Below are 286,124 nucleotides of genomic sequence, written 5' to 3'. Positions count from 1 at the left end.
ACTGAAAAACAATTCTCACAGGAATAGAGAGGAAAAAGACATCGTTCTTGCCCTCAAGAAGCTAAGTAGTACTGCATGACCAAATGTCAGGCTTCAGGAAAAGGCAAAGACATTCAAGAGTATGTAAATTCATAAGCTTTAAATTCTGATTTACTCACAAACACTAAACCAGCAATCCTTACATAGCAGCCTTTTCACCTCTATCACATCCCTCATATTGGATATAGAGATAATACTAAAAGATTAACTCCAGGAAAATTATGTAAGCAGCTCCAGATTTAGTTATCAGGGGCAATGACAGATCTTAACTTGGGGACACATTTTTCAAGCTTCAACCAGATTCTGAGCCAGGTCTGTGTCCTGCATAGAGTTACATATCAAAATGAGCTTAAAGGCTGAGAAAATATGAGGATGGACAGAAAGGAGATCCATTGCCTGAAAAACAGGAGGGTTGGGCACATTAAATATTTCTGGTGTCATTCTCCAAATTTTGAAAATATATCCTTCCACAAAATCCAGAAATCTCGAAAGCAGTACTTCAGATCTTTAGGGGAGATAAGTCTGAAAAAGAAGGCTGGGATATGAAAGGTCTTGGAGCCTTCATGGGGAGTTGACTTTCTCCTGCAGGCACAGAATGACCATCAAAGGCTTTTAAACAGGACAGTGGTGAGATGTGTGTTTTAGAAAAATACCTGTGGCAACAGTGCTAAAGATGAAGTGGAATAGATGGTAACCATGGACGAGAAGAACAATGTATCCTGCTTTCCTCTTTGGGTCTTTGCAAGTTTACTTTTGAATGCCTTGCCCTGTGGTCAACATATTTTGTCTTGATGTTCCATTTGGAAAGATATTGAGGTATTGTGCAATAAGTATAGAAACAGGAATGAAGATAATTGGGTTCTGGAATTGGCTCTGGTAGGTATCACAATGGATGGAACACAATCCAGTTCACATGATCGAAAAGGTCAATGTCATCTATTGTAAACCTGTTCATATACACTTCTATTTTAGTAAAAGTATTTGGATATTAACAGATGAACTTTTACTTAGTACAACTTCATTCAATAGAAAGCTCCTGTTACTAAAACCAAAGCGTGAAAAGAGATCCAAGAATGTTACAAAATGACCTATTCTTACTCATGTTATCAGTGAGATAGAGTATAGCAAGAATCTGCGATGATGTATTATTATCACCTACCAACTAATGAATGCTTGCTACTTAGGAGGTACTGTCCTAGGCACTTTACATCCTAAATACTCATCTAACCCTCAAAGCAAACAAGTGGCATATGATTAGCTACACTTTATGTCACCATTGGAGATATCATCTCCTTACTCTAAACATCAGTAACTTAGTAATTAAAGGAAACATAATAAGCGTTTTTCGTGTGTTTCTATTGGAACTTGATATTCAGAATACCAAAAAAAGCACCAGATAATGAAGAAGTGGACACAGGCAGGAATCAGCAATGACGTTAAATTGAAGAAAAGGACAATCCCATAGATCCAAAGTGTTAGCCCACTAATTACTTGCTGGTTTTAAGGAAAAGACAACTCACAACAGAGGAATTGAGTGGTCACCACCTTAATCCAGTAATTAACCTTAGCACAATAATTGTATGACTGCCTAACAATGTGTGTTTCTGGATATGAAGCAATATGAAGGGCACAGCATCTCCTATGAACTATTCTCACCAAATATATTTCACCAGAAACTAATCGAGTCCCTACAACTTCCATATCTAAACAGAGGTTTAGATAACACTTTAAATGACATCACGAGGAAGCAATCAAACAAATCCAGAAGATGGAATATTCTACAGGACAATAGGTTGGATCTATTCAACAAATAAATATGAAACGGGGGAACAGGCAGGATGTAGATACTGTTTTGGATTAAAAGAAATTTAAGAGACACAACCAAATGAAAAGAAATTTAAAAGAAATATGTGGACCCTGGTTTTCAAAAAAATAAATGACATTATTTAAATAATTGGGGAAATTTAACTATGGACTAAGTTTTAAATTATATTAAGAAGTTATTGTTTGTTTTTTTTTTTAGTTATTGTTCATTTTCAGCTGTAACAATGTTATTGTGGTTAAATAGCAAATGTCCTCTGAAATGCATAGGAGTGAAATAATTCGATGTTTCTATTTTACCACAAAATATTTTTAAAAATTAAGAAAAGGGCTTTGTCTACAATAAAAAGGAAACGTTTGGAAAAAAATTAAGAAAATATGGCAAGAAGTTAAGTATTAAATCTGTGATGGACATATGAATGTTTATTACAGATAGTAGTATAATTTTCAAGTGTCTATCACTCATATATTTTGCAGAGCTAAACCATTTTAGAAAACTAAAGAATTCTTTAACTTGGTCTAAATTTATGGGGGGAATAAACCCTAAAATGTACATTTTTCAATATCATAGGCTTATTTTGTTCCCAGTTTCTCTTCCTTTTAGTGCAATGAAGCAAGGCCATCTCTAAGTTATTATAGTAACAGGTAGGTAAGTTAATGGTCACTGATAAATCTTAGTAAGGCTTTTTTGATGTGCTTACTAGTAACTCAGTAAATGAATGCCTTTAGTAAGTAGAAAACTGATCTTTTTGCAAGTCAGATGATTTCTAATTATTTGCTAAAGAAAATTGAAGGACTTAATTGAGTTGCCAGCTGATTAGTCATCAAACACAACTTTCAACAAAGATGACTATCAAAAAGAACTCAGCACCCAAAAATTGATTGGCATCGCTATAACAAAACTCCTTCCATTTTCATCTACATCTGTATGTAATCACATTTTTTCTCAATGCTTATTTCTGTAAAGATGAAAAATGAGAATAGGATTGATGCTACCAATAAGCAATGTAGACACAGATGATGAAATAATTGGGGAAGGAGCACCACCCATCTTATTAAGCGATTAATTTTTTTCCCATTAATTTTTAACTTTTAAATTATTCATCAAAATGTAAACTATTTATGCTTCTTTGGTCAATTGTGAATTGATAATTGTACTGATAACTCAACCAAGAAAATTTTTAACATTAAGAGCCAAATTGTCAGAAATTTTTGAAAAAATACTTATAGATAGATAGATACAGATGTTCCTCAACTTACATCCTGATAAACTCATTGTGAGTTGAAAATATCATAAGTCAAAAAGAGACCTAGATTTTTAGAATATCAATTCACTCCTTTCTAAATCTTTGGTTTGTTTCCTTTCCAACTGCATGGAGAAAAAACTATTGTTAAAAGAAGGCAAGAACCAGACACGTTTACCTTTCCTGATTCAGGGAGAACTTTCTTTATTTTTCCATGTTTAATCGGTAAGACCTGGTTTCTGATGCTTTGTTTCAAGTAACACTACTAAGAAGTTTTACCTATAACTCCTACCAGTAGAGTATTGACAGGTCACTCCTGACTATTTCATGTCAGGGCGAATATGAAGTCAACCTTTTAGCTCTTAATTTGAAAAAGAAATACGCAGAAGCATATGAAAGGAGAAGGGACAGGAAGAAGAGAAAGGCAAGGAGGAAGAGTAAAAGAAGGAATGAGAAAAGAGACTTAAAATGGACTTGTGCATTAGGGCCTGCCCTCCTTGCAACTCTTTGGAATCCTGAATATGCCATGTGAAAAAGCCCGGACAAGACATTTGGAAAATGGAGTCCACATGGAGCAGAGAGTAGACAAATTTCTAGATTTCTTTTAAATGATAACTCATTCATTCCCTGCAATAGTAAGCAATTAGCTTAGTAATCAAAGTAGAGGGAGCCAAGGTACAGTGAGACCCTAAGGCAGGAAAGAGGCTGCTCCCTTGGGCTGTGTCAGTGGAGCTGGAGCACAGTGAGCAGAGTGGTGAAGGGTGTAAGATGGAGTAGAAATGTAGATAATGAAATCATATACATCAATATCATATCAATTGAACATCGACATCAATGATATTAATATCACATATTGATGACATATCAATATCATATATATCAATATCAATATATCATGATGTCATAATGGGTTACTAATGAGCCATTAAAATTATATTATATATGGAAAAGTTCAGGTTACAAAGCAGTGTATTTAATATCGTCTCAATTATGTAAAAAATAAAGTACAGAGAAATAAATGACTGGAATAATAATAGAGCCAAATGTTAACCATGTCTATATTTGTAGATGGAGGTAAGAGTATTATAGTAGAAAATTATTTGAGGACAAGTTCTTCATTCCCCAAAGTCCTCAAATTTTCTACCTTCACTATTCTATGGTGACTGCATCCCTGGGTCAGTTTATAAATGTGGACAGTTGTGTGTAAAAATCAGAGTAGAAAATGGTGTCAGTCCAAACAGAGATTATATACTGTAGAAATTTAGCTCTGTACCAGACAACACAAAAATGATTCGAAAAAAATATGCTTGCCAAAAAAATGTAAGCCAGAGTCTAGAACTAAGAAAGCGAGGAAAGAGAAAACTCACTGTAGTGCCAAGTTAAAACTGTCAAATATAGGGAGTCCAGGGTATGGCACAGACAGATGGAGATGGGAAAAGATAGGACCCCATCCTCCAGGAGTATCCAACAGTCGCACCTGATCATTTCGGCTTCTGTCCATCACATCCCACAGAAATGAAACCCAATGAACGAGACTTTTTTTTTTTTTTTTTTTTTTAATGCAAGCATCTCAGCATTCTGATCCCATAAAGGGGAGCTGTTTCGCAGCCTTCTTTTTCCTCAGGATTCCGAGAACACCCTCCCAGATGCACTCATCTGTTTAGGCGCACCCCCCCCAAAGTTGCTCTCATTTGGACTTGGGATTTTATATGGGGGCTAATATCTTAATCTTCGCTAGTGGATATTCTCTGGATATTAAAGGTGGGAGAGGATGTGGATTTTTTAAATGTCTGGAAAAAAACCTCTCATTTTTGCATGTTACCATGTTTCCTTAAACAGCCTTAGAGCGGGGTGGGGGGAAGTATATTGTCTTTTATCAAGAAATTATTGAGAATCTTAAAGTAGAGGTTTTTGATGTTCAAAATCAACCCAGCTGATTTTATTTTCTCCCTCTTCACTTATCTCAACTTTCTTCAGTGAGCATGTAATTACTTTCAAGTACAGAAAAAATAATGTTATTAATTTTTGTATCTCCCTATCAATTTTTATTGCTTTACTTTTAAAACCAAAACAAACAAATAAACAAACAAAAAAAACCCTCAGGAGGCTGGAGTCCTTGTGTTTAAGTGCTAGAACTAATAATGAAGGTGGTTTTGCAGTGGCAGTTGCCCAGAGCACGAATTGGGTAAGAAAGCTCTCAAAAGCACAGCTTTCTAACTGTGTTTATAAGGCCTATTTCTTCTAGCTTTATAGGCCTTGGACAAATGCCTACAATTTTGTAAACTCCCACAAATAAGGGAGAGAATCTACAGTTCCAATAGAAAATGAAGGGACAAAGAAATATTTCTATTTATGGATATAAAAGACTATAGCTTTTTAAAATCTTAATGCTTGAAAAGGAGATAATTGCGGCAAATTGCCTTTCTCCAAAATGATCACAACATTATCTCCCATTCTTGAGCCCACCTACAATGTGACCTTGACATTCTCCTCATCATGAAATAGGGTCTGCCCTTCTGCTTTTCCTCCCTCTTTCTCTGGGCAGACTTGTGACTCACTTGGAACATTTGTAACATTCTATAGAGAATTCTGTGGAAGGGATGGGGCCTGACTTTCAAGGCTAGATGGGAAAAGGCACTGTGACTTTTGTTCTGCCCACTGGAATACTCTCCCTTGAAGCCTGCAGCTGTCCTGTAGGCAGTCCAGCTTCCCTGAGGCCCAGACCAGCCCATGCAGAGAGATCTCAGCTGAGACCTGGAGCCAACAGGAAGTGGGAGAGTTGCCCCAACAGCTACCACCTGCTCCAATCCCCTGCTTCAGTCACTGAGGGACCCCAAGCCAGACCCATCCAGCTGAGCCCTCCTGTATTTCTCACCCACAAAAACCATGTGTGTGCTAAAGGAAAAGAACTGAAGGATGCCAAGGGATGTGATTAGGCCTTGTCTGTCCACTTACTGGCCCTGTCCTTCTTGATGATTATATTTCAAAGGAATGAACAGGGGACATATACAACTCAAAGGGACAGAGAAAGGATTTACAATTCCCAAGTTTTCTAAAGCAAATGCTCTAAGAAAAGGGAGGACAGGTGCCTATCATCAGAGATTGGCTGCAAAAAACAATCAATTCTTTTGGCAGCCTTGAGTTTTTCCAGGCTGGAACTTAAGGGGGGCAGGGTGGTCCCAAGGACATTGCCCTAGGCTGCTGGAAGCCTCCCAGAGCTTGGTCAAGTTCTTAGTTGAAGAAGAGCGGTGGGGGTTGAGGGGGCACAAAGTTGTTTGTGCAGAGTTTTTGCAGCAATAGATCATCAGGAAAAAAAAAATTCTTACCTAAAAATGCAGTGCTGGGCCGGCCCAATGGCTCAGGCGGTTAGAGCTCCATGCTCCTAACTCCGAAGGCTGCTGGTTCAATTTCCACATGGGCCAGTGGGCTCTCAACCACAAGGTTGCCAGTTCAATTCCTCGAGTCCCGCAAGGGATGGTGGGCTGCGCCCCCTGCCACTAGCAACAGCAACTGGACCTGGAGCTGAGCTGCGCCCTCCACAACTAAGACTGAAAGGACAACTAAGACTGAAAGGACAACTAAGACTGAAAGGACAACAACTTGACTTGGAAAAAAGTCCTGGAAGTACATGCTGTTCCCCAATAAGTCCTGTTCCCCTTCCCCACTAAAATCTTTAAAAAAAAAAAAAAAAAGAAATGGAGTGCTGCTGTAACAAATACCTAAAATACATGGCATTGGCTTTCAGACTGGGTAGTTGGAGAAAGCTAGACGGACCTTGACGAGGCTGTTGATGAATGCTGAAGGATCCTGGATGAATCCATCAGTGAGGGCTTACATATATGGTAAAGAAAATGCTATTGAAAGCTGGAGGAACAGAGACTCTTGTTACGTACGTAGTAGCAAAAAGCTTAATACACTCTTGCCTGCAACAATGCGGAAAATAGAAAATGTACCTAATATACTGTATGATATTAAAGTAGATCTCCTAGCTAGAGCTAAGGAGATCTCCCTGCAGGATATTGAAAATGCCACTTACCTTCCATTGGCTATGCCTATAAGATACAGATACAGCTTAAAAGGGAATGGCTCAGTTTTTAAGAAAACTGAGAGCAATATAAAGGATCCAGGGCTTGCTACATTCCAAAATAAAATTATTTCTCATTCCCAGATTTTCCAGATAGCAGATCCTCAAAATGTGTGACTGCATATGCTCTGATTGCCTCTTCCTATAATAATATCTCTGTAATACTACTTTTATACAGAGAAGGGGAAAATAATTTGATCTTTCCTCTGGCATAATTGATCCAAACTTATTTTTTAAATTATTCATAGTTTCGATTAGGTATTAATGAGAACTAAAGCCCCCAAGTATAATTTTCTATGTTGGATATTTGAAATAACTTCCAGAGACTAGCTTCTGGCTCCTACATTTCAAACCTTGCTTCTCCTCGACTATCAATCTATTTCCAGTAGTGCTCCCCACAGTGTAAATTCATATTGTGTCATGACCTCTGTTGCTGCACCTGGAAGAAAGGATGCCAGATGAAGTGACACAGTGGGCAGGAGAATTCCTAAAATCCATTTCTATATCAGTGTGGTAAGCCTTAACCATGGAATTGACTACAAATCACATAAATATATCCCATGAAACCCAACGTGAATGTAGTCCCAGCTCACCTTCCCTTTTTCCAGTTTCCAAAAAATGCCCACAGCTACTCCGATGTCACCAACATGAGGAGAAGTTGGAGTGGAAAGACAATCGTACTTGGGTGATTTTTTACAAAAACATATGAGCCTGCTAGGACTCTTCACAGGAATATAACATATGGCAATATGAAATGAAGTTAAATTTTCAAAACGTCAAAAAATTGAACGTGGAGTTCAGTTGACACCTATATGCTCACCACACAGTTTGAAAGTAAGTTGCAGACCTTATTACAGGTCACACCTAAATACAAGCCCTCCCAAAAATGCAGTACCCAAGGCAAGAATTAGAGTGTTGCTGACGTTTTAATAGATGCAAAGTGCAGAGCTGAAGAAAAGGAGGGTACCCACACATGTAATGCAATGCCACATGATGCTAGCTGTTTCCTCAGAACGAGCCACTAAAACCCAGCAGCCATTCTTCACGGAGCCTGGGAGACCAAAAGGTTTGCAGGAAGAAACCGCAACAGTCCGCAGAGGAGTAAAAGGAGGGAGTAGGAATCTGCCTAGCTACTCTCGTTGTTTCCCTCTGGTCAATGTTTATACCACAAGTTGATAATATTGGGGAGGAGGAGATGGAAGAAATCAAGGCTTACTTCAAGAAGAAATACCCTATATGCACATTTCCCTGTTCCAAACCCTCTAGACAATACTAAGAGGGCTCTGAAAGATGTAAAAAAGAAGGCAAACCAGCTAGGAACCTAAAGACTTGAGAAACAAGGCAGTGAGTTCCCTGGGTTTTCTTTTTGTCTCCCACACATATCTAACCAAATGTTGGAGAGATGGCAACCTGGAACCACCAACAGGCATAAATCAAAAAGAAGCCCCAAGAAAAGCATTCTGTCTCTGGCCCAAGGACCAGGGAAGGGACAGCCCAGCAGATGCCTACCAGGGAACCTCTCCAGTTGCTCCAAACAGCCTGCTAATGTGAGGACAGTCAGGGGAGACAGGAAAAGCCCCGCTGACATCTCTCCTTCTTCCACACAAGGCAACCCAGGCTGGGCCTTTCCAGACTTCCTTTTCCCTGAAGGAAACCAAAATATGTCACCCCAACATACGCCTTGTTGACATAAAAATTATTTTGAGCTGGAGGCAATTCGGAAGCAGCAAAGGCAGGAAAAGCTTCCCCTTGTCTGCCAGAGGTAAGATTTAAATTCTCCTTTTACTGAAGACAGACTCTTATCAGCCCAGAGAAGGTACCAGAAGAATCTCCAAATAAGACTTACTCCATTAGTTCCCTCCCATATACTTACCTTTCCAGTTTGTGGCCCTTGGAAGCCTGACACTGATTCCTTTGTTCTGTCATTTCTCTACAAATGTATTGTTGTTGTTGAAGATGCTACATAAGCTGGAATTCTAAGCTGCCACTTGGAGTTATTTTGGTTTCAGTTTCTTTCACGTGATGTGGACTGCATGAGTTAAGAAAGAGACAAACTGTTTTTCTGTTGTTATTCTGTCTTGTTGTTAGAGTTTCAGTCAAAAGCCTAAGATGAGTAGAGGTAAAGTTCTGCCTCTCCTAAACCCCCATAAGTCAAGGTGACTCAAATAGGCTGTTCTCTGCCCCGAGTGAGGCACCAACAGAGATCAAGTGGGAAGCCCTCCAACATCTAAAAGCCCGGAGAGTGGAAGTGAGAAACACTCTCTGTCCCATGTCCCATGGGCCCTGGCATCCCCCACCTCCTTCCTAGAAGCAACTGGAAGCCCAGGGAAGTGCCTTTCACCCTGTGCATGGCACCAGCAGGGGTTGAGCAGGATCTCACCAGCATCAGGCAGCCCAGGGACTGCTCTTCCTTTGGGGGTCTACTGGGATCTCCCCATAGCAACACCAGACCCAGAGAAGGGTATTTGGCCTGAGCAAGAGGCACCAGTGAGGATAGCAGGTGCCCCAGAAGCCCCAGGTGAACTAAAGAGACCAGAATAGCTGTGAGAGCTCTGAAAACTAAATTGTCATTGGAACTACAGCCCACAAAAGTAAGCCAAGACCTACATCTTAATTTCCTGGTAAAATATAAGTTTAAATAGGATTCAGAGTCTCCTACAATATTCAAAATGCTTAGGCTACAATAGAAAATGACTCGTCATGTCAAGAACCAGGAAAATTACAAATTGGATGAGAAAAGACAATCAACTGCTAATACTGAGATGAACCAGATACTGGAGTTACCTGACAAAGATTTTAAACCAGCCATCATAAAAAATGCTCCCACAAGCAATTACAAATTTTCCTGGAACAATCAAAAAACAGAAAATATCATCAAAGAAATATGTTTTTTAAAAATAGTAATTATAAAACAGAAAAATATGATAACTAAAATAAAAACTTACTGGATGGGATCAGTAGTGTGGTGGAAATGACAGAGGATAAAATCAGAAACTTGAATACCAACCATTAGAATTTACTTAATCTGAACAACAGAGAAGAAAAAGACTGGGGAAATAAAAACAGTGTCTCATGGACTTGTAGGAAAATAACAACAACAAAAAAATCTAACTATTGTATCCCTAGTAGAAGAAAAAGTATGGAGGGCATAGTGAAGAAATGTTCAAAGAAATAGTGGCTGAAAACTTCCCAAATTTGGCAAAAGACATAAGCCTGTGAGGTAAGAAGCTGAGAAAATCCAAAAAGAAACAGAATAGAATAGAATAGATCAGATCCACACCAAAACAAATCAAATTAAGTTCTGAAAACTAAATAGAGTTACAGTGGCTAACACAGCATCACAGAGCCATGGAAATATGAAATTACATTGTGGCAATAATGAGAATCTAGGAACAGACTCATGTATATGATAATTGAGTATATAAATGAGTATATACATATACATGTATATATAAATACAAGCATATATTATTTATATATACATGTAAATGAGGATATACACGTGTATATGATAATTCAGTGTAAAAATGAATATATACATATAAATGTATATATAACTTATGTGGGCATGTGTATCTATATGTGTATATAAATAAATATATACATATACTCATGTCTCATGTATATGATAATTGACTGATAAGTAGTGATAGTTCAAATAAATGGAGAGAGAATAAATTACCCAATATACAGTTGGTGACAATGTCTTTTCATTGGAATAACAAAGTTTGATCGCTCTCACACTATAACACTACAATCAAAAATTAATTCTGGCCAGATTAAAATGTTAAATATAAACATACACAACAAAAGTATAAAAATGAAAAAAAATGCAGGCAAATGTTTGTTATAATCTTAGGATGAGGAGCTTTTAAACTTGAAACCAGTTCAAAAAACATTCAAAGAAATGTTTCATTTTCCATCTGACAGAAAACGAGTAGCCAGAAGAGAGCATTTCTTGAGATTTTTTAACTCTGACTCTTCTTAATACTTTTCCTCCGATAACTCAAAGAAAATAATATCACCTATATCACATAGATATTAGGTTGGTGCAAAAGTAATTGCGGTTTAAAAGGTTAAAAATAATTGCAAAAAACTGCAATTACTTTTGCACCAACCTATTAGGATCTTCGCAGTTAAATCTTCAAATGACATGTAGTGGCACTTTACCTTTGTTCTTATAGGGCATCAACTTCTGTAAACATCTGTTGAAAAAAATCTTTATTGAAAAAACTTTACTGAAATTATGTAGCTAGGAAACCAGCTTATTACCTTTTAATTATTGCTTTATGTATTACTGTACTACTATCTCTATGAGTGAGCTATCATTTTTTGGCTGCACATTACAGAACACTTAACTGACAGCGACTTAAATAAGGATTTTTTTCTACACGATAAACTTGGAGATAAGGAGTACTGACAGTAAAGTCCTGGCCAATCCTGAGATACAATTTGTGTATGCCTCATGGTTCAAAGAGAGTCGCCAGAGCCAGCTCCAGACATCAGTTCTGCTTTCAAGAGAGAAAAAGGGGAGAAGAGATGGTTTCAGCCATATCTGTCTGTCTTAGTCTGCTCAGGCTGCTGTAACAAAAATGCTATAGACTCACTGGCTTTAACAACAAACATGTATTTCCCACCCTTCTGGAGGCTGGGAAGTCCAAGACCATAGTGCTGGCAGATTCAGTGTCTGGGGAGGGCTCCCTTTCTAGTGTATAGATGGCTGTCTTCTCACTGTGTGCTCACATGCCAGAAGGAAGGAGAGAGCTCTCTGGGGCCTCTTTTATAAAGGCACTAATCTCATTCATGAGGGCTCCATCCTTGTGACTTAATCCCCTGACAAAGCCCACCCTCCCCCCATATCATCACATTGGGGATTAGGTCCCAACATATGATGAACTTGGGAAAGACACAAACATGCAATCTATAGCAGCCTTTTGCATCAGAAAAGGAAAGGGTTTCCTCATATTCACCAGCAGTCTTCTGTTGGTGTCACATCAGCCACAATTGTCTACAAGTAAGATTAAGGACATCAGCATTTGGCTTTCCTGGTCTCTGTGGTGACTGCCATGAACTGTGTCAGCCACAAAATTGCTGCTGAAGTCAACTCTAAAGTCTTGTGTTCTTGGGAAGCTAAGCTCTATTTCTGGAACATACATACAGGAGGAGGCAATCTAGTGTCATTTGCTTTTGCAGTCTTACTTTTAAACTCTACCAAGGCTTAAAGCTACTGTTTTCTTTAGAGATGTAGTTCATTTTGTATGTCACTAAAAGAAAGACAATACTTATAATTATAGACAAGTGTATTCTGTTGGACAAAGATTCTGGCTTAGTTCCACATATTTCTTTCACATCATAGCACTACTTTCCTTTGGAGCCTTGTGGCAAAATTCAAACATGTTGTTTTGTATTTAAATCTTTTCATATAAAAATCATAAAAACAGGAAAGTCAAAAGTACGAAGGGAGAAGGGTAAGGAAGTGTAGGATACTCTCCCCTAATTATTTCAGACAACAAAATTTAACATGAACAATTTCAAAGAACTATAGGGACAGAAAACTGATCAAAATGGTCCTACATTAACACCAATATTCATTTATTATATTGTTAATAACAATAAATACCACAATACATTTTTAGTAATAAAATAAAAATATCATAGTTGTAAGCTATCTTTTTTTTTCTCCCACCTTTCATTAACTAATTATACAAACAAGCCATGAGAGAGCTATACCAATGTAGAGGAAAAATTTTTTTTCTTTACCCTTATAGGTTCTTTGGCTGGTCTAATAATTAAATTGACATAACACAGATTGACAGGAGAAAAACTAGTTTGATTACATAAATTTGAGGGCCCCACAAAAACAATGAGACCCAAGGACAAGTCAGGCAGTTGAGGCATATATATATATACATATGGCATCTGAGCTAAGGAACGAAAGGGCTTGGGGCTTCAAAAAGGAGGAGGGTACTTCACAAGATGATAAGAAGAGCAGATGTTTACTAACTAGATGTCTGTTCTGCCATACAGATAGGGCATTTAGATAAAAAGTTGTCTCTCTTTCTGGGCCAGAGCCGCTATCTAAATTCTTTTACGTAATTAAGGGAGCGGTAAAAGTTTTTCTTGATTCTGCTGGGTCTTGGTTGCCTTCAGCTCAGAATAATTCACATGTCAAAGTGGCGTATGTTGGGGAGGCTCACCCTGAACCCCTCCAATGCCCAGGGCCTTTAAGAATCTGATATTAACAATAGATTACAATTGTAGATTCACGTAATGAAAGTGACATTTGAGAAATATATTGCCCTAATAATGTTAGCAGAAATTGAAATAAACAGAGATTGGAGGCAAATTTAGTGACAAGAAATAACATGCCATAATTCCAGAAGGAAATCAAGGGAACCTAGAGTAGAGAAGTATTTGTACACAAAGAAATAATGGCACTGGTGATGATCCTTGATAATTAGTCTCAATTATTTAAACTTCTCTCTCTTTTATTTCCTGTAGGGTCTTCTGTTCTAACTAGCCCAGTATGACTGTTGTTTATACTCCATCTATTGCCATCTTGGCATTGTCAACATGAGAACATCCAAACCTGTAGAGAATTGTTAGAAGAGTTTATTTCAGCCCAAGCTGATGAGTGTTGTCCGGAAGCAAGATCTCAAATGCTCCAGGGAATGACAATTTTGTAGCTTCCTTTATGCATTTGAACTTAAGGAGGAACAAAGAAAAATTACATGAAAGTGGGATAAAAGCAAGGTGGGGAATAGATTACAGGGTAGTTAACAGATTATGTGCCCTCTCAAGGGTGGTTACGCTTATTTCAATGGTGTGTTGACCTACAAGCACAGAAACAATGGACAGGGCTTGCTCAAGGCAAAGATAAACCTTTTACTAGAAGGCCTGGGGCATGCGTACCCACCGCCACCTGTCCTCCTAGGAATTTATGATCAGATCAGCCTGTGAGGTTACTTTCTGTAGAACCCCTTTTTCGTCCACAGCCTATTACACATCTTCTTCTGCCTCTTGTTTCTTTTATTTAATGATGTATCTAGGATCTTTCTGGATTAGTATGTGGACTTGTAGCTCACTTTTAAAAATAGCTGCACAGGTTTCCACTGAACATCTCAGGAGGAACTACTGGGCCTCCAGTTTCCTGTGTCACATGCAATGCTGCAATGGACAGTCTTGTAAATACAGCTTTGTATACATATACAAGAATATCAACAGTTAAACTTTCAGAACTGGAATTGCTGGGTCAGAGCAATTTTTTTTGAAGAACCCTCTATATATCAAGAAAATTAGTTCTCTGCCAAATGTTATGATTGTTCTTATTTTCCCCCAGTTTATCATTTAAGTTTATTAAGTAAACTTAAGTTATACAGAAAATTGAAATGCTTATGTAGTCCAATTTATAAATCTTTTCCTTTATAGTTTTTGGGAAGTGTATCTTATCTAGACATATACCAAGATTAATTTATGCTTTTTTTCTACTACTTTTAAGATTTCATTTTTACATTAAATTTTTGACTCATTTGGAGTTTATTTTGGCAAAAAGAATGAGAAAGGAAGCCAAGTTAATTTTTTTCCAGATGGCTTCCCACTGTCCCAACACCCTTCCTACAGATGAATTTTTTCCTACTATTTTGACATGAGGCCTTCATCTTATACTAAATTTTCATACACATTTCAATCTATCTCTATAGTTTATATTTTGTTTTATTGATGTTTGTTTATTCATGCCTTAAGACAAAACCTTTTAAGTTACAGTTCTTTATAAGACATTCTATACATTAATTTTTATTCCATCTGGAATCAATTCTGGTATGATGTCATGTGAGAATCTAAATGCCAAATGAAGTCACGTTGTAGACAGAAAGAAGAAAGAAATTAAAGAAAAAGAGGGTGGCAGGTGAAGGGGTTCAGGATGAGCCTCCCAAAATGTACCGCTCTGGTACATGAATTATTCTGAGCTGAAGGTAATCAGACCCAGCAGACTCAAGAAAAACTTTTACCTCTCCCTTAATGACACAAAAGAATTTAGATAGGGACCTGGCCCAAAAAAGAGAGATAACTTTTTATCAATGTCCTATCTGTATGGCAGGACAAACATCTCATTACTAAACATTGACTCTTCTTATCAGCCTGTGAATTACCTTCCTCCCTTTTGAAGTTCCAGGCTCCCATCCCATTCCTCAGTCAGATGGCATATATATAAGCCTCAACTGCCTGACTTGTCCTTGGGTCTCATTGTCTATGAGGGGCCCCATATGTAAGTAATTAAGCTAGTTTTTCTCCTGTTAACTTGTCTTATGTCAATTTGATTATTAGACCAGCCAAAGAACCTAGAAGGGTAGAAGAAAAAATTTTTCCTCCCCTATACCATCATGTTATAAATTTGAATGTTATAGCTAAGCTAAGGAGAAATAATACTCACAAGTACTTTCTAAACGTGGAAAGCACAACGCCGTGTTTTCCCGAAAATAAGAGCTAAAATAAGCATGATTTTTTAGGGTGACATCCCCTGAACATAAGCCCTCATGCATCTCTTGGAGCAAAAATTAATATAAGACCCGGCCTTATTTTCGGGGAAAACACAGTATAAACATTATCCCAAGTTACATTGTTCCTATAGAAACAATTCTTGAACAAGTCACTTAAATGTTACTAAATTTCACTATTTTAAAAATCTGTGAAATGTAGACCAAAAAAAATTTTTTTTCTGGGAATTAAATACATGGAATGGTTTAGGAGATTGCCCGGCATATAGTAATTGCCCAACAAAAGTTCAGTATTTAGAATTTTAAAACTTAAATATAATTATCAACTGTTATCTGTATAAATATTTAAATAACAAATTAAGAATCAGACTTAAGAAAATCACACAAGTACCAAATAATTACTTTCTTAATCTTAAACTGCTTAATTTAATGATATTCTAGGCTCAAGGAAAAAACTTACTTTGATTCCTATTCTTGATTCCCATAAGTAAGATCTATCTGTAGCTGGGAGATAAAAGTTCTTGAACTTCACATTCCAGTACTTTAACAGAAATCTTGTAAGTGACTGTGCTTCACTTCAGGTGGCCCCTTTCCAATCAGTGCTAGGCTCCTTTTCCTTCTCTTTGCATTTAAACACTTTTAGTGCCACATGGCCCTCTGGCTCCAAATTACACTCTTCAATAGCCATTTTAAGACTGTTCTGCCTTAGAGCCAAGCAAAAGGAGAGTATATTACAAAGGGAGAGATTACAGCCATACCAAGCCTAGGTCTACAATATATGATTGTCTTCTTTCAATCCTGAGAAGGTTGTCTTAGCAACCAGCTTTACTAACTTGCTCTATTTCTCTCTCTTAAAGGCTTTGAAGTGAGTCCCTCCTCCCTCTCAGCCTTTGAAGTTATTCTGAATAGAATACTAAAGATTATCTATTAACTGCCCTAGGAGATTTCTGACCACCCCAGAAAACGTGGGGCTTTTCCCAAGCCACAATCACAGCCATAGGCACATGGCTTCCTGTGATTACACCACAATCAGCTAGTGTGACTAACTAACCAACCACTGTTTCTTGAACGTTTCCTATATTCTGGGCATTTTGCTAGCTCTACAAATATAAGAATGAAATGTGGTCTCTGACTTTCACAGGTACACTCTAGTGCTGTCTAATGCTCTAAACCTGCCCTATCCGATATAGTAGCCATGGCCACACGAGGCAATTGAGCATTTGAAATGTGGCTGGTCCAAATTGCAGTGTACCGTTAAGTGTAAACTACACACCAGATTTTGAGGACTTAGTACACTAAAAAATGTAAACTATCTGATTAAAAATTTTTATGTTGATTACATGTTGAACTTCATAATGTTTTGGGTATACTGGGTAAAATACATCTTACAGTTATTAAAGTCAATTTTACCCATTTCTTTTCATTTTTTAAAAAAACAACTATTAGAAAATTTAAAATTACACATGGCTCACAATACGTTTCTATTGGATAGTGCTACTCTAAACATATGCATCAAAAGTATCCGAAAAACTTGTTTAAACATAAATGCCACCCCATATCTATTCAATCAGATTATCTGGGTAGTGGGATTGTTGACAAAAAAGGTTTTCTATAACAAATCTGACAAGGCCAGTGACCGAAAGTAACCTGACAGAGTGATCTGATCATAAATTCCTAACTGGGCAGGTCATGGTGGGGAGTCACACCCCAGGCATATAACTTCCTTAGTAAGAGGTTTATCTTTGCCTTAAGCAGCCCTGTCCATTGTTCTTGAGCATCTAGGTGAAGACACCTTTGAAGTGACTCTTCAGACCGCTCAGAAGTGTAAACCCCCCAAAACAAGCACATAATCTTGCATTATCCTGTAATCAAATCGCCCCACCCCCTAACTTTCTCCCACCTCCATGTATATTCCCTCCTTAACTTCAAATGCATAAAAGAAACTACAAAACTGTCATTCCCAGTGGCCGTTGAGATCTTTCTTCCTGACAATGTCATCAGTTTGGCTCAAATAAACTCTTATAACAGTTCCCTACAGATTTATATGGTTCTTATGTCGATAGGGTCCAGGAATGAGAATTTTCAACAAATGTTGCAGGTGATTCTTAGGCACGTGTAACTTTAAGAATCACTGATCTTTTGACAAATAAACCATGAGCCAAGAGTTATTCCTACTCCAAATAAAATAATATGACTTTCATTGTTTAGACATGATAAGGAAGGTAACTGACAGTTAAGGGAGTTTCCCTCCAGTGAGTCCAAAATGGTCTCTGGCACCATCCCAACAAAGAAGAGGAAACAAAACACTCAAGCTTTAGCTGGGCAACCCTCTGCACAATCACTCTTACATATATTTTCTGATGTTACTATGCAAGGGGTAGGTACTTTAACAAGAGAAGAAGCAAGTGTAAACGGTTTAATCACCTGGTTTTCCAACTTGATGAAGCAAACCAAAAATAAAACTTGAGGGCCGGCCCGGTGGCTTGGGCAGTTGGAGCTCCGTGCTCCTAATGCCGAAGGCTGCCGGTTCGATTCCCACATGGGCCAGTGGGCTCTCAACCACAAAGTTGCCAGTTGGACTCCTCAACTCCCACAAACGATGATGGGCTCTGCCCCTGCAACTAAGATTAAACACGGCACCTTGAGCTGAGCTGCCGCTGAGCTCCCAGATGGCTCAGTTTGTTGGAGCGTGGGCTCTCAACCACAAGGTTGCCGGTTCGACTCCCCCAAGGTTACTGGTTCAACTCCTACAAGGGATAGTGAGCTGTACCCCTGTAACTAATGGCAACTGGACCTGGAGCTGAGCTGCGCCCTCCACAACTAAGATTGAAAGGACAACAACTTGACTTGGGAAAAAGTCCTGGAAGTACACACTGTTCCCCAATAAAGTCCTGTTCTTCTTCCCCAATTAAAAAAAAAATAGAACTTGAAGATACAACTCTAACCTCATTTTGACCTTTCTGTGTCTACACACCTAATAAAAACAACCAACACTTCTTCCACAAGTACTGAGGTCCTACTGTGTGTTCCAGGAAGCATGTGAAGTGCTGGCTGTGGCTGAGGCTGCCTGCCGGTTGCCTCTCAGTATCCACTCTGATCTTCTATCTTAGTCATAGATTTTCAGCTGGCCACACAGCTAACCAGAGCATGGAAAAAAAAAATCTGTATTTTTGTTGTTGCTCTTTTCAACTAGATGTGACAATGTGACTGAGTTCTAGCCGCTGTAATATAAGCAGAAGTATTGAATGACAACTCCCAAGAGGGTCACTTAAAAGATTGCTAGCACTTCTGCTTTGCTCATTCTTCCCTTCTTCCTCCACTCTGCTGCCCAGAATGTGAATGGATCTATGGGGTTCCATCTTTGGCCATGAACTCTGAACTCTGTATCTTTGACTTTTAGATACAGAGGGCAGAAAGGTGGAAGTAGTTTGGTTTCCTAAGTATTTTGTGTAGTCACCATATCAGCCTTAGACTGCTGGACATTGATGGACATCGATGTAAGAAAAATATAAATTTATATGTTGAGTCAATGATATTGTGGGGTTTTTTTTGTTACCTGCAGCTAAAGTGAATCCTCATTGATAATGTTGGAGATGGGGAAATTTTCCCCCTTCCCCTCTTAGTTCTTCTAGCTGGTGAAATAATTCAAATGACAGATTAACAGGAGAAAATCAAGTTTTAATAAATGCATACAGGGAATTCACATAAGCAAAGACAGTTAAGGCAAATGAGGTATATATGTTACTCTTGACTAAAGTGGGGGAAAAAGGGTCTGGGACTTCAAGGAGAAGTAAGGCAACCCACAGGGAAATGAAAAGAGTTAATGTTTAACAAATTAATATTTGTTGGCCATCTTTAACAATGGAACACAGAGAGAACTTTGATAAAATGAGCCTTGCTAGGTTCTTTCCTGTCTGTTATACCCAGTTCATATTAAATTATAGTTATCTATCATGATAGCTCACCTCCTGAGGCAGATCCTCTATCATAATTTTTTTTTTTACACAGTTAAGGTTTAGGTCAAAATTTCTTCCTGAATGTTGTTTTTAAAAAATCACCAGCTTACAATAATCAATATCCCCCCAAAAAGCATATTTTGAGGTGGCAAATTCTTCTTATCCTCAATAAACATCTCATTTAAAGGTGTAACAACATAAATTCTCCAGACCAATGCCTGTATTTCATCTAATACTTGTGATCACATTTATCTTATATCTCTTCTGTGGAGATCTCCAATTCCTGTTCTATGTTATGTTTTCTGATTTTGCAGTTGTTGGGGAGGAAACCTTTTCCTCTGCTCTTCACGGTTCTTCTGCCTGGTTTAATCAAATTGGAATGAGACCAAAAAGCAGGAGAAAAACAAATTAAAGTTTAATAACGTGTATATTTCTTATATACATGGGGGAGACCCAGGAAAACTGAGTAACTTGCCAAAATGGCAGGAGCCATCACCTTAAATACCATCTTCAGCTAAAGACAAAAGAAAATGTTAGGAGATGGGCCGTCAGTTATGAGAAGCTACCAGAAAGAGCACAGTAAATTTTTATGCAGATTGAACTCCTGCCTAACAGTTTTACAAGTGTAGCCATCTTCCTCTTCCTGGTACATTGACAGAACCACCTTTACAAACGGAGATTTCCTTTACAAATGTAAATGTGTAAATGTCCTTTACAAAGGGTAACTTCTACTGGCTTTCAAGTCTGCTGTTTCTTAAAAATGTCCATGAAGGTTATGTGGAAGTTTCTGTGACTCATAAATGTAAGTGACCCCATTTTACTTGTCACTTTTGCTTTGTATTCAGCTTTACTTGATATAAATATAATGACCGCTCTATTCTTTATTTTAATTAATATTTTATTACAGTTGACATGTAATATTATATTCGTTTCAGGTATACAACATAGTGATTCAACATTGATATAGCTTACAAAATGATCATCGGCCATCTCACAAAGTTATTGTATTATTGACTATATTATGTATGCTGTACATTAAATCCTCATGATTTATTTTATAACTGGAAATTGGTACCTCTTAATCCCCTTCACTTTTTTTCACCTATCCCCCTACTTCCCTCCCCTATCCTTTATGTTACTTTGATATTTTTTTCTTGGTGTATAGTTGTCCTTAAATTCTGGATATACTTTGTTTGCTCTTCTGGATCTCTCTCCTCCCTTCTATACCTGCTCCAGGAGGCTGACCAATATTGACTGGCCAATAGAGACACTAACAGTAAATCAGTACATAGAATGGGAGGTCAGAGCATGGGTCCCCCTGACTCCCCCGCTTCAAAGTCATCAAGAACTCCATCAGAGTTCAAAATCTTGTCGGGAGCCCTCTCCACTCTTGGTCTCTGTTTCTAGGCCCTGCCTTTGTCCGTTTCGATATCAATGGCAACAAGACCCCGCAGTTATTATTCCCAGGCTGTTGTGGTTTCTCTATGCTTTGCCCTCACTTGTGCAAATAGTCCATTTCTAAATTTCCCTTCAATTATCCAATTTGAGTGTGACATCTGTTTCCTCCAGGGACTCTGACTGATAGAATTGGTGCCAGCAGTGACCTAAGATAACATACCTTCTCTTTCAGCTGAGGTTGCTCCTATATTTGAGGAACAGGAGAATAACGGCTTTGCTGGGGTGTGCGGCAAGGCTGGGACTAGGGTGAGGTGAGTGAAGCACCTTGGGGAAAACACTTAAGGAGCTGCTCAGTCCCTGGGTCTCAGTGAATGTACTCTAAGGGTCTCACGTCACCCTAGTCCCATCCCTGATGTGGAGAAGAGTGGGGGATAGCAGGCATGGAACCCAAGTAATTCACTGCATGTTACGGTATCAAAATGACTCAAATGATCACCAGTGGTAGCTTGGGATTATTGAATGAATTAAACAAGGCCATTAAATTGAGGTGGCTCTAATGCCATGGCAGCCGGCGTAAGCATACCAAACTCTAAGCCTGTAAATGCCTCAAGATTGCGATATCAAAATGCTAAAGACAACGAATCACAAACAGCCAACTAGCCTTTTAGCTTTAGCCAGTCAAGCAAATTTGTTTTCTTTGCTTCCTCATTTTTTTCTGTATATAAGTTTTTCACCTGGAGCCTACGGGCGGAGAGCTGGGAACAACCTCTGATTTGGCACTGACTGATTTCAATTGACTTTTTGCTTAAATAAACTCTAAAGAATTTTAAAACATCTCAGTTTATCTTTTAACAAGATGAATCCAGGTGAACGAAAAAGCATTGGGAGATCTAGTGGCTTGAATACTGTGGGGGAGAAACAAACTTTTCTCTACCCTCAACATCTTTTTGGCTGGTCTAATAATAGTCCAATAGACATGAGACAAATTGCAAGAGGAAATAACCAAACTGAATACATACTTACATGTGGGAATCCCACATGCATGAGATCGTCAGAGACCCTACGTGCACAAGAAGTTCAGAGATCGAAAGGGAATGTGGGTATATAAGACATCCTGAGCGAGGAATCAGGTAAGGTGCCTTGGGGGCTTCAAAGGGTCATTGCAGGATAAGAACAGCTGCTTAGTAACTAGAAGTTTGTCTGACCCTATAGATAGGTCAAAAGTTTCTGATACTCGTTATTATGGGCAAGGCCCCTAAATTCAAGTTCTTCCAGGTAGTTAAGGTTGGGGCAGAAGTTTCTCTTGAGCCTGCAGCTAAAGTTGCCTTTAGCTCAAAACAGTCTGCATACCACAGAGGTACATCTAAGGGTGGCTGTTCTGAACCCCCCACAGTCCTTAGTCATTGTGATGACAATAATGATGGTAAAGATTGTGAAGTCACCTGGCATGTTTTGATGCCTGAGAATAGAGAAATGAAAAGTCATGCATAGGCAACTAGGAACACATAGAGAACCAGAAAGCTTCCATGACAGCTTTAAAGAGTCTCTCACTACCTTCACAGGTCACTGCCAAGAACCATAGCCAGGCACTGACTGTAAGAGTTGCCAAGTTGCAGAGCCAGAACTTTCCACTGAAGCAAGGGGAAGGAGTGGGACCCTGAGACCTGAGATGGGGACATTCGGGTAGATATGGATGAGGCTGGAGAATTTTTAACATCAGAATTCTCCTAAGCCTCTCTTGTCAGGGGAGACAACCCTTCCCCGCTGTTGCAGGGAGCAAGCCCATTTCTGCATAAAAGCTTTTCAGTGGTACTTGCAATGAACCAACTACACAAAAATATTATGTTTATCAATTCCTCGTAATAAAGATAATATACATATTCTTACCACTTTCATTTTCTTGGCTAGTATGCTCTGAAATTTTTGTCTCAGTTCGTTGTAACTATATACCATTTTAAAATGTTGTGTAACATTTCTTTCACTGATATTTATTGGGCATTTACCATGTCTTTAGGATACAACAGTAAACAAGCTCTATGGTAATCCCTGCTTTCATCCATTTTACATCTTTCAAATATCATAACATACACTTTCCATTTTATAATTATTTAGACTAAGTTCAATGGATAAATGCATTAGTTATACACAGCCCCTAATTTCTTATAATTGTTTACCCATTCATGTGTTTTCTACATTTCTGTAGTTGGATTATGTAATTCAGTTGATTTGTGATGAAGAATATCAGAATATGCCACCCCGAAATGTACCTCTTTGGCATAACAATTATTCTGAGCTGATTATTTTGAGAAACTGCAGACACATGAGAAGCTCTGGAAAGAAAGTAGAAGTTACCCTTTGTAAGGGAAGCATACATTTTTAAAGGAAATCTCCATGTGTATCGCCCTCTCTGTACCAGAAAAGAAGTTTGACTCTAAATCACGAGAATCTTGTCAATAGAGAAGGAAATCTGCATAACAAATCTGATCCTTCTTTACTGTGTTTTTCCTCATAACCTCCCATAACTATCCTCATTACCCTCCCCCCAACACCTTCATTTTGTCTTTAGCTGAAGATAGTATTTAAGGTGATGGCTTGGGTTCATCTCAGAGAGTGACTCAGTTTTCCTGGGTATCAACCATAAGTACATGAAGTAGACTTGTTCATAAACTTCTATTTTTTTTTCTTTTAATCTCTTTATTAAGGGCATTCTCAGCTAAGAAGTTGGAAGGGCAGAGGAAAAATTATTTTAAATAATTTATTATATAAACTATTTAAATAAAGCATTTAAATATATTTCCCTACAGTGTGGTTGGGTTTTGGTTGTTTGTTTTTTTAGGAAAGATTCTGGGAGACCTTTCCAAGGGATTTGCACATAAGAGAATGTCTTCCTGTTGCTTTTATAAATAAGTTACTACTGAGCAGGAGAGAGAATCCTTTTTGAAATTTTTTGTCTTCAAAGGTTACTTGAGAAATCTCAGTCCAGATTGACAGATTTCCTTATTAGGTGACTTCTTCTACCTGGATCTACTTCTTTTGTATGTGGAATTTTTTTTCCTTTGAGTAAATTTAATTGAGAAGATAGAGAAAATGACAATAAAGAGATGAAGACAAAATTTCCCAAAGCTGGTGCAGGCCAGAATTTCTACTCTTCTATAATCTCCTTCTGGGAATAAACTAACATTTCTGATAAATGGTCTAAATAATTCTAATAAACTTTAATGGAATTAAAGACAGCTGAAAAACTTAAATATTCACCCTATCAAGAAAAAAAGCCTAAGAAAGAGTCTCACAAGAGTTTATTTGAGCCAAACTGATGAGAATTGCCAGGAAGCAAAATCTCAATGAATTGAGAAAATGCTCCAGAGAATGGCAGTTTTGCAGCTTATTTTAAACATTAGAGTCAAAGGAGGGTTACATGAAATTCATTGGTGGTAGAGTAGGGAGGTGGGAGAAAGCTGGAGGACTCATAAGAACTTTGATATCATAACTTATGGCCCCAAATTTGGAATTTTGAAGCTTGATCTCTGAAGTTGCTTGCAGAGTATGACTTCGCTCTTTTGGGCTCCAGAACTGTATGCAGAGCCAGCAGCCCCCCTCCCCCGCCCCCATGCTGATTGTACTGTTTGATAAATGGTACTCCTCCATCATTGTTAAATAACACTCCCTGTCCTATAATCGTAATCAAAGACATCATTTTTGTCCTACAGGCCTGGGCTGTAACTAGGACTTCATAAATGCTTACGCATGCATTACCCAGTGTTCTTACCTCACAACTCCACTTTCTTGATCACTGAGTCAGCCAATCATTGAAAATCCAGTTGCCCCCACCAATCAGAAAACCAATGATGTAAGTTTATTGTTTTGTTTCCCCTAGCAACCCATCTCTTTGATCCCTGTAACTCGTGCCTTTATAAACCTGTCCTGTCCTCCATCTTGAAACGTATTCTTGGTTCATACGGAGGACTAGGTTTCCTGGTTTGCAAATTGTTACCTGCATAAACTCTCTTTAAATTTCTTTTAAACAGGTATCTCCAGATTTTTGTTTTACAGGAACGGCGACAAGGATGGGATTGAAGGGGCTCAGTGATCACCTCCCTTAGTCAGTGGAACTCACTGCATTAGGCGCCCTGCGGAGCCCTTGGAGCTCAAGTTGCCTTCCGTTGGTGTGGGGAGGCACAGACCTTCAATCTCCCATGCTTTGGGTCGAGATTTGAGTTTTATTCTGACAGTTTTAGTCTTAAGGGAGGGACCCCCCCTCTATAAGGGATCACAAGAGTTAGATTTAACCCATAAGGTTTCAGGCAGAAATCTTTCTCAAGTTATGCAAGAAGGGACGCCTTCACATGGTAAATAATACTAGTTAGAAAATGACCTCTGTGGGCCAGTGCCATCCAGCGACCCTACAAGAGTTAAGTTCAGAAACTTGTGGCCCTGATAGTTGCAATTGTCTTAATCTCTGGACAAGAATTACACAGGACAACTTAAAACATTTTTGGCCGAATGGGGCTCCTTTGAAATTTCCCAATTAGCTTATTTGAGATATCAGCTCAAATGTTGGGGTTTTCAAATCCGCCAAAGAAAACGGGAGGATTTCTTTTATTGGTATTTTGAAGCCTCAGAATGAGACCAGACCAAGAGAAAACCATTGTCTCCCTCCAAGAAAATAATTCTAAACTTAATAAATGCCTCCAGAAATTAGAAGGTAAGACTTGCCCAAGCGACCCTCCTCCCTCACTTTGAAAATCCCTTGAACCTTCTTTCCTTCAAAGCTCTTAAGACCCTCCTTCAGCTCCCTCCACCTACCCTCCCTGTCAGTTTTCCCTGATGGATGAGTACTCATTCTAGTTTCTCTCTCTCTCTCTCTCTCTCTCTCTCTCTCTCTCTCTCTCTCTCTCTCTCCTCTCTTCTCTCTCTCTCTCTCTCTCTCTCTCTCTCTCTCTCTCTCTCTCTCTCTCTCTCTCTCTTCTCTTTCTCTCTCTCTCTCCTCTCTCTCTCTCTCTTTCTTTTGTCTCTGTCTGTTATGCTGTTTGTCAGAGAGAGAGAGAGAGAGAGAGAGAGAGAGAGAGAGAGATTTCATAAGGAGAGGAATCCAGCCCTCTCAGAGACAATAAAACAATAAAATGCATTCTTTATTTGAGAAACAGAAGTTTCTAGAAGACAAATTAATTTCTAAATGAATCTTAAAAGAAACTTCAGCCATCTGAGCAGGTGCTTTAAATTTTCATACTGTTCATCCTGCCTGAAACCTGACAAAATATTTTAAAGAATTTAATAACTCTATGTTCAGAAGTTTGACAAATTAGAAGTCTAATAGGATTTTCTAAGACTCAGTAACTTTCAAGGTCTTACAGGTAAAAATGCAAACACAGCCCTCAGCTGCCTGGACAAAACAAAAGAAAGAAAAAAAATGGGTGGGTGGGGTTGAAGAAAGCTTTTAAAAAAAAAAAAAGGCCGCTGAAAGGTTCCCTTGCCTAAGCATCTCCCCACCCCACCTGCAGCATTAAAAATTGTTTATCGAGGACAAATAAAAACCTTAAAGCCTTAGCCGCCTGAATGAATAGACTAACTTATTCCAACTGTTATAAATTTTTTTCCCAACAGTTATAAATGAATGGGTTTTTCCCTTTTGCCTTACATACCTGTCTCATGGCAAAACTTTTTAGATTGAAACTATCAGGTCTCTATTTATGTTTGTCTATATATGTGTATGTATATCTGCCTCCTGAGATAATTATTAAAACTGGTTTGTGTAGAGAGTTCTGTTTAATTGGCTTAAAGAAATTAAGTACTTATAGAGATTAAGAGATTTAACAGAAACTAACCCAAATGCTTTTCAGGATCATGTGATCTGGCGAAATATTTAATATTAAAACTAATTTAAGTTTAGTTTAATTAAAACAGACATGTTTTTAAATTTATTAACATCTAATCTAATATTTTATTTTTACCTAGGTTTACAAAAAAAGCTTATGTTATGTCTGTTACAGGATTTGTCAGCAGGAAAATAGTTATAATAACTGGATTTATCTAATGACTCAAAACTTTCGTAAGTAATCTAAACATAATTATTCGGAATTAATAAATTAAAATATAAAAATGATTGAATATCTAGATCTATTTTCAAATAAGATGAAATAATGAAACATTGTTAAGTGAATCTAAGTTTACCTACTTTTGGCTTAATACAGAAAATCTAAAGATGTTAGGTCTATTAATAAAAATGTCTTATGCTGTATTAAGAAAACACATTTTTCGTATTAATAGAATTACCATATAACCCAGCAATTCCTCTCCTGGGTATCTACCAAAAAAATCTGAAAACATTTATACATAAAGACAAGTGTGCTCTAATGATCATTGCAGCTTTATTTATGGTGGCCAAGACATGGATACAACCAAAATGTCCTTCGATAGATGAATGGATAAAGAAGTTGTGGTATATATACACAATGGAATACTATTCGGCGGTAAGAAAAGAAGAAATAGGACCATTTGTGACAAAATGGATGGATCTTGAGTCTATAATGCTAAGCAAAATAAGTCAAACAGAAAATGCAGAGAACCATATAATTTCACTGATATGTGGTATATGAACCAAAAACAACAAAAGAATAAGACAAACAAATGAGAAACAAAAACTCATAGACAAAGACAATAGTTTAGTGGTTACCAGAGGGTAAGGGGGATCAAATATATGGTGATGGAAGGAGAACTGACTCTGGGTGGTGAACACACAATGGGATTTATTGATGATGTAACACAGAATTGTACACCTGAAATCTATGTAACTTTACTAACAATTGTCACCACAATAAACTTTAATTTAAAAAAAAAATGGAAAATACATTTGTCAAAAAAATTTATAAAATATATTTACCTAAGAGCCTATGTTCCTAGAGGTTATGAAATAGATTCATAAATTTGCCAATCTAAATAATACTGATTGCTTACTTTGTCACAAAAATTAAGGATTCTTGGGTTAAGAATACTAATTAATATGAAAACAATTGATATATGTTTTCAGTAAAAAAAAAATGATATAAGATATAGAGATATGTTTTCATTTAGGGAAATAGAAACAATTTTGTCCTGGTAATTTCAGACTGGGAAAAGAGAAAGAGAATTTTACCTCTTATAATGAAGCTAAATTTAAATTACTATTATAAGGACTAAAAAAATAGGACTAAAAAAATTAGTTAAGCTTTAATATTAATGATGTGCTTATGCAAAGGTAAAACTTAATGTTATTTCTCTGCTAAAAAAATGGAACGTTTCCTGTACTATTAGTATGTTTTAATAAGCGATTACAAGGAAAAATTAAGATATGCTTTATTAAAGTGATTTCCTGTACTATTTATCATTGGGTCTTTAATTACTTAGGTAAACTAATTTTCTTAATATTCAAAGAACTAAACTTTGCTTACAACTATTTATCTTTCTGTATTTTGCCTACAAATTCTTTGATTGTTTGTCACTATGGATATGAATAACTTAAGTATTGTTCCACAATGACCTTTGATTTTATTTGACCAAATGTTTTAGAACTTTTGATGCTTGACAAGCTTCCCAAGATTCAAAATAGTCTTTTCCTTGACCTTTGTGATTTTGAAGAACTTCAGAGTTTTTCAGAAGAATCCCTGACATACTTCAAAGATTTGTTTTCTCTCTTTATAACATGGGAAATTAAATTAACTAGGATTATCTGGTATATTAAAGTTACACAGGAAATGTCAAATAAAAAGTACTGAACTTCTGATTATATTTATACTGATGTGTTTGTTAATATAAATGTTAAAAGACTGTTTTTCCCTGTCTCTGAAAGGTTTGACTCTTATCATGTCTTTGAAACGACTGAAGGGGGAAAAAAAAGTAGCCTTTTTAAAACACAAACTGCTATATAAGTTCCCTTGCCATCAGGCTACAGCCATACCCACATCTAAAGTCTTGCTAGAAAAGATAATACCAACCTGAAGACTCCCTCCAGAACTACACAGTGATTGAGGAACTTATTTCACAGGGACAGATTGCCCAAGCCATTTGCAAAATCTGGCCTATTTACCAATACTGCCATTGCGCATACCGTCCCCAATCTTCCAGTTTGGTGGATGCACAAACAGCATACCGGTAGTTAAAACTCAACTGGCCAAGATTTGCATGGCATGTAGTTTCTCATGGCCCGAAGCTCTCCCTTTGGTTCTTCTTAATCTTTGCTCCACTCCCCTTGGTAAACATATATTTTCTCCTTTTGAAATAATACCAGGAAGGCCTATGCATCTGACTGAAGGACTTTATCCACCAATTCTTCTAAAAGGACATCTTTTATATTATTGTCAAGAATTAATACCTTGCCCTAAAACTCTAACTTCGTTGAAGATTCCTTTCACAGTGGGCTCTCAGGAGACGAAGACCAGCTTCCCCATTTATAACCAGGAGATTTTGTCTATTGGAAAAGACAGCAACTCAAAACTCCTTCTAAATTCACTGGAAAGGACTTTATCAGGTACTTTTAATCAATCCTCGTGCTGCCAAATTACGAGGCATTGACTCTTGGATTCAGTTTTCTCATTTAAAGAAGGCTCAAACTCCAGATGAACACTGGACACTACGCCTAACGAAATCATCACCAGGATGAGAAGCAGGCATTTCTCCAGGACAAGAAGTAGACGACCTTAAGAATAAGGAAATTAATGCCTGAACTTTCACCAGAATGCCTAACTGTAAGAAGTTTCCTTTTACCCTCTTCTTTACTATTTTTATCCTCTTATATTTCGCTGACCCTCACTCAGGATCCCCTGGAAGAAGCCTGGGACGTCTGTTTTTTTTCCCCAGTAAAGGTTTACTCTGCCTTTCCCACTGTCTTTAATGTTTAAGCATTCACCTATTACAATGACAACTAATTCAAGCATCCTTTTTTTATCCCTTTTTATAACCATTTATGCTTAGAAATATAATGTCTTGATAAAGCTCTCCCAAAATACAGCTAAAGAAAGCAACCTCTGTGATTGTTGGAGATGTCACCAAATCCCTCAATCAATAGAGGACCAGGGCGGGCGGGCAGACGGCTCAGTTGGTTAGAGCAGGAGCTCTGAACAACAGGGTTGCCGGTTCCATTCCCACATGGGCCAATGAGCTGTGTCTTCCACAACTAGATTGAAGATGAGCTGCCGCTGAGTTGCCGGAGGTGTGGCCAGATGGCTCAGTTGGTTAGAGCACGAGCTCTCAACAATAAGGTTGCCCATTCAATTCCCCCATGGGATGGTAGGCTGCACCCCCTGCAACTAAAGTTTGAAAATGGCGACTGGACTTGGAGCTGAGCTGCGCCCTCCACAACTAGATTGAAGGACAAAGACTTGGAGCTGATGGGCCCTGGAGAAACACACTCTTCCCCAATATTCTTCATAAAATTTATTTTTTTAAAAAGTAGAGGACCAATATTTACCATTAGTAGTTCCTGTCACCAATTTTGCAAGCCTAGCCCTCCTCGGTCCTCTCATCATATACTTCAAAAATGTAGATGGGATGAGAAAGAAAAAAGAAATATGACCAACTTATGTAGAATTTACCCATCTATTGGATAGCAAGTAGATGGATTTTGGCCAGCATGCACACAATTCCTCCCCAGGTTAGACAAAATTCTACTATACCTGTGAGTCAGTTTATAAATGAGACTACTCTTGGAGGTGTGCATTGTACACCATCCGGGTTTATTTTTGTTTGTGGAACTGGACTAGACCCCCTAACGAAGGGATGGGCACACCAGTGACTGGACAGCCAGAAACTAGAAGGGCTTTGTCTACTAGGGCAATTTATTACTCCTAAATCTGTTCATAGAAACTACCATTTTATGAGGGACATCATTTTAGCAGTCCTATTCAATCAGACCACAAACAGATGGTTAGATTCCCAAAGAGAAATGCTGGCTGGCTACGATGACAGCATAGGACAAAGCTTGCTCAGTACACTCACCCCGAGTTCAGGGGTCTATATGAACAGAGATATGATCAGAAACTTATTTGCTACCATAAGTCAAATAGCTGAAGAAACGGCTAAAGCCATTTCTGCGCAACAGTAATCACGAGACTCCCTTGCTCAGGTAGTTTTAGACAATCGTATGGCGCTAAACTACCTGCTCACAAAACACGGTAGAGTTTGTCCTGTTGCCCATACTACTTGCTGAACATACGTATATAAACACCTCTGGAGAAGTAGAGACCCAATTGGGAAAAAAAAAAAAAATCACTCAAAGAGCTGGATGGCTACAGAAAGTAACAAAGAATGACCCATTACATGACTTATTTAGCTGGTTGCCTTCTGGAATAGGAAATTGGTTCAGATCCATATTACAAATTATTATCACGAAATTCATAGGTTTACTGATCTTGTTTATAACATTTAAGCTTGTGGCCTACTGCTTTTCTCATTGTTTGAAATCAACCGTAAAGACTAAAATCATGGTAGCACATAGAACAGAAATGATTAATCAGGCTACCGCATTTGTTTCACTTTTCTAATCCTGAATAAGTATATATTCCCTTATGTTTTAACTGTCGCTTTTGCTGAAAGCCATGTTCTGCTATTCTAACTTCTTACGTCCTAGTCACCCAGCCTTTACAGACTTTGACTACCAATGCTAAAGCCCCTGTGAAACTTTAGTCTCATTTCACTTCTGTGTGGGACAGGAGGGATCCAGAGTAGGAAGCCATACACCATTCTGGCAATGACGATGGACTCAAGAGGAGAGAATTGGATTCATCACTGGATTGATTGAAATATACTCTCAGTTCACAAAGAGGACTGTTTCCTGGTTTGCAAATCGTTACCTAAATACTCTCTTTAAATTTTTTTAACAAGGTCCAGGGGGAAAAGGTAAAGGAGAATAAAAGATTCAAATTTCTAGGTATAAAACAAATAAGTCATAGGGATGTAATGTACAGCATTGGGAATATAGTCAATAATATTGTGATAGCTTAGTACAGTGTAAGATGGTTGCTGGACTTACGGTGATCACTTCTTTAAGTGTATAAATATTGAATAACTATTGTGTACACCTGAAACTAATATAATATTGTATGTTACCTATATTTTAATAAAAATCTTGGAAAAAAATATGTCCAGATTTCTGTTTACACAGCAAATAAGGGAAATCTCTGAGATTGGATAAAAAGCAAAATGGAGAGACACATACTACTTCTAGTGGGTACAGACAGAATAGGGTGAGTAACATTTACAGCACATAGAGATGGGATGTGAGCAACAAGATAACAATGTGGTCTCGTGCTCTGGTGCTGGCGGTTGTGCCTTCGAGGGGTCTGGGAAAGAAAATTACTCTGACATTTCAAAGGTATGTTATCTTGGGTACATAAAGACAATAGACAACTTCAAAGGTAAAGATTGACCTTTGTCAAGGAAGCTATAGGCCTACAATGTGACTACCTACTGTGACCAGATTTTACACAGGAATTTTTACATTCAGACCATCCTCTGTGGTTCCTTTTGGTCTCTGAGTTTGTAAGGCCTGCCATGCAGGCCTCCCCTGAGCTTGTCAGGTTTAGTATGTAGCCCCGTTCTTGTCCACAATTCAATGTGTGGACTACCAATGAATATTCTGATGTTCTTTAGGCATTCTTTTTTTCTCTTACCTAATCTAAGGATGATTAAATGATTGTTTAACGATTCTCTTTTCTGATAGCATCTCGCTACCAAGGATAGATCTTTGGTGAATTTAGGTCAATTCCTTTGTGACAAATGTAAATAAAATTGTCATAGGTACTCATAACTAAATTACCAGAAAAAAGTAACAAAAGCAAAGATCAAAAGAAGGTCAAAAGTAAAAGCAAATAAAGATAAAACAAATTTTAACTTGTTGAAAATTTAAAAAAAATTTAAGATAATAATAAGATTGATAAATTCAAAATCTTGTAATTTGGAAGAAAAAGGAAAAACACAAAAACCTATTTCTCCAGAATTCTTTAGTTAAAATAGAACTCATTCTGAAAGGAATATATAGCAAAAGACGTCAATGTGCTCTTTTACCAAAAATTCCAGTGCTAGGACTGTATCCTAAAAAAAATAACCAGAGGTGTCAAAAAGATTGATGTACAAGAATATGTGTTTCAATACTATTTATAAAACGTAGTGAAAATTTGGAAACAACTAAAATGTTCCACAGGAGTGGAATTCGTTTATTAACCAATAAATATTTCTTTAGTACCTATTGTGTGTAGGACAATGCTAGGTATAGAGATGATCAAGTAAATACATTATGGTAAACGCATGTGTCTATTATACAGTCATTAAAACTGATTTACCAATTTATCGATATATATTAAAAAATGAATACATTTCTTCACCCAGCAATTCTACTTTAAGAAATGCACCTTAAAGGAACAATCAGAAACGAATACAAAGGTTTATATAAAAAGAGCTTTACTTGTAATAGTAAAACACTTATACTTTTACTTATTGTAGTTCAAATGTGTCTGTGATAAGGGATCATATGACACTTCCATATAAAAAACAGAAAATTGTTTAATGGCATATAATTCATTTTGTGTTAATTTTTTATACGGTGAAGAAGAAGCTCAAATCTGTTGTATGTGAAATTCCAGGTGTCCCAGCACCATTTGTTGAGAAATCTGTTTTTTTCAATTGGATTGTTTTGGTACCCTTGTCAAAAATTGACCATCACTATAAGAATTTGTTTCTGGACTCTCAGTGCTATTCCAATGATCTATTTGTCTATTCTTATGCCAGTACCATATTGTCTTGATTGCAGGACTAAATATAAGAGCTAAAACTATAAAATTGTTAAAAGAAAATATAGGGATACATTTTTGTGACCTTGGATTAGGCAAAGACTTCTTAGATGTGACAGCAAAATTACCAGCAACAACAACAAAAATAATCTCATCAAAACTAAAATCATTTGTGCTGCAATGTACACATCAAGAAAGAGAAAAGTAACTCGTAAAATAGAAGAAAATATCTGTAAATCATGTATCAGAGAAGGGCCTTGTATTCAGACTATATAAAGAACTTTTCTGACTCAGTAATAAAAAGACAAAGAATTCAATTTAAAAAAAATCGGCAAAGGATCTGAAAGACATTTTTCCAAAGAACATATGCTAATGGGCAAAGAGTACATAAAAAGATACTCAGTATCATTACCTACCAGAGACGTACAAATCAAAACCACACACAACCACTAGGATGGCTATGATCGAAAAGGCAGATAATAGCAAGTTTTGGCAAGGATGTGGAGAAATTGGATCCCTCACACATTGTTGGTAGGAATGTAAAATGACCCAATTCCTTTGGAAAACATTCTGGCAGTAGTTCCTCAAATTGTTAAACATAGAGTTACCACATGACCTATCTATTTCACTCTTAGGTATCTAACAAGATAAATGAACACATATGTCCACACAAAAACTTATGCACAAATATTCATAGCAGCATTATTCTTAGTAGCCAAAAAACGGAAACCACCCAAATGTGTATCAATTAATGAACAGATAAATAACATATCATATATCCATTCAGTGGAATATTATTTGTCAGTAAGAAGAAATGAAGTACTAATATATGCTATCATGTGGATGAATCTTGAAAACATCATGCTAAAAGAAGCCAGTCACAAAAACCCAGGTAATGTATAATTCCAATTATACAAATTGTCCAGAATACATAAATCTATAAAGATAGTATATTAGGAATTGCCTAGGTCTGGTGGGATTGAGGACTAATGGAGAATGACTACTAAAAGTGAAACCAAGGGTCTCTATGACTTTGATTAAATTTAGTTTAAAATCCTAGCTCTAGAAATCATATCCCTCTCTCTCGATACCCCTTAAAGACCTAGCCTTTCACCCAAAATCAGTAACCCCCCCAGGCAGCAGAAGACAGTAGCCGGGACCTGACAAATGGTCACAAGGTCTGGACCTCTGGCAGGCTGCAGATAACATCTTGACCTAAGTTATGTTTCAGCTACTGAGCCCTAAGGTTGGAATGACCCCCTGGCTACTTTCCCATGAAACCAGACAGAGGGACGCCAGAACAGACCTCAGAGCTGTCCTCAAGACCTGAAGAAATGATTTATTTCCCTTACCTCATCTCCATCCAATCAGCTCCCAGCACAACCTTGCACCCCCTAACACACACTGTCTTGTGCTTTTGCTGTATAGAACCTGTAACCTACATGCCATCAAGAAGTTGGATCTCTAGTCTCCATATCGGCCAATTCAATATTAAACTATTTTTTATTTCTATATTGTAAACGTCTGCTCATGCATTTCTTTGGGACACGCACGTAGACAGATGAACTCAGAAACAAAACACAAACAAAAAGCACTGGGGTCCCAGTAACAAAAGGCACCAGGTTTTTGGGGGGATTGATAAAGGCGTTCTATACTTAGATTGTGGTGATGGTTACACAACTCTGTAAATACACTAAAAATCACTGAATTATATATTTTAAAGGGGTCAGTTGTATAGTATGTGAATTATATCTAAATGAAGCTATTTAAATTGTAATCAAGAACTTTCTCACAAAGAGTGAGTCAATTGCTACTCTCCTCTTAGCAATCATCCAAAACAGGAAGTTGATAAATTAGTAATTTTTATGCAATTTTTTGACACGAAAAAGCACAGACTGGACTGAGCTTTAGTAACCTTCTCTATTCCATGCTCCAATACCTAATTAAACTTGACATTCAGAAGGATTTTTTTTTGCCAGTCCAGTTACATGTTCTTAAATATACAAAAAAAAGTTCGAAAATAACGTGGAAAAATGTGCACAGTGATGGCATCGTGTCTGGATGATGAAGTTGTTTTTTCCTAAACTTCCCTTACTTTCCCTTTTGATCAGCATGTATTATTTTATAATCAGTAAAAACTGTTATAATATTATTTCAAAATTTCGTAATAGAAGATAGCAGAATTTGCCATTGCTTAATGAGGAAAAGTTTTCTGTATCTGTGAAGCCTACAGGGCAATCTTCCTTCTAAATATTCCTATCAACGTATGAAACCTGTTCATCAGGGGAGGTTGTATTGACCAGAGGGAGTCACCTCAAAATAAGCCACTTTGGCACGAAGATTATTTTGAGCTGAAGGAAACAGAGAATCAACAGAAACAAGAAGAGTTCTCTGCCCTCCCCTTATTTGCCTAAAACCAGAGCATAAATATCCCTTTGAGGAAGGTGGCCCTCCATCATCACCACGGAGGGAGGTACAACTCTTATCATTGAAGACAGAGAGTCGATACCAAGAAGTGTTTGTATAAATAGACCTTACTAAAATAGCCCTTATCTTCAATTAGTTCCTCCATATATTTCCTCCTCATTTCCCCATAATTTATCATTCTTTGAAGCCCAACCCCCCTTTCTTTTGTTAAAAGGGTATATAAGCCCCTGAGTCTAACCACTTCTTTGAGTTTCAGCTTCTTTTCTGCAGACTCCATGCACATAAATATTAATAAAAATTGTTACCTTTTCTCCTGTTAATCTGTCTTTTGATCATTTAATTTGCATCACCCCAGTGATGAACATGAGAGGGTAGAGGAAAAGTTTTTCTTCCCCAACAGGTCCTCATGTTTTTTCAATTTTTTAATATTTAGCTACATTTGCATAAAAATGTTTAAGAACTAAAACTTTATCAGTGTTGCTTTTTATGACGTGTACTTGTCCACTACTGTGTAAAATTCATTTGTTTTTTATGTGTGCATTTTCCCCCTCAACTACATTCCCAGCTTGAGGGAACAACTATGTCATAATATAATATGGATAATCTAATTCCCCTAAAACAGTCCTATATACAATGTAGGTAATCAATAAGAAGTTTTTCAACCTTTCTATTATAAAACTTTTTTAGTAACAAAAAAGCATGCATTGTAGGTTGCTTTATGTAAATGTCTTCAACAACTTTTTTATACTTAAATGTTAATCCAGATATTTATAGCTCATTTTATTCTATGCCATATGAACATCATGTTTATAAATTGCCCTTTGTTTTTTTTTATAGGCATTTAAAATTGCCTTTAAAATTTTGATATTTTATAAAAGTCATATTCTTTTAAAAAATGACATACTGAAATTGCAAATGTGTTTTCATTTATAATAAGTCTTTCTCGTATCTTATCTTTTCATATCTCATTTACCCAAGCTTGGATTCAAGTAGATTCTTCTGATTTCTTTCTTTAGCAGAATTTTACAGTTACTAAAGTTAAAAGCAGGCTTTCTTTTTTAAATTACACATGGATCTTATGGAATGCATTTAATAGTAATCAAATGTCTTTAAGCAAACATTCCTCATAATTAAAGTATGCTGTTCTAAATCTTAACTGTCCTTGGTAAAACCCACCACATATGAAAAAGATTACCTTTCATTCTGTCTTCATACTCTGACAATTTGGTGAGATGACGGGTACATGTGAGGTAACCCTACACTCTCTATCACTCGGCTGCATAGAAAGGCTAACTCTTACAGGTTTCATGTAAACCAGATACAATGGAATGTTTTTGATCACCCCCTTTCTCACTTTCCTCTTTACTTTTCTTGTTTTGCTCCACCTCACCAGTCTATCTCCATCTATTTCTTCTTTCAGACTATCAACACTTCAAGAGTCAACCATACAACTTCCCTGTATAAAAGTGTTTAAGGGATTATCATTGCCAGGATCAAGCCTAATGTGAAAACGGAAAGAAGGCATGTGGTGAAGAAGAGGATATTGACTAGTGGCTGGTTTGTCAAGAAGATATTTGCCTTGCTGAAGTCCTGCCAGGTCTTCATTTGAATTAATTTTGTCAATTTGCCCAGAGCCTGTACCCACTAAAGGAACAGGAGATTCATATGTAAATAACAATACCAATGGATTTAACTGCACTGAGACATTTAACTGGCAAGAGGACTGGCTATTCTGACCAGCTCGTTGTCAAAGTCTTAGAAAGAAATGTGTGAGAAACTATATTATAATTGAAATTATGGTACTGAGACTCAGGGCTAGAAGTGGTGTGTTTTAGGTACCTGTTGGCGTTAGGTTTGGTATTTCAGCAACAGATTTATACTGTATGCTAAATTCTTAACTACAGCAGTCCGGAATACTGCTTAATCAATCCCTAAATAGCCGTTCTTCAGACACACCCCTTCTTTCTTTACATATGCCAATAATATTGAGAAGATGAAAGCCAGATACTTCCTTTGCTTGCTTCCGGACCAGAAAACATTTATCTCTAAGGCACCTCTGGCACATATTTCATATCATACACCTGATTTTGTTTCATAATTTTACTCTCTGAATCTCAGACTGATTTGGTTTTGTTCAGGCCTACAGTGATATGATAGCAAAAAAGGTTGCATGTAACCAGGACCAACTAATATGGGGGGCCCAGTGCAGGATATGAATGTAGAGACCTTTGTTCAAGAATTATTAAGAATTTCAAGACAGTGACAGCAGGACATCAAACCAAGTACAGGGCCCTTCTGAGTTCAAGTGTCTGAGCAGTTGCTCAGGTCACACATGAATGAAGTCAGTCTACATATAACAATCTTCTAGTGCAAGAGTCAGCGACTACTACTCACAGTCCAAATCCAGCCGTTCCCTGTTTCTGTAAGTAAAATTCTACTAGAATGTAGCCATGCCTACTGGTATTATCTATGGCTGCTTTGGCTCTGCAACAGCAGAGTTCTATACTTGCTACAGAGATCGTATGGCCCACAAAGACTGAAATACTATCTGGCTCTTCAGGAAAGGTTTGCTGACTCCTGCTTTGATCTGTCAGTCCTTGCTTCGTACTTCCTATTTCAAATGGACACTCAGCAACGTGCAGCTGGATCCATTGTCCTCCTAAGGAACCATGTAGGGCCCAGGTAGGGCCCTATAAATCAGAAGAATTTGGAGACTGTTCGTCCACTCAGAGTCCACAGATTGAACCGCCAAGAGTTTCTATGACACTGTAGGACAGCTACACCGATGAATTCTCCATGGGGAAGCCTGCAAAGCTATCTGATCTCTTCTACCCAGATTTATTAGGTACCTGGGATTTCTAACCACCACCATGAGACCACATATCATGCCAAATGCCAGTCTGAGAACTGGCTCTTGCCTGGGGTCTTGTGTGTCCATTTCACGAGGAATTGGGCTCAAGAACTGTTCTTTGACTGGCTTGAAATGAAAACTTTGAAATCCTCTGGCTCTATCTCTGGCAATTCCATCTCCCATGGCAATTCTCCTGGATCAGGTGCCCATATAACCTCGATACCTGGGCTCCGGCTTCTATCAAGAACTTCAGAGAATCTCAGATTTTACTCTGCATGTTACTCATCTAGTTAGCCTGCCACAGTTTCACGGATGCTGGTAGAAGACATGGATGCTGTGTAAGAAATGAAGGATAGTTTATCACTCACAAAAAGAGCAGTAGCCAGAGTAATGATAATTTTGCACCATTCACCTAAGCCCCAGTTCCCACAGGGCGACACAAGGGCCACTTTACACCTGCACATGCCGTGGGTTCCTTTACAGGAAAGGCACCTCGAGCTTAAAGAACAATAATTTTTTCATTTTAGTTTTCCCCCTTCCCAATCGACCCCCAACACTTTTTTAAATAATGCACTATAGTACTACAGTAGTCCCCCCTTATCCATGGGAGATACATTCTAAGACCCCCAGTGGATGCCTAAAAACCATGGGCAGTACCAAACCCTATATATGCTATGTTTTTCCTATACGTATATACCGATGATAAAGTTTAATGCCTATTCCAGCTTAAGCAAACACTTATCATGCGTTGTGGCCTTAACTCTTGCAGCTTGAGATGTGGCAGTAAAACTAGCACAAATTTCTTTTTCCTTTCCAATTCCATGGAGAGAAGATTCATTCTTACTGTAGATCTGAGCATAGATATAGTTTTTTTCGCCTCTCCTTCTTAAGTCAAGAACTTTCACCTTTTGGGGACGATATATAGCATGAATATGTTAAACATGGGATGATTCACGTCCCCAGTGGGATGAAGCAGGACAGCATGAGATTTCATCAGGCTACTCAGAATGGTGTGTAATTTAAAACTTATCAAGTATTTATTTCAGGAATTTTCCGTTTAATATTTTCGGACCAAAGTAGATGGCGGGTAGCTAAAACCATGGAAAACGAAACCGCGGATAAGGAAGAACTACTGCATAAGCACACTGGTCGTTTGCTCTAGAAGGAAACGTTATTTTTACTACACCCAACAGTAAGCAAATTTGTCCCTTGCTCTGACGGAAGACACTCGCTCTATCTGCCAAGGCAGTTTGCTATACAAACATCCTTGAAAACACAGTTCAGAACAAAGGGCAATCAGTGCCCTGGTTGCAAGTTGTGCAGAAATGCAAGAAACTCCTGGAGAATTTTCTCTCAACAGCCCCTATTTGGACTTGATCTTTTACAGTGACTCTTCCCTTCCAATCCCATAGCTTTTTCCTGTGAGCAAGTTGGAAGTTTGCTCATGGCTTCTCCCAGGTTTTGCTCCTTCTCTTCTAGTTCGCAGCTTAATAGCTGGAACTTCAGAGAAATATACCTTACCCACCTTATTGGCCAACACTACCACAGAGCTGAATGCTTTCTCCTGTTTTGTGATGTTTCAAGTACAATTTTATCAATTGTTGTCAGTAAATAGCTGAACAACTTAGGTACCACAATATGTTTAAAGCACTTAACCACTTCCCCCATCCACGGTGTTCTTCCAAATTTCCTGAAGGTGTGTGTGTGTGTGTGTGTGTGTGTGTGTGTGAGTGTGTGTGTGTGTGTGTGTGTGTGTGTGTGTGTGTGATGACACAAAAAATTATGTTGTGTAAATGAGAGGCCAAATAAGAGTGAACAAAGGGAACAGGAAGAGGAATCAGGAACTGACTCCAAACAAAAGACACCATCCGGAGGAAACAGGATAAGCCTGTCCAGACACTGGAAATTATAATGAGGAAGGAAAAGCAATTACTAAAACAGATGGACGGAAACAGAGCAACTAACAGAGGTGGAGCCATGTTTATTTGCGAAACTGTATTCAGAGGTTTGGGGGGCTGAATAGAATTTGTGCTCATTCTCCGTATCTATAACAATATATGTAGATACTTAACAGGCATGCATGAACTCCTGTAAATAATCAAGATGTTTCCTACACCTGTAATTCCCTGTCATGTCTGACTTCCTGGCTTTTTATATGTATGTATGTTTTTATTTTAATGGATACTAACTTGATTTATTCATTTCCCACTTGCCAGAATATTTGAATTCCTAGAGAATTGTGCAAGTTTATGGAGATGATTGGAAAGTATATTAAAACCAGGTCCGTCCTAGAAAATATGGGACAGATGGTGGTGGGGCATTAAAAAAGAGAACTGTTAAGCCTACAATGAAATATCTTATTGTCTGCTGTATTTTTTCAAAAGCTTGAGGAGTGAGGCATATGTTATTGTTTTATCTTTTATTATATAACTAAATTCCTTCAAACACATACAATTAAAAAATAATCCACTCTTGAGTAAATTACATGTACACGAATAAAAATGCAATCTCTTTTAGATGAGTTTTGTGTTTCCCAGCTGTCCATGAGATTATTATGTATATTAAATTTTATACTCTCTACTCAGCATTCCATCAGAGCTACAAAGGAAAAGATGTAGCCATTTTTTAATTTCTTATGGAAGTAAAGCCCTCACTCATTATTCATCAGCTATAAAAACTTCATAACTGTTCAATATTTTGAGGCATTTGGGTGCATAAACTGACTCTAGATTATTCATCAGTTGCTTTAATAAAGATAGAGCACCTCTTTCATACTCTAAATTAAACATCAAATGCAATATTTATTGACTTATTTATTTATTTAAATGGGAGTTTATTGGGGTGCAATATTTTTAAAACAAATAGAATCATTGAAATTTAGAGTTGGAAAGTACTTAATTTTCACAAGGTACATTAGAAAACTGAGACTCAGTGATTGCCTAAAAATCATATTCCCAAAAGATATGTCTAGCTAGAAGTGCATTAAAATCACTTTTTCAGACACTTAAGAGTCCAAGATCTTGCTAAAGCATGCAAACTTTTCTATTTGTGATTCTTATAGGAAGTTGATTCTAAATTTATTCAGTTAGGTCGTGCCTGGACAGATTTATGTACATTCCTTGCCACCTGACCAGTGGACATTTTCAATCCATTTTTTACTCAATATTTGTACATATTGCAAAATGATCACCACAATAAGTCTAGTTAACATTGTCCAGAGATACTTACAAAATTTTTTTTCTTGTAGTGAGAAAAATACTACTGTCTCAGCATTTTTCAAATGTGCAATACAATATAATTAACTATAGTCACTGTGTTGTACATTATATCCCCAGGAGTTGTTTATTTTATGACTAGAAGTTCATACCTTTTGATGACTTTCATCCATTTTGCCTACTATCCACTTCCCATCCCACCCCTGGCAAACACCAATCTTTTCTCTGTGTCTATGACCTCAAGTTGAAGGGTTTTTTTTGTTTGGGGGGATTTTTTTAGATTTCACATAAAAGTTAGATCATACAGATCATACTGTATTTGTCTTTCTCTGCCTGACTTATTTTACTTAGGATAATGCCCTCAAGTTCTACCTACATTGTCACAAATGGCAAAATTTCCTTCTTTTTATGGCTGAATAATATTCCGTGTGTGTGTGTATACCACATGTAGTTATTGTAGGATTTTATTTTGTATTACTATTCCAGCTGAATATTTCAAATCCTTCAATCATTCTTATAGTAAAAGACAGGCTTTTTCTTTTTCTTTTTTAAGCCAAAATATGGAAGCTACTGCTCCAAACTAAACATAAGTTAAAACTCAAATTTTGCTCTGTTATGCGGCCAATGAGCTCCTGATGGATTTTCAAGTATTCATAGAGTTTGGTGAAAAAAACTCCACAGTGAATGGATTTCATGACTTATGATTATAATGCGTCTACTTAGGATGTGTTCTGGAATGGTCATGAGCCTGAAATACTTAGAAATTTCCATCTGGATACACTTAATCATATTTTCCTTTTTTCATTATTCTTGTTCAATTAAGTGCCCTGGATACCTTAGTTTATCTTGGGATCCCAAACTCTTCTGTGGCATCTTTTGCAAGTAAAATTTCTCCTTAAGTAGAAGGAACTCTTATGGCGGAAAGTCTGCTCCTCAGAGTTGGTGGCCACCAGGCTTTGTTGCGACTTTTATTGTGTAGGCCTTTCCCTACGGATTCTTCTTTATATGCCTTCAAATAGTACCATGTGCTCACATTGCCATTATAAGGTGCAATTATATCTGTCTTCCATTAGCTTTTTTTTCTTTTTCTTTTGAGGAAACTTCACACTGGTTCCATAGTGTCTACACCAATTTCTACCAATAGTGCACAAGGGCTCCTTGTTCACCACCTCCTCCACAATACTTATTGTTTTTTGTTTTTTTTTTTTTTTGATAATAGCCATCCCAACATTTGTGAGGTGAGAGCTCATCGTGCTTTTGATTTGCATTTCCTTGATGATTAGTGATGTTGAGCACCTTTTCATATACCTGCTGGACATTTGTATGTCTTCTTTGGAAATATATCTATTCAGGTCCTTTTCCCATTTTTAATTTTTTTTGTTGTTTGTTTTGTTTTTTGCTATTGAATTGTAGGAGTTCCCTATATATTTTGGATGTTAATCCTTTATCAAATATATGGTTTGCAAATATTTTCTCCTGTTCTGGAGATTGCCTTTTCATTGTGTTGATTTGTTTCCTTTGCTGTGCAGGATCTTTTTACTAGATTGGTGCAAAAGTAATTGCAGTTTAAAAGGCTAAAAATATTGCAAAAACCTCAATTACTTTTGCACCAGCCTAAGAGTTTGATGTAATCCTACTTATCTATTTTTGCTTTTGTTGCCTGTGCTTTTTGTGTCATATCCAGAAATTATTGCAAAAGCCAATGGCAAGAGGGTTTTTCTCTGTTTTCTTCTGGGAGTTTTATGGTTTCAGATCTTATGTTTAAGTCCTTAATCCATTTTGAGTTGATTATTGTGGATGGTGTAAAATAAAGGTCTGATTGTTTTTCATTAGAATTTTATCAATGTTTCTTAGATTACAAACTCTTGTTATAATGGCCTGAAGTAAGCTATAGAATTTTATAACTATATTTTATACTTGTATTATTTATAAACTACCTTTCCTCCATTTACTACCCATAGACTTTTTTTTTTTAGACTTTTTTATACTAGAAAATTTTGTGTCAATTGACACATTTTCCTCCTTTCTCTTTCCAAATATTTCTTTATTACCATTGTCTTCCAAATTCTAAGATTAGGTATTATTTTTTCTTTTTACATTATGCAATTTTCTTTCAGTCAAATCTAAATTCATAGTCTTTGATAAAATTTTGAATTAATCTTGGGCAATTGCCCAGAAAACTGTGGAAAAATACATATAATAGAAGATTTACCAGTTTATCTATTTTTAAGTATACAATTCAGTGACAGTAAGTACATTAACAATATTATGTATTGTCACAGATTAACTTTTTACAAAATAATAATTACATAATTTGTTGAACTCCTGCCATGTGTATTTACTTCATTCATTTTTTCAAAAGTTCTGTGATGTTACAATTGGTCATCTGCCCAATTTCACGTGACTGGGAAATAGCAGAACTGGGTTCCAACCCATATCTTTCTGACTGACTCAAAATCTTGTGTTCTTTTTCAAAAAGTTTGTATGTGTATAAGTTTAAAACTTGTATTAAAACAATGCACGCACATAGTTGAAAAATCCAATAGAAAACAAAACGGTAAAAATAATGGAGGAAAAATAATTTGTAGAAAGTCTTAAAGTGATGAACATCTTAAGTGAGATACCAAAAGCAAAGGACGAAAAGACGACATAGTGACAAACTTGACTATATTAAACTTTTAAAATTTATTTAAGATACCATAAAGAAAGTTAATGAAGTGGACAGACTTACAGAAAATATTTACTCATTTTATAAGGGCAAAATAATTACTGCTCCTGGTAATGGGTGCCCCGAGTGGATTTTAGCCTTTAGTCTTATCTGCAATGTTCACATTTTTTACAAGAAAATATAACGCTGGAGTGATTTTTAGAAATCAAATAATACAGAAAAGTTTTAATGAAAAATGATGGAACCCTTCTCTACCCTTCTCTACCTTTTTAGTTCCCCAGAAGGAACCACTTTTTAACTCTTATCTCATTGTGTTAGCGGTTATCTTCTTCGATTTAAATAACATGCTTAAGGACATGCAATAATAGCTACCTCATAGGATTATTGAGAGGAATAAATAAATTATTGCATGTCAAGAACTTAGAACTATACTTGGCACATTAACGCTTAATATAGGTTGGCTATTGGTATTTTCAATATACCATGGTGTTTTTCATTTATCAACTTTCGATGTTACTTATAGACATCAGTAGTGATGAATGAGGATTTAGAGCTCTTATATGACTCCCCTCCCTTGCTCATCCTCTCAATTGCTTAATCTTTTCAACCATTGATTAACTATGTTTGAAGTTTTTCCAAGTTGTTCTAATTCTCTCATTGCCTCAGCTTCAAACTCACCAGTATCTAACAAACTCTTGTCAGAATTACTGTGCTAAAATTGGAAGAGAATCTGCGTGCCTTGATTGTGGAGAAGTGGTTTTTAATTTCTTGCTGATGCTCTCCCTTTCTTGGCCATCTTTTTTGGCCTCATCTTTTGTAAATCGAACTAGGTTTTTACTGTGCTTCTATTCTAATATGTTTCCCTCCAGCATCTAGAGATCTAGTTTCAGCATGCTGACCTAAATGATACGGCCAAACAATAAATATTTGTTGCTGGATTGAAAGCCCTTTTATTGTTATTTTTACAGAAAAGGCATGTTTCAGTCTTCGCAAGTTAAAAAGAACTCACTGAGAAAGCCTGTTCAAAATCCACGTGTCATCTTATTCTCCTTCGTGTTGCTTAATGAATTTGGTGTTGCCAAATAAAATGGCATGTTAGCTTCCCTTTGGGTTATGACTTTACTTACGACTTTAGTTATAGCTACCATCATCCCGACCCACAAAGTTACCCTGCTTCGACATTAATTCTCTGGAACAAACGTGGACAAAAGCCCTTTTCTAGTTTCCCTGAGATAGAGTTGAAACAGACTGAAAATTTAAAAGTGACTTACAGGACAGAAATAAGCATAGAGTGCAATGACTATCAGTGGTCTGGCTGACAAAGTAGAGATGTCATACTTTGCAAGCCAGAATTTCATATTCCTTTTACATCCGGCCTGAGAGATTTATTTTCACTTAAATCAATTAAGTAGCCTTAAAATAGTCTCTCTTACATGACGTGATCTTACCCATAGTAAAGTTCTAGTGGTGTGATATAATATAATACTCATATATCAGAATTATCCACAAAAAGAGGAAGATCATACTTGTGCATGCCTGAAGTCAAATGAATTGAATCAAGGTAAGAAAGATAATGTCTAATACACAACAGAATAGACACCTTGGTTTCTGCAGGATTGAAATCACTGACATCTACCTCCACCTTGCAAGGAAGTGGGAGGAGTAGTAGAGAAGCAGTTGGTGCAGAAGATCGAGCACTCAACTAAGCATTACCTTACCTGTAGTCTACTTATTATCATTCTTCCAGAGATGGCTAGTGCTTCATCCAGCCAAAGAGACTGAAGTGGTTCTGGAAACGTTGGTGGCGGTCAAGGAGGTAGTTTCAGTGGGAATGACAACTTTAGTCGTGAAGGAAACTTCAGTCGTCAAGGTGGCTTTGGTGGCAGTCGTGGTGGTCGAGGGCATGGTGGCAGTGGGGATGGTTATAATGGATTTGGTAATGATGGAAGGAATTTTGGAGGGGGCAGAAGCTACAATGCTTTTGGCAGTTACAACAATCAACCTTCAAATTGTGGACCCATGAAAGGAGGAAACTTTGAAGGCAGAAGCTCTGGGCCCTATGGTAGTGGAGGCTAATACTTTGCCAAACCACGAAACCAAGGTGGCTATGGTGGTTCCAGCAGCAGCAGTAGCTATGGCAATGGCAGAAGGGTTTAATTACTGCCAGGAAACAAAGCTTAGCAGGAGAAGAGAGCCAGAGAAATGACAGGGAAGCTACAGGTTACAACAGATTTGTGAACTCAGCCAAGCACTGTGGTGGCGGGGCCTAGCTGCTACAAAGAAGACATGTTTTAGACAATACTCATGCATACGGGCAAAAAACTCGAGGACTGTATTTGTGACTAATTGTATAACAGGTTATTTTGTTTCTGTTCTGTGGCATTCCAACAAAGGTTTTTAATGTAGTTTTTTTTTTTTTTTGCACCCATGCTGTTTATTGCTAAATGTAATAATCTGATCATAATGCTGAATGTGTCTTTTAAAAAAATCATAAATCCTTCTTTTGAATTTATCTAGCCCCCCTCACACAACTTCCCATATCAGCAAGAGAATAACAAGATGAAATGCCACCAAGAAAGAGTACACAAACAAACCTATTCCACCACTAGTTCCCAAAATATTTGCCTTCCCTTAACAGGCTACTTCTTGCAGCTCAAAGTCCCTTTCCTTTGTCTTGACATTTCTCTTTAAATTTATCCTTTTGACAGAATGGTATAAATGCCTCCAAGACTTGCTGTTTGGGGGAGGGGGTTCTCTAATCTTTCTGAAGTCCCCTCATGCCACATAAAACTTTTTAACATTATATAAAATTTGTATGTCTTTTCTCCTGTTAATCTGTCAGTTGTAAATTTATTTCGCAAACCAGGCAGAGAACCTATGAGAGTAAAGGAAAAGTTTTCTCCCTTACAGAAACTTGAGTTTGAACTTCTAAGATACCCTCTCTCTCTCTGTCATTTTGTTATTGATGTTGAAGAGCCCAGGTTATTTGTTTTGCATAGAATTTCCCATGTTCTGGATTTTGCCAATTGCATCTCCAGTCCCCCATACACCCCAGCCCTCCCTCCACATGCACTTCAATTCTTAGACTACTATGAAAGTAGTCTTTCATAGTTTCTTTGCTTTCTGATTAACACAAGCTATTTCAGGATCATTTTACAGGTTTTCTGTCCCAAATCTGAGATTAGTCATTTCTCCAAGGAATTCTGGTCTAAAGAGTCCTCTAATCTCATTAAAGTTTATCAGAAAATTGTTTAAAACATTTTCTCAGAAATACTTGATACTTCCCAGAAGGTAGTTTAATTTTCACATCACAACAAAGTTCTACTCGAAACCACTTTTTCGCAAATTTGAGACAATTTTGTTTCTCTTAAATAGTAAAATGTTTGATAAATTATTTAAAGAGCTATACATAAATGTAAACTTATTACAATTATGCATAATTCCAATGTTTTAAAGAAGACGTATAGAGTGGAAGAGCAAGAAGAGAGAAGCAGGACAGACGGGATTAACAAAATCTGGAGATTAGTTACTGAATCCATTACTTTGACCAGTACTAATACTTTGGATTTTCCCCCATCTTTTATTTTCTTATTTATTTATTTATTTATTTATTTATTTATTTATTTATTTACTTACTTACTTACTTACTTATCTATCAATCTATCTATTTACATTTAATAGATTTTAGTTTTAATAGACTGCCACTCAATCTGTTTATCTATTTATATTTATTTTAATAAACTTTAGTTTCTAGAGCAGTTTTAGGTTCACAGTAAAACTGAACAGAAGGTACAGAGATTTTCTATGTACCCCCTACTTCTACATGTGCACAGACTCCCCCATTATCATCATCCCCACCAGAGTGGTCCCTTAGTTACAATCGATGAATTTACATCGACACATTATCACCTAAAGTCCATAGTTTACATTAGGGTTTGCTCTTGGTTGCTTTGACTTTTCATTTATTAAAATCTGTTGCCTGATTTAAGAAAGAAACAAACAAACAAAACTTGTTATTGTCTAAAATCTTGGAAAAGCAGAAAAACATAGAAGAAAATAAAAATCACCTGCACTGTCACTCAGGAAAACCTCACTGAAACATTTTGGTATATAGACTTCCAGGTCCTCCCTCCCTTGCTCCTTCCTTCCTTTCATCCTTCCTTCCGTCCTCCTGTCTTTTGTGACTTAGTTTTCACCTATTTATATGGAACATTTCCCTATGTATTTTTTCTGACAAGAGAATTTTTATTGGCTACATAGCATTTCATCATATAGTTATAACTATTTAAGCAAGCTCAATTCTGGTTTACGGATTGTTTCCACTTTTTGGTTATTATAACTATTGCTGTGATTTTTAAAAACTGTACATATGCAATTATTTAAATTCAAGCATTCTTTTCTTCATTAAATAAAGTCCAAAGAGTAGAATTTTTGTGTCAAATATATAAATGTAATTAAAGTTTTTGCTACATATTTCAAATTGAACCAACTTAGCCTCCCAGTCAGTTAATACCAGTACACTAATACTTTTATATTATGCTTCTACAAAAAGAAATAGGAGACAGTAACTACTAGTTTCTACAGGAGCTAAATGGATATTGTTTTCCATTTCTAAGGAAAAGATGCTTACCAAGGTAAGGGACAAACTGAATACATACGTTGTACAATTCAGGGAGAGAAAAAGTACTATACCAGAAGCTTTAAAAAGTTCTGAAATCAACTACTCCAATAGAAAGCAAGACTTCAAATTGAATATCTTATTACCAAATCTCATCTGGAGTGATTCAATTAAAATATTTATGATCAACGAATAATGAATTGAGTGTAACAAATTGTTATTTCTCTTAATGATTGATACTGACATGAAAGAAAACGTATTCTTGGGATGGAAGTGTGATTGAACCTCATGATTTCAACATGAATTTTTTTTTTTTCCTATACAACAAATTGTAGGAAATCATAGTTTTGAAAAAAAATTTTCTTTTTCCAATTTTGAACCAGGAATAGTGTTGGGGAGGGAATCTGAAATAATGGCAAAACTTTTAGAAAGATTTCCAAAGATGTAAGATCACTCAAAGTGTAGCAATATTCAATACATAGCTGTTGAGCACCTAGTGTTCAAGGTCGTGTGCTGGCAAGTGGGTGTAGCAAGATGATTAAACTCAGCTTCTGACCCTCACAATCTAATGAAGAAACAATTAATCATAATACAAAATGAGTGACACTGGAGTTCTGAAAAGGAGACTAAATTCTTCTTGGGAGGCAGGTATGAGAGGGGGCGGGGCTACTCAAGAAAAACCTCATAACTTTGTAGGACATCCAGTTATTAAAGTCTGTACACTTTACTATGATTATAACATTAAAAATAGGGCAGAAACATTGTTCCCAAGAGGTTACATTTTAGACAAGAGAGGGGTTAGTAATACTTATAAAGCTATGAACCAATATTATCTTTTAAAAATTCAAATGAATGATAGAGAAACATTTTAAAGATTGGTAATAATTTTTCCTCATCATTCTAAAGGCTTTCCCCCCCATTGTTTTATAGCTTCCTGTATGGCTATGGAGAAGTTTGACATTGTTCTGACTTTTAGTCCTTTATCTAGTACCTGTTTGTTTGTTTTCTCTTTAGATGCTTTTACGATGTCTCATTATTTTCTAAGAGGTTCTAGTTTCCCCTTCTCTCCTATTGCTTGATCCCAAGAGTGGACATGCACACTTCCTTCTTTTCCCAATGTTGATAGCTAAGACTTGGCTGGAATATTTAACTAGACTTTACTAAATGCTTGACGCTTTCAGAATGACATTTCAACACATCAGGCTAAATTTTTTGTATTTACCATTCTTAACCCATAGTGATTATTCCGTTTACTACTTTTCACCACAATAGCCCTAATAATGCCACTTTCCTGACAACTCCTTTTTTTAATATGTTTTTTTCACTCAAAAACATACCATACAAATATTCTATACAAAGCAATATTTTGACAGGACAATTTTAGACAAAGACCCACTCACCAACTCACTTGACACATAGCTTCTAGTTAAAAATATCATGTGGAACAAATCTGAATTGTGTGCTCTGTTTGACCTTTGTATTGTGTGTGTTTTCATGTGCATTAAGCAAGAGGGATTCTTTTGTCTGTTTTGAAGCTGTTTTCTGCTTAGCTTTCATTTTGTCCAAAAGGGTTTTGTGTGTGTATTATAACTATTTTAAGAGCATCCTGAGTGCAAAGTAGTATAAGTCTCCAAAATCTATGAAACAAACATTTCTCTAAATGAGAGCCTCAAGGAAACATAATATTCAAATACACAATTCTGCCCAGCATTAAGACAAATTTTATAGAATTATGAAGAGTACTTTAGCTCTTAGACTAATCTCCATTCCAAAAAGCTCTTTCCTTTGCATTTGCACAACTAGAACAAAATGAGAATGGTTTTCCTGGAACTCAGACATAATTGGCCTCTGTGTAAATCAACTCTCTCCTAGAATTCTAGAAGGCCAATGATTGTTTATATATTTTAAGTGACAATTGTTTTCAGTTTTCAGTGTCTACTTCTGTTGGAGCCCAGTCTTAATATAGCTCACTGTCTTACACACCAAAACCAGTTTTTTATCACTCCTTAATGTTATCCCAAGGCTCTGAGCTGGGTTCTGGGCACCAGACAACAAAAAGAAGTGAACACAAATGCTGTCCCTGTCAAGCCCACACTTCTGTTGGGGAGAGAAATACAATTACATATACAATTAACTATAATAAAAATAAGACTGAGAAAAATAGAGGTACAAACCAAAGACAGAATTAATCGTCATAGATCTGGTCAAGATGGAAGAATAGACAAATGCTGTGTTTACCTCCTCTCACCACTATATCAAAATTAAAATTAAACTACAGAAAAACAATCATTGAGAATCACCTGAAGTCTAGCTGAACTGAAGCCCTACCACTACAGATATACAGAAGAAGCCACCGTGAGACTAGTAGGAGGGGTGGAGATATGGAATGAGCTGGTCCCCCACCCACGTGTGACCATTAAAAATTGGGAGGGCTATCTTGGCTGCAGAGGTCCATCACACCAAACTCCCCAGCCCAGGGTTCCAGTGACAGGGAGAGAAGGCCCCATAACTTCTGGCTGTGAAAACCAGCAGAGATTGTTGCTGAGTGAAACAGAAAGAGACTGCACTCCCAAGTGCTCCTCTTAAAGAGCCCATGCAAAGACTTACTCGCTATTGGACTCACTCACTTTGGCGCTGGGGCTGCGGCTTCAAGGGCACCAGGGACAGGCAGGGAAGAACTGAGTTGTCTGGCTGCAGGGCAAGGGCTGGAGGGGCAGCTTTTTTCCAGACAGAGGAGCTGGCTGAAGCCATTTTTTCTTTGTTGAGCCCTCCCCCTCCCTGCGTGCGGACGTAGACAGACGTCATGTCCGAGTGTCCATCAAACTGGCTAACACTGTTCAGTGGCCCTGATTCACTGAGACCCCACCCCCACCCAACTTCCGGTGGGGCGGTGTCTCACCAAAGCTGCTTCTGGTGGCTTTTCCGTGTGAACGGCTTGTCTTGGCTCGTAACAAGAGACAAAGAAGGACGCAGTAATCCCTCTTCTGGGTATTTATTCAAAGAAACTCAAAACACTACTTCGAGGGGACATGTTCACTGCAGCATTGTTTACAATGGCCAAGATATGGAGGCAGCCTGAGTGTCCACTGATGGATGAATGGATAAAGAGTAGGTGGTACATATATACAGTGGATTATTGCTTGGCCAGGGAGGGCAATAGGTTCTTGCCATCTGCAGCAGCATGGGTGGACCTGGAGGGTATTGTGCTGAGTTAAGTATGTCAGGCAGAGAAAGACAGATGCACTGTGATTTCAATTATATGTGAAATTTAAAGAACAAAATAAAAAAATAATAAAACAGAAACAAACTCATAGATACAGAGAACATTTTGATGGTTGCCAGATGGGAGCAGGGATGGGGGTGGGTGAAAAAAGGGAAGGGATTAAGAAGTACAAATTGGTTGTTATGAAGTAGTCATGGGGATGTAGGTTACAGCATAAGAAATATAGTCAATAATATTGTAATTACTATGTATGGTGTCAGATGGGTACTAGATTTTTTGGGGTGATAGGTGGAAGGGGATTGGGGACAGGGTGGAAAAGGTGAAGGCATTAAGAAGTACAAATTGGTAGTTACAAAACAGTCATTTGGATGTAAAGTAAAGCATAGGGAATATAGTCAATAATGTGCTAATGACTATTTAGTGTGTCAGGTGGGTACTAGACTAGTCAGGGAGAATACTTCTTAAATTATATAAATGAATGTCTAACCATTATGCTGTATACCTGAAATTAATATAAAATAATACTGAATGTCAACTGTAATTGAAAATTTTAAAAGGGAAGGAAAAAGGTGAAGGGGAATAAGAGGTTTAAGTTTCCAGGCATAAAACAATTATGTCATGGGGATGCAATGTACAGCATAGGTAATATAGTCAATAATATTGTGATAGCGTGCATGGTATGGTGTCAGATGGTTGCTGGACTTATCATGGCAATCAATGCTTCATATATATATATATATATACATATATATATATTTGAATAAGTGAATAATCATTTCTTTAGGTATCTATATTGTGTACACCTGAAACTAATACAACATTGTGTGTTAGCTATATTTTAATAGAAATCTTTAAAAAAAGAATTAATCGTCACAACACAGACTAAGGACGCAGGGCCATAAATTAACTTTCTACTAGTTATTAGCATCTACATGCCATCTGTTGTGACTGCTTTCTAGTATGCATATATATACTTTTAAACACTTTGAATTTTGCATCAGGTCCATACATTGCCCGCTCAAAAATATATAATTTAATTTTTAAAAATAATAAAATTTGTTATGGAACTTGATAAACTGATTATAAAATGTGGAAGGATAGTGATCTGATACCTTTTTAAAGCTGCTGCCTGATTGATTAAAGTTTACATTTTAAATCTTGACTGGAGTGTATATGACTGTATAAAAAAGATATATTTGTATTCTTATTCAAATTGCTTCTGATAAGTAAAACTCTTTAAATACATTGGAGTGGATAATAAAGATACTTCATTTTCTAGTGGAATAGTAAACATACAATAATAGTCTAAATAATTTGAAGAGAAATAAAAGGGAGAGTAGACTTATCCTCTAAGATAACAATACATATTATAAAGACACATAAATTAAAATCATATTCAGGAATAGACAAATCAATGAAATAGTACCTGAAGCCAACCCATGCATATATGGAAATGTGATATAAGCTATAGATGGCATTTCAAATTAGGAGGAGATGCATTAGCCATTTGTTGAATAAGGTTGGTACCATTGGTCATCTATATAGAAACCAGAATGAATTTGGTTTTCCTTCTCCTCCTCCCTCAAAATAAGAAAATGTCCATGTCACAGAGTTGTTACTATATTATGTGGTTGTTAAAAAAAAGTGAAGTACATTTATGTCTAAAAATATGAAAAGATCTTCAGACTGTAAAATAAAAAGCAAGATACAGAAAAAAATCTCTATAGCACAATCCTATTTATGTGTGTATGAGGGACAATCTGAAGCCCCAAATACACATGTGTATATGAATACATATGTACAGAAGGATCTGGAAGTACATACAGTATATACTTCTGTGGTTTCAATGAGGAGGAGAGTTAGAGCTGAGTAGAGTAGATTAAGGAGCCAATGTCCTTTATTCCAAACATCCATAATTACATACTTTAAAAATAAATAATACTATAAAATAGTCACATGGAAAGGGTTGTAAAAATTATAAATAACCAAATAAGTATGTAATTAGTTAATAAATTAATCTATTCAGCTAGCTTTTATGAAAAGTCTTCTACCTGCCACCATAAGGCTGGTGCAGTGATTCTCAAGATGTGGTCTGAGAACTCCTAAAGGTCTCTGATGCCCTTTCTGGGGATCCATGAGGTCAAACTATTTTAAAAATAATACTAATATGTTATTTGCCTTTTTTGGCTCTCATTCTCACATGAATTTACAGTGGATTTTCCAGAGGAAGAAGAGAGTCATGAGGTTAATGAGATAGAAGAGATAGAGTGGTAACAAGATTTTTCACTGTGTAGTTTTCTTATTTTATATTTATTTTTAAATCATATGAAGGTGTTAACCTATTAAAATGCATACCTTAAACTATAATATGGGTAAGTACTTGTATAATCTCTGGATGGAAGGCGTTTCTGAATATGCCACAAAATCAAAAGCCATAAGGAAAAAGTGATAAATTTGATTATATAAAAAATTACCAATTTTGTCAAGCAGGAAAGAAACAAATCCACAAAAATGAAAGACAAATGACATATAGGAAAAAATTCTTGCAATGTATGGTGTGTGATAAACAATGGTCCCTTTCAAATCAGTAAGAAAATGATAGAAAAATAGGTCAAATCCATGATCAGGTAATCACAAATGAAAACGATGCAAATGTCCCTAAATATATGAAGATTTGTTCCGTCTCAGCATTAATCAAAGAAATGAAAATAAAGTCAATAATGAGTTACCTTTTTTAGACATTCAAATTGGCAAAGATTAACTCGAATAATGGTAAAGATGTAGGGAAATTGACATTCACATACAAAATCGGTGGGAGTGTAATATAATTTATTTTTGAAGGGCAGTGTGGCAATAAATACGAAGAAATTAATTGTGCAACCCTTGTTCTAAGAAGTTATTTCTCAGGAATAAACTATGTCATCATTTTCACTGTCCTTAGGAATTTAATCTAAGATCACAAAGATAAATGAAATGCTGCATACAAACATGTATCAGATTACTAATTTCTGCCCCATCCAACCTCTCCTTATCCTTTCCTAATAGATTCTCCACTCCTGCTGAGTTTTAGAAGGATACATGACTACTTCACTGAAGAGGACATTTCCCAGATTACCTTGAAGCTAAGTGTGGCCCTGAAACCACATAATTTCGGTGAAAGTGAGTGCTCACATTTATGTTACTTGATGAAAATTGGCAGTTCCTCTCTTTCCCCAAGTAAAGACATGGTGTTTGTGGGCCAGATCTGGCCATGTAGACAGGGACAACACTTTAAGGAATGTCAGAATAATAAGCTAAAAGGAGTCTATTGCCTTGAATGATTGAGAAGTAGAGTTGTGCACTGAACTCATTTCTAGGGAAGAGAAATAAACATGATATTATTTGAGCCACGGAAATTGTCAGACCACCTTAGCCCATAACTTGACTAACACAAGTTTAAATATCTGTCAATATAGTTTTTTTCCCAAGAAGTTTTGTTATAATGGAATCATAGGCAACCACTAAAAGTGATTTTATAAATCTATAAATGTCTACATGTAATGTTGGGTTTATTAGTGTGCATGAGTTGTTGTAATAAAATTTCACAGAGTGGAGGGCTTAAACAACAGAAATTTATTTCTCACAGTTCAAGAGGCTGGGAAGTCCGAGATCAAGGTTCCGGCCAATTCAGTTTCTGGTGAGAGCTCTATTCCTGGCTTGCAGATGTCCACCTTGGCAGGTCTTCTCATGGCCTTTCCCTTACTGTATATGCTTGGGGGCTGGAGGGTGGTGTGTGTGGGGGAAGACATACTGATAATGTTCTCCAGTCTCTCTTCCTAATCTTATAAGGACACCAATGCTATCAGATGAGGGCTCCACCCTTATGACCTCATTTAACTTTAATTCCGAAAGACCCTATCTCCAAATATAGTCACATCTGGGGTTAGGGCTTCAACGTGTGTATTTTCAGGGGCATACAATGCAGTCCATAACATTCAGTTAAAAAAACCCAAAAAACTAAAAGCGTGTATATTGTGATTCCAATTAAATCAAATTATACCTGTGTTGGTGTGTATGTACAGAGTATGTTTACACAGATAGATTCTGAAAGGATGTTCCCCAATAGTAATGAACTCTGTAGATGGGATTTAGGGAGTCAACGACAGGCATCCTTGGGCTACATTAAGAATAAATTATAGCACAGAAAATCAGGTGTAACTAAATATAGTGGTTGACATATATCACCACATAAAAGCAAGCAAAAGCTCTATAACAAATGAAGATCTGTTTCATATAAATAAAGTTAAATGTAAAAAAATAATAATAACCCCAATGAATGACACTTTAGAAAAGTACAAATGTGGAAATGAATTCTACTATCAAATGAAATATTTCTTGAAAAGTAGAAACTGCTCTGCTATTTCCGTGCTTTATGTTGGTTTATACCTTTTTTAGAAGTTATTTCTCAGGAAAAAACCATGTCATCATTTTCACAGTCCTTTAAGTCTTCTACTTTGGTTCACTCATTCATGTCTCCCTTACTTACCCCTTTCTCACAGTGTCATGGATCTATGGAGTCTCTTTCCAGCTCCCCGTTACTATACTTTTCTTTCCTTCATTTGTTCCCTTATTATCTTTCTTGTTTTCACTCTCTTTTATGTTTCTCGGGCCTCTTATTCACTTACTCTTGATCTATTGAGTTTTTCGTTGCTCCCCCCGCCCCGCCTTTTCCCCCTCTGCAATCCCTAACCTCATAAGGAAACCCAATAAATATGCCTCCACATAACAAGCAGAATACTAAAATGTGGGGCTTTTCTCTGCTTCTAGATATTCTCAGAACAGTCTGCACAGGTATAGCTTCCAGTCCTTAAGTGGACTCACTCCAACTGTCCATAAAGGTAGTATGTTGAACAGACTCATGAATCAATATTTAGTTTACAGGACACTTCATTACTTCTGTCCTTCAAACAAGGGAAAAATATACCTCTGCTCCTGTCATTCCCCAACCCTTACATGACTTCTTTTCCTCTGAATGTAATGTTCTGAAAACATTATTTACTCAGAAGAAAAAAACGATTGCAGAGTGGAGGTGGTGAGAGAAAAGGAAAATCACCAGCAAACATCTGTCCTGGACCTTCCTCTTTTGCAGATGGCTCACAAGAGCCAAACATTTGAGGGGGAAAAAGCTATAACTGAGGCAGATGGTTGGAATGGAACATAGGGTGATAGGACTACAGCAGGAGGAAGAAAGCTCTAGATTTTTGGCTTCCGTAAAATTTGGGAACTATTAAGGGAATACAGAGTAGAAGAGATGGTTATTAGCCGAAAGGAATTACAATCTAGTAGGAGAAATGACAGGCCCTTTGTGTTGGGTGTCCCCAAGACCGCCCTCAGTTTTTGTGATTTGCTAGAAGGACTCACAAAATTTAGAAAGTTTTCCCACTCCTACTTACAGTTTAGTACAACAAAAGGATACAGATCAGTATCAGCAAAGAAAAAAGGTGCAGAGGCCAAGTTGAGGAGAAACCAGGAGCAAAGCTTCTAGTTGTCCATTTCCAATAGAGTCTTACAAACAGCATTTAATTCTCCCAGCAACAATATGTAACAGCCCAGAAACAGTGTTCCCAACCAAGGAAAGTCATCCAAGCCTTGGCATTCAGGACTTAAATTGATGGTCGGTCACATAGGTATACAGCACCCATGGGATCGACCTTAGCTACTCAGTCTTCAGTTCCCCAGAGATAAAAATGACACTGCATGGCAAGAGACTCAGGTATACAAAAAACTGGTGTTAGCCATAAGACATGCCTTCATTAGCATAAACCACCTGGTCAAATGATGGAGTGTGGCCCAAAGCCTCAAACGTCCCAAAACTCTCTTATCAGGTAGGATAAATGTTCAGAGACTATCAGTTAGTCAAGGGCCAGTTCTTTCTTTGGAATGTGCAGGGTTTGAGTAATCCAAGCTCACTGAGTTAATCCTTTAGTGTACCCCAAAATAGTATGTAGGCTATTAACATTAATTAAAAAAAAAATTGAAAAAAACGAAACAAAAAAACCCTGAAGTTTTTATCTTCCTGATAGCAGAAAGCTTCATCTAGTCATATTCTTAATTACTTTAGGTTTTGTTTCCATTTTTGTTTTTTTGTTTTGGTCATCATTTCAGGTTTTAAATCAATCAATACAGCATTCATTCTCCCTTCTCTCTAGACCCAATTTGCAGATCCAAGGGTTAAATAGTATCATGGCATAGGCGGGAAAGTGTACAGAGCATATAAAATATACTATCAACGAGGTTGTTGTTGGATTGAGGTTTGCAAAACAAGTTGCTTCCTAGTAGGAATATGGCCGCACATGTGTGAGCCTGATAAGAATGAAGTGAAAAACATGTTTTTGTGTGAAACTGAGTATCACAAAATCGAGTGATAAAAGCGTTCACCAAAACAACTTCTCGTTATTACTGAAGAGGTAAACAACTCCTGGCAAACAACTTCTGGTTATCACCTAAGAAGTAAATAAGTCCAAGGGAAAGGATAAAGGCAGAACTCCAGAGCAATGCCAGGAGAAGCCCAACTGGGCGCTCCGGCTAAGACCCTCTGCGAGGTGCAAGCTGCGATACCGGAACTCTCCGAAGTTCTTTCTTTGCAAACAAGACCAACTTGACTCAGACCTGTCGTGGGCCCAGTCGTCTCTCCCAGACCAGGGACCTTCTCCATCTCGATTGACTCTGTGACTTGGTTCGTTATTAAATTCTATTCTGTCTTGTATAAACTATGGTGCTTGCCAGAGCATTGGCCTCTGGAGGGACATTGGCTCCCAAATAAAGCTGTGTTACTCACTCTGTCTGAACCTGTGTGTCAAGACTTTGTTCCCCACTTACGTCATGAGTACCATGCAGGGACATAGGGCCCTGCTGAGGGGTTCATGTCCCCTTGACTTTTAGGAAGAGACTGAAATATGGCAATTGCCCTTTCAGGTGCTCGCGACAGAAAGACACTGGATTCTTGGGCATCCTTGGTTCATGGTGGCATACACAGAATGTGCCTTACCTGCATTGGTTCTTGACTGCTGGCATCTCTGTGGAAGCTATTGAGATAATGAGACAGTCTTTGGTCCCTGCACACTGCATCCTTCTTTTCCTAACAATGAAGCCTCAAATCATCCAGGCCTTTCTGCTACTACTAAAGCTACAGGGATCTTTTCCTTGTTCCTGTAAAGCCATAGGAAACTGGGTGAAGGAGTTATCTCAAACCCTTCTTGCTAGACGTGCATCACAGCCTCTGAGAGGTCTACTCAAAAATGGTTTCGTTAAACTCCCCTGGAAGTTCTAAAATTTCTATCCATTACTACCTTTTGAGTGGTGGGCATGAGGAATTCTCACTAGACTCGAATGCTCTTGTTCTCCTTCTCTTCCAGTATGGTCAACTCTTATCTCTGCTCTCAGAGGTGGTTGTAGAGGTGATGGTGATGAAGTTTAGAAAAAGGCAAACCATCCAAAAGGCTGAAGCTTAGAATGGGTATGGAAAACAGTGATGATCCAGACAGGAAGATCAGATAGGGATGAAATGTAGAGAGACTTGGATGCAGTGGGGAGCCATAGAAATTATGGAACAAGAGAGGGGAATATATTGAGAGCTGTAATTAAGGAAGAATAATCTATTGGTAGATCTCTGCGAAAGTTTTACAACACACTTGGGAGAATGACAATATCTAGATAAGAAAATCACACAAGTAAAATAATCTAAAATAATAAATTCGTTTTCTAGACTTAAAAAAAAAACAGAAGCCATATGTATTTGAACAAAGTAAAACATACAATTGTTTTAATTACCTGAGACTAGGAAGTCTAAGAATATGGAAGATAATTTTCTCTAAAACTGATTATCCATGATGACTAAGAAACTAAACTAGTGGGCTGTATCAAATTACATGGAAATCTCTCAAAACAAGCCTCCCCAGTTCACCTCTTATTCTTTCCTTATCCACTACTGTCATCTGCGGGAATAAAGAGCACTTGTCTTTAGTCTGTGTGAATCCTGTATACTACCTCTGTAATGAATTATTAACATATTAAAATCATTAATTTGTAATACAGAATTTGCTTTCATAGTATATGAAGATTTTCAAAGTGCAGCTAGAAAAAGATAGGGTGGAGAATGAATACTGGAGAAGAAGTGATGAACTTTGTCTGGGATGGTTTAGAGGGAGAATAGGTAAGTCTGAATTTTGGGGGAAGGGCATTCTAAAACAAAGGGAAAAGCACATGCAAACCAGGAGGCATTAAAATTAAAGCATGAGAATACTGGGAACTTCAGATTGAGAGATGTATAGGGATGAAATCATGGAGGGATAGGTAAGAAACTTCGGATAGGTCTCTGTTTCTTTAAGGGTAGTCTTGGAGCACCCAGATCACAATTATGAGATGCTACTAAAATTGAATATGGGATGGGCCCAAAGAACCAGCTCTTAAGCAAACTTGCTTGGTGAATTTCATGCAAACTAAAGTCTAAGAAACTAGTACCATACAAAATGAATAGCCCTTGAATATCATTAAGGAGAACTTTGCTCTGAAGGCTTTTGGAAAATGGATTTTATGACCTGTCTGGTAAAGAGTCTGGTAGGAGAGGAATAATTTGGGAAGGTACTGAGGTCTTGTGGGAGGGCTAGGAAGCCTAGAGTTTGCCCCCGCCTCCCACCATGCCATTTTTTCTTTCAAGATCTTTTCAACTTTAAGTTTTTCTGATCCCATACCACTCCCTCAAAGGTCCAGCATCACTTCATTTGTACTTAAAGAATGGCACTTCCATACAATTTTTTTACAGTCTTGTGTATACAAAAGCTTTGTTTCTCCTAACCCGTTTCTATACTTCAAGCTCCTTAAAAGTTTGGCCATTTTTTGAAAATATGTGTAACTTCTAATGTAACTGTGTGTGTGGGGGGGGTTGGAGAATGAAAACAAAAATATTGAAGTTATGAATTATTTGGACATAAATATTGAGTTTTATTTTTATTTTTGGAATGATGCCATATTTGTGCAATAAAGACATTTGCAAACAATTTTTATATATTAAGTCCTTGGAAAATGAACCCTTTTATTCACTTAAAAAGCAAATCATTGACTTTAAAAATCAATTTTCATTGGCGAAATCCTTACAAAATTTCTGACTTGCAATAGAACCTTCCCCCTTATTCTTCATGCTCCATCATTCATCATAGAGATGAGTACCTTCAGGTGGCAAAATCCATGCTGCCTCTACGGTATCGTTTTTTCACATTTTCACAATTCTTTCCTTGTTTGCTCTTCACTATCTCTACTTCACCATCCTTTGACCCTCCCACCATATTTATGCCTTCTACAGGACCCCGGTCTCCAGTAGTAAAACGAGAGTTTTCGAAGCAGTTACTTAATTAACGCGCATACACGGTAGAGCCCCGCCCCGTAGGAGGAGCCAACACAGGAGGACCGAATTAGATGGTCGGTCGTTAACAAATGAACCCTCAATATTTTCAGAGGAGCTACACGCACACAAAGGCCCAATCAGAGGCCGCGGTTCCAGGATTTTGAGGGGCGGGGCTTCACAAGAGCCCTCCCACCTCCCAGCCTCCCGCCGGGACCGTCGGAGCCTCGCGGGCATCGGCTGGCCCCGCCCCCTGGCCTGGCGCGGCGGCTATTGGGCGGCGAGCTCCCTGCCGTCGTCTCAGTTGCTGGGAGAGAGGGCGAGGGCGGGGGCGGATCCGGAGGTGGGTCGGGGGCTCAAGAGAAAAGCGGGGAGGCGAGGGCGGGCTGGGCGGATTCGAAGATCGCCGCGGCGGTTGGCGAAGCGGACGGAGCACGTCCTCCGCGGTGCGAGGAACGGTCCCTGCTGACTGATCCCCTTCTTCCGGCCGCGCCACCCGGGAGGCGGATCCCCGGGGCCTGAGGAGGCTTCCTCGGCCCGGCCCTCTCGCCCTCCCTCTCCCACGGGTCACCCGAGCGGCCTGTGACGACGAGGAGAAGGAGGAGGAGAAGGAGGAGGAGGTCGTCGGGGGCGGCAGCGGGCGGAGACCGCGCTCCCCCTTCGGCGGCGGCGGGGGCAGGACAATGGAGGTGGCTGTGGAGAAGGCAGCGACGGCGGCCGTGGCGGCTTCGGCGGCGGCCGCCGGGGGGCCCTCGGCGACGCCGAGCGGGGAGAACGAGGCCGAGAGTCGGCAGGGCCCGGACTCGGAGCGCGGAGGCGAGGCGGCCCGGCTCAACCTGTTGGACACTTGCGCCGTGTGCCACCAGAATATCCAGAGCCGGGCGCCCAAGCTGCTGCCCTGCTTGCACTCCTTCTGCCAGCGCTGCCTGCCCGCTCCCCAGCGCTACCTCATGCTGCCCGCGCCCATGTTGGGCTCGGCCGAGACCCCACCGCCAGTCCCTGGCCCCGGCTCGCCGGCCAGCGGCTCCTCGCGGTTCGCTACCCAAGGTGAGAGGCGGGCGCGGGGGAGCCCAGGGAGGGCGTCGGGGAGACGGGCGCCCTTGTGCTGCGCGACTCGCTGTCATGTCGCCGCCGCCAGGGGTGCGCGACGGGGGAGGGGCGAGAAGGAGGGTCTGTGTTGGCGGCGGTGACATGGAGGGCCCGCGCTCGCTCTGCGGCGTGCCGCGCGCCCCGCGAGCAACTTCCACGGGCGCCGTGGACTTGTCCGCGCTGCTGCTCCTGCCCCTCGGCATTCCCCTCCAGGGTTGGGTGGCCCACGCGACCCGCACTTTTGAAAACCTCTGTCGGAGTTTGCTGTAGTCTGTATCTCGGGTTCTTTGCCAGCTGCATCTAGTTAACGGCTACCCTCTGCCTCCCCCAAAGCTTTGTCCAGGTGCATACGATCCTAATCATCTCGTCTACACGCACGTTTTTCTGAGCTGGAGTGGGGAGGCAGGGATGAAGATGAAGTGATGGTGACTTTCTTTGATGACTGATTACAGATCAGTTGCCGTCTATTTTCTGTCTTGTATGTTTCGTGTTCTTTACCTTCCTAAGAACCCAGTTCTCTTCCCCTCTGCTGTGGACAAAGGAACTAAGAGGCGGTGTTTTGTTGTCTTTCTCTTTCGAAGATTTTATTTTTGAAACGGTAAAAGGTAAAGAGAAATAGAACAACGTGATTTGGGATGCAGGATTTTTCTTGTATTTTGTAGACAGCAGCTGGAAATGTTGAAGTTACTGTTCTCTTTGTGGTGTTTGTTTCTGTATAACAAGACTTTTGACAGGTAGTTCCCATTGGTAACGTTAACAGGTTTGAAACATTTAAAGTTAGTCAAAGTAAGCACAGTAATTCTTTTTCTTGTAGAATACTTGAGGTTTTTAAATTTTAGTATTGCAAATATTTGAGCTCCTTCTCTTAAAAATACAAAGTAACTGGAAAAGGTGGGATTATTCATTTCTAATATTTGCTTCCTTTTTAGAGGGACTAGTAGATTTGAGATAAAATGCTAATTAAATAATTGAGCTAAGTCAAAGGGTATGTGAAATTAATTAATGCTTTAAATAAATGGTCGTGTTAGACTCCTCATTTAATTATATGCTAGAAACAGTATCTAGTGGAGGGAGACAATTTTCCATGGGTCTTTCTCTGTTTCTGCAGGTCCTGCCAGTGGTTACTGCCCTTTGTTTGTATTTTTAAGGGATGTTTGTGTAAGGAACAGTCTTAGAAGAGTGTCTTCCATCAGAGCAAAGAGCAGGCATGCATATGGTCCAGTGGAATACAAATAAATGTCTCCTTCTGGAGTAAAAGGCAGGCATGCTTACTGCTCATCATAAAAGATTGGGGTTCCCTAAGCTTAGGTTTCCTCTCATGTAACAACCCATTGCCTGTGCAGGTGTCAACTGCCTCTCTTCACCTTGCCTGGTAAGAGCTGGGACTCTGGGAACCAGTGCAAAAATGTTGGTGCTTTGGCTTACGCTATTATTGTAAGTAATAAAATGCCCTTTGTCTGTGACTCCTGAGTCTCGTGTTTTCTACTAGCATCCGTGGTAAGCTACTTTGTTAGCTTGTGGTAGGGAGGATAAAATCTCAGATCCTTCATACTATTAGTTTGGTGCAAAAGTAATTGGTTTAAAAGGTTAAAAAAATAATTGCAAAAACCGTAATTACTTTTGCACCACCCTAATAGTTTGCTCAGATGTGGCCCACCTGTTGGAAAGTTAGTACAAGTGAAACATCTTAGTTCTTAATTTTTAGACACATTTTAAGGTTTCTTATATTGCTATTTTAAATGGTTAAACAGGCAACTAGCCAATTAGGATCTGAATTTTGCATAATTCTAGAATTAAGATATATTGTGTGCCTGGCCATGACATGCAGACCTGAAGGAATGAGAATTTGGATAATAAAATCTCTGATCCTCAATTCTGAGACAAGTTTGTAATTCCAGATTTCTCAAAATGTTCTATATAATCCCAGTCCCCAACTCTTTTTTATCTTTGTATTTGTATTGTAAGCAAGAGTTCAAGGAAAGCATTTAAATTGGAAGATAAATGTTTTTGTGTACTAAGAAAAAGCATTAACAAATGATACTTGCACATACACCTCAAAAAAGTTAGGGTCATTTGCAATAAATTGAAAATATTTTCCTGAGTCTTATTGACTGGGATATTTTCTCCCCTCTCTCCCTGCAAACTTATTTTAATACCAGCCGAAACAAAAGTTTAGACAATACATTTTAGAACTAAATAGATAGGGTTCATTTGATCATCTGTTCCTCATTCTCCTAATGAGCTTGTGGGTACAGGCATCATGGATCAAACTACAATACCTACAGGGGCTAAGCTGGTAATTGAGATGGAGAACTAGGAGCCTGGGGTTAAAATAATGGGGAGTGGGGGCCGGGGGCAAACTAGGCTCTCACGGATTCTCATGTGAGTGCAGGGCCAGTGTTGAAGGATCTTTTTTTTTTTTTTAACTTTTATTATGAGAAGTCTGAAGTCTGGATTTTTGTGTAAAATTTCTCTAGAAATTTAGATCTTGGCAGGTAATTAAAAAACCCACACAGGGCCCATTCTATAGACCAACAAAACAAAACAAACAGAAGAAACCAGTTTGGTTTAGGCCACATACCATGCTGCAGTTACAGTCTTCCCTTTTAGATTTAGATAGGGGTTTTCAAATTTTAGCTCTTCTAGAATCACCTGGTATACTTGTTAAAAATTGATTTCTAGGCGCCTCTCCCCAGAGAGCCCGATTTGGCAAAGATACAGAATTCTAGAGTATAACAGTAAACCCCAGTGTTTCTTTAGTTCAAGCAGTATTACATTCAAAAATACAGGTGATCGTAAAAGGATTCTTTAGAAAATTAAGACGGAAATTCAAAGCGTAGCGTAGTAGTTCTCAACACTATCAGACCTAGTGTCCCTTTCTAGTATGTACTTTTTGGTGTTCCCTGTATTATCCTAAATGAAATTTATAGAAAAGAAATTCTTAACACATTTAAATATCAAAATCAACACAATGCTTTAACTTTTAAGAAAGAAAGCTAATTTGTAACAAAAAAGTATTATAATTTATAAATGCTCAGACGCAATTACACTAGCCACCATGCCCCCATTGAGAACGTTGGTCTTGTTGACTGGCCAAATAATTCTCCAGATAATCCTCCAAAAGAAAACGGTTTATTTGGAAAAAAGAAAAAGGAACAGAACCGAGGAGTGCATGCACACTTGCCAGCAGGGCTTGCCCACTGGCCACCCACGTGGGAAGAAGAGATGAGCCCAACATGGCGCCCCTCTTTATTCGCATTCCCCGCTCCTTCCCCGGAGGTTACCATAGAGTTCAACAGGAAGTCAAGACGAGACAGTTAACAAAGGGCCCATCTCCGTCCTTAGTCCTCCCAACTCTATGGTTAAGCGACTTAAGATGTCAGTTCACTTTCAACAGTGTAAACTGCCCTTTTCTAAGGCTACCATTTGGAAGGAATGAGGGTGAGGGACCACAAGCTAAAGTTGGATGACTACCTCAGCCCTTGTCATTTTCTTAGCATGCAGTTACATCCAGGAAAGAGGGGAGAGCTTAGAAAACAGATTTTCTTTAGGTACATTATAGATACATATAGCTACATTATAGATGATAACATAGATTTTCTTTAGGTACGTATAGATCAGGAGACAACCTGATCTTGGAGAAATGTTAGAACATTGTGCAATATTCTGTGGTGGTGATGTACCGTTCAGCCAAAGAGTAGCAAATTACTAAGAGCTATTTTTAAAAAACGCTTTCTAAAGCATACTTTTGAAAGGGGTCACATTATTTTTCAAGACAGTATAAGAGAATCCATCAGTTTTCTTAGGCTACTACTTGGCAGTCTATAAGATAAGTAACTGTCAGTTCTGAGAGCTGATTTCTTTTGGTTCTTGGCAAAAAATATAAATCATTTTATGAGTACAAGATACAATGACAAAGGATTAATAGTATTTAAGGTTGATTCATATTATCTATATCAGTTTTATACACAACAGTTTTATATACACTATTCACCTGTTCATGGAAATACTGTTGTTTTCAGTTTGGGGCTGCCACGAATAAAATTGTTCTAAATATTTGTAGGTAAGTGTTCGTGTGGATATGTTTTTGTTTTCTTCAGTAAATACTTAGAACTGAAATTTCTTTTTGTGTCATAAATGTGTTTACATAGGTTGTACTACACTTTGCGTTCCCTCCAGCCATGTATGAGAGTTCAAGTTGGTTCATATCCTCGCCAATTTGGGTGGCGGTAATCTTTAACTTTTGCCATTCTAGTATGCATGAAGGAGTATCTAATGGTTTTAATTTTTATTTCCCTGATGAATAATCATGAACATTTTTTTCCTGTGGTCGCTGGCCATTTTTATATCTATTTTGGTAAAATTTTTTTTAAGTCTTGCAGATTTTAAAAATTAGGTACTTTGTCTTATTGAAAAATAAAAATTCTTTATATTCTGCATCTTGGTCCTGTTAGGTACATGTATTGCTAGTATTTTCTCCCACTCCGGTAGCTTGGTTGTTCATTTTCTTAATGGCGTCTTTTGAAAATACAGAGTTTTAAATTTTGTCTGATTTATCAATTTTTTTTCTTTTATGATTAGTGATTTTTGTGTTCTATCCAACAATTCTGTGCCTACTCCAAGTTTACTAAGATTTTCTCCCATTTTTTTCTTTCAGTATTTTTATAGTTTTAGCTTTATACTTAGATCTATAATCCATTTTGAGTAATTTTTGTGTTAGGTAAGGTTTGAGGTTCATATTTTTTTTTTTAGCTTTTTATTTAATGTTAAGTGTGTTTTTCCAGGACCCATCAGCTCCAAGTCAAGTAGTTGTTTCAACCTAATTGTGGAGGGCACAGTTCACAGTGGCCCACGTGGGGATCAAACTGGCAACTCTGGTGTTACTAGCATCGCCCTCTAACCAACTGAGCTAACTGGCTGCCTCCAAGGTTCATATTTTTAACCATAGTTAAAGCACCATTTATTGAATAGAGCGTGTTCTCATTATATTACTTTGGCATTTTTGTAACAAGTCAAACATACATGTATGGTTCTATTTCTGTACTCTGTTCTGTTGATCTATCTGTTGAGTACTATCTGTACAGTTTTTTATTGCTGGGCTTTTTCAGCAAAATTTGAAATTGCAAAATTTTGTTCTTTGTCAAAATTTTTTCGGCTCTTTGAAGTCATTTACATTTCTTTATAAATTTTATAATCAGCTTGTCAATTTCTACACAAAAGCCTGGTATGATTTTGATTTGAATTGCTTTGAATCTAGATACAAATTTGAGGATGATCTTAACAATATTGACTTTGCCTATCCATGAACATGTTTTATCTCCCATTTATTTTTTATTTATTTATTTATTTTTAAAGATTTTATTGGGGAAGGGGAACAGGACTTTATTGGGGAACAGTGTGTACTTCCAGGACTTTTTTTTCCCCAAGTCAAGTTGTTGTCCTTTCAATCTTAATTGTGGAGGGTGCTGTTCAGCTTCAAGTTGTTGTCGTTCCAGTCTTAGTTGTGGAGGGCACAGCTCCAGGTCCAGTTGCCAGTTGCAGGGGACGCAGCCCATCATTGCTTGTGGGAGTTGAGGGGGTCGAACCGGCAACCTTGTGGTTGAGAGCCCACTGGCCCATGTGGGAATCGAACCAGTAGCCTTTGGCGTTTGGAGCACGGAGCTCCAACCGCCTGAGCCACCGGGCCAGCCTACAATTGACCTTTATATGTTGATTGTATCCCATTATCTTGCTAACTTCAGTTATTAAATCTAGTAGTTTTTTATAGATTTCTTAGGATCTTCTACATAGACTATCATATTGTCTGTAGGTAGTTATACTTCTTTCTTGCCTTTCTTTATAATTGTCATTTTCTTCCGTTATTGTACTAGCTGGAATCTCCAGTACAGTATTGGATAGTTTAATTTCAATATTAAATGAGCGATGATGTTATTTCTGAATGGTGAAAAACATTCAGTTTTTTCACCATTATTATGTTAGCTCTGTTGGTTTTCTTAATAGATGTTCATTATCATAATTAAGAAGTTTCCTTCTATTTCTAGTGTGTTGAGGGTTTTTATCATGAATAGATAATGAATTTGGCTAAATTCATTTTCTATACAGTATGTATTAAAATGATCATGTGGTTTTTCTCTTTTTTTGTTAATGTGGTGAATTACATTGATTTCCAGATGTTAAACCAATCTTGCATTCTTGAGCTATATATTGACCCCACTTGGTCATGATGTAGTATCCTTTTATTATACTTCTGGATTTGATTTGCAAATATTTTAAGAAGTTTTTTGTTCATGAGGAATATTGGTGATATAATTTTCCTGTATCTTTCTCTGCTTTTGGTATCAAGGTAATACTGGCCTTAAAATGTGGTGTAAGGTGTTCCTCCATCTCTATTTATGAAAGAACTTTCATAAAATTAGTATTAATTCTTCTTTAAGTATTTGTCAGAATTCACTGATGACTCCATCTGGGCTTGGAGTTTTCTTTATGGAAGGTTTTGATTAGGAATTCAGTGTATTTAATAGATGTAGGGCTATTCAGGTTTTCTATTTCATGGTAAATTGTTTGAAGAAAATTGTCTGTTTCATCTAATTGGTGCATTTATTGGCATAAAGTTGTTCACAATATTCCCTTATCCTTTTAATGTTTTCAGGAGCTGAATGATGTCCTCTCTGTTGTTTCTATTTGTAATTTGTGTTTACTCTGTTTTTCCTTGTTTGCTATTACTGAGAGCTTATCCTCTAACTTTTGGCTTTGTTTTGCCTTTATTGGTTTGTTTTAAAGGTGTAGTTTTTCTTTCCAAGCCACTTTAAACAAATTTTGTGTTGTTTTTATTAACATAGATTTTGTGTTGTGTTTCCATTAAAAATATTTTAAAATTTCTTTTGCGATTTTTATTTTCCCTATGACCGTTGTTTTGTTTAGAAGTGTTAATTTGTAGGTATATGGGAGATATTCTAGATAGCTTGTTCCATTATAGTAAAAATACTAAGATTAAAATTTTTGAAGTTTATTGAGACATTTTATGTTCTAGCATATCATATCACTTCTTGCTGAATGTTCCATGTGCATTTGAAAAGAATTTAAGTTCTACATTTGTTGCATGTAGTATTCTGTAAATGTCAATTAGGTCAAGTTAGTCGATAGTGTTGTAAAACTCTGTGTTCTTTTTTTGTTTGTTTCTATTATGGAGAAAGGAATGTTAAAATCTTCAACCATGATTATTGATTTATGTCTCTATTTCTTTAATCTGGTTAGTTTTTGCTGCCGGTATTTGGAAGCTTTGTCTTACTGATGAATTGTCTGCCGCTTTTAACACTATGAAATGTCCTTTATCTCATATTTTTCATGAAGCCTACATTGTCTTATATTAATATAGCTGCACCAGATTTCTTTGTGCTTGAATGGTATATTTTTTCATCCTTTTTACTTTTAGCTTTTATATATAAAGTGTGTCTTTTGTAGATAGTGGGTAGTTGTATCTAGATTTGTAATCCAAGTTGTAAATTTTTGCTTTTGATTGTTTATTCCATTTACATTTTAAGTAATTATTTGTTGTTACGCAGCAGCCTACCCGTCTGTCCCCTTGTACCTGCCCCTAAAGGAAGGCGAGTCTGTGAGACTGATCCTTTCAGAGACTTTGCTTCACCTTTTTGCTTACACCTTATGTCTCCCTGTTTGGCCCCAAAGGATGGCTGGTTAGTCAGTGACAGGTAAGATTCCTCAAGGGAGGAACAACCTAAGACAGGCACAGTCGCATAGGGGTCATCTGGAGAACTCACGGGGTTGATAGAGGTGGGCATAGACCCCCATCCTCCCCCGGCTAAGGAGAGCTTCTGCCTCTGTGGCTATATTTCTTCCCACAACCTGCTTTGGGAAGAGATACAGTGATGTGATAACATCCGTTCTCCATCTATTCACATCAGTAAGTTTCAGCATAAAGTTTTTGCCCTTGGGGAGGTAATACAATAGTAATACAATAATTACTAAGTAATACAATATTACTAAGTAATAATTACTTAGTAATACAATAATTACTAAGACATCCTGGGACATTCGGTTCCGGCTGCCTGCAGGCAAGGGTGATTGGTTTGAATTAGTTTCCTAGTATAATGTATGGAATTCACAGATCTTGAGATTAACAAGCTTTACTTCCTCATTTGTTAACCAATAAAAGCTATGCGTTGGCCTGATTCGAGGCTCAGACCTTGAGGCTTGAGTCCCTTGGCCCCGCTTGCACTCTATTCTTGGCTACTGTCTTTCTTAACCCTATGCCACCCTTCTTGCTTCCCACAGCTCTTGTCGTGCAGGATGTGACAATTATTGGTATGGTCCGATTTAAGACTAGCATGTTTTTGTTTTCTCTTTGTTCTTGCTGGGCCTCTGGTATCTTTGCTCTTCTCTCAATCCCTTAGCAGCTACTCTCCGGTAAGCTTTTTGAAGTCTCATTCTATGCAGTGTGGTAACCTTCAGCCAAGGACTTGAAGAAATCCTACTGGTGCCTTTCCTCTGTAGAGCTCCCCTCTCCAGTGCTTATCTCGTTTCATTGCCCCAAATTCTCTGGCTACTTAGCTATGTTCTGCTTAAGGTGTAGCTTTCTGTGTCACGGCAAGGAACTAGTTCCTAGGCCAAGAATCAAGACATTTTAGGGGCTCACCTTCTGAGTTTCCCTTTTATCAGGGATCAAGGGAAATTGTGTTGCCTATTGTCCAATTGCCTCATATATTCTTCCCAGTTACATTTAGTTGTTTATGGAAGGCAAGTCTGTCTCGGTACTAGTTACCCTGTCCTGGTGGAAAGTTGACATCAGAAGACATTTTAAAATTGTATTACATCTGTATACTCAAATATGGGTAATTTGCAAACTTTGTTTCTTGGATCTGTAGATTTCTGTCTCTTATTTTTCTTAGAGACCTCACCAAGTTAGACTGGTTGCATGAGTCTCTCATTTCTTCCTGTAACCTTGATCCCTTTCTCAAAATTACTCCTGTATTTTCAAGTATTTGCTAGACCAGTACTCTCCAAAATGAGATGTACCACATTCTGAGGTAAAATATAATCCACTGAAGTGAAGGAAAACGTTAGTGCTTCTCTGCATAAATTAAGCTTTAAAATACTTGATATGTAGATTGCCATGGTCACGTGAATAAGCATGTCAAATGGCTGCATTTCACATGAAGTATCCTGAGAGCGGAGGCAAGTACCTTTGTGTGAGTTAGGATAAGCCCACTCTTGGCACATGTAGCACCAAGGGATGCATGTCTTAGGAAGTAGCATGCATGTTAATTGCCATTTGCCCTCTTAAGTTAGGCAGTCCCTTGTGCTGTACAACCTTTCAGACTGTTGCCCTGGAAGTAATGGGATTTCTGTACAGCAGACCCCCCTGTGTTTTTTGTGCTGTCACAAATTGTAATAATTTTCATATACTTGGTTTGTAGAATTATGAATTGTAACATCTGTTTTTATCCAAAATGACTGTCAAAAGAGTGAAGATCATGGGAGGCCATTACCAGGACCCTGGCATAAAACCATCTAATCTCAGTTCCTGGGGAAGTCCCATATGGAGGCCACTCACAAAAGCCCCTCAGTTTGAGTAGTCTTGGAAAGTCCCTGAGTTGTACGGTGTAGGGCACATGTGCCACAGCTGTAAAAAGTGGTCCCAATCCCAATTAACTGAATGTACTTCCATTTAAGTGTATAATCAAGGTCAGGTGCTGATGACTTGGCTTTTCCCCAGTTTAGAAAAATACAGAAGGCTGAGCCCAGAGAAACCAGGGCTGCTCATATTTGATGGCTTCTTTAGTGTCATGTAGAGGGATAGGTATGTAGTTGTCGTTCCTGGCGCCTGGCTGTGCAACCAGTGATGGATTAGTTGGCAAGGAGATCCATGTTCCATAGAAAGTTGTAACTGTTGCTGCCCCATTTTGTGTTTCATTTTACTGGATGTATGGCATTGATAGAATTATGCTTTTCCACCAGCCTTAATTACTTGAATCTTTGCAGTCTCATTTTCAGCTACAATAAAGATGATACTACATAATTTACAAGCATAACAGCATTTGAGTGGCAGAACTAATACTTTGTAGGCTCTTTGTCAGTCTTGTGAGGTTAACAGTAATGATTAACTAAATCTAACAAGACCTGGGCCTGAAAGTTTCAAAATTAACAAGAAGACTCATTGAAATTGATTGACATCCTCTATGTTAATGATGAACCATGTTTAAGTGTATATTACTCTTGGACCATTAGCTTATAGTAGTATGAAGCTATCATGATTAGCAAGCCATTTAAAAGTGTATTTCATTTTGATTTCATTCTTTAACAATGTCATGTTTATGTGATTTATTATGTACAAGATACACTAGTATTGTACTTATATGTACATGTGTACAATAAGTAGGGTACATGTTCAAATATTTGTTTCAAACGACACGTGAACATACAACCATCAACTGAATTGCCTCAATGTTTTTGTGTGTTCATCTAATCTTTCAAAACGTTTTTCAAATCCTCATCTTTGAAGTTGTGAAATTATTCCTCAAAGAACTTTGTTCTGATTTCTTTCTAATACAACTGACCCTTGAACAACATGGGTTTGAACTGAGCAGGTCCCCTAATACATGGATTTAAAAAAATAAATACCTGTATTGTTTTCAGTCTGTGGTTGGGAATCCACGGATGCAGAGGGCCAACTCTGTGCTTTGATCTGTGCCATTTTGTATAGGTAACGAGCATCTACAGATTTTTGGTATCCACTGGGGGTCCTAATCTCCCACAGATATTTGGTAGAGTCAAGTTATATTCGGATTTCCAACTGCACCGGTGTGTGTGTGTGTGTGTGTGTTGGTGCCTCTAACCCCTATATTGTTCAGGCGTCAACTGTATAAATGGTCCATAGGTACTTATGTCATTGTATAATAAATATAAAACAAAAATGTCTTACATAGTAATTAGGACTCATAAACACCAGAAGATCTTTATTTTACTTTGTTTATGGATGAGTAGTCTCCCTGGGATCTCTTGATTATATATTCAACATTAAGCATAATCAGGAAGAGAGCCTATATGTAGCCCATGAGATTTCTAGTGTCTGTCTGTCTCTTTGTACTGGGGCATATTGAATTATTTTTCTGTCATTAGTCTTCTAGACTTGTTTGTCATGTGCTTTGCTTTTACTAATCTCAGCTTTCCCACCCATCTTTTGGTATAAAGGTCTACTTCTCTGACCCTTCTGTTTTGGTCTCCTTGTTGTCTTCCCTCTGTTCTCTTACTTTCCATTCGGAAGAGCAGAGTGAGGAGATCACCTAGGACTAACCTTCAGGAATTCTGATAGGTAATGACTATTAGAGAAGCATGAACCGACAAGGGAGGCTGAGAAGAGGTAGGAGAAAACTAGGAAAAAGTAATATCATGGAAGCCAAGGAGAGAAAGTATTAACAAAGACAGCAGTGTTTCTTGTCATGCTCCTGCAAGGTCAGGTAAGAGGCCCAAAACATTTTTAGGGTTAGAAATGTAGCAGTCATGCAAAAACATGTTTTAGTAGAGAGGCAGAAGGGAAAACCATATTGGGGTGGGTTGAACGTGGATGGTAGGTAAAGAGATTTAGATGGAAAGTGCAGACAACTCTGTAGAGAAGTTTACTTCTGAAGGGGAGGAGAGAGAGAAGGCAATATCTGGGGAGAAAAAAGTACCATGTTGAGGATTTCTTTATTTTCCTTTTTGTAAATAAGAAAGGCTTAAGCATGTATAAATGAAAGTGGAAAGGATCTACTCAAGTGAGCTATTGAATATAACGAAAGGAGATCTGTGAGCGTGGGAAGCTTCTGAGAAGGCAGGAAAGAATTGATCCAAGGCACAGGTGGAGAAATTGGTGATTTTGGATAGGAGAGACATTTTATTATGAACAGGCAAGAAGGCAAGAATCGGTGTAAATATAGGTTTGTCTGTGTGTTCACAAAGTGGATGGCGTTTCCCAATGAAATGGAGTACCATACCAGATCATGTCGAAGCCCATTTCCTGCTAGAGATTACAAATTTATAGTGATACTTGTCTGCCTTCTTACAATGCTTCTCAGCACCTCTCTGAAAAAGAGTATTTTAGGGCAGTGCTGCTCAAAGTGTGGTCCACAGATTGTTAATATGGGGTCTGAAATGAGACAAAGAGTTTGCCACAGGAAAGTTTGAGTGAGCTGGGACAGGCCGGCGCCTGAGGTTCTTGCGAATAATTCTGTGAAAGAACAGAGCCCTACACTGAGAAAACTGCTGCAAATAAACACAAGTTGACCAGGGTAGGAATTTAGGGGTACAGAAGAGAAAAGGCTCAGATAATGTGGGGGGGGCACTGGAGGAGGCAGAGCTCAGACAGTCTTAGAGAAGTGTATACGCTAAGGTACTAGAGGTTTGAGTACTTTGTGGGGAAAAGACGAAAGGAAACCCTAAAAGTCTGAATCCAGGAAAGCAATCTTAGCCTGTTATAACTCCTACGTAGGAAATTGCTATTACAAGGGCAGGAAAACCCATTCTACAGTAACGTGAATTATAGAAAGACCAAGTTGTCGGCTATCTTCATTAGATCTGTTATTCAGAGGATTGTTGTCCCCTTTTTTTCTTATAACATCTTTGGTGTGAAACCATAGTACTTTCTATAAGTCTGTTATCAGACTTTGTTGGAGAAGGCGCAGCCCTGGCTCACGCTTTGGTGTTCTAACATCCCCAGCGGGAAAATTCTTCCTTGCCCACTCTGTCTCATCCGTAGAGGAATACAGAGCATATCTTTCTATCAGATTTGCCATTATATCTATATTCTTTAGAGTTCTCTCCACCTGCTAGCCAGCCCTCGTTAACCCGATCCTTTGATGTGGTTAATAATTAACCTATGTTAAACTTACTTTTTTTCAAACTTAATGTGTGGTTTCTCTCTCCTTATTGGATCCAGACTGATGCATCAGTTTTGGCAAAAGTGATGTGTCCTTGTCAGTGCTTTACATTAGGAAACATCTCATTCTGTTCCATTATTGTTAGTGTTGGCTTTGGTCGCTTATTTACGGCAGCGGTGAACTGCCAGAATTCTCCACTCTACAGATATCTCCACCTCCCACTCCAGTAATTAATAGGTAACTTCCTGGGAGATGCCCTGGGGTTTGTATGAATATTCTGTTCCCCAAAACCTTATATTGGCATCCACTGATGATTGTTGCCTTCATCTGTTATTACTGTGATGTTGCAAAATGATGACTTTTCTGTTTTTTAATTGGTAGTCTACTGTATGGGTGACATTTTCCTTTTTCATTATGGGCTGATGAAATTTGTAAAATTTAATATATTATCCATTCCTTTCATTATTGTGATAATCAAATTGTTCCCATTTGGGCAGTAGGAGCCCCTTCAAGATGACATCTTGTCCTTGGGCAGGCCCCTATTTTTGAGCACTTCTTACTTATCATCTGGCAAAACAGTGTCTAGATTCATCTTGTACTTGTTCTGCGCTATCCTGGGTCATTTCTCCCAGGAACCCCAATTCCTTAGTTTAATGAAGTCCAATTTATCTTTTACGAATTTTTCTTTTGTGCTGTATCTAAGAAATACTTACCTAACATAGACATTTTCTCCTTGAAGTTTCATAGTTTTACGTTTTACATTTAGGTCTATGATCCATTTTGGATTAATTTTATATGTCATTACGAAGTATGGATTCGAGTTCATTTTCCATATATGAAATATATGGAATATTTAATTTTTCCACCACTGCTGTTGAAAAGGCTGTCCTTTCTCTACTGCACTGCCTTGGTCAAATATCAGTTATCCATATCTGTCTGGCTTATTTGTGGGCTCTTTGTTCTGTTCCGTTTATTTGTCTTTATGTCAATACCATGCTGTTGAATCAGTGTGTCAATGCCAAAAGCTCTTCTGCCAGGAAGACAACAGGGAGGATGTTGTGCAGGGAATTCTGATGTCTGACTGTAGAACTGAATGTGATGGTGGGTTGTGGGGTAGGGTAACAAAGCAGCCTGTACTTGCTCTACGCTCTGCCAATGTAGATATAGTACAGCCATTCAGGAACTTGTGGAATGAGAGTTCACACGAATCTTGCATGAGGAAGCTACTAGAGAATAAATTTCAGACAACCAAGAAATGGTTTAATAGGATCATCGATTGCCTTATAAAAATTCATCAGGGAATCAAAGGATATTATTACTTTAAAGGGATGCAGGGGGAATACGGTGTAAGGATGGTATGAAGGGAAGAAAGTTAATTTTTTTTTTTTAAGTAGTGAAAAAGCAGTTTATTAGAAGAAAAAGTACACTTCAAAGAAATAGAAGTGGGCCCGAGCAGAAAACAGTGGCTCAAGGGCCATTATTAGAAGAGAAAGTACACTCCGAAGAGTTTGGAGCGAGCCCTGTGCAAAGGCAAGTCTCAAGAGACTCAAAGGCCAGGAGTTAATTTCTGTATTGCTTATACTAGGGAACAGACAGTATCTAATAAAGAGAAGGCAAAGGTTACATAAAGGTATTAGTATAAAGATAACCATTAGGACAAAAATCCAAACCTTTCTAGGTAGATGTTAAAAGAAATTGGGGGGGGGAGCGGGGGGAAGGGAACAAAGGAAACAAACAATGAAATAATTTATAGATTATAACAGAATTGAGATCATATCAGTCATATCGGTAACTGGGTTAACTGGCCTATTAAGAGAAAAAAAATTTTTTTCAGCTTAACATAACAAAATCCAACTCTGTGCTCAATGCAAACGATATAAATATAAAACTGAAAGACTCAGGAAGGTTAAGAATAGAGGTTAGGCAAAGAAAATGCCAGACAAATCAAATAAAACGAAAACAGAGGTCACTATTTTCATGTTGCACAAAGTAGGATTCAGGCTAGAAATCATTAAAGAGGCAGGACACATTATAGGCCTACAAGCTTTAAGTCTCAATGAAGATGTATTATTGGTACAGGGATATTAATGATAACTTTGGTTTTTTTTTTATAACTTTTGTTTTTAAAATAAGTTTCAGGAGAGTCAATAAGACTTGGAAATAAATTAGTAATAGAAGACTTAAATGCTCTCTGTTAAAGATAGATCAAGTGGGCAAACATTTTATAAGGCTATTGAAGACCTAAATAATACAGCAACATGTGGATCCCATGGTTGTCTATTGCATATGAGAGAATACATCTTCTTTGCAAATGAACCCGGAACACTGAAGAGAAATGATTATTGACATATAAAGAAAACTCCCCGAAATTTCCCCCTAAAATACACAGCGTTTTGGCTTTTTTTTTTTTTTGAGTAAAAATCGAAAGTTTAAAAAATTCAAAAAGGCCCTTCCATCTGGAAACTTAACAAACGTGCTCCCAAACAACTCATGACTTAAAGTGAAAACACAAACATAATTGCTAGATTTCTTGACAAATCAGAACCAAGAGGTTACAGTAGGGGTCAGTTAACCTTTTTTATAGAAGGATAGATAGTAAATATTTTTGGCCCATATAGTCTCTGATTTCAACTTTTACACTCTTCTGTAGTAGCATAAAAGCAACCAGACAATATATAAATGAATATGGCTGTGTTCCAATAAAACTTTATTTACAAAAACAGGTGGCATGTTGGATAATGGTTCATGAACTATAGTTTGCCAACATCTGTGTTTAGCCAAAGCAATCATGAGAGAATTCTTAGCATCCCATCAGTGAAAATATTCAAGAAAGTAGAAAAGCAACAAAATAAACCAAAAGAATGCAAAAGGAAAGATTTATAATGATAAAGGTAATAATGAGTTTTAGATAACAGAAAAATAGAACAAATACATCAAAATTTTGGTTCTTTGAAGTTTTTTTGTCTGTCAAACAGCTCATTAGCTAACTGAATTTTTAAAAAGTAGAAACCTTAAATACAATGAGAAAGTAACCATTAAGCAGAAAATTTAAATATTTCTTATAAGATAACCTTGTGAAAATAGATTTGAAAAATGATAATGTAAAGAGTCATTTTATAAGAAATCAGTTTGTCACAACTGACCCCAGAAGAGAGGCAATTTAAGAAGACCAATTTTCATAGAAGAAATGGCGAATATTACAAAATGGCTCTCCACAAAAGTTCCAAGCCCAGTTGGATTTATAGTGGAGGTCCAATGAAACAGATAATCTCAGTGCTACTTCAGTTGTTTCAACATATAGAAAAAGAAGGTAAATTTCTAACTTCTTTATGAAGCGTTTATAACATCAGTACTAAAGCCTAGAAAATATTTCACAGCTACACAGAACTACAGATCAGTGTCGTTAATGAATATTAATATAAAACTGAAAACAACAATATCAGTAACAAGAAATAAGTAGGAGAGAGAGAAAACATTTATATTTAAAAAAGAAACGATAAAAAGTTAAAAATGGCTACCAATGGAGGCAGGAGAGACTAGAGAAAGGATTAGGGCGGTAAACTAGACCCAGGTGATGTAACTTCTATTCCAGTATTGATTTTGGAACGTTATAAATATGTTATATAACAAATAAAAACTAAAGTAGTAGCCCCTACCTTCCCCCCACAAAAACCACCCTGAAATAATGAACATTATATATAATCAACTAGGTGGTTTTACTAACATAGTAAAGGAGTTTTTCAGCCAATTTAAAATCACAATATTAATCACAATATTAATATTAACCTAGTATACTATATCCGGAACACAAAAAGGAATCTTATATTTCATGAAGTGGCCTAGTTTTAGGTTTATATTGATATGGTTACTTTGAAACTAGATTTCATGTGGCATAGAGCAAATAGATAATTTATGTTAATGTCATTAGACGAAGGCATTCCCAGGATAATGATGAGGGAAAGTCCAGGGTGTGGGAGCTTGCAGCAGGCAGAGAAAGCCTGGAGCTGGAGGAACGACTTCAGGTTTCAGAGACTGCATCTGAGTAAACGTAAAATTCATAGATTACTTGATAGTTTTGAACTTATTAAAAGGGACTTACAATTCCGTTGGAAAGTTTGGGGCCAATTGAGTGATGAATACCTGAAGAGTAAGCAAAGAAAAACATGCAGGAACTGTTAATTACTAAGAACAAAATCAATAGAGAAAGGAAATATAATTGTAATAGGCTCTGTGGCTCAGTTGTGAATATTATTAAATGTTCATAATGGTTTGATTTAATGGGAAACTAATAGAAATAAATGTTAGGAGGATGAAGAGGGAAAGAGGGTTAGACTGGACTTATCCATCATCTTCTATTGTACAGTTGAACAGGGAACTAACTCTGTTTTTTAAATAATGTATTAGTAAAATTAAAATTGTTAGAAGTATGTTGATTAATAGGTCAGGGCAAATTAAATTATTCTGGAAGTAGATAACAATCTCTCAAAATCATACCCACAGCAGTATTTAGTTAGTAAAGCTTGGCTTATTATAAAGTAATATTTAAATCCCAAGGGTTTTTTTTACTGAAAAGTAGAATACTTGGTCGGTAAGGTATATGAATCTTCTTTACCAATCCTCGTATACCAACCAGATGTGGATGCTCACCACCGTTTGGAGTCATCACTGTTTTTAGTTTTGGGAAATCTGGTGGATGTTTTTCTTTGGATCTGATGTGCTTTCCCCCAAGTACCAGTTAGGTTGAGCACTTTTCATATGCATATTTACCATTTGGATTTCAGCTATTGTGAAGTGCATGCTCCAGTCTTCTTTTCCATCTTTCTGTTGGGTTGTTTATTAATTTAGTAAGAGTTTTTTTATATTCTAGATATCTTCTCTCATTTCTATTTCTCTCAACATTTTTTTTTGAATAGGGCATTTGAACCAAACAATTTTATGAATCTTACTTTGTGGTTAGTGCTTTAGTTTTACTAAGAATCTTTCCATACTTATTTTCCTATAAAAGCTTTATAGTTTTGCCCTTTACATTTAGATTTTTGTTTCAACTGCAGTTGATTTATATAGCAATAGGTGTGGAGTCTACTTTCATTTTTTGCCAGCTGTCCCAGCACCATTACTGAAAATACCGTTCTTTTCCCAATGCACTGCCATCGATAGCAGTTACTAGATATTTATATATGCATGAGTCTATTTCTCAGCACTTAGTCTCCGATTCTGATCTGTCAGTCTATCTGCCACTCCCTGAATCAATGCCATGCTCTCTTAATCACTGTGTCTTTACAATAGGTTTTGATAGTTGGTAAAGTGGGTCCTAATGTAGTCCCCACCCCCACCACTTGGAGTTATTCTTCAGAAACCCTTGACTATTTTTAGCTGTTTGAGTTACTAAATAAATTTTAGAATCCACTTTCAAGTTCCACAAAAAAACCTGAGAGGATATTGATTTTGATAAATTGTTAGATCAATTTGGGGAGAATTTATGTTTGTAATGTTAAGTTTTCTAATCCCTAGATGTGCTATTACATTTCTTATTATGTTTTCTTTAGTGACTCATCGAACACTTATAATTATTTCCATAGGGATTTTGAGCATATTCTTTTGGGAATTTTCCTAGGTGATAGTTTTTGGTGCTGTTATAAATGTCCTATTTTAATTTTATTTTTACCTTTCTATTCCTGGTAAATAATTTTTACCTTTTTGTTCATGGTGGAAACAAATATGTTTAAATATTTCTTTCTTTTCAATAACTTTGTTGACTGATACTAACTCTAATAATGTCACTGTAGCTTAGTTTGGCTCTTCTACATATATAGTATCATCTACATGTAATCATATAATATCTGTGAATCACAACACTTTTTATTTCATCATTCTAATCCTTAAACCTTTTCCTTTCCTTGATTTACTGTTCTGCATAAAATCTCCAGTACATTGTTGAATGAAAGTACCATTGGACATCTTTGTCTTGTTCCTGAGCTCAGAGAAAACTTGAAAGATTATACCATTAAATATGAACTTTGCTGTCGGGTTTTTATAGATATCTTTTATAAGAATGTTGTTTTGATATCTTAAACATATAATAAACATTTAATATACTGTATTGCTTTAATAGCTTACTATTCACCCCATTGGTGAGGGTGAGATTCCCACCCTTGGGTTAAGAATGGCTCAACACAACACCCAACACTGGACAGATGAGATTGACAGCAATTTATTAGTCACATATGGTCAGGCCTGGCGAGGAGGACACCACATGCCATGCAAGGCCACGTGGGGGTTGCATTTGGGGCAGAATAAAGAACCAGGTACTGTGAGAGGCAGGCTTTGTATGTACTGGGACGGAAGTGAGGTGCTCCCTGGTTCCCACAGGGATGTGATTGGCTTGTTTGAATAATACTGTAAGCGGGCAGGAAATTGAAACCCTCTGTTCAAGGATAAGCAGAAACTGTGCCTGGTCCTGTTGATAAAGGAAGGGGTATTTTGTTAGGGGACCTTATCTGTGGGAGGACAGAGTGGAGGGGAACTTGTGGGGAGGCTCTTGAGGCCCTCCCAATTTTATCAGAATTGAGGCAGCATATATTGAGCCGTAATTTTATGCCTTAAACCAGCCCATTTATCCATAATAGCCACAAAAGGTTTTTTTTCTTTAAAATCATGAGTAGATTTTTTAAAAACAATCAAACACCTTTTCTGTATCTAGTGAGGGGATAATGTTTTAATCTGTTATGTGGTGAATTCAAAGAATTGATTTCCTAATAATAACAACAAAATGATCGTGCATTCCTAAGGAGACATCTATGTAGTGATGGTATATTATCCTTTTTACATGTTGCAGAATTTGGTTTGCTAATATTTTATGGTTTTTGCTTCTATGTTTATGAGTTATATGGCCTGTGATTTTCCTTTTTGTACTATGAGTTTTCCTGCAGTTATGTGGGCTTCATAAAATGAAGAGCAGAGTGCTACCTTTTTCAATTCTCTGAAAGAATTTTTGTCAGACTGGAATTAAAGTATTTCTTTCTTGATACATGATAGCAATCAGGGCTCGGGTTTTTCTTGGCAGGAAGATTTTTGACTCCTGATTCAATTTTAGAGGCTTATCAATAAGACTCTTCAGGTTTTCTGTTTCACTTCGGACACTATGGTAGTTTCACTTTTTTCTAGTAATTTGTATATTTCACATACATTTTTAATTTTATCGATACAAGTAGTTCATTACAACCGCGCACTAATTCTTCATATCTGTATCATCTAAAGTTACGATACCCTCTTTCATTCCAGGTGCTGGTTTTATGGTGTGTGCTCTGCCATCTTGCGTTCGTGCACGTGTTCCCTCCTTCCCCACCTGCCTTTCCTCCTCTCTCTCCCCCCCCACCTCCCTCCCACTAGAGGTTTTCAATTTTATTAGTTTCTTTGAAGAACTATAAGGCTTCTGTTCAATTTTATTGATTTTATTTTTCTACTTTCTTTGGGTTTATTTTACTATGCATTATCAACTTTTAGAATAGTTTTTTTTTGTGGTAAAATATACATAACAAAATTGATCATTTCCACCATTTTTGAGTGTACAATTCTGCGGCATTAAGTACATTTACAAGGTGGGTAACTAACCATCACCACTATTTTCAGAACTTTTTCATCATCCTAAACTGAAACGCTTTACTCATTTCAGCAATAACTTACCTTCCCCTTCCCTGGCCCCTGGTAATTCTCTGTCCTTATGAATTTCCCTATTCTAGATACCTCATGTAAGTGTAATTATATTTGTTCTTTTTTGTCTAGCTTATTTTATTTAGTGTAATATTTTCAAGGTTTATCCATGCTGTAGCATATAAAAAGAATTTCATTTTTATGGCTTATTAATATTCCATTTTATGGATACAGCCCCTTTTGTTTATCCATTCATGTGTTGATGGACACTTGGGTTATTTCCACCTTTTGGCTTGCGCGAGTAATGCTACTATGAATATTGGTGTACAAGTATCTGTTTTAGTCCTTGTTTTCAATTCTGTTGGGTTTATACTTAGCAGTATAATTTTCAGATCATATAGTTTTCTATGTTTAACTTTTTGAGGAGCTACCAAACTGTTTTCCACACAGGCTACACCATTTTACATCTCACCAGCAATGTACAGGAATCTAATTTCTCCACATCGTCAGCAACACTTGTTTTCCTTTTTTCAAAATTGATAATAGCCCTCCTTGTGAATGTGAAGTTGAGATAAGAACGTCATAGGCAATCAGGGATAGGACCACAGTGGAGGACGTCAAGGCCAAAGAGAACAGTTGCAAAGTAGCTGACAGGAAAATGTAGAGAAGGGAACTGGGTGGGAGGGCCTACCACACCAAACTGTGGAGTCAACCAAGACACCAGCCCAGGTACAGGGGGGCCAGTCAGCTTCTGGTAAACAACTTCAAGATTGTAGACTCAAGGACATATAGTCCCCGACACAGCTTAGCCTGTGGGGCATTCCATTTTCGGATCCCCCCTCTCTGGAGAGCTTTTCTCTTGCGCTTTACAATAAAACTGTGTGCTCCTTAAATTTGCCTCTCCGATCTGCGGTCCATTCCTTGGCGACTGCGAGATCACAATCCCGGAAACACCCCAGACACAGGATCCTATAGCAAAGTGGTATTTTATTGTGGTTTTGACAAATGATGAGGGTCATTTCATGTGCTTATTGGCTGTTTGTATATCTTCTTTGGAGAAATGTCTATTAGCCCATTTTTGAATTTCTGTTGTTGAGTTGTAGGGGTTCTGTATATATTCTAGATATTAAATCCTTATCAGTACATGATTTGCAAATATTTTCATTCTTGCTGTGGGTTGTCTTTTCACCCACTTGATGTATAATAGTTTTAAATTTAGATGAAGTCAAAGTGACATCACCAAAATGGCAGAGTAGGACTCTAGGGTCATTGAAACAATCAATAAACTGGAAAAAATGACCAGAATCAACTATTTCAGAATCTGGACCTTGATCAGACACTTGAAAGAACTAGTGGAGTGCTTGATAAAAGGAGAGACTGCTGCTCTTTGGTAAAAGGGCTCCAGAAATTTGGGGTTGCATGTTTTGGTTAGTCTGTGAGATCCCTTAGGGCTGGATCCTGTTTGCCGAGACTTAAGGAGACTACCTCCTTCCTCTTTTGGAGCCAGACATTTAAGAAAATCTTTGTTAGGCTACTGGCTGGTCACCAGGTAGCATGGAACATAAACTTAAGTGACCACACTCAACAAGGAATACATACCAATTTTGCAGAATAGCTTGGAAAAGTCACAAATGGACTGCTCCAGCTATCAACAAGCAAAAATTAGTAATCCCCGAGGAGTGGGGAAAATTTGAGTTCTAGAGTTACCATAATAACCAGATCGCTTTGAGTTTATCTTGCTTGGAGTTTGGTGAGATTCCTGGATACGTAGAGTCGTGTTTTTCATCAAATTTAGGAAGCCATTATTCAAATATTTGCCCCTTTAGCTCTGCCTCTTCTGGGATTCCCATGGTGTGGGATACCATCAAACATACATATACAAGTCCCTCAAGTTCTGTTCATTTTTCTTCATTCTTTTTTTATTCTACTCAGACTGGATAATTTCAATTGCCTTATCTTCAGGTTTGCTGATTCTTTTTACGTCCTGTTCAAATCTGCCATTTCTGTCAAATTCTGTTTTCCTATGAATGAGCTATGTTTCCTGGTTTCTCTGTATGCTTTGTAATTTTTTGTTGAGAACTGGACATTTTGAGTATTGTGGTAACTCTGGAAATCAAATTCTTCTCCTCCTCAGGGATTGATTTTGTTTCCTGTTGAGGTCTTCAGTTTTCTCTTTGTATAGTGACTTTTCCAAACTATTTTTGCAAATCCTTTCTTGCGTGTGTTACTGATATATTATCTTGGCACTCAGCCTGTAACATCTCAGAGGTTTCTTTAAATGTGTAGGGTTTTTTTGGTCTGTTTTGTTTGTTTGTTTGTTTTAAGTGTATATACCTATTTAAATGTTCTGATAGATGCCACCAGAGAATCTCCTGTAGCCTGAGGGAGCTGAATAAAGTCAAACATCCCAGCTGGCCCTCAGGGTACCCCCATACTAACCAAATCACACATCCCCAAAATTTTAGAGTACAAAGTCCTTATTGCCCACCTGGTACCAGCAAGCCACTTTAGGAAAGCCAGCAGCTGTCCGCACATTGCAGCAGGATTAAGGAATTGGGGCATGGTAGCTAGTTCATGCAAGCAGCTTTCTTACCAAAGTTCAGCAGCCTCTCCTGTTACTAAGCATTTCTCTGGTTGCTGTAAATGTCGGAGTGAGTGCTAGGGTTCTGAAATAGTTTTTTTCCAGCTTAATGGTTGTATTGCTGGAGGGCCCAATCCCTGAAGCTGTCATGTTTTATGACATCATTTGCTGCCATTTTTGCTGCTATTCTAGTTCCTCATAAAATTTCAGGATAAATGGGTAATTCTTTCTTTTTAGTTAATTTTTAGAGATGCAGTTAGGGTCATTGTCTCTGCCATTGGTGGCAAGGGATTTGTTTGTTGAGTATCCTATGAACTCATAGATTTAAAAAAGAATATTGAATGCATTTTAATCAGTCATTATTCCTTTTGCCTTTCAAATTTTCTAAATTTGCTGCAACCCTCTTTCTCTTTAACTGTTCCTTGCCTTCTAGGCGTAACCATCTATCCCAGTCTCACTATGTATGCACCATAAGTCTGCCACAGATTGGGAATCAACAGTTTTTTCCCTTTAATGGGGAAAGGGTGTTTAGAAACCAAATAACCAGGATGCTCCTGCGATGTGATCACTTCTAAGCCTTTTGAGACTGGACAGAATTAGGAAATACGTTTTTAGAAATTCATTTGTGTGTATTGATATTTCTAAGTCAGTTTTACACTTCAAGATTTTTATTTAACTTTTTTGATTTCACATTGTATTTCTTATTCTACTGATAACGTTTGCTCTAATAACACAATTAATGTTTATTTAAACCAGCCATTAACTAAATTGTTTCCTTTATCTGCAGAAAATTTATTACTTTCATAACACTACCAATATTATTCTTAATAAATTCTACCTAATGTAGCTTAAAATTGCTTTGCAGTTTTTACTTAAAAAAAACACGTAAAAACTGACAGTATACTTAATACAGATGCAAATAGCATTTTCCTGATGGAAAAGATGTTAAACCTTAATAAGGAGTATACAAATGAAAATTATACCAAGATAAGTATTTTTCACCTATCAGGCAAAAATCCAAAAGTTTGTTAACGTAATCAATTTATGAGACTTTGAGGAACTAAGTATTGCCATACATTTCTAATGAGGGTACATTTGGCAATTTCTAACAGAATTGCAGATTCCTTTACCCTTTAACCCACAGACCCCCTTCTAGGAATCTATTTTAAGGGTACACCTGCTATGAGTATAAAGTGATGTGTAGATAAAATTATTCATTATGTCATTTGTAATAGCAAAAAATTGGAAATAGAATTTATTGATAAGGAGTGGTTGCCAGGATATACTGTTAAATGAACAAAAGCAAGCTACGTTACTGTGTGCATAATTTACTATTTTTTGTACATGAAAATGTAAATATATTTGCAAAAAGAACTTCTGGAGAGAGAAAAAGAAAAACATTACTGGAAGGATAAGCCAACAACATGGTTTAATAAAAACGGTTATCTATAGGGAAGTGGTGTAGAAGGAAATGAAATGGGTAGAAGGACAGCGATAGAAGTGAAATCCGATATACTTTTGAATGCAGTTTTTGAGTTTTGAACCATGTAAATGTTTCACATATTCAAAAATTATTTTGAATTTTTAGTTTATAACTAAATAATAATATTTAATAACATAATTAAATATATTAATAACATAATATAATTAATGTTAATATAATAATTAATATTAATTATAAACTTATAACTAAATAATATTTAGTTTATAACAAATAAAAGCATAAATTCTAAAACTGTAAATGAACTAGTGAACCTAAAAAATATCAACTTGGCAACATAACAGTATATTGTTGGATTTCATTATCCAGTGTGACAGTTTATCTTTCAACTTGTGCATTTTAATTGATCTTTAAGGATATTTCAGTTGGATTTAGAGCTCTGGCAAGACAATCACTGTCTTTTATCTCTTGAAAGACGCCTTTCTACTGTCTTCTGATTTCCATTGTGGCTGATGAGAAGTAGGCTGTCAGTCTTAGTTTTGTCTTTTTTGATGATAATCCATCTTTTTCCTTTGCTTTTAAGATTTTTCTTTGGTTTTTACAGGTTTGGTGTAGGTATAATATATTTATATTTAATATATAAGATATATATAAATCTTATATAGGATTTAATATAAAGATGTAATATAATATATTTAATGTAGTTTCTTTTTAATCTACTTGGGATTCATTCATTTTGGAAAACTTGTAGGATTTATCACTTCATTTCTATAAAATTCTTACCCATTATATTTTATCCCAGTACATCCTTTTGAGACAATGATTAAATACTTGTTACATGTTCTATATATATGTATTTCTGGACTCTTCTGCTCCATTGTTTGTATTTCTGTTCTTACGTGTACCACCACCCTGTTTTGATTACTTTGATCTACAGTAAGTCTTGAAAGTAGATCACTTAAGTCTTCCAAATTTGTTAGTTTTCACGTTGCTATTCTTGGTCCTTTGCATTTTCATATCAATTTTAGGGTCCATTTGTCAGTTTCTACAAAATGCCTGCTGGGATTTTAATTGAGATTGCACTGAATCTTTAGCTCAGTTTGGGGAGAAGGAACATCTTAACCATATTTAGTGTTCCAATCCAAGAACAATGTCCCATCTATTTGAGTGATCTTTGATTTTTGTTTTGTTGTTTTCACTATACAGGTCTTACACATACTGTGTTAAAAGAATCCCTAAGTATTTCATGGTGGCTTTTTGTGTGGATGCCTTACAGTTTTTTTACAGATGATTATGTTGCCTGTAAATATATGTGTAAACAATTTACTTCTTCCTTTCCAACCTATTTGCCTTTTATTTCTTTATCTTGCCTTTTTGTACTAACTAAAACAGCTTGGAATAGATGTTGTGGGAGTGGACATCCTTGGCTTCTTCCCAATCACACCAGATAGCATTTAGTATTTCATCATTAAATATGTTATGTGTAAGATTTTCATCAATTTAGGAAGTTTCCTTCTGTCCCTAGGTTGCTGAAAGTTTTTATTCTTGCATGGATGTTGAGGTTTTCAAAGATGATGATAATGGCTTTTCTCCTTTTTTTGTTAATATTGTGAATGACTTTAATTGATTTGAATGCTCAACCAATCTTGCATTTTTGTAATAAACCCTATATAATCCTTTTTATGTATTTCTGCATTTGATTTTTTGGTATGTTGTTTATCGTTTTTGTTCATCTTTGTTCATGAGAGATATTGGTCTATGTTTTTCTTTCCTTGTAATGATTGCATCTGATTTCAGTATCAGGATAATAACTGGCCTTATCCAATGACATAGGAAGTGTTTCCTTCTTCTCTGGTTTCCTTCCGAAAGAGTTGTTTAGAGTTGGTATTATTTAAATATTTGATGGGATTTACCAGTGGAGCCCTCTAGGTCTAGACTTTTCTTTGTGGGCAGGTTTTTTAAATATAAATTCAATGTCTTTAATTGGTACAGAGCATTGTAGTTTTCTATCTCTTCTTAAGAAGATTTTGATAATTTTGTCTTTCAAAGAATCAACACTTTTAATCTAGATGATTATAATTTCCCCAATACTAATTGTTAAGGTCCGTGGACACTGTAGAAATGGCCTGTCTTATTTCTGATTTGTTGTTGTTGTTTTTCCCCTTGAACAGTCTAGCTAGAGGTTTATTACTTTTTACAATTCCCCTGAGCTCTGAACTGACTTTGGTTTTGTTGATTTTTCCCTTTATTCCTACATTCTTTTTTTTCCTCATTGCTTTCTGCTTATTTTCTTCTACTTTGAGATTAATTTGCTCTTCTTTTTGTAGCTTCTTGAGGTGGAAACTTAGATCATTGATTTTTAGACCTTTATTCATTGATACTTGGCTTATTTGGAAGTTGTTCAATTTCCAAATATTTGGGGATTTTCCAGTTCTGTCTGTCACTGATTTCTGAGTTTATCTCATTATGGTCATGAAACATATGACTATATTTTGTGTGTTTTTAGTTCTTGTAATTTATTCATACTTGTTTTATTGCCCAGCATATGTTATATCTTGATGAATATTCCATTCACACTTAAAGAACAGGCATTCTGCTATTTGTTCATTTTTTTTTTTAATATCCGGACTGATTTTCTGTCTGCTGCTGTATTGATTATTGAAAGGAGAGTTGAAATCTCCGACTATCATGTAGATTTGTCTGTTTCTCTTTTCAGTTATATCATTTTAAAAAAAATCACTTCCATTATATAATAAACACATAAGACACAAAGAAAGCCCCAAAAAGCTTTTAGTCCCAGAGTTGGTAGTTTAGATGGAATCGAAGAAAATGAGCCTTTCCAGTCTCCCAGGGAAAGAAGGGGTGAGAGGACATGGAATATGGCTGGTGAACCCAGGGCTGGGGCCACGTATGGTCTAGTTCTCTCCAAGGCAAAGCGCTGATTTCCCTTGTCACAGTCCTGGCCTTGCTCCATGGTCATCCTCCAGTTCTCAGAACTCGTCCAGTTCCCAGAATGGCCTCATCCTTCAGTTTCCTAACATTTTCACTCAGGGGAGAAAGGTCACTTACCCTGACCTGATGTCAGAGTCTCGGGAGTTGTCATCCTGCAGGATGGTGAGGGGAGATCACCCTGGTACCTTGCCGTTTAATTGCCATCTGTTGCGCTAAGAACCTGGAGATTGGGGCGTCTCAGGGTCTCTCAAGGGCTTGTCTGAGCCCTGGCTGGTCATAAGGGTTTCTGAGGGCTGTCCTGTTTCCTCCTCGGAAAACAACTGCCTGGAGGGCAGCTCTGTCTGACTTCAAGGTGGCATCTGGTCCTCAAGGGAAAACTGGGTGCCCAGAGGCATGTCCAGTTCAGAAGAGGAAGGTGCTTCTAGGGGCAGAACACACTCTGAGGGAATGTTTGATTTGGGGGCTTCGGTTTCAAATACTTCCCTCAGCTCTTTCTCCAGTGGGCTTGGGGCCTCTCCACTGCTGGTCTTCATAGGTGTCCATGCAGTGCCAAGGGCAGGAGAGCCAGGCTCTGAGTCCTGGCCTGAGGAAGACTCCACTGCTCCCTGCTGGTAGGGTGGCTGGGGAGAGCTCTGCCCCTGGATGGCAGCGTGCGGGAGGCCGACTCTAGGTCTGCCACTCGTGCAGATGCTTGTTGTGCGGTGGAGGCCGCCTGCAGTGACTGAAGCTCCACCAGGAGGGATAGGGTGGGGCAGGGCCCGGCCGTGCCGGGCAAGGAGGGGGTGCCACGCCCCAACTCTACCTTGGGGTACACAGCAGCTGGAGCCTTCCAGTTGTATCAGGTTTTACATTATGAGTTCCGAAGCGCTGTTAATTTAGTGCATGTGCATTTAGGATTACTATGTCTTCATGAGGAATTGGCCCTTTTCAGGTACACCATTCCCCCTTTATATCTGGTAAAAGTCCTTGTCCTGTAGTCTACTCTGATAGTCCTTCAGGTTTCATATGCTTGTTGTTTGAATGTGTATCTACTTCCATCCTTTTGTTTTTTAACCTATGTGTGTATTTGAATTGGGTTTCTTGCAGCTAGCTTTTAATTGGGTTTTTGTTATATACACATATAAGTATGTTTAAGTAGCAAACCATCAATGGTATTGACAGGACCATGGACAGAGCACTCTTTTGTGTTAGGTAGATCCTTTCCTTTTTCCCCCGTGGATGTTGAAATATAGTTGCCTGACTGGTAGCGATCCATCTCATGGTCCAATCATTTAACTCACTGGGTCTGTGATCCACAGTGTGTCATAAGAGGTTTTAAATCCACATACATTTCTTTTGTGGAGGTGGGCAGTCGAGTTACAAACCATTCCTGGTACTTAATATCAAAGCATAAGCCCTGCATTATGCTTAGGTTTAGAAAGTAAAATGTCACAAAAAGGAGATAGCAAATCATATTCACATTTCAAAACCGCAAATCTGTAAACATTTAATTTGTAGAAAAAAAATAAAACCAGATCTTAGTAAGTTCATTTTAAGTCTAGTTGCTTTTTAAGTGTATGATTGGTGATCTATCATTAATTTTCTATATCAGTCATGTTTTATGAGCTTACTGTCTAAATGTGTTTCATGATTTCATTTAGCAAAGGTGGACACTTATATTTAGGTGGGTAATGAATAGGTAACTTTAACAGTTCTTTTCCTTTAAAATGCAGAAAAATATAATACTAAAGTGTTAGTTGTTTCAACTTGATTAATAAATAGGTGATTTCCTCGTCTACCTGGTTCACAGAACATATTCTTCATCCTTACCTTTTGGTATCAGCAAAGAGAAGAAATTTATAGCATATGTACTCGTCCATTTGCTTTACTGTTTCTTCTTAACTAGAGTTGACTCCCTGCTTGCCTTTCAGATTTCATATTTTCCCTTTTCAAAAATGAGAGAGTTGAATTATGTTTCAGGCATTCAGGTATTTAGTGTATAATATGCAGTGCCTGTTTTTTCTTGTATTAATAAGGTACATTTTCAGCTTGGGAATGAAGTTTGGATAGAGACACAAATTTGAGATTCACTAACATTTAGTCCCATTGTTCCTTGTTAGGTAGAGATACATCTATGACTCCGAATTCATTTGTAGCCTTAATAAATCATACTTTAAGGTAATAAGGTAGGTTAGGTCTTGCCGGTTCTTTCAGGAGTCATCTGTTACCTGATTTTAATTGAGGGCACAGGGTTTAAAGCACAGGTTTACCAACTAGCCTGGCATCTTTAGGCTCTTTTTATACATTTATTCATAGAATCCTTATAACCATCTTGCATCAAATTTGTTCTAATAAGCATGAAATATTTAGCACAGTAACTGGAATACAGTAAGTTCTGAATATTGTTACCAAGCTCACGTTCGCTGCTTGCCGCTCATGAGCCAATGATGGAGAGACAAGGGCTGGTGGAAAGAAAAGTAGGTTATTCAAAATGACAGCTTTCCGGGAAGATGGCGGAGTATTGTCTCAAAGACTACCTTCCCTGTTCCTAGAACCACCAGAAGGTTTTATAGGTACATAAGAAAAGACAGAACAAAGGAAAGGGGAAGTTAGGTGATTCCTTGATGTTGATGTCTGGAAAAAAGCCTCCTGGAGTGTGGTTCATTCTGAATTTCAGTTATCCCCACACGATCGTAGGGGTGGTTCGTTCGTCATCTTGCAGCCTGGTTGCTGGTGCCCAGATATGTAAGGGCTGAAACAGTTTCTTTCGAGTCAGTGTTCTGGTGATTAACCAGATTACCGAGGTGTGCATGTAACTTCACAAAAACAGAGTAATTGACTCAGGCAGGAGGGGAAGGAAACAAGGAAAAGAGAGAGGAAAAGGAAAAAATAAACTAGATTGTCAGCTCTTGAAAAATACACTGTCACCCTTACAACATGACAGCCATTATCATCATGATTATCATGTACAGTTGTTTTACAGAAGATGAAATAGAGGATCAGAAAGACTAGAGGTTATAGAGCAATTAATAAAGAGGAATAATTGAGGTCTATATGGCTTTAAAGACCGTGCCGTATCTTTTTAAATCCATGTACACAAGATGTGTCATTATGTAGGATTCAAAAAATAGATTTGCCACTTAGTAGTTCTATGTTCCTGGGCAGACCATGGTGCTCAGTTTCCTGATCTGTGAAATGGGGGATAATACTTAGTGCATCAGAGCTGGGTTGCTGTGAGAGTTACTTGTCCTCAGGCTCCCCTCTAACCCTAGAACAGAGCTCTGACAAAAGCCAGCAGGTCTTTGGGACTGAGCTTTCATTTACACCTAGTCATCTCCATGTGCTCTGAGGCCTTGGAAGTGGTTTGGTGCAGGAAAGAGAGACGGGTTGAAGTTAGTATTCGGAGGGGAGCTGCCGCTTCTTTCCTCCTTCCTTTGTGGAGCCACTGTCCAGAATTTGGTGTTAATTAGTCCCTTGCTCTTTTAAAATAGTTTATCAGCTCTGTAGGCTTTCCTATATAATATTTTATTTGAATTTGACTATTTTTGAACTTTAATAGACTAGAATGTATTCTCCTGGGACTTACTGACTTCACTCAATGTTATACTTTGGGGGACTCGGTCATGTATCTGTAGTTTAAGTGCATTGATTTCCTTGCTGTGTAGTAGTATTTGAATATACCAGCCACATTATTGTGTTGCTACTGTTGATGGGCACTTAGGTTGTCTCCAGTTGTGGGCTTTTATGCACAGTGCTGCTGTGAACATTCTGGAATATGTCCCCTGATGCGGAGGTGTAAGTTTCCCCATGGTGGAATTGTGGATCACGGGATGTGCATTCCTAAGGGAGTTCATTCATTCTTTCACCAAATACTTATTGGCACTGTGATGTGCCAGGTACATTTTTAGGGGCTTTGGAATATTGATGAAGTAAACAAAAATCTCTGCCCTCGCGGAGTTTATATTTTACTTGGGATATGCAGACAATAAATAGTAAACATAAATAAATGAAATAGGAGGATGAAAAGTTCCAGGAGGAAAAGAATTAAAGAAGGATAAAGGTTGTGCAGGGAGGTGGGTGGGAATGCAGGAGTTACGAAAGGTAGCATTTGAAAACAGATTTAAAGAGAGTTATGCACTACTAAAAATTTCAACCTCATTAAATAAATACCAAAAAGAGGCAACGATGGCCATCAAGCACACAATGAATGATTAAAGTGAAAATCTTCCCATTCTCAGGGAATTATTCTTGTTTAGTGAATTGGGTTTTAATCACTCCAGTTTCTGGAACTAGATGCTGATCTTTACTAATTTGTACAGAGGAACTATAAATGTGCTCAGACGTGTCTAATAGAAATGACATTTCCCCACTAACTTTGTGGGTAAAAAGGTATTGTTGAGTTAGCATTTATTTGGGTTTAAATTCATTTAGGTAAAATTCACTACCATACACAAATGAGATTCTTAACTCACGGACTAATATCCTGTCTGTCAAAATGTTGTTATCTATTAAGCCATGATTTTCTAAGACATTTTCGTAAAGTGTAGTAGTACAGAGCCCGCTCTCAGAGTTAGCCCTGGGTTCAAATTACAGCTTCACTATTGGTGGCCTTGGTCAAGTTAACCAGATTTTCTCATTTCCGTTTCTTCAACTATATAAGGATAAAGCAGCACATATAACGAGAGCGCTACATAAATGTTAGTTTATTTGTGTGTTTTTTTTAACTTTTTATTTTAAAATTATAGATTCATGGGATCTATAAGATGCAGAGAGGCCCTGTATACCCAGTTTTTCTCAATGATTACAGTACAGTAGTTTAAAACCAGAAAATTAACCTTAGTACAATAGCGTGTATAGTTCTGTGCCACTCGGTCACGTGTACGTTCAAATAACTATCAGCACAATCAAGATACAGAGCTATTCCATCACTGCCAAAGCTCTGCCTCATGTTACCCCCGGCAGTCATACCTACCATATTCTCTCCCCTCCCCCATCGTTCCTAATTTCAGACAAAGCACTAGTCTGTTTTCCAGCTCCATAATCTTGTCATTTTGAGAATGCTATATAAATGGAATTATTCATAAGTGACTTTTTGAAATGGGCTTTTTCTCATTCAGAATGATACCCGTACGATCCATCCAATTTTTGCATATATTAATATTTGGTTCCCTTCTATTGCTGACTAGTAGTCCATGATATTGCATGTACCATGTTTTATTGAACCATTAAGTTATTTAAGGAGATTTGGGTTTTAAGTTTTAGTTTCTTAGATTTTTAGATTTCTTTTAGATTTTGTTTCTTATGAATAATGCTCACTTAAGATGTTTACGTTCAGATTATTGTGTGTACCTAAGTTTTTTCTCTGGGATGCCCAGGAGTGAGATTACTCATTCATATGATAAATATTATGTTTAGTTTTTTAAAGAAACTGCCGATCTATTTTCTAGAGTGGCTCTACCATTTTACACTCCTGCTGGAAATATATGAGAGATCACTTTCTCCACATTTTTGCCAGCATTTGGTACTGTCCACTGCTTTTTTGTTTTAGCTGTTTTAATAGCTATGTGTTGATATCCTGCCATGATTTTAATTTGCATTTACTCGATGGCTAGTGATGTGGAACATCTTATGTGCTTATTTGCCATGAATATATCATCATCAGTGAAATGGCTCTTCATGTCTTTTGCCCATTTTCTAATTGGGTTTTTGTTTTTTATTGAGTTTTTAGAGTTCTTTATATACCATGTTTCCCCAAAAATAAGACCTAGCCAGACAATCAGCTCTAATGCGCCCTTTGGAGCAAAAATTAATATAAGACTCAGCCTTATTTTACTATAATACCGGGTATAATATAATATAACATCGGGTCTTACATTATACATCTTTTCCACAGGTCATTTGCAAAGCACAGCTTTTTAATTTTAATGAAATAAAATTTATATTTTTCTAATACAGATTGTGTTTTTGATATGTCTAAGGACTCTTTAACAAGTCCTAGGTCCTTAAGATTTTCTTCTGTTTTCTTCTAAGGGTTTTATAATTTTATGTTTTATATTTAAGTCTAATCCACTTTGAGTTAATTTTTATGTAAAATGTGAAATTTAGGTTTTTTGCCTATGACTATATCATCATGAGTTTCTCCAGCACAATTTGTTGAAAATGACTTTCCTTCTACTGAACTGTTTTCACATCTTTGTCAGAAATCAGTTAGGCTTACTTGTGTGGATGTATTTCTGGGTGCTCCGTTCTGTTCCTTTTCTCTATGTGTCTTTTGTCTATCCTGCCAATACCAGTCTGTCTCAATTACTATATCTATATAAGTCCTAAAATTGGAGAGTGATTCTTGAAATTGAAATAGAAAAACTGTTTTTCTTTTTCAAAATTGCTTTACTCTTCTATCTAGTTCCTTTCCTTTTCCATAAATCTTGGAATAATCTTGTCTATATCTACATAAAATCCTGTTTACGATTTTGATAGGAATACATTAGCCTGTTAATCTATTTGGGGAGAATTGACATCTTTACTACAATGAATCTTCCAGTCCATGAACGCAGTCTATCTCTCATCAGCACTTTGTACTTGTCAGCATAAATATGTTTTTGCACCTCTTAAAAATCAGGTTGGCCCAACTTGTGTGGGTTTATTTCGGGCCTGTTCTGTTTCATTCATCTACTCATACTATGTATCTACCTCTTGGTCAACAACACACATTCCTGATTACGATAGCTATATAATAAGACTTAAAATTGGATAGAGCAATTTTGTGATCCTTCTTTTCAATATTGATTTAGCTGTTGTGCATTTGCCTTTCTATATAAATCTTAAAATAACGTCTAAATTTACCAAAAAAATGTTGCTGGGATTATATTAGGAATCGTGTTAAACCTGTAGATCACACTAAGGAGACTTGACATCTTGACTGCTTCGGTTATCCCTATCCACAAACGCTCTGTCTCTCCATTTGTTTAGGTCTTCTTTGATTTCTTTCACCAGCATTTTGTAGTTTTCAGCATATAAGTCCTGTACATGTTTTGTTAGGTTTACACTTAAGTATTTCATTTTGTTTAGAGCCAATTCCCATATACCTGTAGGGCTTTTCAATTTATATCATATTAGGTAAATCATGGTAGTTTGTGCTTTTTGAGGAATTGGTTCATTTCACTTAACATTTATCTGAGTCGTGTTCTTAGTATTGCCCTTTATCCTTTTTGTGTTTCCATGGTCAATAGTGATGCTCCCTTTTTCATTCCTTGTGTTTGGTAAGTTGTGTCTTCTCCTTTGTCTCTTTCAGTCTTGATGGAATGGAGGCTTGTTCATTTTATTGATCTTTTCAAATAACCAGCTTTCTGTTTCATGCACTTTTCAGTTTTTATTTCCATGATTTCTGCTTACATTTATTATTTGCTGCCTCCCTTGATACCTGGAGGGAGAGAGCCTCCTCCTTACTGATGGATGGCATGGAAGTTCAGGCTCCCACCAGGCCTCTCTTGATACCTCCCCTGGCTGGTAGGGGCATGGATGCCTATTTACTGCTCTCCCTGTGTTCTTCATCGACACATCTAAGGATTGGAGACAGAGGCAGGGAGGTTACTGTAGGCAGTGATAATAAACGTCTTTACTGTCTAATAGGCTTCTTCCGATGCCAACACGGCATAGAGGTAGAGGGGTATCTCGTTACTGCGCTGGAGGCGCAAGTTCAGGCTCCTGTCACGTAACCGCAGAGGATCTGCCCCGCCCCCAAGTGCCGCAGAGCCGAACGCGAACGCTTAACGTCGAGGTTTACAGCGAAGAAATTGGAACCGTTTATTTGCAGGGCGCCAAGCGGGGAGAGAATGTGAAGCTCTCCATCGCTTAGCACCCAAATTCCCAGATGGCTTTTAATCAAAGTTTTTTGATGGCAAAGATTGAGGGTTAGGGGGTCGCGCGCGAAACTGGTTAGTTCTTGTGCTAACTTCCGCAGTTTTCACGTCTGGTTAACATAGTTCCTGACGTCATCTTTTCTGGAGCCTTCCTAACTGTAGTCAGGTGATCTAACTGGGATTTTGCAAAACATCTCATGATTGCGCATCAGTGATGTAATCTTTAAAGCAAAAGGCAGAAACTAAACGACTTGTGGCCTTTGTTACTGTTTAAGCTGTCATTGCTGTATGCTTAACTAGCTACATTTTTCTGTTATCTGAAAGTGTACCTTTAAGCATTTTTCCTAGAACTTGCTTTACAAGCAGGCCTCCGGGACATGACTAGCATACTTAATCTTTGACCATAACCTATGTGACAGCCAAAGCAATCGAAACATTTAATTAAAGCCTTTACCTACGACCTATCTACCCTATTTCCCCCAAAATAAGACCTAGCTGGAAAATCAGCTCTAATGCGTCTTTTGGAGCAAAAATTAATATAAGACCCGGTCTTATTTTACTATAAGACCAGGTATAATATAATATAATACCGGGTCTTACATTAACTTTTGCTCCAAAAGACGCATTAGAGCTGATTGTCCGACTAGGTCTTATTTACGGGGAAACAAGGTAGTACCTAAACATGTTTAGTGTTAACCTCCCCACGTGAGCTCCAGTGACACTGCAGGGGGCCTGGTGGGGATCAAAGCCCCTGCTCCCCCCACCAGGCTTCTTTGACACACCCAGGAGGGGCTAGTTCAGCACCTGGTCTGTGCTTGGCCAAGGTGGAATTCTAGGCTTCCCACTGGGCCTTTGCTGGTGGGAGAGGGAACATCGTTTTTTCTGCGGTGTTTGCCTAAAAGTGTTCTATCTTGCTAGGCTGCCCTTTTCCTACTTCTTTGGATAGAGAAGAAGGCTTTTTGTTTGTTTTACACCTGTTAGTGTTTCTGGGATGGTGGCTTCATGAACATCCACTTTGGAATATATAAAATCTCTAGCCAGTCTGCTGCCCTCTCTCCAACTTTTACAGTCTTCTTGTGATTGATTTATATAGAATGTCTATAGAGTTTCTAGCTGTATTTATTTGGAGGAATAGGGAATGTGTTTACGCAGTCTTTTTCTTCTGTGAAATGCATTGTCACATCCTGACAGATTTTAATTACTAATCCTTAGTCAGCATCATGTGTTGGATAGATCTTTCAGTTTGAGGCTTAGCTTCTCACTTTTCTTCATAGTAATCTTTTGACTAGCTGTAGTTTTTAACTACAGTGAAGTTGAATTCATTAATCTTTCCCTTGTGCTCTTTTTTGTTTTCTTGCTTAAGAAGTTCATACCTGCTGTAAGGTTACACAGATATTCTCCTGTATTTCTTTGTGAAAGTTGTAAAGTTCTTAATCTATCCAAAAGAATTATTTTTTGAATTGAATAAAGTAGGGATCTTTATTCCCCTCCCGCTATAGAGAACTATAGTACCATGAAAAATTCATCTGTTTTCCTACTGATTTCTAGTACATTTGTCATATATAAAATGTACATACGAGTATATGTGAGCCTGTTTTTGGTATGTGTCTTCTGTTGCACTTTTGTTTATCCTTACATAAATGTCATACCATCTTAATTACTGTAGTCTTACAGTAAGTCTTGTTATTTGGTAGGCATGTCCTCCAGCTTGTCAAAATTCTATTGAAATTAAAACTACATTGAATCTATAGATTTGTTGGGGGAAACTTGCCATCTTCACTGTCATGAACATGGTTTTTTCATTACTGAGGTTTTGGTTTTTGCTTTTTTTAGTATTTATTTATTAATTTTTTCTTTTTTTTTTACCCCTTCTTCCGCCTCCCCCCCCCCCCACACACACACACACACTCCAGTTCAAACCATTGTTTCTCAGTCTAGTTGAGCTCCCTGGCTTGCTCCCCCCGGGCGGTTGGTCTCTGTCAGCCAATCCTCAACAGCAGCTCGGCCCTGGGGCAGCTCAAGGCAGCGCAGCTCCAGGGAGAGCTGTTGTTCACAATCTTAACTGTAGAGGGCGCTGCATACCGGCCCATGGGGGAATCGAACTTGTGACCTCAGCATTAGGAGTATGGCGCTCCAACCACCTGAGCCAGTGGGGCTGGCCCGGTAATTTTTTTTAAGGTTTCTAAAGATAGCTTGACAATTTTTTCCACATGGCCTTATACATTTTAAAAAATGTATTCTTAAAATATTAATGTATTTTTGTTTCTATTAAATGGATTTTTTTAAATTAAAAATACTTGTTTATAGCTTGTATATACAAATAAAATTGACCTTTAGATTAGATTGTATTCGTTTTTATGCATTGCATTTTACAATAATATATCTGAGAACCTTATTGCAATCTCTTTGGAAAAAATTACAGCCAGAAGTTTATATTAGATTTTTAAAAATGTAATTAAAAATTTAGCTTTTTAACTCATAATTATTTATTGTTTTACTAAGTACTGTGAAAGATGATTCTTCTTTTTTCCCCTAAAGAACATTATTTGCACTTGTTAAAGGGAAGCAAATAGTGTTTCTTAATCTCCCATGGAGATTTTAAACAAATCAAGTATGTCTGTTTTCCACTTTGAGAAATCCTGATTCTATAGGCCCAGAGAGACCCAGAACTCGCTGTTCTTTTAAGAAGCTCCCGTGTGGTTCTGGACATCCCTATTTGAAAACCTCTGGTAGAGAAGTTTCAAAACAATAAAAAGAGTAGCCCACGGGGATATTTATTTGGAGGGGCAACTCGTTTAAAATTATGAGGATTTATTCATTTAATGTACTAGGTGTAGCGTATGTATACACATACGCACATATATAATCCATATATGTACATAAACTGAATTGCTTTGTGTTAACTAACAGCAGGTATGAATTTGAAGAGAGTGAACACTGTAAAAACCTAGTCACAGTTTAGATGAGAGATTTTGGTTTAGTGCTCAGTCTATTTGTATTAAAACTTAAAAGGCGAGCTTATGGATGGAGAGAACTGATTGGTGTTTGCTTGAGGAGGGGGTTGGGATGAATGAAATAGATGAAGAGTGTTGAAAGGTACAAATTTCCAGTTATAAAATGAATAGGTCATGGAAATGTAACATACAGCATAGTGACTATGGTTAATAATAACTGTGTTGCATATTTGAAAGTAGCTAGGAGAGTGGATCTTGGAAGTTCTCACCATAAGAAAAAGATTTTTGTCACTGTGTATGGTGATGGATATTAACTGAACTTATTGTGATTATTTTGCAATATGTAGAGATATCAAGTCAGATTGTACACCTTAAAGTAACATAATGTTATGTCAATTATACCTCAATTTTAAAAAGAACTTATTATAGAATGCAATTTTTGTCTTTTCCAGTTGGAGTCATTCGATGTCCAGTTTGCAGCCAGGAATGTGCAGAGAGACACATCATAGATAATTTTTTTGTGAAAGATACTACTGAGGTTCCCAGCAGTACAGTAGAAAAGTCTAATCAGGTAAGTGTATTAAGTCTTGCATCTTTTGCCTCCTCTTAATGAGGCAGCCTAAAATGTGGGAGGACTCGAAAATAAAAGGTATCAAACATTAGGGTATTTTATCTATGGAATTATGTAATATTTTAAAGGTATGTAGGTATATAAAGAACGAATAATTCATCTTCAGGAATAAAATAGTGCCATATAGAAGCCCTGATTGTACTCCCACCTTCCCTATCCTCTTACAGAAAACCATTATTCTATATTAGACATTATTTTATTTCTTTGTAATTTTACTCTGTTGTGACAATTAGATTTTTTTATTTCAAGCCCTCCTTTTTTCACTTTTTCCTTTTTTAATGATAAACTCTGTAATGGTACGTATGAAAACGTCCATGTCTTTGATCAGTACGGTTTCTGTACTTTAAAAAAGTCCTCTTTTCTACATGGTATTTATTTGAAAGCCCACTTGATAGTATTGTTCAAAGTGTTGCATTTGGAGATCTAGTGGAGCTTTTCTTGGGTCCCTATTTCATAACCCACATGTAGAAGGTTTCTGTTGGCTCCTTAAAAAGTCCCTAGTGGATAAACTCGAGACTCCAATGGAGGTGAGCTATGATTAATTCTACAGTATGTGCTAAGTAGTGTATAAGTCTGCTTTTGGATCATGATTCATTGATTTCTCTAGGCAGTTCCTTTAATTTGGAATAGAAGATCTGTGAAGGAACTGAATCTGATTATGGAAAAACGATTATTAGTCGAAAATGTAAAACTCTAAAAAGTAAGGGTAATATTTAGGACTTTTCAGTTATCACACAGCTCAGTGTCTGTGCTTTTCATTTTCAGCTTTTTTTCTTTCTTGGAACTATAGGAATATAGGGTTCACTTTAAACGAACATAGCCACTGCTAACTAAAATACGTCTTTGTTTCAAAAGTATCCACAGCTCTTCCTAATGTGAACTTTCACCAAAAGCCAAAACAGGGTTTGGTGCAGGGAATAAACTTTCTAATTGTTGTGAAACCAGCACTAAGGAATGGAAACAACATTATTTATGTGAGTTAACTGCAGTGTCAAATACTTAACTCCTCTGAAAGTTCCATTCTCAATACTAGTGATTTTGTTTCTGTCGTCTAGAGTGCCATGTCACTTTGCTTCATATGTGATAATATTTATATTGGACATATTTTCTTAGTCATGTTACACACCAACTGTACTTCATCAGGTGAACCCTAGTAGTACATGGCAATGCTCAATCCAGAAAATTCAGAAGCAAAGCAGCGTAAGTAACAGGGTGGAGTAACGCTATGACATAAAATTATGATAAGAGATGAGAATTAAAGGTATTCAAATCTAAAGGACAAATTTAGGACGCTGCTTTATGCGTCTTTATAGTCAGTTTTCAGTAAGTGTATGTTCATTTAGGCGAGAGGTAGTGAGAGCTGAACGAGCATGATGAGAATGAGGAAAGGACAGGGGGTGTAAGTTACAGTCCACACAGAACTTGATCTACCGGACTGAGTGTGGAAGATGAGAGAGGCCTCACTGGCAGGGGGGTGGCGCCGCCATTTCAGCAGTCCCTTTCAGCAGAAAAGTCTTTTCAGTTACAGTTGTTATGCATATTAGTTTTCGGTGTGCAACATAGTGATTAGACATTTATATAATTGGGCGATCACCCCAATAAGTCCAGCACCCATCTGACACCATAACATATTCAAATACTATTGACTGTATTTCTTTTGCTGTACTTTACATCCCCATGATGATTTTTAAAAATGGCAATTTGTAATTCTTAATCCCTTCACCTTTTTCACCCATCTCTCTCCCATCTCCCATCTGGCAACCATAAATTTGTTCTCTATATCTACGAGTTTGTTTCTATCATTGTGGTTTCAATTTACACTTCCCTGCTGATTAGTGATGTTGAGCATCTTTTCACATGTCTGTCGGCCGTCTGTATGTCCTCTTTGGAGAAATGTCTGTTGAGGTCCTCTGCCCATTTTTAAAATCAGATCGTTTGGGGGGTTTTGTTGTTGTTGTTGTTCTTGTATTAGTTCCTTATGTATTTTGGATACTAACCCCTTACCAGATGTATCATTGGTGACTGTCTTTTTTAAAAAAATTTTTTGGGGTGACCATGGTTAATAAAATTACATACGTTTCAAGTGTACAATTCTACAATTCATCATCTACCGGGGGTGCCAAAAATATGTATACACATGACTTGTTATTCATCTTTTGTTATCAGTATATATTATTATAATTTTAATGTCGTTTTTCCCTTTCTTAAAATGTGTATACATTTTTTGGCACCCTCTGTATATAACACATTGTGTGATCACTACCAAGAATCAGTTCTCCTACCATCACCATATATTTGACCCCCTTTACCCTCTTCTACCCGCCTCCCTCCCCCATTGCCCTCTGGTAACCACTAAACTTGGTGTCCGTGTCTGTGAGTGACTATCTTCCATTCAGTAGGTTGTCTTTTTGTTTCGTTGGTGATTTCCTTCTCTGTACAGAAATGTTTTAGTTTGATATAGTCCCAGTTGTTTATTTTTTCCTTTTGTTTCTCTTGTCTGAACAGACCTACACCACAAAATATTATTAAGAGCAATGTCAAAGAGTTTACTGCCTGTATTTTCTTCTAGAAGTTTCATGGTTTGGGGTCTTTAATCCATTTTGAGTTCATTCTTGTATATGGTATAAGAAAATGGTCCAGTTTTATTCTTTTGCATGTATTGGTCCAGTTTTCCCAACATCATTTATCGAACAGACTGTCTTATCCCATTGCATAGTCTTGCCTCCTTCATCATAGATTAATTGACCATATAGGTGTGCATTTATTTCTGGGCTGTCTATTCCTTTCCATTGATCTGTGTGTCTGTTTTTAGACCAGCACCATGCTGTTTTGATTACTGTAGCCTTGTAATGTAGTTTGAAATTAGGTAGCATGGTACTTCTTTATTCTTTCTCAAGATTGCTTTGGGAACAAAGGCAAAAGTTTGGAATTATTAGAAGGTAGAGGAAAAGGCTTATAGAATGTCAGTTCAAACACCTGAAGAGAAGGTGCTGCTTGTCTTGTGCTGATCTCTGAGCCTTTGGCCTTGGGATCCCAGATCTGGAAGGAGCAGGAGTAGGCCTGTGGTGTTGGTATTTCTAAAGCTGGTTTTACAAGTATTGGGAAAACTGCAATCTAGAGCTAACTGTTGCTGTGGGAAGGAACTGCTGCGGCAGGGGTGAAGCAGCATTGGTTGATATGATGGTCACAGAAATCGCTAGCAAATAAGAAGCCAACTAAGATGATCAAGTTAGTCCCTTTTTACTCCAGCATTGTATACTCTCTGCAGCACCACCTGTAGAAGAAATCTAATGTGAAACCAGCTCGTAAAGCATAAAGACGACTTGCAGAATAAGGATGTAGAATAGAGCTGGTGCTAAAAGTAGAAATTATAGAGTTATTTCTGTCAAAACAGGAAGCAAGAAAGACTACAGGACTATGTGTATACACCGGAGATATTCAATCAAATCATCATGTTTTAAAGTTACTTGAAACAAATAATTCTCTGTATGGTTAAGCCACCCACTTGATAGGTAGGTTCATTTGTTTCATTATGCTTTTGAAGTTTAGGGATTTAAGGTTTTAAATTTAAATTTGTATTATATAAATACATATAAACCATTTGTATAGTTGTAAAGAAGAATTTATGACACAGTGTATTCAGAGAACTCAGACCTCTGTCCTCATCTCATCTACCCATCTACCTTATTTCTTCTCTACCTTATGGGTAACCATTTAATTTCTTTAATGGTTTAGCCTTTCATTTTTAATATTATTTAATATATAATTTTAAGTAATTTAAAAAATATATGCAGTAGCATGATATACTTTTCCACTTTGCTTTTTAAATTTTACTTTATATAGTACTGGAGATCCCTCCCTAGCAGTATATAGAGAGATCCCTCATCCCTTTTGGAAGCATAGTGTGGAGATTCTATTTTAGGGGACATCTGTATAGAGGCGACAGTTGGAGGTAAGGGAGTGGATGAGACCAATCACCAGGCCTAAGAAAAATCCACAGAATCAAAGGGAAAAGAATAGTGGTGAGATCCAGAGGGTCATTCAGGGAAGTAAGAGGATCTGGAGCAGTCAGGGAATCCAAATGATTTCTAGGAGGCAGGAGATGATGTTAGAGAGGTTGAAGATAAGAGCTGGGCAGAGGCAGGTTTTGGTTTATGGAAATGTTATCCAGGTATTTGGAATTTGGCTAATGTAAACCACTGACTGAGGGAAATTTTTTTCACCAACCACAAATGATATAGAGCTGCTTATATGTTGCGTAACATGAGCATCCGTCCTCAGAGAACACTATCTACACAGTTATACAAGCTAGAAACAGAGCAGCTATCTTCCCCTCCGTATCCAGTGCATTCTCTACACCAGTCAGTTTCACTTCCTCAGTCTTCCTCATTCATGTCTACTTCTACCCAGTCTCCCCAAACCACTGAAAAAGCCGCCTCCTTGACTCTATGCAGAAACACTTGCCCCTTTTCTAATCTGTTCTCTATGTTGTAGTAACAGTGATTTTAAAAATACAAATCACTTATTAAAATCTTTTAGGAGACTTCTTTAGACAGAGACCAAAGCGTCCTGTGCTCTGAATGCTCTGGCTCCTGCCTGCCTCGCACCAGCCTCTTGCCAGTCTTTGCCCTTGGTCTCCACTGCAGTCGTACTGGCTTTCTGTCGGTTCTTTGATCCTGTCCTGCTCTTCTTGTCGGACGCTTTTGTACACGCTGTTCTCTCTGCCTAAAAGGCTTTTCATCAGTAATTGGTGACTCAAGTTTCATATCTTAGTGCTAATATGATCTCCTTAGAGAAAGCCTTGCCTGGGTAATCTCTCACTTTCCCCAACCCTCTGACCCCACTAACATGGGATCAGTTTCCTCCAGCAAATGTTCTTAACAGCTTCTCATACTTTTCCTTTATGCACTTCTCAGTTTGTAGTTTTGTATTAGTGTGATTATTCCAACAATGTCTGTCTGCCTCACATGTAATCTTCACAACTACTCAGTGAAATACATGTTGTTGCCCTCATTTTAAAGATAAGCGTTTTAAGTAACCTGCCCAAGACTACTTAGCTAGTAAGTGGGGGAACTTGAATTTGAACCCATGCTCCATCTATGGGACGAGGTATCAAAGGGGTGGGACTGTTCGCTTTTCCTGTTTGTTGTGTCCTCAACATTTACATCACGCCTGTAATTTTGGCTCCGTTGAACTAAGGACAATGTCCTTATATTTCCATTTCATATGTTTATGATTTAAAACATAATGTCAGTTTCAATTTACAAACAGTGCTAAGAAGATAACTGACAAAGTCCAGTAGGGTTGGCGTATCATTTATGTATGACTATGATATGACCACCTTTCAGTTTTGATCAAAAACTGATGTAATGTGTTTGTTTTTTTATTAGGTGTGTACAAGCTGTGAAGACAATGCAGAAGCTAATGGGTTTTGTGTAGAGTGTGTTGAATGGCTCTGCAAGACGTGCATCCGAGCTCATCAAAGGGTGAAGTTCACAAAAGACCACACTGTGAGACAGAAAGAGGAAGTATCTCCAGGTGATGAATTAGTTCTTTTACTCTCTTTTTTCCTCCATCCCTCCCACCATCTTTTCTTCCTTCGTACACTGACATGTTTTGGTGCTCTTGTAAGTATTAAGTATACTCTTGGTTTTTTTAAAATAAGGAGGTCTACATTGTAGTTGAAATTTGAGTTAATAAATATTTGTAAGTATGAATAGATGTATTAATAGAATCTTTCTGCCTTATAGTCATACTCCCAACCTGCTTTTCCTATAAATGCTTTAATTTGGTGTGAATGTACAGCAAATGAAAACATAAAAGTTGCTTTTTAAACTTATTTTCTCTCATATCTCTTCTTATAGTTCTAAGATGACAAGGGATGGGCTTAAAAAAAGTTTTGCAACTCTTTTCCTCCGATATTCTTGTAGTAAACCTGTTTTGTGATATTTAATACATAGATAACCAGATAAGCTTTGCTTTTTATGTAGTTATGGTTTCAGGGTTCTTATTTTGTTGCTGATAATGTAAAGTTCACTAATACTTTTTCTGTTATAGTAAAGTGTATGTAACTTAAGATTTGCCATTTTTAACCATTTTTAAGTGTACAATTCAGTGACATTACTTGCATTCACAGTGTTATGCAGCCATTACCACTGTCTATTTACAAAACGTTTCTATCACCCCAAAAGGAAACTGTGTACCTATTAAGTAATAACTGCCCCTTCCCCTCTAACGCCAGCTCCTGCTAATCTGTAATCTACTTTTCTGTCTGTGAATTTGCTTATTCTAGATACTTCATTCAAGTGGAATCATATAGTAGTTGTCCTTTGATATCTGGCTTATTTCATTTATCACAATATTGTCAGGGTTCATCCATGTTGTAGCATTTATCAAAATTTCATTCATTTTTATGCCTCCTTAATATATTTTTGTTTAAAAATTGTTTTACTGCTTTTTATTCATTGAGTCAACCAGTGTTTGTATGCCTGTTCTACTTTGCAGGAACTTTGCTAGGTACTAGAGATGAAAAGGTACCTAGTGACAGACACTTCCTACCCTTAGAAGTTAATTAGTATTGTGAAGACTATGAACAAATTAGCAAATATAGTTTAGCCTCATAAGTTCTATGGGAGCATATGAAAGGCATACCAAACTCAGATTTGGGGATTTAGTTTGGAGGACAGATGATGATGAGACTTAGTACTAGAAGAATGTGAGTCAGGATCTAAATTCTTCGATAAATAAAGGAAGTCTATAAATGGGTGATATGATCTCCTAATTATCTAAATCAAAAGCTCTGTAAATAATGATTCCTATACAGCAAGTACAAACTAGGATGTCCCAAGCCAACTAAGGCTATATGGTCACCCTATCAACCACGATGCCCAGTTGACATGAACATTAAGGAGAAGGGTGCAGGGAGTTATGAGCATATTCCGATTACTAATATTGAACCATCCTTGCATTGCTGGAATCCTTGCAAGACATTTGGTCCTGTCCAAAAACATCCACTGGAAAATTTGATCCACACCAACGATTCTTTTTTTTCTTTCTTTCTTTTTTAAAAAAAACTTTTTGTTTTTTTTAAGTGTGTTTTTCCAGGACCTGACTCCAAATCAAGTAGTTGTTTCCATCTAGTTGTGGATGGCGCAGCTCACAGTGGCCCATGTGGGGATCAAACCAACAATCTTGTTGTTAAGAGCACTGCGCTGTAACCAACTGACATAACCAGCCGCCCCCCACACCAGAGATTCTTGAAATTTGGTCCTGTCAGAAATGTCCATGAGCATGTTTGGTCTATGCCAAATGATACTTGGTCCTGTCAAAAACATCCACGCTTAGAAAACGTTCCTGGGGTCACATAACCTATAATGTTTATTTATACTTGCAGTTTGCAATATTAATACATAAAAAACATTATCATGTTTTATTGGTCCAATAGTTGTGTCATGGCTGTATTGCCAATAATAACCCTTCTTGTTTCGGTTGCCTAGCTGGTAATGGCAGATATCAGGGACCAAATATCATGGACATTTTGGCATGGACCAAATGTTTCCATGGATGTTTTGCACAGAACCAAATACCAAGGACCTTGCAGCATGGATCAAGTGTCTCAGTGGACATTCTGGACAGGACCAAATAAATGTCTGCTAATTGCTGGAATTAATTCCACTTGGTCTTGATGTGTTGTGCTTTTAGTTTTCTTTTAAACATTGCTAATTTTCTGTATCTGGTTATTTCTCTTTTTACATTCTGAATTTTATATACTTTTACGTTTTTGTTTTTTTAATCTGACTAGGTAGTAGGTTGTCTTTCTGTGTTTATCCACAGACACAGCTCTTAAATTTATCTGTCTGTTATATATTTTTTTTAAGTTCACTAATATTATCTTTAATTCCTCTCAGCTTAAGTTAGTTTTAAAGTTTTGTTATTAATTTCTTTGTGATAAGTACTTGAAATACATGTTCACTTTTAGAATTACAAGTGCTTTTAAAAGTTGATTTATTATTTGCCACTTCGATTTCTGCTATTTTGTAGATATTCTGCATTTATGGTTACCAAGTAGTTGGGGATTTATGAATTTTTGTGTTTGTTATTTTCTATTTTGGTAGATTATAAGGAATGATATGGAAAGAGGGCCATGATGTATAGTAGATGCAAAACGGAAGTTGCTGGTCAATGTGATTATTATGAACCCAAGAATTCATCAAAAGAAAAATAGAAATTTCCCAGTGCTTGGGTTTTGTTTGTTTCTGGTTTCAACTTTATAGTTTTATTATAATATGTTTAGCAAATGTGAGTCCATTCATTCTACTTCCTGGCACACATTTAAATATTTTGTAAATATGGATAATATATGAAAATTCAGATAAATAAAAAATTTACATTAGAAACAAAAACCATAAAAGCTTACTATATGAGGAAAAAAGTAAACATTTTTATAACTAGAAATGGGAAAGCCTTTTTAGAAGCATTTCTCAAAAACTGAAGCAATAAAAAAATAAAAACAGATAAATTTTTCTATTAAAAATTCTAATGATGGGCTTGGAAAAATACCATAAACTAGATCTTTGGCAGGTAAGTTATTAAATATGTTTACAAATTGATAAAGACAACTGGACAGAAAAGTAATAGAGGTTATGAACAGACAATTCTTAAAAGAAATGCAAATGGTTGATGAATATGTTAAATTGTTTGATCTCAATTACTAAAGAAATGCATCCAAAGGTAGTGAAATCTCCACCCCCCTTCTGGCTTATCAAAATGGCGAAAATTAAAAATATTGAGAAAACCCCATTAGTAAGGTAATAACCACTGTACATTGGTAGGAGTACAAATTGGTACCATTTTTTGGAGGATCATTTACTTACTTATGGGTATATAAATTACCCTCTGACCCAACAATTCTAGGAATTTGTCGTACAGAAACATTCAATAATTCATACATTTCATGTTTATTTCAGCATTATCATATTGAAAAGTGAGAAACATTCAAATGTCCACTGGCAGGTGGTATATCGATTTGATGGAATATTATAGAGTTAAGAAATAAGTGGATATATTTACTAACACAGAAAGGTATCTAAGATAGAGTTAAGTGGGCAAAAAAAGGGGGCAAAAAAAGGTTAAGTTAAAAAAAAAAACTTACAAGACAGTATGTATATTACTACCTTTTTAAAGTTTTATAAAAAAAAAAGTATACCCACTGGTATATGTAGTTAAACACAGAAAAACAGAGGAACAAACAGCAGATTATTAATAATGATTATCTCAGTACGTGGGATTATTTCTGAAATGTTTACCTTTAATTATTAGTGAGATAACTGGTGTTTACTGTTTAATCAGTCGATGTATTTATTTGTATTCTATTTAACATTTATTTAACATTATAACATAAGCATTGCCCAGTTTCTTCCCTATTCTGGATGACTATTCAAAAGTTATACAGATGACTACAATATAGTAGTGAAAATTTTATGATTATTGCTATGTTAATGGCTATCCTCTGTTAGGATATTTGCAAAAGTGGGGAAATCGTTTTTTTTTTACCACACCTTTTACACATTTTTATTAGATTTTCTGAATTGTATTAAAAAATTTCCTCCCATATTTGGACTAGAAAACATCTAATTGGTTCACACTCACTTATCTGGGCTTTTTTCTTGAGACTTTTTAATTCCATAAAGCATCTTTTTAACTGCACGTTTTCTTTCTCTTGAATTAATTTGAATTTATATATTGAAAAGTGAAAAGCTCATTTATATTTTCCTTCTGAAATCCTGAAAATACTTAATATTTTGATATCTGTAAAACCTAGTGAAGTGATGTTGGTGAAACTCTAACACTTTTATATCCCAATGGATTTGAATTTAAATAAATAACCTAATAATTATTTACTATTCAATTATGTTAATTTTCTTCTTTGTGCCTCCCATTGTTTCTACAGAGGCAGTTGGTGTGACCAGTCAACGACCAGTGTTTTGTCCTATTCATAAGAAGGAGCAGCTAAAGCTTTACTGTGAAACATGTGACAAATTGACATGTCGGGACTGCCAGTTATTAGAACATAAAGAGCATAGGTACCACTGTCTTTCATTATATGCATAGATTTGTAATACAGCTTTATGAAGACTGGAGGACTGCTGGCACCCAGCCAAATGGCAGTCTGCAGATAATGTTTTGTTTGGCCAGCAGTGTGTTGGCCTAGTTAGGAATTTTTCAACTTTGGCATTATTGACATTTGAGCCAGACAGTTATTTGTTGTGGAGGTCTGCCGGAGCATCGTATGGTGCTAACTGCACCTTTGACCTCTGTTCACTAGGTTCCAATCGTATCCTCCCAGTTGTCACAACCAAAAATGTCTTCAGATATGGCCAAATGCCTTAGGGAGCAAAATCACCCTGAATTGAGAACCTCACACTCCTACACACTGTTTTGAAATATGTGGAATTAGTTGCCAGTGTTGTAAAAGGAGATTTTACATTTAAAAACAAAACAAAATGCAAAACTAGAGTTTTGGTACTTTGAGAAGAATGGAAGCTTATTGTAGCCCTGAACCCCATGTACTTTCATGTCACCATTTGACTGGAATTGACTTCAGTGCTCTTTAGAACGAGACATGCCTTTTCCGAGGCATCATAGTTCCCACCTAAAGCCTACTTTTAATTCTGACCTTCATAGGCATTTGAGTTCACGACCACTGATTTAAACAGTAAGATTCTGATTAATTGATACATGTATACCGTGTTTCCCCAAAAATAAGACCTAGCCAGACCATCAGTTCTAATGCATCTTTTGGATCAAAAATTAACATAAGACCGGGTCTTATATTATGTTAGATAAGATCCGGTCTTATAGTAAAATAAGACTGGGTCTTATATTAATTTTTGCTCCAAAAGATGTATTAGAGCTGATGGTCCGGCTAGGTCTTATTTTCGGGGAAACACGGTAATTGCTTAAAATGGTCTAGGCTCCTAATGATGGCAGATTAGTTAATTTGGACCAACCATACCAGTGAGGATAACTAGAAAACTGGGACAAAATACAAAAATCATTGATAAGAAATTTTAGAGCTTAGTAGTAAAGAAAGACTGCACCAGGCTTGGATTGAGAGGGTACAGAGAATAGTCCGGGATTTTTTTCCCCTTTGAGGCATTTGCCTAGAGGTTGAGTACTTTTAATAGGCTCACAGGGCTGGGAAGACAGGGATTGGAGTTCAGTGGTCACAGGGTTTCTGGCCTTGTGTTGGGACCCTGAAAGGCTACACTGTTACTGTGAAGATGAACCAGCTAGATGGTAATTCCTCACAGGGACTAAAGCTCAGCATCAAATCTTCTCAGTTCATAGTTGGATTAAATTGAAATCGTACTGCTGGTGCCCCAAGGTACCTGGTAGAATCAGGTAAATCCTCCCTAAAGGAAGAAAGCATCATTCTAGTTTTCAGATGTATTAAAGAATTTTACAAAATAGTCCAACACATAGTTAGAAATAACCAAGTATACTGGGAGATAATTCAGTGTGAACAAAATCTAGCGGATACAACAAACAATATAAAAAGACCCTCAGGGCTCCATCTTATATTGAAGATGATAAGAGACAAAATGGAAAATTTAGGTGGAGAAACTGAAAACTATAAAAAAGAATGAAGGGAAGGTCTAGAACTGAACATTACAGTACCTGAAATTAACTCAAGAGGGTTTAACAGCAGATTTGACATAGCAGGAAAGATGAATTAATGAACAAGAAGAAAATTTCCAGATTGAAGCTTGATAAACAAAAGGAGGAAAAGTAGAAGAAGGTTACCAAAGATGGTAACGGTGTAATTGGGGTCCAACGAGGAGAGAAGAGAGAATGGGAAGGAAGCAACATACAGGACAGACTATAATGGCTTATAACTTCATAATACTTACGAAAGACATCTAGCCCATATTTACATAAGAAGCCCCATAAATCCCCAGTCAGATAATTTAAAAAGAAGGTAATATTTTTAAAGTGCAAAGAGAAAATAACTGCAAAACTAACATTCTATACCCAGTGAACATGTTTTTTTCAAATATAAAGGTCAATGAAAGACATTTTTAGACAAAATAAACTGGGAGAATGTATCTTGAGTGAATCCTCACTCGAAAGTACACTTTAGGCAGAAGAAAAATGGTAAATGATGCATGATGGAATAAGAGCAATTAAAATGAATAAATGGAAATGTTGACTTACAAAGTGTTAAACGTGTTGGTGTGTGTCGTGTGTGTTGTGTATCACACAGCAGACATATTAGGATGTGAACTCCGTGGTCTAAGACTTAACATAATTTAGGAAGATGGTAAAAAAGTGCAAATTAATATTAGATGTACGTCAAGATCTGCGTTTTGTAACATCTAGAATAGACACTAAAAGAATAGTAAAAGTGTATGATTATCAAGATAAAGGGGGAGAATGGAATAATTAATAATCAGTCTAAACCCAAGCCAAAAACACCCAGGCATAACATCAGGAGTTTGCTTCTCCCCACTCCCCGTTCCCCATTTATGCTACAGGCAAATATTTGTGACTTCCACAGCACAATTTTATTCTTTAAAAGTGATTTCAAAATGTTTGTTTATAGCATCAGACTTTCATAATTATGAAATTGTAAAGTAGTTAATAAATCTGCTTAATTACCTGTGATTACTTTTTGGCAGGTCTGCCAAGTGAGCTCTGTAAGCCTCTAAAACTATGATGATGAAAGTGTGTCATTCCCAAATTTTCAAAATAATTTAAAGAGTGTCCATGAGTAATAGACTCCCTCTTTCTTATGGGATAATTTTGAGGGAAGGGAAAACCTGCCTTCTTGGGATATATTTGGTATTTTTAAGTGATTATTATTTATATCCTTTATACTCTTATTATCTTAAGTAGTTTTCTGTTATTTCTTTGGGGCTTTCCCTCATTTTAGACAGATAAAATCATGTGAAAAAATTGACTTACTTGTTTCTTCAGATATCAATTTATAGAAGAAGCTTTTCAGAATCAGAAAGTGATCATAGATACATTAATCACCAAACTGATGGAAAAAACGAAATACATAAAATTCACAGGAAATCAGATCCAAAACAGGTAAATTTATAAAATTTATCTTTGTATAATGTGTTAATTATGTTTACTTTTAGAACAGACATTTTACTTAACTCATGGTGAAGTAAGTCTAAAAAAGCTGTCAGATGGCTCTAATAATACATAGTTGATGAGACTTTTCCAGAAACTTTGGGTTTCTGGAAACTTTGGGTTGTAAAGCATCTTTTCAGCCATGAAATTTCAAAACTATAGTGGTAATAATAAACTTCATTTAGTAGTCACTCATTTATCTGGACGGTATTGATAATTTATATCTGGTTATCTGGTGTTTTTCAATTTTAAAGAAATAACAGGATTTTAAAAATAAAATCAACTCTTTTTGCCAGTATTGTAAAATATTTTAACAATTATATACATAATGGTCATTTTGAGGATTGTTGAACTTTGAGATGCCTCCTCTGGGCTGTGAAGTGGAGATATTAGGACACCAGGAGACAAATCATTAAACTGTTTCATACACCTTTTATTCCTTGTTGCATACAATGCCTCCGCAGTTTCTACATGTTACCTGTTACACTTTTAGTCCTCCAAAGGAGGAAATCGTCAACTATCCAAAGGCTTATGTCTCACAATTCAGTGATTGGGAAGCAAACCACTGACCTCTGTGGGGAACTGGGAGTTTGGCCCCCTTTTTATCCCATTTTGACACACACTGACATTTTACAACACCTGTGAAATCCCATGTCCCTTTTCTTTTGGTGTTCTGCACATAAAAGTAACATGTCATTGCCTAAATAGATCAAGAAATGCTTATAAGAAAGCCTGCATAAGAGAGGCATTTGCAAAAAAAAAAAAAAAAAAAAAAAAAAATTTAAATAAAAGTTAAAATATGTGAATACCCACAAAAACAACAAAAAAAAAAGGCATTTGCAGCGGATTTTTGAGTGTTGTTCACAGGGAGAATTGTGTCAGCCTTTTGTAGCTCGTCTTCAGTAATTTGTTCTTACCATTTTGAAACATAACTCGGGTGGGGCATTTGGGAATTTTTTCCAAAGAATTCTCTGCTTTACCTGAGTTTTTAAAAGCGATTCTTAAATATAATTTAACCTTTTCTTGATGACCCATTATTACTGATATATCTATTCATTATATAATACATTGTGGTAATAACAGTTTTATTGTTTTATTGTGTCTTTCAGTTTTTATTCTTATCAGCTCTCATTTTACTTTTCTCTTTCACATAACAACTACAGTTAACCAAATGCTATTTGGTTACTTACCATATTCTAATCACAATACTGTTATTTTACCAAGTAGAGTAATTGGTGAGTTTAAAATTTTTTGTATTTGAATAAATTGAAAACTTGTAATGAATATTTATGGAATGATAAGGAGAGATAATTATAGGCATTTCTACCACCTAGTGGCAAATGATAGCAATTGGAAAATTACTAATTTTATGTGAAAGATCCACCCTTGATGAAATTGATCCTTTTGACTTTTTTACTCTTTCACTATGTACGTAGTATGAGCTATGGGCCAAAGTTCACTTTTTTTTTTTTTTTTTAAACATATGTCCGTTTGTTCCAACACCATTTGTTGTAAAGACTGTCCTGTTGCTATTGAAGTGCCTTGGCACCTTTGTGGAAAATCAGTTCACCATGTATGTGTGAGGTTATGTCTGGACTCTGTTCCATTGTTTTTCTTTTTTGCCAATACCCCACTTTCTTCACGATTGTAACTTTTTATAGTAAGACTTAAAAAATCAGATCTGTGAATTCTCCAAATTTGTTTTTTTACCTTTTTGTTAGTGATTTGTGCTGTTTTTACAAAGTAGCACATTGTGTGGAAGGATTTGGAGTTTTGAATTGTGATAAAACTTAAAGAACCTTTGGATTAATTGCTCATGTCTTTATAGTCTACGTGATTATAGATGGATTAAATTTACTGGACTGACTGACTTTGAAATTAATTTGTTTTTATGCATGTGCAAACATGGCACTGTTTATCCATTTTTCATCCTGTTCTACCATCATGAGGATTTAAACTAGTTTTTTTAAAGTTGTTTGTGTTCCAGACTTAACTGGTTTACTTGCTCCTATAACCAGTATTGATGTCAAATAATTATCTTGAAAAATTTCCAAGAGAGAATAAAATCTCTGTCCTTTTGGTCTTAAGTTTTGGAGGGTAACTATGGGAAAAGCACACAGAAGAAAAGAAGCTTTTATTGATCTCAGTGTTCGATGGGTGCCCCATTAATTATTTTCTGCTTCTATAAGGTATTCTGGTGTGAGGCTATGTATTTTCTCTCTGTCCATCTCTATCTCCATGAAAACAGCTTTCTTATTTTCTATTATCAAAGGAAAAAGCATATTTGGTGGTTGATGAAACATAAAGTAATTATTTGGCTGCTCATTTAAAGACAAATGTGTTATTAAAAGTAGCAAACTACTCTTGTTGTCTTTTTGCTTCTATTCAGGTATAATGAACACTGTCGCAATTCAGATGACTAAATAAGTGACATGTTTACCCTTTCTACTTCTTGGTTGCAGTGAATATAATAGAACTTGTTTAGATTCATGGTTTTCATCTCATTTATAAATCTTTTTTTTTTCCGGTCCATCCTTTTAGGCTGAGTATTGATTTTCCTGGGTATCATCATAATCTTCCCAACCCATATTTTCTTAAAATGTGTTCATTCTCTGGCAACTTTATGCATTTTGATTTTAAGGTCTTTCAGATGAATTATATTTCTGCCATCTTCAAGAAAGTTAATTTAAACTGAAGGACCCTTAGAAATAGCTGAGCTTTTAAGAGCTAAAAAACAGTTGCCTAATTTAGACCTTAAGAAAAGTCAATTTTAAATATGGTAAAACAAATCTGCCTTATATTGTTCCCCCTTTCATTTAATTTTCAGAATAATTGAAGTAAATCAAAATCAAAAGCAGGTGGAACAGGATATTAAAGTTGCTATATTTACATTGATGGTAGAAATAAATAAAAAAGGGAAAGCTCTTCTGCATCAGCTTGAGGTAAGTCACTGTTAATGGGACAGTATGTTGTAGTGATTTAATCAAGTATTTCACATGTATTTGTGAATATGAAATCACAGCCTTTTTCATATAATTGTTTTATGATTTAATAATATTCTCCATTCCCATATTTTCCGTTGCCAGGCTCTACATTGTCAAGCTGACAATTTATAGCTTTGTAAAACACTAGGAATGTCTTTCTGTAAAATTTTCATCTTTATTGTTCTATAGCCTCCAAAATGAGAATGAATCTACATTAAGAAAGTTTTACTGGGGGCAAATGTGAATGGGTGCTCTCTAGGAAAGAACAGTCTTATTTAAGATCATATATGATGTTGATGCCCATGTATGCTATATGGGATTTCCAAAATGGGCTATTTATGGAAAGGATGGGAAAGACATTGGTTCCGGTATATCCAATACTAATTGTTTTTTGAAACCAGTTTATATCATGATGTTTTATAGATTTCTTTCTTCAGTTGATTTCCAAATACAATAATTGAGTGAAAGCATTTTTGAACTTTTGACACACCCTACAAATATAAGGCAAATGTAGTTAACTGAATTAGAAACTTTTGTGTGACGTGTTCAAGAACAAAAACTCAACTGAGTAAATGTGAAGATCTAATTGGCTTTATTAAGCGATTCATGAATTCAGCAGCATCCCCTCTAGTAAGTAGGGATACTCCCAGGAGGCATGTCTTAATTTTTACTGTTTACTTCATAGTGCAAAACATCATGCCTTGTTTGAAGGAGGAGCTCTGTAAATGTTGAGGGAGGAGATGAATCATTTTAGGGAGTCATTGAAGTGACAACTTGGCCTCACCAAAGGGGTGCAACTGAGCAAAAATTTTAGAAAGGCACGCTAAGTTAGCTATATTTAGTTCTCAAATACATGTTTAACCTTATATTAGGTAAAAGGAGGTACCTCCTGCCCTCAACATTTTATAGTCTTAATTGCAAAGGTCAGTTAAGGAGAAATGCTCAGGGCACGTTGGATAGTTGTTTCCCACTTCAGGTAAGAAAAACATTACTCTCTTCATCAGCTTTTTTTTGTACTCATGAAGGTCAAGATCCAAAGTCAGTGTTTGATTTCAAATAATAGGTTACAACTTCTACATGGTATATTAACATAATATTAATTGCATGATATTTTAGTATTCATGTAGTATATCAGAGCAGAAAGAATTCATAGTAAAGAAGCAATTTAGAATAAGAAGAGAATAATATAAATAATTGTGATATTCGAAGATTTAAAAAAGAAATACTAGAAACAATTTAGTTCAGTGTCTTTATTATATAGTTGATAAAATTATAGGGTCTTTGTCAGAAAGTTCTGTTCCTCTTGGGAAAGCAGGGTAATTTCTGTGGATTATCAACCATACTAAAGACTAAATAATTCTCTGGTCTTTTAGAAACAAATACTTATTTAGTGAAGAAGTATTCTGGCCAGAAGGAATCAGACCACATTTACAGTAACTATTTTTTCAAGGTTCTGGGATTTTTATTCTTTTAATTTTATTGGGGTGACATTGGTTAATAAAATGATACAGGTTTCAAGTGTGGTTTTTTTTAAAAAATAGAAGCATTTAAAGAATTTTAAAAGTTTTCAAAGCTCTGCTTAAAATCAAATGTCACTTAGAATTGCTTTCTCAGATATTAGTAGTGCATGCATTTCTGTGGTGGTTTCCAAACTTCACTGTAAATCAGAATCACTTGCAGATTTTTTTTTAAAAAAAAATGAAGATGAACAAAAGATGACCAAACCCCCAAATCTCTAGGAATGAACCTGAGGTTTGGTTCATTCAGGAATAATACTGTTATTTTCAATCAATTTTATTGACATAATTTTTATAGCACGTTTTAAACATGTCCGGTGATGTTTTGTAATTACCAATTTGTATTTCTTAATCCCTTTACCTTTTTTACCCAGCCCCCTTAGGTTCATTATTTTATTGAGAATATAAATAAGTCCATAATTGAAGTGTAGCAATTTTACTTTTAAACTTTTTTTTGAACCAGTTGAAAGCCCTATTTTTCCCCACTTCCAAGTAAAGGAGATTTGGATAGAGACCTTTAAAACAACCCAAGTTCTGTGCTCTTCACTTTTGATTAATCTGTGTCCTTGCTTGTGTACTTCCCTTACAAAAAGGGAAATCCCTTATAGAGAAATTCTGTGTTCTGTTTTTATGTGGCTTTTCCGAGAGTGCGTTGCCACCATTAGTCACTGTATAAATGGACTCCCATGGTAATTCTCAATAGACAAAAATAATATATCGTTACCATGTATAAAACTTTTAAGTGTTGTGTACCACTTGTTATGACTGAGTAGTACAAACTGGTTGCAATCAGGACTAGAATGCCTAAAAGGTGAAATCATGTGATTGAATAAGTCATGTGATCTGGTAACTAAATAGCTGGATGGTAATGTCTGTTTTGTGCGTATTGAATTTAATTTACTGTATTGTCGTTAACCTATAGTTTTTACTCCTTTTTGGATATTAGAAGATGCATGAACAGAAACCTTTACTCCCAGAATGTGTAAAACCAGACCAGAGTGGTGGTGGGGTCAGCTGAGGCAGTGGTGGGGGCTGTGCCTGTGGCATTCCGGGCAGTTGTTTGCTTCAGTGAGAGTGATCCTGAAAAAAAAAACCCACCAAAACCTAAGTATTTTCAGTTTCTGTTACTTGGATTCTTAGAGGTGGTGGTTATTCTAATTTGATAATCTGAAAATGACCGTTAAAATACATGTTATAGGCAGAACTGATTTGGAAATTATTTCTTCTTCGTAGAGCCTTGCAAAGGACCATCGCATGAAACTTATGCAACAACAGCAGGAAGTGGCTGGACTTTCCAAACAACTGGAACATGTCATGCATTTTTCCAAATGGGCCGTTTCCAGTGGCAGCAGTACAGCCTTACTTTATAGCAAGCGACTGGTAAGATAGACTACGAGTGGCATTGAATATACCATCAAAGCGCAGAAAGTGGGGTTATCGGAATGCTTGAAATTCAGAAATGATCATTAGTCGATTTGTGCTTAAATTCCTTTTTCCTATTTCTAATTTTAATTAATCAAAATATTTTGGTTTTAAAAAGTATTTTTAGCTGACAGAGAAGCACAGGTCCTTCATACGTTTTTCTGACGGGCGTGTGCGCTACCATCGGGGGTTAGACACTTGAGGGCATCTATTTGGGCTTGGGGCAACATTGCGTAGTATAAAGCTAGGGCTCCCCTGGGTTTTGGTTGGGTCACGAGGGGCACCTCAAGGGCCAAGCGTAGATGTGGGCCTGGCCAGTTAAGTGACAAGGTCTTGAAGGTCAAGCCAAGGGCCCACCAGGGCCAGTGCCAGACCTTGTCTCTCCCCAGTGGCCCGACTCACCAACTCGCTCATCTACCACGTGGCCTGGGCCATCCAAAGGATAATTGATCTATGGAAGGCAACATAGTTGTCACCTTCCCCCCACGTTGTTCCTTCTTTCTCCTGTTTCTCTTTGGCCTTGTGGTCATTTTCCCAGGCTTTGTCCCCCACCCCTATTTGGAGAGTCAGTTGCAGCCCCAGGTTGATAAATCTATTGATTGTGATAGTAAAAAAAAATTTTTTTAATTGTCATGATTTAGGTGTAACTTCAATTTTAATCTACTGTTGTCATTCCTATTTTGTTCTTTTTCAAGTTTTTGTTGTCTTAGTGGCAATTGAACTTAATACTAACAATAATGATAATGGTAAATATTTCCCGGTCATCTATAGTGCCAGGAATTAGTGCCAGGCACTAATTCTCAGTATTTTCCTTGTAATATTTCATTTAAACTTTTACATTATTTTTATGAGATAGGTGATGAAACCAGGGCACACTGTGAGGGAACATGCCTAAACCCACACAGTAAGGGATAGCCAGAATTCCATCATGGACACCTGAGCACAGAGGCTATGCTCCTTTTGTCAGCGCTACGTTATTTCTTCTGTCAGCAGTATATGGTGCTGCGTATTTCAGTTCATTGGCTACAGATGTGATGAACTATTTTACAGTAGTCGAGAACCTTGCTACTGAAAATATGGTCACCAATCACCTGAGGGTGGATCCAGATTCTGTATTTCTGACAATCTTCCGCTGACGCTGGCGCTGCTTGTCTGTGGACCATGCCTTCAGTAGCAAGGATCTGGAAGACATGTACTCACTGGAAGTCAAACCACATAAACGTTCTGAAAAATTCCTGCTTTACTTTTGTTTTATTAAAGATTCCATAGAGATTTATACTTTGAAATCAAATTACGACATCCAAATCAGTTTTCACCTACTCTTTTTTTTTTTGGAATTAAGTGACAGAAATTTCCAGTGACCATTTTGAAATAAGGAAGTGCACTACTGGATAAACTTTTATAAACTAGGTCCATATACTAGAAAACTGATTTGCAGCTATTTCAGAAGATATTCCTAATCGTGAATTGTATTCAACCCTTGGGATTTTCTTCCCCCCATAATAATCAATGATGTAGTCTCTCAATCTTTAGTCTTTTTCTCTATTTTTTTAACTTAACCGCTTCATTAGACTAATGACAAAGAACTATATAGTATGTACTTTCTCTGCTTCTTGTATTTTCCTAAAAGTAAAACAAAAGGGATAAAAGGAGGGAGTGAGAAAATTATTTTTTCAACTAGACTCATAATAAATATCTGTATGTGTGTAAGAAAGCATTATTCATACAATCAAATATTCAGTCAATCTCATCAGGTTAAAATTTTGTTGTAATTTGTCTCTAATTTTATTGTATGATTTTGTTTGTGATTATAATATGGACAAAACAAAAATAAAAGATGCGATTACTTAATCTGCATGGTGATCTTTTGAAATAGGAAAGAGGGAGATTGTCCTTTATATTATTTCTAGGAAAAAATAGGCACAGAGAATCATAAGGAACCAATATTAGCAGATTCCTGATTGACTAAATCGCGTTTTCTAATTTTCCAAAGCCTATGGAACCCAAATGGGCCTTCATGCATAACTAGAAGAGAATAGAGGTAATAAAATAATTAATATAGTTCATAAAATAATTTGTCTGCAATGCATGCAGAGCTGAGGCTTATGATTAATTTTATCCATGTAGAAGGATTGCCAATCTCAGAAAATTTGCAAATTGCTTTATTATACAACTCTGTTCTTCAGAGTTCTTTTGCTTTGTAAATATAGCCGTATTTACTCAGATTATCCTTTAAATGATAACTTTCATATGCTTAAAAAAGTAAGTGCCTAGCAGGCCAGAAATTTCAAGCTTGGCTTGCAATTCTTGTTAGTTCAGCTTTCTACTGTAGGAACTACAGTCAGTAAAAGACCAAACCCATTGTAATAGCAGAATTCTTTTAGAAGTCCAGTTTTAAATATATTTTGAAACATTTTCACAGTGTTTCCTTAGGATTCTTCTATCATCTGCTAAACATTTAATTTATCGTTATATTATTTAGAAAGAAGGTAAGAAATATTGACAGAAGAGTGACCAGGAGAGGAAAACACAGTCATGCTTTTTACTAGCAGTCGATACGTCTATAATACTAGTGATTAGGAAACTATTAAGGTATAAGAAGTAAAAGGGAACTCTACAATCCTTTTTCTCCATTTTTCCCATCCCCCTCATCTAATCAATCTTCCAAGACCTTCCTTGATGTTTATTGAATGTCTCATTGCCAATTCCTTCTAATCGTTGGGGCTCAGAATATATCATGCTCTCTTGCCTGGGTACTGGTACCCTTTCTTTTTTTTCCCCCTTATTAATACAGTATTTATTCCTTCTGTCAAACCCTATCTGGGGAGGTATAGGAAAAGGAACACACAGGGCAGACAAGACATGGGAGAAAGAACTATGGCAGGTGGAGACGGCTCCTTCACTTGGCGAAGAGGATGAGAAAGGCCACCATCAGGCACAAGGGCCCCATGGCCTCTGAGAGGGCAAAGCCCAGAATGGCGTAGGAGAAGAGCTGTTGCTTCAGAGAAGGGCTCCTGGCATACCAATGATGGGGCTCCCAAACACAGTCCCAATTCCAGCCCCAGAACAAGCCACCCCTACTGTGGCAACCCCAGCCCCAATGAACTTGGCTGCTGTGTCGATGTCCCTTGAAATGGTGATGGTTTGGAGGCTGCAGCCAGGAATAAATGATCTCAGGGTATGTGGGGTTGCCCCGCTGCTGAGGCTCTCATCTGTCAGTGTCTCTGGTCGTTTCAGCACCACTGCAGAAAGCGATCAGCTCAGCAGCTGAGAGGTGCTCCTGACCAAGGAGGGTGTGGAAACAAACTTGGCGCACACATACATTTTCAGGGGATATGGGGCTGTGGCAGGACAGCTGCTCTCAGGGCAGAGAAGACGGAGCGCTGCCCTTTCTTAGAGTGCCTGTTTTTCCTCCTGAGCAATGCTCATATTTTTTAGAGACTACCACGTTCACTGCAGGCTCACCTTTCCTCTTGGCAGCCTTCAGTGACCGAGACTGGGCTAGATCTACCCCCTTCTCTTGTTTACAAAGTCCTTGTGCATAGGTCCATAAAAATCTTACTTTTATCTGCGATTATTACAGTTGCTTATTTTGCTATGAATCTCACTAGATTTTACTTCTTAAAGCTAGGAATTTTGTGCTATCTAGTGCTTGATGTATTGGAGCTCAGTGAAAGTTTGATGGTGAAAAAATAAGGTACCAGATATCATCAGAAGCTATAAGTATGGACAAAACTGTTAATTTTTACAGGATTGGAAACTTAGAAACACTAGATTTCTTTTTTTTCTTATGTTTATCTTCAATAGAAAGGAGATAGTATACAATATTGCAATCTCAAGAGCTGTTTTCATATTTTAAAAAATTTTTGTCTTTTGCTGTTTGAACAACAGCTAAGTTTAAGTGTGAAACCTGAGTTCATTTAAGTTTAGATACATCTAAAGGGATTAACAAGCATTTTTAATACCATTATTTACCTTCTACACTAGTCAGGCTTTATAATTTCTTAGAATTATCTGAAACATGCATCAGGAGTTTTGACAAGTATAATGGTTTACATTTTAGATGGGTAATAAAAACAATTGGACAACAAGAGAGCTCTTTACATTGAATGGCAATAAAATACAGCAGAAAAAATTATTAAGATAAGGAACAGAGTTTGGCCAAGTTTGGTATTACTTTTAGACCTTACCACAACTTAATTAGCACATAGATAGATAGTAGCTATCTGAGTTGTAAATAAATTCTGTATCTTCTAGTTTTTCACCAGCAAAAGAGGTGGAAACCGTGAGATAATAGTGTGATGGAAGTCATGTGAAGAAAATGTTTCCACGAGGCCAGGTCTGTGTGTGAAAAGCTGCGGAAAGCCTGAATCCACTGGTTTCAGAAAAGAAAGGGAGGAGAGGAATGGGGAACAATAAATAATGAATGAGTCTTTTGAAGAGTTTTGTTGTAAAGAAGAGCAGGAAAGGGGGGCAATTAATGGCCCTTTCCCCCTTCCAGGAGAAAAGGAGCCAAGAGTTTCGTTTTTAGCTAGGAAAAATTAAAGCATGTTTATAGGTTGATATGAGATGAGTGATCCAGGAAAATGGAAAGCTTGGTGATACAGGAGAGGGAAGAAAATTAATGAGTAAGGTCTTTGAGTAGGCAAGAGGGGTTGGGTGTTATTGCACAAGTGGAAGCATTGGCTTTAGTTAGAAGTATGGCCATTTATAATCCATTGTAATAGGAGGGAACACTAATATTTATAGGTGACGGAAGTTTTTGGGAGCTCCCTGATTGTTTTAGTAGTGAAATAGTAAGCAAGACCATTAACTGAGATTGAGAACAGGGAAGGAGATGCTGTGGATTTGGAAAGAGGAAAGATTTGAAATAGCGTTTAGGCAAGTGGGGAAGTGAAGGACCAGAGAAATGTCATATGACAGCCAGTCGACCTTAAGGACGGACCTGAAGTAAGCAGTCATGTATTTTGAAGTGCGATCAGTCCTTTTATCAGTCCAATTAATTCAGGCAAAAGTTGGATTTAACCAGGGTTGTTTGTTTTGTTTTGTCTGGGGAACAGGTTGAGGAGAGGGAAGGGATTATGTGTAATTGGGTATGTGAACGAGAAAGGTGTTGGGGGTGTATGCAAGGAAATGCTTATGATTGACCCTGGGGTTTAAGCTGGATAAAGAGGAATTGGGTGATAGAGGATAAGGGTAACGGCAGGGTGAGCTCTAAGGACGGGCTTCTAGGACCTTTAGGGTTTGTGGGAGTATTGGTTTCTGGGCACTAGAGGAAGTAAGCTGGAAAGAAGGATCATCTAGTTGGATATTAAAATCAAGAATTATGACTGGAGTAATGTTGGAGACGGTGATAGTGAAATAGGAGCTAAACTCTTCAAGGACTGAGGAGGAATGACAAGTATTGACTGACAACTGCACATGGAGGGCGGTGGGAGGTGTGACGACATAAAACTCAAAGCACAGCAGCGCGGGGAACCATCCACCGACAGGCCTAGTTCTGGCCTGGACTTACCTTTCCTGAGCGGGTCTTTTCTATAACTCATTAGCCACCTGATCTAAACTCTGAATCCTTTAAAAGAGTAAGTAAAATACATAAAAGCAAAATTTATTTTACAAATATTTAGTTGGTGCTTCTGTGAAGTATGAATTTAAAAACCTAACTTTAACCTATCACTTGAAGATATTTTATTTTTCCATTTTGTATTCAACAGTATCGCCAACTGAGTTATACTTCAAAACTTTTAACATGTTTTGGAAAGAAAACTGCGTTATATGTCCACTCTTTATAATTTTATATATGCTTGTGTATTTTGTGTGGGCATACTTTCCAGAGACGATTTTTTGTGTATTTACTGGGAACTTAATAAATTATTTGCCTGATAAAGATGTTGAGTTGTCTCTCCTTTCTTCTAGATTACATACCGGTTACGGCACCTCCTTCGAGCAAGGTGTGATGCTTCCCCAGTGACCAACAATACCATCCAGTTTCACTGTGATCCTAGTTTCTGGGCTCAAAATATTATCAATTTAGGTAGGTCATTTATGTATATTTTCTACAAGTGCCATTTGTTTCTGGAACTCTTAATTATATGTTACTGAAAATGTATTTCCTTGTACCCACAAAATGTTTTCATTACCGTGTTTTAAAGACATGGAATTTTTGCTAGCATTTCACTAATGTGTGTATATGTGTGACACATGCATAAATATAAACACATGTAAATATATGGATGATATGGAACATCCTCTATATTGATTCACAATGTATCTAGACTTTGGGATTAAAGAGTCCCTTTTTCCATAGAATCTTGCTTGTACTGTTTATCAAAATAGGTTGATAGAACTCGACTCGTGACTGCCATTAATGTAGGATTTTTTTAATATTTAGAATGTTTTCTGTTAAAATAATATTTCTCATATTATTATTGGCTTTCTTACTCTTTAGACCCAGTCATCAGGCACCTAATGGTTCATTTGCTTTATCTTGCTGGGGAAGACTTCTCATTTTTTTCTTTTGCCTTTTATGTAATAGTTGTGTGTGTGTGTGTGTGTGTGTGTGTGTGTGTATGTATAATTTTTTTTAAAAATTTCCTAATTGAAGTGTTACCTGCATATAGAAAAGTGCCCAAATTTTAAGTATTAGAGCCCACTGAATTATCACAAAAGGAGACTGTCGTTTTGGTAACATTAGGAGCTCAAGTATCCTTGCAGATAGTTCAGCAGGAATTATTACTTTAGCTTTCTTGTTACATTATTTGCTAGAAGAAACAGTCAGTCTTTCTCTTTTTACCTGCTTTACTAATTTCTCATAGAAAAATTATAGAAACAGAAATTTAAGATAAGTTTACATCAGTAAAAACAATAAAAAACAGCATCTCCTGTTTGTGAAAAGTTTGTGAAACTCAGATAAAATAAAGTTAAACAATACGCTTTACTATAGGACTACTCAGAGCTGTCATGTATAGTTCTGTAAATTGTCATTTACAATGAGGTTTACATTTTAAATTTTCCAAGAAGGAGACAAGTTTCTGAAACTCTGAGCAACGTCTTCTCTATGCAAGGGAAAAATCTTGATCTAGATGGATATTCGGTTAATGTTTTGGTGACTTGGGTACATTGTTCAGTCTCTCTGAATCTGAGATCCCTTATCTATAGAAAGGACTTTAACAGGAATACACAGAGACCTACTGTCACAGTGCCGAACACACAGTAAGTATTTAATGCATGGTAACCATATTTTCTACTTAATAAATACAGACCATTTAAATGAGTCTGTACTGTTGAAGAAATTAAGCTTTGCATTATGCTTGGATCAGCCCTATTAGAGAGAGGCACCTTTAAACTCAAAGTGCAGTTGTAAGCCAAAGTATTCTGACAGAGACCTGATATACTAAGTATTGTAAAGGTGTAAGGAATTTGAGACGTTATAGATTATTGATACTAAAGAATCAGAAATACTTTGTGGGATTTTTTTGGAACCAGTGTCAGATTTGCTTGTTTTGATAACAATAGCAGTTCTCAAAATACAGTCTGAGGCCCTTTCAGGTAACCACAGAGACCTCCGTTTTCCATGTGTGGCTGGATTTTCTTCATATATTTCAACCTAAACAATATTTCAGATTACAGATAATACAGATATCTGTATTATCAAATACAGATATCTGTATTATCAAATCGTCCCTGGAATGTATGCCCACAAATCTGTAATCAATATTACAGATTACAGATAATACAGAAATAGGAGAGTTCAGCCATTAAAGCCAGAAAATGTAAAATAATGCCTCTCTTCACTAAATTTTTTTTTGATAATAGTTATTTTTCACAAAAGGGTGATAATGGGCTTATTTTTAAGTGAATTAATGAATAAAAATGTTGAAATTCTCATTTAGTTTCTAATATGGTAAATTTTGATAGATAGAATCTCCATTAACAAAAGCTCTTTGGGGCCTTCTATATTTAAGAGTATAAAGGGTTCCTGAGACCAAAAAGTTCTTGGCAGTTTTGAAGTTCAGCAAAAATAGCCTTGCAAAATGTGATATTTCACTATGGGAAAAACTGGAACTTAACCTTTTCTCTTTAATTAGGTTCTTTAGTAATTGAAGATAAAGAGAGCCAACCACAAATGCCTAAGCAGAATCCTGTCGTGGAACAGAATTCACCGCCACAAGGTGGTTTATCTTCAAACCAGTTATCCAAGTTTCCAACACAGATCAGCCTAGCTCAGTTACGACTCCAGCATATGCAGCAACAGGTAATGGCTCAGAGGCAACAGGTGCAACGGAGGCCAGCACCTGTGGGTTTACCAAACCCTAGAATGCAGGGGCCCATCCAGCAGCCTTCCATCTCTCATCAGGTAAATTTGGAAGCAGGCCTGTCCTAACTTAGATAATTATAGTACAATTGTATTCAGCAGCTCTTAAAATAACCAAGACATCCATCATCTATGATTTAAATATATTACATTTATAAAAAGTTATCATATTGAGGATCCCTGATTTAACTCCTAGATTTCAGCCCTTCTCGAGAAAGAATTAATGGTTTATTTAGTTGGTACGTCAATTTTCATCTACTCTTCATTGTCTTCAAATTATAATAGAGGATAAATGATGGCATTCCTAAGTAGTCCATACCTGTGATCGATGGGTGAAGTTGTGTACCTGTAAATCCTAATTCCTTTATTAGTTCTTCATAATGAATAACACTTCAGGTATCCCTTCTGTGGGGATGCAGTGTTTAGCAAACCACATTGCACCTTAGAAATTAGGGCAAATTGAAATAGAAAAGGTCAGGGGTGTGGTTCATTAGAAATCGCCCTTTTTCAAACTTTATTTCTGAGCAAATATTCTTATTTTCACTAGATATGAGATACTCTGTTTACTTTTAATCCAGTTTTTGAAGATAAAAGGTTTGCATACTTTGTTAAATAGTTTAACTATCTGCTCAGGTTAGATGTGGGCATAGTTAGACTTAATAAAGGCTTAGTAAGGAGTATAAAGTCTAATTCATACAAATTCTCTGTTATTTCAGTTACATTTATTAATTTATACTGTTTGTGTTTCTGAGAAAGATTTGAAGTGACTTACAGTAAATGACAAATTAAATGGAATGGGGTTTAATACCAGTCAAATAAAGTATAGAAATAGGCTAAGAATTTTTATTATACACGAGAACAAGACTTAGCTCAACTTTTTGACAACCTAAGCAAAAAAGAAATAGAAATAGTATCTCTATTATTTGATAAAAAGGAAACATGCCGATTACTTAGGGGAGAAACTTTTTACTAGCATAAGAGGAATATATAACGTGGGTCTTTATGAAAAAGCAATTAAATGGCATAATATTTTTGTAGCAATTTTATAGAACATAGAAATGGCCTTCATGGGACTCTTACTACAACCCTAAATAAAAGTTGTGGGCCTGTGTAGAGGATTTTGTTAAGCAGCTTCTTTGAAGGCCTGAGGTGTATTTGAGGTGATGTATTTGAGGTTTATGGCTTTCCTGTAATTTGATTAGAAGGCACGTCAAGTCCCGGGGAATATTAGTTTGTCCAATTGATTATTCCTCTCCAACATTGTTTTAACCCAGGTTTTTACAGGAAGTAAATAACAAGCAATTTAAAAGGTCTTTGGTGAGTGTCCATGGGAAAAGAATTGTATGCTTTAGATGCCAGGAGCGCAACTGGCAAAGCTGAAATTTTGTTCAGAAAATTGAGGAATAATTTTGTCACTACCTCTGCAGACTGCAGTGACGTATTGCAGGTAGACTGCAAAGAGTACCAAGATTTTTCTGAAGATAAATGTGAAGAGGAGAAGAAATAGAAAATAATTACTGTTGAGCGCCTAGTGCTAAGCATTTGCATGATAAATATGTTTAAGTGTCTGAGAGATGGTAAAGTGACTTTTATTTAATAGTTTATTAACTTGAAAAAGCATAAATCTATCATTTGTGTTAATTGCCTTTTCACTAAGAAGTGAGGAACTGAGGCAGTTAATAGATACTATGTGACTTGGTTACATTCTCATAAATAATTTATATAACCAGTGACAAAACAGAAAATTACCCCTGAACCTTTAGTTTGTATATCTTAGAAATTTTTCCCCTCTCTGATTATTACTGCAACATAATCTATATAATGTACAATCTCTATTATACAGCCTAATTTTCCCACTTAGAAATGAAGTAGTTTTTGTATCTTTTGGTCATTACCTCTTTTTCTGTTGACTCTCAATGACTCCTACACTTTCTTTCACCCTCTTACCTCTCATTTTTAGCTGCTCTCTGCCAAACACCCACTCATACATTATTCACTCATCAATTTGCAGTCTTCTATAAATTTTTACACTGCCCTTTCCCTAGTTTTCTACCAGTTTACTTGCATATATATGAGGGAAAATGACTTGATAAGCCGATGTGTGTGCAGCACTAGCTTTGGGTATACTCAAATCGTACTCTGTATCTGTCCAGAGGATCCAGGTAAATTGAAAGGACTGCTTCTAAAAATCACTTACATAATAGCTCCCTATTTCTTCTTCTTCTGAAGATTAATTAACCATGTACTGTGTGTTGTTAGAGTTATGTGATACAGAGGTAGAATACATAGTTATACGAGTGGTACAAACTTGATAGACATTGCACATCTGTTTAGCAGTATACAGTATATTCTATCATACTCCAATGGATAGATGTAAGTTTGTTAGCACTGTCACATATGTTATTTGATACATAATTCACAGTAGTGATTCTCGCTCCGGAGCCAGACTTAACTGCTGTGGAGGTACTCTCGTTTATATGTATACATTAATTTTCTTCAACAGTGGGTGGATGTTAGAAGGACATTTGTTATCCTTTATGGTTATACACAGTTGGGAACTACTGACCTAGAATAAAATCAGAACCTATAATAATGAAGGTACTTAGAGTGAAGATGAGGTTGATGATGATTATGGGTCAGTTTGCTTAAGATCTCAATTGTTTCTCTAGTCTCTGTATCTTGGAAATTAATAGATTCCATTTAATTGAAATAATGCTGATTGTACTATTTTGGATGTTCACAACCAATTCCTAATCTTATTCTTTCAAGTTGCTTTCCCTGTCAAAGGGTTCTTAGAAATTAACTGAATCAGCAGTTTAGGGGAGGCATAAAAAACTCATCTCACATCTTACCAGACTGTGAGCTTCTTGACGGCAGGGTTGACATCTGATTTCTCCCAGAGTACGTAACTCTGGCATCAAGTGTCACTTCTTGACTGAATCAAGAATTTGGGTGGAGGTGTGAAAGTAGGGTAGCAAAAGCTTGTACAACTACCTTTATTCTCCCTTAAGCATCATTTTGGATACTTCTGCACTTTTAAAAAAATTATCTCTTAGATAAATTTAGACGTGTTCCACTATAATTCCCCAACTATTTTCTGTTTCTGTTTCTATGATATAAAACCCTTCAAATCACAAAACTTTAATAGAAGAATCAAAAACAAGTGTTATAACATCAGGTTTTTTGCTTCTGTAAAGTTTGGACATTTTTTCTGTTTTTCTCTAATGTTTTTTTTAATCTTCACCCACAGGATTTCCCTTGGTCTTGAAACAAACAGTATTTAAATCTATTTTTCATTGGGTCTATAATTGCTGGCTACTCTGGAAAGTTACTCAGTGTGAACCCAGTGCTGAATAATTTGTAAGAAAGAGAGGGGAGAAAGAAGCAATGTTACCCAGGAAAGGAAAGGAAATTCCAAAAAATGGGAGAAGGAAGAGAAAAGAGGGCAGAGCTCTGCACTTTATAGCTCTCTTCCTTTCACGGTGTGAAAGTTTAAGGTGTTGCTACTTCAACTTTATAATAACTTCCACATTGATTTGTCCCATTGTGAATGTGGGAATTAATAGTTCTTTCTCTGAGAAGTTCTAATCATACACAGTTAAGATACCCTGAAAATAAGTATTTGCAGTAAGTTGCCAACCATAGAATTGGATAGTCAAGATGAGAATGGCATATAAGGTTACCTTTTTCTGGAACACTGGTCTCAATTTACAGGGCTAGTATTTATGAGTAAAGTAGGCTTGCCATCCCAGCCCTTGCTCTATCCTGTAATCAACCAATGTTGTCCTTGAAGGGTTTCCTTTCAGAATCTATTTTCTTTTAGGGAAACCCATCCTCTGAGCTGTAATTAGTCAGTACCTTAACCCCCAGCTAAATACCAGGACACATTTGGTGATGATATGGCAGACTAGATTTTGATAAAAGCCTTAGTGCTGTCTTTTACTAGCTGTGTGACTTTTTTCAAGTTATCTAAGCTTTCAGATGTTTAGTGTGCTGATTTGTAAAACAAGGGGAGGGTAATAGAGATAACATATATAAAATGCTGATCACAGTGCCTGGCATATGGTTTGACCTCAATAAGATCTAAAACTCATATTTAAATGTTACTAGTATCAACTGCTTTCATTATTTTTATTGATTTATTTATTGATTGATTAAATTTATTGGGGTGATAATGGTTAGTAAAATTACATGGATTTTAAGTGTACAATTCTATAATACATCATCTATATATCACATTGTGTGCTCACCACCCAGAGTCAGTTTTCCTTTCACTATTAATGATTTGTTTAAGAATGTAGACCTTGGAGCCAGCTCCATCCATTACTATCTCTGTTAATCTTTGACAAGTTACTTAAATTCTCTATACCTTAGTTTCCTTTTCTGTAAAATAGAGAGAATCCCTACTTCACAGGATTGTTGTGAAGATTGAATGAGTTAACACATGTAAAGCCCTTAAAAGCAGTTCCTGGCATGTAATAATTACTGCTCAGTAAATGTTAGCAATTATTTTAGGTTCAAAGAGGGCAATTTTTTGCAAAAGATAATCATCAAGGACTTAGAAGTTTACCAAAGACAAGTTTTCCCTACTTCCCAAGATGGCTAGCTAGGTTTAATGCTAGTATAACCTACTTACAGTTGGAAACCCGTCTGCCATGGCTTTTTCCTAAGAAAACTCCTTTTCTTTAAATGGCTTATACACATTCTAGAAGGCTGCCTCCTTCACCGATTACCTTGTTGTAGTATTAATAAGTGACTCAGCTGGTAGAGTTGTTGTCTTTTTGTAAAAGTTACAGAGTTCTCTATAATTTATCTTTTGGAAGATGATTGTTACTGAATTGGTTTAATTTATTTTTTCCAGCAACCCCCTCCACGTTTGATAAATTTTCAAAATCACAGCCCCAAACCCAATGGACCAGTTCTTCCTCCTCATCCTCAACAGTTGAGATACCCACCAGCCCAGAATATGCCACGACAAGCAATGAAGGCCAACCCCCTGCAGATGGCTTTCTTGGCTCAACAAGCCATAAAACAGGTATATATATTTATTTCTCCTTATTCTACTTCTCTCTACTCTCAAATCACATTGAATTTATAGATAAAGCAACAGTTACATATGAAGAGCAAGAACAAGCTTTTTAAAAAATAAATGTGAATTACCAAGTTTATTAGAGACAGACCTATAGAAACAAAGCTAAGAGGAAAGGTCTTGATGCTTTGCAATTAACAAGAGAAATCAAGCCACTTTATATGCATGAAGGCTCAGAATAATCAGTGAGTCAAAGATATTAATTTTTTGCAATACTGTATGTAGCTTTTAGGTGAATACATTAAGTTTCCTAAGGCAGAAGTATTCTAACAAATAGAGGGTACATTCTGCAAAAGAGAACAATAAATGCATCCTTAAGTGTTTCAAGGAGAATTTTGGAAACAAACTTATTATGACAGTTTTAATATGGAGTACATTAACATCTGATAAAGTTTAATATTTAAGGTTACGTATTAAATCAGATAAGATATAATATATTCTCTATATGGTTGGCAACTTATTGCAAATACTTATTTTTAGGCTATCTTAACTATATGATTAGAACTTTTCAGAGAAGGAGCTATTAATTCCCACATTCACAATGGGACAAACCAATGTGAAACTTACTGTAAAGTTGAAGTAGCAACACCTTAAACTTTGACACCGTGAAGGTAGATAGCTACCGTGTTTTCCTGAAAATAAGACCTAACTGGACCATCAGCTCTAATGTGTCTTTTGGTGCAAAAATTAATGTAAGACCCAGTCTTATTTTGCTATAAGACCGGATCTTATCTAACATAAGACTCCGTTTTATATTAATTTTTGCTCCAAAAGACGCATTAGAGCTGATGGTCCGGGTAGGTCTTATTTTCGGGGAAATACAGTATAAAGTGTAGTGCTCTGCCCTTTTTTTTCCTCCCTTCTCCCATTTTAGTTCAGGGAGGGACAGAAGAAAATGTATGTTTTCAGCCCTCCATCTTTACCTTGCGGTGGCTGTACATACATGTGTTTGTATTTCTTTTACAGCTTGTATAAGCTTTCCAAGATTGGTAATGTGGTTTTCTGGTATATATTCTGTTATCTTCTGGTAAAAATCAGTGCTTTTTATTTTTGGACAGGAGTCATGAAAATTATGTACGCCTGGGCCCTCCCCTTTCCATTCAAATTACATTTGAATTCAAATAGTAGAATGTATCTTCTACTTTGTTTTGTGTCTGGAACAGGGATTGGGTGGACATTTGTGTTATAGACCTGCTGACAGACAAGCTTTCTTCCTCTTATAGTGGCAGATCAGCAGTGGGCAGGCTCCTCCATCAACTGCCAATAGCACGTCCTCTACTCCTTCCAGCCCCACCATTACTAGTGCAGCAGGGTACGATGGGAAGGCCTTTGGTTCACCGATGATTGATTTGAGCTCACCAGTGGGAGGCTCTTACAATCTTCCTTCTCTTCCAGATGTAAGTATACACAAAATTTATAAGAATCTATTTCAAAAACTTTACATGAAGTTGGATCTGGTAAAAGCATGGGTTTGTTGATTATAGGTTGTTTTGTGTTTTTGTTTCAGAAGTTATTTATGTCTTTTAGAAATAGAACAGTGGGAAAAATAAAAATATTATAAACACTTGACCATACTACAGAATGTCTTTCAGGGCACTGGAGGTAAAGGTACTTATAAATGAATGATTATGGAATCTAAGCTGGGAAAACAGGGAAGGAAGGAAGGGCATGGGAAGAGGAGGTACTAGAAAGGTGAATTGCTGGAATGTGATAGAATAAGATCAGAGAGGGAGGCTAGAATTAAACACATCAGAAGAGACGGAGACAAGTTTAATAATAGAAATGAGAACATTTTCAGTTATATTGTATCAGTGCAAAATTACCTCTGATTTATATTGAAATAAATTCATTGTACCCAGTCTATGCCCTAGGATGGTAAGATTAATTCTTGTATAGAATCCTGGTTGAGAAAGGCTGCAACTTTGTCAGAATTGAACTGGATTTTGATCACAAAGACATTCTTAGGAAATAAATGATGTATATAAGCTGAACAATGTTTGTATCTGAAGCATTAAAGTCTTATTCCATAGAAATTTGTCAGTATTTTAGTCTGGCAATCAATTAGGAAATAAGTGTTATCTGTATCCCTATTAGAGTAAAGCAAGAATCTGTGAGGGCTCCGTTTTTTTCCCTACCAAACAGTAATGTACTTAGATGACGTAGTGTTCTGGAAATGTATTATGCGTGCGGACTTGTTTCATCTGTCTAGTACATACCAGAGCATCAGTCCTCACAGTGGGGGCCAAGGACACGGGGGTCCCCACGACCCTTTCAGGGGCTCCACAAGGTCCTCCCTGTGTAAGATCAGATTTTCTTCATAGTCTTGAACCAAAATCACACATCAAAACAGATTGAGTGCAAAAGCAGATATAAGAATCCAGTTGGCTGTTGTTAAGCAAGACGCTAAAGAGATTTGCAAAAATGAAATTGTGTTACTCTCACCAAGGTTTGTTTGTTTAATTGTCTACCTTTTGTTACTTTTAAATAAATTATTTACCAAAGTTTTAGCTTTGATTTTTAAGGGTGTGAATGACACAATACTCCTTTTTCTTGGCTTAGGACTTAAGTAGTGTGTCCTCAGTTTATTTACTAAGATGGAACATTAAGAAGAGTGAAAGCTTTTTTCAAGATTGTTTATGGGGAAAATATGCAGTAGAACGTCTCAATATGATAGTTACGTGTTTTATTATCTGGTAATAATTAAACTATTAAAGTTTTGTTATAACTTTAAAAGCTTGCATATAACTTTTAACTTGCAAAATCAGGATGCCATGACATCTTTTTTTTTTTTTTCCAATATAAGATTGACTGTTCAAGTACTATTATGCTGGACAATATTGCGAGGAAAGATACTAATATAGATCATGGTCAACCAAGACCACCCTCGAATAGAACCGTCCAGTCACCAAATTCATCAGTGCCGTCTCCAGGCCTTGCAGGTAAAGTAGGCTGCTTTTGATGTTGTGTAATTCCAGGTTTACTCCACTTGTAATAAAAAAAAATAAAAAAAGCCTCATGCTTTTTTTGTTGAATGATTAAAAAGGGTCTGAGTTTTTGGCACTATTTAAAATTATACTGTACTTTCAAAGTGGGAAGTAGAGGTTAAACCACTATCTTTTCAATTTCAACATAACTTACAGGCATGGTATACTCCCAGGAAATTACCATTATATTTTCTCTTTTTGATAAAAGTTAAGTTGCCTGTGATGTGGTCTCTTAAATAGATGTAATTTGCCTAGGGTCCAAATTTGTCAGTGACACTCACTTTTGATGGTTTGTTTGGTGTTTAATTGTGTTTAATGATTTTTAACATAAACCTACTCATTTCCTCCACGAGAGAAGTACTCTAATAATATTCCCGGAGACTGGCAAAATAGGTGCTCTAGACCAAAATAAGGAAAGAGGAGAATTTCTGAAGTCATTCACCAGTCACATAAACATAAGCAGTTGCACAATTTAAAAGGAGATGCTTATTTAAAATATAGACAAACTTAAAATATGAAAAAACTGGAAGGAAATTGTTGACAAAATATGGCAGAGACTGTTTAATTATATAACAAGTTCATTCAAGTAAATAAGGAAAGTACTGAGTATTGCCAAAGGATGCGAGTTGATAATTCCCTAGCGAGGAAATGCATATAGCCAGTGAAATGTGTGTGGGGAAGACAGCATTCAGACAGAGTCGTAGTCGTTTGAAAGAATCAAAACAAGATGTATCTTCTAACTGTTTAATTAGCAAAGATTTAAACAGTGAGAATACTGATTGATGAGAATGTGATGAGCGAAGTACTCTGATACGTAGCTGGTGGGTGTATAACTTGACAAAACATTTCTGGAAGCTATTTGGCAATATTACTGAAGTTAACCATTCTCCAGTACCGACTTTGCCAGGCAGTGGACAAAGTACCTTACATGTATTGCCTAGGAGAATATTTGTTTCATTGTCTTGCATTAATTGGTCTCTAGCAGCTTGCTTTCTTGGACTGCTTTTATATCAGCCCCTACCATTTTTATTGTTTTCTGTAGCTTTCACTGGTACTAGTGTCCTCACTGAGATCCTACCCTGGTTACTCTTACATGGGACATTCGGCAATGTTTGATTGTCATGCCCCTGGGTGGTAAGTGTGGCGAGATGTTACTGACATCTAATAACTGGTAGAGGCCAGGGATGCTGCCAAACATCCTTCAATGCTTAGAACGGCCCCCACAACAAAGAATTACCTGGCCCCAAACGTCATTAGTACTGAGGTTGAACAGCCCTGCTGGTCTTAGGGGGCTTGGACTGTGCTGGGAGTTCAGCAGTTCTACTTACTGTTTTATATACTTTCGTTATGTGGTCCCAGTTTCAATGTAGTACTAGGTGAGCACATTCAATAGGAATTAAATAGATAATTGTTCATTCATTTTATGAATGTGTATGATTTCCTCCTCTTTAGGGCCTGTTACTATGACTAGTGTACACCCACCAATACGTTCACCCAGTGCCTCCAGCGTTGGGAGCCGAGGAAGGTAAACTGACTATCGATAGAAAATTTCTAATTGTATTTCTCTTGCCCCAGTGCTCAACATGCTTTGGTACTCAATACATTTTAAAAACTTTCTTTACTTTTGACTTTTAAATTAAAATGTTAATAGTTACTATATATTATTATATGTTAACTTAATTGATGGGTTAAGTAAATTATTACAATTTTATCCTTAAAGATACAAAGTAATTTGTGTATGTTGAAAATAGGAAAATATGTTTGACTTCAGCATGATAGCAAAGAAAAAAGTAAAAATGAAGTAGGCATAATACACTGCAGGAACATACACAATTACAAACTTAGTATAACTTTTCCCTAATTTCAGTGTTCTCTGACTTTTCTAAAGACCAAAGACTGATTCTGCTTTAAAAGAAATGACAGTTGTTGAAACTCTATTTTAACTTACTGTTTTGCTCTTCCCACTCATTAGGCTTGCAAATTTCTCCCAATTCTTACCTCTTCTATATCATTAAAAAGTATTTTCTGAAGGGAAAAATTTGAGTTTCATCCCATTAGAACATAAGGGCTATCGGTAAAAGGCTTTTGTCCCACTACATTTTTAAATAGCAGAACATCAATAAATTATGTCCCTAGTTAACTGTCTTCACACTTTGTGACAATAAATAGTTAATGTGAGCCTAGAGATCTCTTTGTCACTGACTAGGGAAGGAAATGGGAAAGCCTAAAAAAAGATGTTAGTTCTAAAATACTAAATCTGGTGGCCCAATTTTAGAATATTGAAGTCAGTTTTCTTTTAATTTAGGTCTTATTTAAATTTATTTAAATATCTTTCCAGATGTGTAATGTAACAGGTTAATATATAGAACATTTTTTATTCATAATGGAACTTTTGCATACAGGAGTTGCATTTAAGTTATCATTTATTGTTGGTGTAACATAGTTACCATTGCTGTGAAGCTAGGTATTATTCAGAAAGCTATTGTGATAACTTCATTTTGTGATACTTAAGGTCGCATTCTTAGTTTTTCCTTCCTCTGTCTTTCTTACACTTACAGCTCTGGCTCTTCCAGCAAACCAGCAGGAGCTGATTCTACACACAAAGTCCCAGTGGTTATGTTGGAGCCAATCCGAATAAAACAAGAAAACAGTGGACCCCCTGAAAATTATGATTTTCCTGTTGTTATAGTGAAACAAGAATCAGATGAAGAATCTAGGCCTCAAAATGTAATTATATCAATGATTGCAATACTGTTCCTATTCAGAGGATTGGGTGAGAGAAACTTTTAAATATCTCATAGGAGGTTAAAAAAAATTATATTTTAAAGCAGGGAAATAATCAACTTAAAGGTTGAAAATTTTGAAGAAATCTCTCAGTAAATTAAAACAAAAAGATGTGTGGAAAACAAAGAGTTTGAAAAATCAGTGGCTCAAATGAGGAGGTTGGGCATTTGAAAGAGAGAATGGAATAAAACACATGGAAGGTAATTGCCAAAGAAATAATACAAGGAGTCTCTGTAACTGATAGGGCCTAACAAGCACCAGAACATTAAGTGAAAAAAATTATTAATCATGCATGAAGATTAAATAAACGGTTTTACACATGTACTTGTATGCAAGGTTGCAGGAAAAATTGATTTGCATGTACATTCTTAGGAAGATATTTGAGAATATCATTCATCAAAACTGGAGGAAAACATAAGATTCCCAGAAATGGGACCTAACACAGAAGAGAGGTAAAGAAGAGTGTAGTCCCCTGTCCAGCAGCTCCTCCAGTACACCCTGCAGCAGGAGACTGCATAGGGATGTGTGTAAGGGGAGAAAAATGTTCCACCAGCATTGAGAAGCATTTTATAGTAGTGTTGGAGGTTGTGAGAATGACTTAAAGATAGGTACCTAGAAAAATAAGCAAATGAAATGACTAAAAAAGTAAATAAATAAAATATATGTACATACATAATTACTGACACACAGTAGAAACAGATAAAATAAGAAATTTAGTCATAGTGCATTCTGTGGTTATTCAGTGAACAATATTTAATTTATATAGTTTAAGTGATGTAAACAAACACCTGAATACAAATGTAAAAACTAGATATAATGAGAATAATAACCTGAATATTCATTTAAACAAAAATTGATTTTTTTCTTTTAACCAATACAGCAATGTTATACTGGTATGTACCAATTGAAAAAAACTAAATCAGTGCTCAATAACACTATGTTAAGAAAATGGCATGAATATGTGTGTGTATGTGTGTGGAAGTGCAAGGAAGGGGTGGAGATTCAGGAAGAAAAAAATCTAATCTTTCATAGTAGGAAATATGTATATATTTAAAACCAAAAATATGTTTAAAATCGAAAATTGGAGAAATTGTGGCACAGCATATTTATAAAGAAAGAAATAAGTAGAATAGAGACATAACAGGAAAAAAAAGCCAAATAATTTGAAAATAATTACCTCCAAGGAATGAGCTGATATACCCATGCTTTTAATGAAGTCTGTGATTATTACTTTGAAATTATAAAAAATGTTTAAAGGAGATAAAAGATTTTGTTAGCGATTTGAAGTTTTCACTATCCTAGGCTCCGACATAAAATTTAGATTCATCTTAAAGTTACTAATGGCTCTTGTAAGGGTGAAATTACTCCTAAGAATTAAAGCAGTATACCTTCTTATGAATGATGAAAATCTACACTCAGCATGTATTATGTCTAGGTAGAATTTGAATTAACAGCTCCAATAAAATGTAGTTACAGTTCATATGGTTGTCTTCTACACTACCCACCTATTTTCCTATTTCCGTAGCCATCAGCAAATTCAAAGATTTCTCCTCTGTTACTCATACCCCCTTACTGCTGAGATGCCATTTTGATGAGGAGAGGTCCACGTCTTCTTTACCATTAGGGACTCGAATACAGTTAGCAGTCAATATCCTGTTCTCATGTATGTTCACAGACTCCTTTGAAGTAACCAGGCGCCCATAAAAGAGCAGGCTTCGGTTCAAAATTGCCCGTAGTGCTAATAAAATTATAGAATGCCAGTTTTAAGAAATACATATCCTCTTACCTCTTTCCATTTCAGACCAACTATCCAAGAAGCATACTCACCTCCCTGCTCTTAAATAGCAGTCAGAGCTCTGCTTCTGAAGAGTCTGTGCTAAGATCAGATGCCCCTGACAGTACAGGAGATCAGCCTGGACTTCACCAGGAAAATTCCTCTAATGGAAAGTCCGAGTGGCTGGATGCCTCCCAGAAGTCACCCCTTCATGTTGGAGAGACAAGAAAAGAGGATGACCCCAATGAGGACTGGTGTGCAGTTTGTCAGAATGGAGGGGAACTCCTGTGCTGTGAGAAATGTCCCAAAGTATTCCATCTTTCTTGTCATGTGCCCACATTGGCCAATTTTCCAAGGTATGATAGTAGTTTCTTCCCTTTCCCACATTCTTTCACTATAAATAATGACAGCAATGAGCTTTTGACGACCATTGTAACATAAAACCTTTGTAAAAACTTAAAAGTCCACTTTGGCACAAATACATATTTCAAAACCTTCAATGTAGGATGATGCATGCCCTGCCTCCCCACTCCTTCTGCTTCTCTCCAAAACCTTGTCTGTTATGAAAAGAAAAAACAACTAGCCCTTTAAATTATTATAAGAGAAGAACAATGAAGAACAATGGTCCTTTTGCACAACTGCCACAATTTATTGCATCTTATTTGCCAGGCTTTGAGCTGTAGCATTTAAAAGTATCTCAAGTAAATTCTCCAACAGTCCTGAAGAAATGATGATAAAGAAACATTGAGTTAATAATCTTAGTTCCAAAACAGCCTATACGGTTTAAAATTTAATTTTAAACTTAAAATTGCAAGAATAGTTCCAAGAGCGTTTCTTTTTCTTGAATCATTTGGTGGGAAATGTCAGTTGTGCCTCACATCAGCCATAGATTAATATATGTGGTTGTGTGTTTATTTTGTGTATGTATTTTATAGCACTTAGGCCTTAGCATGGTATTTCTACACGGTCTCCCAGTATGGTGCCATGTCCATAATAGACCTACAGTAAATCTTCAGTGATTAAAATTCATGCCACATAAACAATTCTGTATCACAGATGGCGTGGAGGAGGTGGGAAAGGGGTATGGTGAAGAGAGAAATAATGCATTGAGAACTCAAATACTTTATCCCCCAACAGTGGAGAGTGGATTTGCACTTTCTGCCGAGACTTATCTAAACCAGAAGTTGAATACGACTGTGATGCTTCCAGTAACAACTCAGAAAAAAGGAAAACTGAAGGCCTTGTTAAATTAACACCAATAGATAAAAGGGTAAGTTTTTGAGCATTTCCAACCTAGACTGATCAACAGGTTTTTTTCATGGTGCTTTTTTTTTGGTTAGGTGCATTATTGTAATGCAGATGTTCCTTTCATCAAAGAAGTGTATGTTCAGTCAAATTTTATGCCGACTTCTTTTTTCTTTAGCATTTTTTCCCATAAAACTAGAGGAATCTTAAAATATTTTATTAGTTAAAAAAAAATCACAGTACTGTATATACATTTTCTAGAAGTTGAAAATATTGTACTTGAATGTGTATCCTTTATGTGGTCTGGTCTCTTAAATTTCGTATACCTTTAGTAAATTTCTGTTTTGTTTTATTTCTACTACAGATAGGTTTTCTTCCTCAGAATTTGTTGAGAATTGGCACCAGACAGATGGGTTTTTCTATTTTCCAGGAAATAATTCCATTCTTTCACCCAGTGGTATGAGGTTATACCTCAAAGCCAACTAAAATATTTAGCTAATTAACATTTAAACTTACTAAATCAACACTTCTATATTACTAAAGAAGGTTTTTTGCTCAGTTATTAAGTAAAACAATCAGTATGAAATTTGTCATGCAGAGGGGGCCTCAGACACACACTCTCACGACTACCATGTTCACTGGGGTTCCACCTGTAAGCAGAGAAGTGGTCGAGTGCATGGTAAGACGATCTGCATCAGAGAGTGGGCTCCACCTTTGGCTCTCTTAACATATGTTCTTCTTTTATTGACTGTTAGTAACTCAATACAAAACTTGGACAGATGAGTGGAAATTTATTTTTAAAGAGTTTCAATTGGGTTTCTGGTGATAATGCTTTTGTTCCTACAAGTACAAGGACTGCTCTCATATAACATAAATCCCAAACTGTCAAACAGTGTGGTTCAGTATTCATCTGGTTTTATTCTGGTACTTCGAGAAACGTCACATTGTCATTAAAAATAAGCTGTTTTCTTTCACTATTATTATTACTATTTTTTTTTTCTTAGAAATGTGAACGCCTACTTTTATTTCTTTACTGCCATGAAATGAGCCTGGCTTTTCAAGACCCAGTTCCTCTAACTGTAAGTATTAATATCATTTTGTGCATTTTTACACAGTGGGATGATTTTTCTGAAACTTGATTTATGAGAATCAAGTTTCTGTACTATTTTTTAATAGTTTATCTAATCCAATCGTAAAGCTTATTTGTACATATTGAATGCTTTGATCTTAAATAAACTTCTGTGTTTCCTATATTCTTCTCATCTCATAGATTTTATCTGTTATCCTCTGGGATGTTTTCTGTCAGTTGTCTATCTCAAGGAGGTTTAGGCATGTACCCTAAACTGTTGCGGACAGTCTTTCCAATTGAGATGGAGACCCTCAAAATTCTCTGTACATATTTTGACTTATAGGTCCAGACTTCAAGGAATAAGTAAACTTTAATAATAGAGGAAGGTAGAGGTGTGTGTGTGTGTGTGTGTGTGTGTGTGTGTTAACCATTGACTTCAAAAAGGTTCATACTTAAAGTCTAGTATGACTTTGAGGCATAATTTTAGTGCTGAAAGTAATACTCAAAATATGTTCTTTTATTCTCTGATGTCCAAAATTCCTTAAAAAATTTACTCGATTTATTCTAGTTTGATAAATGTAAACAAATTTAATGCAAGGTTTAAAAAAGAAAACTAACTTTGTAAATATATTTGGGTGAGAAACAATGAACTTCTCTCAAGAACAGGTTTTGAGAAGGTGAGATAGTAAAAGTAAATATTTTCAGGGGAAGTTATCTTTATACCCAAAAGAGGCAAGACAAAAATGTCAAAGAAAAAAGGCTTGCAATAACAGTAAAAACTTTATCCACTTAAAAATTTAACCTAGAACTCAGTGCTTTTTATGATGTTGGCTTACAGTTATATTTGGCATTAATAATAACAGCAGTAGCAAAATAGCCCCCTTTTTTCTTAATATATATCATCTCATTTAGACTTTACAAAATCCTGTGAGGTTGGTAGGATTACCCCTATTTTTGATATATGAAAAAACCAAGGTTCAATGAGGTGTTAAGTAATTTACCCAGGAACATGCTACTGAGTAGCAGAGCTAGAGGTTCAAACCCAGATCCAAAGCCCATTTGCTGTAACACATGCAGCAAAAACATGTCAGATCCAACTAGGAGTAATACTTTTTCTAGTAATATCTTTTTGTTTAATAATGAAGAGGAAGAATAGATGTTTAAGAGAGAAGATGTGGTAAGTTTTTTCATTAAAAATGATTGGTAGACCTTTCCCCGATTAGAGCCAATGTTGTGGCTGTAGCAGCCTTTGCAGTTCTTAAAAGCAGCAAGAGAAAAGCAATTACTTACAATGGAGCTCCCATAAGACTGTCAGCTGGTTTCTGTACAGAAGCTGCAGGTCAGAAGGGATTGGCACAAAATACTCAAACAAGTAAGACAAACACACTCATTCATACAGAGAACATTTTGAGTGTTGCCAGATGGGAGGGGGTTAGAGGAGGAGGTGTAAAGGGAGAGGGGATTAAGAAGTATAATTTGGTCACAAAATAGTCATGGGGATGTAAAGTATAACATAAGGAATATAGTCAGTAATATTATAACTGTGTATCACATGGGTACTAGATATATTGGTGTAATCACCTTGTATGTTATATAAATGATCACTGTGCTGTACACCTGTAACTAATATAATGCTGTATGTCAACTGTAATTGAAAAAAAAATTTTTAGTATAAAAACATTGGTGAAAAATTTTGAAAACAGTGACACAAAACATTTTCCAATGTATGGAAATGGGGGATTTATTTAGGACCAGGTAGAATTTCGTTATTTGTATTATAGTACCTCATTTATTTTGAAAGGTGCCTGATTATTATAAAATAATTAAAAATCCAATGGACTTGTCTACTATCAAGAAAAGACTACAAGAAGATTATTCCATGTATTCAAATCCTGAAGATTTTGTAGCTGATTTTAGATTGATCTTTCAAAACTGTGCTGAATTCAATGAGGTAAGTTGGGAAAGGAGGCCACTAGCAATATTGAAAGTGATATTAAACCAAACACCTTTTCAGCAAATAAGGAGATTAAGATATCTACATATTTACGCTCGCATAAATTTCAAAAAGTTTGAGTCTGTCAAGGAATGGCTTTATCCACATTTATGTTCAAAGGTTTATTACATCGTGAGTGGAAATGCAAATGATAGGTGACAACATGAAAACAATTTAGGAAACATTTTTATCTAACCTAGAAGCATTCTTTGTCATTCCCACTTTTAACTCCTTTTTGATACTGACCTTGGAATATTAAGGATGTGGTCTAAATAGCTCTAATGTTAAAAAAATTTTCTCAAAAATTTTGTCATCTCACAATTTATCTTAAACTCTGTTAGATTTAACAGCGTTTTGTTCATGTTGTGTTCTATATATTGGTTACTCATCTCAGAGTTTCACATTTTATTTAAAAGTACCTGTTACATAATTCTATGATTATGGCATCTTTTTATCTCTTTGGTAATCCAGTCCTACTACCACCACCACCTTATAGTATAATCCAGATGAATCAAAGCCTTTTATTTACCCTTTTTCTGACCAATACTATTATTTACTTTATGTCAGTGATATTGCATAAACATTTTCCCAAAACAATCTGCTGGTATTCATAATCTAAAGTTAAAAGGCAGCAAAAATGTGAGAAATTCACCACTTTTCTTGACTGTCTCAAATGTTGGTGTTTGTTTTTTAATTAATATTTTTATTTTTATCCAACAGCCTGATTCAGAAGTAGCCAGTGCTGGTATAAAACTTGAAAGCTATTTTGAAGAACTTCTAAAGAACCTTTATCCAGAGAAAAGGTTTCCTAAACTAGAATTCAGGAATGAATCAGAAGATAAATTTAGTGATGACTCAGACGATGACTTTGTACAGCCCCGGAAGAAACGCCTCAAAAGCGTAGAGGAACGTCAGTTGCTGAAATAAGCAGCACCGTTGGTGTGTGCTGGTTTTTAGATTTTTTGTTTTCAAAAAACATTTTGTGAGTAATTTAACATCATTATTACGAAGAAGAGTTTGTGACCACTCTGATCTATAAGTTTTTGATGTTTACTAGACTTTGATTTTCTTAATAACCCATTTCTTTTAACCTTTGAAAGAAAGAAAGAAAGAAAAAGAGGGAAAGGAAGGAATGGAGAGAGGAAGAAAGGAGAAAGGAAAATAGAAGCGTCAACAACAAAATAAAAAGACATTGTTCCCACTTCCTGGATATCAAAACTGTAATCTGGAGTGATAACTACTATAGAAAGGAAATAGACTTAGTATGAACTCGAAGTTGAAAACTAAATGTGGTTTGGATGTGTGCATTAATCCATTTTTAGAAAATACCACTACCCATTAATTATGGCCCAGCCATGAGTTAGGTGTACTGTCCATAAGAGCAGTACTCCGTGAACTTGGATGGTAATAAGAGTTCTAGGATGCCCACTCGTGCAACGAAAAAGTAGGTTAGATCCTGTTAAGAAGACACCTAATAGTGTAATGTGTAAGATGACAACTGTATTAAAGAAAAAGCAGGAAAACAAATGTTTGATTTTTATTTTTGTTTCTTTCTTGTCTGTAGAGGTGTTCGGTAAAGCAGATTTTCAAGGCCATTTTTTCATACGTTTCTTAATCTAACTTCTTCCACTGAGGAAGTAAGTGAACATGTTTGGTTTTGCTGTATATCTATATGTGGTTTTGTTGTTTGTTTCAACTGTGCAGGTGATCCTTTTATAACAAGACTCATTGTTTGCAGTATGGCTTTTAGTGGAACTATCCAAAATATGAAATACAGCATTGTGTGCCGTATTTGATGTGAGGATTCTTGCAATATACCCAATTGGGCATTAAATGTAAGTTCCCCTGAAAGGGACTAGTTTTTGTGGTTTTCATCTGTCTTTATATTTTGGAATGAAAATGTATTGTGAAATTTGGCAGCAAGCAGTTGGAGGGAATTACAGGGAGAATTGTTTTTTTTTCTGAAGCATCTGTTTCCTATTTTTAAGAGTCAGAACGTCAAATTGAATCTTTCATCTGACTTATTTCTGAATTTCATGTCATTCTTAAAGAGATACAAAGACCTGTCTTGTGAGGACAAACATATTTTTAATAGGCCAGACCTAGCTAGTTTAACTGTTGTTCGTTTGTTTATTCCTTATTGTTCATCGTCAAACCAGGAAACTAGATTAGGATTGCTGTGCCATTTGCTAATCTAACATTTCACAAAATATTTCCACGTGAATTTTTTTAGTTTGCCAGTGTAAACCTTTGTTTATAAAACATTAATTAGCTGAGGAAATTTTTCTCTTTAGGCTGATAGAATAAAAATATAGCTGACTTGAAAGAATGTTATTCTTTGGATGGTGTAATCTCCCATGAACTAAACCTTGAGGATTTTTATCTATATGGCATTGCTTCTTAAAGTGGAGAATTTTAAAATATTCTGTGGTGAATTCATTGGGTTTTCAGATATTGCCAAAGATAAAATGTGAGAAAACAACTTATTAGCAATAGCTTCTTACTTTCTATATGAATTGAGGTTTTGTCCATAATACATCAATTATGTATTAATAGTTTTAATTACTTTTCCAAATCTGTGTTCAGGGTGTTTGTTGTTGTGTTATTTTGAATATGCATTTGACATTCTCCAAAGACTGAACAAATTTTGATAACAGTGCATACATATACTATTTAATTTTCTTTTTTGCTCCAGCATTTATAGCACAGCAGCTGTGGGACTTTTACTAATAAGTTTATTGTTGGTATCTTAGAATACTGTTCTTCTGACAGTTTGTTCTTCCACAACTTGTCTCCTGAGTTAAAACAGGTCAACATGGATAAATTTTGAGGAGGATCACAAAGGGAAGTAGCACTAAAGAGAGACAAATATAATTTTCTAAATGCATCTAAGCCAGATTTCTACTGATGTACCCCAAAATTTTGTTATATTCAGTGCCATATTAATCTTTTAAAACGGTTCTGTTTCACTTTTACCATTTTTTGCTAAATGAAAGGCAGTTGAGAACCATTTTTCCTGTAATCATACATAATATAAATTATATTAAAAGTGTTTTTCTCTCCGATACCCTTCAACAGCCTTCAGTACTGTCTGCGATTAAAGTCCTGTGACCTTACCAACAAGTTCCTATGTGCTCAGGTGGGTCCCAGCTAAGGAGTCCTTAAATTCTAACCAGTAAGTAGTCCTTAAATTCTAACCGACATGAGCTCTAAGATGAGCCTAACTATATCCCATGCTCACTTAGAGAGCAGCCTCTCAAAAGTTCAGTGCCATTAAAGCAACCTTGACCTGTACTTAAAACACTCCAGTGTTTATCTCTGATCAAGAGCCCCGTGTCACAGCTGCAAAACCCCAAATGCTGAAATTGATCACACGATCATACCGTTAGCCAGGGCTTAAGAACGAGCAGACCACGTAGGAGCTAGGATTTACTCAGTCCAGCTCATCCAAAGCTTTCTCAGGTGCCGAGCATCTGATCTTTCTGGCAATAAGGAAACCCAAATACATAGTCAATGACTTATGTAGCTATTGCAGAAGAATAAATGGACTAAGATATGCCATATTCAATTCAAAATACATTTGAACATGAGCAGCTGGCAATGCAATCCTTTTGTCCTTTGAATTATCTTTTCTGAATGGAGGGGTAGGAAGTTGGAAGGTGCTAAAAGGAAAATGTCCTCTTCCCTTCAGAATTTTACTTTCTTTTCCAAGCTAAAGAATATTTTACTACCACACAGTAGTATAGATATAACATAGGGGTGCTTTCAGAAAGGTTCACTCCACAGTCAAAAAGGTGAGTATACAGCCCATTGATCTATTTATGAATTTGCGTTTCAAAGTCCTATGATGTTGCTGTGCTTCAACTTTTAAATGTGGGTTCCATGGAGAGACTAGTTTAGACAATGAAAGGGGGAACTCCTCCTTTTGCTGAGGCCTGATCCACAAACAATGTGAATCCCCAAATCAAGTTGCTTCATGTGAACAAAAAGTTTTTAGGTTTAAATAGAAGATGTACTCATTTTCTGTTACTTGTATTTGTTATGAAAGAGAGAAATCAAGTGATCTGATTAGCCATTAAAATCTTGGACGTAATCATGAGTTCAACCATCTAATTTCTTATTGAAATAGAGCCCCTCCTTTTAAATAACCATGTACATATTTCTGAAAGTATTTTATAACTTCATGTAAATTAATAGTTCTCTTTTTACAAACACATATTGCTCCTTCATTTCGGTGTGAATTTACTAAGTCATAATTCACATGCTGGTGGCTCATGTTCCTGAGTAAAAATAATGCTAGCCAATCAGATCACAGATTGCTTTCTCCGTGAAGGTTTTGCTTATTGTGAAGGACATCTGAGACAGTAGTCTTTATTTGTTTGTTTAATTTTAGGGGGCCAACTGGTGCTTTGATTTTAATAAAAATTAGCTTCAATGGATTTTTATTGTGAATATTTTACCGTAAGGAATTTTTAATGGACAAATCACTGTATGTCATTCAATAGAATTTTAACGAGTTTGAGTCTTCCCCTTCATTACTATCTTTGTGTGATCCTCTATAAAATTCATACATATAGGGATAAGCTACTAGTTCATAAATAATAGGAAAAAAACATTTTAAGAGTTCTAACACACATATTTTACCAGCCTTAAAAGAAGCAAATAATTTGACATACAGGAAGGAAGGGAGTGATAAATATCTTCAATTGCTGATTCTGGTCCCCCCCCCCGCCAAACAAAAAAAAACCCAAACCCCTTAAAATAGGAGAACCCAAGATGCCATAAAAAAATAGTCTGCTTGTCTGAAACCTGTTGGGGGTGGCTGAAACCTGTTGGGGGTGGAGGGCATTATACAAAGAGTGGGGACTTTTACAAGTCACTTTGAAAGTTTACTTATGTTAATTTCACCTTGCAGAATTACAACTATTTTAAAAACTCACTATTGGATATTTAATAGATCTTACTTTGATGGGGATGGGAGTAGCCTTCTATTTGATTCTTAAATGAGTTTTTAAACAGAACATAAGTTCTAATTTGAGTTCTAAAAACAATCCTTCTCTAGAAGTTACAAGTTAAATATTTAGCAAAATTCTGTCTTTCCCACATTTTCAAATGAGGTATTGCCAGAAAGACTAGTTTGAAGTTTATGAAAGAATGTCCAAACTTGTAGAAAGCTTTATAAGGATTTATTTGAGTCAAGATTTGAAGACATGACCCAAAAGATCTCTTCAGATTGAGAAAATGCTCTGGAGAATGACAGTTTTACAGCTTATTTTATACATTTAGAGTCAAAGAAGAAAACATAAGGTGCATTAAATCCATTGGTAGTAGATTAAGGATGCAAAATGGGGAAATCCCTAAGATTGGATAAAAAGGAAAATGGAAATCTACATGCTTCCTACACATGGACGGGTACAGGATTGTTAATAACATCTACAGCACAACACATGGAGATGGTATGCAGGGAACAACAAGAGTTTCATCGTGATCTGGTGCCAGCCATTGGGCCTTCGAGGGGTCTGGAAAAGATTACCCTGACGTGTCAAAGGTACGTGATCCTAGATACATGAGAACAGCGGACAGGGCTCACTTAGGGTCAAGATTGACCTTTGCTGAGGAGGCTGTGGGCCTGGAACGTGACTTAACCTGCCCAGTTAGGAATTTATGATCAGACTGTTCTTTGTCCTTTCAGTCATTGGACTTTCCAGGCCTGCCAAGTCGCCCCTAAGCCTGTTGGGTCTACTGTATCACCCCTGTCATTCACAACGTCCTATGCCACATATCAGGATACTTATGAATGTGAATTCTTTGCCCACGTTCTCTAATGCCTTTAACCAAAGTGAGCCAGAGAATTCAGTGAGGAATCTTTCCAGGGCAAATGATTGATGCCCAGTTTTGATTGGGCGTCAACCAGAGTTAAGCACTTTTGGCACTTGGAATGAGAATGTACTGACCTGAGAAGTGACATTTCCCCAAAAGGAAAGCGGAGGAATGGCAAAGAGGCAGGAACCACAAGCTCAGTGGGCCACTGGGTACCACACTTTGACATTGACGCTGTCCTCTAACCTGATTGTATTAGGGCTTTACTAATGAAGGTATAGGTTAAGAAAGCTGAACAAACAAAAAGTCTGAAATGAAGGTTTTGGAGTTCATATTACAGAAGGAGTTTTTGTTTTGTTTTTTGCCATTATAGACTATGCTTTAAAGAGAGAAATCAAATTCCCTTCTGCAGGTAAAATGACTAGATTCAGACAAATTCAACCTCTATCCTATTACATAAAACAAAGTATGCTTGTATGGAGATTCTAGTTATATTTTTACTGTTTTCCGTACCTCAACCAGTGTTGTCTTAGTCTTTCCATAGGCTGTGAAACCAATCCAGCAAAGTTCTTACAGGTAAGTGACTTGAAATTTGTTGACTTTGATTTCTACTAATACTTAGTAAGGTGAACTGTACACTCGCATTTATCTAGGATTTCTCAAATTTAGCATTCAATTAACATTACGTTAATAGAGTTCTGTGTGGACTAATTTACGTCTTCTAGGAAGCCAGGGTGCCAGACACTGCTCAACATCATCATAAAGTTGCTTAAGCCTGGACATCCCCACAGCCATTGAGAGCTCCTGAAATTTGGGAAGGTGCTTGATGATCAGGTTTGTCATTGGTGGACTGTGGTTTCCAATCATTTCTAGACTCTGGTTTTAATTATACATTGCTGCTAATGTCAATATTGGGGTTTTCTTTGTTTTTTGCTTTTCAATTACAGTTGACACACGAGATGATACTAGTTTGGGGTGTACAACTGTGATTAGACATTGGTCTACCTTAAGTGATCCCCTAATAAGCCTAGCACCCATGACGCCACAGTTGTTAACGATATTATTGACTGTATTCCCTGTGCTGTACTTTATATCCCCGTCACTGTTTCTATAAATGGCAAGTTGTATTTCTTAATCCCTTCACCTTTTTTGCCCAACCCCCTTCCTATCTGGCAGCCCTCAGTTTGTTCTGTTTCTTCTATGACTTGTTTTGTTTGTTCATTTAGTTTGTTTTTTTGATTCCACATATACGTGAGATCATATGGTATTTATCTTTCTCAGTCTGACATTTCGCTGAGCACAATACCCTCTAGGTCCATTCATGTTGTTGCAAATGGGAAGATTTCATTGTTTTTATGGCCGAGTAATACTCCATTGTATATATGTACCACATCTTTATCCAGTTGTCTATCAATGGACACTTAGGTTGCTTCCATATCTTGGCTATTGTAAATAATGCTGCAATGAACATAGGGATGCTTATATCTTTTCATATCAGTGTTTTGGATTTCTTTGGAGAAATACCCAGAAAGGGAATTGCTGGGTCATTAGGTGGTTCTATTTTTAAATTTTTGAGGAATCTCCATACTGTTTTCCATAGTGGCTACACCAATTTGCAATCCCACAGTGCAGAAGGCCCTTTTCCCCACATCCTCGCCAGCACTTGTTGTTTGTTGATTTATTGATGACAGCCATACTGACAGGTGTGAGGTGGTATCTCACTGTGGTTTCAGTTTGCATTTGTGTGATGATTAGTGACATTGAGCATCTTTTCATATGTCTGTCGGCCATCTATATGTCTTCTTTGGAGAAATGTCTGTTCAGGTCCTCTCTATTTTTTCATTTGGATTGTTTTTTTGGTGTTAAGTTGTATAAGTTCTATATATGTGTTGGATATCAATTCCTTATCTTGTCTCATTCAGTAGTCATCTTTTAGTTTTGTTGATGCAAAAATTTTTTAATTTGATGTAGTCCCATATTTTTATTTTTCCTTTTGTTTCCCTTGCCCGAGGAGATATATATCCAAAAAGCATTACTAATAGAGTGATGTCAGAAAGTTTATGGCCTATGTTTTCTTCTAGGAGTTTTATGTTTTCAGGTCTTATATTTAAGTATTGAATCCATTTTGAGTTTATTTCTTGTATATAGTGTAAGAGAGTGGTCCAGTTTTCCTAGCACTGTTTATTGAAGAGAGTGTCTTTATCCCATTGTATATTACTGTCTCCTTTCTGGTAATAAACAATATAGGAGTGGGTTTATTTCTGTCCTCTCAATTCTGTTCCATTGATCTGTGTGTCTCTTTTCATGCCTGTACTATCCTTTTTATTTACCATGAAGAAGTTGAATGTTTCATTATTAAACTGTTTATTTTCCTGTAAGGCTGTTGTTTCACTGTATCAAAATAACACCATCAAACACAGCATATTGCAAAATTAAGATGTATTCGTCATCTGACACTGTACAAGTAACAAAAACTTTTCTCCACTACCAGTTATTTCCAGTGGAAAGATCATTAAATATTTTGACCCAGAGACAGATGCAAACAAGTCAGAACATTACATAAGATTTAAGATAACAATGCTATCCTTAAATTACATAATTTTCGTAACTAGTTTTTACCACAGGATTGTGGTAAAATTTCCGGAATTCGGAATATTGTAACTGTAGCCTAGCCTAAAAACTAGAGAATGTTGTAGAAAAGATGCATATTGTGTTTATCTGAAATCATTAGAAAGTTAAGGGGTATTTTCTTCCAGTAGCCTTGTTGCAAGTAGGTTTTTTCCATTGGTATTGCTAAAAGATGCTATTTTAAATCTTCTAACCACCACTAATTTAAGACAACTATGTTAGATTAAGTTGTTTCATACAACTTTGTTTGGGGCGGGGGGGGGGGCATTTTCAGTCCTTAATAGATTTTATGTATTTCTCATATGTTGCTTCACTCATTAGTTCATCTTCATAACAAGATTTGTTGACAAGTCTTGGATTTTCTGCAAGAGCTTCGTTAATTTTAGTTCTCCCGATAGAGAATAGAGTTCACTAGCAGCTCTCACTTTCCAAAGCACCAAAGCATCTTGTTTGTTGAGTTTTGTCCCAATTTCAGGCAGACTACAGTGAACAACATCTCCCAAAGCTTCCTGTGCAGAAGTGCTGATCCCCACTGTTGGTGTGTGGTGCCCATGTGCTTCACATACACCAACGTGTATTTATAGCAGTCTATTTTAAGTTAATGGTCTCAACTTGGGACACATTCCAAAATCACTACAATTTTTACTCATCCCCTCCACTTTTATGTTCTTGTCATTATTTTTTATTTCTTTTGTGTGTTTTATGTATCCCTTAATTTATTGCCTTTGTCAGTGAGAATTTTTTTTCTTTCTTGCAATCTTTTCTACTTTAAGTCCCTTTAACATTTCTTATACTGGTTTAGTGGTGATGAACTCTTTTAGCTTTTTCTTGTCTGGGAAACTCTTAATCTGCTTTCGGTTTTAAATGATAGCCTTGCTGGGTAGAATGATCTTGATTGTAGGTCTTTGCTTTTTATCACTTTGAATATTTTGTGCTACTCTCTTCTGGCCTGCGAAGTTTCTGTTGAAAAATCAGCTGATAGTCCTCAGGTGATTCTCAGTGGTTGTTCTATAATTTAGTTGTAGTTTTGATGTGGAAGGAAGCAAGTACAGCATTACCAACTCTTCCACCTTGAAGGCTTGGGATTTTCAGTTATGATTCGTGTAGGGTTGTCTAACCCTCCAGGTGTAGGCAAGACATCTGCATCAGAGACTTAATACCCATAGTTAAAGGTCTCGTGAGTGCATTATAGTGGAATTGACAAGGATATGTGGTTATTTCTGAGACAATTCCAGTTGTCTGAAAATGTTACATGACTGATACTATACCAGGCTATACCAGATTTTTAGGAATTTTATACAACTTCTGGAACCCTTAATAAGATACACCCCTACAAATATAGGAAGGTTAAATATCAGTTATTTGACTATGCTTCCTATATAATTTAAATCAAATAAGCCTAATGGGTTTAACATTTCTCTTTTTACATTTGACTCTCGGACAACATGGGTTTGAACTGCACAGGTCCACTAATGGATTTTTTTCAATAAATACTCTGTGTTTTTCTCTTCCTTATGATTTTATAAACATTTCCTTTAGCTTACTTTATAAGAATACAATATACCGGGGATGCCAAAAATGTATATATATACACATGACTTGTTATCAGTATATATTGTTACAATTTTAATAGTTTTTTCCTTTCTTAAAATGTGTATACATATTTTGGCACCCTCTACATAACACAAAATATGTGTTAATCTACTGTTACTGGTAAAGCTTCCAGTCAACAGTAGACTATTAGCAGTTAAGTTTTTGAGGAGTCAAAAGTTATATATGGATTTTTCGACTGCATGGGGGTATCGGTACCCCTAACCCTCCTGCGTTGTTCAGGGGTCAACTGCATAAGGAGAGACAACATAACATTTTAGGATTTGTCCAGAGGATCCCTGGAACACTTCAAATTAGTTCAAGGTCAAAAAGACTTACTTTAGAATCATTTGGGGGAATTTTTTCAAAATATCTGTTTAACCAAAGTGACTTTGAAGCAAATACAGAAAGTTATGTAGTTGTTTGAATGATGTTTCGTCTCTTGACCAGGCACTATAGTGATCAAGGGGAGCTGACTTTGGTATGAAGTCTCACTCTTCACCAGCTTCTGCTCATTTTCCCAGGCACCCATCTACAGGCTCCAGAGTGAGTTTAGAGGGTATAGCTCTGGTTTCTACCAGAATTTGGCAAGGTTTTCCATTTAGTTTCTCCTTGGCTGTTTAAGGGCGTCACTAGAAATGGCCCTCCTTTGAGATAGGGGGTGTTGAAGTTGTTGTGGAAGGATGTGACAGAACCTTCAAGACATTCTCCAGAGTCCCAGTTGATTCCAAATGAGACACCGGTTTCTAGCTTTGGAGCTGTACAGCTGTAACTTCCTGGACTTGTAGACGGTCTTGTGGTCTCTTCAGAGTGGACAGACAGCTCAGATCGAGCATTAGTAGGCTTATGAGTATGCAGGTAAAGGACGACAGAGGGGAGCAGGAGTCACGTCAGTCTTATGGTCTTGTTTGTGGTACTCCCGGTGTCGTTAATTTTTCAGTAGCGTTTTCAATGAAGCTATTTTGGAATTTTGACGCATTTGGTGGGCTTCTGCATACCAGTTACAATAGGTATTCCATTCTGGTGGTTGATTTGGGACTCTTTACTTTCAAGTGCACTTCTTAAATGAACGATCTTGTCTAATTGGAACATTCCTCATAATGGCCATTTTAATTTTAGGTTGTTTTAGTAAGATTTTGCCATTTTTGTAGATATCTACAGTTCCCAGATGCACAGTTCTGAGACATAAAATAAGCAGGTATGCCAGAAAGTGAAACACTCTGTTCTTTGAAACTTGAGGATCCCATTTCTTTAGCTACGCCTTGCATCTCTTGGAGCCAAATAAATACCTAAGGGAATATGCTGCTGGGTTGGGAGTTATGTGGTGTTCTACAGTGTACCTTGTTCCATGGAATTTTTCCTGAGGTTGGCAGGTGACCTAGTATCAGTCTGACTTATACTAGTACGGAAGTCTCAGATTTAGGTAGTGAGCGCTTTACCGTCCTGTAAGTACTTGACCTGTGCCCACTTAAGATTGTTTTAACCAACAGCTTATAAACTCTAGGTTGATTTCCCCAAGTCTCCCAGCAATTTAGTTTATGTAGTGGACTTACCTCGATGAGTTCCCTAACAGCTACCACTTGTTGCAGACTCCCAATTAACTGTCCTGGAACCTTTCTGGGAACAATGTATATTTTTAAGTAAAGTGGATTGGAGAGCTACATGCAAGGGAGCAGAGCTCAAATCCGAGAGTGACTTACCCACGGCCCTCGGTTTTGACGAGAGGAACAGTGAACTCAAAGGGTTCAGAGGGCGATGCCTCGCCTGTGTGTCTCGTCCCGCCCCGCAGGCCGTTAGCAGTCCGCTTCGGATCCCATCCTTGTTGCCAAAAACTGTTAAAAATGATTAATTAAACACTGAAGCGGGCAGTCTGTGTTCCCAAATGTCCAGAAGAATGCAACAGGGGGGCAGAAGGCAGGAAACATTTACAGGATAAAGAATAAGGAAGTGAGTAGAGACCCCAGAGTCGGCTTGGAGTTTGGCTGATTGTATTGTGTTTCTGGTCAAGCAGAGCATTTACAGGGACACAAAAGCTAAGTTTGGGTGTGCTGATGTGGCACCCCAGGAAGGAGGGACTCCATCTTGGGCCTAGAAATTTATTTCAACAAAACTATGCCCTGTTGACCAAGTGCAACCTCTGGCCTGCTTTCATACAGCCTCATGACTAAGAATGTTTTTTTGTTCTTGGTTGATTGTTTTTACTTTTTTGAAGGCTTGTGGAGGAAAAAAGTGACAGACCATATGTAGTTTGAAAAGCCTCGAGTGTTTAGTTTGCTAGTACAGGGACACATCATTGTGATTACGAGAGAAGTAGGTGAGCCAAGCCTTGGGGTCGGCATTTTCAGAAGTCTCCACAATAAGTCTGAACAGAAATAAAAATCTAAAAGCCTGAGGTGTTTGCACAGCGTACCTCACCTAGCAGAGTGCGATGTGCCACGGGCCTGAGCTGCATGCCGCGGTTGCCCAACAAAGGGCAGATGTAGGAAAGCGTGCTGCACTCTCCATTTATTTTTATCACACCATGAGAATCAAAGATTCCCCTGTAAATTAATGAAATTGGAGTAGAAACAGAATATCTAGGAAAAATTAGTTTATCCCCAGCTTCTTGGTGATTCTCTGTTAGTATGAATGTTTTTGATAGAGACTCATACTAACTTAAGCATACTGGTTTATGAATAAGCAATTTTCATTAATAAACTGTGGAGGCCACAACTTAAATAAATGTGCTAATTTATATTTGATGACTGACTGTTTTGAAAGCCTTAATGCAATCACCCCAAGTTCTTGCCTTAGCGATAAATTTCAGTCTAACTTTTGCTGTAGACCTTATGGGAGAATACCAAGTATACGTGTGTTTTGTCTGAGAATTATTTATTCATTTAAAGATTAACAGACTTGATGTCAGGGAAGAAAAGCCACCCGCCCCCTACTCATCTGCCACAGACATACCTTTCTTAAGGTAAGATTTCCAATCTTAAAGTATATTTTATAAAAGTTTCCTCTATAATATTGGCTCTTAGGGAAGAGATCAGTCTGCAGTTAACCCACCTTATCCTTGTGTGCCTTACTTTTTAAAAATAATCAGTTTCTTAATTAACAAGTAGCATACAGAAACAAAACCAGGTTTTTAAAAATGTACCACAGGTCCTTGTGAAGATAAAATGCATTTTCTTCTCCAGTAGACAGACATAGGTTTGCAGGTTTTCATTTAACTTGCTGGAAAAAGAAGTGATTTAATAGATTAATACATTTAATTAAAAAATCTCCCAATTCATATTCAGCTGTCTGTCACTAGAAACTAGTAAGGGAAGGCTCTTTAATATACTTGTAAGGAATTGACCTTTGTGCACCTGACAAAGCAATGGGAGCTGTAGGATTCATTTATTCTAGTGCAATACAGACATCATTCAGAATAAAATCCCATAACTAGCTTCTTTCAAGAGTTTGGGTCTTAGTTTACCAGGCTCATCCCTAAAGAATCCTCCCAAAAATTAGTAAAATAAGAGAATTCAGTAAAGTACCAGGACACCAAATCATTAGTTTGTTACAAAAGTGCGGTTTTTGCAATTATATTTTAGCCTGTTGAACCGCAATTACTTTTGCTCCAACCCAATAATATACAGAAATCTATCACATTCCTCTACACTAATAATGAAAATACTCCCCTTCACAATTGCATCAAAAAGAGTAAGATACCTAGGAATAAACTTAACCAGGGAGGTGAAAGACCTGTACCCTGAAGAAAACACACATAAATGGAAGGACATACTGTGCCCGTGGATAGTAATGACCGGACTAACAGACTTGTTGCAATTCGTATCAAAATACCAACGTCATTCTCCCAGAACTAGAATAACGCTACAATTTATAACTATCTGACATTAGTCTGAGAAATAAAATGAAAGTATTTCTTAGAGTCATTCTAAAAGAGAATTACCACTATTAAACTATTTACCAGGTCGGTTCGTCGAGTCAGGTTATTGGGATGCTGTTGTTGGAAAGAAGTTAAAATTCTTTGGCATATTTTAAACATTTCTAGAAGCGTCAGTCACGAGATAGTTTCATATGTTAAGTGCTCACAACACTGAGTTACCCACCTTTTAAGATTTGCCCAAAGACATACAGCCATCGAGTGGCCGAGCCATCAAGGACTATGTGCCCAGACAGTTGTATTTATTGACATACGTGTTAAAGTGGTAAAGCAACTGGATTTAAAAGGCTTATAAATAGATGTGTAAAATGATTTCATCACACTGCTAAAACCAGGACCCAATCAACAAGAGGGAATGGCTCTTTTTAAGTGGATTGTCACTTAAACTGGAAATCCATAGAGCACATTAGATGGTGAGCCTGGTTTCCTTTTATATGTATTGTGACTACTTACTAAGCATGGAAGATTGGCATAAGATTCAGTATCACTTAATTCAGTGTGATTTCAATGCCAGTTCCACTGCATACTAGCATGTTCCTTTACAGGAAGTACTTACCTTTGCCTTGTTTCCTCACTTGTGTGAAGGATGGGCTAATCCCTTTATATAGATGAAAAGGAATCCTATGAATCACCTAATTCAGTCTCTGGCTTTAGATATTTAATGAATGGGTCACCTTTCCCAGTATGGAATCTAAACAAAGCCTAAATTCATAATTACATGACAGGTTATCTAATCTGTGATTAAAATGCATATTAAAGATAAGCGAGGGTTTTTTTAAAAAAATGAACTAGCACATTTTAGACCTAGGAAAAACATCGAGACTGGTGTGTTTTTTCCTTTACTTACCAGGGGCTTCCTTCTATCTACTCACAGACAACAAAACACATCTGTGCCACACAAATACTAACGGGTTTATGGTTTACTAGGACAGGGGGCAAATCCCTTTCTGCTGGAGAAGCATCATGATTCTGCCCAGCCTCATTTGGGGCAGCAGGTCCAGACTGACCAAACTATACACCTAACCCCCAATGCTCTCCCCTCCCCCTGCACGCTTGCATACCAGCAACAAGCTTTGTGTTTGAGGCAGCAAAACACCAGTGCTACCACAGATAGCTTGGTAAGGGCTGGCAGAGGCCATGGCTTCTCCAGCTTTGCCCCTGGAAGCATCCTTTTTCATGTACTTTGCAAAACAGCCAGCAGTCAGTGTCTACTGCTGGTTACTGCTGGGTGGCAACTAGTGACGCAGGGAGCTTTCGCCTCCACTCTTAGCACAGGTGGCCGATGTGCTGGGGAAAGGGAGTGGGACCAGCGTGTAAAGATGGAACTTCAGGGCCACACAAACAGCTGGTTTTGCTCCCCTGGTCACCTTTCTGTCTGCAGCAGTGCTCATGTCCAGACAGAAAAGTGGGAAGGGTAGAATGCTGCGGCCTCTACAGCTATCATTCACCCTAGCCCCTGATCAAGCTATAACTTTTACAGGAAGCAGAGGTTTAAAGTGAATGATTGGCTGCTTTGTGCTGTTCAAAGTTACATGCAGGAAAAGGGATACCCAGCTTTTTTTTGGAACACACTAAACAGATGTTAGCACACGGTTGAATATCAGGTCTACTTAAAAGGATTTCCATACTCCAAGTTCGTTTCCTTTGTTCAGAAGGTGGTGATGAAGAACTGCTTGAGATCCTGCATCACTTACCTGTAGAGCCCGTCCTTTGGTCTCAATGGGGAGAGTAAATGCAGAAATGGCACATACGACACAGACAGATGAGAAGAGACACAGGGCTCCCAGCAGTGACGCGCTCATAAGAACCTGCAAGTGACAAAGAAGGACTTAATTTACTGTGCCCCCATCACTTCTAAATTGATCCTTACGTCAAAGGGGAACTAAGGATCCACTTCAGCACATACGTAAGTGAAGATCCTTTGCAGCCATTCTGTAAGTTGTGCAGCCCTAATATCCAAGAGCTATCAATCGGGCCGAGCTGTTGGCGGCAGGCTGTGGGATTCCTCCAGGAGCTGGGGCTGGGATTATGCGCTGGCCAGCTGACACTTCTCTCTGCACCAAACCTGCCCTTGGGCTTGTCCAGAGCAAACCCGGAGGTGGGGAAGATGGGAGATCTGCCTGTTTCCCCACCCCCTCTCACACCACTTTAGCTTGCGTAACTTCTAACCCTCTCGTTTCATGCAACACCCCGTCTGCCCATCATCCATTTTACCTCTTAAGTTCTGACAAGACGAACCAGGAGGAAGTTTTTTTTTGGAAGAGACATAATCGTAGGGTCTCTGGAAAGATAGCGTTCTTGTCTGTTCATTGTCTTATGTGTGACAATCAAATCAAAACTTTGTTTCTTGACCATTTTTCCACAGTCAGAATGGATTTCTGCCACTCTTCCACATCCTTTGGCCTGGATCTTCAAGCCCTAATAATGGCGGTTCAGGCACTCCATTTCACACATCACTTTCCCCGGGACTATGCCCAAAGTTAGCAAAAAGCCAAGCACTTCGTGATTGTCAACTAATCTCACAAAAATGGTTAACCAAGGAACAGCGAGGCTCTCTAGAGTCACAGAATATTGCAATTTGGAGCGGCCTAGGAACCATCTGATCTAGTCCAACCTCCTCCCTTTACAGATGAGCCTGGAGTCAGAGCTGCGTGACTCCTTGTTCCAAAGGTATGTACAGACCCCTGATACACAGCATAGTGCTTTTCCCGCCACTTAGGCTGCCCTGAAATACACATGTTGAGAGCCTATCCTTTTTGTATAAAGTCTGCCGCCTTCCAGAACCGTAAATAATGCCACTTGTCATGCAACAGAACCCATGATGTTAGTTAGCCTCATTATTTTATAGTTGACGTAGCAAGTAATAGGTGCTATTTTCTATTTCCCAAAATAAAATAGTTTTTCCCAAACAGGAGTTTGTATAAGAGTGTGTGTGTGTGTAGAAGGCTGTGAAACCAGGCTTAGAATAGGGGTATAAATACCCAAGAGAGACCAGGCAGCCTGAATCCTGACCAAATCATGCTATAGTTAAGCAACTAAATTGTTGAGTTTTGTTGATTTTTAAAACGGATTCCTTTACCTCAGGCCTTAAGCATAAGTTAAATGAAACATTGAAAGCCTTTGAACTTTCAATGTTTTAGAAATACGGATGAACAACGAAGTAATGAGGGCCATTGTGGGTGACACAGAACACTAACTCTTTAAATGAAAATAATTGGCAAATTGACTATATAAAATTTTTAAATTCTGTATGCCAAAAAAAAAGGGATAGTGTTAGGTTGGTGTAAAAGTAGTTCCGGTTTTTGCAATTCTTAACCTTTTAAACCTCAGTTACTTTTGCACCAACCTAAAATAATGAAAAAGCAAACCAGAAACAATAAAAAAATATTTGTAGAATAATAAATGGTAAATGGCCTGTGGAAAAATTGCAAATCACATAAATACGCAATTTACCAAAAAAATACAAATGGATAATAAGCAAGGGAAAGATGCACAGTCTTACTGTAAATGAACAAACTGCAAATTAAGACAATATAATTTGTCCACCATGTCAAAAAAGATATAAAATAAAAAGTTACTGTCCCATTTGGTGATGGAAAGAAATGGATGTTTGGTTAAGAATGTGTTAACATGTTACACTGGGGAGTGTATGCATTTTCTAAAAATAGAAACAATTTGACAAGATCTATCATCATTTAAAATATGCACACCATTGCTCTAAAAATTATCTAATAGACTTTGTCTACAAAATTGTGATCTTCCCTGAGACATAACTCCACAGTCAGTCATCGCACGTGTCTGCCCTGCTTGAGGTCTTCCCTCATCACCCTGTACAGCCCGCCATCCCGTCACTATCTCCTGTCCTGTTCACTAGGACACTGCCCCGTGCCCCTCCTCTACTAGCATGTAACTTCAAAAGAATCTGGGACGTCAGAGCGCATGACTGTTGAATGACTAACACAGTTGCACATGTACACAGGTGTAGTGTGCACGGTCTGTGTCCCATTGTAAACTGGACAGAAATAACGGAAATAAGATAATGACCAATTATGGCACATCTATGCAATGGAAACATGCACCTATTTAAAAGAATGAGGATCCACAGAGGCTGACATAAGATTTATGAGAAAAGGTAATTGCAATACGTGAATGTGTGAATGGATGGGCTTGTGCATGGGTGTGTTTACACACGAACACATATACTCACAGCTGTAAATGCACAGTGTCAAGAGGAGTCTGGCTCCATCTAATGACTGCTGATGGCTGTTAAGCCTCACCTGTCCCTCTTCCCCTGCTCCCAACTGCTGGACAAAGTGATAAGAAAGCCTGTGTGCTCCTTCCTTTGGTGCCAGCAAGAGACTGAAGTGACACAAGCCCCTGCCTTAACGTGGGAACCCTCACCCCAACCACAACAAAAACTGCAGCCAGTCTTTTGTCCTTGCTCTCTTAGGCCATTTCAGATCTGTGAGAGGCCTGTCCTGCTCTCCCACAGACCTAAACAATGTAATTAAGAAAACTTCATACCTTCTTGGTATGGGTATGCGTCACCAATCGTGACATCCAACTCAAAACTTGGGGGAGTTCATCTGTCTCTGCAGGTGACCGTAACATATAGGTACATAGATAGATGTAGGTAAGCAGATATTCATGGAAGTAAATATATCTACATACATATGTACATCTATGTATAATAAATACACATATATACACACATCTCTACACGTATACAAATGTTACTGGTACATAGACACACCTAGAGAGAAATACGCATTGAAAAGCATTTGGAAGAATGCCCCAAACTATTAAGAGATAACAGTGGCTATCTCTGATGTCAAATTACAGGGAATTTTTCGTTTCTTGGTTACACATTTCTATATTTGAATATTTACAACAAGCCTATTTATATTCAGAAAAGAATCAAAAATGATTCTTTTAAAACTTGTTAATAAAAATAAAATTACACTTCTGACTCAAGAAGTAAAAAAGAAGAAAGCTAATAAGCCTAAGAAACCAGTGTAAAATAATTTATAAAAACGAAAGCCTAAATGAATAATTGAAAACAGAAACAAGCGGACTTGATAAATTTATCCAAGAGCTATGTAAGGTACTTTATTTTAGAAAAGTAAAGCTAGTTATGAATTAAAGTGAAAATTAGAGAAATACATGGAATTAAGAATGTGGAAGAGGAAATAATTACTAATAGAGGAAATGAAAAAGAACCATAGAGAATACTACCCACAATTCTTTGCTAATAAATTTGAATTAGTTAATCAATAAAAATGTTTCCTAACCTTTACTCAAAGATATAAAACAGAAACAAATAACTAGAAAATGGTGACTAAAGTACATCATCAAAAGTGCCAGGATTCACTTTCATAGATCTGTTCTTTCAAATCTAAGGCACGCAGTCCAGGGTAAGAAGAAAAGCTTATTTCTTTTTAAAGAAACTAGATGACAGTGATTTCAGAACCTAACAAAGATAAAACACACAAACATAAACCAACCCCTATCTCATGTATGAGTATTGATTCAAGATTTATAAAGACTGGCACGAAAAACGTTGGTTCACCGAAAGAGGAAAACACTGGCTGAGTGGCGGCCTCACCATGTCGCAGGGCATCGTGGTCTTAAAGGTTCTCCTTGCCCTCTCCCGCTCCCTCTCCCCTTCACCCTACCAGGCATTTCCCAATAAACCTCTTGCCTGTGTCATTCCATGTTGGCATCTGCTTTTCTGAGGACCCAAACTGATCCATATTATAGTAAAACAGTTGGATACAAAATGAATATGAAACATCTGTTCCCTATATGCAAAAAATAGACTGAGAAACACCATTCCCAAAATGTTCTGAGTACCTACTGTATGTCAGACACTGGAGAAGGAGCTAGGAATAAAAAATTAGCAAAATATGCACAAATCCCTGTCCTCATGGGCCCTAAAGTCTATCGGAAGAGACAGATTTTAAATAGCCTGACAAATAGGCAATTACAGTCTGATAAGCAATACGGAGGAAAATCTCAATGTGCTGTAAGAGCTCACAGTGCGGGGAGTGGAGGGACCAAACTTAGTTTTGGGCAACGGGGAGGGCTTTCCTAAGCAGGGAACGAATCATTGCTCAGTGTAGGTGGAGATGACACAGGAAGGGGGAGAGGGTTTCCAGTCCCAGCAAGTGAGAAAACACCCGGAGAAAATAACTCGTGTTTTTAATAAACTACAGGAACCAGATTGTTTAGCTAAGTAAACGACAGGTAAGAGTATGAGATGGGGGCCCCGGAAATCACGCTGAGGATTTGGGCCTTTATGAGGAAGGGAAAAGACACAATGGTAAAGGGTTATGAGCCCAAGAATAATAAAAGATTTGCATGGGTGTTGTGAGGAAAAGGAGTTGAATGAGAATCAGAGGAGACCGGTGCAAGGTGACAGTAGTTTGCAACCGAGTGGTCCTGTAGTGGTGGAAAATGAGGTATGACTGAGCATCTGTGAGGATTGAATATGACGACGAAATAAGGGAAGAGAGAGACAACTCCAGGTTGGGTGGTGATGCCATTCGCTGATGGAAACGGGAAGAGGAGTGGGGAGAAATGGCATGAATTTAATTTTGGACATGCTGACTTTACAATGATTTTGAGACATTCCAGTGGAAATGTGGAGGAGGCAACTAGATGTATGAATCTGGAGCTCAGAAGAAAGGCCTAGTCTAGAGAAATAAATTTGTGAGTCCTAAGCATATAGCTGGTAATTAAAATCATAAAAGTAGGTGAAACCACATAACTGGAGTATAAAATACGAAAAGATGAGGGTCTAATATTGAGCAATAAGAAACCTCAACAATAGAGGACGATATAACACAGATTGAGGAGGAACAGCCAAAGATGTAGGAAGAAAACTACAAAAGTGCAAGGTGATGGGTGCCCTGGGTGTGGCCATCGGTCCTTAGGGAGAGGTCACACGAGTTGGGGGATTAAAACAACACTTGGATTCAGAAATGTGGAAGTCACCAGACATGTCATCGAGAATCATTTTGGTAGAGAAGGGATGGCTGCAGCCAGGTTGGGGGTGGGGTGGTGAAGGAGCGAGTGAGGGGAAAGGAAATGACAGTGCAGAGAAGGAACCATTTTAAGGAATTTGACTGGAAAGGAGGTAAGAGCTAGTTAATGGGGTTGAATTTACATTTTGTAAGCTATGAAATCTTAAGTACATTAAAATGCTAACTGGAAGGTTTCAACATGGAGAAATAAAAAGAAATCACAGGACAGATGCAATTATAAACCTGAAAAAACTCAAGAGACTCATGAAAAAACCATCTGGATTGAGTTCAGTAAGCTGGCTGCTTGAAAATCAATAGACAAAAACTCAATAGTCTTTCTAAAGACAAATAACTAGTTAGAATGTTAGACTAGAAGTTATAATGAAAGAAAGTATTCGCAATAACAATGAAAAGCCATAAAGTGCCTAAGAATAAACTTAAGACATGCAGGGTCTATTTGAAGAAAACAATACAATCCCAGCAAGGGACCTAAAAGGAACACTGAACAAATGGAAAGACAAACCTTGCTATTTAGGAAGACAAAACTAAAAAAAGCCAATTTTCCCTACATTACCCAATACATTTAACAAATTAACAATTAAAATCTTAATAGGATTTGCGTAGACGAGGGAGGCAGAATGTAACTAAATGACTCTAAAACACATCTGGGAAAGAGCAATGAGGTAGGGCTGTAACAGCCAGTGTTGAAATTGTGCTGTATATTTCATTCAACTAATGAAAAGAATATGGCAGTGATGAAACCAGACAGATCAACGGACTTCAAATAGTGAGGCTAGATATGGACCAAATAATTGTGGGCATATAAGCAGACATGTGGCATCCATGAGTAGAATCTAGGTTATTCAATAAATTGTGCAGGGACAACTGGCCTTCCATTTAGGAAGTCATAAAGCTATTTCCTGCATGAAACCTCACACTCCAGTACCTCGATGGCATGTCAGGGATTTCTGGGTCAGAATCCGGGACACATTCACTTCATGAAAACTGAGTAAATTGTACACTTAGGATTTGACACTTATGTATGTGATACTTCAATAAGAACTTTATACTCTCTTCCCAAAAGAGAAGGCCACAAGAGGACTGGAAGAAAAGATAGATGTGTATTTTAATCCTAACCATAGAATCCAGGAATTGTAAAGAAAAATCATGATAAATATAAGTGTCTATGAACTTAAAGTGTCTACACAGGGAAAGGAGAACATAAGAATGAAAGACAAATTGAAAATGGGGTGGTGGTGGATATTTACAACATGTCAGAAAAATAGTTAAAATCCTTTCTGAGCGTATAGGTGAAGCACTGTCACAGATCAATGTTTGACGGACTGAACTGAAAAACAGGCAAGGACCTGCATGGCCAAACTCAACAAGATAAGAAACCCCATGACAAGAGTATTCAATTTGATTCCTAATCAAAGCAACACTAATTATCACAACAAGAGCGATTATTTATAGACAGTGACTTTGACCAACATGAAAAAGACTAACAACACCAGGTGGCAGTTGTGTGAGACAGCAGGGCTTGGATGCATTGGCACAGGCTTCCCACAGGGAATTCTAGCACAATACATCAAAACGGAAAATGAGCAGAGCCCTTCACCCACCAGTCCAATTACTAGGAATGTATCCTAAGGAGATAACTGCAGAGCTCGATAAAAATGGAAGCACATGGATACTGATCACTGTTGTTTATAATAGAAAAATATCTGAAATAGTCTAGACATTCAACAAGACGGGACTGATAAAGTAATCGAAAACTAACTTTTGGAGTATACTTGTATGTACAATGACATTTTTCAGCATGAAAGGGCCTTGTTTTTTATATTTATTGACATGAAAAAAAATGTCGGCAACATATTTTTGTGTGCAAAAGGCAAACTATAAAATATATGAAGGTTCTGGATCAAGATGGCGATACAGGTGAATGCTGGGCTCACCTACTCCCACAGACACTGAATCTACAGCTACATACATAATAACTTCCTCTGAAAGAAACCCCCAAACTAGCAGAACGACTCCTATACATCCGGCAAAAGAAACAACCCACACCACACTGTAGGAGAGCCTGACACACAATCTTGTCATAAACTCCACTCCTGGTGCCCACAATTAGGAGAGAACTCACACCTCCGAGCTTCTTCCTGAGGAGCTAAGGGTTTGAACCCCACAACTGGCACCCCAACTTTCAAGGCCTGCACCTGAGCGACAAGCCCCAAAACTAGCTTTGAAAGCCAACAGGGCTTGTGTCTATAGACGCAGGAGGCCAGCAAACTGAGAAACAGTTCTTAAGGGACTTCTGTGGACTCCTGGCTCCCTACCCCATCCCACCCGCCAGGGCCCAGCACACATGCAGCCCATTGAAACACCCAGTATTTCTGTACACGAGGCTTATTGGCTTATCTTGGAGCATCACCCAGAGGGGCACGCATTTACTTTAACACCCATCTAGGAGCCCATCTAGTACTCCCCAAAGAGAGAGGCCGGTGGGTGCCATCTTTGCACTCTCCTCTGACTCACTCCAGGTCACAATTGTCTTCTGGAAAGGGGCTTGTGCATATACGTCAGGTGCCCTAGTTTTTGTGGCCGCCATGCAAGGGACATGCCTTGATCACCTGGTTTGGTGGCCAGCAGGCCTTACGTTCACGGGTCCCCTTGGACTGTAACAAACAAAAAACAATTCTTACCTTGCTGCCTGCCCCCCACCCCCGCCAGGGCACAGCAAAGAAAGCAGACTGAAATGCACCCTCAGTCTTTCTGTGGAAGAGGCCTATTAGCTTATCTTCATAGCTGTGGCCAGGGGACAGGCTTCTAATTAAACGCACATATAGGAGCTGACTACAATCCTCTCCAGAGACCAGGGAGGCTGGCAGATGCCGCCTTTGCGTTCCCCCTCTGCACCACACCAAAAGCAGTAAATATAACTGCAACAATTTGTTAATGGATACACAAGGTAAAAAGCTGTCACGAGATAAATTGTGACATCAAAAAATATAAAACATGGGGAGTAAAAATGTAGGGGTTTATAATGAGTTTGAACTTAAGTTGTTACCAACTTAGAAATAGACTGATATATCTGTAAGATGTTTTATGTGAGCCTCATGGTAACCACAAAGTAAAAACCTGTATTAGAGACACAAAAGATAAAGAGAAGTGAATCTAAGCATTCCACTACAGAAAATCATCAAATCACAAAGGGAGAGCAAGAGGAGAAGGAAACAAAAAAAGCCAGAAAGCAATGAACAAAATGGCAGTAAGTACCTACATATATCAATAATTACTTTAAATGTAAAAGAACTAAATTTCTTCAGTCAAAAGACAGAATGGCTGAATGGACACATGCAAAAGAATGAAACTGGACCACTATCTTAAACCATGCACAAATATCAACTCAAATGGATTAAAGATTTCAACATAAGACCCAAAACCATAAAACTCCCAAAAGAAAACATAGGCTGTGCTTCTGCACAGCAAAGAAAACCATCAACAAAATGAAAAGGCAGCCCACAGAATGGGAGAACCTATTTGGAAACCATATCTGATAAGGAGCTAATATCCAAAATATATAAAGAACTCATGCAACTTAATAAACAATCCAATTTAAAAATGGGCAGAAGATCTGAATAGACATTTTTCCAAAAAAGTCATTCAGATGATCAACAGACACATGAAAATGTGCTCAACATCACTAATCATCAGGGAAACACAAATCAAAACCACAGTGAGATGGCACCGCACATCTGTCAGGATGGCTGTTATCAAAGAGACGAGACAAGTGTTGGCAAGGATATGGAAAAAAGGGAACCCTTGTTCACTGTTGGTGGGAATGTAAATTGGTGCAGCCACTATGGAAAACAGTATGAAGATTCCTCACACAATCAAAAATAGAGCTATCATGTGAACCAAGCAGTTCCACTTCTGGGTATTTATCCGAAAGAACCAAAAACTAACTCGAAGAGATACCTGCACTCCCATGTTCACAGCAGCATTATTTACAGTAGCCAAGACATGGAAGCAACGTAAGTGTCCATCGATGGAAATCATCGATGGATGATTTCCCTATTGCACTAGTTATTACTGATCAAAATCTGCCCTTACCACTTTAACTTGTGTCCAGAATTGTTTATCTTTGACAATGCAGTTTCTCAACAAGTTTACTGCTTATTAGAAATCACTTATGAACATATGAAATGGGTAGGTTTTTCATTCCCGTGAACTTGTGAAGCTCTGTGTATAGTCTTATGCATCAATGCATTGGGTTTCCAGGTTTCCAGAGAGGATCACGTATTTTGATAGGACAACAAAATCATTGCTCAGCTGTGACAATTCAATTAGGGTTTTCATCCTTCATATAGGGTAGATTTTTCTTTTCTGTGCAGAAATTTAAAAATGTTATGTAGTCTTTTCCTGTATCTTTCTACGATGAGAGAAAGGGTTTTCCAGAATTCTGCAATCTCCCATTTCATGTGAGTCGCAGTACATGACCGTGTGAAATTAGTAATTAGTCTTATTATGAGCTTAGGCCACCCTTGTTCCTACCCCACCTCAACAATTCACTACATAGCGACTACAGTGCTTTTATAAAAAGTGCTAAATGGATCATGTCACTCACCTGCCGATTTCCCACTACTCCTAAGAAAAAAATGCAGTCGTCAATATGCCAGTGAGAGACATTCTCCCCTATATTTCTCTCCATTTTGCTCACCGTAGCAAGTTCCTATTCCTGCAATACACGAATCTCTGTCCCATCTCCGGGCCCTGTACCCGCTATCGTTTTACTGGAAGTGCTTTTTCCCTTTACAAGTTGTCAACTTCTCATACCTTAGAAGTCTCAGGAGGCCTCTATCACGGGTCCAGGTCACCCCTAGATTTAATCCAAGCCTGCGTCTGATTTGCCCAAGCCCTGGACCCTGCCCAAGGCCACTTCCCTGTACCTGGGCTCAACCTCCCTTCATTTCTGTGCAGTTTTTCAGTTGCATCGCTGGACAGGGTCAAGGGTCAAAGTTAGAGCCCGTTGTCATTCAGCGGCTCAAGCTCCTTGTGTCATCTATTCGTTTTGCATCCTCCCCCAACAACGCCCCCAAAAATCCAAACCCTGCTTGCATTGCACTACCTGCTATTGAATTGGATGGAAGCCTGGAAGCATTAATTTAGCCTTTGCCCCAAATTCGCCAAACAATGGGAAGATTGCCCCTCAAGCAAACTCATTAAGTAAACAAATCTTTGGTTACACCCTAAACATGAAGGGACCTGGGTTTCCTCTTTCCCACCTCCCTTAGACCCATCCTCCCTGCAGAGACCCGCGGGTTGTACCTGGGATATAAATGGCGCCACCATTGCACCAATGCGACACAAGGAGCCACTGGTTCCCAACCCCAAAGCACGCATCGTGGTAGGGTAGACCTGGAGGGAGGAGCACAGAGCAACAGTTAATTCAGGCATCTCCTCTGTCCTCTGTCCTTCCCTCCCCAGGTCAGGCTCTGGTAGATGTATAATACATACAGGTTATGTATGTAGAATATAGAAGATGTTCATTTTCTCAGGCACACCACGTTGAATTTTTAAACAAGAACTATTCCCCCCAAAACACGTAGAAATTATCTTTAAGTGAGCACATTCCAACTTACGTGTTTAACTGAATATTCCAAATATACTTTTAGAAAGATTAGCTCTGGAATCAGACAGAATTCTGCTCTAGAGCTATAAATGTATAAAGGTGATTCCGCTGAAAGGAAACAAAGTACTCTCCAAATAATAATGAGTCAACGGAACCTTTAATCCAGATGCAATGAGAAGAATTAACCCGAGTGCCGGGCACATGCTCCACCATGCTATCCATCTTCTCAATGTGGGATCTGATGGCATTATCTACTCTTTCTTGCTGCAACTTTCTTGCGTTCATAGTAAACCCTAATAATCCGCACTTAATTAATTCAGAATTCTTATAGGAACTGGCAGAGGTAAATAAGTGAGCAAATATCATTTAATAAGATGGTAGGGAGAATACTTGATATGAAAGAGTGGTTTTTCCAAACTCTGGACAATTTTCTCTTGATGCTACACAATACCAATAATACCATTTGTACCATTTCACTATCGCAAAGCACGGAGCCCCTTTCCTTGGCCACGTCTAATTAGCCACCATCTGTCAAATGCAAGAGCAAGATGACTTCCTGCCTCAGGGACAATCCTGTGTTTCTAAGAGGTCTGGGGTAGAGTGCCTTTATGGGAAGCTTGCTTTCTTTTTCTAGAAAATGAGGCTTCTGATTATCCCTAAAAACAATGGATTCAGATACAGGGTGATGTTCTTTATATACTAGCAACACAATCTTTTGTTTATATTTTGACAATTGGGGAGAAGGAATAATAGACGATGACCATCTTCGGATACACAGCTTTGGGGTTTTTCTTTAACAAGAAGAAAAAAAGTAAATACTTGGAAATGACTCTTACATGAACACATTCCAAAATGTACGTTAAATTGAATATTCCAAATATAACTTTAGAAGCACACTGATTTTTAGGTTCATAAATTTACAAAACAATTTCAGGAGATGTTAATGGAATTAAATCAAGTATGTATACGTTGAGTATGTCATAATGTCCCATTTTTATCCGTATGTGGGGGAGAATATTTCTCTGTGGCTTTAATGGTTTTGACATGCCATATCTGTAATCTGAACGGCTTCTGCATTTCCTGAAATGGAAATAAATGCAGCTTTATCAGTCCTTATAGCACTGTTTTTTCTAGCTCAATGAATGGTAAAAGCAGTTAAAATACTAAATTTCCTATTCAGATATTGTTTATTTCTAGGAATATTAATGCTTTAATGTGAGGGTTTGTGAGAAGATCGTTTAGCTCCTGCAGATAGTGCCTTGCGTATGATAGATGTGTCAATTCAGTAAAGAAAGCATACATTACTATTCTGTTTGAATTTAAGGTACACAGCTAATAATAGATGAAGCGGGTGTACTCTTTCAAAAGAACAAAGGTGAAACATACACTGTAACTTCAAAAAGGGAGAGAAATGGGGAGTTTTACATCTTGACAGCAATATATAACTACCCGAGCTACTTCTGGAAGCGTGGTGCTAGGGCAACAAGTTCTTTTTTACACACATGCTCTTTAGGGAGAAAGGGAGAAGGCCTTCTCTTCCCAGACACTGACTTTCACTCAATTCAATGAGGCAGGGGAAACTCCATATCAAATAAACTTTCTGGCGTCATTTTAACGGGACCAGAGAAAATTGTCAAAAGTCAACAAGAAGCCAGGGACGCAGGATCTGTGGACGGACACCCCCTCTAAGCAGCTCACCTTGCACGCCCTTCCGCATGGCAACCAGCCCCTTCCCCCGAACTAACCTCAGCAGTGTAAATATAGATGGTATTGAAATTGGCTGCCACCAAAGCCCTCAGCATGAAGAGGAAGCCGATGAGGCCAGCACTAGGAACAGGAAGCGAGAGAAGTTACCAGAGGCAGCACAGACAGCCTCCCAAGGCCACGGCAAAGGTGCCTTAGAAATGCTAACACACACCCACAGATCACCAGGTTCCAGGAGCTGCTGCTCCTCAGGTGGCCTGAGTGTGGTGTCCTAAAGCAAACGCCTGACTCAAGCCTTCAATCCTACTCCCCAACCTGCGCCATTCCGGCCTGGCCCCCCAGAGTAGCAAACCTTCTGCCACCACCCCCCAAAAATGATGCAGTTTGCAGAATAAGTGACAAATACAAATATTACTATTGAGGTCACTCCACGGTGGCAAATTAACAGTGAAATGAATTTGCACACCACAGGTATGGTGTGTATCACTCAACTATCTTGAGAATGGTCAGGATAATTTGGATCAACAACTAGAGTCCCCTTTCTCCAGGAAGCTTTGCACAAAGATGCTAAATATTTTGGTGGGCGAAGTGAGTACACCCACACTGGCACCCATACCTTGTGATAACTGGAGGCCAGTGAGAATGGGAGGGGTAGGTACCAGTAAAGATCGCTCTAGACAAACAAGCACCCCATTCTCCACTCTCCTGGTGAAAGGCATTTGTCCCCTACCCCCACTCAACACTATGGGTTAGGAGACCCCATCTTAAAATGACTACATAAAACTAGGTTATTTTGAAGCAACCAGCGGGAAAATACCTTGAAGTGCAAATATTGAGGAGAAGGAAGAAGACAGCCGTGCATCCCATGGTGATGGAAAGGCTCAGCCGTCTGCCCAGGAAATTAATGCCCAGGATATTTAAAGGATTCACTAGAAAGCAAATGACAAAGACAATTCCTGGAACCTTGAAGGCAACTGGCACTTACCAACACGGGCATGGATTCCTCCTACTCATTGCAGAAAGAAGTAATTTCATCCAGACCTCGTGGGTATTCCTGCTAAGACCCGGTCACATTGTCATCAACTTCATGACTACTTTGACATTCTTGGACCCCACATGGGAAAAGGACAACAAGCACTGGTGTATATAAAGGACATTTTATGCCCAGGATGCTTATTATGTCCTGTAGGCCTATTGTAAATTGCCAACTTGCTACATCTATACTTTAAATGTTTTATACTGTTTTTCATCAAATTCAAGGTGCCATTCAATTTTAAGTCCCATTATTTTAGGTCTACTGAAACAGAAACAGTACCACAAATTTCAATATCACAACCCATTGCAAGACATCCCCATTTCAGAGATGTTCAAATGTGAAGAAAGAAAAATGCATCTTAGCATTGATATAATTCAGTGATGCAGAGCGCTCCTTCTCCAGGCTTTCCTCCCCACACCCACCCGTCCATACTGGAGACATGTCAGCACGATCTGGGAAGTCATTCCCAGTCTATGACGGGGTCCCGTTTCTCTCCTCTAAAGCTCTGAGAAGCATGCCCTCCACCCAATGCACAGAGAAACACTTACAAGCAATTTCCCCAATGGTGCTGATGATCATGGTCTGGTAGTCGGAGGGCGCAAACATGTGGCAGTGACAGGGGCTCTGGCTCTCCTCTGAGACCCCCACGGTCACCACCACTTCAGACTCAGACTGAGAACCACAGACCAGGTCCCGCTCCAGCATCTCAGCGCTGGCCAAGATGACCCCATAGTAGGCGAAAGAGATGCCCAGCCTGGAAGTGAGAAAAGGTGGACGTGAGGAAAAGCTGCCGGCAGGCCTGAAGGAGGGGGCGGCACCATGAGTGGGGGGAGAAGTGGGGAGAGTGGTCCAGGCGGAAAAGTCAGAGTGAGGGAAGCAGGGAAGGGAGAAGAAAGATGGGCTCACGGATGCAGCAGCGGAGACGGGGCAGCACAGTGGGAACCAATTTGCCAGAGTAGCATGGGGCCAGGTGGTACTGGGCCCCACAAGCCTGGTGAAGGCGTTTGAAGTTTGGACTCGTTTTTTGTCACTGCTGTAACAACTTAGCGCAAACCTAGTGGCTTAAAACAACGCACATTTAGTATCTCACAGTTCTGGAAGTCAGAAGTTGTGTGGGTGTGGCTGACCTCTCTGCTCTGCATCTAAGCGGCAGAAATCAAACTGCAGACAGGTCGGCACACATTTGGGGGAGGGGGAAAGAATCCATTTTGCAAGCTCGCCCAGATGGCTGGCGGAATTCAGCTTGGGGGGAGCTGTACAACTCCTGTTTCCTCGCTGGCTGTTGACCAGTTGTTCTCAGCTTCTACAGGCTTCCTTCATTCCTTGTCTTCAAAGCCAGCCAGCAGCAAGGGAGTTGAGTCCTCTTGCTTTGCATCTCTCTGTTCTCTCCTGCTGCCTCGTCACTTGTCTTCTCTTCTACTGCAGCTCTGATTCCAGTGGGAGAAATTTCTCTACTTTTAAGGACTCGAAGGGCCCCTGCCAAATCCAGGATAATCTCCCCATTTTACGACCTGTAACTTCAATTACATCTACACGGTCCCTTCACATCAGCATCCAAATTAGTGTGTGGTTGAATCCCCTGGAGCTGGGGGTCATCTTTAGAAGTCTGCCTATCACCAAAAGTCTTTCGCAGGCCATGAGGAGCTATGGAAGGTTTTTGCTTTTGCTTTATATTTTCTTCCTACTCTTTCATCGCTATCCTTGTTGAGATATAAAAATAACATACAGAAAAGTTCATAAATCAATGTCAAGAAAAAGAATAATATCTGCCTCCCAGAAATCCCCGTTGTTCCCTCCGTCTTGCAGAAATGGTTGTAAAAACCAGCTGTAAAAGACATATGGGGACAATCAGGGGAAATCATATGCTCTGGATAATGGATGACAGGAACGTGATGATTGTTACCCTGTCAGTGTGATTATACGATTGGAGTCATCTAAGAAAATGTCCTCAAGGAGTTGAGACACCTCATGAAGTATCTGGGGATGAAATGTCATGAAGCCTGGGGCTTGCTTGAAACTACTTCAGCCCAGGAAAAACGTAGCTGAAGCAAAAATGGGTGAACAGCCATGATTGTCAGATTCGGGTGACAAGTGAATCAAAGTTCATCACAGTATCCTCTCCGCTTTCATGCACATTTGGGAATTTTTGCGTTGAAACACTAAAAAACAATCACAATACCTCCCCTTGTTATCAAAGTAACTTTAACTTGTTTAATTTCCAAATATTAAGAGTATTTTAAAAATCACAAAGTCTCAAAAGGAGGAGACAGACTGACCTATTAACAGGAATTATACCTGAAAAAGGCAGGTAGATAACCTTTTCCTGAATCCAACACTGTGGGTTAGTTTTGCCTGTTTTCTATCTTTATATAAATGCAATCACATACTATGTATTCATATGTATGAATATAACACAATTTACCCATTATATTGTTGATGGATGTGTGGGTTGTTTCTAGTTTGGGGCTGTTACAAATAAACTAATGCTATGGACATTCATGTAAATGTCTCTTGGTAGACATGTATGCATTTCTGTTGGGTATAAACCCAGGAGTGGAGTTGCTGAGTCATCCATAGGATATGCGTATTTTCAATAGGTATCTCCAAACAGTTTTCTAAAGTGGTTGTACTAACTTGAACTGCAATCAGCAGTGTATGAAAGTTCCAGTTCCTTTGCGTCCTCCCCAACACTTGGTACAGTCAGTCTTTTTTTAATTTTAGCTCTTCGGGTAGATTTGTAATGGTGAACCAGGCTGCAAAAGGTTAGAACATGAGCTCAAGGGCTCAGATGAAAAATAAAAAACTGGTTGTAGACGAGCTACAGGATTTTTTTTCTTTTAAAAATTACCTTATATATTTATTTGGTTGGTGGTGTTACCAGAAAGATAAAACATTGCTGCTGGAGTCTTGTGTTTTTCTCCCCATAGCATTCAGAGTGGATTTACTTCAGTAAGCTTTCTCTAAAACTCACTTTGAAATAACTACATTCTTACCATATGACCCAGATCTGTAACGTGGTCCTTAAATATTTGGCATCCAACAGATCTGCAAATCTTCCTCTTTTTTTCTAGGGTGGTGAAAAGGGGGAGACAGAATAGATTTAGTGGGTTAAGGACAAGCAAAGGTGTGTCTAATATTTTAGAGCATAGAAAATGGGAACATGGGAATGTGGTGGGTGAGATAACCACTCAGCCCCCGGGAGTACATCTCACCCAACCCAGAGATAATGATTTTAAATACGTTCATCTCAGCCACTCAGTCTTTTCATGCTTTTTATTACCACTGGCAAGTACCAAGAGTCATTGAATTTATGATTCTAACCCTTTTACTTTTTACTCTTCCTTTTTTCACCTGTGCTGGTGAGGGGTGTAGTGGAAAATAGGAGCCTACATGAAAAGTAACCGTAAAACTAATGGGAGATGCTTTTACTATTAACATTAAAATCCTGACATTTAAAAAGAGTGTGAGAATTTTGTAAGGAAAAAAAGGCATCAATTTGAAAAGAGGATGGAATGCCCAATTTCTTTTTTGTGTCTTTAAGGTAACCAGCAAAAGTTCTTGCCCATAGTCAGTAACTCAGCCACAAAAAAGGATGAAATAGTGCCATTTGCGACAACATGGATGGATCTGAGAGTATTACTCTAAGTGAAGTAAGTCAGATGAAAAGGAACCATATGATTGCACTCAGATGTGGGATATAAGCAAGCAACCAACCAATCAAACTCATAGATACAGACAACAGTATGGTGGTTATAAGAGGAAAATGGAGGGAGGATGAAGAGAGTAACAGGGATCAAATATGACGGAAGGAGAACTGACTCTGGGTAGTGAGCACACAATGCGATATACAGATGGTGTATTATAGAATTGTACACTTGAAACTTATGTAATGTTACTAACCAAAAAAAGTAAAATAAAATTCATCTGACAGTACTGCACTGGATGAAATTGTGGGGCATGCAGCAATGAGGTGGCCGTGTGAAAAAAAAACCAGACTAAATGTAAAACACACTGTCATGAAGGTATCAAGGCGACATACCGTGTTTCCTTGAAAATAAGACCTAGCTGGACCATCAGCTCTAATGCATCTTTTGTAGCAAAAATTAATATGAGACCCGGTATTATATCATATTATATTACATTACATTACATTCTATAAGACCTGCTCTTATATTAAAATAAGACCCAGTCTTATATTAAAGTAAGACCCTGTCTTATATTATGATAAAATAAGACCGGGTCTTATATTAATTTTTGCTCCAAAAAACGCATTGGAGATGATGGTCCGGCGAGGTCTTATTTTCGGGGAAACACAGTAGCAGCTGGTTGGGCATGGTGGCAAGGAGAGACTGAAGTGAGTCAAAGGGGACACCACAGAGGTAGAAGGGCAGTAACTAAGGCCTGGTAGGGGATGTGACACGAAATGAGCCAGAAACAATATCGTAGGATTCCCCTTATAGGAAACACCTGGAATAGTCAAATTCATAGAGACAGAAAGAAGTTACCCAGGGCTGGGGGTGGGCAGGAGTGAGGCGTTATTGCCTAATTGGTATAGAGTGTCTGTACCACACTATACTGGATGGAGAAGCAGTTCTGAGTGTATTTAATACCACTGAATTTTACACTTAAAAATTGGTCAGTTTGGGCTGGCCCGGTGGCTCAGCCGGTTAGAGCTCTATGCTCCTAACTCTGATGGCTGCCGGTTCGATTCCCAAATGGGCCAGTGGGCTCTCAACCACAAGATTGCCGGTTCGATTCCTTGAGTCCCGCAAGGGATGGTGGGCTGCGCCCCCTGCAACTAGCAACGGCAACTGGACCTGGAGCTGAGCTGCGCCCTCCACAACTAAGACTGAAAGGACAACAACTTAACTTGGAAAAAAGTCCTGGAAGTACACACTGTTCCCCAATAAAGTCCTGTTCCCCTTCCCCAATAAAATCTTTAAAAAAAAAAAAGGTCAATTTTATGTTATGTGCATTTTACCACAATCATAAAGAAGGAAGAAAAGACAGGAAAGAGGGGGAAAGAGCTGGATGGAGGAGGATTTTTGTTTCAAGCATGGTAAATGTGAGGTTTGCTATCTTGTCAACTACAAGTGTCAATATCTTATGGAAAGATAAAGATAGAGGACTAGAATGTGACAAGAGACCAGGGGTGACCCCTTAGGCAGAGTTCAAGCCCTGCAGCTAGTCTGGATCTCAGGTGCCCAGTTCTGTTAAAGACGTGTTTTGCTGTTCCCCAAAGAAATGTTTCCTTCAACAGGTTCATGAGGAATTCTATTAACATAGGTACCATTTAACAACCAAGAGATTGGCATTTACTGTTGATAAGAGGGCTATGAAGCTATGAAAGTATTTCAGAGGACAAAAACTGCAAAAATAAATGAGCCACCCAGCACAAACTAGAAGAGGGATGAACCAGATAGAACTACGGTAGTGTTTAAAAACAAAATAGATAGGAATAGCTTTTACAAGAGACGTGCAAGGATTATATAAGTTGCTATAAAATTCTGCTGAGGAATATAAAAAGACTTGAATAAATGGGGAAATATACTTGGATCAGAATAGCAATACTAATATTATGAAGGTATGAATTCTCTTATATTAACCCAATGAAACTCTCAGAGATTTGTTTGTTTTGGGTTTTTTGGTTTCTTTCTTTCCTTTCCTTTTCTTTTTTTTTTTTTTTTTTTGCAGGGGAGGGGAGGAATATGGAGATCTTGATAAAATGACTTCAAAGCTGTTCTAGAAAAAAGGTACTGAGAAAATCACTTGGAAAATTCTGAAAAAGAACTTTGATGGGGCACCTACGCTATTAGATATAAAGAATACATTGCAAAATACTGTAATTAAACGTGTCATATTGGACCAACAATTAACCTGTATACTTTTCCCAACAATATGAAATACCCTCTTTTCAATAAATCCCCATATAAATTTGAATCTACAAATGTTTTATTAGAACAGAATAGAATATTCAAGAATAGACTCAAATATATAAGGGATGGATTATTCAATAAAAATATATGAGTGCAACTTGTTAGCCATATGGATATGACAAAACTAGATCTGTACCATGTTTCTTATATCCAGTTAAAACCAGATAGATCCAACATTGAAATATTAAGTATGAAACCAAATTACCCCATTTGAAAAGAGAGGGATACAAGAATGTGGTTGTAAAAATTAAGTTAGAAACCAACTTAAAAAAAAAGACAGAAGTAAAAACATTAAATCTAAATAGATACTGGCTTAAGAAATCATGTCTAATTTAGGAAACCTTAGGAACAAAGTGAAACTAAAATACCAGACAAAAATGATTTGGATGATGAGACTAGGTCAGAATTAGTATCTCTTAAGGTCCTCATATTGTTCAGATAAAGATACCACATAACATTAGGTGTGTAGGTGCACATTTTCAATATTTAAGCGCCACTTCTGTAATAAAAGAGAGTGCATAAATTCCAAGCCAGTAGAAGGAAAGCATAAAAAAAGGAAGGGGAGGGTGGCGCAGTCAATCTAATGGAAGGAGAAAGGCGAAAGAAAGCAGAAAAGGAAAGACATGGTTAAGAGGAAATATAAAGTGACAGAAGTAAGTCCAAATACATGAGTAATCACAGTAGATATAAATGGATCAAACTCATTGAAAGACAGGACATCAGATTGAGTGAAAAACAATAAACGTCAGCTATATATTTATAGGCAAGACATTTAAGCAAAGCAATACAGAAAGGTTAGATGTAAAGGGCTGGAACCAAGACATACTAGGAAAGTACTAACTAAAGCCAGTTTCGGTATGTTACTATGAGAGAAACAAAATCTAAGGCACAAAGCAATATAGGGATAAAGAAATATTTCAAATAATACGAATCATTCACGCACAGAATAAGTCAATCATATACTAGGATGCCATATGATAGCCTCAAAATATGTGGAGTAAACTATCAGGCCTAGAAGACGACATGAACAAAGTCATCACCTTAATGAAAAACTGTTAACTCAAGCAGGCAAAATCTAGACAAATATCAGACATTTACATGGCCCTAATAACATGTACTCAATGAGAACACACGTCCTTTTTAAGCATGCATGGAACATTAATAAAAAGTCACTATTTAGAGAAAAGTCTCAATAAATTCCAAATAATTGATAACATCCTCTGACCAAAATGCAATTAGAGACAGAGAATTCAAAAGATCATAAACAGATAACTCGTTGATTAAAGAGAAACTCGTAACAGTTACAATATAGAAATAAAAATAGGGGTGGCCACATAGCACAGTTGGTTAGAGCGCAGGACTCTTAACAACAAGGTTGCCGGTTCAATCCCCACATGGGCCACTGTGAGCTGCGCCCTCCACAACTAGATTGAAACAACTACTTGACTTGGAGCTGATGGGTCCTGGAAAAACATACTTAAATAAATAAAAGTTTAAAAAAATAAAATAAACTTACTCTAACAAAACTTGTTGCGTGCAACCAAATGGTTTATTAAAAATCAAAGACTGAAAATAAGTGAGCTAAATACTGAACTCAAGAAGCCAGAAGATAGAAGAGGTAAAAAGCCAAAGAAAAAAACAAAATAAAGAGTAGGAGTTAATAAGACTACCAAAAAAATCAATAAAGAGAACACCAAAAAACAATCTTGTTCCTTGAAGTTTAATAAAATTAACAAACCTCTACTAAGAGGGACCAAGAAAAAAAGACAGAAGACACAAATAAACAATATTAAAAATGAACAAAGTGAACATACACAGTAGATTTTTGAAACTCACAAGAAAACACTAAGAACAATTTTATGTTAATAAATTTGAAAACCTAGATGAATTGGACAATTTTCTAAAATATATGCATCACCAGAATTGACTCAAAAGGATTAAACATGGACTCTAACCTTCACACAAATTTAAAATAGTTTTTAAAACTCTTCCTTCTAACACCCCCTAATTTTCCCCCTACCACTCACCTCAAAAATAAACATTAGGTGTACATTGCTTTATAGGCAAGTTTTACCAAACATTCCAAGAGGTTAATTCCTATCTGACAGATACTGTCGCTGAGCGGGAAGGACACATGAGGAAGATGGCTCTGGTAAAACTTCCAGAAGCCTGTGACTGACCCACCTGCAGGTGGGTGGTCTGAGCTGATGTGAGAAATGAATGCAGACTGACCTTGAGAGTCCTAGAACCATTAGAATTTCAATGTCAAATTAAAATATATATATATATTTAATGACGTTTATAATTTTGATAGCAAAATAAGACACGGCCAGTACAGGAAAGTAAAATTGTAACACAGTCTCTCACCTATAAACCATGATGCCAAATCACGTGACTAGCTCTGCAATCTAGGTGTTACTATTCCTATTTTATTGATGAGGAAAGTGAAGGTAGATAAATGACCAGGACACCTGACTGGCTGCAGGGCTGGATTTAGTCCCATCTACTCTGCTCTTTTCTCTAGTCCCTCCAGGGGCAGGACCAGAGAGCCAAAGTCCCTTTCCTTCTAGCCTTCCAGGACTAAGGATTTCCAGGTGGCCACCATGGTGGGGAAAGGACCTCCCATCTGGGAACTCACCAGGGTGGGCTCCACCAGCCTCCCCTCCGGCATGACGGAGCGGTTCATCTTGGCAATACGCTCCAGCGTGGCCAGGGCAGCCTGCGTGTTCCCGGTGGAGACATTGAACCGAGCAGATTCAGGAATAAACTGGGCACAGATGACAAAGAACATCAGAGCTGCAACTGATGTGGACCCCATGGGTACAGCTATGATGGCTCCATACACTACATAGTCCATTTCAGGAGGTGGGAAAGGATGTAGCAAGCATAAAGGCACACCGTACTGGCAGGGCGATTTGGAACAAGGAAAAGTCGCGTTCTCCTTATCGTGGGCCCGTCTTGGATGACAGCGGGCTGATACTGAGCTTTACCGCAATTTGGCTCAACCTATGTGTTAATACAATGAAATTCTTACATCCAATGAGTACACACCCACGGCCCCAAGGGCCCCAGTGTGTCTCCATTGCTCTGTCACCCCCGCCCCTCGCAGGGACCCTGGCATCTCCCCACAGTGCCACAGTCTAAAGGGGGACCACAGCAGGGGCCTCCAGCACCCAGGAGGTGGAGGAAGCCATCCTGACTGTCGGGGTCTTCAACCCACTGACGTGGAATAGTTTACACACCACAGTCAGCAAACAGTCCCGGCCTCCCCTGAACCTGGGACCTTGAGACTCCACTTGGCCTGCTCCCTGCCTGCCCCTCAGGCCTCACAGCGGAGTCAAGGCCAGTTGGTTCTTCCTCAGAAAAACACGTCCCCCCGCGGTCCCCAGCCCCCCCCCCACGGCCAGGGCGCAGTTCAGACCCTCCTCATCTCCTGCTGGCGTTACTCTTGACACTTTCTAACTGCTTCTGGGCCCCGTTCCATCTTCCCTTCCGCCCAGTCTCCACACAGCCCTTTCCACATTTCCAGCACCCCTGGCCCTCAAGGCCTCAAGGCCACTGGCCAGCTGGGGATTGTGGGGGGAGTCACGGGGGAGCCGCATGAGCTTCCTCACCTTGAAGGCCAAGATGAGGACGATGCCAGGAATGGAGGCGATGCGGATAAGCCAGCGCCACCCAACGGTGGGGATCACCACGGAGGCCAGGCCGATGATGAGCAGGGAGCCCGCCAGCCAGAACACCTGGGGGATGGAAGACCAAGCCCTCCTCTCCAACGTGCTCCACACTGCCTGTCTCAGGAGCCACCCCGGCCAGCCTTTTACCCCCAGAAGATGGGGAGGTGGAAGAGGGTCTTTGAGGAGCCGGGATTCAGGTTCGACTCCCAGCACTACCTCCAGGACCTGGATGAATTGGGAAAGTCACTTACTTCTCCACGGCTCCATTTGCTTGTCTGTAAGTAGGAGACTCAACTAGAAAGGGGTTCACGTCACCAAAGGTTTTAAAATGTAGGATCCAAGAAACTGACTTTTTCCCTTGAATAAACAATTCACTGGTTCATAACTGAAGGTACAAAGGAGAACATTGTAAAAAGATTCTCTTCTTCTCCCAGTTCCCTGTCATCTAGTTTCTATTCTCAGAAGGACGCAGTATGACTCGTTTCTTACATTCTTTCTTACATCCTTCCAAAGCTGTTCTAAACATATACAAGCTACGAAGGATATAGTATTTTGTTCTTCTCTTCTTTCTCACAAATGGTAATATAGTATAAATAATGCTTTACACTTTGCTTTTCACACTGAAAAATATGTCTTAGAGATTTTGTATCAACAAATAACATGGCAGCCAGCTACGACCAGGCCCCATCGGTTGGGAATGGAAACAATTCTGAGTGTTTAGCCTGAACGTTATTTCCCCTCTGGTACATGGAGAATAAACTCCGTTCCACCTCACAGAGATGGAGAGAAGATAACACAATAAAAGATCCTTTAGGGGATTAGTTAGGGTGACCATTTCATCACCAAGGAATTCAATTATAAGAAAACAAACAAGATTACTTCAGAAAGTGGTAAGGCTTATGAAAAATAAAAGTAAGGGGACGGAGAGTGACTTGACTGGTCAGAGATGACCCTTCTGAAGAGCAGCAGGTAAGGTCAGTAATAAGCCAGTGCAGCAGACCAGGTGACAGGTGATATGGCATACTAAAAGGATTTTAGTAGTGACATGGCAAAATGAATCTTTTTAACTGACGGATTTGGTACACGTTTTGGAGGTAAAGGTGAGAGAGTTTGCCGACGGACACTGCGGTGCCGACGGACACTATTAAAGGTGAGGGTCCATTAATAGGGGATGAATTAGTGGGGTTTGGTGATTGACTGAATGGGGGTGAGGGAAAGGGAGGGGCCCGGCATAGCTCTTGAGTTTGTGGCTCAGATGACTAAAGGGACAATGTTTGCTATGAGCTAAAAGTGGAAACATGTAAATAAGAGTCTTCCGAGGAAGATGAAGACATTAATTCTATGAACATTGTATTTGAGGAGCCTGCAGGATATTCAAGTGGTTATCAGGGAGTTGGCCACCTGGGTCTGAAGTTCAAAGAGGTTGTCTTGGTTGTGGGTAAAGATTGTGGGGGGCATAGGCACATAGATAGCTAAAACCATTGCAGTAAATTAGATGACCCAAGGAGATGTGGAAAAAAAGACCAGCAAGGAGAGGACATAACCAGGAAGCACGCCACGGAATGAGTGACAGGAGGAAAAGAAAATGTCCACAGATGAACTTGAGCAGGACCATGCCAACTAAACAATGGTAAATGTAAAATCCACCCCCTAACTCTTAAAAGTGTGTGTGTCTGTCCAACAAAGATCAGAAAAAAATCTGGCAGGAATGTAAAGAGTTATTCAGTGGTTGTTAGATTATTTCTAATTTTTTGTTGTTGTTGCCTAAGTTTAGTATTAGAAAAATTAAAAATAAATTTTAAAATGTTTCTCTTACTGCTTGATTTATTGCCAAATATATAATGGCTCAGTGGGAAGGGCTGTCTTTTTTCTGGCCCTTTGAAAGGTCAGGATTTGGGGATAATGATGGCATGAAAGATTGTAGAAGCGCATCTAGAGTGACACAGCTTCTGGATACAAAACGTCTAATCAATGGCCAAGACGTCTGCAAGGGCTTGTGGCCATCCCAGTCTTCTCACCTGGAGGAATGGCTCACCTGGAGGAGGTGATATGGCGTGTTCCCACAGACACAGGCCAATTACAGACTTGCAGACACTAGCATCCTTGGAAGGCAGTCAGTAGCTATGTCCCTCCCAAGAGAAATGTCATGCCACATGCATTCCTGGGCTTCTGTCATTCAGTGAAACAGAGCCATTGCAATGTTTCCTGGTTATTGAGGAATGGGTTACTGTGTCATAATGCTGCTAGATGACAGAAGTCCTGGCTCAGAAAACCTTGGAATTGGAACTCTGGTGTCAAGCATTCCCAATACACACCAAGTAATAGGCAGTGTGTTAATCCAAGAACAATCAACCAACCAGAGGAAAACCAGGTACGTCATATTCTATAGGATCAGAAGACTGGGTAGAATTCCTATGTTCCCTTACCTGAGACAAGGGGAGCATGTAGCCTCGATATTTTGTAGGCAAAAATTCAGTCTTTATGATTAGCCTAAAAAGAAAGAGGGGGCGGAAACACAATAATTTCGTTTTTCTAAAACTAAATAAGTTTTTTTAACAATCATAATTTTTTTCTTGTCACAGAGAGAAAGAATTAGAAAACACAGACATACGTCATTGTGAAATGATAAGAAATATGTATATTGTTCTCAGCCCCAGTTCCTGCTAATGTTTGGTCTTTGACCCTGGTCTCCTGACAAGAGCTCCTAAAACCCTTGGGATTTTCTGGGTGATAGGACCATCTTTTGTTCTAATGAGGCGACACTCGGTGTGCTCCCAGATGGGCCAGTCACTAGAAAGACCAAGCCATGATGAGAACTTGGGACTTTTCAGTCCTCCCGCCACGTTCCAGAGAGAGGAGAGGGACTGGAAAATGAGTTAATATGATGAAGCCTCCATAAAACCCTCTAACGTTGGCGACTGTGTGCCGGGAGGGGTGCACCCAACCCCACAGGGACACTTGTGCTCAGGACACTTCTGGTCCTTGCCCTGTGTATCTCTTCATCAGGCTGTTCGTTTGTATCCTTTCAAATGTCCTTTGTAATAAATACCTGTTTTGTAATAGTAAATAAATTAGTTTCCTGGGTTGTGTCAGCCACTCCAGCAAATTCTCAAACCCAAGGAGGGGTTTGTGGGAACTTCTGACTTGTAGCCAAGTTAGACAGAAGTTGTGGGTCAACTGGGGACCTACTACTTGGCAAGGGGTGAAGTGGGGGGCAGTCTTGTGGAACTGGATCTTTAGCCTGTGGGATCAGCACTACCTTTGGGAAGGGTCAGAAATGAATTGTAGGACATCCAGCTGGTGTCAGAGAATTGGTTGGTGGGGGAGAAGTGCACACAGCTGGTGTCAGAAGTGAAGTATTATCAGGAGTACTGAGCGAGAGCATTACAGGAAAACGGAAGAGTTTTTCCTAGATATCATACATCAAAATACAATTGTTATAGCTGTTTAAAAAAAAGAACATAAATGGAGCCACTTCAAAATGGAGACAGAGGTGCCATCCCAGAGGAACGACTTTGCATGTCCCACTCCTTTGGAATGTTAAAATTGGACAAAATAACCTTTGGACTGGGCCTGAAGCAGCACTCTATTCCAATGAACTGTTAGCAAAAATAACAGGAAAGCAGACATGATGCCTAAAAATGAAAAGTCATCCTTTAGAATTAGTCACTGTGTTAGTTTATCTGCACCTATAGAAATTTTTCCTTAGCTGCTTACTTGCACCCACAGAAATTCCTTCTTTCTAGTCCATGTAATTATTTCCCTTCCCTTTAGTCATAAACACCTCCTAATCAGAACACTTTGGGTTTCTTCCTTAATCAGTGCTTCCGGAATAGCTAGCTATTCTTTTGGCTCAAACATTTGTTCCCTCTCACTGTGGTTTTTCACTTTTAGGTCAGCACAGCTATTCTCCACATAAGAGAACAAAAAGTAAACGTACACCTGCTCTTCTGTTTACATTTTTATTCCCAACGTTATTGGAAGTCAAAGTTATTTATTCCCAAAGTTACCTCTTACTATTTAAGAGAGATTAGCCTTATCTCTTTTGCCAGAAGAAATGCTGACAAAATGTTTTCTCAAGCTTGGTTCTCTTTTCTAAAACATGCTTGGGAAATTACAACCGAGAAAAGGTAGTGTTCCCAACTAATGATGACAGTCAAAACACAAGTTTCTAATTAAGCACACATTAATTTTGTGAATAGAAGAATAAAAGGACTGATATTCCACCTGTTTTCTAATTGTTCTTCTCTGTGGCAGTTATTAGCAAGGCTTTGGGGTTTTTAACATATTTATTGGCCTGCCTCCTGAGGGATGTTTTAAAATTCTACCTAACTTCTCCTCCTCCAAGGCTCCAGCTCGGAGTGATGCTTATCTTATGCCCCAGGGAAGAACAGTTTTTTTCCCTAACATGTTAAGGTAACAATTAGGTGCTTTGACATCTTGTAACATATTCTAAGGGAGTTTGTTCCAAGGCACCCTGGAGAGAACAGCCTGCGGGGCTCTGCTAGTTAAGGGAAGCTCCAAAGCTGCTGAAAATTTAGCATCACACCTTTCAAGCCCATGCACAACAGCCCGTGCACAGGAAACTGTACACTTATCTAAGGGCAGAAGGAAGACAAACAGCGGCATATTTCTCTCGGTCCATCTCACCCTGCTCTGCAATTTCACTTTGACAACAGTCTTAAATCGGAGGGCAATGGCACTTTAAAATGGTTTTTCCTAAATGTGACAGGTGCTTATGGTCAAACTAAACCCTTGCAACAAGTTCCAAAGAAACGACCAGACTGTGTTTGGGTTGACGTTCCTGTGCCCGATCACCTATGGTATTTTTTGTTAGCATTTAGTCTAACAAAACAGTATTCATCTAAAGAATAATGATCAGCCTTAGGGACGACAATGTTAATAGATGCTCAACCCCGCTGTCTGCGAGCCTCACCTTCGAACATCGTGTTGATGAGCATATAGCTCCTAGTGGAATTAGCAGCCGTCACTTACAAAAAAGTAAAGCTCAAAAATTATTAGCACAAGTGAAGTTTATAAACGTGCAACTTATTGATGCTATTAATCCATTAACCACAGTGTATGTGGGTGTACATAGCTCTCTTTTGGGGGTCATACCCTTGTGCATGGCCAGACACGCCACAGCCAACCATCATCCGCAGGAAGACAAACCAGATGTACGAGGGAGAGAACGAGGTCAGCAAGGAGAAGTAGGCTCCCCACAGGAACGACAGGAACAAAACCTGAAGCAAAGAAAGGAAACTTATTAATAGGCCTGCCTCCCTTCAGAAGTCGGGGAGAAAACCCGACTTCTGAAGGTGATTTTTAATTTCCATCCAGATGTTTGCTTCTCTGAGGAGCTAACCTACAGCCAGCGCACTGATCTCTCACAATCATCGAATAATCCATGACATTCTCTTGTCTGAAAGCCCAGACGTCCTGTTGACATAAGAATGTCCACACCTGTAGAGAATTTTTATATGAGTTTATTTGAGCCAAACAGATAACATGCTGGGAAGCAAGATCTCGAACGCTCTGCAGAATGACAGTTTTGCGGTTCTTTTTATGCGTTTGGAATTGAGGCGGGAACATAAGTAAGATTACTTGGAGGTAGGGGAAAGCAAGATGGGAAAATCTCTCTGGATAAAAAGTAAAATGGAGAGGCACATTATTTCTTTACGTTTGTGGGTACAGGATAGTTCATATTTCACATTTACAGTAAAAAGGGTGGTAATAAATGACAAGATCATGTGCTATGTGCTTTCTTGAGGGTGGTTACTCCTCTGAGGGGTCTGGAAAAGAGGATCACGCTGGCCTTTCAAAGGTGTGTTAACTATATGCACAGAACAATGGACAGCGCTGCTTAAGGCAAAAATAAACCTCTTACTAAGGAAGTTATAGGCCTGGGCTGTGACTCCCCACCATGACCGGCCCAGTTAGGGATTTATGATCAGATCACCCTGTGAGGTTACTTTCAGTCACTGGACTTGTCAGATTTATTAGCGCCCCATTTTCATTCATAATTCTGAGTTTAGACCATTCTTCAAAATTCTCCCCCTGCCCTGCGAATGCAAACACTTGCCCTTCCTGTCCATAGTGATGTCAGGAGCGTGAGGAAGTATTGTGTTGGAATGGGCATAAGGAGAAAATTTAAGATATGTGCTTTTCTGTAATTGTAAGAATAATACAAGTGCATAGTAAAAAATATGGGGGGGGAAGAAAAAGAAATAAAAATATTTAAATCACCCTTGATTCTCCAATCCAGAGAAAATACTGTTAACATGATTTTGTCCAATTTTCTTCCATTCGTAAGGGAAGACATCTTTTTAATGACTGCAAAATATTACACTGGAAAGATACACAGTAACACATGAAATGCAGTGCATGAATCTATTCCCTATTGTTGAATGCGGAGGTGGTTTCAATTTCCTATTAAAATGAGTGTGACAATGTCTGTGCATAAATCTCTGTGGTTCTCTGACGACTGAAACAGGCTAGATTCCTGGAACGAAAATTATCAGATGAGACAGATGAATATTCTCAAGGTTCTTGATTCATACTGCCCAACTGATGGTCAGAAACACTATACCAATAGTATGTGAGAACATCTATACACTTGCAGGATTCTTTAAGAAAATCCCTTATGGATTTGATGTTTGAAATGGATTTCATAAGAAAAAAGTTATATCTGCTATTGAGGAAAGGAAAGGGTGCTTAAGCTCGTCTGGCTAGATCAGTGACCAAGGGAACATAATGGACCTCCCTAAATTCCCCACTAAGGCATACACCATGGGGGCTAGCCCCGAACATGCAGAATTTCAACACTAAAGGTCAGTGATTACAGAAAGCAGTGCCTGTTCTTTCAAAATCCACATTTTAAAATGCATCCCAAACAGTTCCAAGGCAATTTAATAATTTCCAGACCCAACCTTATCTTTCCTATGCATTCTTTCCAGGGGCACCATGATGAGCCAACCTCACCTTTCCTATGCATTCTTTCCATCTGATGTAAAACTGCTAATCATTGACAGGTACGTACACTAACCAAAACTTCTGACATACCAAATGTAACTTGGCTGACTTTTCTGCCTATGTAAGTGTCACTCGCTTCTCCAAAGTTAGAGCACTGTTTCAAGGCTCCTTGAAGCTTTGCTCTTGGGCTATAGCTGTCAGTGACGCCCAAAGAAACCTCCTTCTTAAAGTTCCAGAGATTGAGTTTTCTTTTCGTTGACACTATGTCACTTTGCTTTTCCCAAATCCTGTGACTGAATGCTTTTCAGGGTCCCTTAACTATTTTGTACTTCTTTTGCAAAATGCCTTCATTGTGCTCTTTACATTTGTTTGAGATACTTTGTGTTTTCATGTTAATTTATGAGTCTACGGCATTTATTTTGTATATTTTAAAACATACAGCCAATTCTATTAATGTTTTCTTTTGGGGCTTCTCCCTTTGTGTTTATGCTTACAGAAGACTTCCCCATAAGAAATCAGACAAGAAAAGAAGAGAGGCCTGGGTTTGTAATAAGAAAACATAGATGTATGCCTTGATGTTTAATCTTAGCAGATGTGTGACTGTGAGCAAGTGTCTTAGTTTCAAAGCTATACCCAAATTCTACCAAACCTTCAAAGAAGATCTAATACCAATCCTGCTCAAACTCTTCCAAAAAATTGAAGAAGAGACAGTATTCCCTAACTCATTTTATGAGGCCAACATTACCCTGATACCAAACCTGGTAAGGACAACACAAAAAAAGAAAACTACAGACCAATATCTCTGATGAACACAGATGCAAAAATCCTAAACAAAATTCTAGCAAACTGAATGAAACAATGCATTACAAACATTATTCATCACGACCAAGTGGGGTTCATCCCAGGGCACAAGGATGGTTCAACATACGCAAATCCATCAATGTGATACATCACATAAACAAAATAAAGGACAAAAATCATATGATTATATCAATTAATGCAGAAAAAGCATTTGACAAGATACAACATCCATTTATGATTAAAACACTTAATAAAATAGGTACAGAAGGAAAATACCTTAACATAATAAACGCTAAACCCTTTATTTTGTACAGGCTAAACCCTTTATTGGGTTTAGCCTTTATTATGACAAACCCTCAGCTAATCTCATAATTAACGGTGAAAAACTGAAGCCCTTTGCTCTACGTTCAGGAACACAACAGGGCTGTCCCCTATCACCTCTGCTTTTTAACATAGTGTTGGAAGTCCTCGCCAGAGCAATCAGGCAAGAGAAAGAAATAAAAGGCATTCAAATTGGGAATGTAGAAGTTAAATTGTCACTCTTTGCAGATGACATGATGCTATATATAGAAAACCCTAAAGACTCCACCAAAAAACTATTAGAAACAATCAACGAATACAGTAAAGTTGCCGGCTACAAAATCAACGTACAAAAGTCCATTGCATTCCTATATACTAACAATGAAATCTCAGAAAAAGAAATAAAAAATAATTCCTTTTGTAATTGCAGCAAAAAGAATAAAATACCTAGGAATAAACTTAACCAAGGATGTAAAAGACCTATATGCTGACAACTATAAGACATTTTTGAAAGAAATTGAAGAAGACACAAAGAAATGGAAAGACATTCCGTGCTCATTGATTGGAAGAATCGGCATAGTTAAAATGGCTATATTACCCAAAGCAATATACAGATTTAATGCAATCCCCATCAAAATCCCAATGGCATTTTTTAAAGAAATAGAACAAAAAAATTTCAGATTTGTTTGGAACCACAAAAGACCCCGAATAGCCAAAGCAATCTTAAGAAAAAAGAACAATGCTGGAGGTGTCACACTCCCTGACTTTAGCTTGTACTACAGGGCAACAATAATCAAAACAGCATCATATTGGCAGAAAAACAGACACATAGACCAATGGAATAGAATTGAGAACCCAGAAATAAAGCCACATAAATATGGACAGATAATTTTTGATAAAGAAGCAAAAAACATACAATGGAGAAAAGACAGCCAATTCAATAAATGGTGCTGGGAGAATTGGAAAGCCACGTGCAAAAGAATGAAACTGAACTGTTGTCTGTCACCATGTACCAAAATTAATTCAAAATGGATCAAAGACTTAAGCATAAGACCTGAAACAATAAACTGCACAGAAGAAAACATAGGTACTAAACTTATGAACCTTGAGTTCAAAGAGCATTTCATGAATTTGACTCCAAAGGCAAGGGAAGTAAAAGCTAAAATAAACGAATGGGACTATAACAAACTTAAAAGCTTCTGCACAGCAAAAGAAACCATCAACAAAATAAAGAGGCAACCAACTGAATGGGAGAAGATTTTTGCAAACAGTGCCTCCGATAAGGGGCTAATATCCAAAATATACAAGGAACTGATGCAACTCAACAACAAAAAAACAAACAACCCAATTGAAAAACGGGCAGAGGACATGAAGAGACATTTCTCCAAAGAGGACATACAAATGGCAAATAGACATATGAAAAAATGCTCAACATCACTAATCATCAGAGAAATGCAAATAAAAACCACAATGAGATATCACCTCACCCCAGTTAGAACGGCTATCATCAACAAGACAAATAGTAACAAGTGTTGGAGAAGCTGTGGAGAAAAAGGAACCCTCATACACTGTTGCTGGGAATGCAGACTGGTGCAGCCGTTATGGAAGGCAGTGTGGAGGTTCCTCAAAAAATTACAAATAGAATTACCATATGACCCAGCAATCCCTCTCCTGGGTATCTACCCAAAAAATCTGAAAACATTTATACACAAAGCTATACCCAAATTAACTAATGTGCAGCTGCTGACGTTTATATGTGCAAGTTCCCATATTCTAATATGTTTTAACTATGCACGTCCATCAACTCCATACCTGGGCTATGCGGACCAGGCCTGGGGACAGGTACCTCAAGAAAAAATGAGAAAGCAAGAAGACAAGCCTGGAATTCAGGCATGTGACATCAGAGAAGGACATTTCCACACTTTCTATCTAGGGTGTCAATAGAGAATTACCCACTCAAAAGAAGCAGTGATGACATAGCCACAAAAGAATACACAAAAGAAAATTCCAAATCACCCTTCAAGGCCAACCTACCTTCCAGCGGCCATATCGGTCAGCCAGGAGGCCAAAGAGGATGCTGCATATCATGTAGCCGAAAAACACCATCTGGATGTGGGGCGAGAAAAAATGATCCTTTGAGCAGAGTTGGTATAATCCGCTAATTTACTGCATTACACATTCGTGCACCTTAACTACAGGTAGACTATACATGTACGAAGAGTGGACGTTGAACAGGTTTCACCAAGCCCTCCCCTGACTCCTGTTTAATTTGTTCAGGGCTTTGGAGGTTGATGCTTCTTGTTGGGGGACCTCCCACCTGGAGACACTGCCACCAGGTGGACGCAAGTTAAAAGAACAGGTCACCGCTTTCCCCTCGATCCAAGGAGGTCATTGGCTCCCATCGGATGTATTGTGAATTTCCATTTAAAAAAACAAAACTCTATTCATTCGTGCTCTATTTCCACACACAAGTCGAGATTTCTAGAAGCAACCTCCTTTATGTCACTACAGAACAAACGCCAAAACCAATCATTCATTTAGAAACACTTCAAAACTAATAGAAGCCTACCTCTTTTCCTTATTCTCACAGTGGCTTGTCCTACCCTGATAAAATTCAAGAACCTGGAGATGACACCCGCATTTTTACTCAGCCTGAGTTATAACATGATGTGTGTGTGCCTTTAGGCAACTTATTTTTCTGCTTTCGGCACTTCTGAGCTTCACTTGTTGTCCTTTCTAGTAAGATCCCTGAGTGACTGCTTCCGAGGTAATCAAAAGAAAGGTGTCAGCTGGCATTTCTAACCCTTTTTCAATGAAAAAGCTCTGATTCTATCTGCTGCCTGCTTTGCTTTCTCTTTTTGTCTCTGGAATCCTTACTCGTCATAAAGAAGACTCAAACACATGTCTTCCACAGGGAATTTTTTTTAAAAAAACCATCATATCTGTTCTTGAGTGACAAAGGCCATGCTTTTCCTCTGGGCACTGGACTTCCTAGGATAGAACAGAAGTGGGAAAAGCCAGTGTTTTCTAAATGCCAGTCCTGGGACAGATTCGGCACCATAATGAAATCTAATCAATCCTCAGCAAAATGATAACAATAAGGAAAATGTGATACATTCATCAAAGAGGTGACAATTTATCAAATGTGAAGGGCTCTTTTTAGTCTGGAATAATTTTCTTTCTGATTGTTACTGTTCATGTGCCTTTCTTTTGTTTTCATGGTTGTTGATGGCAACGTTTTCTGTCTCCTCTTCTTCTAATGACCTTACTTGTCAAATACTTGTATTACACACACACACACACACACACACACACACACACACTGGGGGAGGAGGGTGCCAAAAAATGTATACAAGTGGACACCTTGGTCAGTGTTGCTCAAGCAGTCGTTCGCCATAATCAGAAGTGTCTGGACGCTGACCACGCTGAGCACCTCTTGTCATTGCAGAAGTCACACGTGACTTGTATTCATCTGTTGTTATCGGTATAATATTGAGTATTACAATTTTAATGCAGTTTTCCTTCCTTAAAATGTGTATACATTTTCTTGGCACCCTCTGTGTATGTATATATGTATATATATATATATATATATATATATATATATATATATACACATTTAAATGTCAATCACATGTCAGTCACTCAATTTAAAGAAAAAATTATATCAGTTGCTGAATCCCAGAGTTTGGATTCCCCGGAAATTACCCTTCTGCAGTCATGTGCTGCTTATTGATGGAGATACATTCTCGGGCGATTTTTGTCGTCGTGCGAACATCGCAGCGTGCACGTACATACACCTACGTGGTACAGCCTACTGCATACCGAGGCTCTACAGTACAGCCTCCTGCTTCTAGGCTACAAGCCTGACACTGTACAAAACAACACGAGATTAAATCATGTCCAAGGGAATGTGATGCCATCAAGAGACGTGGTAAACACGATGTATGAAGTTGCTGCCAGCATAACACGCCTACTGTTGTATAGCAGTTTCTTAATCCATAGAAAGAGTACACTCTAAAATAACGATAAATAGTATAGTAAATACTATTTACTGTTTACTATTTACTGTTGTAAATACTATTTACAAACCAGTAACAGTCGTTTATCATCATTTTGAAGTATCGTGCACTGTACATAATTGTATGTGCTCTACTTTTATACAATGGGCAGCACAGGTTTGTTTGCACCAGCATCACCGCACACACGTGAGTCATGCGTTGCAACACGTTAGGATACCTATGACATCACTAGGCCCCTGGAATTTTTCAGGTCCATTATAACCTTATGGGACCACTGTCACTGGTCCAAAACATCGTTATACAGCACACGACTGTACTATGGAAACAAAAATGATCAAACTCCCTCCAAAAAGGGAAAGTAAAAGGAAACAATGGACTAACTGCCTAGGGCACAAAATACTTTTGTTTATTGAGATGTTGTGTTGTGCTCACAGACTAAATTACAACTGGACTAAACTAAATCAGCTGATTAACAAACGTAAAGGAAATAGTCAAGTAAGATTAAATTCAAATTTTACAACGTTCTCTACCATAACTGGCAGATTCTTTTTTCTTTCTTGTTTTCTTTCCATTCAGTGTAAAGAAATGAGTTTCTTAAGGTTCAGCTATTTACTATTAAGTTTGTCTGGAACATAAACCATGACTTAAAACTTTGGGAACCCCAAAGCTTGTGAACTCTGTAATCCTGTTTGGGAGACTCATGGAGACACAAAGTGCTCTCTCTCTCCCTCCCTTCGGAGTGTTTTCTTCGGTACTTATTTTTAGTGTAAAAATGACCTGTTTCTGACTTATGCACACATGAAGTTTCATTTCTTCGTCATTAACTCTTAGTCACAAAAATGTGGGCCATAATTCACTCACAGTTCTTAAGATTACTCAAGTATCAACTGCTCAGGCCAGGTTGTCCAGAAAGTGGGGTTATCGTTTGGGGACGGGAAGCCTGGGAGCCAGTGAAAATGGTGCCTCCTTGCTAAATCAGCCTGGGCCTCTCCTGTTAGCAAGGCTGTGGTCAGTGACCCCAGGGAACGCTTGCCAAAGTCAGATGGGACTCAGAGCCACAACGAGAGACTAAAGGACAGGCGGAGCAGAGGAACTTGGAGCAGGAAACAGCCACATCTAAGTGAGGTACGTACCTAGAGACAAGTCTTCTGAGCTGTGACCCACCTAACGAGGAAATCATGTTACCGCTGACACTGACGAGCCTCTGTAGGTGTCATTAGGAACGACATAAGTGCAATCCACAAGATGTCAGCTATAAATACAGAAACTGTACCATGTAGTGTCATTTCCTGGGAGTGACAGATGCAGCATTCTCCAGTCTTCTCAGGCATGAAGACATGCATACCTACAGAGCAACTGGGAGTGGAGCCCTGATAATTACACATCGCACTACAAAACTCACCCTACAGATACAAGGATGGACAGGAATGCATGCTAAACTGCAACTATATTTTGTATGTAGAAGCAAAAAATAAATAAATAAAGTTCAGTCACTTAATTACTAGCCCAGGTGAGATCTTTGGTTATTTTTTATTTATAGCCATTCACTTTCCTAAAAGTATTAGAGCTTTAAAAACAAACAAACAAAACACAAAAAGAGCAAGTACAACCATTATAAAAGGAATTTTTAAGAGGGAAATGGAGCTAAGAAAATAGGGTGATGAAAGAGAGGATAAGATGTGACCCTAAAATAAGCCACTTTGGTATGTGGATTATTTTGAGCTGAAGGTAATGAAGACCCAGCAGACTCAAAAACAAAAAAACAAAATGAAACAAAACAAAAAAAAAAGCACCAAAACTTTTACCTCTCCTTTAACTACCTAAAAAAATGTAGACAGGGAGAGCCTGGCTCAGAGAGAGCGCTATTGTCAGAGGTAACTTTTATCTGAATGTCCAAGCATCTGCTCTCTTACCCTCCTCCCCTTTGGATCCCCTGTCCCCCTTCCTATTCCTTAGCTCAGGATGGTATACATACATAAGCCTCAAATACTCAACTCGCCTCATATTTTTATGGGGCCCCTGTACATACAAAATTAAACTTGTTTTTCTCCTGTTAACCTGTCCTATATTTATTTATTAGACTAGCCCAAGAACCTGGAAGGGAAGAAGGAAACTTTTTCTGCCCCTACAGCAGATTCTTACATTTGCTGCTGTGACTGAACATAAAACTGGGCTACCAATTTCCTGGCCTCCAAAACCCAGAAGGAAACACAACTGGGCATATAACATACATTATTGGAGAGGAGAACTCAGATCAGTTCCTCATGTGTGGGGGAGTTTTTCCTGGTATCCAACACAGATAAGAATCCCTGGGTAAAACTTGGTTAAGGCAGTGAGAGAGAGGTAGGAACACCCCTTCACCTGCAGCAAGGGTTGCTCTCCCCCATAACTCCCAGAAGGCTGGGAGTCAGGGGGAAACTTCTGGCATTCTCCACTGCCAGTTTCAGACCATAACTCACATGCTTTTACAGAGTCTTACCCTCCTTTGAGGCTTCTGCCATCTGACTCTGTCATCCGCTACCATCACCATCTATCTACCTCTCAGATACTCTCCCTTTTCGGTGAGGATGTTGCCACCTGGCTCATGGCACCTTCATGAAAACCAGCTTCAATACCCACGTAATGAACTCTCCATACCTCACCTTGTGCTTCTTTGAGCTCCTTGGCTGACCTGACCATCTCAGCTGATATCACCTGCTAAATACTCTCAGGACACACACTCTTACCTCCACGCACTCTGCCACACAACTACCACCACCACCACCCCCACCCCCACCCCCACCACCATCACAGCCCCCTACCTAATCCACTCTCCAACCCTATCTCCTCGGGGTTCTTAGAAAACTCATTATGTTCCTCTTTAACGCCCTTCAATGCTTCCCCACCAGCCACAGTGGATGTGCATTCCAACATGATTTTGCATGAAGAGCCTCTTATAAGATTTCTTTTTAAAGATCTAAGAGTGCTCTGCATGATAGAAAGTGTACGTTAAAATTCATTTAATGAGAACTACATGACGACTGTGAAGTCAATAATGCCTTTGTGTAAAATTTATTTTTGTCATACACACTGGTAATTTGATAAACTGTCACACCTAGTCGTGTGAACTATATTTTGCTTAGAAGGTTTGTGTACTTTGGCCCAAGTGGGGGCACAGCGGCCTCCGGGGGTGTACAGACTGGAGCCCAGACACAGTCTCTGAGATGCTTCTGGCGCCCGCCTGTCTCTGCAACCTCGACTGCTCCTACTTCCTCACTCTCTGTTTAACCAACATGGAACTGCTGACACTGCCTCCGACACGCACGCACACGCATGCACACACACGCACACGCACGCACATGCATGCAGTCTCCTGGCAAGTCATTGGTACTGAAATGCCTTTTAAAGAATGTTAGATAATATCCTTAATTCCACTTTGCAGCAAAACTTCAGTGTGCAATTCCAAAGCTTATTCACAATGGTTTTTGAGAAAAGTTGAATGTGTAACACAGACAATTCAGTGAGGGTGATTTGGTGATTGGTTAAGTCACTATGGTTCCACTAAGTAGAGTCAGTGATCTGAACTAATAGTTCATAGTTACACCATAACTAACCCATGGCTTAAGAGTTACTTTCTTTGATTTGCATTTATTTCTTTGGGGCTTTGGCTAGGAGCTGGAACATACGCAATTCAAGGTAATGCTCTCTCGCGGAAAAGGTGAAAAAGGCCTCACATGCTAATTCGGGCCCGCAAACCCATGAGATTTGGAAGCCATCACGCCAAGTGGTGAGGTTTCCTTTGGCGCTCAGCCCTGTGGGGTGGGGGAGGGGAGCGGAAGCCCTGGGTCCTCACTTTGCTCATTTGCAGCACAGGAAGCAAGCACTCACCGTGGTCACTAATGCCACCTGCCAGTTCTCCAGCTGCCATTCACAGCGGATGACAGGAGAAACAACTGCTATTAACATGATCTCCATGGCCTCGGCAATCTTAAGAAGAAGGAGGAAAAACACCACGTCTCAGTGCCAGCATGTCATCACGTCTTCCCACAGCCGCCTGTCCGTCATACTTCTAGCACCGACCTCTTCCCTGCCCTCCCCTACATAGGGAGCGCCTGTTGTGTACCCACTCAGCACTGCTAGTTGGATAAAGAAGCATAGTAGAACCATGGCTCTCACTGATAGGACATTTATGCTTTGAACCTTTTGAAATGATCCCCAGACATAGCCACTTGTGATGTCGGAGACCCACGCCTTTGCATTGTAGCATGCTGAGGGTGGTGTGTGGAGGCCAGGTGCTCAGCTCGTAGGGGAACCTAGCTAACTGCCAGCAGCTCCATCACCCTAGCTTTGTTGTCTTGTACTTGTCATTGTGAGGATCTCAGGACATACCCCTTGCACATGGATTTTGGAAATAGGCCCTTTCTCAAGAAGTTGGAATGGGGAGGCAAGATTCATGAAAGCGAGAAAACAAGAATGCAAGAAGGACAAAGCAGTAAGAGTTCATCATCAGGAAAGAATGTCTTCTCAGCAAACTTAGTGTCAGGTATGTGACTCAGTATTTCTTTCAATAGAAAGTTTGAATACCATCCTCTGGTCCATATCTTGCTATCCATTACAAGGTGAGTTCATCTCCCAGGGAAATGAAGTAGATGCTAGGAAAGAATTGACAGAATAAACAGAAATAGATGATTGAAAATTAGCACGGGATAATGAAGAAGGAAGTCCAAGATGATTCTGAGGCTTTGCGCCTGGAAGAAGAGATGAAAATGACATCTCGGAAAGCGATAAGGGTATAAGGAGGGGAAAAGCGGAAACCAAACGGGGAAATGAATTTGTTTGGGACATGTTCTGTTGATAACAATAAGATTTTCTATGACGTACTTATTATAGTACTATTTGTATTTGTGTAACGTGACGGTCTGGGACAAAAAAGAGAGTGATGTGAGCTAATTTGTGGGAATTTGAAGTAAATCACAATAGCTTGTCTGCCCTTGGAGAGTATTGTAGTCATGTTTGGTGTTCAGATAGCTAGGATGTTTTAGTCCAAAAAGTATCATGAATAAGACACAGCATGCTTGATTTTCAGGAGAAAGTTCGATTTATTAAACTTCTCTCCCTCAGTAATATAGAGCAGTTGGGTCGATATTACTCCCTTCTGACTGGGAGTTGGATCTCAGGAGGAGATAAGCCAATAAAGGATACGACTCTGCCCCACTCTGATATAATAGCCTTAGGGGAGAGGGACCAGCCAGGAGCTAGGCAGGCGGCATGTGGGAACAGCACTGTACAAGACTTTAGAACTCCTCATGGAAGAACTTAGAGAAGACCAGGACCAGGAGTCCTGGTCACAGACAGGCTGCTGTGATGCTCTTACATACATCCCAGTCGTATGAGACCCTGAGACCAGCTATTGCTCCAAATGCCATGCACAAGCGCTTGAACGAGAGCCTGAACAGGCCATGGCCTGACAGAGCACGCCCATCACTGTCAACACATCTATTCCAGGGAGACGATCCTGGTCCACAAAGCAGCCCATCCTTAAACCAGAGGAGGGATTTGGTTATCACACCCAAACAAGCAGTTCTTTCTCTGCGTGTGTGGGGGATAGGGAGGGGGAAGTAAAGGGCCCTTCCTAGCTAGTGGGCTGGGAAGAATTGAAGCAACCTGTAAAATACTTAAAGAAGACCAGAAGACCACAACAACATCAAACATAAATGTGCAAGAAACATACAATCTCCATGGACATGGATCTGGAGATGGGGGTTGCCCATAGAGAAGTGGTACAATGGAAAGGGGGTACAATGGCACTCTCTTTCTAGTACAGATAATAACAGAGATGCAATTCCTTTCTATGAGTAGTTTGGTTGATTTGGGGAAGTAAAAAATTTCTACATTTCTCAAAGACAGATTCCCAAACTATTTGAAGGTAAAAGACAAAGAGCATTGCTAGCACTATTTAAGCAAGGGAACCGTGAAATAAAACATACTAGAAACCAAATTTGCAAAGCAGAAGGGGAGACATTCTGGTTGAAAGTAAAGGAGAGGTGATGATAAAACCCTATCCGTCCATACCTCTCTGTCTCTCAAAATACAGAATCTTAAAAGTTCGGAGCCGGGATGGCCCAGTGGCTCAAGCGGTTGGAGCTCCGAGCTCCTAACGCCAAAGAATGCCGGTTTGGTTCCCACGTGGGCCAGTGGGCTCTCAACCACAAGGTTGCCGGTTCGACTCCTGCAAGGGATGTTGGGCTGTGCCCCCTGCAACTAGCAATGGCACTGGACCTGGAGCTGAGCTGCACCCTCCACAACTAAGATTGAAAGGACAACAACTTGACTTGGAAAAAGACCTGGAAGTACACACTGTTCCCCAATAAAGTCCTGTTCCCCTTCCCCAATAAAATCTTAAAAAAAAAAAAAAATGGGAGCCTAGGCAAGAGGAATGTATAGATGAAGAAATATTTGACCCGTACTATTGTTTATTATAACAATAGGAGTAGGACATGTCTTGTGTTTCTTTTTATACGAGGCTACCTCCTGAGAATGCAAGGCTTTTGATAGATGCACCAGAACTTGTCATGTGCTACCTCCAGCTCACATCACTCTTTTTCTTATACCATTTAGCTGAGCAGTGAGGGTCAAGGGTCTCTACTGTTTACTCTTGGACTCCCTCTTAGTTATCTTTTCTCCTACTTGAAACCATCGCTATGTTGACCACTTGTCTCAGATTTTTCTGTTCTGTGCCATATCTCTATCATTATGCATCTCAGAATGGGGTTCTTAACATATTTTCACTCCACCTACAAAAGGAGGAAGCCCCAGTGGTTTCCTAGTACATTCCACTAATTGTGAAAGCCCTAGGGCTGAGCTGTCACTCTTCTTTGTTTTTCAAAATAGCGGATAGTAAATAACAAACCTTCCTCAGTGCCCATAAAGGATCTGGAAATCTGTAATTACAACAGGTGTCCCAGGTGAGTCTTAAGCACAAAATGTTTGAGAACCCATGTCTAATTTTACTTAGAATAATATCATAGCTTGCTCCGCTCTTCCAAGTAACTCAATTTAAACCATTTTCTTAAATGGGTATTGAACCCCCAAACTATGGAACACAGATATTCATTTGCTTATAACCACACACCTGCCTAAGGTGGATGAAAATTATTTTTGGATGGTCCTCTTTACAGGATTCCTGTTTCCTTTGCCACTCCTCGCTGAATGGACAGCCCTGAGCTCAAGGTCAATGGAAGATTCTTTGTGTCCGACAATGAATTAGCTTTGGAGACTCAAACAGTCTCCAAGGAGCACTCACCCCAGTGCTACCCATGATCAGAAACAGGGCGATGTGGAAACGTCCGAAGCCAATGGTCTCCACGGCATCTTCCACAGTGAACGTCTTTGGCTCTAACAAGGAAAGACAAAGGGAAAGCAACAGCCTCCGTGGAAGGGAATGTGTGTGGATTATGGCTCACCCTTGGAGGATGTTGGAAAACCAATTCCAGGTTATTATAAAACCTAGTAAATACAGGGTAGGGACAAAATTAAGCAGCAGCTTGAGGGCCGGAGACTTCTAAATAATCTTACCTTTTGGCTGTGGTTCTGGAGTCTCCTGGCTCAACTTCCGAAGGCTAATGATGGTAACTGGTTCTGTCCGCTTGGTTGCCATCTTCCAAATGGTTCGGATTTTCCACACAGCTTCCCTGATGGAAGTGGAAGAGGGAAGAAGACATATAATTGAGTACATATTCTTCTTTAATCTTCACAGAAAATCTGAAGTAGAAATGATCATTTATTACAATTTTACATATGAGGAACCTGAAACACAGAGAGGTTAAATGGCCGACCGACACAATTGGGCCCCACTGGCTAGTAATCAGCTCTGTATAGCGGTCAGGTGAGCTCCTGACAATCTTACCAATAGCGTCCTCTGACTGGGAGTGAAGGTGGGCTTTGCTACAGAGAGACAATCACAGTAGCCAGCCGTCCTCATTTCCATACACCCCATGGTTTACAGTGCAAACATGGCTTTTTTGTGCATTATTTTCATTTACTACTGATAGAAACGCATGGAACATTTTTTTATTCCTCCTTTTTTGTATTTCACTCTGAAAGGTATTCTTGACCCCAAAAATCAAAAGAAAAAATAAAACAAAGTTGAATATCAAGTTAGTAAATTTTTTTTTTCAAATGACTTTAAGACACGGCAATTTAATTCTACATCTCTAGTGGGGTAAACAGAACTCCTAATCTGTTCTCAGAAATTATATTGTTGTAATATTAGTTTCATTATTTTTATCCTAGTACATATTGTAGGATAAAGCAAATAAGTATTTATGTTAACATTATTAGGAACCAAGATTTTCAGTGTAAGAGAAAAAAGATACAAAAATCAAAGAAGTTATATAAAAATCTTATAATCCTAATTTTCAGTTAGAAACATCACTATGAATTAATTCATTATGTATCAGATATATAAGAAGAAGAATGCAAAGAATTGAAAGACATCAAAACCCACTGTTCATAGGATTACTAAAATGAAAATCTCATTGATCATCTTTGGCAAATACTAAGAAACCAATTGATTATTTTACGAACTGGTAAATATCTTGCCTTCTTGTACAAATTGTCTGTATTTCAGAGTAACCAGACGGTTGGTGAAAGAAAATTATTCTTTAATTTCAGCTAATATATGCAGAAAGAATGATGGAATTAAATTATTACAATTTTGCAATTTCTAATGAAATAATAGACCTAGGCAATGATTGCCAGTGGCTGATAAACTATTAGGTGAAAGGCTGATGGAAAACTTTACTTAGACACATGGATAAGACTGATTAACACCTGAACCCACTGCAAGATCCTAATGCTACTGCAAGAGAGATGGTCATATATTATATGGCTCCTGATAAGACGCAAAGGGAGTATACATCACCTGTGATGTATTCTCATTAAAAAAAAAAAAAATTGAACCTGGACTCGGTCAAGCCTCTAGCTCTAACTACCAGTTTATACAGGGGATAAAGAAACATGTTAAACTACATCAAGGGCACGCAATAAGAAAAATCCAGAATGTGGGAAGTTCTCTAAGATAAGTGACCCAACTCATTCAATAAATAAATGGCAAGAAAAAAAGAAAGAGGAAAAGGGAACCTGTAGACTAAAAGGAAAGGGACAAGTCAACCAAATAAGTGAGTTTTGTTTGGCTCCTCATTCAAACCAACTGTAAAAACAACAACAAAGAGAATGAGATGAAAAAGAGATGATCGAAACTCAGGAAAATGTAAGCAAGTTTGGAAGTTTGATAATAGTAATAAGAAATTACTAATGACATCATTAGGTTTGACAATGCTATTATGGCTACGCTAGAAAAAAGGATCTTGTATTTCAGAGATACATACTGAAATGTATACAGATGAAATATAATGTCTGGGAATCATTTAAGAATAATTCAATGGTAGGGTGAGAATAGGGACCATAAGAAGGAGATGGGTATATAGATGAGAAAAGGATGGCCACATATTGAAAATTATTGAAGAAGGATGGTGGGTACATTGGGGTTCATTTTACTACCCTCTGCTTTTGAAGATGTGTAGCACTTTTCAAAATAAATAGTGCAAACAAATGAGGTTCTGAGACTCTTTAACTCTTTCAATGTCAGACCACCGGTGAGTAGCACAGTCAGAACTCAAACAAAGGTCCTTTCCCCAGAACATAAAAGCAGCCACAGAGCTGTTGTACAACACATCAAGGTCATTAACGGTTAAGTGCCAGCTCTGCATTCTTGTGCTGTGTGCGCTCCTGTGGAGACTTCAGAAGAGCATCTGACATGTGCCTTGCCCTAAGGAGTTTTTAATCTAGTTGGGGACACCAAAGACACACATGAAAAACAACTAGACTGCAATGTGGATATTATTTGTTTTCTTAACACACTGTCACAGAGACACAAACATTCCCAGATGACAGATGGATCAATAATGCCCGGAAATAAGTCCATGAAATCCCCTTTCCCAAAAGACACCATGAAAAGTATTAAAAAGTTGTTATTTTCACAGAGTGGGAAAAGTAAAAATAATTGGTCTCCTAGGCCATCTGGAAGCCTGAAAGCCATGAAGACAGATATTCTAGAATTCCTACTGCTCCTTTTCCAGACATTGTCTGGAAAACTCCCTCTGAAGTGGTATTCTTCTAAAAGTTTTAAAATTTTAGCAGAAAAATCACTTTCTTTTGATTATAAAAAGGACCTCAGTGCACATTAAAAATCAGCTCTGACTATCACGTTTCTAGATGGGAAGATGAACTGTTAAAATAGATTTCACTCAATCAAAATATGAAAACAAGATCATTCAGTGAGAATTAAAGACTGGTGATGGTTGCACGACCTTGTGGCTATACTAAAAATCATTGAATTACACACGTTAATACGGTGAATTTTCCTGTATGTAAATTACATCAACTTTTTTTCCCCCTTAAAAATAGTAATGTAAATCATGGCAGCAGACTTAAAATCCAAAAGTAACTCTGGCCAGTTACAGCTCTTAAGTGAAAGGCTATTCAGTGTTGAAAAGTATTTTCCAATATATAAGTACATAGTGTATATGTCATAATGTATGTGTATATATATATAATGATCCCATTTTCATTTAAATACCTACCTACATAGAGATTTCAGGAGAGATGTCCAATGAAATAAGACTGTGTTTTATCTTTCAACAAGTATTTGCAAAGCACTACTACATCGGACAATAAAATATAATGGAAAGGGTCCCGCCCCCAAGGAACTTAGAGTCTAATGGGGAATAAAGGCACATTTCAGGAAGGGAAAATGTGGTCCCAAGGTTAACCAGGGGCTGCTCTGGCAACGTAAGGGAGGCGCCGGCTCTAAGGAGTCCTGAGACCTGGGGAGCCTCCTGCAGGAAGTGTAAGCTGAGGCCTGAAAGACAAGCAGGACCTGGCCAACAAAAAACGGTGAGAAAAGAATTACCTGTGGCAGGTAGAATTGAGATGTTTTTTGTTTTGTTTTTTTCATTTTTTAAATTAGTTTCAAGTGTACAAAACATTCTTCTTTATACTTTTCTGCATTGTTTGAATTTTTAGAAAGGCCAGTCCTTTTAACCATGAATTTTTTTTTTGGAAGAAACTAACCAGCATGTAGTTGATATGTTGCTGCCTGCACTGACGAGGTCACTGTCGTGGGCAGGCCTGTGCCCATGCCCCCACCTACCCTCCATCACTGACCATGACCTGTTGGGTCAGGGGTAGGCACTTGACCAGGACACAAGGGAGTTACCAGTCAGAAGTCCACCAGGAGGCCTGCATAGGAGGCCGTGTAGTAGTGGTGGTGGTTGTACAACACTGGACAGCTCAATTGTACAACTAAATGCCACTGAATTGTTCACTTTGAAATTGTTACAGTGGTCAATTTTGTTATGTGTATTCTAATTACGATTTTAAAGAGTAAAATAATAAAAGCCATTTTCAAATATGTGTGTGTGTGAGTATATATGTGTATATATATATACACATATATACACACATACAAGTATACATTACATATATAGAGAGATATGAAAACAACAAAAGAATCAGATACAACCTAAATGCACACCAGTAGAGAAGTGGCTAAAAATATTACAATATTTTTCCATAACAGAATATAATTTACAATCTCTTATGTGAAAGGCTAGTGTTGAAAAGCATTTTCCAAAATGTATGTACATAATGTATATGTGTATGTACATTACATATATGTGTGTGTATATATGTGTGTGTATACACACACACACCATTAATGTTTGCAGTAGATATAAACCACAAATTACAAGAAAAAGTTAAGATCCCAATAAATTAATGGACAAATTATATGGCTAGGCAATTCACAAGATGATATATAAATTGTAAACGAAATTGTAAAATTGTTTATCTTCTATAATAAATGACAAAATTATATTAATAAAACATCGTTAGTTATCAGTTTATGCCTACTGAATGAACAAACATAGGAAGAAAAGAAGGAAGAAAGGATGGAGGGAGAAAAAATGAAGAAGGGAAGGAGAAAGGAATGGAGAGAAGGAGAGAAGGAAGGAAGGAGGGAAGGGAAGAAAGAAAGGGAGGAGGAAAGAAGGATTAAAGGAGGCGAGGAGGGAAGGAGGAGAGAAGGGAGAGAGGAAGGAAGTCAGTGGCCGTGATGAGATTGAGACTGAACCAGTTTCATTACTTCTACATCTGTTTCTTCATGTGAAAATAAGACTAGCTGCCTGTGGGAGAAACAGCAAGTCGTCCCTTGTACCTTATTGAATGGGTAGCCACTGAGATGCGGGTAGAAGTTGTTGCAGGTCAAGAGCGCTTCTGAGAAATTCCTTTTGCCCCTTCCCCTCGTCTTCCTGTCTCTTTCTGGATCATGGAAACATGATGGCTGGCCCTTCAGCAGGCACCTTGGGTCATGATACAAACATGAAATGGAAAGGTGGAAACTTTGGGCGAAGTCTGGCAGAGCACAACCAAGAAAGAGCCTGGGACCTGAAGACGTGGAGCTCCCTTAGTATTGGACTGCCTACCTCCAGACATCTTTTACGTGGGAAAAAAAAAATAAAGCTCCCTCTTATTTAAGACACTGTTATTTCTGGTCTCTGTTTCTTACTAGCAGTTGTGTGCAATTCTTTTTTTCCTCTCCATTGTTCTTTTTAAGGCTAGTCAAGTGAAGCAATAGGAGAAGAGAAGGAACAAAGAAATCTGCAACTGGCTGTCATTAATTATAAACACAACTGCACTCAGAATAGCCAATTGTATGCAATTCTTAACTGATAAACTTCCTCTTAAGTATGTTATAAAGATTAAATGAGAGGATGTTTGTATAATATGGCACAGTGCCATTGCAACATAAGCACTCATGGTAGTACTTACTCTTTTTCATCTCTGAATAAAGGTATCAACTAAATTTCTAAAATTTCACCATAATCACAAATCAAATACACTCAGGGTAAGTTCTTAAGTATCTATGAAGTTATCAAACACATATATTTCCACAGGCATTTACTGCTAATATTCTGCTAACATTAGAACACACTGGGCTCAGATGAAAAACCACAAAATGAAAAAGAAAAAGTTACTTGTTTTCTGAAATAGACTGATCTTATTTCAAGGGTAAACTTAAGTGGTGTTAAGAAACCCTCACAGGTGCTAGATGCTTATTGGAAAATAAGACCTCAAAACTGCTCCAACCAGATATAACATTGATATTCACCCAAACCAGTCACCTCATCTTACTTACGAAAGGCACAACAAAATGGATCATTTTCACTAAAAACAGCCTTGTTGGTCTATGTTGTATAATCAGTATATTCTAGAGAAAGAAAAATCTTCCACACCTCAGTTTGGAATGGCCTAGTTGATGCAGGGGTGAGGTGGAGTGGGGAAAAAGGGTGGCAGTGATGTGTGACTCACTCAAACTCTGTTCAGAAGAGCAAGCAGACCTTGCCCAGCCACTGACGCAGTGTTCAGTGCCACCGGTTGTAAGATCGATCTTTCTAATGCCCCGCCCTTGAAAAGGGTCAAAGCCCATCAGCAATGTGGGTTCCCAATTTCAGGGGAGGATGCAAAGAGATGGAAGAAACAAATGTACAAGTTACCTGCATCAGAGAAAAGTTCTCATCCTGCCTAAAGAGGTTATACAGGGTCATCAACAACAGGATTTCTTTGATGGGGACACGTTGGGAGGGGGGCGCAGAGGTGTGGACAGATTATCAGGATGTGGGCATTTATGTCTGTGTCTTGTAAAGGGGCTTACATTGCAAGTCATGAAGAAGACACTCAAACACGAACTCCAAGTTAACACATAGGGAAAAGATTCGCGTAGTATTTTCTAGAGTTTCAGCCAAAAGTCTCATAAAGAAAAGGACAAAATGTTTCAGAGATGAAGATGAGGAATGTTAGTGAGAGATACTGTAATCGCAAGTCTGAAATAGAAATGTTGGCTTCTTAAGTCATTCTAAATCTCTGTTGGCTTCTTAAGTCATTCTAAAGCAGGGGTGTCCAAACTGTTTTCAACGTTTTTCACCAAGGGCCATATGCGGTAAAATACTCAAACAGCCGGGCCACTCACTCGAGGTGAAGTACGTATTGCCTCACCTGGGTTATTTAAGTAAACTAAATATACTTTTGGAATTTGCTGCGGGCCAATTAACAATGGATTGCGGGCCGCAGTTGGCCCGCGGGCCGCAGTTTGGACACCCCTGTTCTAAAGCTAGGAAGAGGATGGATGGATAGATGGACAGATGATCAGTCAGACCAATTCAGGAAAATAGGAAATAACATGGGGAAGAATGCTTCACAGCCCTCACCATCAATCAGTTCCTTGAAAAGTACAATGGGAAAGAAACCCATGACCTACCTTCAAAAAAGTCTAATAAAGAATTGACATATTGGGGACTTTCTCTGAAACTGAAAGGCTCAGATGGAGTTCAAGCTTCATTCAAACAAATTCTATGGAACTGGGCCAGCCCGGTGGCTCAGGCGGTTGGAGCTCTGTGCTCCTAACGCCGAAGGCTGCCGGTTTGATTCCCACATGGGCCAGTGGGCTCTCAACCACAAGGTTGCCGGTTCAACCCCCTCGACTCCCGCAAGGGATGGTGGGCTGCGCCCCCTGCAACTAACAACGGCAACTGGACCTGGAGCTGAGCTGTGCCCTCCACAGCTAAGACTGAAAGGACAACAACTTGACTTGGAAAAAGTCCTGGAAGTACACACTGTTCCCCAATAATGTCCTGTTCCCCTTCCCCAATAAAAAAAAAAAATTCTACAGAACGGATGGATATTTTATCCTATTACATTTTGCTATACTGAATTTTTTAGCCAGAAATAACTGGGCCACTGCAGAGTTTTTCAAACTGAACTTGTGTGTATGTGTATAATGTAATTTGTTTTGCAGTATCATCAGTAAGAAGAGTGAAAGTTTCATACACCACTTGCCGTCAGCCAGCTACAAATGGTCCACATCCCCCACCATCCCAGAGCAAGAGAAATAAATCCAGATCCATGTTGCCAGTCGGAGTTCCTTACCTCTGGATAGTTCTTGGAAATCCTTCCAGTTTTGGGCTCTTTCACTCCCCCTTACCACAGCCAAATCTCACATGGACCTTGGACCACTGGCAGCCTCTCAGGGGCTTCTGGACTTACCTTCCTTAGAAGCCTGGCCCCCAGGGCTTCTTCTCCCCTTTCAGCTCAGTTCTGTGAACAGAATTATTTAAGGACAACCCTGCATCCTCAGCAAGTGAGTGACATCCAGGCCACACCCCTTCTCAGCTAGCCCTTCACCTGATCCCTCTATGAAGGGGGAATTGCATCCCTCCCGGAGACAGAGGCTGCCAGAACTTGGAGGAAACTAATATGTTGTTCTCAGGAAGGCTGGGGGAATTTCTATAAGAGCAAGGGTCTTGGCAAGGCACAGAGGGAAGTTTGCCCTTTAAAATCTTTTCTTGCAGCCATCGCTGTTTAGAACTAAAGGGCAAAAGGCTGGTGAGCCGTCTAAGCAGAGCAGATTTTTAAACAGTTGTTGAAAAGGGCAGTAATGAGCTGAGAACCTTGAAACTGTCCAGTGACCCTGGTATCATAGGGTCAATGTCATTGGCTGAGTACTGGGCAGTGGCCCAGTGCTGTATAACCTCCTTCCACAATCCAGAGGCGCAGATCACTGTCCCCATTTTGGCAATGAGGAGAACGACTCCATTTCCTGCCCCAGGGCACAAATGATAAAGTATCGGAGCTGGAACTCGAATGTATACATCTTCTGATTCCAACTGTCATTCTTGGGTTCAACATGTTTTAATCATTAAATGACTATGTGTTGAGTATCTAACCGAGACTTAAATTGTGCTGGACAAGTCATGAAGGTGACACGGAAGCTTCCTTGGGTGTGAGCAATGACATTTCCGTGAGCAAGAGTCAACCCACTACATGGAGGGACAGGTGGCGCTGAAACACAGACCTGTCCAAAAGGTGATTTTAAATTTTGTCAGATCTTCTGGAATCTTATTTAGATCTAGATACTATGTGAAACTGCTTCATAATATAAAGGGCTATACCAATGTTAACTATCCTTAATTCTACCAGGATAGTTACCACAGAGATTATAATTAATCTGGATAAAGGTCATTAAGACTAAACAGTCAATGGAACTAGTTTGCTTTTTTTTAAATTAAATTTATTACAGAACATTGGTTAATAATATTACATAAGTTTCAGGTGTACAATTCTATAATACATTGTGTGTATATTTCATTGCCCTCCAAAGTCTAATCTTCTTCCATCACCATATATTTGGCCCCGTTCCACTCTGGTAACCACCATACTGTTGTCTGTGTCTATGAGTTTGTTTTGTTTGTTCATTTTTTGCTGTTTTATGTCCCACATGAGTGAAATTACATGGCTCTTGTCCTTTTCCATCTGATTTCACTTAGCATGATACTCTCAAGATCCATCCATGCTGTCACAAATGGCAATATTTCATTTTTCATGGCAGAATAGTATTCCATTATATATATATATATATATATATATATATATATATATATATATATATATATATATATATATGTACTTCTTTATCCAGTCATCCATTAAAGGACACTTAGGTTGTATCCATACCTTGGTTATTGTGTATAATGCTGCAATGAACATAGGGGTACATATATCTTTAAGAATAAGTATTTTCAAATTTTTGGGGTAGATACCCAGAAGGATTGCTGGATCATATACTAGCTCTATTCTTAATTTTTTGAGAGTCCTTATACTGTTTTCTATAGAGGCTGCACCAATTTACAATCCCACCAGTAGTTTCCTTTTTTCCACATCCTCTCCAACACATTTCTTCTTATTGATAGCAGCCATTCTAACAGGTATGAGGTGGTATCTCGTGGTGGTTTTGACTTGCATTTCCCTAACGGCTAGTGAAGGTGAGCAATTTTTCATATATCTGTTGGTCCTTTGTATGTCTTCTTGGGAGAAGTGTCTGTTCAGGTCCTCCACCCATTTTTTAATTGGACTATTTATTTTTTTTGTTGTGGAGTTGTATGAGTTCTTTGCATATTTTGGATATTAGCCCCTTATCGGAGGTGTTGTCTACAAATATCTTCTCCCATTCAGTTGGTTGCCTTTTTGTTTTGTTGATGGTTTTTTGCTATGCAGGAGGTTTTTAGTTTGATGTAGTCCCATTCATTTATTTTTGCTTCTACTTCTCTTGCCTTTGGGGTCAAGTTCACAAAAAGCAGGGTCCATAAATTTGGTACCTATGTTTCCTCCTGTGTATTTTATTGTTTCAGCCTTAGATTCAAGGCTTTAATCCACTTTGAGTTCATTTTTGTCTGGTGCCAGACAGCAGTCTAGTTTCATTCTTTTGAATGCAGTTTCCCAGTTTTCCCAACTCCACTTATTGAAGAGACTTTCTTTTCTCCGTTGTATGTTTTTTGGCTCGTAGTCAAAAATTAGTTGCCCACATGCGTGTGGGTTTATTTCTGGGCTCTCACTTCTATTCCATTGGTCTGTGTGTCCATTTGAAACAATCTTATTCTACACCTGGCTCTTAGGAGTTTACCAAGCCAGGTGCCCTAAGAAATGACTTCGGGGCCAACTAACCCAGAGAGTGTCAGGGCACACTATCTGTCACGTCATTTTCCAGAACTTGGCCAAGACTACAAGTCAATTTCTCCAGTTACTCCAGCGTAATGTGGTTTGAGAGTAAACAAAGTCATCAATGATATGTTGCCACACTTCATTCCACAGGATTTAACAATGCAGAGCCACCCGGGGTGAGCCCTTCATCCAACACAGAACATTATCTGTTCTTTCTCACCTGGAGTGAACATTCATGAGAAAGTTCCTAATCTTGTAGAGCTTAGCCCCAGACAAGGAAAAAAGGTGTTTGAGGAAGCAGGAAATGAAGGAATAAAATAAATATAATCCTTCTCCTGAATTAGTTTGCATAACTCTATTGTTTAACTTTGCCGTGTAATTCTCAACACTAAATTTTATGGAATAAAAATTTGAATAAAGACATCTTAAAAGAAAAAGTGAATGGCCCAGAAGTTTATTCTCTTAAATATAGTACTCAAAATATTGGAAGAAAACATGAGTTTAGTGCCCCCTCCCATTTCTTAACCATTTTAGTATTTGACAATTAAGACCCCACGAGGTTGAAATAACTTGCCAGTGTAGTTCCTCTGTGACATGGTGAAGTCAAATCTCAAGGCTTGTAAGTGAATAATACATGGCTTCTTGCCTCAAGCATTCCACCGACCATCTTGCACAGGCTGATGTTAAATACACGACTGGTGCAGGAGGTGGCTGCAGCCGTCAGACCAACAGCTATTCCTCGGCTGTCCCATCCAGGATGTTTTTAAAGGAGAATGGAGAAAACTTGTAACCAGCCCCAACGTAGAACTTGTTCTGGAACTCCACCCTGTTGTTGGGGGCAAGAAAATGGGGATTAAACACATAGCGAGAGGCCTCTGCTAGTGGCCTCAATGGACCACAGCATCACCACCCGGCCCCCAGCACCCCACAAAGAAGCCCTCGCCCGTGCACCCCCGTCTGAAAGGCTCATGAGGAGCTCACTCCACGAGGTTACGAGTATGTGTCGTGTTTCGTTTCCATCCTGATCTGAAATCACAGGGCTCACACTGCTGAACAAACAGAACCTTACAGAACAGATACCATGTATGATCATTTATGTTTACGATGTTGCAGAGTTCATTTCTGCAATGACGTGGGAAGAAACGAGAACCTGAGACAGAGGACACTGTGATTCTCAACTCAACACATGAAGTGTAAAACCTTTCTTTATGAATAGCAGGCATAGAGGGAGGTGGACAGCATCAGTGAAAGCTAAAGACAAGCTGTGTCCAGATATACTGGATACATCTGTGAATGTCAAGGGCCTCCTGGGAGCACTTCCTTCCTTGCGGGTACCCTCCTTCTGCACCCAGTTTCCGGAGAGAATAGTAGCTTGTGGTATTCGTACGACTCCTGCACTCAGCCACAGGGGCCAAAGCTCCCAGAGTCACTTAGCAAGTCCTCTGCGAGCCTCGTTCAGATCTGTCATCTTACCAACACTTGAAGGTGTCCCTTATTTTGAAGCCCACTGTAATGTAATGAATGGAAATTTAAAAGAGAAGGAGTCAATGGGAACCACCATTTATTAGAGGGTGGCTATGCAATACACACCTATATGACATCACTGAATATTACACTAATGGGTGACGTTGCTAATGTCACACAAGTCAGGCGTGGAACCCGGTTGGCTGGCCCTACAGCCTATCCTCCCACCGTAGAGCACACGAAGCGTCTGCAGCGCGGACGCCCTTACCAGTGCAGTCGCAGGGCGTGCAGGAAAGCAGAGAGCCCCTCCATGATGAGAAGGATGGCGACTGTCAGAACAGCAAATATGGCGAAAATGATGAAGACCCCGACGAGGCCTCCCCAGCCTCGTAGGCGGAGGCCGATGTTCATCACCATGGTCCACAGCACTTCAGACAGCTCTGCAAGAGGCAAGAGAAAGAGTCTCACCCACGGGGCTCCTCTGGCAAACGCAGGTCATCCTGGATCTGCAGACCCGAGGAGTCAGCGTCTCCACTCCCGGGTGAGGAGTCAGGCAGGCGTGCCCTAGGGCCCCACATGACATGGTCCACACAGTGGGGGAGTTTCCATCAGGAGGACAAATACACGGTGGCACAGTGTGCACCAGGGAAAGTGAGCCAGCTATAGCGAACGAAGCAACGTAAGGAAATCTGAGTAACAGAGTGGTACGCCCAAGGAGCAAAACACAGAAGAATACGCGTAATATGACTGGCTATGGACTGGATCTGTGTGTCTCCACCCGCCTCTACATAACGATGGTATTTGGGGATGGCACCTTTGGGAGGGGAGTAGGGTCGTGAGAGTGAGGTCCTTATGACAGTTACAGAATTACAGTGCCAGACCTACTGAAAACAAAAAAGGTGATTTAGTCCTAAGAAAGGAGAGCCATTACAGAGCTAAACTTGCCAGAAGTAACCCACGGAGAAGGCACTTTTACCTACATGCCCACGGCCTCATTACGACCCTGATGGATGCCTCACTCACCTGCATGAGCCAGGCTGAGGGCCCAGAGCCGGAGGTAAGAGGCGGTGTTGGAAATGCAGCCCAGGCAGTATTCGATCGTGTGGATGGCTTGATGCACGAATATGTCTCCAAAATTGAACTGAAAGAGAATTGTTATTCTAATACATTAGGTACTTTCTACAGAAAAGGTACTACAAACGACACACAGATAAGTCAGACAGATCAGTAAGACTATGGACAGTTCTGGTTGAACTAGGGGAAAGTAACCATTAATATACTGTAGAAAGAAAATTAGCAGCACAAAGTAGGGTATAGTATGTGTGCTGTAACATTTCTCAGAAATAGTTGAAAAGGTTCAAAGAAGAGAAACTGGTTGGTCAGGGGAGTCGTCAGAGGACGTGAGATGTGTGCTGTGCCGTGAGGATGGGGAGAGATCAGAGGACAAAGAGAAGCAAGATCATTCCTGGTGAAGAGAAGGACTCCTGGTAAGGAAAAAGCCGCTCGGTGGGGTCAGCATGAGGGAAATTATGGGGAAAAACAGTTCGGCTGGAACTGGGAACTTGTGTAGGCGAGATGCAGAAAACGGTACGCAGGTGTGAAGTTTCAGGAAAGGCCAATGATGGACAGAGTTGAGAAAATAACCTGGAGTCAATGAAGAACCATAAAAAGCATCTGAATCGAAAGTGGCCAGAGGAAATAAGGAAATGTTTGGGGGAAGATTAATCTGGTTGCAATCTGGTTGCAAAAGGGAAAGGAATGCCGGTAAAAAACCAGTTTGTCGGTCAGTTTAATAATCCAGGTACGAGGGGAGAAGAGACAAGACAAGGACAGTTCACTGCTTCCTTCACGTGCTGTGACAACTGTGGAGGAAAGAAACAGTTGCTTCCCTCAAGAGCAAGAGCTCAGAGTCTAACGGGGAGAATATGCAAACGGACGGTTACCACCCAACAGTATGGGAAGTGCAGTCATCAGGGAAGTGCAGGATTGTGGGAACCCAGAGAAGGGTCCCCTACCCAGTAGGGGCCGGGGTCACCCAAGGCTCTGAGGTCCTTGAGTCTGAGTAGCTAAATGAATGGCACTGACAGAAATGGAGAACCTGGAGAAGATGAGTAGTCGATTCTCAGACATGTTGTATTCCAGGTGATAGCTGCCCGTGTATGACGAATCTCTCAGCACACAACAGTAGAGGCAGAACAGGCTCAGAAGAAAAGTCCAGGCTGGAAAGGGACACCTGGGACCTCATCTGTGGGAGGAATGACACTGGGCGCTAAGAGGACTGAGAATATCCACAAGGGAAAGATCATAGGAAGAAGAGCTCCCAGCCTTGGGAAACATCTTCATTTTGAGATAAGAAAGAAACTCCCGCTGAAAAGAAAAGGTCAGAGAAGCAGGGGGGCGGGGGGACATGTGTCTGTAGTCAAGGATGGAGAGAGACTCAGAAAGGAACTGAGGGTGTTCTCAACGATGTCAGATGCTTCAGAGAAGAAGAGACAAAAGTCAACGCCTCTCAATTCAGCAATGAAAACAGCTAGGAGGAACTGAAGGGTGGAGGAGGCCAGAGACGAAGACAGTGGGCAGAGAGGGTCAGGGTAAAGAAATAACGTGTAGTGAAGAATTAACCCTGTTCAAAGAGAGGTCCAGCTTTGTCCTGGCTCCTAGGAGGCAACCTCTAAGCCCTCGGCATTTCCCAAGTGAAAGAAATGTCTTTGTAATTTTTGGTGAGCCCCTGGGACCACATGTGATCCTTTATGTGGAGGCTGGCCACACCAGAAAGACCAACCGTGTGTGGTTAGAGAGTTGGGGCTTGGAGCCAGTGTTACCAGCCCCATCGCCAGGGAGGGGAGGGAGCTGGAGGTTGACTATCACCACCTGATCAATCACGCCTGCATAATGAACCCCAATAAAATACAGGACACTGAAGCTCAGGTGAGCTTTCTGGGCTGGCAATGCTGTGCACGTACTGCTGGGAGAGTAATGCATTGCTAAGGACACAGAAGCCTGACATCTGGAATTCTCCCAGTGGATTCTGTCTATGTGCCTCTTCCTCTGGCTGGTTCTCATTTGTGTACTTTTGTTACAATCAGACTGTAAGTATAGCACTTTCCTGATTTCCATGAGTCAGTCAATAAATTACTGAACCTGAGGGAGTCTGAGGGGACCCTGAATTTATAACTGGCTGGTCTGAACGAGGGTGGTCCTGGAGTCCCCCAAACTTGTGGCTAGTGTCAAAAGTGTTGGGCAGACTTGGCAGTCTGGAGAACTGTGCCCTTAACCTTGAGTTTGGCTAACTCCTGGTGAGGAGAGAAGTGGGAGAGGACTTTGAGAGGGAAGCAGAGCCAAGACTGTGTTTGCCTCGTGATGGGAGACCATGCGTGATGATACCTGGGGGAGCCTGACGTTGCCCAAACGAGGGCAGCCAATTGGCGGAGGTGGTGTGAGAACAGATGAAGGAGGTTGTACTGAACAGGCTGGGACTTAGTGAGTCCAAAGACGTGTGCGTTGGATTGTAAAACCTTCCAGCAGGTCTGACCGACTTAGTACTATCAGTAGCCACTACTATGGTTACTCTCAGTACCTAGAATCTTGTGGGAAAAATTTTCCATCATCCAGATTTTTCATTATTCTAATTGACCTTCCATTAGTTCAAATGAATCTTTTTTTTTTTTTTTTTTAGTAATTAACGTCACCAGTGGAGCTCCTGGCAGCACCTCAGCATCACAGGAACCTGCCCCCACTCCAGAATCAGAAAAGAGCTCCAGTGAAAACCCCCAACCAGGTGCGGATTGTGGGGGACCTCTATCATGGCAGAAAAACAGCCAGCTGCCTGCCTCCGTCTGGGAAAATGTGGCACATTCCTGAGAGGAGGAGCCGCTGCCCTTGGACAGAGAAGGCAGGGAGGGGGGACAGAATCAAGCAAATCCTGAATTCACAGGAGAGGCAGATAATGTTACAATAAGTAGTCACCAAAGTGATGACAGAGCCAGGGTGCAGGCAGGAGGCGGTGGCGGCAGCTCTGCTGCTACGCCGGGGCGGGGTTAGGGGGTGGGAATAAAATCACCCACGTTTTGCTCCAGTATCTCGGGCGAGATTTGGGCTCTGCTCTCACGGTGTGAGGGGCACCGATGGGAAAGCTCATGATAAACGCAGCTGACTCCCAGGGGCCCGGTTCTGAGCCCAGGAGGACTCAGTAACATTGGGAGCTTCCTAGGTCACCAGATCTGAACGCTGAAACTCACCTCAGTCACAGATACAGCAGCACCTGTGCTAAAATATTACAGTACTCCTCGATTAGTGGGTGAGGAGCTGTTGCTCTGCTCTTTCTAGGCACTCCCTCTCCCCGGGGGCCTCCCCAGCTTCCCAAGACTCAACAATTACAGGCCTGCCACCAGCAGGGTCCTCTGGACCCTCCCAGCTCTGCTGGCTCTTAAGTATTTGACTACCGCCCCGGACCAGATCCGCTTCTGGAATCTGTATGAAGTGGGAAGTCTTCACAGGGTATCGGGTCCCAAATACCTCTTCTTCATGGTCATCCTGGGTCCCGTGAGCACCTGCAGAAGTGGCCTGATCACCGCGCAGGGAAGAGTTGGAGCTGTCACCTTCGATGTCCTCCGTGGCATGTCCTTGGATCATGGATCCCTGCAGCTGTCAGCAAGCAAGGGAAGGAAGTACTACGTTCATCTTTAGAATCAGAATCACAACAATTCTGTCCAAAATAAAGGCTTTCATTAAATATTAGCTACAGACCAGACACTGTTCTAAGCTCTGTATTACCTCATTTCGCCTAATCACAGTCTTTTTAGGGAAGCACAATGATCACCCTGTATTTACAGAGCGGTGAGCTACAGCACAGAAAGGTTAAGAAATGTGCCCAAGATCACACAGCCGGTCAGGCTCGTCAGCAGCAAAGCCAGGATTCAAACCCAGGCAGTCTGATTCCAGAGCATGTGCTGCAGGAGGTGCCAAATGATTCAGTCTTGACGGTAAATCAGCCCAGGGACAGGTGGGCCTTTCTATTGTTTAAAAAGATACACAGTCATGAAATCATCAGCTGTGCCTTCGACATACATGGCCTTGGGACCTAAACACTCAGATTTCTACAGGCAAAATCAGGACATGAATGACTGCTACGGTCTGAAGGTTTGTATCCGCCACCAAAATTTATATGTTAAAATCCTAAACCCCAAAGACAATAGTATTAGAAGGCAGGGCCTTTGGGAAGTGATTAGGTCCTGAGGATGGAGCCCTCATGAATGGGATTAGTGCCCTGATAAAAGAGACCCCAGAGAGAGCCCTCACCCCTTCCACCAGGAGAGGACATAACAAGAAAATGCAGACGATGAAGCAGGAAGGGGGCGCTCACCGGAATGAGCATCCTGGAGCCTTGATCTCAGACTTCCCAGCCTCCAGACTGGTGAGCAATACATTTCTGTTCTTTATAAGCCACCTGGTCTGTGGTATTTGATTATAGCAGACCCCCCAGTCTAAAACAATGACTTTTCCAACACAGATACACTTTTTGAAATAAAAACATCACTTTATAAAAACAGCTAAGAAAAAAAAAAATCAAACAAAAAAAAAAATCTAGCTGTAGTCACCATTCCATTTGGCGTGGTTTTATCCATGAATTTCAATAGAATATTTCTTTCAAGTCATTGTGAAACATAATGTCCATGTCCAAAGTTTTCCTAGAATGATTTCATGGGTGGGATAGTGCAATGTAGGCATGAAAGCATCTTCACCTTTCTTTCTTTAGCGAGTCTGCACCTAATATTGGCAGGGCCCAGGGCAAACATCATGATGGAAGTCTGCATGCCATATGTTTAAATATTTAACGGCTATAAATCCAGCCAACAAACTCCTAAATGAAGTATGTTCTAGCCTCCTATCTTGCTCAATAAATCCTCATAAGAATGTGAAAGGCCAGGTTCAAATTCAGAGTCTCAGAAGGGCTGGCCCTGTACCCTGGTACACCATCCTTTCATTATCACCTCTGGTTGCATCCTACAGCACGAGGGTCTTCCGTGCACATCTGTGCGCATGCCCTCCCACGACATCCACATTCCATCCACACTCCCCACACATGGGGCCCAGTGGTACCAATGCCAGTGGTGCGGTTGGCCCTTTGAGGGCCTGGAAGTGGGCTTGAGTCCATCTGGCCAGGAATTCCAGGGTGTCCGGTACCAAGAGGGGGTTCTGGGTAAGCCTTCCCCCTTGGCCACATGGGTTCCTTGTCCATGGTGAGGGAAGCGACTCAAATTAATATTACTTTGAATTCTTAAAATCCTATTTTCTCTCCCTCTCAACTTAAGGAAGAAAACACCAAAGAAGAAACAGAAAATAGTTTCTCCATTTCCATCCCAAACTCTTGCCTTTCTGGTCATATCCTGGAATTGGTTAAAATGAACAGGAATAATTTTGTAGAAAGAAGCATGATACGAGACTTTGTGAATCGTAGTGACTCCTCTTCCCCAGTCAAAATATACTTTGCAGTCCCCTTAACTCAGCATCTCACAATGTTTGAGCTGGGTGCTGTCACAAAATAGTAAGTCAATTTTAAATGAGTTACTTGCAACTTTCTAAAAACACATATGCCAAAAGACACGCACAGGATGTTAATAGCAATGCTATTTGTAATTACTAAAACTCAAACAAGCCAAATTACTATCAATATATGAAGAGGAACTAAATTATTGTGGTATATTGACACAAGGGAATATCATATAGCAAACACACACATGCATGCACACGTTCACACACACGCCCCGAGCAAAGTTTGCAAGACATGAGAGTCAAACATGCTTGCCATTCATAGAGCATTGTGCTAGAGCTAGGAAGGCCCCTAGGAAAAGTTGGACTCTGCAGAAGGAAGTATACCTGGAGAAGGCCAGTTACTCACCTCACTACTGTCCTGCAGACCCTGGTAAGCTCAGCGTTCTCTCTAAATCCTGGATTTCTATTTCCAAGAAACCCACATTCCTACCCACGGTGAGTGAATCGAAACAAATGACTCTTACCTGGGATTTCCGATGACTGGCTCTAAGAATTAACGGCTTGATCAGAAGCATCCATGGCACAGAAATCAAGGCCATAATAACAAAGAAAGTTTGCACTTCTTGCTGCAAGAACAAAATGGTAAGTTCCTGTCATTTTAAGGTAACCACACAGCATCCTTATGATAAAAATGCTAACTATAGGTCATCTCGGTGGCATTTTATTTTGAGAGCTCTAAAGCATTTCAGTGAATTCAGTCACCTTCATACCTTGACTATTCTAACTGCCGATAGAGAAATGCCAGTCCAGTGGTTCCCAGTGTAATACCGGGGAGGCACTGAAAACTCACCCTCTTTATTCCTTATTCTCTAAGCAACCCTTTAATATACAGTCAAACCATATGTAACCAGTCATTTGAACAAGAAGTACTCATGAGACACATCATAAGGGCAACTTTATTTGTCCCTGTAACTCTGTTCCATGGGAACAGTTAGCCTCTGGCCCTGGACCAAAGATGAGGCCGGACCCATGACTTTACCAGTCGTTTTGTGGTCACCCAAAGTTCTTGGGTCACTTTAAGTCACAAGCATTATCTCAATCAGTAATTTTATATTTCTAGTACAAGACAATTATCTCAGCTCTCTCTCTTTCAAAAAAAAAAAAGTCTTTCCTGTTATGAACCAATTACCCCCATGAATTTAATTTTTTTAAAAAGATTATATGTTATATATAATTTAGTTTTTATTTTCTTAATGTCTACAATGAACACATACTACTTTTGTATGATAATTTTTTAAAAATAAAAAACATTAACTAGTTGGAATTTTTAAATAAATATATGCTATGCTGAACATAAAAAAAAAACACAAAAAAATCCCTCACCATCTCCACCTGACACATGTTTTCATTGTGTGTGAGTTACCTAAGGGATTCTGGGAAACGTATGTAGAACTCTCTTCCATGTCTCTTTCTCACAATTCGCTTTGCAATGAGGCATCTATGGTTTTTATGTCTGTCTTGAAACCCAGGAGCGCTCCCATTTTAGGATCCTGTTACGTATTTCCTTTCTCACCCACATACCCCCGTCTCTTCTTTCATACGTTCACTAGTCACCAGTTTTGAGGAGTGACTCAAAGCTGCTATCATCGAAAGAACCAGGAGGCCTCGGAGGGCTTGGTCAGACCTAGTGAAAGGACTGAACTCGAGGTGCTCAGAGTAAAAGGAAAAAAATGGCTCTTCAGCCTTGACACATCTTCATCTGTTCTGGCCGAGTTCTTAGTGAGGCCATTTATTACCCCAATGGTAACAAGAATTACCGTGATGATAGTGGGAACATCTTATCTGTTCAACCTTCTATCCTCCTCCACTTACACGCTCCAAAGGGGAAGAGAAACCGATTGTCCAATTTTAAACGAGTCTTTCCCCCTCATGATGTACAAAGCAACTGGTGATTTATGTTTATCTGTTGCTCTTCTTCTTTGATATTCAAACGTGGCACCAAGACAGCCAGGGCAGTGCTGGCAAGGGGCTGTATTTATCAACTTCCATTATCTCTTCCAGCTGTTTGACCCCAAAATGAGGTTATGGAAACTTCAAACTGTGTCAAGATCATTCATCTTCATACTAGGGCCTGGGGAAACCAGCCAACTCCCAACAATGTTTTTTTTTTTAATGGAAAAAAGCTGGAAACACCATCGACTATGCAATGCTCAGTGCATATTCCAGACTAAGTGTGGGCTTCAGTGTTCATGACAAGATCTAGTGACACATGAAACATTCGGTGAATCTGAGTCCTTTGCCTAAAAGAGAAGACCTGTTTGGGAAATCCAAGCCCACTTTCATTCAGACTCAAGCAGCGAGCACATGAACCTTCCAAATACATTCATTTAATGCTAAAACCTAGGGGTGGTTGAAGGTTACTACTGATGTATAACAAAAAGGTGCTATCACAGTGAGGTGCGATACCACAAGAGAGCTTTCAGAAGTATAGGTCTTCTCTCGTTATTACCTAAAATCATTCCTTATTATTTTCATAAAAAATTGCCCTGTCACACACTTTTTTCTTATTTGCTTCTATAGGGGAAGAGAACACAACTAGAAATCAAGCTTATGGGGATGTGTATGGCCATAGGGGGACCATGGCTTTCCCTAGGACACCCCAGATGAGCAATCACAGTCAGGTGACAGGTACACCACAGGGTCACCTGGCATTGGGACATTAGCCCTAGAGCTTAACCCACAGGAATCAGAAGTTATAGAAGTGGGTCTTCCTTTAGTGAAAACCTACCTTCAAGCAACATAATCAGGTTAATCACTGGGAGAAGCCAGAGGAAAAAAATTATTTGGGTTAGCAAAGAATTAGTCACTGAATTATATTTATATCTAGCTCCCAAGGGACATGTATTCTTTTTAAAAATAAAATATTAAGTTGATAATGAGGCTGAAAGAAATGGAAGAAATCAGAAGGGTAATCAAGTCCAGCTATTGGGAGGTACTGTCCACGAAAGAAGAGCCACAAGAAGAAAAGAGTAAGAAACACCTCCAACGAGCCACAGACGCTCACAGGACAGCCTGAGTTTGGTCCACAGTTTTCCACAAACCCACTACCCGCATGAACAGAGGGACTCCACTTCTTGACTCTATTTCCATTTTCTTTCTTGGGACCCTTAACTCGAGCTTACTTTTAGAATACGAGATTATCAAATCTTACGTGGAGCGTTTACAATTTCAAGCCAATTAAGTGGAAGGATTAGCTTTTCTTTCTTCGGACAACGTACAAGTCCATTTTCCCCCCCACAGCAATACCCGTCTCATACATTACCCAGACAGGAATAGCTGGAGCTACACCGGCACACCGCCCTCAGCCCTGTCCCTCATTTAATAAAAGTCCTGAAATGTAAAGACCTTGACTGGATGCAAAGATGGCTCAGTCTTGCAAATAATTACTCTCTGCAATACTCAAGAGTATGAGAGATCTTACATAGTCAAGTGCATAGCAGAAGAAAGAAACCTAGAAATACCTGGTGTTGGTACAGAGGTGCGTTTGAAGAGTCACTGTAGTTGAACATAAACATATTGATGAAGTGGATGAGGATGCTTGGAGCTTTCTGAGACACATGGACGTCGAAGTGGCACCACTTGAAAATGATCATGAAAACCAGGTATCCAAACAGACACAGCATAAAAATCATCTCAGGAATAAATTGCAGAATGATGTTGAGTGTTTTTCTGAAGTATCTGTGGGTGGGAGACACACAAACGAGATAGAACATTGAGATATCAGTAACTCATTGTTCTCCCCAAAGCACAACATGTTCACTGCATCCACTGCCCTGGGAAACAGCCAGTCACGCACAAATGGAAAAGAGAAAGTGCTTTTGTACAAAAGATTCCTGGAAAACCAGGGTCTAGAAGGTGACATCTGAAACAAAGGTCACGCCCACACCGACAGTTGGTGATTTGGCCAAAGCTTCAAATGCAGGCCCAGCTTTTATCAACACATTCAAAGGCACAAAGATATAGAAGGGCGACTTAGAAGATTTCTCCTAAGAATGCCCTAAGACAGGTCAGCAAACTATGGCCCTCACTCTTCGTACAGCCTGCAAGTTAAAAATGGTTTTCATATTTTAAAAGGGCTGGGGGTGGGGGAAATCAAAAGAAGAAGAATATGTTTGACACGGGAAAACTATATGAAATTCAAATTTCCGCATTCCTAAATAAAGTTTTATTAGAACATAGCCACACTCACCCGTGTACGTATTGTCAATAACACTTTTCTCGCCACTACACCAGAACTGACCAGATGTGACAGAGACTGTCTGGTCTGCAAAGCCTAAAATATTTACTAGGTGCCCTCGTCCTTCTTGGGCCTTTCCCACCGGGGGTCACCACATGACTAGCTCTGGCCGATGAAATGGGAATGAAAGTGGCAGGTGTTCCTTCGAGGAGGAAGCTTAAGCGTCAACATGTAATCGACCACTCTCCTCCACACATGGCAACTGGCAGTGTTCCAGCTGGTGGCTGCCCAGGACCCACGGTGAGGATGACAGGAACAGAGCCCCCAGTGGGCCCACAATGGACATGTGTCATGGTCTTGAGCTACTGAGATTTGGGGGTGTGTTACCACACAATAACCTAGCTCATACTGACTACACAATCTCGGAGATGTCAAATAACACGTCCAGCATCACACAGCTATTAAAAGTTGGAACCAGTACTTAAACTTCTGATTCCAAACTTGTATCATTTCTGTGGTACCATGCTGCCTGCACTCACGCCTAAACTACCTGGCAGGTGGGGTTTCAGCAACACCTACAAGCTGCCATGTCCACACAAGATGCTTCTGAACAGGCAATTTGAAGCTGTTTTCAAAGATTTATACCTTTAGCATAAGTAAGCTGGAGAAGCTTTCCAGAAAGGGATCTTGATAGAAGGAAAGGAACAGCCAAAGAAGTGGAAGGGTGCTGCCCGTAGGAAAAAATTACACCAAAGCAATTCAGAATCTGAGGGCACTTTGGTCAAAACGCATACGTCCCCATTTGCACACTGGTGGGAGCTAAGCCTGGATGTAGCACCAAGGCAGGTCTTTCAGGTTCGGGGGACACGAGGTGCTGGGGGCCTGCCAGCCTCTTTCCAAACCCTCAAATATATGTGAAGTAAAAGGTGCACTGACCTTTGAGGGATTCAGCTGAGGAGAAACAGAGGTGCCATTTCTGGCAAACCAGCTTGTCCTGGCTCAAGCCAAGAGACATGGAAAGCACTCCCATAGGAAGTACACTCACACAGAGGGACACAGAGTGAACTGGTGGCTCCATCCCTGTCACTGTGGGGTCAGACCAACAGGTGGGAAGTTAACCATAAAACTCACATGTGATTGAAAAGGCTGAGAATGACGCCGAAAGCCATCTGGACGATTCCCAGGATAACCGACATTTTCATCTTATAGGAATTCAGGAACGTTAGTTTGTTTGAAGCCAAATTCCAAATCTGGATGGGAAAGGTGACCAGAAACACATGAGACCGGAATCTAGACGCTCAACTGGAGTTGGGGGCGACGGCACTGTTTCCCCTGAGGAAGTCAGGCTGGGAACCATGTTTTCAAATTTCAGTCCAGTTCAACTCACGTATTTTAGGTTCAGAAAAGGACCAAGCCCCTTATAAATGCAACTCTGATGACAAAAATGTCAGAACTATTAGTACCACTAGTAAAATATCAAGTGGCTGAAAGGAAACTGGGGAGAAAAATCCTGTATGATTTTTCCCTTGTTCTAAGTGAAAACAGATTCTGAAGTATTATGGAGATCGCATCCTTGCCTCAGTTCCCGCAAGAAAGGTGTAGCTCTCTGGCTCATGAATTTATCCAATCCTTTCTTAATAATACCACCTTTTACTTTGAATTCCTATGCCACTTCACATTAAAAAGCATTTTCCAGGCCCTTGTCCAGTAGCCACTCCTATAGCCAATATTTATTAGCACTATGGGTAAGTCACGTCCCTGCCTCCTACAAGTGCCCAGTTCACCAAACTTGCAAAGCAAGAGCCACGTGCATGTACCTGCCTGCCCCAAAGGAGAATGGCACACAGAGCAACCACTCAGAGTGGTTAGGGGGCTGGTCAGGATCTCACACGGGTTAATGACCCGTCACTAAGGTTCTTCTTTCCCACAGAAATCTCAAGTTCCCCTGTGATTTCCAATCCCCAGTCCCCTGCAAATGATGCAAGTCCTTGCACCTACTTCTGACCCTTCTTGCACTTTAGGCCCATCCCAAACCACCTGCTACACACATCTTGAGAGTTTGCCTTGCTGCAACTCAAAGGTAACAACGCCACAAGGGTCGTCTCATCTTCCCGCCTAAAATGACTTCCTCCTCTCCAAACTGCTATGCTGTCAAGGGAACAACATCCACCTAGGCGCAGTGTCAATGCATTGTCACTGTGTCCCCTCCCCCATGCACACACAGGGGCAGGAAGCACATCCCACTGATTCCTGCTTTACAACGTCTCCAGCTGCACCATCACTAAGGAGGATGCTGGGAAGGGCAGGGGAGGGACTCCAGTAACAGGTGCCCACACACCAGAGTCTCCTCTACCCTCCCCATCTGCACTGGTATCTAACCTGCACCAAGCTCGCCCTCCATCCTCTGCCCTTCCTTTTGCCCACCTGGTTTATCAACCCCACAGGGTCACTCAGTGTGGTGAGCGCAGGGTACCCAGCACACAACAGACCCAGCCAAATCTGATCAACTATAAATGTTCACGGTTAAGAACCAGACACATACAAAGCTCCTGGAATGGACTGATCGCATTTCATTCTAACAAAACTTCTATGAGATAGATACAGTAGTCTCCCCTTATCTGCGGTTTCACTTTTTGTGGCTTGTTACCCATGGTCAACAGTGGTCCAGAGGTCAGAAAACATTAAATGGAAAATTCCAGAAAGAAACAATTCTGAAGTTTTAAACTGTGTGCCGTTCTGAGTAGTGTGATGAAATCTCACACTGCCACGCTCCATCTCACCTGGGATGTGAACCATCCCTTTGTCCAGTGTCTCTCCACACTGTACACACTTCCTGCCTGTTAAGTCACTTAGTTGCCGTCTTGCTCATCAGATCAACTGTCCTGGTGCCGCAGTGCTTGTGTTCAAGTCACCCTTATTTTACTTAATAACGGCCCCAAAGTGCAAGAGTAGGGATGCTGGCAATTCGGATCTGCCAGAGAGAAGCTCTAAAGTGCTTTCTTTAAGTGAAAACGTGAGTATAGTACAGTAAGATATTTTGAGAGACCACATTCACATAGCTTTTATTACAATATAGTTATAATTGTTCTATTTTATTATTATTGTTAATGTCTTAACTGTGCCTAATTTATAAATTAAACTTTATCACAGGTATGTATAGGAAAAAACATGGTATCAGGCTTCCACCTGGGATCTTGGACTGTATTTCCTGTGAATACTGTATAACTATTCCCATTTTACAGATAAGGGGATTTGTCCTACTCGCAGGGAGATTAAATTACTTCTATATCTAGGAAGAAATAATATGGAGCGTTTACCCCATTTATGTACCCCACTCTGTTCTAAGTGTTTTACATGTAATAATCATTTACTTTTCTGAGCAACCCTATGGGTTAGGGCTGTTAGTAGATCCATATTCTATAGATGAGGAAACAGAGACACAGAGATATTAACTTGCTCGAAATCACACAGCAAGGAAACAGAAAAGGCAAGATTTAAACACAGGCTGTCTGATTCCAAAGTGTGGGCTTTTAACCATTGTCTCATGTTCATTTATTATAAAATATTTACAAACGCCTTTAGAAGGACCTCTCAGCTCTGCTAGCCAAATAGTTTGTGATTTGATTCAAAATAGCTGCTGCACACGGTCAATAAATGCAGCTGTAGTAATTTACATGATGTAAAAATCAAATCCTTCATTAATGCATGTAAGTGCTAATACAGGTACAGATATGTCCCGTTAAAAAGGTCATCTCTGGGGAACAGGATTGCAGGAAAAGGAAAAGTAGGAAAGACAACTCTTTCCTCCCTTTTTTATATTTAGTATATGGATTTTTAATCATATATTATTATTTTACAATATCAAGACCAGAATTTTTCAAAAATCTAAATGTTACTAGGAAAAAAATTATTTTCAACATCCCACCTTCTCTTGCACCTTCACATTTTCCTTTCCTTTCTGACTAGCGGGAACATGACAAAATTGCATGCAGAGTAGAAAATCTGGACCACTCTGTTTTGAAATGTGAAATACACTCCCCTCCCCTCTGTCTGTGAGGAGCAGAGTTGGGCAGACAGGATTTGCTGACGAATTAGATGTGGGCCGTGAAGGGAAGAGGACAGTAGGCACAACGAGATTCAAAGCAAAGCAAGGTCAACCACCCCCTAAAATCACTCCCCTCTACATCCCTCCTCTTCTTGCTAATCATGAAATTCCCAGGACCGAAGATAAAGCCTTCCAGTCTATAAAAATAACAACTTGCATTTGTTGTCAGCCCTTTGCAGCTTACAAACCAGCTTTCAAGAACGTTACAACTTGTGATAAAACTTGGAATTCAAGTGCCCCTGGGCAGCATGTGTAAACAAATGCTGGGTGACGCTTTCTGTTTTTATAAGGGAGGGAAGGTGGGCAGACAGCAGGAGGATTCAGGAAAACTAACAAGGAGATGACCCATAAGATAGGAGAGACCAGAAAACCAACGTGAGGGCCAGTAATGTATATTCTAGCTGTCAGCAACTAACACTGAGTCTCAGTTCTCTCCCACAAAAACAGCTTAGAAGAAACATTAATGGACGGCCTCTGCCAAGTTCAAGTCTAGCCCCCTGGTGCTCATCTGGAGCACAAGGCTGCCACCTGGTGGCAACATGCGCTGAGCCATCGTGTGAGTGGCTTGACACAAAGTATGTCTTCTGGAAATCCCTTCATAAATAAAGGCTGTGCGAGGAAGCACCTTTGTTTTGCTTGGCTCAAATCCAATTGAGATAGGTATAATAAACAAATAAAAGTGAATACATAGCCTTTCTTTTAACTTGTATCAATTCTATGCAGTAAAATAAAGCAAAAAAAACAAAAGCAAACCCTTACTTTTCTAGGAAAAAGAGAGACATTACTTACTGCAACAAAATGCTCAAGTACAGAACTTGATTAGGATGATAAATTACTTATCTAATATTAACACTTTCCAGGCAACCAAGGGCCTTTTAAAGAAGCAATCATTAACCACCAGGGTATAATCGATGGACACAGACGCAGGTGTTTGTATGGAAAATGATCCAGGGACTGGGTAAGGGATGTGGGTAGGACCGTCACTTGCATCCAGTGCAGGGTGTCAAAAAAACCTCCAGTCCACATGACTCTATCTCAGCATAAGCTGGTGGATTTGAGAGGTCTTGGCACTTTCTTCTCCTCTACCCAGAGATCTCCTTAGTAAGACATTTAACTAATAAATACTTAACAAGAAGACATTACCGGATCAATCCCAAATGGGTACGGATTTCCGGAGTACACTCCTGGAACGGCCGGGTCCAGCTGTAGAAGTGGATTTGTTTCTATCACTTTCATACTACGGGAGAAAGAAAAAACAAAACCAATGAAACCAAAGGCAGGAACTGTCCAGCCAATCAAAGCCTAATTGTTGGTGTAACTCATCACTTGGGCTCATTCAGTTATTCCACGAAGGGGTACTGAATACCTACTATGTGCCAAGTACTGTCCTCGGTGCTGAGGCTACAGAAATGATCAGCGAGCCCCCAAGGAGTTCACAGTCTGAGTTTCCAAAGGGCTCTCAGCCTCATGGGGTTTAGTCAAGTTATGCTGCATCAGAACAAAAGCAGGGGCAGGGGTGAAGGAGCCTACAGGAAAGAAATCCCAACCCAGGGGCAAGCCTGGGAAATCTCTCCTGGGAGTGTGTGGGCAGTTCCTGGAAGAGTGAACTGGCTTTCACCTATGGACCCTGATCTCTGTGAAACTTAGCCCTCAAACGTTGAGGTCCATGGCATGTCTTGATATCTGTGTTCTATTTTTACCCAGAAGTCCAAAACAGAGCATGCATCTATAGTATTTATAGAAAAATGAGTATTTGAAATGATGAGGAACAGAATATTGGCAACTTTGACAGGCAGTCTAGAAATACACTCCGCTCCCTCCTGCAACTGACGTGCTAGAGGGTATTTGGGAGCAGAGGGGGAAGTGAGGGAGCTGACCAGGCCGTCAATAGACGGAAACAGCTGGCTCTGACCGGCCTTCTCAGACATACAAGACTCCTGTCTGAATGGCATGCCTCAGGGCAAATGGTTGGATTTAATGAGCAGAGATGTGTTTGTGTGTCGACAAAGCAGAAAGCCGCCCCTGACGAGAGGGAACTGGCCTGGCACCCACAGCTAAGCCTGCTGTTGGGCATAAATAATGTCACAGAACACCAACAGCAGACGGGGCCACTCTGCCACCGTGACGGAGCCAGCCAAAAACAAGACCATTCCACAATCACATCTGATACCAAAATATGGCCCTATCAACCTAAGGACGTGGTCCAAACCACAAACAGGACCAAGCACGCCTCTTATCCTCTCAGAGACCAAGTCCTCTAAGCCCTTTCTGACACCCTCTTACTGAAATGCCCATGGTCCCCACTGGGGTGCCATATCCCTCACTGGGTCAATAAATCCAATTTTGGGTGACGAGAAGTATGTGTCTGGTGGTCTTTGGTTGAAGGACATTATGACAATGTCAACTGTCAGGGAAAGCGGATCCAAGACCTAGCTTGTGTCTGGCTGGTGACCAAAATCAGCTTGCTGTGTGCTTTGCCGCTCTGATGGGTGACTACAGTTTCCCTTTGCCTCGCTGCTAAGGAGTTCAGCTTTACGCCATCGATCCTTGGGCACGTGGCTGAGCGTCCCTCAGACTGGGCTTGGCCTCAAAGAGCCTTAGATCGGGGCCGAGGTGATATGCACGTGCATAAAAGAATGACATGTTGACCCACATTTGCAGAGTGACAACGAGCCAGATGACTTGGTCCTTTCACAATCACACTGCAGGGCAAATGAAATTCCGTGTTGGCAGTTGGGTGAAATTATGCTGAGGTAATACATACTTCAAAGCTCATCACTGTGCTGAGAAGTTTGAATCGGAAGAGCAGAACTAAGTAATGGGTCTTTAAATTTATGAAAGTTTTGCTTTTCTAGGCGTCTCCAGAATACTAATTGCAAAGCAAAACCAAAAAAAAAAAAAAAAAGCAAAACGCCCCATAGATGTAGCCATGTGTAATTCTGGAAAACATTTTCTTCTTCTTTTTTTACTGACTTATTGTTTAACATTCCTGTCCTGTACTAGAGGGAATTGGGACCCAGCAGAGAAACTAAAAAGGAATGCAGAAGCCCTCCATGACACACCCACCCCCATACTACAATAGTCTCTCTGCGCCTATCTGTGCCTTTGATCAGCATCAAGCTCTTAAAATGCACTTGGAAAAGCTCCAAGCCAAAAAGAACCCTGGATTGAATCTTTTCTACTGAAAACTCCTTGGATGAGATTGACTGTTTATTCTCTCCCCCCATTTATGATGTTAGCGCAGATTTCAGGGAGCAGGTAAAAGCCTTGAAGTACCTGAAATAGAAATTTTAGAGTCCGACCATGCTTGGGAGAGAAAAGATGGGAAGCGAAGTTGCAAAAATGTTTACACATCTCTGCCTCCATGGTCTTTCAGTCCTCTCCTGTCACACTTTCAAGTGGAAGTTCCAGAATGAGACAGAGAAGCCTTACCTGACCTGAAGAAGCTGGGCAGAGAGACGTGAGGAAAACGTCACCTGTGACTTTTAGGGCCTTGCAAATTAGCCTGAAACTACTGTGGTTATCACGGGTGTGAAACGCAGGCAGCCCAGAACCCCAAAGATCACAAGGTGGTCATGATTTCCACTTGTTTCCTTTGTCGTCTCCTGTCCTCCCCTGCCCGTCTGTGCTCCCCCAATTCATCGAGCTAACCTACCTCTCCAACATGAAAATCTTTCTCCCTCCCCACGGAAGTCCCCATTCCTGAAGGGCTGCGTTTCTCTTCTGATGATGATTCATCTGATTAACTGCATCAAATAATTGTGGGGTGTCTGCGGGAAGTATGATTTGTGGGGATGTGGAGAACTTCCAGACCTCACGTTTCTGCAGTCAGCACATCTCCTCACCAAGCACCCCACCTACCCTCACTACCCTACCTCTTCCCACCTCACTCCATCACCTACAAGGCAAACACAGGGAACCAGCATGGCAAAAGTAACTATTTCTTCCTTTGCTTTGATCACTTACTGAAAATGCCCTTCTGGAGAGGCCGGGGCCTTGACTACTGGAAACGAATCATTCATAGAGTTCCACTCCTGCATCAGCACTTCGTAAAGCAAAGCCTCTGTCCTAAGTGCATGGATGCACAATTTTATTCTCTCTCCCCAGTTCCCTGCCAGAGCAAGGTATGTTTTAAATGCCACCTCTTCTCCGGGAAGCCTGCTGTTATGCGGATGCTTGGTTTATACCTGCTGTACTTTTGTTTTCATAACAGTGCCTGGCACACGGTGTGTACTCCAGGATATAGATTGACTTGAGCTGAAGTTTTAAAAACTATTTCCATGCATTACAGTTACCAGCACGGCTCCTGAGGAAGCAGCACACCATCTCACACCCGTTGATAAAATGGAATTGTATGTTGAATGTGTAGGAGCAGAGCCATGCATATAGACTCGCCCAGCCATGAAAACTGTCACTGAGGCCACCTCGGAGGGCCAGTGAGTGACCCATCTCTGTCTGTAAACTTACTTCCATGTGCCATTTCTGAACATGGGCTGGACACTCCAAGAAGAGCCAAAGATGTTGAAAGCCTTAGAGAAGCAGTCGTTGTAAATCATCCCCGTGTAAATGGAGAAGATGCCCATTAGGAGAATGAGGTAGCGCCCGTTGAAGAAGGTGTTCCAGATCTGGCCTCCGAGAAACAGAGAGCATGACTGTCAGCAGCTCTGAACCAGCACCACTAGAATCGCCACAGCCAGGCCCCAGGCCCCGTACGGAGGGGTCACGTGACAGGGCAGACGGCACGGTGATCCAAGTAGCAAGAGCACACACAACATGAGTTCCCTGAGCTTCTACAGGTGAGTCAGAAAAGTCCGAGAATGGTAGTTGTTATTGTGGAAATGAAACATGTAAGTCTCATATGCTTTCATTCAGCCTTGGTTAGAAAAAGTAACAAAAGCAGAAACTGAGGCCTGCCCTGAAAGGGGGAGGCTCTTGTCTCAAGTACTTCCAAGAGGCAGGCATTGAGCGGGGCTCAGATGGCTGCTAAATTTTACAGCAAGTCCAAGCCTACACTCATTTTGGGTCTTCAATATAAACCTGAATTCCTAAGGACATCCACTAAGACGAGAAAGTGCCTTCCCCTAATACTGGATGACGTGTAGCAATCACTCTCAGAACTGCTGAAGTGTAACTTGGAGACTTCAGATATTTATTACAGGAAATTACATCTATAAAAATGCTGGTCATGGAAAACTTGACTGGTCATAGGTTGATTTTTCCACTAACCTTGCTTATGATTAACTCACTTTGACATCACAGAACTAGCTCTAGTTAAAGTCAACCTGTAAAAAAGGATTGCAGATATTCCTAAAATTCAGAACATAGCTAAAGGTGTGTTTCCACTTTGTAAAATGTACTAACAGTGGACATAAAGTCTCGCTAACTGATTAACTCTGCAACAATGCAGTCAAAGTGAAGACGTAGTTTTTAGGATTTCTCAGTGTTTCACAAAAACACTGATTATGTGCTGGTGGGAAAAAGGCTCTGCCATGAAAAAGTATTGTGACATATAGTAAGTGATTTAAAAAGGGCTATAAATACACATGCACTATTTGATCCCAGTTTTTGAAGATTATATACTTGTATATATGCACAGAGGAAAAAACTGGAACGATAACACAAAAATATTAATTGTGATTTTTTTTTTCTAAACAGATTGTTGTATTTTCCCAGTTTTTACGATGAACCCGTATTGCTTTTATAATCAAAGGGGGGGAAAATCAATGTTAGAAAAAAAGGAAAGATCAGTGCCTTGTCAAGCAGTGGACAAAAATGAAAATGCTAAATGCACCAAACCATCCCAAGGATTTCCCTTCGGCCACGAGTTTTTATATTGAATGTTGGCCCTTTTTCACTTTGTCTTTCCCTTAACTTTTAATAAAAACATGTTATTTCTATAGTGAAAACAACACACACATTTAATATTCTACTTACAACTTCAAGGAAAGGAGGAGAGGTATGTGATGGACACCCACCTCATTGTCCGTCTTCTGGGCCAGCAAGCGTCTCTCATTTAGGACCATCCAAAGGGCTGCTAGGAGCATCACAGTTCCATGACCACAGTCTCCAAACATCACAGCAAACAGGAAAGGGAAAGTGATAATAGTATAGGGAGCTGTAGAGGTGAGACCCACAACAGCCTGAGATTTCCCAGCAATCCTTTGGGCCCCCCCATTAGAGATTTCTCGAGGTTCAGCCCGGTGGCTCAGGTGGTTGGAACACCATGCTCCTAATGCCGAGGTCACTGGTTCGATTCCCACATAGGCCAGGGAGCTGTGTCCTACACAACTAGACTGAGAAACAACCGCTTGAACTGGAGTGAGGGTGGGGAGAAGGCGGAAGGGGAAAAAAAAGATTTCGCTATCACGCTCCTTGATCTACGTGCTGGCTCCCTTGTGTCTTTCTTCTTCTGTCTCCTCTCAGCACCCCCACCCCTGACACTTGCTCAGCCCCCACATACGTTAGCTCATCAAGGAGTAAACATTATTATTCCCCACTTTGCAGATGAGCTAACTGAGCTTTGGAGCAGGTGAGGAACTTGCCCAAGATCACAAAGTTTAACGGGATTTAAAATCAGTTTTCTAAGTGCTTTCTCTACTCTTTCCACCACCATCTTTGGTCTGTTTCTCCACCATTCACATGTCCAACATACCTCCAGCAGTTATTCACAGGACCCTGAACTTAAGAGGCCCCTGCATTAGGGGTCACTAGTTACTCTGAGACTCAGGCTAGAGAAAAACAGCGCCATGAACTGCTTGGCTAAAGGGCGTCTGGTCTACCCCGTTATTTTACAAAGCAGGCTACCAACATCACAGTTTATGTCGCTCAGATTCCAGTTTTCCGACTCCGTGTTCTGTGGGCTCCCATCTCTCCTACGTAACCACGGGACTGGGAAAATGCCGAGAGAGGACCCTCACTGAATTGAAGGAAACAAGAACTGAAGTGGGCTGCCCAAGAAGGCTGTAGTGTCAGGGAGAACAGGTGAAATCTTGACAAGGAACACATCTGTCACTTCACCTTTTACAGAAGATAATGTAGGGCGTTAGGGAACCAAACAGGATTTTAGCAAAGTCACAGTTTCAAGCAATCCACCTCCTAGGCCACCACAGGGGTAAATCTGCTCAGCTGAACAACATATCAGATCCTTTACCTGGGTTCATCTCTCGGTAACAGCCTACGCCATAGGCGTCTACAATATTCTGGAAGCCAGCGGTGAATTTATTGGTCCTGTTAAATGTGGGAGGAGCTGTTGTCGATTGCACTGCTGTCAAGATAGGGGCCATGGAGGAGCCGCTGAGTTCCTGCAAAAAGCACATGACAAAAATAAGGAAGAGAGCCTTGGGTGGGGTATCGGCCCGTGGACACAGTCCGACCCCTGCCATCACTTACTGGGTGAACATGAGTCAATTTCTTGACCTGAGACTCATGCTGTCTTCTGTAAAAGGTAATACCTTCCTAACACTTACCTAAGCTATAAGAGAGCTATTCAGAGAGAAGAGTTCCTCCTGATTCTCTGGCAATTTCCACACTCCTTCTGAAATGCATGTTCTACCTCAGTTCTAGGCCTTTACTCTTCCTTTCTCTCCACTTACTCCCTCAAGAGTTCATCCGCTTCCCTAATTTCATCGCTACCTTCTGAATGGCCCTAACCCTCTCCCACATTTCAATTCTTTTTTACTTGCTTGCCACAGCTTTCCAACTCTCACGGCTCTGCAACCCCACATAATCTAGGAGCCTGGAACTGAACTCACCAACCTGCCCCAAAGCCAGGCTCCTTTAGCAGTCTCCATTCTCCGAGTTCCCGAAACTCTGGAATCAGCAGACTTACCCCTTCTCCTGATTCAATCAACCAACCTCCACCTCTGGCTAGCTGTCCCTTTCAAATTCTTCTCCTTCCCATGTGCATAGCCACATGGCCAAGCCTCGAGCTTCACCATCTTCCTCCAGCCTCTTTCCCTTCCATTTATCTTACATTCCTGACCACGTAATCCTTTTGATAAAGCAAAACAACAACAATAAAAGCACTCCTTTATTCATGTTACCCTCCTACCCCCACATCCTCAGACTTCTATTAACTAAAGAATGAAACCAGAACTCATTAATCTTCTAATTGGGACTTCTTTACAATATTGACTTCATCATCCGTTCACACCTTCACCCTCACTCCTTTCCCATGGAAATCAGCCAACTCCACACTATCTCCCTTCTTCACTTACCCAAGTTTTAACCACTCTCCAAGCTCACCACCCCAGGAAACTTCTGGTCGCTTCGAACTCCAACAGCACTCACCACCTGCACACTCAGTGGGACTCAGCACCGGTGGAATGAGTGTTCACCCATCCTCCCACCAGGGCCACGAGGTAAGTATTACAGTCCCACTTTCCAGATGAGGAAACTAAGGCATAGAGACGTTAAGCAACTTCCCCAAGGTTCAACCTCAAGTAGAGGAGGTCCTTATTCTATTGTCATATATCTTTTCACATATATGACCCCCTTGAGAGCGAGGACTATAGCTTCCTTTTTTTTTTTTTTTTTGTAACATGCCCTCCAGCAGTTGAAGTAATGCCTGGCACAGGGAATTTTTTGCTTATTGGTGATAATGACAGCTATTCCCCTGCACTTGTCTCCTTATCTCCTACCAGCATAAGGTTTTCTACTCCTATCTGGGGAAATACTTTTGATATTTCAGGGGTTGAAGAGACTGAAGAAATAGCCCTAAGCAGCCTTGACCCCTTCAGGATTACAGGATGACACCGATCAGTTAAATCCTGGCATTAGGACAATGCTTCGTGTTCCACACTGCAGGGAAGGGTTTCTATAATAAAATGCAAATGGGATCACGTCACCTAGCATGGGAATAAAACCAGACCCCTTACACCGCTAGACAGTCCTTCAGGATCTGCCCAGCAGCCTGTTCCTGACCTTCTTCCTGTTCCTTAAACTTACTGCCCTCTCTCCCCAGCCACTGGCCTCAGGGGGGCCTGCACCCCACACTCCTCCCCACCTGTCTTCTGACCACCCTTTCACGGTTCAGCTCATCCATCACTTCCTCCAGATAGCACCCTGCTCTTCCCAATCTGGGTGAAACACTATAGACATGTAAGTGCCCCCATTTGGGTGGTTATTGGACCATGTTGTGGGGACATTTGCATCCTGCTTCCTGGCTACAGGACCATAGTCAAGTTAGTTCTGTGTGCCTCAGTTTCCTCATCTGTACAAAGGTACAAAGTTAGCTCCTATCTCCTAGTCCCAAGCCCACCTCAAGGCCTTTACCTTCAGACCCTTCAGTCTCTTTCTCCCACCCACCCCAATATTCCCATGACATTTAGAGAGGTCTGCTCCAATGCCACCTATTCAGAGGGGACCCCTCTCCAGCAACAGCCCCATAACAGTATTATAAGACCTAAAAGTTCAAGTGCTACCTTGACATCTTCGAGTCTCACAGGGCCCCAAAGGCTAAGCCATGAGTTCCTCTGGCTCACCACATATGCCACCTACTTAGCAGGCAAGGATCCCCAACCAGCTAGTGTTCCCATCAGCCACACCAGGTGCACACTGCCTAGTCTTCAACCAAATGGGTTTCAACTCCCTGCCAGCCTGAAAATTATTCAAGCTAATCACATCCTTCCATGGAAACCACGGGTCATCTCACCCTGTCACTACGAAGCCTGCCTCCCATAATTCCTGCTGGTTCATTCTACTCCCAAGTCCAGATCCCGACTGCAACCTCCATGTGGCCCTGTGTGTCATGTAGTGTCCTCCTCTCCTGGGCTATGAGCATATGTGCCTAGTAAACTGCTGCCAATTTCAAACTGCTATCCAGAATCAGGTGCCGTATGTTTGGCCATCTTGCACTATTTAGGGCAGATGATCCCATCTTCACCAATAGGGTGAACAGGGGATCGGAACAAACCCCCACCCCCCACCCCACCCCTCACCACCCCTGCTTTACTTACTGCCCACCACTTATCACTGCCTGAAATCACACTAGTGATGGACATGTTTGCTGTCTGTCTCCCTTTCTAGAAAGCCTATCAGAGCAGGGCCTTGTTCTGCCAGCATAGCCCTAGGTCAGTTCCTGGTCCAGGGTGGACATCTGGAGAGATGAACGAAGAGAGCTGTGAGAAGGAAATCTGGTACACAACGGCTCAGCACGGATGCTGGCACCCAGGGAGCCATCTACTCCTTCCAGCTGCTGGTTCTTTCCAGGGAGACTGTGCCCTTTACGAGGCAGACGGTGGTATCTACCGTCATCACTAGCAGGGTGACTGGAACATCAGCGCTCAATAGACACTCGCTGAAGATGAAAGAAACGGCGAATAATTGTCAAACACAGCGGAGAAAAGGAGTTTTTGAAATGGGCCCTCGCACTGGGTTAAGAACGGAAGAAACAAAGAGGAAGGAGACAATCCTGGCAGCAAATCACCTGGGAAGTTCACGCGACTTCAGGGGGCGGCCGAGGTGGATGTGACTCATCGTCCCCCTGCCCTGCCCCACCTGCCACTCACCATGCCTTGCTCTAACGCCCTCTTGATGCGCCCGGTGTCTGCCACCGGGAACCAGATCTCGGCGATGATGCACTGCTGGGTGACATCAATGTTGCACAGGTTTAGGGTGTGGTAAATGGCTTTCATCTTCTGCACTTTGACGACCCAGGAGTGCCAGCTGGCAGCGGCTTCCTGCAGGAGACCCTGACGGTGAGACTCTGTCTGGGTGATGACCTGGGCAGAAAGCAACACACAGAAAAACGAGGAACACTCGAGGACATGTCTGGCAATGCGGCACAAATGGGGGGTTCGTCAGCCACAGGGGCTTCCTGGGCGCTGGGCTCCCCGCCTCTGGCCTGCAGCTCTCACCTGGGCTTTAACTCTCAGGAGTAGTTTATCGCCCCCACTGGGGGTGAACACCCTTAGGCAAAGATCGTATCTTCCTTTTCTGCTAAATTCCTTCCAGTTCTGTTGCTATGTGTGGAACCGTGTGTGTCTCCCCAAAAGATACACTAAAGTCCTAATCCACTGTTAAGGTGATCTTATTTGGAAATAGGGGCTTTCCAGGTGTAACCAAGTTGAGCTCATGTTGGAGGGCCTACTCCAGGATGACTGGTGTCCTTATATAAGAAATTTGGACATTGAGACACCCGGAGCACAACACCCTGTGTGATGGAGGCAGAGACTGGAATGACGTATCTACAAATCAAGGAACACCAAGCATTGCCAACAGAGGCTAGGAAGATGCTCTGCTCTAGTCCGTTTGGGCTGCTATAATAAAATACCGCAGGCTGGGCAGCTTATAAACAACAGAAATTTACTTCTCACAGTTCTGGAGGTGGGAAGGCATCAGGGTGCCAGCATGGTCAGGCGAGGGCCTTCTTCTGGATTGCAGACTTCACATTCTATCCGTAGGTGGAGGAAGGGGCAAGCAAGCTCTCTGGGGCTTCTTTAATAAGGGCACTAATCCCATTCAGAAGGGCTCTGCCCGCATGACCTCGGCACCCCACACAAAGAATTGATTTAATGGTGCTCATTTTTGTTCTCGTGATAACAAGAGAGTAACACTTTTCAGTAGTAACCTGGCACATGGCTACCCAAGTCATACGAAACATAAGCGTAAGTTTAGCATAAACTTCTTTTCCATTATCTTCATGAAGTACTGGGGAAAAGGGCCTCAAGGGAAATTGCTTCAGGGAAATACAGTCTCCTTGACAAATGACAAAGAGGGAACAGACGGGATTAAAGAAATCAAACACACATTTTTCTGGGAAGGTAAAGATATCTGTCAGCCTTAAGAGTTTTAAAACATACACACACACACACCTAATTACTAAAGACACTCCTTGAGGTTCTAGAACTGTGCTGACCCATCCACCAGCCACAGGGGTTACTACAATTTAATTAAAATTCAATAAAAATAAAAAAGATGGTTTGGAAGTGCTCAGTGGGCACACATGGCTCCACGCTACCGCACTGGCCTCAGAGGTCACGTAACAGTTCCACCACCACGGAAAGTTCTCCTGGACAGTGCTGATGTAGACTATAGAATTTGATGTAGGTCCTGCTGCTTTCAGTGATTACTTCCAAAGCTGACTGAAGAAAGGTGTTCTAATCATAGACGTGTTAAGTGCCCCACCGGGCGACAACAGACTTTACAAGAGGATCTGAATTTGGGGTGTGTTCACATGCGAAACTAGACTGTTTCTACAGAATTGGTGGGCTCAAATAACCGGGCAATCAGCAGCAAAAGAATCGGTCAGACTGGTTGGTCGACATAATTGGCTAGTTAGCTGTATCGTAGAGGAGGCCGGGCTGGTAATAAAGGGCTCCTTTCATAACACTGGGTGGCCTAGGGCAGCAGTCAATTCTAATACCGGGCAAAGCATTACTGACATGCAGAACCATCACCTCGAGCCTGCTGAGTAGTTTCCTAATTATGAACTCTTCCTCAGCAAGAGCTAGGAGAGCATAGCAAGCACCCCAGCCAGCTTCCCAGCAAGGGCCCCAGGGGGACAGGACTTAGATGACGATGGCAGAGGTAGCCCCAGCTGCAGCCCCGCTCAGACCATGCGCCTGAACTCCTTACTCACAGTGGCTAAATCTTCCAGCCTCATGTTGACACCATCCAGCATTTCTCTTCGCTCCCCCGCAGGCTCTGGGCAGGGGTATATGGTGGCTCGAAACCTGTGTGCAATGAATTCCGAAGGGACATACGTGGTTAAAGCGTCCTGCACGTCCTCTTCTGCTAAGCTGCCATTTGCCGGCTTTGGCAAGGCGGTCATCTTTTCCTAGAATAACTCTCTCGTCAGCCATCAGAAAAGGAACCCCCATCTTAAGGGTTCCCAACGTAATTTGAATTAAAGCTGTGGTTTATTATATGAATGAGCTTCATTCAAACCATAAAGCCTGTGAGCTGTTATGTAAATAAGACTGCAGGCTTAACTTGTCCCTGCTTCCCTCCACCCTATACCTTATTAATGTATTCATGCCCTTCTTTACTGAGCAATTTCTGCTTCTAAGGGGCTGGAGACAAGACGATTTTGTAACGTCACAGACAACTTAGCATATGGTTTGCCTGTGAGCAGGAAGAAACTGAAATAGTTAAAATGGCTACTTTAGTCACCTTCGGATTCTGCTTGTCCCAGTCCTTTCTGTTCCTAGCCCTACATCTATTAAAAGTCAGTTGCACTTTTGACACTATCTTGTCAAATGTGGGAAAGTTATTCTCAATCCCTCAACGGACCTCATAAAAGCCCCAATCGTGCATTTTGCTTTGCACACCTCTTTACCTAATTCTGACCCAAACCACTGATGAAAGAGCTGGATTCTTTCACCAGTCTCTCTTACCCCTCACAGATCTTCTTGATTTTCTGTCTGAGCTGCTCTCCTTGATAAAATATGATAAACATATTCTTTTTAATTTCTTCTTTCTGGAAAATTAGAACAAGTGAAAACATTAATATTTCTTTCTAGTTAGAATATAATAGAAATGTAAAGTTCTGTTTTTAGGTTTTAAAAAAGTTATAAATTCAAAATTGGGAAACTTCAACTTGTCCCAGTTGATGCAAGTTCATAATCAATTATGGTTGAGCACAGAGCCACTGAGGCAGGCTGTCCGGGGCCATCAGGGAAACCAACGCAGCCTTAAAGGGACAACTCTACTGTTGGCTTCTCAAGTTGAATCACAGTGGGCCATGTATTCAGCTCTAAGCCCTACACTGAAGGGTTGTATTAATAAATAAGAATACATCTAGAAGAAGGGGACCAGGATATTGCAGGGCTTAAAATGAAAAGAGCTGACCTTTTCGCCAGTGTTAACTCCCACACATTTGCATTTCAGGGATAAGTGGGTGTTTGCTATTTAACAAACATTTGACTCACACAGTTAACTCACTGTACATCCATAAGCACACTGATTAAAATTCATCCTTAAAGTCCACGCTTGACAATTCACAGGAAAAGGAGGATATATAGTTCATAGATGAAATATATGAAAATGTTCAAGTTTTGCTCTAAGCAAAGAAATGTCCTGCTTTGCTCTCATGTAGTTTGGGGTGGAGAGCAGTAAAGGTAAAATTACAAAACTCACTGTGGGAAAAGTTACAATTAATCCAACCAACTACTCATCACATACCCCTCCTGGCACGGGAATAGGTACAACCCAACTGAAAAGCCATTTGTCAGGTCCCATCAAGTGTCCTATTTCCTTAAATTCTTATCATGAAACTAATTCAAAAGAAAATACATATCCACAGGCATGACGAGGCCCAGCATAGTGTCTATATTCTGGGGGAAAACTGGAAATAAAGTGTCCAGAACAGACAGTTAATGTCACATCAACTCAGTGGAAATTTTAAGCATCGACTGAAAAATATCAAAATGAATCATCTCTGGTTGGATCTCATTGGAGCAAGGGAGGGGTGTTTTAGGATTTGGGGAGCGACTTGCTTTATATTATTTCCCAAGATTCCTTCATCCAGGAAGTGAGCCCCTGACCTTTTTTGAATCTCTTAGGTTCTTTTGCCTCTTGATCCACAAACACCATGAATCCATTCTGATCTTACGTCATGTACTTGGTGGACCTCCAATGCCAACAGGCTAAAGTCATCTTTTTCCAGATGATTACTATACAAATACTCCATCACCATGACTACTATATGTCAAAACATGATTATGAAAAGTGATGATTCAATGTCAAATTCTAAGATAACATTTATAAAGGACACATAGTAATATACCAGGAAATTTGTATTATCTAAAGTGAAGGGATCGCGGAAGAATGATTTCTATGTTATTACTGCAACCGTATTAAATTACACCTGCCTATGGCTATGGACTAGAGAAAAACAGCACGAAAGAAAACTAAAGACATTAAAGCAGTGAGGGTTTGTGGGTTGTTTTCCTAATAAGCTTTCGTCTTATGTTAAATTTTATTTGACTATGAAGTTGTTTTCTGTGAAGTAAAACTTAAAATTAATTTTCCTAGCCTCTCCTCTGGAAAAGATTATGACTTTTAAGAACAAGCCTCGCTTGGAATTAAAGTATAAGTGGATTTAAATACCACTGGACGGATAGAGACGAAGCAAAACCTTACGCAATTAACAGCAATAAATGTGTGACACTCAGTGAAGAGCGCCCTCAAAATCCTTGTTCGTTCTGTGGCTTGTTGACGACAGTATCAGCAAGCTTGTTAAAACGCAGAAGACACTTCTTCTGGGCCCAGTGCAGACCCACTAAATCAGAACTTGCATTTTTAACGTGTCCTACGCTCATGGACACACTGAAGCTTGAGGCGTACTGACCTAAATCAGTTCTTAGTTCTTTGTGATTAAGACATAGCAGCTGCCTAGTGTGGCACGAGTACAGGTGAGTTGCTAGAAACCAGTATAGCTAAGTTTCTTGAAGGAATGAGGTGTTGATAAGAATGAGTCCTTGATTTGACCTTTCAAAGGTATTTTTAAAAAGGATAAAAAGAAAGGAGAAAGAGAGGACATAGAGATTAGCTTCATAGAACTGAAGACTCGGTGTTTGAGAGAACAAAACCCTCTGGTGAGGGCTGCAGGACATCTAAGAGAAAGCTTTCTGTAGCCTGAGATACCCACCGTGACGGGGTCCTCCAGAACTGTGTCCATCTCACTGAACTTTAAGTAGATGTTTCCTCGGCAAACTCGCCAAAGCAGCCTCTCAAAGGAAGCCATTCTCTCCCTGTTTATCACACCAGCCGTGAACCTGGTGTGAACAGTCAGAAGAGGAGACATTACTGAGGCTCAGGGAGTGCGGTGTGTGGAGAAGGCCCTGTAAGACGTGAAGATGAGCTGCCATGAGATGAAGAGCCACTTCCCTTTGAGCAGCAGGTGACGACACAGGTCTCCCTGGCAGGAGTCCCAAGGCCACTTTGCATCGCAGCCCCAACTTGCCCCAAGTCGCTTGTGACCTCCTGTTTTCTTTGGCATGCTGAGGTTTCCTTAACCATCCCAGTACTACATATTCAATTGTTTGCAATTAAAAATATGATAGACCTTTCATTATAGCATTGCAGCTAAAGGGAGCAAATGTTCAAAATGCTCAATGGTCTCTGTGCATTTTTACAAATAATGCACTAAGGGTGAAATATATACATGGATTTCTAAACTACTCTGCTTTTATCATCATCCAGGTATCGAGGTAATTTCTGACCCAAACTTTACATACTAACCTTAAGGGAGTTACTTTTATTGGCCTATTATTTTCAATGTACATTGAGCCTGTATCACCTTTTGATTAAATATTGTCAATAAATATTTTCTTTGCACTTCAAATTCAATGCCTAGTGCGTCAAATAGCAGGCCCTCAAATGTCTATTTAATAAAAATAAAAAACTAGAATTCCAAAACTCACCACTTGACCAATTCATCAATTTTACTTGGACACTGAATAAAATCCCACCATTTTGAATCACCACATATTTTGACGAGTATAATCGCATTGTGTTGCCACTGCTTGGCACTAACTTGATTGCATAACTATCCCATTTCTCATTACACTTCAAACTTCAAACTCCAAATCTATTTTATTATCAAATCAATATTTCAAAGTTGAAAAAAAAAAAACAACAAAAACCCATATATCCCATAATCCTTGTCCAAAGCCAGGGGACTGCTGAGAAAACCCGTCTAAACGATTATCCTGACATCTTTCCCTGGTGGGGACAATACAAACATTGCCCCCTTCAGGCTCAAGAAGGAAACACTACCTGCAACTCCAACAACCTAGTCAAGTTACACTTGGGTTTATTACTGTGTGGAGGCCTTATATTCATGAGACATAGTTCCAATTCCAATGGCTATTTGTTTATTCATTCACTCAAACACTCAGGGAAATCTATCATATGCCAGCTACGGATTAGGGACCCATCTACACATAACTTTCAGAGCACAATTACACTAACCCCAGCTTTCCAGTCATGTATGCAGGCATAGCTCTTAATTCCAGGAGACCAGAAGTGTCTTCAGTAAAGAAATCATCAGGTAAATTCGTTTCCGTCTGAAAGTCAAACGATCACTATTTTCATTTAAATGTATTTGAACTACCTTAAAAGCACCCCACACTTCAAGATTTTTTTCTGCTTTTAATGAAGCTTTAATTTTCCACAAACAGTTAAAAGAATTCTGAAAGTCAAGTGCTCCTTGCCAGATCAAAAAATTTTCCCAATCTCCTCCTACCAAAAGCCCAAATTTGCTCAAACTCACTGCTCTGATTTGTTCTGACTTCCATGTCTGTCTGGGCCATTTGAAGCACATACTTTTCAATGAGCATCATGATGTTTGCAATCAATTCTACCAGCACGATAGTTATTCCACCCAGAATACTCTCCCACTCACCAATGGCCTAGCCATGGGGTAGAAACAGAGTATTTTGTTCATATTCCAACCCAGCCCAATTTCAAAACAAAAATGTGAGGCTCTAGGGGGAAGGGCCCTTTACTAACTAGTCCCCAAATAACGACCTCAAAGAAGTCCTGGGTTTTCTTCAGGAGATATTTGAGTTCAGTGAGTTCTAGGAAGCTTTTCTTCAATGCCTGCTGGTTCTGGTTGGCTTCCTGTAACTCTCCTTCTAGTTTTTCTAGAACGGTCTACAGAGAAGAGAGAAAGAAGATAAACCAGGCAGAAAGTGCTATAACATATTAACCATAACAGATACCCAAATATCAAAGAAGTGTTCGGTGCATCGTAATGGAGTTTCAAGTTGACTGGCTTCGTCAGCCATAAACGCAACATGATTGCAGAACTCTCAGCCTGAGCCACATCCACACACTCTTGAGTTTCATCATCAAATTGGGATAATTAAAAATCAGACTGGGGGAATGAAAAAGGCAGCTTCATGAAGAGGTCAAAGCATTTCAGCAAATTGCATGTCTCTCCCCCATTTAAAACACTAAAAAGGGAATCTAGACTGAATTTACATGTTGAAAATTCCATCTGCCCTAAACACATTGTAATATAAATAAAATATTAAAAAAAGAAACCTTGTGTCACCCCCACCCCCAAACAACCATCAGTTCGGGGGTGCCAGTCTGGAGAGCCAGGAATAATCAAGTGAAAAAAGAAAACAGAAGGGTAGGCAAGAAGACAAAAACAAGAAAGAAAGCAATCTGCTTTCCAAAATAAGCAAAGAGAATAAGGCTCACAAAGAAACCTAATGATAAGAAAAATTACCAAGAAAATCAATAATCAGAACACAAAACCGCAGTGGGTGAAATTATTTTTATAGAATATTCTGGAAAGGAGTTTAAAGATTTTAAGGAATGAAGGCATTATTTCCACTAAAAGGAAAGATAAGAAATTATTAAACAAATATATTATAAAATGAAAGTAGACATAAAAAGAGAACTATTTAGAAATCTTGTCAATATGAAATATAGCTATTGAAATTCAAAATCCAATAGATGAGATCAACTCTATACTGGACACAATTTGTGAATGCACTTATTGAGATTTAGCAAATAATTTAAAAATATGAAGTCTCATTTCTCATTTATCCAAATGTCCATCAGCAATAGAATGGAAAAAGTATGGTACATTCAATAAAAGGAACACTACCCAGCACTGGAAATGAATTACTTTCAGGAACATGAAACAATATGGTGTCTTAAAAAATAAAACGATGAAAGAAAATAGCAAGTTACAAAAGAATGACTTCATTTTTATAAAAATTTTAAGTGTGCAAAGCTAAACCATGAGCTATTTAGAAGACTAAACGTGATAAAACCATGAAGAAACAAGGAAAAGAAAACTACAAGATTCAGGGTAGTAATTATCTCCAAGCGGGGAAGGGAAAGGAAGGTAGGTCAGGAGGGAAGGGGTGAGGCAGGGCACACTGAGGGCTTTAAGAGCACCACTGTAGCCACCTTTCATCTTATACAAGATGGTAGCACTTGGACTTTTCTGTCATTATCCTTTATACCTTATACATATTTTCCTACAAATTCTACTATGTCAATTCAGTATGTGATAAATACCATTATAAATAAATCCATACTTAAACACATTGTTCATTCGGATGAACTGATTTTTTAAGGTACCATCTGAAACATAACCAACTCAATTTGGAAACAAAAACACTTGTTGCCTGTTTAACAAAAGCAAGAAAGTTTCTGTGCTTGTCAAGTTTCAATGTAATACCAAAGAAGAATATCCAGTGATTTGAAATGGCTATTAAAATACTCCTCTTTTTTCCTACTATATGTCTCTGCAAAGCTGAATTTTCTTTCTGTACTTTGGTAAGAACAATGGACCGCAACAGATTCAAAGCAGAATAGATGTGAGAAGCCTGTCTTCTATCAAGCCGTGCCTCTATTCTCACTAAAGGGTGACGCTTGGAAAACAGTTAGTTTTAATTTTTAAAGTGTTAACATGGAATGAGATACTATTATTTTTAAAGAAACCAATAAATATTTTGTATTTTTTTAGTTTTAGTTTCTAATGCTGTAAATATCAATAACTACAATCCACATAAATAAAGCTCTTTATTCTCAATAATGTTTAAGAGTATAAAGGTATCTGAGATCAAGAAGCTTAATAACCACTAAATTAGAGGATAAACTATGAAAATGATCAGAAGCCGAAGAGGAGTTCTGAGAAACTTACAATTCATGGGTCTTGGCAAAGTCGGAGAAGGCTTTACAGACGATGTGGGGATTAAACTGAGTCTGGGGGTGTGGTTAAGATTTGAGAAAAGTGGGGTGTACACAGGAGATGCACTTTAGGCTCTGGGCAGGAGGTCCAGCATGAACCATAGCATGGAGCTGAGAAATGAACCCGAGGCAAACAGAACAATCAACAGTCCAGCCCAAGGAGAGTGGAAGACTTGAAAAGTAGGACAGAGCTGGAGACAGCAGACTTTGACAGCCAGGTGGGACCTAACATAGGTGAGCAGGGAAATAATACCACACTACATTCTTGAGCAGGGAAGTGGCAAAATAAAGCAATACCGTGACAATAATTAGGCTGGTGGCAGGAGGCAGAATAGACCAGATTCTGGTTAGGAAGAAAGCTGGAAAACCTAGCAAACGTCTGCCAAAACTCAGGAATAAGATGAGGGTGAAAGCATAAGCCAGAATGACATCTCACAGGTCCCAAGAACAGGTCTAGGTGATAAAGGTGAAGGGGATATGGTGGCAGGGAAGCTCTACTTGACAGGCCCGGAATTAGAAGACTAGTGATAAGAGAAACTAGAGATGATTTTATTGAGATCCTAGTCATAGCTGTTTCGTTAAAAGCTTTCTCCCAAAATATCCAGATTCGTATATGGCAAGATCCAAAATCTTTTCTAGGGGAGTTGCCAGTCTCGTATCTCTGTGAGAGTATCTAGATGTATACTACTGATGGCTACAGAAATTTTAAGAATCTTAAGTTATGTTAAAAGAAAATAAAGACAAACCCAGCCAGAGATAAGGCTAATAAGCTCAGTGAAACTCCCACCTTCCTGCCCTCCGCCCTTCCTCCTCCAAGGATTAAAATCTCCATTTTTATCAAGATACAATCTACAGGGCCTCCACGATCTGGCTCTGCCATCTTGTCACATCCTCTCTCACTGCCACCCCTCCCTCCTCTTTCCACCATCTGCTCTAGAAACTCCTAGAGGGCACCGCACCGCCATGTTTTATTTCTAAGGTGCCTTTCATAAAAGAAAGTAGATAGAGAGGAGAAAGAAAGAGGGAGGACCCCACCAGCCATAACGTCCTTGGCGAAAGAAAACTGCTATCTTCTGACAGTTGATCTTAGCAGAGTTGATCTCAAAAGCCAGAGTTGACTCGATGCATCAGCTGTTTTCCACCAGACAGATAATCAGGAAACATCCCATTGGATCCAGGAATTCTACTTCTCAGTGTTTAGCCAAAAGAAATGAAATCACTCTCAAAGAAAATATCTGCATCCCCATGTTCACTGCAGAATTATTTACAATAGCCAGGACATGGAAACATCAACAGATGAATGGAGAAATACACACACACACACACACACACACACACACACACACACACACACAAATATTAACAGCCTTAAAACTGAAGGAAATCCTGCCATTTGCAACAACATGGATGGACCCTGAGGACATTGCGCTAAGTGAGATAAGTCAGGCAGAGAAAGACAAATACTATATGATTTCACTTACATGTGAAATCTAAAATAAACCAATTGTCACCCCAATAAATAAAAATAAATAAATAAATAAACCAACCAAACTCATAGATACAGAAAACAGATTGGTGGTTGACAGAGGTGGAGCATAAGGGGAGTGGGCGAAATGAGTGAAGGTGGTCAAAAGGTACAAACTTCTAGTTATACGATACATAAATCCTGGGGATGTAATTTACAGCATGGTGATGGAAGAGAGGGAGAGAGGGTCCCATTGTGCCAACATAACTCCTGTCCAGTGGCACCATATTGCTAAGATTTCTTTGCCTGTGAGAATCTTATGCCCAATAAGAAAACCATTTCTCTAAGTGGGGTGAGCGTCCCTAGGGCTGCACTAGGAGAGAAAAGGGGCTCTTTCCTGGATCAGGAAGAGAGACTCTAAAAATTGCACAATGGAATTTTCCTGGGGGTGTAACTGATAAGTGGACAACCATACAAATCCACCACCACACCTTCAGGAACCAGGTAATGGATCCATGAATGGCTCTCAGAGCTCCCCAGGAGACAGGTTTTGTGACTGTCCTTAGCAAAGTAGGGAAGAACCTACCTCCAGGGTAATCATTTCCCGTGGGAGAGGGGTTGATGGGGACTTGTCCGGCAATTGAACCTCAATCTCATTTTTTATCTCATCTTCCAGAAAACCTGAGGGAGGAAACCGCAGCGGAGAGCCCAAGGTGATTGTATATTCTCATACCTAAGAAATGGGGCCAGGCAGGACAGGTGACTTTCGGCCAGCTAAGCTGCCTGAATTGCCCCAGGCACCTGCCACAGCATGTGGCTCCCATCTCTAACCTCCCCCACCCTGTATCCAGGATCACCTTGCAAAGTATTACAAAGAAGAACGTGTTTGTTCAGCAAGACCTACACACCATTTACCTCCCGCCAGTTCAGTTAGACAGTAGGCAGAAAATTGGCTTACGGAGGATCCTCTCCATCGACTCACACCTTCTGACTTCATTCACGAATTTCCTTTGGAAGCTGTTCACATTCACATTTAACTAGAAGGGGCAGAACCACAAAGCACACATTAGTAGCAACAGCTGCCATCACATTCCCTCTGGTTATTTGACCATATATATATAGATAGATATATCTATATATACCTATATATTTATATCTATATCTATATCTATATCTATATCTATATCTATATTTAAGATTTTATTGGGAAGGGGAACAGGACTTCATTGGGGAACAGTGTGCACTTCCAGGACCTTTCTCCAAGTCAAGTTGTTGTCCTTTCAATCTTAGTTGTGGAGGGTGCCATTCAGCTTCGTTCAGCTTCAAGTTGTTGTCCTTTCAATCTTAGTTGTGGAGGGCTCAGCTCAGCTCCAGGTCCAGTTGCCATTGCTAGTTGCAGGGGGCGCAGCCCACCATCCCTTGCGGGAGTCGAACTGGCAACCTTGTGCTTGAGAGATCGCGCTCCAGCCAACTGAGCCATCCGGGAGCTCAGCAGCAGCTCAGCTCAAGGTGCTGTGTTCAATCTTAGTTGCAGGGGGCAGAGCCCACCATCCCTTGTGGGACTCAAGGAGCTGAACCGGCAATGTTATGGTTGAGAGCCCACTTGCCCACGTGGGAATCGAACCGGCAGCCTTCAGAGTTAGGGGCATGGAGCTCCAACCATCTGAACCACTGGGCTGGCCATATATATATATATATATATATATATATATACACATATATATATATATATATATATACATATATATATGTGTGTGTGTATATATATATTCAATGCTGGAGAATGTCACTCAAATTATCTTAGAAACAGATCTTTGCATGTTCAAGACCAGTGTGCTACAGGCAAAACACACCTCGATGTGCTTATACTCAATCCCCCAAATGCCTGAGCTCTGGCCTTCTTACCCTTCTAAGAGAAACAAAGTCCTCTCATAGCTAAGCTTTCCTTACTTTTAGCTGCATTTTCTACCCAAACGAGCCTTAAAGTCCTCAGTGGAGGCACGAATATGACGGGACCTTGAAAACTGCACAGATCCACGTGATGCATCATGGTCAGCAACAAAAATTCAGCATTCTTGTGCTGGTGACGTTCATCTCAGCCCTATAAACATTACTGAGGAAATACTCACATCAGGTCCTGTGCTAAGAACTAGGGACGCAAAGAACAAGAATGCAGGAGCTTAGTTTTGACCTTGACCTAGGTGAGGAAGTAACGAAGAGTAAAGAGTCCAACTTTCCAAAATCCAATTTTCCAAAATGGATTCAAAACAGCTTGATAAGGATATGATATCCCAACATCACACTCAAGACAGTAGTCCTAGGATGTCACTCTAGGGAGACTGTGGACTCAAGGATACTTTGTCTTCAGACAGGCTAATTAAGAATTGGTTTCTGTTCTCAGAACAAGATTTGGTAATCCATGGACACATTGGATATAGCCAATGCTTTGAAGTTGCTACAAAAGAAATAGAATACAACACATCTAACATGTAGTGATTGTGTTAGAGCTTCAAAACATTCCTGCAGAGAAGACACATGTGGAAGAAGGGAGACCATGTTTGCAAGTCACTTGCCCAGTGCTATCACCACTCCTAGTCAGAGGACTGGAATCATGGAATTCCATCTAGTCCAGCTCAGGGCTCTTCTTCCTGCACTTTGTTCACCACCAAGAAGTGGTGTGAAAGAGTTGCCAACACCCACTCCGCCTTCCTCTGGCCTCCAAAGAATGTAGTACTTACATCTTTGAATTGAACCAATCCAAGCTCTCCAAGCTCAGAGACACAGCAATATGCAGCTTCTACTTGGAGAAATAGCTGTGACAAACACATCTCCTCACTGCGAAACACAGACGCCATCTTGACCCAGACTTGGTCTGCAGAAGACAAAGATATTTGAGGTAGTAAATGTGAGAAAACCTTAGGATGAAAATTATTTTTTTTGTTGAGCTAAATTAAAACCCAGTAGGAAAAAAAAAATCCAGCAGGAATCACCCCTGATTTTAAAAACATAAACAAAAATAAGACAGCAGTTTTCACCACCTATCAGATTGGCAAAAGATTCAAAAATATGACTAAAGACTCACATTGTGGAGGGTATAAGGGAACAGGCATTTTCATATACTTAGGAGTTGAAGTGTAAATTGGTACCGCTTTTTCAGACAACAATTTGTCAGTATCTATCAAATTTTATATTATTCATACTCAAGACTCAAGATTTCCACAAGGATGTTTCAGATAACATTGTATATAATAATTATAATAAATGGACTTAACCTAGATATCCATCAATAGGGGAATGATTAATCTGATACAACAGAACACTGTGCAGTCAGTAGGAAAGAAATAAATCTGTATATCCTCTATATGGAAAAAGAATATTCATCTAGAATCTATTTCCTTCAAAGACCCTCTATGACTGCCCAACTGCTGCCAACCCAAATTGTTTTCTCCAAAGTCCAACCTTCTGGAAGAACTATCTCACTTCTACAGTGGGCACATTTTCCTTGAGTCATTTTATAATGTATACAGTATCTACTATTTGCAGACACTGGGTTTATCCCTCCTGTCCTAATCCTTCCATTGTTTCATTTTCCCACAGGAAAAAGTCTAAATCCCTTGACTTTGCCAACAAAAGGCTGCTTAATCTAGTCTGTGTTTCCTCCAGCTTCATCTCTCCTCACGCTACTCTGCAGACACACAGAATTTCTCCTAGAGCCCCTATCTGCCTCAGAGCCCTTGTCCACGCTTTCCCCTAGATTTAGAACCGTAACACCTTCTTCACCCCACCATCCCCTGTACTCCACGTAATCCTGTCATTTCTCAGGTCTCAGTATAAGGAACCTCTTCCTCCATAAGCCTTTCCTGACCACAGCCAACACCCCAGTGAACTAAGCCCCCTCCTATCTGCTCCCAGAACATAAATTATCTCCAATTACTTGTTTAATGTCTGCATTGCTCACTAGCCAGAAAAATCCATGAGGTTAGAACTTTGCATGTTTTTCGCTCTATCCCCAGTCTAGCTCAACCACAAAGCAAGTGCTCAAAAAATGATTCCTGATTTATTGACTAGGAGCTAACCATCTTTCCTCTTTCCAGAATGTCTGGGCTCCTATTTTTGCCTTTGATACCGAAATGAATCAACTTTCCATACTGCCCTTTCTGATAAATAAGGTAATGTTTTCATAGAAGGAGACAGAAGACATTAGCTTGGCACAGACCAAAAAGTACACCTTCCTACCCCAGCTTCTTCCGAGCAGGTCCTGGACTGGGGACTGGAGCTGGCCGGGAGCTGCAGCTCTCCAGTGACTTCCTTCACCGGACCCTTTGGCTGTAGTCGCGGGACCCAAGTGGCAGCCCAGTGGGAGCAGCCTGACTGGGGATTCAGCAGGCGTCCTCCCTGCAGTGCCGAGCCCTGACCCCGGAGCCCTTTCCTGGCTGCTTCTCCTTCTCTGGAGCCTGCAGAGCCCTGAGGCAGCTCTTGTTGTATCAACACCAGCCTGGGTAAGGACAAACCTGCCCGCCAGCCTGCTCAAATCCCCTCCTCCCTCTCTTCCTCCCTCCACCTCACCTGTGCCCTGGGCCAAGACATTGGGGCCCCACCCAGAAGCAATGACTGTCTTCTCTAAGGAAAGTAACTTACCTCCCAGGGAGCAGAGGGTTCAGGAAGAGGTGCCCTGAGACAGCCTTCCAACACCAACACACTCCTTCTTTTCATGGTAAAAATGAAATAACATTGAAAAATAGTTTAGGAAAAGAAAAAAAAACAAATCACACACACCAGCCTAACAACAATGATTTTCAACAACACTTTCCTTTCAAAGGAGAATAAACAGACAGACCTTTATAAATACCCAATGGCTAAAACTCAGCTTCTGTGTGACCCAGGTAAAAAGAGACAGGGCCAGATGTGAGGTTTACCCTAATCTTACTGTCTTTCCCATTGACTTGGTGGACGGGTCAAGAGCACAGAGCGAGCCAATTAGATGTGTTGCTCTTGGCCCAGGGATTACTCTACGGAAGCCACCTGAATTCACATTAACCAGCTTTGCAGAGCACTTGGGGGGCTAGGTCCCCCCATGTGCCCACCTGGGGTGCCTGTAAAAAAAAAAAAGCATACCCCAGAATAAGGGGTGCTTTCTGTTTTTCAGTTGGTATTTTTTGGTTGTTTTTTTTTGTTGTTGTTGTTACTTTTTATTGTGGAAAAATTAAAGCCTCTGCAAAAGTACAGGGAACAGTATAATGAACACCCACGTATAGACCACTTAGCATCAACAATTGAATTTCGTATGACCTATACACTTCTACCTGCCCTGGATTATTTTGAAGCAGATTCTATATATCATATTATGTCTTGCAAAATATTTCAGTATTTACCTCTACAAGGATTCTTACACACACACACACACACACACACACACACACACAGTTGACCCTTGAACAACATGGGGGTTGGGGGTGCTCACCCTTAGCCCCTTCTCCACGCCCCACCCCACAGTTGAAAATCTGCATGTAACTTCTGACTCCCCCAAAACGTAACCACTACCAGCCTACTGTTGACTGGAAGCCTTACCAACGACCCACAATCCATTAACACATATTTTGTATGTTTACATACTATATACTATAGTCTTACAATAAAGTAAGACAGAGAAAAGAAAACATTAAGGAAATCGTAGGGAAGAGAAACTACATTTACAGGACTGTACATACTTATTGAAAAACACCTGTGGATGAGTGGACTGCCTAGTTCAAACCCATGTTGTTCAAGACTCAACCATATACTATACGATACCATGGTCGTGCCTAAAATGCCACAGTAACTCTGTCCGTGCTCCACTTTCCCAGGTTGTCTGACATCTGCCTTTTTAATAAGTCCCTCGGGAGATTCTTGTGCATGATCACATTAGAACCATTGCTTCTGAGAACACAGGGTGAAAAATGTAATGTAAGCCTGGAAGGCAGCAGAGAAGAGCAGGAGGGAGGCCGATGGGGAACCATCAGCTAAGAAGATGCAGGATTTTGAACATGGGACAATGGAGGCCAGGACCTCTGAGGGAGCGGGTGGCCTATAACTAGACGCTATCGGGAAGGGACCGCTGGGGTTTCTTGAGAAGCAGAGCTTGTCCATACCCACCCATTCCGACAGGGCACAGCCACTCAAGAGTTCAGACTCACCGGGAAGTCAGGATGTGCACAGCGGAGCAGGAAAATCGGAACTGGAATCTGGGAGAGAAAGCACCAATGCAGATGTTGCCTCCCTCCCCCGTCAGACAAGCTCTGGAGGCCGGGGGAGTCCCAGCCCCAGTTGGTGCCTCCCGCTTCCTGCCCCTAACCTGCCCACCTCTCACGCTGCTCTCCACTGCAGCTGGGCTTGGCTGTGTCTTCTGGTCGGCAGTGGAGCAGTAGTTGTCAAATGTCCCTGTGCCCAAGGATCACTGAGAAGCATACAGAGAAAAAAAGCACATCTTAAGGGCAGAGCGGAGTCAAAGCCAAACTGCCTGACACAGGACCCTAGCTCTGCCATTTACCCTGTGTGACCTTGGGGAAGTTCTTTAACCCCAGGGCCTTAGGGTCCTTATCTGCAAAACCTAATAGGATCTTGGATATTTATTTAGAATGTGGAAGTATAGAAAGGAGAGGTTATTTTAAAGTTCGCTTTCTTCTCTCCTAAAGCCCCAAGTGGAAGGTGCAAAAGGCCAGCACACTCTGTGACCATGGCAGGACTACAAATGAGTGCAATCTGTCTGAAAGGTGACTTGCGCGTCCTTTGACCCAATAATCCCACTTGAGAAAGTTCACCCTAAAAAAAAAAAAAAGTAACGTTGTAAACTAAAACTTAACAATAATATCTGTTGTAGCACTGTTTGTAATTAGTGTAATAATTGTAAATAACCTGAATTCTCTCATCTGTTCGATATTTATACTCTGTGTGCCGCTGTGTTCTGGGCTCTGAGGACAGGGCAGTAAAAAAGAGACAAGGCCTTCCTCTCATGAAGCTTATGTTCATATGGAAGAAAACAACAGTAAACAAGGAATAAGTGAGCAAGATATCGCAGATTATGAAAAGTGCAATCGTAGAAAGACCAGCGTTAGAGAAATGCTGAGAGGCTACTTTAGATGAGTTGCCAGGGCAGGCCTCTCTCAGGAGGTAGCAATGTAACTGAGGCCTGGAGAATGAAAATGAGTCCGTCTTGCAAAAACAACCGGGGGGAAGGCTATTCCAGGCAGCTGGAACAGCAATGCAAGAGCAGGGGTGCGACATCCTTGCTACAGCGAATATATCTATTGAGTATTTCTCATGTGCTGGACATTGTCACAACTTCAGAATGCATTTAAGGACTTTACATGTCTTAACCCATTTAAGCTTAACAACCATATGAGGTTGGTGGATTCTTATTCTCATACTACACATGAGGAAATAGAGGCACAAAGAGGCTCAGTGACTTGCCCAAGGTCACTCGGTCACTCATAGAAGGTCACCTGACACCAGAGTCCTTATTTACAAGTACTGCATAATATTGTCTCAGGGTCTGAAAAGCTAACATGTTTGAGAAACAGAGAGGACGTCAGTGTGTCTGAGGCATGTGAGGGGTGGGACAAGTAGTATGAGGTGTGTCAGAAGAGGCAGGGCCAAGCCATGTGAGGTCTGATGAGCCAGTAGGAAATTTGGATTTTATTCTAATTGCATAGGGAAGCCCTTGGAAAATCTGAAGCAAGGAAGTGGCTTGATTACTTGATTCACATTTTTAGAAAAATTACTTCGACTTCTGCTTTTGGAAAGATGGAGTAGAAATACTTTTCCTTAGTAATAAGTAAACCTAAAAACCCTAAACATTAAATATACAACAAATGTTAGAAGATTCTGAGAGAGAGAGAGAAGACAGAAGTTGTGGGGTTCTCAGAGTCGAGAAACATCACAGAGATGAGTTCTCTGTTTTTTGGGTGGTTTGTTTTGGTTTTTGCACCTCACATATTCTAGACGTGGTGCTACAGAAACCAGCAAGATATGCAGACAAAATATATTCCAAAGAAAGCCTGCTCTCTCTAACCAAAGCATGAGGAAAGGGGCAGCCTAGCAAGAATAGAAGAGTTTCAGATACTGATCACTCTGATACAGCCAGACATCACAAAAAACTATGGCCCCATACTACCCACGGCAGCAAAGCCCCAGAGGAAAGCCTAGATTTCTACTCTCACGGAGCTCTACCAAAGCGACACCTCCCCGTGTGATATCAGAGGGCCTGAACTCCCAGCCCACCCAACAAGGCACCCCTCATTAACCTGTGTTTCGGTGGTGTCTGAAGAGACCTAATCAGAACTTGCACCACTGCCCATTGGTAATGAGGCTACTCGCTAATTGGGGTGCAGAGGTCATGTGGGGAGGAGCAACCAGGCACTTCTGCTCCTCCCAGCCAGGGTCCGTGAGTAGAGTCAGCAGAGGTCTAAGGTACAGAAGAACAAAATGGGAGAAACCACTCTACACAATTTTAAGGCTTACTGTACTGTACAGTAATCAAGACTGTGGCACTGGTGGAAGGATAGACACATAGGTGAATGTAAGAAAATACAGAAGCCAGAAATAGCCCCACACCAGTCCCGTCAACTGATTTTTGACAAAGGTGAGAAAGCAGTTCGGGGAGGAACCACAGTCTTTTCAACAAATGATGATGAAGCAATTAGATATTATCCATAGGTCAAAAATGGAACTAAAACCTAAACCTCACACCTTATACAAAAGTTAACTCAGAACAGATCAGAGATACACTGAACGTGTAAAACTATAGATCTTGTAGAAGAAACACAGTAAAACATTTTCAGAATTGATGGCCTGGTGAAGAGTTCTTAGGACACCTAAAGCAATCCATTAAAGAAAAAAAAACTGATAAAAAAATTTTGCTGTGCAAAAAGATCCTATTAAAAGGATGAAAATACAAGCTAAAGGCTGGAAGGAAATTTGCAAGCTATATACCTGAGAAAGGACTGATATCTAGAATTTATAGAATTCTCAAAACAATCCAATTAGAAAAAGTGCCAAAGATATGAAGAGACATTTCACCAAAGAGGATATAGAGATGGCAAATAAGCATATAAAAGATATTCACCATCACTAGCCATTAGGGAAATACAAATTAAAACCACGATGAAATATCAATATGTATCCATTAAAACAGCTAAAACAATAAATAGTGACAATTCCAAATGCTGGCAAAAATGTGGAGAAATGGGTCTCTCATGCATTGCTGGTGGGGAAAAAACTAAACGCTCATTTTCTTTATGACCCAGCAATCACGCTCATGGCCATTTACCCCAGAGAAATGGAAACTTATGTTCACCCAAAAAAATCTGTATATCAATTATAGCAGCTTTATTTATAATAATCCAAAGCTGGAAACCACCAAAATTTCCTACGTATGGTACATCCATTCCTTAGAATACTACTCAGCATAAAAGCAATAATAAATCATTGATAAACACAGCAACTTGGATGGATCACAAGGTCATTATGCTGAGTGGGGAAAAAAAGCCAATCTGAAAAGGTCACATACAGTATGATTCCATTTATATAACATTCTCTAAATAACAAGCATTATAGAGATGGAGAACAGATTAGTGGTTGCCAGGGATTAGGGATGGTGATGAGGGTGTGCGTGTGTGTGACAGATTAGGAAACTGAGGCAGAGAAAGGTGACCTGTTCAGGCAGCTCGGCTAGTAAGTGGAAAGTGGAGACTTGAACCCAAGGAGTGTGGTTCCAGAGCTGAGGCACGTAGTCTTAGTAAATAAATTATTAAATAACCATAGGGACAAATGGGAAATAACTGGAATGGGCGTGATGAAGGAAGGAGGACAGCTCTCTGGACTGCAAGTCCCCTCCCAGCCCGGGCTCAGGGAAGGCTTTCCTGGGCGGAGAGAATGAGGGAGGGCTGTGGGATTGGGCTAGGGAAGAGGGCAGGACGAGGAAATTCAGGATCTTATAGACCAGATTCAAGATGCTGTCTATCCTAGCAGCAACAAGAAGCCCTTGATAGGTGTGAAGCCTGTGGGGTGGGGGGTAAATGATACAACTTGGAGAATTTATTTCTAATTACAGAGTGGATTGGGAGAGCGGGAGTGGGGGTTCGGGGGAGGGATGGCAAGAGCAGCAGCAGCAGGCAGACCAGCGATGAAACCAGGACAGTGGTCCAGACCAAAGATGAAGTTGTTTTTATTGTTAATATCCTGTGTGACAACATGGAAAGTACACATAAAGCACTTGCATGGCATAATGAAGTAAGAAAAGCAATTGTTTGAGTTGCAAGCTGAATTAGTTGCTATTTTCCCAGACACCATTTTTCCTTGAAAGAACAGATGACAAACTATGTTATGCAGACTTTGGCCACTTACTTGACAGGCATCGTCTCAAAAAAAATAATCCAAATGATTCTGTCACTTCAAAGGAAAACAACTGACGGTCTTTGTTGCCAATGATAAAATTCTAGCTTTCAAGCGACAATTAAAATTGTTGAAAACTTTTTTCTGCCCCCATGAACTTGATACCAAAAACTTTTCAGATGAGGATATTTCTGGGGCGATATTTATAAAGTAATTTTTTAAAAAATGTGTTGTATAATGAAATGTGACAACATTTGGAAGGTCTGCATAACTCAACGAACCAATATTTTCCAAATTACCTGTGCATGATGTTATAAAGTCATGTATGGGCAAATGATCCACCAAAAGTAAATGATTTAAATGAAAAGGTCACTGATTTGATTTCAGATTTCACATTGCAGCTATACTTTTAAAAATTACTACTTATTAAGTTCCAGTGTAGTAGCAAAGAAAAATAACCACAACTATCTGAAAAGGCTAGTAAAATATTTTTCCCTTTTTTAAAACTACATACCTATGTGAGGCCAGATTCTCTTTTTATACATCAACAAAAATAACATAACAGATGGAGTGTAAAAATAGATACGCAAAAGACAATCAGCAGGAATTCTGTTAAGTCAGACATTAAAGAGACTTGCGAAATAAAACAATGCCACTCTTCTCACTGAATTGCCTGTTTTGAAAAATAGTTACTTTCATAAAAACATGTATTGATATCAATATACAACAGGCTTAGGGTTATTTTAAATTAGTCAATATCTACATTTTTAATATTTGTCAGTTTTAATTTCTAGTATGGTAAATATTGGTAGACAGACCCCACATAAACCAAAGCTCTTGGGGGTTCTCAATAATTTTTAAGAGTATAAAGGAGCCCCTAGACCAAAACATTGGCCTGGGGAGAGAACAGAGTGGTGTACTAGTTTGTTAGGGTGCCACAAACAGCGTCATCTAAACAACAGAATTTATCATCTGGAGGTGAGAAGTCTAAGATTAAAGTGTCAATAGGGTTGGTTCCTTCTAAGGACTGAGAGAATCGGTTCCATGTCTTTCCCCGAGCTTCTGGGGGTTTGCTGGCCATCTTTGGAGTTCCTTGGTTTGTAGAAGCATCACCCTAGATGTACCTTCATCTTCACATGTTTGTGTCTGTGTCCAAATCTCCCTTTTTAATCCACCACTCATAGTGGATTAGGGACCCAGCATACTCCAGTATGAGTGTGACCTCATCTTAACTAATTACCTCTGTAAAAAACTCTAGTTCCAAATCAGGTCACATTCAGAGGTCAGCCCACAACGAGGGGAAACAATGAAGTCAGGCCTGAGCAGGGGAGAACTCAAAGGTTTCAAGGCAGGCCAGAGGAGGAGGACAAGAAACAGGGACCGTAGGGAATAATCGGAAGATTGAGAATTCAAGAAAAGACAGTGTCTCAAGAATAAGATACTTATTATGGGAAGTGGCCGTGCAAGAAAAAGACTGAGAAGCATCTGGAAGTTATTGGTGACTTCGATGGACCTACTTCAGTGGAATGAAAGGGACAGAATCCAAAGTAAAGACTGTGGAATTGGGGAGTCAGTGGCTGGTGAAGAGAAGATAGGGAAGGAGGGAGCAGGGTAGCAGCTAAAGATAAAACAAAGCATCATGGGAGAGACAGGTGATAATCCAAGAGAATTCTATGATGGCAACTTCTACTTTTCCTTACCCATGATGTGCATTTGAGACAATCACTTTGAACCATATAAAGATACCTTTTAAACTTCTCCGGACGTTTCCTGACCGAGCTCAGTATTTTGTATGCAACATTTTATAGCACTGATTTACCCAAAGCCAGATAGTATACTCACGCTTCTTTAAGTGTTTATGTCACTGACATTTTTAAAAGCAAGTAATTCTCCTAGTAATCATTAAATATACTCTCAAAATCTGCCACTCAATACTTTGAAGGAAAAGAATACTTAAATTTGGCATTAGGTCTTGAGAGAAACTACCTGCTTAAAGGAGAATCGACCCCCTCTATCATCCAAAAGAACACGGTCTTTGACATTTAGAGTTTAACACCACTGTTCTCATCAGTGGTTCGACAAGTCTGGGGCACAGTGCCAGTGGCAGCCCCTACACAGATCCATGCAGGTCTCCGGGGAGGCACTTTTATGTCCTGAGGACTTTCTCTAAAATGGCTCTCTTGCAGATGGAACAGGTAAGCGCTCCACTCACACCCCTACTGGACATTCCTTTAAACAAAGGGCCTCCTTTGTTCTCACATCCCTGCACCCTGGATTAGGACAATACCGTGTACCACATGTTCAGCTGTACAAGATCAATTTACAGGAGCTCATCATAATTTAAAAAAATGAAAGAGGATAAGTGGAGAGCAAGCTAAAATACCTGCAAGGAATTTAATCCAAAAATAATAATCTAGCTGCAAAAGAAACCACCTGATATTCTACAAAACAGTGCCTAATTTTTCTGAACTGAATTCCAGCCAGATCACATTCATTCAAACAATTGATTTCACCGTCCACTTACCTAGCAACTCTCCACCATTGGCGAGGCACTGAGCCCACCACCCACAATCCTTTGCGATGTGTACCCACAGAGAAAGTGCTAGAACACAGAAAGAAAATGACGTGAGGTTGCTAAAAAGAGAGGGAATGGCATTCAACTTCATACACACAGATAATTCGATGCAATTCATTGACAGTGACATCCAAGGATTCACATTAGCCGCACACTGAGGTCAATACTACACATGCTAGAAGCAGGATCATCCCCTACCATGTACGCCCCCCTCTCTCCAGGCCACGGGCCTTCTCCAGTGATGGATCTCAGTGAGCACTGGTGCCCTCCTACGTCACTGTGGCACTCACTGTTGCTCTACAGCTTTCTGTCCTCTAGATCATGTCCTGAGAGCAAGTGGCTCTCACTGACAGCCACGCTCTCCTCTACCCGCCATCTCACCCCCCTCAGCACATGGCCACCTCATTCCTTAGGAGAAGACCCACCGATATGGAGCCCTCCAGCTTCCCTCTTCTCCACCTCCACATATCTTGGTCTTGTCTGTGTCTCTACTCTCCAGAGCAGAGCTACTTTACATCCCTTTCATTCCTGACTGACGGGAAGTGAGATTTAGGAAAACAAACTTTCAATATGAGAACAGAATGCTTCAAAATTTGTCGTGGTTTTTCACTTGGGGGCATCTCCCAGTTATTTGTCTTTTCTGTAATAATACTCTATGAGGGAGTTTCTTTTCAGCATGATCTCTATCTCCACTTTCTAAAACAAAACAAAACGAAACACTATACAAGCTTGTTTCTCTTCTTTCTCCACTTAATATACTGTAAAGAGCACAGAGGCATAGAATTGTACCACTGGAAGAAAACTTCAAGATCCTAGAATCCAATCCCTTTACTTTAGAGATGAGGAAACAACCTCAGGAAAGTGAAGGGATTTGCCTACGGTCACACAGTCAACTAGTGGCAGAACTGGAAATAGAACACAGAGCTCCAGGCTGTCAGGGTCTTTTCACTTCATCACTGCAGCTTTTTCCGTTTGTGTCTTACAAGACTTAACATATCTTTCTGTAAACACCACACATAGCAACACCCCTTCCGGGGAAAATTTATCCCTTCCAGGGAGTCCCAAGGACCCCAGACAAAGGTCTTCCCACAAAGGACTGAAGGCAGCATCTCCTTGGATATTTTTCCCCTTGTGTCCCCCTCCCACAGAGCCCCCACCATATCATCTTAGCATCACCACCAATGTCACGTGACTGCCCCCAAGGTCACACAGGAAGTGACAACATGAAAATTAGAATCCAGGAATCCTGAGTCAGAGTGGTGGTGTTGACCTCCAAGGGACTATTGTCAGCCGGGACAAGACAGAAGAGGGATAGACAGTAAAGGAAATTCATAGAAGAGGCAAGAAAGACACAGCAGAAGAGAAGTTGGATGTTGGGAAGAGAGGGCCAGCAATCTCTAACTCGGCTACCTGTTCCTTTTTAGTTTCATGAAAACTAGAGAAAAAATAATAATCAGCTGAGTGTTTATCACAAACATGCAGTTTATTTCCCAAAAAACCTTAGCTTAAAATTACCTTTCTGAGAACACACATCCCTGTTTATTAAACAAAAAATAAATCTGACCACAAGCACTGTTGTGCCAACAGAAATACTTTGCCCAAATGGTAAGACTGGAAATTGAAGGGAGCCAGAAATTGCCAATCATAGAGTCATTGAGCTGAACAGACCCTCCCCTCCAATTGTTTATTAATTAACTTCACCTTGAAATGCCCTTACCTGGTTTGATGCTAGTAACTCACTAATTTTTCTAACAGAATTATCACACAGTGGAACTGGCTGCCTTAAAAATTAGTAAGGCACCTGTCATTTGAGGCATTTTAGCAGGAGTCCAAGTAACAACCTTGAGAGGCAGGAGAGGTCAAATGCAGTTATACCAAAGTCTTTAACATACTACTTTCTGTGTAGGAGAGCATCTTACTAGGTTAAGGATTGGGCCACGTGGCCTCTAGGTCACTCTCCAACATGGAGATTCTGTGTGTTTTTCTGTGTTTTACTTCTAATCTTATGTTCTGAACATTTTTGCATGTGTCTGGTACTGTTTTTGTACACACTGGGGACCCCAAGAACAGAGGCTGTCAATAAGCGGTTTTCTACGCCATATACAACTTAAACTTATAATAATTAAGATTTTTAATGGAAAAGATTCCTTGACATTGAAAATTTTCCCCAGGCAATCAGACCGATACTGTAAAATGTAGTCTATCTGCTCCATTGTGATTGTATTGCTTTCCTGTGAAATATTCTTTTAAAAAAATGTATTAACTTGATTTTATTCCTGATTTTAAGAATAATACACATTCATTGTAGAGAATTAGAAAGCCATAACAAAGTGTAAAGAAGAAAATTAAAATCATCCCAAATTGTGTATTCCACATATGACCACTACTAACATCCAGCTAGGATGCTTCCCAAACTTTTTTCATTGTATATGTATTACAAAACTGCAATGATACTATATAGTTTTATATCCTGCTTCTCCTGTTTGTATTACATAGCAAGTATTTTTCTGAATAATTAAATATTACTCTACATTTTAATTGCTATCTTTTACTCCATTATAAATTGCTTTAATTTTTACAAATATTATAATGTTGGGATGGAGAATCTTGAATGTACATTTTTGTGCTCATCTAATCTCTGATTATTTCCTTGGGGGAAAAAGATTCTAAACAGCTACACCACAGAAGGGAAGGTAACCAAAATAAACTGTCCCTTACAAAGTCTACAATTTAGCTATAAATTATCTCAATTACTGAGGCCGGACTGACACGATGGCAGATTGTTGTTGCTCCCAAGCACCTGATTAAAATAACCAAAAAAGGGAAAAAAAAAAAAAAAAAAAAAAACTCATGTCTAGAGAGGAAGATAGTTTCATCTTAGGTTTCAAGTTATTTCTACAAACAATTGTGTATAATTATAATTTTGCACACACACACACACACACAAATAACCAGGTACACAAGGAAACACAATGACATGAATAAAAACCAGCAGAAATAATAGACAACAGAAACAGACCAATGGGGTGCGCAAATATTGAAGTTATCAGACACAGATTTAAAATAATTATGTTCACTTTGTTGATGAAGATGAAAAACAAGATTGAATAACAAAAAAAAAAAATAGAAATTCTGGAACTAAAACTGAACCACTGAAATTAAGAACCCAATGGGTAGTTATTGTTGAAATAAATTTCTAGATCCAAGACGGAGCCACTCCTGCCTGGGGTGCCATGTTAGCAAATTGAAATTTAGATAACTTTCTTGCCCCTGTAAATGCTCTGCTGGACCAGAAACGCAGTATATTTAGTCAGACAATCCCCAAATGCTAAGTCAATTCTGGGCCTTCTCACCTCAAATAAGGCTGACTATGTGGCCCCAGACAATCACATATTTTCTATTTGTCTCTTCCTTGTTCTTTATCCTATAAAAGCTTCTTGCTGTTCTCTTTTGCGGTTCTCCAAAAGGAGACTGTGTACTTCATAAAGTGTTAAAGTTTGTTTGTATCACCTAAATTGTCTTCTTTAATCATTTTTTTTTTTGGATTAGGTACAGATGACAAAAGATTTAATAAAAGATAGGGCAGGAGAAAATATCCGGAATAAGGCACATGAAAACAAAAGGATAGAGAATAAAGAAGAGGATAGAGCATCAGAGGATACGGTGGAAAAGTGTAACCTATGTATAACTGGACTCCCAGAAGGAGAGAAAAGAAAGGAAGAGAAGTATTATGTGATGGCTGAGAACTTTTCAAAACTGATGAAAGACATCAAACTCCATATTCAATTACCTACAAACCCCAAGCAAGACAAAAAAAAAAAAAAGCCATACTTGAGCACATCAGAATAAAACTGCTGAAAACTAAAAGACAGGCAAAATTCTTAGAAACAACCAAAGAAAAAAAAGACACAAATTACCTACAAGGGAGCACAAATTAAACGGAGGTTCTTAACAGAAAACAATGGAAGTCAAAAGAAATAGAGTATCTTTAGCACTGAAAGAAACTATCTGCCAACCTAGAATTCTTGAAAGTATCTTTCAAGAATGAAGGAAAACTAAAAATATATCCAGACAAAAACTGAGAGCAGTAATCACTCTTTAGTACACCCAAGGTTTACTAAAAAAAAAAAAGAAGAAGGAAATGATTGCAGATAGAAAAACAGACTTGCAGACAAAAATCAAGAACAATAAATTGGTACATATGTGGATAAATTTAGATAAACATTCACTGTATAAAATAATGACTTACTGAGTTAAAAAGAATGTATATAGATAAAATACATGACTACAATAGTATAAAAATCAGGAGTGGAAAAGTAGAGTTCAAGTTCCAAAGTCTTCCCATTATTTGTGACGACAGTAAAAGTATCAATTAATATTAGACTTTGATGAGACAAGAATTTATGCCATAATCTCTAAAAAATAGAATTAAAAACTCAATCCAAATAGAATTAAAAACTCAATCCAAAAGCAGTAAGAGAAAACAAAGGACATAAAACAGATGGGAAGGCCAGAGAGAACTCAGTAAGATGCAGATTCAAACATAAACCTATCAGTAAATACATTCCATGTAAACAGACACAAAAAAAAACACACAGGAAAATATAGATTTGAATCACATAATTTGCACTTTTGATTTATGGGATTTAACATAGAATATTGAACCCCACAAATATACAATACATTCTTTTTAAGCACCACCAAACATTTATAAAAATTGGCCATATGATGGCTCTTAATAAATATCAAAAAATAGACATCATCAAAAAGTGTTCTCAGATCACAATGTAATTAAGATAAATCAATAACAACAACAAAAACTAGAAAACCTCCCTGTGTTTGGAAATTAAATACACTTCGGGGGGAAAAAAAAGGAAGAAGAGGAAAAGGAGGTGGAGGAGGAGGAGAACACCACCACCACCACCACACTTCGGAGAAGATGGGAGAGAATGAATTCCAGGGCCCAAGTGGGAGAAGGTCTTAGCCAAAAGGAAGTCCCATTCTGTTTGTTAACCCCGCCTCTGTCCAGGCAGTGGTCCCAGCGCCCCCAATGCAATTATGGATGAAGAGCACGCTGAATGAACTACCCTGGGAACTGTTCAGGAACAGTTCCAAAAGGTGGGCTCCAGGCCTTGTTCACTTTGGTACTTTTATCATCTCTATTGTTGCGGCTGCTCGCTCAAGGGTTGTGAAAGGATTCACGAGGCAGAAAGAAATACAGAAAGAAGATATTAAAGTAAGAGGAGGGTTGGCTGGGCAGAGTCTGCGGGAGACTACTGCCTCGAGTCTTTGTTTCGTCTGAAGTTTTATATTCTCTAACAAAGATGTGAATTGCTTCGGCCTGTAGTGAAACTTTCTATTGAGTTTGGCTTTGTTCGTTGGGGGTGGCGGAAGGTACGGTTAAACTGATTATTGCAAACGTTGCATATGTTATACAGATTTAAGTTGGAGCCAGGAGTGGATCCCACACGGATTCAAAACCTCTCCCAAGTCACAGGGCCTGCCATGACCCAAGCAAACAGAACCACTAAACTAATACACATAGTAAATGCATAGTAAACAGAATCATCAAGGTTTGGTGGGAGGGGAGGGAGACAAAGAGGAAAAAACTTTCTAGAAGTCCCAAGCTAAATTACACTTGTTAAATCAAATTATACCAGAGGTCCAAGTCTCAAAATAGGAGATTTAGTGCCACTGTCACAATTCCCATCTCATCCTCTATGGCTTGATGTCCAAGGTGGACTCTGTAGTTCTCCATTTTTCTTACAAGAATGCTCCTCATTCTCTCCAAATGACGGAGCCATAACAGAGTTGCAGTGAGAGAGATTAAGCTCCTCCACAAACTAACTGTTGCTCAGGTGAAGCGCTAAATGTTTCAGGTCCGTGAGCGTCTAGAGACTGACATTATTTTGTGACAACAGAAACCGATCCTGACAAAGCCACATGCAAGAAGAGCCATGGACCCCATCGCTGCTCGGAAGTTAAGGGAGAGCAGGCATGGTAGTGGTCAGGACCTTGAGTCTCCTCAGAGCGGATCAACTGGAAATGCAAGCCCCACGTTCAAGGCCAGTGGTCCCTCCCCACAGATGGAGAGGCACTAGAAGGGCCTATCAGAATCCCAAGGGGAAGATTCCTCAACATAAAACATCCTTCCCATAGACAGAAGTCATGTCAGGCTACACAATGCTCATTTTCAAGCTTTTAGCACCGGAAACACTCTGCCCCTCCTCTTCTTTCTCAAATGAAATCATAGCAGGCAGAACAGACAAAATTGAAGGCAGAGAAAATTGGGTCCCAGGCTCTTGACCAACCCCAAGCACCACCATGGAGGCTGGACACATTTTAGCCTGCACTTTTTAAAAAGTATGTGTAACCAAACACCAATCTCAGCCACTTAAAAAAAAAAAAAAAAAAATCTTGAGAGTTCCCTCAGAATGTCCAGCAAGGCAAGTTCCTGGTACTCCTTCCAAAGCAAACCTGACGTAAAATGGATGCGAGAGCTCCTGGGTTCCTGGGTGAGGTACTCAGCTGCGTGGATTTATTAATTATAGACCTGGTTTAAAAACCAAAAACAAAACAGCTAATAATGGTGACACTCGGAAAATAGCTCCCATGCAGCCTTTCCTTTCGAAATTCTTGAGTTATCAAAGACCAGCGAAGTCCATCCTATTTTAGGGTAATAAAATCATTTGAGCTGTTAAGAGAATGTTTATCTTTTAATGACTTGCAAACACCAAATCTAAAACAGTCCCAAATCAAATAACAATGTGTTAAAAAGAGGAGAGAAGAGGCAGATTATTATCCTTGCCCTCTATTAATACATCCACTGCATCCAGAATTTCTTTCAGTGCTACGATTTCATAAGATCTAAGAGTTTAGATGGGTGGATGTTATTCAAACCAGCATCATGACAACCCGAGGCAGGGCCTTTTCAAATTTTTGTGTGTCCCGAGCTCTCATCACCATGGAGGCACACGCTCTGCTCACAGCAAACATGCACCCAATAGCCTACAGTAAATTGTTTCTGTTTCAATGATTTGTGTAACTTTGCTTTTGAAATAATTACTTCTTTTGGTTGCACAGTTTTTGTTAGAGTTGTTCATATTTTGGATATGACAACATTTTTTTCAGGTCTCAAACATTTTAGAGACCCTTGAAAATCTCCTAAACGCACTGCTGTTATCTCTTGAGACTATTAGCTAAATCAGCTCTAGTCCACGTGCAAGGTTTACTGTGAGGAAAATGTCAAGACCCATGTTTGCCCTATTAAGCAATGTCATCTCTGTGTGGACTTAAGGGGAAAATTCCTCTCTGGCTTTGGTATCAAGAGCAGTTGTGCTTCTCTTGTTGTTTTCATCTTATGAGCCCATGAATAACGGATGTGATCATGTTACCCACTTTACATTGGCTACCAGGAAGCTTTGAAAACAAGCATGCCATTTTGGGCCCTAAGCTCGCTCATGGATCCATCTTTTAGTTCCTACCCTAACCTTTTTTTTTGCCTCGTTTCTTCTCATTTATGGTAAATTTATTTTATCTAGCTTACTTAATTGCATGTATGCTTCCTTAAACTCGTTTTGGACCAAGACACGATATAAATCAATCAATACTTACATAGTGTTCTTTTCCCCTAACACTGCCTTTCCCCCATATTTTCTATTTATGATGGCCTTTCTTTTAAAGTGGTAGTTAACAATTACTGAGTACTTACTGTCAGCTAGCACTATGCAAAGCACTTTACATGGCTGACAACTCCTGAGAAATGTGCTAACATCCCATTATTTTTTAGATAATGAACCTGACACTCGGATGTATAAAGTAACTTGCCCCCAACCCCTAACTTGCTGGGGCCACTCAGACAATCAGAGGCAGAGCTGGAATTACACCCCAGGCTGGCCTCATGGTTACTCACTCACCCCAGGTGGAAACCGTGCCTTTATTCTGGACTCCCTTCTGTTGATGAGGTCTCCAAAGTGCCTCCTGATTCTGTTTCCCTCTTCTCTATCCTCAGCCCAACCTCTTAATTCAGGGTCCTTTTGATCTCTGGCTGGGATATGTGCAACAGCTTCTTAGAGAAGCTCTCTGAATCCAGGCCTGTCCTCCACAGACTTCTCCTCCCTGCCTCTGAAATATAAAGGGGTTCACAAGTTCCTTACAGGGTGCCCCGTTCATATGACAGAGCCCAGTTCCCTTTGTCTAGCATGCAGGACCGTTACAATCTGTTCTTAGTCTAACTAGACACACCACGACCAAACCCAGGCCCCCAGGGCACTCATTACTTCCCAAACAAGGGTCACATGCTCATTCCTCACGGGCCTTACACAGACTGTTTCCTTTTCCTGGGCCTGGTGGTAAAGTATGCATCTTTCAAATTTCAGGTCACAATGCCATCTCCATTGTGAAGTGCCCCTCTGAATCCCTTAGCCCCTAACCCTCCTCGGTGAAGTTCCCATTCTCTGTAGAGACCTCCTGACCATACTGATGTCACTGTGTTGCCCCTCTCCCTCGTTCCTCTCCCTCACTGGCCCCTGAGCTCCTGGAGGACAGGGTCTGCGGTGCCTTACCCACCTCGGCACCCCCATCTCAAGGGCCCAGCACACGGCAGCTACTCAAGTAAGGGACGAATGTTCCACCAAGTGGGAGGCCCGAACCGGATTTTTGTACACTGCCTGAAGACTAGCCTCCCGAAAGCACGTCTGCCCCCGACCCCTAAACCCAAGAATATAAGGCCACCACTAATTTGTACCTTTGGGCAAATGAGAAAAAAGTGCCTCCTCTAGCATGCCCAGCCTAAAGGGCACCTCCTCTGTGAATCCTTCCGGGGCAGCTCGCAGGCAGATGTAACCCCTCAGTTTTACAGCCCCAAACCGTGGGAAATTGCCGTATTTGAGTCTTACCATGTTGCACCTCAATTCCTCCTTCACTGCTTGGTCTCCCTCCTGGACTGAGTAGGGCAAGTGGGGATCCTGTCTTAGCCATCTCTGAGTTGCAAATGCCCAGGATGAGGTCTTTCATATGCACGGTGGGTACTGAATAAATGTTTTAGACTAAATGCAGAGCTCCAATCAAGTTACGACCAGGATCACAATCTTCACAAAGCCTTCCGTTTGCCTCCTAACTGTTTTAAACTCCCCAGCCAGAGGCACCAGAGGCTCAGCCTCACGGCTCTGCATTTACCTCCCCACCTCAGGTCACCTACACTCACCTGAGCTGCGGGCATGGTGGACTTCTGAGCACCTCTTCCCTCTGGGCCATGGCTCTCCTGTCCCTTCTGCCTACAGTGCCCTCTTCTCTTTGCTGTCAACATTAATATCCATCTTTCAAGACCCAATGCAAATGCCACCTTCGTCATGGAGCATCCCAGCCACAGATGTGGCCTTTTGCTGCTGGGAACTAATGTACTTTGTGTCCTTCCCAAGTCATTCCTGAAAGGGTGCTCTGTGTTTGAATGCCTGTTTGTAGTTAAAGCACTTGGAGGGCATTTATTCCCAGACTTTTGCATAGTGCACATAGTAAGTATTCAGTAAATACTGGGCTAAATGGAATAGGCACTCCATCGCTACATCTACAGATGGAAGAGGGAGCAAACTCATGCTCCAGGAACCAGCAGGGCACACATCTCTTCTGTCTTGTCTTTTTTTTTTAATCAGTATGGGCAAACCATGAGCTCAAGGAAAAGCTGCCTGAATTGCCCCTCCCTTCCTCCTTGCAGCTACATAGTTTGGCGTCCCTTCTAGAGAGGTAAGAGCAAGGTGTGACAGGAGAATTTTCCTTTGCTCCACCCCTTCTCTTTTCCCCAAAACACAGAGTAGAAATTCACCTCTGACAGCGCAGCTTTCAAGCTCCTGCAGGACAGGACACACACAGACAGGACACATGGCACCCGTCAGTCAGCACACGTCAGCCTCGATGGTACGGACAGACACCACTCTCTCCAGCGTGAGGCACCTCATCTCTGCGCCCCACGCTGCCCTGGTCCTCAGCCTGCTCTTCGCCTCCTTCCACTCGACTTGCTTGGCAGGTAGAACTGTGAGCTTTATTCTTGGCCACACTGGGAAGGGGGCGGGAGGGAGGGTGGGAGGGAAAAAGGAGGAGGATTCCTTGGCTAGGGTTGGTCCTGCATAAAGGAAAGAGGAAACAGTCCTTTGTCGTCCGAAAGATTAGGCAGGGGGTGATGGGGTGGGGTGGGGGTGTTCAAAGTTTACTCCGTCCTCAGCTAGGACAGGAGCAGCCACCTCTGTGGACCTTTGTCACAAAGAAAGATGGAAAAGCAGTTTCTCCCACCAGGGGATGAAACCAGCCTAAAATGACATCTTTTGGGGGCTCTTTCCCGGTTGCTCTTTTTCAGTGCCCTGGGCTGTCGCGCTTTGCAATGTTGCCTTTGCATCTCATCCCCTCACCTCACGTCCTCTGTTCCTCCGCCAGCCCTGTGCTTTCTTTGCAAATTTCACAAAACTTTAACTCACGAAAACTGCCATATGCTGAGTACTATTCTCCCCTGGGCACGGGAGAGGCTGGATTCTTGCCCCGTGCAGGCTCTAGGGGTGGAGGCTATCCCATCCTGCCTTCCCGGGCTGGTCTCTGCACATGCAGAGACCTCAGGTACGCTCCGGTGCTCCTGGCTTTTGCCTCTGGCTTTGGAGTTGCTCTTACACTCCCCTCAGAACACAGCCCTGCTCCCTGACAGTCTCTTGCTCTCTCCAAACCAATCCTCACTGCCCCCCACCTCAAGCCTGTATCTATTTCTCTCATCCTTACAGTCTCTCCTCTGGAGGTTCAGAGAGCGTGGGCTCTCAAAGCCAGTGAGCCTCAACTCCACTCAGGCTTGCACAACTTACTAGCTGTGTGACCTTGGGCACATTACTTACCTTCTCTGTGCCCCCGTTTCCTCATTTACAACATGGGGATAATCGTAGTGCTGACACATAGGGTTGTTGTAAAGATGAAATGAATGACTACAGGTAAATACATTTTAATAAACCAGCTCATAGTAAACACTGAGTGAATGTTAGTATGTTCATTTTACTGTCCAGTATCACTCCTCCCAGAGTAAGAGTGCTTTATTTCTTTCTGTTTGACACTCACGGTGGCTTGTTTAGCATAGAGCCTCAAAAAACTTGACCAATTGAATTCCACTGAATAGTCAGGCCTTCCCAGCAGCCTTTACTTTGGAAGTGACTCCAAGTGGGACCATTTGCTGGCTGGCGCCACTGATCAGGGAGGAGGGTAATGTTTAGATTCCTAGCAACTTATAACTAGGCTATTCAGTTTGAACCATATAAAATTGCTGATGCTGAACAATTTTTGACCTACAGAAATGGCAATTTCATTTGGTTTTATCTAATACCTAGCCAGTTTACTAGGTGTTTTTCCACTCTTGTTCTAGACAGGGATCACCTCCAATCTAGGGGACAGGGGAGGTGAAAGTCAGGGCCAAGGAAGTGAGCTGGATTATCAGGGGCATTAAAATGTTGAGGAATCAATTTCCCCCAAACAAATAAAGACCAAGCTCTAAGCCATTAAGCTGTAAATAATTTACAGTAACAATCAGATTGCATCGAGGTAATTACTTTTGGTAGGACATCAGAGCGGCTCGGGGGTGGGTGGCATAAAATTAGTCAGAGCAGCAAATTCAAGGCTTTGGCTATTCAAGGAATTTCTTTCTACCTGGTCCTGCTATGTGACAACAAGCTCCTTTGAAGGACATGCTGACCTAGAATCAGCAGGGCCTTAAGAGTTTCCAAAACTTTTTTTTTTTTTGGCATTCCCAAGAAGCAGACTGAACATAACATCATTTCCAGAAAGAGTCTTCAAAACTGGTCTCTTGGTCTTAACCAACCTAGGTTAGCACGAAACTTAAAAGTTTTTTTGATGGTGGAAATGTTCCTCATCTGTGCTGTGCTTCCAATTTAATTTTAATCAATTTAAATAGCCACCAGTGGCTGACGTACAGGACAGAGGGGCTCGAGAACATCTCTCTTCTTATTCTGTTATGAGAGGGAGTGTGGGAAACAGCTTTCCTTCCTTGGAGATCTTTTTGTCCATCTCCATAAACGCACGTCACCTCCCAAACTCTGACAGAACTGGAACAATTCCTGCTGAAGTTCCTTGTATCATGGGGCTCCATGCTTGTTAATCAAGAGACGATTCTAAGCGCTGCATATTCTAGCAGCCTCTAGACTTGCCTGTATGGTGTTTAATATTTCTGATAACCATCTTCCTGAGTAATAAGACTATTATTGTCAGAAATCAAGAATCAAAGTCAGATTTCAATGGCTATTTGTCCGAGGATTTGAAAGGAATTAAAGATAGTTACGAAAAACATTCCAGATTTTTCAACGATTGTGGGGATATATTCTAGAAAAAAACCATTTTGTATGTATCCATCTGCACAGAAAACAGCTAAAATAGAGCCTTTGGAAAGCTGTATATAGCGGGTCCTTGGTCACTAATGGTGATAAGAAACGGAGATAAAGCACCTCTGAATAATGACAGACAAGGATAGAAAAAGGGGACTGACGGTATCAGTTTGCAAGGGCCGCCATAATGAAATACCACAGACTGAGTGGCTTAAACAACCGAGTTCTATTTTCTCACAGTTCTGGAGGCTCCAGGTGCTGGCAGGGCTGGTTTCTCCTGAAGCCTCTCTCCTTGGCTTGCAGACGGCCACCTTTTCGCTGCGTCCTCACATGTTCTGTGCGCACACCTCCCTGCCTTCTCTTCTTCTGCTTATAAGTCATATTGCATTAGGACCCACCCACACGACCCCATTTCACCTTAAAATTAATTACCTCTTTAAAGGTCTTACCTCCAAATATAGTCACTACTGGAGTTAGGACTTCAACACATGACTTTGGGGGGGAGACACAATTCAGTCCATAACAGGGGGTTGGCTGTGTTGCATGCAGCTTAAACTGGAACTTCTGTAATGGTCATAATACTCACTGCTGATTTATAAAAGAGATTTCAAACTCTATGCCTGGGAATGGTTTTTCCGACTACTTCCAACTGCCTCCTGTCTCTATTTCCAGAAGCAAGCAGTAACCGCAACTCAACCTCGACCACCCACCACCCAGACCCTGAGACCCTGGAGCAGTGCCTCAGTAAGTGTCTGCCAACTGTCCTAACCCCCGAGCTGGCCCTAGGTCTGGAGGGAAACAAGTTCCTGGCTTTCTGTTAATGGATGTTGGTAGCTGAGGGCCGGCCTGGCTTTCCTGTGCACTCGTGGGGTTTGTTCACGGCCCTCAGAACTGTTGGCAGAGAATGTCTAAAAAGCTATGTTGGCCTTGGCGCCCATCTAGGCTCACAATCTTTGGTACTGGTGGTTTTAATGACCCGTTCCATAGGACAGCAGCCAGAGATGCCGACTTCAAAAGCTTGTGGAAGTTTGGCAGTGGGAAGACCATAAAAATCAGCAAGTCCCATGTCTGCCCAAAGCAGGAGCTTCATTTTGTACCCTTTGCATATTTCTGTTCATCCTCTACTTGAATACTTCCAGCCACAGGGAGGTCAGTCCTTTATAAAGCAACCATTGTGACACATGTCTAATTCATAGAAAGTTTCACTTTATTCTAATTCTGGCTTCCTTTATTCCACCCTCATTGACCAAATGTGTTCACTTCTGGGCACTTACAAAGGACAGTAATAGGTAATTATACGTAGAGGTTCAGAACATGGCTTTGGAGTCCTACAGACTTGGGTTTGAGTTCTAGTTCTGCCATCTCGTGACGTTGGGCAAGTTACGGCCTCAGTGTCTTCGTATGGAAGGGGAATAATAACAACTGTACGTATCACTTTGTGAGGTATGAGTAAGGTAACATGTGCAGAGCATTTAGCCGAGTGCATGGTCTGCTTTCGTAAAGGTGAGCTATCGTATTATGGTTGTTGTTATGAATATTAGAGAAGGAGCTGGACAGGGCTGGTCTGATGCTTCCTGGAACACTTGCTCTCTCTTCCCCACCAGATGTGGACTTCTGTCCACAAGCAGCCCGCTGCTGTCACGTTGGAGTGGATGAGTACGGCTGGATCATGGCCGCTGTTGGCTGGAGTCTCTGGTTTCTCACCCTCATCCTGCTCTGTGTGGATAAACTGATGAAGCTAACTCCCGAGGAGCCCAAGGACTTGCGAGCATGAGACAGACAATCATAGCCCCAACCAGATCCATTGCCACCCAATTATGGATAATTGCAGGAGCGGATGTGGTTTCTGTTCAAGTCATTTTCACCTTTAAACTTCCGTTACTTTTAAAAAGGAAGGAAGAAGGATAAGGGGATCTAAATAAGGCAACACTTAATTTCAAAAGGCACTCGGGCTTTCTGAGCCCTGATAATATGCTTTCTCAAGAGAGTCTGTATGGAAATTGCTTCTACTTTAACCAACACTTTCTTCTGGGCTCCACGGATGGTGCACAAGAAACATGAGACTAAGTCTTTTAGTCAACACATTTGAAATTAAACTCAGAACCTTTGTACCAAAAACAGGCCATTGTTATCTGACCTTCAGTTCAGTCCAGGGCATCACTGTCATTTCAAAAGGTCAGGGCCATCTCTGCCACCCCCACGGCCCTCACCCACATGTCTGATGCTTCTCCAGCTCTTGTCTCCAGAGTGGGAATGGACTAGACTGTCCCATTCTTGCTGTCAGCATCCTGGGCCTGGCCTTCACTACATCATCCTGCATTATTTCAGGAATATTTCCTTTCGTTCTCGCTGACTTCAGGATCTTCCTCCCCGCACGCCACTCCCCGTGGGCAGCTGCCAGAGTAGTGTTTTCACTCCCCTGCTCACAACCTTCCATGACTGCTAATAATGGAAACCTCACAGCCTGGCTTTCAGCTCTTCTCACGAGTCCAACCATCTTTCCAGGTCTGGCGCCCAGCACAGGGGGTGAAAGGCTCTGACTGGCCCACTGGGCGTCTTCCATTTTTCTGCTGCCTCCCAAGTCCGCCTCCAGAATGAAGACCGCTGCTCAAAGTCCAGCTCGAATGCTTGCTCTGCCCGGAGCCTTCCTGATCATCGTGGGGGCGCTGGAGCTGCTGTGCCCTGAGATGCAGCCGTCACGGACGGACCGCCTCACGTTCAGTTTATATTTCAGTGTTTGTCCAGTGAATGAATGAACGAACGAGTCCCTGTCCCAGATGGACTTAAAACCGTCACTGGGCATTCAGAGTGTCCATTTTTCTATAAATGGTTAAAAAAAACTAACTTCTGAAGAAGCCAGTTGGTTTAATTCCTGTTCTCTCAATGAGTCAGTTTGCACGAGGACGTCTCCAGTTGCTGTAAACTCTGCCAGTGGGGTCGGGAGGAGAGGAGGGCGGATTCATCAGGAGGAAGAATGGACGAAATAACTTTCTTTATGAAACAATTTCTGCCCTTAGTTAGGAAACACGTACTTAGATTGGATAAACTAAATAATCAAACTACAAAAGAGGGGAGTGCGAGAGGCATCTGAAATAGGAAGAAATGTTTTCTTTAGGTGGCAAATGACTCAAAGCTGCCCAACGCTCTTTCAGAAAATCTAAACTTCCCTGATGATGGGAACTAAAAGGATCGCTTTGCTCATGATGAAGACCCAGGCAGTGTCAGAATCTCAGCTGTTGAATCAGTAAAAGGGATGGATTTATTGTGCTTAAGTGTTAAGTAATCATGTGAGCAAAAGTGTCTGCAAGATGCCTGGTGCATATTGTGGAAATATACATGAGTCTGTGTTCCACTGTTTTAGAGCTTCAAGGAAAGTGTTTCTACAATATGTGATGGTTTAATTTCTTAGCGATCAAAAGACTCAGTAAGGAGCACACTTTGATGTCACATCTGCAAGCATTTTGTAATAAAACAGTGTGACATAGTGGGAAGAGCACTGGCTCCAAAACGAAAAATAAGAAGGGAAATTAAGATTTATTTCTGGCCAGCATGATCAGAAACAAGTCACTATCTCGCTGAGCATCAACTTTCTAAATGGAAAATGTAAGACTTGAACCAAATCAGTGGTTGCAAAGTCGTAGCGCTATTTGAGGTGTGGCACAGAGAGGGGCACCCAAGGCCCCCGTCTTGTTTATATATCAGATGTCCATGGCAAGATTTCATGTGCTGCTTTAAAAAGGAGAGTCAGAGCACCGGTCGGTGTCTGAGATCCCCTCCAATGTGGGGCAACATGTAAATTCTAAGACAACATCAAAATGAATAATTATGTGTCGTTGCTGCCACAGCCACATTAAAATCTAGGCATTTCGTGGATTGCTTTCCTTTCATCTGCCCAAGAGGAAGCTAGACTAAATCCCAACAATCACTCTTTTCTTTGAGACAGGAAAGAAAGATGGTTATATAATTTGATGATAATGCTTCCCAAATGCTTTATCTGAGATTTATTCTCGGCATGGAATCTATTCCAGCAAAGCAAAGATGTATCAATAAATGAAAAAGGCAAACCCGAGGGGGAAAAAAGTCAAGTATTAACTTCCAGGGGTCGAAGAGTTTCCTGGTACAAAGCAGTAAGAACTGCCCAACTGTAAATGTACTTTTCATTGGAAAACTTTGCCTGTCGTAATCAGTGCTGTCCTTAGTGCATTTACAGGCTGTGTGACACAGAGCCCACACTCTTCCAGACATTTCTGTATCAAAATAGCTTATGCAGAAATAGAATAGTCAACATTAAGTGTGGCACAATTATTTGACTGTAAAAATCATTTTTAAAGCTATTCCTTTTTATATGCATGACACTCCATGACAAATTAACCAAATACAGAATTTTCTATTAAAAACGAAATGCTGTACCATGCATGATTACTCAAAAACAAGTCTTAGGCTAGCTTGGGCCTCTTTTCCACAAAAAAAAAATTATGTAAGCATGTCAACTTAGAGAAATAACAGTCTAGAAATGTTTTTGATGGAGACTAGCTTTCTCTGAACCCTGGCATCTGTCCTGAAGTCATGTATCTACATTTGGGGTGATTCCATGGTCTTCACTGGCAAGTAGTAGGAGTGCCTTGTCCCACCTTGCGTCTACAACCAACCTGCAATCTACACCTGGTATCTACAACCAGCCTTATCAGGCTCCATGCCATCCTCCACACTTCCAGCCTGATCTTGCTGTCACATAAATAAGTGATCAAGCCATTGCTTTGCTAAAAATCCTCTGGTGACCCCCACAGTTGAGAGAATAAAATCCATGTTCTTAGGACGGCCCACAAGACCTCCTGTAATTGGATTCCAACATTTCTCTCGCTTTTGCGTATTCTCCAGGCAAACCCCGTTTTGAATTATTTCAATTCCCTAAACATGCCAGGGCCTCTCTATCCTCCATGGCTCGTTTCTGCTGTTCACACAACCTGGCTCACCCCTCCCCATGACGCAGCTTTGCCGTGAACCAAGAGAAGCTTACATTTCGGGTCCCTTTGATTGTATGCCCCGCCCCACTCCAAGACCCTCTACCTAATTTTGTAATTCCTTTTCGTTTGTTTGTTTTTTTAAAGGAAGGCCCTCTAATTGTCTACATTTTAGGCCTCATAAACCTGGACCAGCCCTTGCTCTTCCCCACCCCTTTCCCTTTCCTGGTTGGACTCATTTGGTTTATGGGGATTGGTTTTCCAAGTCAAGCTGTGCCCTTCTCTCTGGACAGACGGACACACACACCCACACACACACACACATGCACGCACGCCTCACCTCAGTGGCCTGTGCTCACCTGCAGAACAGCACTGTAACAAAGATTCTGCCTTGGATCAAACTCTAGCCAGTCTCCTCTGAGTCCACTTCTCAACCTTGGCCTATAAATTCTTAAAACACCATAGGGAATATAGTCAATAATATTGTCATAACTATGTACGGTGTCAGATGGGTACTAGACTTAACCAGGGGGATCACTTTGTAAGGTATGTAAATGTCTAATCACTATGTTGTACACCTGGAACTAATATAATACTGGACGTCAACTGGAATTAAAAAAATAAACGTTTTTTAAAAGGAAAAATAAAAAAGACTTAAACACTAACACAGCTTCTAACAGCACAAGGCCACATCCCCACGATGACCCCAGCCCCCACTTGAAGTGCCTGAGACAGCTCAAGGCAGCCAGAAGAATTTATTGTTTGTTCTAACCAACACCTGACAGTGAGATCCTGACCACTCTTTCTTAGAGCATTCACCAAAAAGTGCTTTTAGTTGCGAATCCTTCCTCTATCTCTTTGAGATGTATAGAGCTATATCTGTACAGCTGTATCTCCTACAGCTCAGGGCCTGCAAGCTATTCCTTTAAACTGTAACCATCAGGAAGGCCGGGGCCCCTGTCTCCCAGTTTCTGTGCAAGGACAGAACCCTAACTTTGACAACTGTCAGCTAGTAGACACAGCTGGCCTACTCAGCCCTTACATCCACTGATTCTTTGTCATTTCTCCCTTCCCTGACTCTACTGAGCCCCCAAAAACAACCCCCACCCTACGCCCTCATCCTCCCTCTAAAACGCTCAGTCACCTCTGTACAAACCGAAGTTGAGTTCAATTCACACGGGACCCTCTACCCACTGCAATAGTGTATTACTGATTAAATCTGTCCTTATCACTTTAGTGTCTGGCTTTGTTTATCTTTGACAACAGGGCACTTTGGAAGACAGTGTACGCCTGCTTGTCTTTCTCACTGATGTCTCTGAAGGCAGGGACCTCTGAAGGAAGGTCTTTAACCTCTGATTCCTCCCACCAATGCCTGGGTGTGCAGCAAAAACTCAGGAAATGTTTGATGAATAGTGACTCAGAGGAGACCCAGGAACGTGGCTTGTGCAAACAACCACAGTGAAGCAACAGAGCTCGGAAGACAAAGGAGGAGGCTCTTGAGAAAACTTGGGATTTGAGGTTGGAAAAAATCTAAATTATTGTTTCTATAAGTTTATGATTATACATACTCGAGTCATTTGTGGAAATGAGTAACTGGCAAGTCTACCCAACAAGTTAACTGTGTGGTGAAAGGCTAAATATACAAATGGACAAGGGCCAGGCCATATCTAAAAATAGAACTTTGACCCACAATCTGTAGCAACCAGTCCAGGAAGCCAACCCACTACCTGCGGCAACAAGTCTAGAAGTCCAACTACTCTCTGCAGCAACCAGGCCAGAAAACCAAACAACCTCCATAACAATGGGCCCAAAAACTAACAGCTTCCGTTTACTTGATTTGTGCACCTACTTCCAACTTAGGACCAATCAGAGAAAGCCAAATATGTACCGCTAACCAATGACACAGGATGCCCCACTCTGAGTGTCCATACACAGATGCCCCATGCCAACAGCCTCCACGAGGACACACCTGAAGACCCGAAGCCTTCCCCCTTTCTCACTAAAAAGCTTTCCCACTCCCCTGCCTGCCTCTGACTCTGCCAAACGTAAATGGTGGTGCCTGGCTCCCTTACTACAGCAGGCTCTGAAAAAAGAGCCTTTGCTTGTTCTCATTTGGGCAGTCCTTTGTTTATACTTCCACAGTGACTATTTGTTGAACTCTTTGTTAAGACATCTGTCCTGTTCTTTGTACCTTGAAAAAGATCTCTTACCTCGGAGAATCCTGTTACCAGGTCAAAATGAGGGAAACTGCTGAGAGGGGGCTACACTGTGTCCCCTCAAATTTCATATGTGGAAACGCTAACCCCCAGTACCTCAGAACGTAACCTTCTTTGGAAACAGGGTCACTGCAGACATAATTAGTTAAGATGAGGTCACACTGGAATAGTGTGGGCCCCTAATCCAATCTGCCCTTATATAAAGGGGAGATTCAGACACAGACACCCACACAGGGAGAACGCCATGTCAGCATGAAGGCAGGCCAGGTGATGCTTCTACAAGAAAGACAAAAGATGGTCAGCAAACTACCAGGAGCGTGGGGAGGAGCCTGGAGCTGTCTCCCTCACAGTCCTCAGAAGGAAGCAACTCTGCCGACACCTTGATCTCGGCCTCCAGCTTCCAGAACTGTGAGACAATACGTTTCTATTGGTCTCAGCCACCTAGTTTGCGGTCCTTGGTCACAGCAATCCCCGCAAACTATTACACGATGACAAGGAGTATGAGTTTTTGAAAACAGAGCACTTTCAAGTGTGCTCAAGGGCTTGTAATGTATGGACCACCGACATGGAAGCAACTAGACAACTAGGCAGAATGCACTTCCCTATGGAGCTTCCAGCCATGGGAGTGTGGAGTGATTCACCTTCTGTGACAGGACGTGCCAAGCAGGCTTCCTGCACGTCCCGATGGCCCATCACGGGGCCCATCACACACTACCCGCCCAAGAACAAGTCAGGTGGTGGAGACCTTGCCCTGGGAGATGCAACCAGACGTGATGGATGCCAGCCCCAGAATCACACACATTCTGTGCACCGTACACAGGCATGGCTCCCATCCAGACTTACCTGTGTGAGAGCTGGGGGCAGCAGGGGGAGGGGAATGCAGCAATTCAGGCCTCTCGTGCAAGTTGTGGGGCAGCATGAAGCCCCCTTCTAATCTTTGAATCAACTCACACTCCCCACGAGGCTGTGCACACACTGGGGGAGCACGCACACGCGCACACACACACACACACACACACAAACACACACACACACTTTCCTCCCCAGCCGCTCCCTACAAG

At 39.4% G+C, this 286,124-nt stretch overlaps 4 protein-coding genes and 2 pseudogenes across 14 annotated transcripts; 2 read left to right on the top strand and 4 right to left on the bottom strand.

Annotated features, from left to right (window-relative positions):
* The first annotated feature begins 62,510 nt into the window (after positions 1-62,510).
* TRIM24 (tripartite motif containing 24) lies at positions 62,511-147,478 on the top strand. Of its 2 annotated transcripts, none has more exons than XM_033098967.1 (19): positions 62,511-63,217; positions 102,000-102,118; positions 107,569-107,716; positions 112,128-112,260; positions 115,157-115,273; positions 118,149-118,263; positions 121,056-121,202; positions 127,161-127,278; positions 129,332-129,498; positions 134,420-134,593; positions 135,871-136,044; positions 137,451-137,586; positions 139,084-139,156; positions 140,190-140,358; positions 142,217-142,545; positions 143,327-143,459; positions 144,439-144,513; positions 146,305-146,454; positions 147,217-147,478. In XM_033098967.1, the coding sequence occupies exons 1-19, from the start codon at positions 62,854-62,856 to the stop codon at positions 147,421-147,423; spliced, it is 3,048 nt and encodes a 1,015-aa protein (XP_032954858.1). In that variant the 5' UTR covers positions 62,511-62,853; the 3' UTR covers positions 147,424-147,478. The 2 variants fall into 2 exon arrangements, with proteins under 2 accessions (XP_032954858.1, XP_032954857.1); XM_033098966.1 differs by having other exon boundaries at positions 62,565-63,217; positions 129,332-129,600.
* LOC117018158 (cell division cycle-associated protein 3-like) lies at positions 80,056-91,324 on the bottom strand (annotated as a pseudogene).
* LOC117018150 (ATP synthase F(0) complex subunit C2, mitochondrial-like) lies at positions 124,110-124,680 on the bottom strand (annotated as a pseudogene).
* A 9,261-nt stretch (positions 147,479-156,739) lies between the features above and the next one.
* On the bottom strand, positions 156,740-209,965 carry SVOPL (SVOP like). Of its 4 annotated transcripts, XR_004422155.1 has the most exons (16): positions 205,122-205,285; positions 204,850-204,941; positions 201,435-201,533; positions 195,580-195,651; positions 190,591-190,715; positions 187,899-187,962; positions 185,413-185,538; positions 184,437-184,565; positions 178,856-178,929; positions 176,411-176,616; positions 175,644-175,755; positions 174,868-174,949; positions 172,819-172,908; positions 162,160-162,273; positions 159,674-159,750; positions 156,740-158,366 (listed from the first exon to the last, which is right to left on the bottom strand). XR_004422155.1 is itself a non-coding variant. In XM_033098687.1 (15 exons), the coding sequence occupies exons 1-15, from the start codon at positions 205,279-205,281 to the stop codon at positions 159,739-159,741; spliced, it is 1,557 nt and encodes a 518-aa protein (XP_032954578.1). In that variant the 5' UTR covers positions 205,282-205,285; the 3' UTR covers positions 156,740-159,738. The 4 variants fall into 4 exon arrangements, 3 of the variants coding, with proteins under 3 accessions (XP_032954578.1, XP_032954579.1, XP_032954577.1); XM_033098687.1 differs by having other exon boundaries at positions 156,740-159,750; XM_033098688.1 differs by lacking the exons at positions 156,740-158,366; positions 159,674-159,750 and adding an exon at positions 209,824-209,965 and having other exon boundaries at positions 161,979-162,273; positions 205,122-205,237.
* A 4,988-nt stretch (positions 209,966-214,953) lies between these two features.
* On the bottom strand, positions 214,954-275,483 carry ATP6V0A4 (ATPase H+ transporting V0 subunit a4). Of its 7 annotated transcripts, none has more exons than XM_033098815.1 (26): positions 275,348-275,483; positions 265,477-265,554; positions 259,296-259,382; positions 258,924-259,017; positions 258,758-258,805; positions 257,223-257,289; positions 255,323-255,456; positions 253,543-253,621; positions 253,171-253,265; positions 248,933-249,058; positions 248,375-248,469; positions 247,050-247,176; positions 244,795-244,877; positions 244,038-244,131; positions 241,966-242,178; positions 238,608-238,758; positions 237,433-237,572; positions 235,925-236,082; positions 232,601-232,694; positions 228,484-228,602; positions 226,637-226,853; positions 223,640-223,741; positions 221,139-221,267; positions 217,647-217,764; positions 216,892-217,063; positions 214,954-215,985 (listed from the first exon to the last, which is right to left on the bottom strand). In XM_033098815.1, the coding sequence occupies exons 7-26, from the start codon at positions 255,437-255,439 to the stop codon at positions 215,892-215,894; spliced, it is 2,523 nt and encodes an 840-aa protein (XP_032954706.1). In that variant the 5' UTR covers positions 255,440-255,456; positions 257,223-257,289; positions 258,758-258,805; positions 258,924-259,017; positions 259,296-259,382; positions 265,477-265,554; positions 275,348-275,483; the 3' UTR covers positions 214,954-215,891. The 7 variants fall into 7 exon arrangements, with proteins under 7 accessions (XP_032954706.1, XP_032954703.1, XP_032954702.1 ...); XM_033098812.1 differs by lacking the exon at positions 259,296-259,382 and adding an exon at positions 258,293-258,500; XM_033098811.1 differs by lacking the exon at positions 259,296-259,382.
* TMEM213 (transmembrane protein 213) lies at positions 275,367-283,978 on the top strand. The gene is made up of 3 exons (XM_033098819.1): positions 275,367-275,548; positions 278,559-278,630; positions 279,491-283,978. The coding sequence occupies exons 1-3, from the start codon at positions 275,404-275,406 to the stop codon at positions 279,658-279,660; spliced, it is 387 nt and encodes a 128-aa protein (XP_032954710.1). The 5' UTR covers positions 275,367-275,403; the 3' UTR covers positions 279,661-283,978.
* The last annotated feature ends 2,146 nt before the right edge of the window (positions 283,979-286,124 follow it).

Source organism: Rhinolophus ferrumequinum, chromosome 26 (genome assembly GCF_004115265.2).
Source record: "Rhinolophus ferrumequinum isolate MPI-CBG mRhiFer1 chromosome 26, mRhiFer1_v1.p, whole genome shotgun sequence".
In the NCBI taxonomy this organism is placed as follows: domain Eukaryota; kingdom Metazoa; phylum Chordata; class Mammalia; order Chiroptera; family Rhinolophidae; genus Rhinolophus; species Rhinolophus ferrumequinum.
The sequence above is the reverse complement of the archived record's forward strand: the minus strand, read 5'-3'. Positions and strand labels throughout refer to the sequence as shown.

What these genes read in the sequence shown, in the direction of transcription:
- SVOPL (XM_033098686.1), bottom strand. Translation starts at nt 205,281, where the DNA reads ATGTACTCAATTATATGTCTTCTTCCCTCTTCCACTTCCATCAGGGAA. An exon ending in TGATCATGGGTAGCACTGGG is followed by an intron (nt 201,534 to 204,849) that starts GTGAGTGCTCCT and finishes CTTCTTCTTAAG; the next exon opens with ATTGCCGAGGCCATGGAGAT. An exon ending in CACCATTGGGGAAATTGCTT is followed by an intron (nt 175,756 to 176,410) that starts GTAAGTGTTTCT and finishes TTTGCTTTCTAG; the next exon opens with TGAATCCTTTAAATATCCTG.
- TRIM24 (XM_033098966.1), top strand. Translation starts at nt 62,854, where the DNA reads ATGGAGGTGGCTGTGGAGAAGGCAGCGACGGCGGCCGTGGCGGCTTCG. An exon ending in CAGTAGAAAAGTCTAATCAG is followed by an intron (nt 102,119 to 107,568) that starts GTAAGTGTATTA and finishes TTTTTTTATTAG; the next exon opens with GTGTGTACAAGCTGTGAAGA. An exon ending in GGAAATCAGATCCAAAACAG is followed by an intron (nt 115,274 to 118,148) that starts GTAAATTTATAA and finishes TTTAATTTTCAG; the next exon opens with AATAATTGAAGTAAATCAAA.
- TMEM213 (XM_033098819.1), top strand. Translation starts at nt 275,404, where the DNA reads ATGGCACCCGTCAGTCAGCACACGTCAGCCTCGATGGTACGGACAGAC. An exon ending in CCACTCGACTTGCTTGGCAG is followed by an intron (nt 275,549 to 278,558) that starts GTAGAACTGTGA and finishes CTCTATTTCCAG; the next exon opens with AAGCAAGCAGTAACCGCAAC. An exon ending in GACCCTGGAGCAGTGCCTCA is followed by an intron (nt 278,631 to 279,490) that starts GTAAGTGTCTGC and finishes CTTCCCCACCAG; the next exon opens with ATGTGGACTTCTGTCCACAA.
- ATP6V0A4 (XM_033098815.1), bottom strand. Translation starts at nt 255,439, where the DNA reads ATGGCGTCTGTGTTTCGCAGTGAGGAGATGTGTTTGTCACAGCTATTT. An exon ending in CCAGTCATCGGAAATCCCAG is followed by an intron (nt 221,268 to 223,639) that starts GTAAGAGTCATT and finishes GCTTGCTGACAG; the next exon opens with CTGCAGGGATCCATGATCCA. An exon ending in CACGCCCTGCGACTGCACTG is followed by an intron (nt 215,986 to 216,891) that starts GTAAGGGCGTCC and finishes CCCCAACAACAG; the next exon opens with GGTGGAGTTCCAGAACAAGT.